General features: G+C 40.2%; 1 protein-coding gene and 1 pseudogene across 1 annotated transcript; both read right to left on the bottom strand.

The window, feature by feature from the left end:
• Nucleotides 1–17805: 17805 nt before the first annotated feature.
• PHEX (phosphate regulating endopeptidase X-linked) lies at nt 17806–248120 on the bottom strand. The gene is made up of 22 exons (XM_078362509.1): nt 247451–248120; nt 242166–242234; nt 232688–232849; nt 201195–201281; nt 199945–200171; nt 186583–186651; nt 183313–183429; nt 181006–181089; nt 179272–179417; nt 166739–166832; nt 163690–163818; nt 142617–142718; nt 107311–107388; nt 96508–96611; nt 78277–78335; nt 55988–56042; nt 36170–36237; nt 33616–33746; nt 29077–29142; nt 28045–28149; nt 23537–23613; nt 17806–21130 (listed from the first exon to the last, which is right to left on the bottom strand). The coding sequence occupies exons 1-22, from the start codon at nt 247566–247568 to the stop codon at nt 21028–21030; spliced, it is 2250 nt and encodes a 749-aa protein (XP_078218635.1). The 5' UTR covers nt 247569–248120; the 3' UTR covers nt 17806–21027.
• On the bottom strand, nt 219717–219956 carry LOC108589734 (reactive oxygen species modulator 1 pseudogene; annotated as a pseudogene).
• Nucleotides 248121–250210: the final 2090 nt, after the last annotated feature.

The raw sequence follows: 250210 nt of genomic DNA, 5'->3' as shown, positions 1-250210 counted from the left end.
GAGAGAATAATCAAATAGATACAATAAAAAACGATAAAGGGGATATCACCACAGATTCCACAGAAATACCAACCACCATCAGAGATTACTACAAACAACTCTATGCACATAAATCAGTAAACCTGGAAGAAATGGATACATTCCTGGACACTTGCACCCTACCAAGCCTAAACCAGGAAGAAGTGGAAACCCTGAATAGACCAATAACAAGGGCTGAAGTTGAGGCAGCAATTAATAGCCTGCCAACCAAAAAAAGCCCAGGTCCAGATGGGTTCACAGCCAAATTCAATACAAAAAGAGGCAATCCTTCCCAAATCATTTCATGAGACCAACATCATCCTGATAGCAAAACCCGGCACAGACTCAACAAAGAAATAGAACTTCAGGCCAATATCCGTGATGAACATAGATGCAAAAATCTTCAATAAAATACTGGCAAACCTATTGCTACAACACATCAAAAAGCTTATCCATTATGATCAAGAAGGCTTCATCCTGGGGATGCAAGGCTGGTTAACCATATGCAAGTCTATAAATGTAATTCACCACATAAACAGAACCAAAGACAAAACGACATGATTATCTCAATAGATGCAGAGAAGGCCTTTGAGAAAATTCAACAGCCCTTTATGACAAAAACTCTCAATAAACTAGGTATTGATGGAATGTATCTAAAAATAATAAAAGCTATCTACGACAAACCCGCAGCTGATATCATACTGAATGGGCAAAAACTGGAAGCATTCCCTTTGAAATCAGACACTAGACAAGGATGCCCTCTCTCACCACTCCTATTCAATATAGTATTGGAAGTTCTAGCCAGAGAAATCAGGCAAGAAAAAGAAATAAAGTATATTCAATTAGGAAAGGAGGAAGTCAAACTGTCTCTATTTGCAGATGACATGATTGTATATTTAGAAGACCCCATCATTTCAGCATCTCCTAAGACTGATAAGCAACTTCAGCAAAGTCTCAGGATACAAAATCAATGTGCAGAAATCACAAGCATTCCTCTACACCAATAACAGACTTAAAGAAAGCCAAATCAAGAACGAACTGCCTTCACAATTGCTACAAAAAGAATAAAATACCTAGGAATACAACTCACAAGGAACGTAAAGGACCTCTTCAAGGAGAACTACAAACCACTGCTCAATGAAATAAAAGAGGACACAAACAGATGGAGAAACATTCCATGTTCATGGTTAGGAAGAATCAATATCATGAAAATGGCCATACTGCCCAAAGTAATTTATAGATTCAATGCTATCCCCATCGAGCTACCAGTGATCTTCTTCACAGAACTGGAAAATCCACCTCAAGCTTTATATGGACTTTTCTGACTACTGTACTAAAGTGAAAAGCAGAATGGTTGTATGGGCCCTTGAAATATGGTTTCTAGTGAATGTGTATCACTTTCCCACCATTGTAAAGTCAAAAATCATAAGTTGTATCATTGTAAGTTGGGGACCATCTGTATTAAGAGATTGAATGCAGAAACAGATTCAAGAATCAGCTGTCTTCTATTAAATCAGACAATAAAGAGATTTATAAAAATTTAAAACAATCTCTTCCTGATTTTTTGAAAGTTATTGTTCATAAAAATGTATTATATACATAATGCATAATAGGATTGTTATTGTTATTTTTAAATGAATTGTAAAATATTTTTTAAAGTTTTTTGATAGAAACTTTCTTTGGGGTCCTCAATAATATTTAAGAGCGTAGGATAGCGGAGTCTTACAAGTAAAACATTTGAGAACTGCTGCTCTAAGTAGTCTTTAATGCCCTTTCACCTTCTCTTTCAGAGACAGCACCTTCCCTTCCCACATCCACTGCCCTAAGCTCTGTCCCAGAAGGTCCCAGAAACATTCCCATCATCTAAATTAGCTGATGGTGGCATGAGGAAGGGAAAGAAAAATCAAAATTACTTTAACGCAAGCACTATGTCATGTACCTAATACATATCTCATTTAACCCTGACAATAGCCCTGTGAGGTAATAATAATACAGCCAAAAAGTGGGGCAGCAGGACACCTAAAGAGCCAACATCATTGTAAAGCCACATGCTGGCTAAGAAATAGACCAAATAAATAAAAACATCTTAAATATAGTTACAGGACTACTAATTTTCAAGTACATGTTGGTGATGCTATACCTAAATAAAACTTCATTGTAAAGCATTAGCAAATTCATAAAAGCATCTAATCATTATGGTATTCTTTAAAAAAAAAAGTTAACCAATGAACCACAACACACTTGTTTGTTGACAGTGGAAAAGGGAACAAAGAGATCTTCATCCTGAAGGATATTGACAAGCACTGCATTGTGGCATTGTAAACTACACTGGAGCCACAGCAAACTCAGTGCCTCCAGAACAATGCTAAGCTCTTTGGAATGATTTCCTTAACTCTAAAAGTCCACCTTTGCCATTGAAGTATTTAAAACACTAGTCAGGGAAGACAGCAGACACATATTAAAGCCAACTAACAGCCCAATGCAGTATAGGATTGGATGAGGGAAACTTGATAGTCCTGTAAGAAATCAGGGGACACAAAGAATTTTGGTCAAGGTGATCTTGCATGAACTAAGATCAGATCTGTATCTTTCAAGACAGGGTTTAAATAGGCAGAGAAGAGAGTCACTGGCCTTCCAAGTTGGGGAACAACATGGACAAAGACATAGAAAGGGCAATATACTTGACTCAATAGAGGACTCATAAAGAAGCAGTGGGAGACAGTGTTGGGAAAGCCAGTTTAGGGCCAAATGTTGTAGGGTCTGGATGGACTGAGAAGTATAAACATATCCCTAGGGGTAATTCAAAATCATCAAGTAAAAATATAAAAGCAGAATGTGATATAGATTGCAAACAAAAATAGGAATCGAAAATCCTATTAGGAAGCAATTTACAGTTCAGGACTGAGATTGTTCTGGTTTGACTAGGAAAAAGAAGCCAGAAGGCATGATCATGAGAGACATTGGAGAGTCACAGTTTGGTGATTAAGGCAATAGAGAGGAGGGAAAGAAAGGATTCCAAGTTTTCGAGCCCAAGAGACTATCACTTGGTCCAACTAAGGAGGGGCCATTTGGGTTGGGGCCCATCTGCTTGGTCTACATCCTCTTTTAAGTTTGGTCCTGGTCCACTAGAAGGTCTGAGGCACATGTTTAGTGACGTGGAGGAATTTAGACAGGCTGACAAAGTATTCAGAACAATCTCCCAAACTTACTACTGTTCAGTTCTTCAGCCTGCCCCTTCCCATCCCAGGACTGTAAGATCTGGGTTTGTTTCAAAGGCTGCAGCTGCCCACTCACTACTCAGCCAACATCCAGGCCTGCTCCCCTTACAGAACAATTCCGCTGGATTCTCCCCAGGCTTTTGAACTGGCAAGGCCTTTGAGCTTGGCTTCCTTTTTTTGAGGAGGCTACCTTGGAGTGGGGCCTTGGTTTTGGACTCAATTGCACTGAGCATTATTCCACGGCTGTGGGCAAGCATCACCTACGTCTACTCTCCCTGTTGCTTTCTCAGACCTTTTTTAACCTGCCTTGTCCCCATCAGTTGGAGAACAAACCAGAGGGTTTTTGCATAGTAGTAGGTTCACTTCTGAAAAGTGTTTGGCAACAGTTAGAGGGGATCATAGAAATGACAAGAAGGAAAAGGAAAAAGCTAAAGATGAAAATTTTCAGTCTGGAGAATGGGAGGGAGGATGGCACAATAATGAGATAGTCATCTTTGGGTAGAGAAAAGGCTCTGCTGGAGAGAGGAAGCCTGGCTGCCCTCCCATCTGGCCAAGGGCAGACCAAGGGCTTTGTTACAGCATGGGGGATTTACGTAAGATAAAAGAATTTCTTCAACAAATGCAGAAATGGGTTTCAGAGGGGGTTTGCATAATTGCCTTCGAAGGAGATGGCTAAGAATAGCATAGCTCCTCCGGTAGCCTGAAGGCAAAGAGATGTTCTGTGGGCAAGCAGGAGGTGAACTTGGGTCATTTCCTGTTGCCCCTTCCATCCTACTCTTTTCTTTTTCTATAGGAATATACATTTCTGAGCTCTATTAGGCCCCTGTGGAAGAGCCCTGAACCCTTCTCCAGAACAAGGGCTCTTGGCCAATTCCTGGTGTTTTTAGAAAATCAGCCTGTAAAGACATTGCCCCAGTGGCTACCAGAGCACTGTAGTGGTGATTATTTCAAAAGCCATAGAGGCAATTTCTGACTGACTAAAGAATATCCTAGGCAGACTCAAAAATTGTTTCTTTAACCAAAGGGTTGCATGGCTAGGTTTTAATTAGAATGGATTAACACAGTGTTCCCGTTTATAAAAACCAAAATTGAAAAGAAGGAAATGCAATGAGGTAATTAAAGTGAGGAACAAATTGTCTGGATCCTCCCCCACCCAAATGTAACCATTAAAAAGACAGGGAAAGTTAAATAAAAATGTATGTTATTTTTTGCATACCTTGTTAATGCCTGTATATAAAGTCTCAAGAGTGTCACATAGCTGTTTAAGCTTCTAGTGTGTATATACATACATGTACGTTTATTCAGGTGTATATAGTTTTGCATATATAATCATATAAACACATATACAGATTGTTTTTTGTTTACAATAGTATATGACAGCCTATATAGGTAATACTTTTTTTCTGTTTCCAGAATGGCATTAGCACAGGACTAATCAGATAAATTACCTTTTTCCTCTCAACCGATTTGGCAAAATCAATACGTTTGTATGGTAGTGCAATAAGATGACCCACATGATTTCCCACTGCAAAGGTCTGAAATGTGTCATTGGATTTTTGTTCCAAGCAGCAATGGGAAATCATTGGTAAGCATTCTCTTGTTCGTCATGGCAACATTCTTTGATGTATCCACCTGCAGAAAGGTGTTAAAAGTGGGGAATAAGGACAAAGGCTACATGTGTTTTATCAAAACTAAAGTTCTGCCACTTTTTTACTAGAAAAAAAAACCATGCCTAGATATTAATTTCAAACCCATCAGTTACAGAGTCCTGTCAGAACAATTGTCTCCTCAGTAGCTCTCACGTCTGTCCCTACTTCTTCGTCCCATGCCACCAGCCTGTCATATCTCCCATGGATTACTGCAATGGCCTCCTAACTGGTTCCCCAGGCTTCAGTCTTCTTACCCCTCCTCAAGTATTTCTCACACCATCACCATCTTACTCTTTATTAAGTAGAAACTTACTTGTGTCACCTTTTTGATTTAAATTGGTCAGTGGTTCCCAGATGCCTACAGGATTAACCTCAGTATCATGACCCTTTGAGATCTTTCTCTATCTGGCCTTGGCCAAACTCTCTAGCGTATTAATAACCCCTCCTCAGCTACTCTTCAAGCTCTAGCTCCACAAAGTCTGTCCAGCCCCTCCCAGTGGGTTCTCTTTCTTTCCCTGCCACACCTTTTTGCTTTCTAACAGCCTGGCCTCTCTCCCTGGAACAGTCTGCCATCCACTTGCTTCCCTGGCTGTCTCTAATGGCTGCTACAAAACTCAGGTCCAGCTTCATCTCTTCCAGGAAAGCTTCCCAGCCAGGACCCCCACACCCAGTTTAGTCTCTTACCTACGTTCCTACCTACCAGTGCCAGAAAAAAGGACTCCAAAAATGAGGGGATAAAAGCTTTTGAAAAGAATTCGTCATTCAGTATTTCCCTAGAAAAGCATCAAAGTGATTGTTGTGGGGGAAAAAAATGAGGACATTCTTGGACTTTCTTGTATTTATTTTAATGTTAATTTTTAAAATGTTTGATGCAATGCATATACATATATAAAAGTACACAAATCATTAATGTAAATAGCATCCAGATTAAGAAATGCAGCATGACCAGAACTTTAAAAGCTCCCCCTTGTGAACCCTTCCAGTTCCTAACCCCCAAGGCGTAACCACTCCTGTGACTTCTAACAGAATCGTAAAGTATGTTCTCTCTTGTGTCTGGTTTCTTTCAGCCAACATTATGTTTGTGAGAAACACTCATCTTGTTGCATGTTGTTGTAGTTTGTTTGTTCTTGTTATTGTAGACCAATATTCAATTATTTACTTTCTCTATTGTTGCTGAGTATTCAGATACTTTCTATTTTTGGACTCTTATAAATAGTGCTTCTGTGAAATTCTTCTATGTCTTTTGGCGAACATAGGTGTGCATTTCTGCTGGGTATACATTAGGTTAAACAGTATAAAATTGCCAATATTCAACCATTATTATCTACTAAGATGACAACTTAATACCTAGGAGTGGATTGCTGGGTTATTGGATACAAGTATATTCAGCTTTAGAAGATATTGTTAAATAGTTTTTCAAGATAGCCATACAAATGTATACTTCTACCAGAAGTCTATGAGAGTTCTGCTTGTCTAAATGCTTTTTGATTTCAGCCAACCTAGTGGGGAGGGGGTAAATAGTTGAAACACGTTGTGACTTTAATTTGCATTTCCTTAATGACTAGTGAAGTTAAGCACCTTTTCATCTATTTGTTGGCGATTTGGAATATCCTCTTTTGTGATAAGTTCTAGTTGTCTGCCCAATTTTCTATTGAGTTGTCTGCCTTATTTTTTTTTTCACAGCTGAGGACATTAGAATTTTTTCATTGCTTAGCTCTATAAATACTTTTATCCAGTTTTATTTCCAAAGAACTCTATGTTCACCTCTGTTCAATTATACATTACACTTCTGAAATTGTATTTATATATCTACTGTCCCTTATGAGTTCAGTAATTTTCAAATTGTTAAATAATTGGAAAATATAACTTTATTCCCAACCCTTGAATAATATCTATCAACTACTTCAGTAAATATTTGTTCCATTAACTGATATACACTTAACATTGTATTCCTCCTAAATTTGTGTTAATTCTTTCGTACTTCTCTGTGTCAAGTTTATTTCAGTAAGACAAATTGTGTGAATTATTCTGCCTGTCTCCATTACCTTACAAAGGAACACTGCTACTTGCAAATGTACAAAGATGAGGATCAGAGAGTAGCAGAATTGTTTTCTAGTCAAACAAGTGACTACAAATAATAAGCAATAAAGACTCAATAACAGAAAATGAAAATCTTTTTTATTGTACTTTAAGTTCTGGGTTACATGTGCAGAACGTGCAGGTCTGTTACATAGGTATACAAGTGCCATGGTGATTTGCTGCATCCATCACCCCATCACCTACATTAGGTATTTCTCCTAATACTATACCTCCCCTAGCCCCCTCACCCCCCTACAGACACCAGTGTGTGGTATTCCCATACATTTGTTCTCATCGTTCAACTCTCACTTATGAATGAGAACATGTGGTGTTTGATTTTCTGTTCTTGTGTCAGTTTGCTGAGAATGATGGTTTCCAGCTTCATCCATTTACCTGAAGAGGACATGAACTCATCCTTTTTTATGGCTGCGTAGTATTCTATGGTGTATATGTGCCACATTTTCTTTATCCAGTCTATCATTGATGGGCATTTGGGTTGGTTCAAGTCTTTGCTATTGTGAATAGTGCTGCAATAAACATACATGTGCTTGTGCCTTTATATTAGGATGAGAAAAAATTAAAATCTTAATAGCTTAATGGGTGAAGGGCCTTGATAGTGGGTAATTTATATCAAGAGAGGTAAAAACAAAAAAGCAAATTGGTAAGATTAAACAACCAGTCACACTTCTATGTATGTAGGTTTGTATATATGTGTGTATTTCAGGGTCTCACTCTGTCACCCAGGATGGAGTGCAGTGGTGCATTCATGACTCACTGCAACCTCAGTCTTCTGGGCTCAAGTAATCCTCCCTCAGCCTCTCCAGTAGCTGAAACTACAGGTGCACATTCTATGCCCTGCTAATTTTTATACTCTTTGTTAGAGATGGGGTTTCACCAAGTTGCCCAGGCTGATCTTGAACTCCTGGGCTCAAGGAATCCACCCACTTCAGCCTCTCAAAATGTTGGGATTACAGGTGTGAGCCATTGCATTCAGCCTTATTTATTTACTGGATGCAAAGATTACTAAAAATGAAATTAATAACACTTAAAACTGATAAGGTTTTTCTAAATGTGGTGTCTTCTTATACTGTTCGTCATTGTGCTTTTTATTATAGCTGATGGTGGACACATTTTCTTCCCACAATAGGTCCTGTGTGAGCAGGACCTACTTCTGATGCAGTTCTGTTGTAAAACTGGTAGGTACCCTCATGCATAGAACTTGTTAGAATGCAATTCGTTAGTGCATTTCAAAAGCCACAAAAGCATATACATGCCTCCTTTGATGAAGTAAATTCACTCATAAGTATTTATTCTAAGGAAACAATCTAGAAGAAAGAAAAGAACTGTATACATTAAGATTTTCATGTCTATTATTTACAATAGTGAAAAATGAAATTAATTTCTAAATAGAATTAATTGAACAAATTATGTCACAGAAACTCTAAATATCATTCTGCCGTTAAAAATGGAAGATTTTGCCGGGTACAGTGGCTCATGCCTATAATCCCAGCACTTTCTGAGGCCAAGGTGGGTGGATCACTTGAGGTCAGGAGTTCAAGAACAGCCTGGCCAACATGGTGAAACCTCATCTCTACTAAAAATACAAAAATTAGCCTGGTGTGGTGGCAGGTGCTCATAATCCCAGCTACTCAGGAGGCTGAGGCAACAAAATATAGTAGTGATGCTAGAAACATAGTAATGAACAAGAGGAAGGCTTGTTTTGTTTTTAGAGACAGGGTCTCACTGTGTCACCCAGGCTGGAGTGCAGTGGTGCTATCATAGCTCACTACGGCTTCAACCTCCTGATCTGAAGCCATCCTCCAGCTTCAGCTTCCTGAGTAGCTAGGACTACGGGTATGCTCCACAATGCCCAGCTAAATTTGTTTTTTTTTTTTTTTTTTAAGAAACTGAGTCTGACTATATTGCTTAGTCTGGTCTGGAGCTCCTAGCCTCAAGCAATTCTCCTACCTCAGTCTCCCAAAGTGCTGGGATTATAGGTGCAGGCGAACATACCTAGGCCAAGAGCAAGTTTTAATAGCATGGGACTTACAAGACAGTAGAGGAAGACAAACAATAGGAAAGAAGAGAGAGAAGGAAGGAGGGAAGAAGGGAGGTAGGGAGGAAGGAGAAAATTAGCAACAGTGGTAAGATCTACGAAGGTGTGAGCCAGGTGAGGTGATACACTATATAGTTAATGGACCTAATTTCAATGTAATTAGTTAAAAGACATACAAAAAGCATTTCAGGCAAAACATCAAAGGACCTGAAACTGAGAAGATAAGAGAAAGTTTAGTAAATTTAGAGAAACAGAAAGAAGACCGATTGGAGCTAGAAAAAGGCTATGAAGAAGTGACAGCATAAGCAGAGAGCCAGATCCTGTAGGCCCTTTAAGTCAGGTTAAGTTGTTTGGATGTTATTGTAAACACAAGGAAAAACCTCGCTTAAGGTTTTTTAAGCTGAAGAATGACAAGGCTGTTATGCTATTGTTTGTGAAGTTTCGGGCTAAAGTCACCAGAGTCCTGGATTAATCAAATTGCAGTATGACAACTAGCACTCTGCCTCGTGTTGTAGGCAGATGTTAAATGACAGTTGATTTTTTTCCTTATTCTACTTATCACTTTGTACATATCACCAACTGACCTACGTGAGGGAATAAATACCTGTATTATTACCACCATTTGTAGTTTTAATATGCCGAATGCTTTAAAATGTTTTTTATTCAATGCTTACAACAAAATTGAGATACTGAACTTTCCGTTCCTAAAGAACCATTTATCCTTAAAAAGGTTTTTGATTGATTTCTTCCCAACAAGCTATGTGCATTAACTCAAACTCAATCTGCACCAGAGACTCTATGTGTGTGCAAATGAGAGTTGAAATGTGAATCTCCAAGGAGCAAGCTTGGCCCTTGTCAATAAGTAAAAACTTCCTCCAGAGCATTTGTGACAAATCCACTCTAACATTCTCCTAGACATATTCCTAAGTAACTTTGGAAGGTAACAGAGATATGTTCCTTTAATCTCAAATGAATTCTCCAAAGGCTAAGTTCAATATCTTTAGGAGTAATGAAAAATATTAAATGTTGATGGGTGTTTATTTTATTAAGAAAAAATAGGATAGGTTTCTGTGTAAAATAAAACCCCCTAGTATTCAGCAACTTAAAGGAAACTTTAGACTCTTTAGTTACAAAGGTTACTGGGGAAAGGCAGTAATTCCATATAGAACTCCATCTATAGCAACATTTCTTTCAAAATAAATTTTTACTAAATTTCCCCATTAAAAAATGAAATGTAGACTTCCAGTTAAATGTAGGGGACTCGGATGTAGATCTATCTGCTCACCCTCTCACCAAAAAAAAAAAAAAAAAAAAATTACAATATATTTTTTGAAAGGTATAAGCCCACATAGACAAAAATAATGGTTCCCTTACTAGAAGCAAACTGAAATACTCTGTAGAATATCAGAAGTTCTCAGGATTTGGAAGCTCTAGGTAACAGTAAATGTCAGAATGCATGATAAAGCTACAGGGGCTGGCACGGATGCGGAGAAAAGGGAACCCTTACACGCAGTTGGTGGGAATGTAAATTAGTACAGCCATTATGGAAAACAGCATGGAAGTTCCTTTAAAAATTAAAACTAGAACTACCATATGATCCAGCAATCTCACTACTGGGTATGTACCCAAAGGAAATGAAATAGTATGCTGAAGAGATATATCCACTCCCCTGTTTATTGCAGCACTGTTCACAATAGCCAGGACATAGAATCAACCTCAGTGTCCATCAAGGGATGAATAGATAATGTGATATATATACACAAGGGAAAATTATTTAGCCATAAAATAAATGAAATTCTGTTATGTGTGACAACATGGATGAACCTGAAGGACGTTATGTTAAGTGAAATAAGCCAGACACGAGACAAATACTGCATGATGTCACTCATGTGAAATCTCAAAAGTTGTTCTCATAGAAGTAGAGAGTAGAATAGTGGCTACCAGAGATTGGGGGGTGGGGGAGATAGGGCCGGGTTGTTCAAAGGATACATAATTACAGTTACATGGAAGGAATTAATTCAAAAGCTCTATTGTACAGCAAGGTGACTGTAGTTAATGATGATTTATTATGTTCTTGAAAGATGCAAAGAGAGTGAATGTTAAGTGCTCTCCCCACAAAAAAATAATTGCATGAGGTAATGCAATTGTTAATCAGTGAGATTTAACCATTCCATAAGGTATATATATGCTTGAAAACATTGTGTTGTACATGATAAATACACACAATGTTGCCAAATCTTAAAAATGTTTAAAAACAATGCATCATAGGGTCAAAACCAAGGTGATTGCTAAAAAGTCTCTCAACTACCCACAGGCAGAGAAACAGAGATTTTGTTCCCTGGAGAAAGTAACCTGCAAACTTTCTGGTTTCAGGAACTGAACAGAGAGGATGAAGGCAGTCATGGGGCTGAACACAGGTAGATTTCAGGGAGGTCTGCCAACTGAACTGAGGGGATGCCACAGCCTGGACATCCAGGACATAGAGTTGCCATAGTTGCGTTTGCTTAAGAAAGCACTTAGACCAAACTAGATTCACATCCATGCTGCTGGTTGCTAGCTAAATAATCATGAACAAAGTTATTAACCTCTCCAAGCCTCAGGTCTCTTACCAGTAAAGTAGAGATTATAATATGTATCTAAGTTGTTGTGATAATTAAATAAGGTATTTAGTGCATGTTTGGCACATGATACATAATAAATGGTAACAAGCATTCTGAGTAAAAAGCAGGGTCTAGAATCTTTTCTGAAGGACGTGAAATGAAACTACCATTAAGTACCAATTCTTGTAAACTGACTCCTTTCTTTACATTGTTTTCTAACAAAGTAGTATAGAAGTATAACCTGAAGTCTTCAGTAAGTCACAGGTTACAACTATGTTTGTTAACATTGTCCCAGGAGAACATTCGAGAATGGGTTCTGAAGTTAGACAAAATTGACTATTTCTGGCTCTTGCAATTACTTATGTGGTCTTGACAAGTCATGTGTTTCGTACCTGTGAAGTTAGAATAGCAACAACTATGTGCAAGATTGTTGTGAGGATTGGCGATAAAGCAGGCATGCCCTAGCAGAGTGCCTAGAACATCGCGGGTGTCAACAAACAGAAGCCATTTTCATTATGATTATTATTAGGCAAAGAAAATTACAAATGCCAATTGAAAATCTGGTCAGCTTTGGGCTACTTTTGCCATTCATCAAATATCACTGGGGTGGGAGGGTTGTCTAACTGTTATCCAAGTACTGGAATTCCATTGACTTCTAAATCCGTTTGGAGATTAACACAGTGTACTTTCGTTATGCTTTAAGTTCTGGGATACATGTGCAGAATGTGCAGGTTTGTTACATAGGTAAACATGTGCCATGGTGGTTTGCTGCACCCATCAACCTGTTATCTACATTAGGTATTTCTCCTAATGCTATCCCTCCCCTCGCCCCCTACCCCCTGACAGGCCCCGTGTGTGATGCTTCCTTCCCTGTGTCCATGTGTTCTCATTGTTCAACACATGGACAATGCGGTGTTTGGTTTTCTGTTCTTGTGTTAGTTTGCTGAGAATGATGGTTTCTAGTTTTACCCATGTCTCTGCAAAGGAGATGAACTTCTTTTTTTTTCCCTCCATAGTATTCTGCGGTATGTATGTGCCACATTTTCTTTATCCAGTCTATTGTTAATGAGCATTTGGGTTGGTTCCAAGTCTTTGCTATTGTGAACAGTGCTGCAATAAACATACGTGTACATGTGTCTTTATAATACAATGATTTATAATCTGTTGGGTATATATCCAGTAATGGGATTGCTGGGTCAAATGGTATTTCTAGTTGTAGATGCTTGAGAGGAATCGTCAGACTGTCTTCCACAATGGTTGAACTAATTTACACTCCCACCAGCAGTGTAAAAGTGTTCCTATTTCTCTACATCCTCTCCAGCATCTGTTGTTTCCTGACTTTTTAATGATCACCATTCTAACTGGTGTGAGATGGTATCTCATTGTGGTTTTGATTTGCATTTCTCTTATGACCAATAGTGATAAGCTTTTTTTCATATATGTGTGTTGACCGCATAAATGTCTTCTTTTGAGAGGTGTCTGTTCATATCCTTTGCCCACTTTTGGATGGGGTTGTTTGCTTTTTTCCTGTAAATTTGTTTTAAGTTCTTTGTGGATTCTAGATATTAGCCTTTAGTCAGAGGGATAGATTGCAAAAATTTTCTCCCACTTTGTAGATTGCCTGATCACTCTAGTGATAGTTTTTTTGTTTTGGTTTGGTTTTGCTGTGCAGAAGCTCTTTAGTTTAATTAGATCCCATTTGTCTATTTTGGCTTTTGTTGCCATTGCTTTTGGTGTTTTAGTCATGAAGCCCTTGCCTATGTCCTGAATGGTATTGCCTGGGTTTTCTGCTAGGGTTTTTATGGTGTTAGATCTTATGTTTAAATCTTTAATCCATCTGGAGTTAATTTTTGTATAAGGTGTAAGGAAGGGGTCCAATTTCAATTTTCTGTATATGGCATCAGTTTTCCCAACACCATTTATTACATAGGTAATCCTTTCCCCATTGCTTGTTCTTGTCAGGTTTTTCAAAGATCAGATGGTTGTAGATGTGTGCTGTTATTTCTGAGGTCTCTATTCTGTTCCATTGGTCTGTATATCTGTTTTGGTACCAGTACCCTGCTGTTTTTCTTACTGTAGCCTTGTAGTGTAGTTTGAAGTCAGGTAGCGTGATGCCTCCAGCTTTGTTCTTTTTGCCTAGGATTGTCTTGGCTAGGTGGGCTCTTTTTTGGTTCCATATGAAATTTAAAGTAGTTTTTTCCAATTCTGTGAAGAAGGTCAATGGTAGCTTGATGGGGATAGCATTGAATCTATAAATTATTTTGGGGCAATATGGCCATTTTGATGATATTGAGTCTATCCATGAGCATGGATTGTTTCTCCATTTGTTTGTGTCCTCTCTTATTTCCTTGAGCAGTGGTTTGTAGTTTTCCTTGAAGAGGTCCTTCACATCCCTTGTTATTGTATTCCTAGGTATTTTATTATCTTTGTAGCAATTGTGAATGGAAGTTCACTCATGATTTGGCTCTCTGTTAGTGTATAGGAATGCTTGTGATTTTTGCACATTGATTTTGTCTCCTGAGACTTTGCTGAAGTTGCTTATCAGCCTAGGGAGATTTTAGGCTGAGATGATGTGGTTTTCTAAACATACAATCATGTCATCTGTAGACAGAGACAGTTTGACTTCCTCTTTTCCTAATACCTTCTATTTATTTCTTTTTTCTTTCTCTTGCCTGATTGCCCTGGCCAGAATTCTGAATACTATGTTGATTAGGAGTGGAGAGAGAGGGCATTCTTGTGCCAGTTTTCAAAGGGAATGCTTTCTGTTTCTGCCCATTCAGTATGATATTGGCTGTGGGTTTGTCATAAATAGCTCTTATTATTTTGAGATACGTTCCATCAGTACCTAGTTTATTGAGAGTTTTTAGCATGAAGTTGTGTTGAATTTTGTCAAAGGCCTTTTCTGCATCTATTGAGATAATCGTGGGTTTTGTTATTGGTTCTGCTTATGTCATGGATTACGTTTATTGATTTCCGTATGTTGAACCAGCCTTGCATCCCAGGAATGAGGCCTACTTGCTCGTAATGGATAAGCTTTTTGATGTGCTGCTAGATTTGGTTTGCCAGTATTTTACTGAGGATTTTCGCATCAATGTTCATTAGGGATATTGGCCTGAGTTTTTTTGTTGTTGTTGTGTGTCTGCCGGGTTTTGGTATGAGGATGATGCTGGCCCCATAAAATCAGTTAGGGAGGAGTCCCTCTTTCTCTATTGTTTGAAATAGTTTCAGAAGAAATGCTACCAGCTCCTCTTTGTACCTCTGATAGAATTGGGCTGCAAATCCATCTGGTCCTGGGCTTGCTTTGTTTGGTAGGCTATTAATTACTGCCTCAATTTTAGAACTTGTTATTGGTTTATTCAGGGATTTGACTTCTTCCTAGTTCAGTCTTGGGAGGGTCTATGTGTCCAGGAATTTATCCATTTCTTCTAGATTTTCTAGTTTATTTGCATAAAGGTATTTATAGTATTCTCTGGCGATAGTTTTTATTTCAACACAGTATACTTCTAAATCATAAACTATACTTCTTTTTTGTCTAGGACATTTGCAGACAAACTGGCAGGGCAAATTATACTATTTTAGGTAGCTTTTTATACTGGGATCTTGACTTACTCAGGTTCTCTTTCTCTGTAAGTGGAGTATCTGGCCAGAATGAATTAGAACAGCACTTTTGTGGCTTGTACATGAACACTCATTTTCATTTCTTGGACTCTGAGCCTCAATTTCTCATTCAAGTGGAGAAAGCATAACACAAGAATATGGTGAATACTATTTTTCATCTCATCAATGGAGAAGTAAAAACTATTGTATCTAATTTCTCCAAAAACACAGGAAAATACTGCACTTTGAATAGTATTTTGTAGAATATTTTAGTTACTTTCTCAATGGTATATATTTTAAAAGCTTAGACCGTATTATAAATTCATGGCTTTGCCACAGATTCTTAGGTTCAGTTACCTTTCTAATTGAACCAATTAACAAAACAAAATACACATTCAAATGAAACATGTATCTGAACCATTTAGGAATAATTAAAATTATAGATCAGGTTTTCTTTCACTGATCACAAATCTTGGTAATGCTTTTGTGGTTCTCATTTCCGGGCTCACTTTGGTGTGTTTATTAAAGCACAGTATTGTCAGATCACAGGGAGTATCTCATTTTCATTTTCATATCTCCAATTCTAAAGGGGATTAAATTATCCAATTAAGCTGTTAATTAAAAAGACTCCTACAGAATAAACTGCAGGTTACCAATGGCATTTTCAATTTCCATTGTCCTGTGCTCAAAAGCAATTTTATAAATTGAGAAGAGCTCAAAGTTACTGCCCCATACTTCACTTTATAAGGTGTGGCTGGGAATGCTCCCCGAGAGCTAAACCCATTTGCTCTTCATTCTGGGCACACAGCTAGACTACATGTCTCAGCCTCCCCTACAGTTTTAGATTTGGCCAATGGAATATGAGCAGAAGTAATGCGGACAACATTCAGGACAATCCCAAATCTTCCACTCAATATCTTCCATGGCCTTTTTCCCTCCACTGGCTTCTTACAGATGACCATACATTCAATCATGTGTTGAAAATGGCAGAACCATAATATGGAAGGAGTCTGGGTCTCTGAGTCACCGGTTAGAGGAGAAAAACTCAGTGATCATTAATACCCATTATGTATGTAATGAAAACAAGAAATAAACTGGGTTAAGCCATTGAGATTATCTGTTTCTACAGCTAGTGTGATCTTAATAAAGAAAGCAAGTGAACTTGAGGCACATGCAAATATATTAAACCTAACTGGAAACAGCCTCTTGCAAATTTTGATCAGGTCCACTTAGATACATATTTTAAAACCTAAGCAAACTCATTACCTCTTGGTTCTCATAAAATTACATAGACCACAGCAAGAAAAATTCTACACTTCTTGCCTTCTTTGTCCCAAAGCTCCTCCTTCCAGTCCACATCCCAAAGATCACTCATAAACACTCATTTATATGCATCTTTCCTTGTGCCACTACCGTATACACAAAAATTCTCATTTCGTGGATCAGCTGGGAAAGTAGAATAAACTCTCCAAGAGGGGCACAAACAGGCCATAATCAGCTACTTATTACCCACAACCTCTGTGTCATCTGATGTCCATTTCCTGTACATGATGATATGATCTACTACACAGATGGGCTGACCTAGGATACTGCAAACTAGTACTTTTCCAGATCTTTGAACATATCAGTGCCAGAATAATCAACAGGGGACTCAATCCGCACTCTCAGCATAACCCTAAAAGACACCACAGAGAAATCAATATAAATTATATTATATGCCTCTGGATTTGTTTGAACTCAAGGAGGTAGTCGGGCTTGCAGAGTCCCATACTACTCATTGTCTAAGGGTCACCAGGCACTTCTAGTTCTCTGAAAGTGCACTGGGTAAAGAGGCTCCAGTAGCATGAGGGCAGCCATCCTAGAGGGCACAGCCAATTAGAAACAAAAGCAGACCGAAGATGAGGTAAGGGCACCCAGTAAAAGGAATTTGCTGGAATCTCCATAGAGAAAACACCAGTAGTATCCAACAGACAAAAGTTGAATAATTCTCTGTGTTTCACATCACAACATGAAGTATTTATATATCATTATCACTCAGTAGGGTAATTGAAACAGTTTATATATTCCCATCTCCCATGTTAGACTAGACTGTTCACTGAGGCCCAGACAGTGTATATTATCCACCTAAATATAGCTAGTTTGGTGATTTAAATATAATGGGTGCTCAGTTACTGTGTGCTGAATGAATGACTAGAAACTAACTGGATCATTAAAGAATGATAACACAGATTCTTTGATTTGATAGTAACAGTGATGTTCACTGTCACTTTTGTGAGATCAGCCCTGTCCCCTATCATCGTTGATAATTTCTTCAGAGGCATCTCTTTTTCTCTATAGAAATATTATTACAAAGGCAGTAAACCACATCTGCTGACTTATATTCTGGAAGAAAATATAATGACAACCTCGTAAATACTTTCTTGTCTATGAAGAAAATTACTGCATTCAAATCCCACTTTTCTAAGCCAAGAAAGCTAGTATAGTACAGTTATTGTACACTGTTTTTGGCAAATGTTGTCTAAAACAGGACAAAATATGTTAATAGATCTAACACATTTTAATATTTTTAAAAAAGAAACAAAGCCTTCAACCAACTTTTTATTGTACTTAAAGTGACTGTTCCATTGTTTCATAAGTAGGAGAAGAAAATACAACCAGTCTCACAATAACCATTTAGATATAAAATGCAGAATCCAAGAATACCCTTCTTCAAACCAGAGGGACACCGTCACTGGTGAAGAGAATATTGTTGTATGAAGTAATCGTATATTCTTCCATAATTTAATATGCAACTGAGGCCTTATGTTAAATGTATCCAGGAAGAAGCCTATCAAATGTTAAGTGATTACAGAAATACTGATTGAATAAATGTATTTAGAAATGGGATAACCTAAGGGATGGAGGTTAATCCACAGGTCAGTAGACCAAAGGCCAAAGACTGCCTTTCCTTCCTGTGGGATACTTGACAAGAAATTTCAGGCTTCTCCACTTCTCTGGCACAAGCATAATCTGTCTGGCAAGCCATAGCTCCTAGCTGCTGCTTAGTGATGCTCCAGGGCTAAATAAGATAAAATTTATGTGCTATGCTTTAAGCTCCATTGAGGCAAGGCACTAAATAAACTTCAGGATAATTTATGAATCCTATGTTTGCATTAGTTATGTCCAAGTCCATCGCATAAAATGAATAAATGAGAACAGGAGGCCAATGACGAGCACTTGGTGAAAGGCTCAGTACACTTTGGGCAATGGTGATGAGCCCAAATAAAATCACTTTATACCTAGAAAATTTTTTACTAATCTAGGAGATTTTCACACACACACAAAAAAGACCTAACTAACTCCTTCCAATGCCCAGACAATAGTTCACTGGCAGAACATCTGGTGTGTGAATAAGAGAACTGGAGCCCTAGTCTGAGATCCAACATCTAATTTCCTTTTAATTTACCATAATTATTTTTGTAAAACTTTATGGCTCTACTCCAATGAATGTGCTTAGCAAGGATTGCCAAAATCCTGTCTTCTCTTCAGAGCCACATCCATAGGCCAGCTTCTTCCTACTTTTTTCTTTCTCTTCCAGTTGCATTTTACCTTTCTCTTTCTGCCAGTTAATCAGTGTCTGTTTATCTTAGCAATCTGTATCCAAGAGAAAGGACAATGAGAATGTGATTGGAAGAGTTAAACATAAGCATATATTTGGAAATTCAGTCCTTCTAATTGTTCTAGCTAGTAGTGATGATTTGGTATTGCTGCTTTTCGTTTGTTGTTTTGTTTTAGTTTGTTTTAGTAATGGACAGCCTATCTGCAATTTTTGGTATAACTGAATTACAGCAATTAAAGTTAATCAGGATAAGAAAACCTTCTCATCTAGAAACTGTGAGGGCCCCAACTAATCACCAACCAGTTTTGCTAAACCAACAAACAACTTAATGTCTATTTCTGAAGCCATAATTCTATGCTTTTATCAAACACTTTCTCTGACCTGCAGGAATGTGTTTGTTTTTTTTTTTTTGAGTTTATAAAGGAAATCTAGAAGAGAAACACTATTCATATTAGCATAATAAACCTCAGCTGGTTTTAAACACCCAAGTGCAGGAATAAAACAAAGAGAATCTCATGTGTCTAAACCAAGGCAGAATCCTTCCTCCAGAGAAGACACGTACATTTCCAGCACCCCTAACCTAATACTGCTTGTTTTTAGAAATACAAGCTAAGGTCACATGAAGCCAGGTTAAGAGGAGGAAAAGGTAGCTGCCCTTCACAAGTTTATCCATTCAGAGAGGAAGAAGTCAAGGTGAAAATTGCTCTCCTCTGACTAATGCAGTATAATTGTTTCCTCATGATGGTGCCCCTCCATTTTTCTCCCTTCAGATGTTCCCATGGCTACAAAAGGACATGGCACACACTTATATATTTTTAAAAAATCGCAAATGACAGGGATACACAATGGCTTCCTGTGGTTAATCTGAATTTGTCATTTTGCTTCAGAGATTTTCCAATTGGCCCACTTAACCCAGTAGCTTATGTATAACGAATAATGTAAAGGGAATGCAGGGATGCCTATTTTAAGAAACCAGAAATGCCAGGTAACAACTTTAAGGCCATTACAATTTTATCCTACACACACACACTCTCTCTCTTTCTCGCTCACTGATAAGAAACAAAGTGGTTCACTTGTCAGAATAATATATGACTTGAAGAGTAACAATTATGTTTATTTGGACTATGCAGGTAATTTTAAGTTGAATCAATAAATTCTAAAATGTCATCTAGAAATTTTTCAAAAAGGTTTTTTTGAAAGAGAGGTAACATTAAGCTGAAACAGAAGGGCTCTTTTCTCCTCAATGCAATGTTTGTTTGTTTTTTTGCACTAAAGGGAAATGAAAGTCATATGTTCCTAATGGGGAAATCAGAAAATTCTTTTCTCAAATCTGCTCATTTCAGAACCAGGACAATGCACACATAGGAAGGTTATGAAACCAACAAGAATTAGGCTTTTAAAAAAGTATCTGGCACATGGGCAATCAATGCAGTTCATACAGATGAGACAAAATTTTATCTCCTAGTTTCCCTGCTGTTATGTAACGAGGAGGTTTTACTTATTCTGGGACCTAAAGATACATCTTCATTCCCTTTTTTCTATTTAATAAACTCAAATCCTTTACCTAGTAGCCTTTCTGCCAGCTTTGTTCATGCTAACTTGAACGGGGCAATCTGCTACATCAGATGCAAGCTGTAAGACACGTTTTTGTTCCAATAAACTCCAAAGCTAAAGGTAAGAACTTCATCAAAAATTGCAAAATGGAGATCAAACATATTTCTCATTTAACTACCTTAGAGTTGAGAAATGTTGTATAATTACTGTCCATAAAATCTTGCACTGCATTCCACAGAACAGCAAGACCTCCCAGGTATTCATGCACATGTCTTCATCATTGAGATGTTACAAGTTTAATAGATTGAACTTTAAACAAAGCTACAGATTGAAATGGTATGTACCCCATAACTGTGGCTAACACATTAAAATGGACAATAGCAACAATTAAGCAGATAGCATTTTAACAAAAGTAGCCTAGAGATTTTTGTTGGTTTGGTTTTCTAAAGAAACATACATGGTTCATTCTTGTATTCCATTTTATAAGCCCTACAGCTTTGAACAGATACTGTCTAGATCCAAGCAGGTCATCTACCCAATAATGAAAATGCACTGCAACTGAAAGTCTTCAGGCCTAAAGCAATGGGCGATGACGGCTCAGTGCAGCCTCCGCTGGCACTGTGCAACTGTCTCAGGATGCCATAAACCAGTGTCACAGCTACCAGAGTCGGCAGGAGTCCATGTCTCTGTTCATTGTTGAATTGGGTGGACAGTTAAAAGCTTTCTGGAATTCTTCGAAGTTACTAATTGCACCATTCACCCTGAAAAAAGATACGTCAAAGCATGTGTCATGTGATTCTTGCACATGAACAGGTTCTGTATAAAACTGTAGCAGAATATTGCTAAAAAGAATGCTGGCATTCTTGCGATCTGTTTACAGGCAGAGAACTGAAGCCCAAAATAATTAAGTACATTTCCAAAAAGATTAACAGACTAGAACCAGCATCTCCTGAATGCCAAGCAAATGCTCCTATTACTCTTCCAACAGTCTTCAAATTCTTATAAAACTGTATCATCACCAATACTTAGTTTTTCTAACTAACTTTTAAAAAACTTTAATTCTTTATGGAAAGTATGACATAAAGTACACAAAATATTAAATGTAGAACTTGTGGGGTTTTTGTGTGTATATGCCCATATTACTTTCTGCCAGATCAAGACATTCCAGCACCCAGAAGGCTCCCACCTGTCCCAGACCAACAGCATCTCCAAAGATAACCAATATTCTGACCTCTATTGCCATAGCCTTGCCTGATTTTGAACTTCATGTGAATGGAATCCATAGTATGTACTGTTTGGTCTTTGACTTTTTTCACCAAATGTAAATGTCTGTAAGAGTCATCCATGATGTTGCATTTCCAGCTATTTTTTAAAAATTCATTCGCTCTACAAAAACATTTTCTCAGAATTAGTGTTAGGTATGGAGACTCATAGTTGCCCAGAATTTGATTAATGCATGGTATCTAGTTATTACTGACAAGTAATTCTTCACTGGAGTTAGTTCCAATATAACACATTCTTATAGGTTTCCAACTACAGTGAAGAGTGGATTCCTACTCAGCACTTTGCCTGTAGCTGCCTTTTGGAAGTGGTATTATCATTGTGTGATTTCTGCTGCACTCAAAATTTACAGTTACTGCAGACATCAGTAACAAGCCAGCAAAAAAAAAAAAAAAACTCCCCCTTCATCTATTTCTTACTCAGCTTCATGTTCAAAGGGTTGACTTAGCATTCTCAGTCTATGACTATTTCTTCCCTAATGACTTTGTTATCTACGGGCATTTGAATAAATGTAATGGACTGTATCCAAAAAATCCTTATAACCTCTTGTGTTTTAGCTGAATATATGGGTAGGGATGCATATTTCATAGTGTGATTCACCCTAGGCAAGTGTTAAAGATAGAATATAGCTGATAATTAGTAAGCATACACTGTGAAATTCAACATTAGAGGCAACTAGTTAAGTTTTCAGAAACTTATTTCCTTTAACTATCTGTTGAGTAATTAATCTACTGTGTGGTTTCATCTACACCATTTGTCAGTGGAAACACATTTTAGTCCATTAGAGACCGTCAGCCTTCATGACAGTTTAGCCCAGTGGGGGAGAAATTTCCAACACAATGATTAGATTTTTATGCTAGTGGGTAATTTATAGTCAATTTCTGAAGCAATTCTAAGGCAAAATCTTAGGAATAAGATTTTAAGAGAAATTTTAGATGGCTTTCTTGCAGTATGCTAATGACTTATTTAAACATTAAATATAAAGATATCCAGATATAATGTCCTAAACAAAGAGTGAATACACATAAATTATTATGGTTTCTTGGATTTCTAATGACACTTCTCTTTCCCCTAATATAGAAAATTTCTCTCAACCTACAGGAGCTACTACAGAGTGCGTAATATTAAATTTTATTTGTACTCAATGTTTTATACATTCTGACAAGACTGTAATTTATAATCCTTTTCCCTTTTTATATAAGCAACTGTTTCAAAATATGATCCAAACTGAAAGTCAAAATGTAGACTCTGTAACTCTAGATACAAATTATAATTGCTAAACAATACCATATATCCTCCTTTGTGTTCAGAGCTATTAGAAAGAGGGCATTCATTCATGTTTGATGGTTGACTGTGTGAAAGAACAAGAGGTATTAAAGGGGATATTCTTTAAAACAAAATAAACCAGAGCTCTAGGTGGTTTTAAGGCAGAGTACATCAGATATCATCCTTTCCTAAGACAATAAAGGCTATTTTTTTTGGACCAAAAAAGCAACCATTTGAATACTTCAGTTTACTGAGATTCTTTCAAAAACTATAGGATAACAAATGGGATTTAATACTAAAGCTATGATTTGGATTCCAAATTACCTTTGGAGTGCTGTACAGTCTCATGGGCCCCTGATGTAGCAGCAGACTAGAGATATGTACAAGTACCCACCTGCAGAAATTCAGTTGAGAGACTGCTGACTAAACCAGCTTACTACTAATGAAAGAAAAGATACTTAGTTTCTGTGTGGCCAGATAAGTTTTTGGCTGCAAAATGGAAATCATACAGTTCACAACATGGGATTTTTTTAGCTCACCTATCTGGTAGAGCCCTTGGATGGCTGGGTGGGGGAGGAAGTGGGGAGATGCACAGGTAATAACTGCCGTCACCCATTTACCTAAACTGAGGGGGGCTGTGAGCACCAATTTGGACTTGTTCTCGGGCAGCTTCTGGTCTGTAGGAATTGCACCTCACCTAGAAGAGAAACGCATGGCAACAAATGAACTTCCATTCCAATTATGTATTTTCTACTGTCTTAACTGCTCCAAATTATACTAAAGAATAATTTTAGATTCAATGGATGACAAACAGTTTTAGTAGATCAAATAAAATCGTCATCAGTAACAACATCTATTATTCTGATCCCCAGAGTAGAAGAAGGTTTTATCAGTGTGAATAATTTCACTATTTGAGTACATTAGAAAGGTTTCCAGACAAGTGCTTTAAATGAAGAGAATTGTATATGTGCCTAGGAATTGATCAGTGTAGTCATTCAATGAATTTAATGTTTGAAATAGTCCTCCTCAAATTTCACCATAGTCATTCAAATCAATAAAATGAACCAGCCACCCATTATTGAGGATGGTGATGAGAATTAGTAGTCTGCCCCCCTAAGCGCCTTGCTTGCTTCACCCTAGTCTAGGCCTCGGATTCTCCATCTCCTTTGAAGTTGGGCATGGCTAGAATGCTTGCCTCTGGCCTGTGAAGTATGAGCAGAAGCGTTAAAAACCTAACCGAAGTTTTAAGAGACTTAAGATGCTACATAAATGGCCAGTGCACATTTCTTTTCCACTCCTGTGGTATCCGTGGAACCACATGTCAAGAAATAGACTCTAAAACCAGAGTCTGGCTCTAACTCAGGTTGGAGTGCAATCGCAGCTCACTGAAACCTCCAACTCCTGGCTTCAAGCAGTTCTCCTGCCTCAGCCTCCCAAGCAGCTGGGATTACATGTGCATGCAACTACGCCCAGCTAGTTTTTGTATTTTTTTAGTAGAGTCGGGGTTTTACCATGTTAGCCAGGGTGGTCTCGAACTCCTGACCTCAGGTGATCCACCCACCTTGGCCTCCCAAAGTGCTGGGATTACAGGCATGAGCCACCACCCCTAGCCCAAAACCCAAGTTCTTGAGTTAAAAACTAAAAGAGCCACACTGCTGATTCATGTTAGACACGGAGAGTAAACAAGAAATAAACTTCTGTTGTGTTGCTTCTGCAACGTAACCTATTTTATCCTGACTTGCCATGTGACTTGAGATACGATATGGTCTTAAAGGATGAATTGTACCAGAACACATAAATATGGAAAAAATATTCTAAGTGGAGGGGGAAATGGGAACAAAGATTTGGTTGAGAGGAAACAGAACAAGACATTCAGCTAGGCGGCATATATGGTGCGTAACAGGCTGCAGGGGGAGAGGAAGGACAGTGTCAGATTTCTGAAGTCCTGAGCAATTGGCCAGAGTGTTTAAACTATAGTTAAAAGTCATTCTTGAGCAGGGACATAATAAAATCCAGATTTTTAAAAGATTTATCTGGTAGGGGTGTATAGTAGGAGGAAGAAATTAGAGACTAGTTAGATTATTTATAGATACCAGGAAGTTTCTTAGTGGATATCCACTTAATAAGTAGAAAATAGAATGGAAAGAAGAGAAGGATTAGAAGAATATCTGAGAAAAATGACAGGTCACAGCAACTACAGGAATATGGAAAGCAGGAAAGGTCATACAATGCTGTTGCTTTTGATGAAGATAAACCACCAGTCACAGTGGTTCTGAATTTGACTTTAAAGGTGTTTTGTAATGTGATTCCTTAATTTCCTCAGAAGCTAGCTAATGTGAAGTAGTTTCTGGCATTTGATTTTACCTCATTTCTTATGTCATTTCTTCTTATAGTCTTACATTATAATATAGTATTGTCTTTGCTTCATATATCACTTAAGAGACTTCTGAAAACACATTATAGCTGCTACTGTTTTCTTAGTACCTTCCCAGGAGGGAAAGTAATTTTACTCCTTAGAAGCAGACTTACTTTAAAGTGTAAAAGATTGAAAATCTCCTCATTCTGTCAGTGGGAAAAACTCCAAGATAAATTTCTCACTAGTGACATAAAATAGCTTTCCACTTTCTCTTCAGTTTAAAATAAATCAGAAATAGTTTGGTATTATATCTGGAAACATTTCAAAATTATAAGTAACATCGCTATCAATTAGTTTATTTTATCTACAAAGAAATATTGTGGACTAAGATGTAAATGGTAAGAACTGATAGATCACTGTACTTTGTCCTCTAGAGCAGGGGTCAGCAAACTTTTTCTGGAAAGAGACAGATGGCAAAAATTTTAGGCTTTGAAGACTATAAAGTCCCTGTTTCAACTATTCAACCATGCCACTGTAGCACGAAACCAGCCACAGATCAGTGGCTGCTTTCCAATAAAACATTATTTACAAAAACAGGCAGGAGGCCTCATTTGGCCCTATAGTTTGCCAACCCAACTCTAGAAAATTCTATTTTTTTGTATACTTATTTTAGATATCTGACCCAGTACTGACCCAAAAGGGAGTCTCCTTAGTTGAACTATTAGTCTTATTCCTTTCAAGCAATTGATCTAAAAATATCAAGTGTCTTCAAAATGCCCAGCATCTTTGCTGGGTGCTGTGGAGATACATAGGAAGTGTAAAGATCCAAAAGATTAGCTGTGGAAATAAAACTAAAATTCTTGAACATTTAGAGAGCAGTTAAGTACTCAACTGCATGGTAATGAAAGTAAGTGTAAAAGGAATTGAAGATAAAAGAAAATAATAAGGACTGGAGGAGTCTTTAGGGAAGAGTTTACTGAAGATGGATCCTGAAGGATGAAGCTCAGATTGAATAGCCATCTGAGGGGGACAAAAGTAGGAAAGGTTGTATTATAGAAGGAGAATCAGAAGCAAAGCCAAAGAGACAGTAATGGGCATGACATTGCAGGGTGGAAGTGAGGATACTTGCCTAGCTAAGGCTGAGTTTTTTTCTCACCCAGTGGAGTTATGGGAAGTTGAAATGGGTTGGGTGGAGTCGGATCATACTGAAAATCTGGGAAGCCAGATGGAGGTGTTTGGCTTCAATGTGGTAGGCATTTGAGAGCCACTGGAGTTCTCTCAGCAGGTTGGTAATGAAATAAAAGTGGCATTTCTGAGGTAAGTGAAACAGTGGTTTAAAAAAAAAAGTGCTGAAGTCAGATTAACATTCTGTAAGGCTGTTGGGATGATCCAGAGTAGAGGATATTAAGATTATGACTATATATGATGAGATAGGGTAATGGGGATGCTATGGACTAAATGTTTCTGTCCCCTCAAATCAATGCTATGGTATTAGGAGATAGGCCTTTGGGAGGTAAGTAAATCATGAGGGTGAAGCCCTCATGAATGGGATTAGTACACTTATAAGAAGAGGCCAGAAGAGCTAGCTAGCTCTTTCCACCTTGTGAGGACACAGAAGTTGGCAGTGTGCAACCCAGAAAAAAAAGCCCTCACCAGAACTCAATCCTGCTAGCACCCTAATCTCAGACTTCCAGCCTCCAGAACTGTGATAAATTTCTGCTGTTTATAAGCCACATAGTGTATGACACTTTGTTATAGCAGCCCAAACTGCCTAAAACAGGAGAGAAAATATCAAATCTGAAAAGCATTTAAAAGTATGAGACATCTAGCTTCTGGAACACAAGTTACAAAAATGAGGTCTTATGTGATGCATTTATCCTAAGAATCCAGGCTTTCTAACCAGGACAATCCAAAGACTGGAAAACTAAAAGGCAAGTCATTTTGTTGATGACTAGAGTTTTGTTGACATCAGGTTGCTAAATAATAATTTATTTCATGTTTTTATATGAGCTTTAAGAAATAGAAGACCCCAGGCAAGCAAGAATCCTTTGACAAGAGTCAATTATAGAAGACTTGTAACTGAATGAGCTTATTTAGCAGTGAAAGCAAAGACTTAGCAACAAAAGGCTGTACTGATGATTTGAGCATATACATACATTTGCCCACTGTGAGGCCAGTCACTAGAACTTTTATTGAGCTGTCCATGATTCTTTAAAAAGGTTGCCTAGATGTTTATGACATAAGCCTGTGTAATAACTAATAAAGACTTGGCACTTGCCTCATTAGCCAGGGACTTAAACTCAGAACTGTGCTTCAGTTACTGCACAGCTTCCTTTCAATTTATGCTCTAAGAGCCTGTTAAACTCAAAAAAGAGTGACATGACTCTAGTTGCCTTTGTTGTTTTTCAGCTTTAGGGGTCTGTGCATATGCATTTAAGAGTTGGGAAGGTGACCCTGAGGGTCCTCCACAGGCTGAGAGTGGTGGGATAAAGTCAGCAGAGGAGGAGAAATATAGGAAAGGGCAGGCTCATGAAAGCCAAAGAACAACTTACTAGATAGAAATGGTTACAAATAGTATCAAACACATTAAGAAGTCAAGATACGTTGAGGAACTACCAAATGAATTACCATAGGGCTGGTAACCCACTTGATTTTAAAAATACAAATATACCTTGATTCAATCAGCTAATTAATTTTGTAATCAGCAAAATCAAATTCATGCCATAAAACTTTTGTTTGAAATCTTTGATCCCCTTTCCTCCGTCTACTCACATGAGCATAACTCAGGAAGAAGAGCTGGTTGTTGGTGAAAGTGATGCCTGGTAGAAGAGGCTCCTCAACTCCCTGCCTTCTGTCATTTATCCATTTCCTGTAAGCCTAGTGAGAGAACAAGAAGAGGTGAGTCTTTGCAATGGTGAGTTTTTCTCTTTTCTCAACAGTTACTCCTGCCACATGCAAAATGCATCATGTCAAAATTTTCTTTACGAAAACAAACACCTGGAAATGCAAGTCCATGTCCTATCACTTACCAGTACTGCAGGTACACCTGTAGAAAGGCCTTACACTCAATGTATACCAAAGCAGCTGGACCAAAGCATTCAGATGTTAAATAACACTTGGGAAAAAAAGCTGTTCTTTCTATTCCTAGCAGGGAACAAACTAATACAATGGCAAGACCCCTATGGCAATAATTTTGGGGTCCACATATTGCCGTTGTTTTTATTTTGCCACTTAAAAGTAGTGCCCTCCTTTTATAAAATAAAGTATATTTCAACTAGGATATAGAAAAGACATAACCGGGAGTAACAGTCCAGTCGTTAAATTGAATGCATTTAGCTTTATGAAATCTTTCTGCATTCCCCTTATGCTTGTTATTTGACCACAAACTAGCGAATGATGAAAACGTTATAATGAACCTTGCCCAGTATATGAGAACCACTACCCTCTGGCCATAACTGAGAAGTTTGATATGGTATGTACTCAATGAAAACAAATGAACCTAGCCCCAAGGAGTGTTCTGTAGCATGCTTCCATCTGATTGTGAATGTATTTTCTGAAACCTATCCTTAAAATACATGATTCTCAATAACAAACATTATTCTTTAGAGTGACTTTACACCCCAAAAAGAAAAAGAAATGTAGTTCTATTTATATAATAGGGTCAGCAGGGAGATACACTTCTATTTACAGAAATTCCATAATATCTAATGCCTCAAGAACATAACTGTGGTATGAAGTGAGGTACACCCATATGGTGTTTTATGGCTTGATTTTTAGAACCACAGCAAACATAGCAGCGCATACCCTAAAAGCTTCCCGCAGGCCTCCATTATCGGCAATATTTTCTCCCAGGGTCCTCTTCCCCTTTACCTAACCAAAAGAAAAAAGAAAAATGAGTGTTTTGTGGTCAACTATCATTCAGCAAGGGGCATAAATATTATAGCAAAAAAAGTATCAAATTTTAAAGAGAAAATTACATTCAGGAAATCAAAGATAGTCATAATTAGCCAGCTCCAATAAAATGTTAACAATATTCTGAGAGACTGTGGTTTAATGGGAAAAAAATAGGAATGTCAATATACAGGTTACTTTCTCTGATTAACTCACAGAATTTGAGTATTCTTCTCATTGCACCTGTCTTTCCAAAAATTTACCATCCACACAGGAACAAGATTTCAAGACCAACTATCATCATTTTACCTTCAGTGATTTCTATGAAAAATTAAAAGGAAAGTAGCTCTCCTAGGGAACAAAAATCAAATAGAAGTAGTGCAGATCACAAGGTCGAGGTTTGCAATATGTATGATAACCAGCCAAGCATCGTAAAGAAATTCTTCCCAATAATTCTTCCCAATATTCGAGATTGTTTCTTAAAACTTTAAATGAGCTCGGACAAAAATATTCTAAACCAATACAGCACACAAGCCAAATCCTACCTGCTGCTTGTTTTCGTACATGCTGCAAGGTATAAGACCAGATTTTACATATTTCAACAACTGGGGAAAATCAAAAGAATATTTGATGGCACATGAAAATTATGTGAAATTCAAATTTTAGTGTTCATAAATCAAGTTTTATTGGGACACAGCCATGCCCATTCATATACTTATTATCTGTAGTCGCTCTGTTGCTACAATGGCAAAATTAAATATTGCAACAGAGACCACATGCCCCACAAAGCCTAAATTATTTACTATCTGGCTGTTTATAGAAAAGTCTTTAAAGCTTTGTGTAATAGGCCAAGGAGGCCAGAGATGTCTGTGTCCTAATCCCTGGAACCTGCAAATATGTTATCTTATTCACTGCAAAGAAGATTCGGGCACAGAGGAATGGCCCCTACAAAATGAAGCTGGAAAAAAAAAGTATAGCAAAGGAGCCTTTTATTATGTGATTATGTTAAGGATCTTGAGACACAGACTTTATCCTGGATTGTCCAGGTGGATCCAGTGTAGTTACAAAAGTCCTTACAAGAGGAAAAGGGAGGCAGGAGAGTGTCACAGTGATGCAACGTGAGAAGACTCCACTGGTCATTGCTGGCTTTGAAAAAGGGAAGGGGCCATGAGCTAAGGAATGTGGCCAGCCTCTAAAAGCTAGAAAAGGCAAGGAAACCAATCCTCCCCTAGAACCTCTAGAAGGGAATGTGGCCCAGCTGACACTTTGATTTTAGGCCACTGAGATCCATGTCAGACTTCTGCCATACAAAACTACATGCTAATACATTTATGTTCTTTTAAGCGACTAAGTTTATAGTAACTTGTTAGAGCAAGCCACAGAAAACCAATATACCTTGCTTGAAACTTTCAAACCACGGATCTTACCAACTCTTTACTTTTAAGCTAGCCCAATCACCCAGGCATCAAGCAATATCAAGGCATAAAAACAAATCTTTAGAAAATATTATTCACTGAAATCATGCAGGACCCTCCTAGCTTCAGTATACAAAGGCTACCATTCCTGCTTTACATATATTCTTTGTTATCCATAATCCTATGAGGCAAGTGCTAATTATCACCATCCTTGTTCAACAATTGAGGATCTAAAGCTCAGTGTGTGTAGCAGATGTTGATACCCCACCAGATCCCCTTTTCTACCTAAACTGTGCACCCATTCCTGCAGCTGCTAACAGCTCAGACCAACCTTAGTTTATAGGAGTCACCACATTTGGAGACTTCCAGTAATTGACTGACATGCAGATCAAACAGCCCAGTCACTTGCCCCTGGGCTTAACAATTTCTGTGGTATAATTCATGCTTCAGAATCCTTTGTGGAATCAGGATGAGGCTAAATATCTCCCGAAACCAACAGGTATCCTTCATTTTATTATAGGCTTCTCCTGAAACTACTTTCTCATATAAATCACTGACCTAGGCAGGGTGTGGTCGCTCAGGCCTGTAATCCCAGCACTTTGGGAGGCCAAGGCGGGCAGACCACCTGAGGTAAGGAGTTCAAAACCAGCCTGGCCAACATGGAGAAACCCTGTTTCTACTAAAAATATAAAAATTAGCTGGGCATGGTGGAAGGTGCCTTTAATTCCAGCTCTTCGGGAAGCTGAGGCAGGAGAATCGCTGGAACCCAGGAGGCAGAGGTTGCAATGAGCCAAGATCACACCACTGCTCTCCAGCCTGGGAGACACAGTGAGATGCTATCTCAAAAAAAAAAAAAAAAAAAGCATGACCTAACGAACCCCTTCTTGGGCTCTGCTTCTAGTGAACAGAAGACAGAATGACAAAGTAAACTGCTCACATTTTCACTAGGATTCAAACACAAGCAGTCTTCTGTCTCCAGAGCCTTTGCTTCCTACTGTGCTACCTTCTCAAGTGCCAACTCCTCTTGGCTCTTAAAGACCATGATCATATTTTGATCATATTTTCCAGTTCTGCTTAAATTTTATCCCCTTCCTTTTTACTGAGTTTTTTTTTTTTTTGAGACATGGTCTGTGTCACCCAGACTAGAGCACAGTGGTGTGATCCTATCTCACTAGTGTTCAAACACTTCTTCCGTCTCAGCCTCCTGAGTAGCTAGGAGTACGGGCTTGCACCACTACACCCAGCTAATTTTTTAAAAACTGTTTTTATAGAGACAGGGTCTCCGTATGTTGCCCAGGCTGGTATTGAACTCCTAGGTTCAAGTCATCCCCCCACCTTGCCCTTCTAAACTGTTGAGAATACAGGCATGAACCACCATGCCTAGCCATTCACTCTAAGCTTTATATCTAAAAGCAAGCCTTTTGGAGAAGCCTCTCCCCTCTGGCTCCTTGAACTCTGGTCTGCCTCAGTAGACCACATGGCCCTAGGTTTCCACAACAACCAAAAGGCTCAACAGCTGCTGATAGCCTGCATCTGTGGTGCCCCATCTGAGCTCTGCCAAATTCACAACAAAGAAACATTAAAGCCCAAAGGAATAGCTCCTATAAACGAAGCCAGAAAAATGAAGCACGGCCCCTATATCCACAAAGGAAGCCACCCACTCTCCTGTGGGAATGAAACTGAAGCTGTTTTCTTATGGTTAAGTGGATTTATGCTAAGACAGGCATGGCCTTTCTATCGTCCTGGTGACAAAGGTACACATTTGTCAGAATTAAGTTTCAATCTCTCTGACACTTGGGCCAAAATAAATGGTGAAGAGCAGTCCAGCCACACATCACCCAGATATAAAATGAATTTAAAATAAGAACCTGAGCATGATATAGGGGAAGGAGTATGGACTTTGGAGTCGTACAGACATAAACTCTTATTTAGACTCTACCATGGGTTTTAATCTCTTTGAACCTCAGTTTAATCCCTTTGAACCTCATACATAAAACCTGTACACTTAGTAATAACTACACCTCTCAGGACCAGTATGAGGACACATTTGTTTCAATTAAGTCAAAAGTTTCACTCTCATGCCTGCATATGATAATCACCAGGAAATATAAATTCCCTTCCTCCAAGAAAACTGTTCTATTATTTTTGGGGGTTTTTTTAACCCAAAAAATCTTTGGCTTTGATTTTTCCTGGGATAGGGTACTAATGAGTATGTCACAAAGGATCAGGAACACTAACTGTCTTGTATTGAACACTTACTGTAGGTCAGGCATTGTGCTAATGCTTCACATTGCTTTGTTCATTTAATTCTTACAACAAAAAAATGAGTTCAGAAACACCCATTTCACAGATGAAGATGCTGAGACTCAGGAATATTAAGTAACTTGCCCAAGTTCGTAAAAACTAGTTGAATCTAGATTTGGACCCATGTCTGACTCTAGAACCCCTTTCTGCTGTGCTTTTCTTGAAGCAACATATACTTCAGATGACTCTTCACAGTGTGAAAACCCCTGCACTGTAATATAGATACACAGAAGCACCCATTTTAGGTCTTTTCAGGTCACAGTTGTAGATATTCCAAAATATATAGGCAGAGAAAAAGCTTTCCAGGACACTGATAAAATAGCTAGACACCATTCAAGGATACCGACCGGTTTCTCTGCCTGAATGAGCAGTGGTCTCACTTGGGCTGAGCATGGTTTAAGAACCAGGAGAACCAAGTCAGTGTTTATAAACATTCCCTTTAAAAGAAGCATATGGATTTTTACCTAAGTTCATCTGCAAGTATAATAGATCTGAGGCATAGCAAGGATTTAGGTATTTTTCCAGCCCCAGTAATACATCAGGACAAAGTTCCTACCTGGTTAAGGGATGACAAGGCCCCCGTCCCAAAGATTCTGATTCAGCAGGTTCCCAGGGAAGACAGATGTTGTTGATCTTGTAAATACGCTTTGAAAACCAAAGGTTTAAAGCAAGCTAATGTCCAAATGAGGAAAAATGAAACACAAGGTTTCCCCTTAGCCACAGTTGTACTCACATTTAAGCCAGCTTTCTTCCAGTAATAGTTGCTATACTGGTTAATCATACACTTTGTTTTTTCCTTAAACTTCTCTTCTGATTCAGTAGACCACCAAGGATCCAGGTTTCCATTTTTATCATATTTTCTACCTAGCAAAAAGAAATGTTCAAAGACATTTATGTTATTTATGGAAACTAAATTCATCTTTCCTTTCCCTCACCTCGACAAGCCTTCAAAAAGCAGTCATAACAGCAGGGAACACTCTTCCTGAGATCAGCTCCTGCCTTCTCTCCGATGTCACAGGTTAATTGTAAAAAGTGAAAAGGATAAAGAGAATTGAGAAAGTTCTTTCCTTCTAAGGAACACAGAGCATCTTAAAAATGAGATTCAACAATTTATTACATATACTAGTCTTACCCAATCTTGCATTCTGTGTCTTCACCTGATTTGACCCAAAATGTTCACTGGATTATGAAATAAGATGCCTAATTTAGAAAGCCCATGGAAGAAATCAGAGCATTACTACCAGTTAATTTCCAAATGATCCATAGGAATAGCCCCAGTGACTCATCCATACTGTGCGATCATAGACCCTGACTCAGCCCTATAAGAACCAGTTTCCTCCAAGTTGCCAGGAGCTGAAAGACACATAAAACCTCTGTTATGAATCATTCTACAGCCACTAGTGTCCTGCTTAGACGAGAAAGATTGCTCTAAAAAGAAAACTTGGTACAAGAATGAAAATCTCCAAATCATAATGGGAAGAAAGATTAAACATGCTTTCTTGCTATGTGCTCACTCTTCATTTTTCTCTACATCCTTTGAAACAAAATTTGAATGCTGCTAGACTGTCTTCTATATTCAAGGTTACTATGAGAATCAGAGGCAATCATTTAATTGTACAGACAGTTTACAAGAAAGTCCCCTAAGTAAAGTTGTTAATTGGAACAACCCAAAACTCTTCAGCAAGGCTGTATGCTACTAACACCACCCCCTGGGATAGTATGGAGTCACTGTCCTCACTAACCATTCATTAAATAGGTACCAGACATGTACTTATATGGGCAATGCACTGTCCTAAGCGTTAGTTACAGAGTGAAATTGCCACCATTAGATTCATTCCTTTGAGAGAGACTTCACAAGTTCTTCAGAAGGTTCTGGGGAGGAACTGTACTTAAATTTCCTAGGAAAAAACTACTAGCTGTTGTTTCTTAGCTAAGACTCTCATCTCATCTCAGATAAACCAAACACCCAAAGACAGAAAGTCTAACTCTGGAGAGTCAGATGAGTACAAGTCAGCCACATTTTAACAGAGAAACGAAGACCAGGGGAACAAAAAAAAATCTATGTGATTAAGGAAGGTCTGGTGGGAGTACAGGAAAACTTTTCTAGAGGAGCCAAAGGGTCTCTGGCCCTAGGGTAGGTATCCAGGAAAAGATGTTAGAGATACTACAGGGAAAGAAGAAAGCGGTCCCCCTGTATATAGCGTTGCCTTGGGGCAACTGGTGCCTGAGACTGCCTGTAAATCATTGTATGGGTATGGATGTGATTGAAACTTATGGATTAGCAGCAAATTACTGAGATTTCATGTGGCCTTCCCATAATACTCCAAAGTTAAAGGAGAAAAGAGTGCTGATTAACGCTGATGAAGACTCTCAAAGGCAGTCATTTCTTGAGTTTATGTCGTATTCTGCTTTTTCCTTTTTCTTAAATGTCATTGGGATACAAAGCATATCCTATTACATAGATTATTAGGAACAAATAGAATAGGCCAGGGGCAGTGGCTCATGCCTATAATCCCAGAACTTTGGGAGGCCAACGTGGGCAGATCACGAGGTCAAGAGATCAAGACCATCCTGGCCAACGTGGTGAAACCCCATCTCTACTAAAAATACAAAAATTAGCTGGGTGTGGCAGCACATGCCTGTAATCCCAGCTATTCAGGAGGTTGAGGCAAGAGAATTGCTTGAACCCAGGAGGCCAAAGTTGCAGTGAGCCGAGATAGTGCCACTGCACTCCATCCTGGCGACAGAGTTAGACTGCGTCTCAAAAAAAAAAAATCAGAATATAAGCCAGTATCGAGAAAAAAAAAGACTAAGCATTGCATAATCTTCGAAATCATAAAAGGGAAACAGTCAGCCAAGCTGCAGAGTCCTAACTCAACAAGTCCTAACTTGGCAGCATGTATAATCATCATTGGAGCAAAGCTTCCTCCCCCAGGGAGAATATCTCAAGACAATGAATATAGAAATGACAAAGGGAGACACTATAAATCAATCCCTGAAACTACTGTGGCAGCTACAGCAATCCTGATCTAAATGCAAAGCTAATTTTATTGAAATTACAAGGCCGCTTTTTAAAGTCTACCCTGATCACCAATGGGAACAATTGTTTATTTATTGCAAGCTATCATAGCAAGACATGGGGAAAAGTTTTCCATCAGCCATCATACTGCTTTGGATAATCTTCAAGCTATGATGCTGCTGTTATGCAAAGATAATCATGACAATTAACATCCACATAGTCAACATTATTATAAAAGCAGCAGCTTGTGAAATGAACCAGTACTTACCATTATTATCAAATCCATGTGTAAATTCATGTCCAACAATTACTCCTATAGCACCATAACTCAGAGATCTATGGCATAAATACATAAATTGGAGACAATTACAAGCATGAATCTTAGAGCATAATCCTTTAATTTTTTTTCAATGGAAAGCCAAGATAAAATGCTTTCTATAGTAACCATGGTAATAATAATCTAATAACCAAACACATAAAGCTACAAAAAACTAAACATACCTTCCAATTGAAATAGACAAAGAAAATATAAATTCTAACATTGTCACTATGACCACATATGAACCTTAGCATCCTGCTCTGTGAAATTAGGGATGTGAAAGAGATGATTTCTAAAGTCCCTTTCAGCCCTAAGATTTCTATGATTTTATATCTGCTGTAGCTATGTATGTATGAACACCTAAAACAGGGCTTGAAAATATCCTGTCAGTGAACATATCATTTATTTTTTTATCTGGAAACTTGTTGAAAAGTCACTATAATCTTAGAAGTTAAATTGTTTTCCAAATGGAAACTTGTTGAAAAGTCATTATAATTTTAGAAGTTAAATTGTTTCCCAAATGTAGTCATAAAAAAGAAATAGAGCAGAGATTAAAAGGGATCACTCTGTTTTCAAAGGCAGTCACGTTCCTCTTTCTGTTATAGATAAGATGACAACTGAATAGCAAGCATTTGAAAAAGGTGCCACATTATTTCTCTTCACCTCTGAAGAAGCATGTGGTAGATTATCTATAAAAGGGGCCAACCACAATTCTACCCACCCCTGAATGCACATATACCCCCCTCCCATCAAGAGGCAATCAATTGCGCTCTGCTTAAATCTGGACTGGCCTTGAGACTTGCTATGACCACCAGAATGTAGTGGAAGGAGTCAGGTATAACTTCCAGGCTTTAAGAAACTTAGTAGCTTCCATTTTCCACCTTCTTGCAAGTCACTTGCAAAGAAGTTAACTATCTAGCTAGAGAGAATGAGGCCAAATGAGGCAAACAAGAAACCCCAGAAGTTGAGAGACTCTGAAGGAAAATAGAGAGGTCCTGGCAGGCCCCGCCATGAGAGCCAGCCCAACTGGGGCACAGACTGGTGAGTAAAGTCACGTTAGGTCCTCCAGCCCTACTTGGGTGACCCTGGCCAGCACCATACAGACCAGAGACCAGCTGTCTCAGCTCAGTCCTGCCCAAACTAAAGAATAATAAGCCAATAAATGGTTGCTTGATGGTGCTTTGTTACATAGCAAAGCATATTAAGAATATACGAAAATGCAAATCAAAACTACATTGAGATACCATCTCACGCCAGTTAGAATGGCAATCATTAAAAAATTTGGAGACAACAGATGCTGGAGAGGATGTGGAGAAATAGGAACACTTTTACACTGCTGGTGGGAGTATAAATTAGTTCAACATTGTGGAAGACAGTGTGGTGATTCCTCAAGGACCTAGAAATAGAAATTCTATTTGACCCAGCAATCCCATTACTGGGTATATATCCAAAGGATTATAAATCGTTCTACTATAAGGACACATGTACACGAATGTTCATTGCAGCACTGTTTACAATAGCAAAGACATGGAACCAACCCAAATGCCCATCGATGATAGACTGGACAGGGAAAATGTGGCACATATACATCATGGAATATTATGCAGCAATCAAAAACGATGAGTTCATGTCCTTTGTAGGAACATGGATGAACCTGGAGACCATCATTCTCAGCAAACTGACACAATAGAAAATGAAATACCGCATGTTCTTACTCATAGGTGGGTGTTGAACAATGAGAACACATGGACACATGGACACAGGGAGGGGAGCACTACACACTGGGGTCTCTTGGGGGGAATAGGGGGAAACACCAGGGGGGTGGGGAGTTGGGGAGAGATAGCATGGGGAGAAATGCCAGATATAGGTGAAGGAGAGGAAGGCAGCAAATCACACTGCCACCATGTGTACCTATGCAACTATCTTGCATGTTCTTCATATGTACCTCAAAACCGAAAATGCAATAAAAAAAATATACGAAGAAATCAATAATGGGGTTTCCATATGTGTGTCTGGGATTTTCTCTCTCAATATAAATTCTATTGAGGCCAATCCCTTATCTACTTGTTAATTGCTAAATCCTCTTTACCTAGTACAGATTAAGAAACTAACAATGATTCAACTAATTGATGAGTTAACTTTACCATCTCATGCAAGTGACTGATCTATATTTATCTGAATTTAGTCATTGAACCTATGGATGAGAATTACAGACCACTTAGAATCCTTATTGTGAAGAATCTCCATGAGATTTGCAGTTATGCTAAAAATATCTCACAGTTAGCTCCTGACATGCAACATCAAAGTCACCCAGCAAATAGATAGCACCCATAACTGGAAGGAATGGAAATTTTTGAAGCAACATGTTATTACAAGACATAATGATCCTTACCATACTAATTGTTTGTCTCAACTATACCCAAGGAAGTGTTGTATGATTTAATTTTTCCCCTTGGTGGCAATTCTTTCCCTTATTATTTCTTTCCTGTAAGGTAATTTGCATTTGAAAAAATGCTTCCTACTGTTTTTCCATCACTGCAAACCTTCATTAAAGAAGAGTGAAATTATGCATTTCAATCGTAGAACTATCATAGTAGTGTGGGACAAACTTGCAATTTTACATGGTGTTAATTTTTGCGGCAGTAGCTATCAGTGTGTAGAGTGCAGCATTTAGTTTTTCCAGGTCTCACAGCTCTGAGAATAAGTACTTGGTCCTCTACAATCCTCTGTCAATGCTGTGGACTGGATGGATTGAAGGCATGAACAGTGGAAACTTATAGAAATTGCTGTGCAATAAATGTCCCTTAAGAGAGGGGCTGCTCCAACAAGCTTCCTATTTGCAAAAGGTAATAGAGAATTCAGAAAGTGATTGAATCATTGTAAGTTTCAATTCTCAGTTATATAATGACAATCCTTTGGACAAGAGACAAAGAAAAAGTAATTTTATATGACTAAGCCTGACAATAATATTTCATAATATTAGATTCACATCCTCTATTTTATTAATGAAGAGTATTTACATTCACATGTCATATTAAAAATAAATAAACTCTCCCTTTTAAAATGCAACTTTGGCTGGCTGGTCAGAAACTGTAAGATTTCTTGCACTGAAGATCTAGTCTTCCAAAAATGAAATGGGGAAAACACCAATTTCACTACCTACTCAGTTTCTCTTTTGTTCTTATTACTCAATGGGTTTAACATGTACACAGAATTTGCTGTCAACAACAAAACTACTCTACTGCTGTCTGGACTAACCATGATCTCACACTGTTGTCAAGTAAGGACTGCCCTATGCCTGAATCATAAAAACAGAAACATTTCTGAGTTAGAAGTGCCTTACAGGTCATCTAATCCAAGTTCCAGAATGGAACCCCCCTAGAAAAACCCCTTCAAATGGTTATAAGACTCTGCTTGGGTATTTCCAATGACCAAGAGCTCATCCCCTTCTAAAGTAACCCATTCCCTCTTTGGACAAGTCTAAACATAATAGCTCTCCATAATGCTGATCTGAAATGTCTTTTCTATGGCTTCCATCTATTGGTCTAGTGCAGCCTCTAATTGAACACCTGCTGAATCTCCTGAATATAGTAAGTCATTCTCCCACCTTAACTTTCCTTCAAAAATATGCTGACAGTTATGAGGTTCCCTCTCAGGTGTTAAGTTCTTTCAACTCTTATTCTTCAGTCATGAATTCTAGATCAGCATTTCCCAAAACATAGGGGAGTTTGGGAACCTCTAGGTTTCGAAGGATGGTTACCAGAGTCTATGAAGGGTGGTGGGGGGCTGAGGACAGAAGTGGGGATGGTTAATGGTACAAAAAAGATAGCTATGTTAAACACATCCAAATAGGTTTCTTTCTTGCAGAAATTCTACAGAACTTTTATGCTGATAACTATTGTGATTCTCCAAAACTGAGGGAAGTAGAGGATGACTTACCTCTATTACTATTTCATGGAACAGACACTTTGGGAAATGTTGTCTTCAACCATTTACAGTCCTGATTCTCTCCTCTGGAAATAATTCAGCTTGTTCATGCCCCATAATTAGACTTAACACTCAGATGAGGACTAAGGTGACCAGTGTGAGCAGAAAGGATACTAACTCCCTTGATTCTAGAGGCTCTCCATCTACTAATACAGAATAGATGAACTTATGGGAAGCCATCACACTGGACCGTGACTCCCATGTCTTTAGCATACTTATATTCCCAATGCCAAATACCTGAATGATACTTAATAGCTATTCATTCAGTGGATAAGGACATAGAAGTCTTTAGGAAAAAAATTCTCTTTCACACTCAAGTATTCACTATGACTTAGCCTAAGGTACAAACAAATAGACACTAACATCAACTCCTAGGTTTCTATGACCTTAGCTTTTATGTCAGAAAATCATGCTAACAGACCCAAGAAACAAATCACCTAATAACTTTCAAATCTAACCAGACTATTTCCTAACCACAATAATAGAAACTCAGTTAAATTGTTAACAATAAGCAGAATCAAAGAATTCTAGGACTTTTCTAGTTTGAAGGCAGCTTAAAGAATATTTAGCCTAAACCTTTTTTTTTTTTAGAAATATGTACATATTTCTAATGTTAAAAGTAGGGCAAATTGATTCCAAACATCTGAACACTTAAGAAAACTATGCAGAGGGACCAACTCGAGATGGCGTGGTGAGAACAACACAGGATTGAAGCTTTCGGTGAACGCACAGAGGGTGAGTCAGGGCCACATTTCCAGATGGATCTGTTGCCCACAGAATGGGGAAATTCCCAGGTATAAAAGAGACGTGGGACGCCAGCGCAGCAGTTTTGGCTGGTGCAGCCAGCGGCTGGTGAAGCTGGCAGCTGGCACTACAGAGCAGCGGCGCGCCACAGCACTCCGCACAAAGCGCACTGGTCTGGGTGCCCTGTTTAACCGGCAATCTGAGACTTGAGAGGGCAGATTGGCATATCCATCTGATTGAACGGGACTTGGACAGTGAGCCAGGCCAGGAGATTTCAGGGAAACGGCATTTGGGCCAGCGCAGTGGGACAAAACGGCGATTCCAAATGCTCCATGTGGAGAGTTTCACTGCGGGCACAGCTGAACCCAGGACGGTGCAGCTCGGTAGGAGAGGGGCATCCACCATTACCGAGGCAATCCACCCCTACTGAGGTTATACTCCCATTGCTGATGCAGCCTGCCATTGCCAAGGCAACCCGCCACAACAGAGAAACTCTCCCACAGGGCATAGCCTGTGGCAGCAGGGCAGAGACCACAGCAGCAGGACAGAACCTGCAGCAACAGGGCGGACCTCACACCAGCAGGGCAGAGCCTCGGCAGGCAAATAGTGACTAGACTGCCTCCTAGCTGGGCAGGACAGCGCAATGGACACTCGTAAAGAAAGCCCCAACCCCCCGAGACATCTGAGAAAAAAACGGTTTTTTTTTTGAGTTCTGCTGCAGCAGAATTAAACGTAGCAGCCTAACAGCCCTGAATGAAAAACAGAGCTCACAGCTCAGCACTTGAGCTCCTATAAAGTACAGACTGTCTCCTCAAGAGGCTCCCTGACTCCTCTATATCCAGAAGACTGACATTTGGCAGGCATCATTCTGGGACAAAGATAGCAGAAAAAGAAACTGGTAGCATCCCTCACAGTTCCGCAGCTGCTATAGGTGCACCCCAGACAAGCAGGGCCTGGAGTGGACCTCAGCAGTCGTACAGTGGAGGGGCTAGACGGGTAGAAGGAAAACCAAGTAACAGAAATACTTCATCATCAACAATCTGGGTGTCCACACAGAGACCCAATCGAAAAGTCAGCAACTACTCAGACGACAGGTGGATAAATCCACAAAGATGGGAAGAAACCAGTGCAAAAAGAAGGAAAACACCCAAAACCAGAACACCTCGCCTCCTACAAAGGACCAAAACTCCTCACCAGCAAGGGAACAAAGCTGGAGAAAGAATGACTGTGATGAAATGATGGAATTAGACTTCAGAAGGTGGATAATGAGAAACTTTTGTGAGCTAAAAGAACATGTTTTAAATCAATGCAAAGAAACTAAGAACCTTGAAAAAAGATTCGAGGAAATGATAACAAGAATGGATAACTTAGAGAGGAATATGAAAGAATTGAAGGAGCTGAAAAACACAATATGAGAACTTCGCGAAGCATGCACAAGTTTCAATAGCCGAATTGACCAAGCAGAAGAAAGAATATCAGAAGTCGAAGATCAACTCAATGAAATAAAATGAGAAACCAAGATTAGAGAAAAAAGCACAAAACGGAATGAACAAAGTCTCCAAGAAATGTGGGACTATGTGAAAAGAACTAACCTACGTTTGATAGGTGTACCAGAATGTGACGAAGAGAATGAATCCAAGCTGGAAAATACTCTTCAGGATATTATCCAGGAAAATTTCCCCCACCTAGCAAGGCAGGCCAACACTCAAATGCAGGAAATACAGAGAACACCACAAAGATATTCCACAAGAAGAGCAACCCCAAGGCACATAATCGTCAGATTCACCAGGGTTGAAATAAAGGAGAAAATACTGAGGGCAGCCAGAGAGAAAGGTCGGGTCACCCACAAAGGGAAGCCCATCAGACTCACAGCAGATCTCTCAGCTGAAACTCTACAAGCCAGAAGAGAGTGGGGGCCAATATTCAACATCCTTAAAGAAAAGAACTTTCAACCCAGAATTTCATATCCAGCCAAACTGAGCTTCAGAAGTGAAGAAAACATAAAATCCTTTGCGAACAAGCAAGTACTCAGAGATTTTGTCACCACCAGGCCTGCTTTACAAGAGTTCCTGAAAGAGGCACTACACATAGAAAGGAACAACCAGTACCAGCCATTCCAAAATCACACTAAATGCTAATGAGCATCAACATAATGAAGAATCTACATCAACTAACGGGCAAAACAGCCAGCTAGCATCAAAATGGCAGGATCAAATTCACACATAACAATATTAACCCCGTCATCCTCAGCAAACTGACACAAGAACAGAAAATGAAACACCGCATATTCTCACTCATAGGCGGGTGATGAAAAATGAGAACACATGGACACAGAAAGGGGAGTACTAAACACTGGGGTCTATTGGGGGAAAAGGGGAGGGCCAGTGGGAGGGGGAGGTGGGGAGGGATAGCCTGGGGAGAAATGCCAAATGTGGGTGAAGGGGAGAAGGAAAGAAAAGCACACTGCCATGTGTGTTCCTACACAACTGTCTTACATGCTCTGCTCATGTACCCCAAAACCTAAAATCCAATAAAAAATTAAAAAACAATATTAACCCTAAATGTAAATGGAATAAATGCACCAATCAAAAGACACAGACTGGCAAATTGGATAAAAAACCAAAACCCATCAGTGTGCTGTATCCAGGAAACCCATCTCACATGCAAGGATACACAAAGGCTCAAAATAAAGGGATGGAGGAAGATTTACCAAGCAAATGGAGAGCAGAAAAAAGCAGGAGTTGCAATTCTCATCTCTGATAAAATAGACTTTAAAGCAACAAAGATCAAAAGAGACAAAGAAGGCCATTACATAATGGTAAAAGGAATGATACAACAAGAAGAGCTAATGATCCTAAACATATATGGACCCAATACAGGAGCACTCAGATACATGAGGCAAGTTCTTAATGACTTACAAAGAGACTTAGACTCCCACACAATAACAGTGGGAGACTTTAACACCCCACTGTCAATATTAGACAGATCAACCAGACAGAAAATCAACAAGGATATCCACGGCTTGAACTCAGACCTGGAGCAAGCAAACCTGATAGACATTTACAGAACTCTCCACCCCAAATCCACAGAATATACATTCTTCTCAGCACCACATCACACCTACTCTAAAATTGACCTCATAATTGGAAGTAAAGCACTCCTCAGCAAATGCAAAACAACTGAAATCATAACAAACAGTCTCTCAGACCATAATGCAATCAAGTTAGAACTCAGAATTCAGAAACCAACTCAGATCCGCACAGCTTCACGGAAACTGAACAACTGGCTCTTGAATGTTGACTGGATAAAAAATAAAATGAAGGCAGAAATAAAGAAGTTCTTCGAAACCAATGAGAACAAAGACACAACATGCCAGAATCTCTGGGACACATTTAAAGCAGTCTCTAGAGGAAAATATATAGCAATAAGTGCCCATAGGAGGAGAATGGAGAGATCCAAGATTGACACCCTATCGTCAAAATTGAAAGAGCTAGAGGAGCAAGATCAAAAAAACTCAAAACCTAGCAGAAGAAAAGAAATAACTAAGATCAGAGCAGAACTGAAGGAGATATAGACACGAAAAACCCTTCAAAAGATCAATAAATCCAAGAGCTGGTTTTTTGAAAAGATCAACAAAATAGACCACTAGCCAGATTGATAAAAAAGAAAAGAGAGAACAACCAAATCGATGCAATAAAAAATGACAAAGGGGAAATCACCACAGATTCCACAGAAATTCAAACCATCATCAGAGAATATTACAAACAACTCTATGCACATAAACTAGTAAACCTGGAAGAAATGGATAAATTCCTGGACTCCTGTGTCCTCCCAAGCCTAAACCAGGAGGAAGCTGAAACTATGAATAGACCAATAACAACGTCAGAAGTCGAGGCAGCAATTGAGAGCCTACCACACAAAAAAAGCCCAGGTCCAGGTGGATTCACAGCCAAATTCTACCAGACACACAAAGAGGACCTAATACCATTCCTTCTGAAACTTTTCCAAATAATCCAAAAAGAGGGAATACTTCCCAAATCATTTTATGAGACCAACATCATCCTGGTACCAAAACCCGGCAGAGACCCAACAAGAAAAGAAAACTTCAGGCCAATACCCATGATGAACATAGATGCAAAAATCTTCAATAAAATATTGGCAAGCCAATTGCAACAGCAAATCAAAAAACTTATCCATCATGATGAAGTAGGATTCATCCCGGGGATGCAAGTCTGGTTCAACATATGAAAGTCTATAAACGTAATTCACCACATAAACAGAACCAAAAACAAAAACCACATGATTATCTCAATTGATGCAGAGAAGGCATTCGACAAAATTCAACAGCCCTTTATGCTAAAATCCTCAATAAACTTGGTATTGATGGAATGCATCTCAAAGTAATAAAACCTATTTACAACAAACCAACAGCCAATATCATACTGAATGGGCAAAAACTGGAAGCATTCGCTTTGAAATCTGGCACTAGACAAGGATGCCCTCTTTCACCACTCCTATGCAATATAGTACTGGAAGTTCTAGCCATAGCAATCAGGCAAGAAAAAGAAATAAAGGGTATTCAAATAGGAAAGGTGGAAGCCAAATTGTCTCTATTTGCAGACAACATGATAGTATACATAGAAGACCCCATCACCTCAGCCCAAAAACTCCTGAAACTGATAAGCAACTTCAGCAAAGTCTCAGGATATAAAATCAATGCGTAAAAATCACAACAATTCCTCTACACCAATAACAGACTTAAAGAAAGCCAAATCAAGAATGAACTGCCATTCACAATTGCTACAAAAAGAATAAAATACCTTGGAATACAATCACAAGGAACGTAAGGGACCTCTTCAAGGAGAACTACAAACCACTGCTCAACAAAATCAGAGAGGACACAAACAGATGGAGAAACATTCCATGTGCATGGTTAGGAAGAATCAATATTGTGAAAATGGCTATACTGCCCAAAGTAATTTACAGAATCAACGCTATCCCCATCAAGCTACCATTGACTTCCTTCACAGAACTGGAAAAAACCACTTCGAACTTCATATGGAACCAAAAGAGAGCACGCATAGCCAAGTCAATTCTAAGCAAAAAGAACACAGCGGGGGGCATCACACTACCGGATTTCAAACTATACTACAAGGCTACAGTAATCAAAACAGCATGGTACTGGTACCAAAACAGAGATAGAGACCAATGGACCAAAACAGAGGCATCGGAGGCAACACAACATATCTACAACCATATAATCTTTGATAAACCTGACAAAAACAAGCAATGGGGAAAGGATTCCCTGTTTAATAAATGGTGTTGGGAAAACTGGCTAGCCATGTGCAGAAAGCAGAAACTGGACCCCTTCCTGACACCTTACACTAAAATTAACTCCAGATGGATTAAAGACTTAAACATAAGACCTAACACCATAAAAATCCCAGAAGAAAATCTAGGCAAAACCATCCAGGACATAGGAGTAGGCAAGGACTTCATGAAGAAAACACCAAAAGCATTGGCAACAAAAGCCAAAATAGACAAATGGGACCTAATCAAAATCCACAGCTTCTGCATGGCAAAAGAAACAGTCACTAGAGTGGATCGGCAACCAACAGAATGGGAAAAAATTTTTGCAGTTTACCCATCTGACAAAGGGCTGATATCCAGAATTTACAAAGAACTCAAACAGATTTACAGGAAGAAAAAACAAACAAGCCCATTCAAAAATGGGCAAAGGATATGAACAGACACTTTACAAAAGAAGACATATATGAAGCCAACAATCATATGAAAAAATGCTCATCATCACTGGTCATTAGAGAGATGCAAATCAAAACCACATTGAGATACCATCTCACGCCAGTTAGAATGGCGATCATTTAAAAATCTGGAGACAACAGATGCTGGAGAGGATGTGGAGAAAAAGGAACACTTTTACACTGTTGGTGGGAGTATAAATTAGTTCAACCATTGTGGAAGAGAGTGTGGCGATTCCTCAAGGCCTTAGAAATAGAAATTCCATTTGACCCAGCAATCCCATTACTGGGTATATATCCAAAGGAGTATAAATCGTTCTACTGTAAGGACACATGCACACGAATGTTCATTGCAGCACTGTTTACAATAGCAAAGACCTGGAACCAACCCAAATGCCCATCGATGATAGACTGGACTGGGAAAATGTGGCATATATACACCATGGAATATTATGCAGCAATCAGAAATGATGAGTTCGTGTCGTTTGTAGGGACATGGATGAATCTGGAGAACATCATTCTCAGCAAACTGACACAAGAACAGAAAATGAAATACCACATATTCTCACTCATAGGCGGGTGATGAAAAATGAGAACACATGGACACAGGGAGGGGAGTACTAAACACTGGGGTCTATTGGGGGGAAAGGGGGAGGGCCAGTGGGGGGGAGCTGGGGAGGGATAGCCTGGGGAGAAATGCCAAATGTGGGTGAAGGGGAGAAAGGAAGCAAAACACACTGCCATGTGTGTACCTATGCAACTGTCTTGCATGTTCTGCAGATGTACCCCAAAACCTAAAATGCAATAAAAAAATTGAAAAAGAAAACAAACTATGCAGCAGAGGCCTGGGATGATATTAATGAATTTGGTTAAATATAAACCTAGAATTTTTATTTATTCTAACAATGGTGCTTCCCTGTAGTAAGCTTTATCAATGGCTGCCCATGTCCTCTTATCAGTCACCATTTTTGAGCACACCAATCTGACACCCTTCAAATGTCAGCACCTGAAGCTAGTTGCCTAAGGACTTTCTCTGGCCACTAGAGCCCTGTTGGCCTAGGATGGGCACTGCCAGGTACCCCTCGTAGCAGCCATTATCACAATGGTCAGCTTCTGGGAAATGCCAATTTCTCTTATTTATATATTTATGGGAATCTGTATCTAAATCAAGACTAAAATTTTCCATGCATTAAAACAGCCGTACCTGCCAGGTACCCCCTCAATCAATGATAGAAGGTGAGTGGGAGGATAAATACCCCAGCTGCCATGTCTCTGAGGTGTGATCACTCTGAAGCATGTTTTACAGTTCCCCATCAAGATTGAGCTCCAGTTGCCCACAGTGATAACTGGCTTTGTAACACACATGTGGTAGGTGGAATATTGGCCTACAAAATATATCCACATGCTACTCTTTGGAACCTGTAAATATGTTACACAGCAAAGGGCAATTAAAGCTGCAAATAGAATTCAGGTTGCTAATCAGTTAACCTTAAAACAGGAAGATTATCCTGAAGTATCTGAATGGTCCCAATGTAATCACAAGGGTCCTTGTAAGTAGATGGGAGAGACAGAAGATGAGAGTCTGAAGGAGAGGCGACTACGGAACTTTAAAGATGGAAGAAGAGGTCATGAGCCAAGGAATGTGGGCCCCCTCTAGAAGCTAGAAAAGGCAAGAAAACGGATTCAACTCTAGAGCTTCCAGAAAGAAATGTAGCCCTGCTGATGCCTTGATTTTAGCCCAGTGAGAACCAAGTTGTACTTCTGACCTACAGAACTATAAGTTTATGTAATTTAAAGCCACTAAGTTTGTAGTAATTCATTTTGGCAGCCATAAAAGACTCACAGGACACAATTTATTTGGCTTGTTTCCCTTACTATCTCAATTCTCCACTTTCCTGTTGGTGTTACCTTGTACCACCTCTCAAAAGAACTAATTGCACTTGAATACTTATCACAAGGTCAGCTTCTGGGAAAGGCCAATTTCTCTTATTGATATATTTATGGGAATCTGTATCTTTTAAACCTCTATATTTTTAAATTGTCATATATCCAAACCAAAACACAAGAGACTCAACTTATAAAATCAAGACTAAAATTTTCCATGCATTAAAACACAGCAAGTAAAAAGCATAAAATAAAAGTGTTGATACTGACATTGAATATTATCAGAATCTCCACTATGTATGGAAATTGTGAATTACATGAGTCTACAATCTGTTGGTATTAAAATGACTTTTAAACTGGTATCTCTAACTTCCTACATTACCAATTTTGACTTATTCTGTAGCTTCACAGGTTATGTTTCTAAAGATAAATTTGATTATCTTACTAACTTGCTCAAAAACTTCAATATTTTCTATTGCCTATTACTATCCGAGCTCCTTACCTGCCATGCAGAGCCCTCCAATATCAAATCTCAGTCTTCTTTTCCACACCTTCCCTTCATATACCATTTGGGCTAGCCAAACTAGACTCTGCCATTATAGAAACACTTTTCCGGGAGGGGACTCAAGATGGCGCTGTGAGAACAACCCAGGATTGGAGCCCGCGTTGAATCCGCAAACGGTGAGTCAGTGCTGCATTTCCAGACTGATCTTTGTTGCCCACAGAACGGGGAAACTCCCAAGTATAAAAAGACACGGGATGCCAGGCAGTAGGTCTGCCTGGCGAAGCCGGCAGCCGGGGCGGCGGCGGCCGGCCCTACCCAGCAATCCCCACAGGGCGCGCTTTCCGGGTGCCTTGTTGAACCGGCAACCTGAGACTTGAGAGGGCTGGACTTGAGACTGAACGAGACTTGCACAGTAGCCCAGCCCAGGGGATTGCAGGGACAGATCGTTTGGGAAACCCAGTGGGACGAACAAAACCGCGATTTCAAACTATCCCGGGCAGACGGTCCGAGACGCTCTGTGGGGGAGGGGCGTCCACCACTACAGAGGCAACCTGCCCCAACTGATATACACGCCCACTGCTGAGGCAGCCAGCCGTTGCCGAGGCAACCCGCCCCAACTGAGATACACGCCCACTGCTGACGCAGCCAGCCGTTGCCGAGGCAACCCGTCCCTACTGAGATACACGCCCACTGCTGACGCAGCCTGCCGTTGCTGAGGCAACACGCTACAACGAGGAGACTCCGCCGCACGGCGTGGCGGAGACCACAGCAGAGCCGGCAGGAACAGCGCGAATCACACAACAGCAGGGCGGAGCCTCGGCAGCCAAACAGTGGCTAGTCTGCCTTCGAGCTGGGCAGGACACCTGATCGGACATCCAAAAATAAAGCCCAAACCCCTCAACACAGAGCATTTGAGAAAAAAAAAAGGGTTGTTTAATGAGCTGTGTTGCAGCAGAATCAAACATAGCAGCCTAACAGCCCTGAATGAACAACAGAGTGCACAGCTCAGCAATTAAACCCCTATAAAGTACAAACTGTCTCCTCAAGCAGCTCCCTGACCCCTCTATATCCAAAAGACTGTCATTAGGCAGGCATCATCCTGGGACAAAGAGAGCAGAAAAAGAAACTGGTAGCATCCCTCGCTGTGCCACGGCTACTAGAGGTGCATCCCAGACAAGCAGGGTCTGGAGCGGACCTCAACAGTCGTACAGCGAAGGGGCTAGACTGGTAGAAGGAAAACCAAGCAACAGAAATACTTCATCATCAACATTCTGGGTGTCCACTCAGAGACCCAAACGAAAAGTCAGCAACTACGCAGACGACCAGTGGACAAATCCACAAAGATGGGAAGAAACCAGCGCAAAAAGGAGGAAAACACCCGAAACCAGAACACATCACCTCCTAGAAAGGACCAAAACTCCTCACCAGCAAGGGAACAAAGCTGGACGGAGAATGACTGTGACGAAATGACGGAATTAGACTTCAGAAGATGGATAATGAGAAACTTTTGTGAGCTAAAAGATCATGTATTAAATCAATGCAAAGAAACTAAGAACCTTGAAAAAAGATTTGAAAAAAGATTCGAGGAAATGATAACAAGAATGGATACCTTAGAGAGGAATATGAATGAATTAAAGGAGCTGAAAAACACAATACGAGAACTTCGCGAAGCAAACGCAAGTTTCAATAGCCGAATTGACCAAGCAGAAGAAAGAATATCTGAAGTCGAAGACCAACTCAATGAAATGAAACGAGAAACCAAGATCAGAGAAAAAAGCGCAAAAAGGAATGAACAAAGTCTCCAAGAAATGTGGGACTATGTGAAAAGACCTAACCTACGTTTGATAGGTGTACCAGAAGGGGACGAAGAGAATGAATCCCAGCTGGAAAATACTCTTCAGGACATCATCCAGGAAAATTTCCCCCACCTAGCAAGACAAGCCAACACTCAATTGCAGGAAATACAGAGAACACCACAAAGATATTCTGCAAGAAGAGCAACCCCAAGGCACATAATCGTCAGATTCAACAGGGTTGAAATAAAGGAGAGAATACTAAGGGCAGCCAGAGAGAAAGGTCGGGTCACCCACAAAGGGAAGCCCATCAGACTCACAGCAGATCTCTCGGCAGAAACACTACAAGCCAGAAGAGAGTGGGGGCCAATATTCAACATTCTTAAAGAAAAGAACTTTCAACCCAGAATTTCATATCCAGCCAAACTGAGCTTCAGAAGTGAAGGAAGAATAAAATCCTTTGTGAACAAGCAAGTACTCAGAGATTTTGTCACCACCAGGCCTGCTTTACAAGAGCTCCTAAAAGAGGCACTACACATAGAAAGGATCAATCAGTACCAGCCATTCCAAAATCACACTGAATGCTAAAGAGCTTCAACATAATGAAGAATCTACAACAACTAACAGGCAAAACAGCCACTTAGCATCAAAATGGCAGTATCAAATTCACACATAACAATATTAACCCTAAATGTAAATGGACTAAATGCACCAATCAAAAGACACAGACTGGCAAATTGGATAAAAATCCAAAACCCATCAGTGTGCTGTATCCAGGAAACCCATCTCACATGCAAGGATACACAAAGGCTCAAAATAAAGGGATGGAGGAAGATTTACCAAGCTAATGGAAAGCAAAAAAAAGCAGGAGTTGCAATTCTCATCTCTGATAAAATAGACTTTAAAGCAACAAAGATCAAAAGAGACAAAGAAGGCCATTACATAATGGTAAAAGGATCGATACAACAAGAAGAGCTAACGATCCTAAACATATATGGACCCAACACAGGAGCACCAAGATACATAAGGCAAGTTCTTAATGACTTACAGAAGGACTTAGACTCCCACACAATAATAGTGGGAGACTTTAACACTCCACTGTCAATACTAGACAGATCAACCAGACAAAAAATCAACAAGGATACCCAGGGCTTGAACTCAGACCTGGAGCAAGCAAACCTGGTGGACATTTACAGAACTCTCCACCCCAAATCCACAGAATACACATTCTTCTCAGCACCACATCACACCTACTCTAAAATTGACCACATAATTGGAAGTAAAGCACTGCTCAACAAATGCAAAACAACTGAAATCATAACAAACAGCCTCTCAGACCATAGTGCAATCAAGTTAGAACTCAGAATTCAGAAACCGACCCAGAACCGCACAGCTTCATGGAAACTGAACAACTGGCTCTTGAATGTTGACTGGGTAAACAACGAAATGAAGGCAGAAATAAAGAAGTTCTTCGAAACCAATGAGAACGAAGACACAACGTGCCAGAACCTCTGGGATACATTTAAAGCAGTCTCTAGAGGAAAGTATATAGCAATAAGTGCCCATATGAGGAGAATGGAGAGATCCAAAATTGACACCCTATCGTCAAAATTGAAAGAGCTAGAGGAGCAAGATCAAAAAAACTCAAAACCCAACAGAAGACAAGAAATTACTAAGATCAGAGCTGAGCTGAAGGAGATTGAGACATGAAAAACCCTTCAAAAAATAAATAAATCCAAGAGCTGGTTTTTTGAAAAGATCAACAAAATAGACAGACCACTAGCCAGATTGATTAAAAATAAAAGAGAGAACAACCAAATAGATGCAATAAAAATGATAAAGGGGAAATCACCACAGATTCCACAGAAATTTAAACCATCATCAGAGAATATTACAAACAACTCTATGCACATAAACTAGTAAACCTGGAAGAAATGGATAAATTCCTGGACTCCTGTGTCCTCCCAAGCCTAAAACAGGAGGAAGCTGAAACTATGAATAGACCAATAACAAGGTCTGAAGTTGAGGCAGCAATTAAGAGCCTACCTCACAAAAAAAGCCCAGGTCCAGACGGGTTCACAGCCGAATTCTACCAGACACACAAGGAGGAGCTGGTACCATTCCTTCTAAAACTATTTCAAACAATCCAAAAAGAGGGAATCCTTCCCAAATCATTTTATGAGACCAACATCATTCTGATACCAAAACCCGGCAGAGACCCAACGAGAAAAGAAAACTTCAGGCCAATATCCATGATGAACATAGATGCAAAAATCTTCAATAAAATGTTGGCAAGCCGATTGCAACAGCAAATCAAAAAACTTATTCATCATGATCAAGTAGGATTCATCCCTGGGATGCAAGGCTGGTTCAACATACGCAAGTCTATCAACGTAATTCACCACATAAACAGAACCAAAAACAAAAACCACATGATTATCTCAATTGACGCAGAGAAGGCATTTGACAAAATTCAACAGCCCTTTATGCTAAAAACCCTCAATAAACTCGGTATCGATGGAACGTACCTCAAAGTAATAAAAGCTATTTATGACAAACCAACAGCCAATATCATACTGAATGGGCAAAAACTGGAAGCATTCCCTTTGAAATCTGGCACTAGACAAGGATGCCCTCTCTCACCACTCCTATTCAATATAGTACTGGAAGTTCTAGCCAGAGCAATCAGGCAAGAAAAAGAAATAAAGGGTATTCAAATAGGAAAGGTGGAAGCCAAATTGTCTCTATTTGCAGACGACATGATAGTATACCTAGAAGACCCCATCGCCTCAGCCCAAAAACTCCTGAAACTGATAAGCAACTTCAGCAAAGTCTCAGGATATAAAATCAATGTGCAAAAATCACAAGCATTCGTCTACACCAATAACAGACTTAAAGAAAGCCAAATCAAGAGCGAACTGCCATTCGCAATTGCTACAAAAAGAATAAAATACCTTGGAATACAACTCACAAGGAACGTAAGAGACCTCTTCAAGGAGAACTACAAACCACTGCTCAACGAAATCAGAGAGGACACAAACAGATGGAGAAACATTCCATGTTCATGGTTAGGAAGAATTAATATCGTGAAAATGGCTATACTGCCCAAAGTAATTTACAGAATCAACGCTATCCCCATCAAGCTACCATTGACTTTCTTCACAGAACTGGAAAAAAACACCATGAACTTCATATGGAACCAAAAGAGAGCCCGCATAGCCAAGTCAATTCTAAGCAAAAAGAACACAGCGGGGGGCATCACACTACCGGATTTCAAACTATACTACAAGGCTACAGTAATCAAAACAGCATGGTACTGGTACCAAAACAGAGATATAGACCAATGGAACAAAACAGAGGCACCGGAGGCAACACAACATACATACAACTATACAATCTTTGATAAACCTGACAAAAACAAGCAACGGGGCAAGGATTCCATGTTTAACAAATGGTGTTGGGAAAACTGGCTAGCCATGTGCAGAAAGCAGAAACTGGACCCCTTCCTGACACCTTACACTAAAATTAACTCCAGATGGATTAAAGACTTAAACATAAGACCTGGCACCATAAAAACCCTAGAAGGAAATCTAGGCAAAACTATCCAGGACATAGGAGTAGGCAAGGACTTCATGAACAAAACACCAAGAGCATTGGCAACAAAAGCCAAAATAGACAAATGGGACCTAATGAAACTCCACAGCTTCTGCACGGCAAAAGAAACAGTCACTAGAGTGGATCGGCAACCAACAGAATGGGAAAAAATTTTCGCAGTCTACCCATCTGACAAAGGGCTGATATCCAGAATTTACAAAGAACTCAAGCAGATTTACAGGAAAAAAAACAAACAAGCCCATTCAAAAGTGGGCAAAGGATATGAACAGATACTTTACGAAAGAAGACATATATGAGGCCAACAATCATATGAAAAAATGCTCATCGTCACTGGTCATCAGAGAGATGCAAATCAAAACCACATTGAGATACCATCTCACGCCAGTTAGAATGGCAATCATTAAAAAATCTGGAGACAACAGATGCTGGAGAGGATGTGGAGAAAAAGGAACACTTTTACACTGTTGGTGGGAGTGTAAATTAGTTCAACCATTGTGGAAGACAGTGTGGCGATTCCTCAAGGCCTTAGAAATAGAAGTTCCATTTGACCCAGCAATCCCATTACTGGGTATATATCCAAAAGGCTATAAATCGTTCTACTATAAGGACACATGTACACGAATGTTCATTGCAGCACTGTTTACAATAGCAAAGACCTGGAATCAACCCAAATGCCCATTGATAATAGACTGGATTGGAAAAATGTGGCACATATACACCATGGAATATTATGCAGCAATCAGAAATGATGAGTTCGTGTCGTTTGTAGGGACATGGATGAATCTGGAAAACATCATCCTCAGCAAACTGACACAAGAACAGAAAATGAAACACCGCATATTCTCACTCATAGGTGGGTGATGAAAAATGAGAACACATGGACACAGAAAGGGGAGTACTAAACACTGGGGTCTATTGGGGGGAAAAGGGGAGGGCCAGTGGGAGGGGGAGGTGGGGAGGGATAGCCTGGGGAGAAATGCCAAATGTGGGTGAAGGGGAGAAGAAAAGCAAAGCACACTGCCATGTGTGTACCTACGCAACTGTCTTGCATACTCTGCTCATGTACCCCAAAACCTATAATCCAATAAAAAATTAAAAAAAAAAAAGAAAAGAAACACTTTTCCCTCCTTATCTCACATTGTTTCTTCTACCTGGAATGGTTTGAGACCCATCACCATCAATTCAAATCCCAACAATCCTTCAAAGTCCTAATATTGGTAGTAAGAGTTAATGGGTAAGAGAATAAATACATAAAAATGAAAGCCACCTATGTGTAAGTTGGGCTTCCTGTCCAGTCATATACCCTGGCAACAAGGATTGGAAAACGAGTACCTAAAATGATAAGAGTACAGCCAACCCATGCCAGATTCTATGACTTCTTTCTGCTGAATAACCACTGATTTTGTTTCTTTTGTCCTCCAGGAAAGCAACATGTTCTTTCTTCCTAACTGGTAACTGGTTTCTTTACTCATTTACTCACCGAGGATATTCTGTTCCCCAAAAGAAAGGCTTCTGGAGCTCTCCTGCTGGAAATCCTATGAGAAAGACCGAAAAAATATTAAGAGATATAGAGAGATTGATTCAATGATGAGTACCCAGTTCTAGCTATAATACTGAGGTTTCAAAGACCCATCTGAAAGGCATTCCTTGTGGCACTGGGAGCCCTCTAAGAGATCTAGCTGTCTCAATGATATCAAGTCAACTGAGTTTGAAATAAGTTAATTAAATGGTTTCAGGGAAACCATTTTGCACTGGTACACTATTAGCAACGTCCAGCTTGCTGTGAGCTGGGCTCCTTCATACATGGCATGCCCATGAGGCTTCAGGCTGTCCAGCAGCTTTGCCTGATACAGAAAGGGCTGGCTTCATGGGTGTGCAGCCTGTGTCATCACACAGACCCCACAAAGAAGGGTCCTGCACTTAGTTTAATGCTCTCCTGCCACCATCTCAAAATTCTTAATGATTTTATCTTTGAACTTGTATTTTGTGAGTGGAGCCTGAGAGGACAATGGAACGTGTGTGTGTAAGCAGAGAAGATGTGCACAGTATGTGTCTGCTGTTCCTAGGAGCCCCATTCACACACAGCATTCACAATGCCCTAGGAGCACAGGACTCCATCAGGCCCACAATGCATGGGAGTTCAGCAAGATGCCAAACAAGTACAAGGTAAACATGATACATCTGGAACTGAGTAAGCTCTGATAGCCCTAAGAGGCCATATCTTTCATTCAAGCCAGAATTTGCTTAAACCACCAAAAGAAGGTAGTGGAAGTCTAAGAAACATGAATGACCAAGGAATCCTGTCATAACCTTTCTTATACCTGTTACTTCCCTGTATTGGCCAAACACCTACACTGAAAATGATAACATAGAAGGACAGAGAAAGATAGGGTGAATTATGTGGGTTGGCTGTGTCCCCACTCAAATCTCACCTTGAATTGTAATAATACCTACATGTCAAGAGAGGGGGCCAGGTGGAGATAACTGAATCATGGGGGCGGTTCCCCCATACTGTTCTCATGGTAGTGAATAAATCTCACCAGATCTAATGGTTTTTTAAAGGGGAGTTCCCCTGCACAGGCTTTCTTGCCTGCTGCCATGTAAAATGTGCCTTTGCTCCTCTTTCACCTTCCACAATAATTGTGAGGCCTCCTCAGCCATGTGAACTGTGAGTCAATTAAAACACTTTCCTTTATAAATTACTCAGGCTCGGTATCTCTTTATTAGCAGTGTGAGAACAGACTAATACAATGACCTACAGTTTCTTTTCCTTTTAGTCCTTCCTTACTCATCAGTAAACCAAAGGTAGAGAGTATTGTTAGAATGTACATGTATTAAGAAGTGAAATAAAAACAGTGTGAGTTTTGCTCAGCATTTCCTCCATGCTAGTAAGAACAAAATACATATGCACATACAAGCTACAAAATACAAACTGTGTAATTTTGGTGATTCCACATACAAGTTAAATGCTCTTATATTTGCATTTAAAACTATCATTCCACAATATAGAGATGAAAAATAACACTCATGCAATGACTTAAATCTTTTTTTTTTTTTTTTTTTTTGAGACGGAGTTTCGCTCTTGTTACCCAGGCTGGGCTCACCGCAACCTCCGCCTCCTGGGTTCAGGCAATTCTCCTGCCTCAGCCTCCTGAGTAGCTGGGATTACAGACACGCGCCACCATGCCCAGCTAATTTTTTGTATCTTTAGTAGAGACGGGGTTTCACCATGTTGACCAGGATGGTCTCGATCTGTTGACCTCGTGATCCACCCGCCTCGGCCTCCCAAAGTGCTGGGATTACAGGCTTGAGCCACCACGCCCGGCCAACTTAAATCTTTCATTTTTCTTATAATAGCGTTGAATAGCAAATAAAAAAAATAACATGACAAGTTGAAAGAGAAAGATCACAAAAGATAGAGCAAGGCTGTATATTTTAGCACCCTCAATGGTATTTTTTCCTGCTTTTGGAACAAAAGGCCCCACATTTTTATTTTGCACTGGGCTTCCCAAATTATGTACCTGCCTTTGAGTGCAGATGAGTGGGAGACATGCTTTGCTTTGCCCTTGCAACTCACCACTAAATTTTGCACCCTGGGTTGATCCTAGGAACTGTACTTACAAGTCATCATAGCTGATAGAGCAAAGAATCATAACCAAAAAGAGAGAGAGAAGCCTCCTGTAGTGTCCTTCACTACTCCAGAGCAACGGTTCTAGGTCCCATGAGACTGAAAGCTGTTTTATAAGTCAAAATGTTCTTCCTCCCTCTTTTTTTTCTCTCTTTTCTCCATGTCAGAACACATGAGGAGAAATGAGGATGGGAAAGCAAGTCCTTAATTTAGAAGGGAAATGGTGGTTCTATATAACCCTTATATATATTCTTTATATTTTATTAATATCATAGTTTGCAATTTCAAGGTACAAAAGCCTAATTGCAAAACAGAGATGGCTCCAGCTAGTCGTTCTCTCTGTGTCATTTTCACATAAAGGAAAATGCATCTAATATGATTTTGAAAGGGAAACATCATAATAATCTTCATAATTTCTACATTTCCTTTAATTATTTTTGGCATCTTTATATCACTATTCCATCCTCATTCTGACTTGGATATATATACATACGTAAATATGTATTACATATAAATGCAAATCAGAGTGTTTATATGAAAACTCAGTTTCACATAGTAAATCATCGAAAAGCAATGATATTTCCTAATAACAACAATGATCATAAACCAATGTGATTTCATTGTTAAATCATTATGGCTTCCCTGGCTGGTAATGTGCCCAGCTGGAAGCATTTACATCCATTGCCAACCCCTTTACAGGAAAACATCTGAAACCTACATGAGCCTCTATTTCTGCCATTTTTGCCATTAGAGGCCCCAGACTCAAAAGGTGAAGCCATCACATCACTCTGTTCAGCTGTATCTGCTGAGCTTGTTGGGGCCATGGAACCCAATACTGATAAACAGAAGAATCTAGTGCCCTTAGGCATGTTTTGCTGAAGTGAATGGATTAATAGTGTAAGCTGCATTTTTGGAGAAGTCAACCAGCTAGAGTGAGAGATGGAATCCCTACAGGGTCGACTCAGTATCTTATCTTATAAAGCAGATAAGTTTTATTTAGCAAAGGTAGAAGTGAAAAACAAGTAGAAAGGGAATTCCTTTTCTCTCCCTTTTTAATAGGTGGTTCTTATGTTTTCTTTCATATCCATTTCTTTTTTTTATTCTTTGCCATTTCAACACCACCTTGCCACCTATTTCACACTCTTACAGTTCCTTTTTCTATCAGTGTACTTATGGGAGCTGTTCCTCACAGTGTAAATGTCTCTGTGGAGGTGGGAGAGGAGAGGGAGAGAGAGGGAGAAGGAGAGAGAGGGGGACATTTAACTACTGGTAGGCAAAAAGTAATACATGTGATAACAGGTAATATTGGCCAAGGTGTAGGAAACACATTGATGGGAGTGTAAGTTGTTGCATTTTAGAGATCAATTAAATCATCTCTTAATGCTTTAAATGCCTTTTTAAAAAAAAATGAGTAGTGATATGGCAAAAGCTCTAAAAAATATTAAGTGAAAAACACCATTCAGTACAGTATATGGAATTCTTTTTGTGTAATCAATGTGTAAGAGTAAGCACCCATATGTACAGTCAGTTCTGCTATGATACCTGTATTGAAAAGGCAAATTTATTCCAAGGAAATTGATACATTAGGGGGAAATTTGGACATAACTCCCATTTCACATTTGCTTATCCACAAGAAATGCTAGGAAAAAGCAGAAAACTGCACCCAAATGGACTGAGCCATATAGGAATACAAACAATGCATACACCTCAACATAACTAACTGCCTCAGTTCGCGACGTGGGGTAGGAGCCACACTCACCACATCTGGTGTTAAAACTTTCCTTCCAATTTCATGTAACCCTCCTTCCACCACTACCCAAAAGCTCACAAGGAACACCCCCTCCAATGTCAACTTATACAAGCAAGTCTTTTCAAGGGAAGGTGCCATATTTACTGTAGCATTTGTGTGTTTACCCATTTAACATGTATAAAACCGTGCTATCATTTTTACTGGGTTCCCAGCTTTTGTTTGTAATGTGTCACTGATAAAGGTTTTAAGTGTTGTGCCCCAACCTCATTTTTCGCATAAGCCATGTGGCCTTTTATTACATACTTTTGCATAGCACAGTGGTGTCTAAGAATACATATATGGCCGGGTACGGTGGCTCACACCTGTAATCCCAGCACTTTGGGAGGCCGAGGCGGGCAGATCACAAGGTCAAGAGATCAAGACCATCCTGACCAACATGGTGAAAGCCCGTCTCTACTAAAAATACAAAAATTAGCTGGGCGTGGTGGCGCACGCCTGTAGTCCCAGCTACTCGGGAGGCTGAGGCAGGAGAATTGCTTGAACCCGGGAGGCAGAGGTTGCAGTGAGCCAAGATCACACCACTGCACTCCAGCCTGGCGCTTGGTGACGTAACAAGACTCTTGTCTCAAAAAAGAAAAAAAGAACACATATAGTAGGACTGACTGTATACATACATACCTGCCAGTGGTTTTCAAATTTTGTAATGCACCAGAATCACAGGAGGGCTTGTTAAATTACAGATTGCTGGGCACCGCCCCCCCACCACCACCTCAGTTTATGAGTCAGTAAGTCTAGGGTAGGGCTAAGAATTTGCATCTGACAAGTTCCCAGGTGATGCAGATTTTGCTGGTCTGGGTGCCACAGTGAGAACCACTACCCAATTACTTGCACAAGTGCACTAGAGTTCATTGCTGCATGGCTTGTAGTTGAGAAGTGTGCAGCAAGCTAAATGTCCAAATAAGAGGACAATGACTTAATTATGGTATCACCATATTGTGGAATGCTGTGCAGTAAGTGAAAAGAAGGAGGTAGGTCTTAACATTCCAGCATGGGAAATAATCCCCAAGACATGTTGTTGGCATAAGGCAAGGTACAAATATAGATATATAAATACAATTTATTTTCTTACATAACTATCCTACCAGTGTGCGCATATACATATATGTGTGTATATGTCTTATGTGTATGTCTGTATGCATGTAAATTATTTAAAAGTCTGTCAAATACATATCAAAGTGATCATAGTGGTTGCCTTTTGGAGAAAATCAGGATTTGGGGTAGTGGCTGATAAAAATGGCTCTACACATAAATGTAATGTTTTAAATTTTGATTATCCAAAGATCATCAACTTGTGTAATAAAAATTCTTTTAGAAATAAGTTTGTGTATATTATAGAAAATTATTCTAAAGGCTACTGAAAAACAGTTAACAGTTAACTAACCTTACATAGTATTATTTTGCTCTTGCATTTGTTAACACTAGCAAATTCCACTCCTATTTCAGGCAAATATACAAATTGTGATTATACCATTTCAATGATCGAAATTCTGTCAAAAGAAAATACTGGTCTTTGTAATAACCTAATTATTTATCAGTACTAGTGTCTCTTTCAAATCTGCACCAGGGAAAGCCACAGGAGCCTGCTTTGGGTTTTTTTTACTAGGGTCAACCTCTCATTTTTACTGGTGTTTCTCATTATAATTCTCCTATCAGTAAATATGGAGTAACCTAGTTGGAGCTTAGCAAAATACTAATCATAAAAGACAGATTGCTTTTGTTTAGGACACAGTTGCCAAAGAAACAATCACATTCAATGGGTGATTACCCCAGGTTCAACTATTTGACTTTTATAGTCATAAATCATACCCTGATAGTAGCTACAGCTTTCCCAGAAAACTTAAATGCCTCAATGTGTCTGGCTTTCAGTACACATTTTTGTAAGTTGCATTAATTAGAGATTTTTTTTTAGTACAAACAAGTATAGAGAAAAAAAACAAAATTAGCCCATTCTTCTACAGCTCAGACCTCAAGAAAACAAATAAATAAATATATTCAGGCCTAGAAAAGTCACACTGTATAGAGAGACATGAAGAAAAGGAAGAATTTTCCTTTTGCCCTACCCCTCTCTCCCTAACCTAGAACCTACTTTCCACCACTATCTGTATGGCTTGCTTCAGATATTTACTCTAAGATCATCTTTTCATTAATACCTTCCCTAGGATTTGTTGGTTCCATTCTCTTGCTACCATGGCAGAACTAGTGTACTTTTGAGATCAGCACATTTTCCAATAAACTTTCAATCAGAATACAGATCTTAACAAGCTAAAAAGTCCTGCACAGTTTTATGCAAATTCCACCACTCCTGTATCCTCTAGTCCACCCTGCTGACCTCCAATAAAAGTGGAATTATTTTTTATGTTTGTGACATATGTGGAAAAGAGAAAATTAGACAAAATATTGATCAAAGGCCTTTGGCCTAGAGAATATTGAACTAATTTAATCCATTTTCCCTACATTCATTGTTGCTTTCACTTTGCTGCAGCATTAATTTTAAGTTCCATATTCATAAGTGTATGGTTCAGAAAATTTATACGAAAAATATTTTTAAAACACTACCTTCCAAAACTTTACGTTATTTGGAAATGTTATTTCTTTTAGTATTAACACTTACAAATGTGAATAGTTTTGAAACAACTATGAACCAGACTCAGACATATTTTCCTGTTATTTCTATGTTTGGTCAGAGTTTTACAAAACAGGAAGCCCCAACTTTCATTGCCAGTCTAAAGAAACCCAGACCATGTGCTTTTTCCCTTTCTCTACAGCAAACTTTTATAAATGTAGTAACACAATGCAAGACAACTTGAATCACCTCATCTACATTCAGGAGGATTTCATTCATAAATTTAACATCTCTTTTGATTCCTCTGAAGGAATCAGCTTATTGAATTTGTTCATTTAGGATACCTCCAGCAGCCTCTGGGACAGAAGTGAGAGCCAGGGGCAAATGACAAAGTAAATTCAGTCCAACAAAAAGGTGACCAAGGGAAAATTCCAAAGGAGAATTCAATGGGCTTGAGGATGTGTGGCCAGCATGCACAATCAGCTGTTTATTGAACTAAATCTGTGTCCATATTTGCTGTAGCTGCTTTCTCCAGAAATATACTCGGGTTTCTCATTAAGTGTGTACTTGTGTCTGTTTTCTTTCAGTGTGGATGTTTGTGATATTTTTGTTAAGGGGCTATGTCAATACATTCTATCGCATTATTAGTTTTGTCAAACAATGGGATATTTGGTCCTTTGCATAGATTTTTTGATGCGTATTAATATGGCTTTACTCTAGTACAAGTTGTGACAGTAAATTTTTTTCAAAAGCCTTAGGTGTGTGCTTATATTACTAAACTATGTATAGTCTATATTTCAGGTCTATTGATGTATCATATCTACATTATTGTACTTCTTGGTGAAATTCACTTGTAGTTACCTTCTGGTCACTTCTTTATTTTACTTGTTCTGTGCAATAGCTTCTAGTTCACTATGTGAACATATTTTGACCCCAATCTTGGAGTGTCAGTCTTTTAGATCCTACTACAACAACGATTGGGAATAGATGGGTATGGTTGTGATGATGCCATTTCTATGCATAACCACTGACTAGTAACATTTACTTGGCACCTATGATGTTCCAAGCCCCATGGGTAAGCTTTGAACATACAAATATCCTCAAAGAACCTACAATCTAGTGAGGGAGAAAGGATACCACTAGACAAATAATCCTATTTGCAAGACCTAAAGAGGAAGGTAAACGTATACCAAGCTCTCTAAAATATGCTTTTTAGTTTAAATATGTTTTTAACTCAGTAGAGAAAAGAAATACTGGATAAGTGGGAGTAGATGTGCAGAAGTGTTTTGAGAGGGAGTTATTTATTCACGTGTCTAGCTAATGGGTGACAGATGTGGTTTGTAAGGTCATTTGGGGGTTCGAGTAGGAATGGTTTAGGAAACTGGCGCTCCAAGATTGGTCTGCAGACCAGCAGCATCCGCATCACCAGAGCACTCCTTAGAGATGGAAATGTTTGCACCCCCACCTCCCCAGACCTACTGAATAGCCCCTCAGGCTATTCTGGTACACGCTAAATTTGGGACTCATTGGTTTATGTCAGGGTAAGTACAGTATTCTCAACCCCAAATGCATATCACCTGGGGAGCTTTTTTTAAAATGTGTGTGTGTGTGTGTGTGTGTTACACACACACACACACGTCCAAGCCCCTGCCTCAGACCTATTAAGTCACAATCGCTGGGATGGAACCCTGAACACATAAGCATTTTTTAAAAGCTCCCCAGGTGATCTGACTATGCAAACAGGTTCAGAACTGTTGGTTTAGGAAAAATAAGGAACTTCTTATGTTTAACTGATCTATAAATTGGTCATCCAGTCTTTCTGTCATCAACACCATGCATATAAAAATGTAACATATGATGACCTGTATTACAAATTTGTACACTATACTTTCAAAACTGAAATTTTACATGCCTTATACATTATGACTGTAGTAAAAAACAAAAAAAAAGTTTAAATTGCACCTGCTTTAGAAAATCCAGGATGAATGCTTCCTCTAAGAATAAATGTTACATCTTATTCAGGATTAGTTCTTGTAATCAGATAAGCTGGACACCATTCTAGAATCTAGGGGGCCATCAGTCAGGATATGAAAATCGCTGCAATTACAAAGCATTTTTGGTTATGTTTTCTGCTGTAAAATGATCTCATTGTCATCACTGCTAAGATTAATCATGGCTTTTTTTTTCTAGTTGGCATCTTGCAGTAGTTTGGTGAATGCCAACCTTCCCCTTTCCAGAAAGTATCAAGTTCTAACAGCTGTGACTCCTGTCAAGGGATTCAGCAAGATGCCTTAGCCATCTGCTGGCTTCCTGCAGGTAACCTCCTGCCACCACATCTATCAGCCTAGAGCTGACAAGCAGAAAGCAGCTTCTGAAATCTGCCCTCCATCTTGAAACCTTCTCTGCTGGCCCTTCTATGTTTTTTCTGCCATAATTATCTTTAGTCTGCAACGAAGGAACGTCCCTTCACCCCTTCACCCTTTACCAGGGTGACCAACCATCCCTGTCTAGCTGGGACAGAAGGGGCTCCTGGGATGCGGGACTTTCTGCACTAAAACTGGGATGGTCCCAGGCAAACCAGGAGAAGTTAGTAGTAACCCCACCTTTACCCAACAAGTCTAACCTCTTTTGCATTTGCTGCATTTTTATAGCTCAGTGGTTCTCAATCTTTGGCATCTTACAGAAGTTTGGTAGCTAAGATCTTGTTAAAACATAAATTGCTGGACCCAAATCCCAGAGTCTGATTCAGCAGGTAGGTCTAGATAATGCCCATCTATCATAAGGGATGCTGATGATCCAGGGACCAGACTTTGAGAACCACTGCTACAGTTCAGCATCTGGCAGATACAACACTAACTTCCTTCCACTATGAAGCTCAGTGTCTCACATTCTACTCATATTCCAACAGGTCTTTTCATTTGTCAATTACTGTACTAGGTATCTGAAACTGATACTAGCAGCAGGGATATTCAGCCCAGGCCTAGGAGCATGGTAGGTACTCAACAAATGCTTATGTGGGTCCACTGAACTGTATCTGGTTATGCAATAATGATCTCAAAAATGAAATGTGACTAACATTTTCCCTATATCAATTAGACAAAAAAACTGAGTCTATTCATTTCCTCCAACAGCATCTTTAAGATGCAACTCATTAAAGGTTAAACTGGGCCGGGCACGGTGGCTCAAGCCTGTAATCCCAGCACTTTGGGAGGCCGAGGCGGGTGGATCATGAGGTCAAGAGATCGAGACCTCCCAGTCAACATGGTGAAACCCCATCTCTACTAAAAATACAAAAAATTAGCTGGGCATGGTGGCTGTAATCCCAGCTACTCAGGAGGCTGAGGTAGGAGAATTGCCTGAACCCAGGAGGCAGAGGCTGCGGTGAGCCGAGATAGCACCATTGCACTCCAGCCTGGGTAACAAGAGTGAAACCCCATCTCAAAAAAAAAAACAAAACAAAAAAAAAACTTAGCCACAAAACTTAACACAGAGGGTTAACAATAGTGAAACAGCCTAAATGTCCGTTGGGAAGTAATTAAATAAATTAAGGTGTTTTCTTGAACACTATACTCAATGACTTAGAAGAATGTGCAACACATGGAAAAATATGCATGTTCCAATGTTCATTGGGGAAAAAGTAGTACTATTGGATGAATCTGTAAATTGTAAAATATTTGTAGATAAGCGTACATTTGAGTGGTATTCAACAAAAGTATTAACCATGACTATCTTTAAATGGTATACAGTTTTTAGCTCACCTAACTTTTTTTTAGATTTCCTACAATAAATACGAACTACTTTTGTAATAACAGTAAAAGACAATTGATTTTTTAAAGAGAAGACAAATGAGACTGTGACCATCGAGGTAAATTAATGAGATTCCTCCCTGACTTCCTGTCTCCTGTTCCCATGGCTGGTTTTAGGTTCCTATGCTCACTTCATCCTGGCTTACTTACATCCAGGTAGTTGCCAGTGAGCACCCCACTCAACACTCACACCCTGTCTTTAATCAGGTTGACTCTGATCATCGTTTCATGCTTTCCTACTACCAGCCCTGCAACCAGCCTGCCCCATGCACTAGGTCTGCAAACAGCGTTTAGAAATACCCTGCAAGTGGTAAATGCATCCTTATAGGCATTCGTTCTGGGACTTACTATGATAACAGGAATCCCAAGACACTGCAGAGCTTTCCAGATGAGGCTACCTTTGTCTTCCCATGATACTACCCAGCACACCATTCTCAGATGCCTCCTTCGTTAGGCTTCAGAAACTGGGGGGCTGTATCAGGACCTCCAAATTCCTCAACTAAACCAGGACAAGAATGCCTTAAAATAGGTGTAGCAGGGCCGGGCGTGCTGGCTCACATCTGTAATCCCAGCACTTTGGGAGGCCGAGGCAGGGGATCACTTGAGGTCAGGAGACCAGCCTGGCCAACATGGTGAAACCCTGTTTCTACTAAAAATATATTTTTTAAAATAGCCAGTCATGGTGGCAAGCGCCTATAGTCCCAGCTACTCAGGAGGCTAAGGCAGGGGAATCACTTGAACCTGGGAGGCGGAGGTTGCAGTGAGCCAAGATTGGGCCATTGCACTCCAGCCTGGGTGACAGAGTGAGACTCCATCCCACTCCGTGCTGCAAAAAAAACAAAAGTTGTAGCAGGTGTTCCAAAACCTTGCTAAGTTCATCAACTGTCAGTTTTGCAAACTATTCGAAGTTTGTTCATGACTTAACTTCATCTAACTTAACAAAAGTTTTAAAATCTCAGTGTAAATTTTGGAAAGTAAACCTTTTGAGGGAGTATATCTAAATACGCTTTTTAAACTCGCTTATGTAATAACACTGCCTCTACTCTTCCCATAAGCTAAAGACCCAAGGAGATCATAGGCTTAGCCAAAAGTCTTACAAAGAACAGCACTCTTAGAAGAGGGAATAATGAACTGCTCGATGCCATCACCCTTTTGGGCATGAAATCAGCAGAACACAGGGACCATCTAACCTTCTCACCCTTACCTCTTGGCTGCCCTACATTCTACAGTATCTTGTTTCCATACCAGAATAGAAACAATCCCCCAACTAGTGAAAGGGCGACATAGGTGAGATTATATAATCATGACTAACACATTTATATCATACGTTTAAACTTTTCTGAGTGTGTTCATGTATATCATCTCATGGCTGGCTGGCTGGCTGGCTGGCTGGCGGCTGGCTTATTTATTTGTTTGTTTGTTTGTTTGTTTGAGACAGAGTCTTGCTCTGTCACTCAGACTGGAGTACAGTGGTGCAATCTCAGCTCACTGCAACCCACGCCTCCCATGTTCAAGTGATTCTCAAGCCTCAGCCTCCCGAGTAGCTGGGACTATAGGCACCAGCCACCATGCTCAGCTACTTTTTGTATTTTTAGTAGAGACAGGGTTTCCCCATGTTGGCCAGGCTGGTCTTGAACTCCTGGCCTCAAGTGATCTGCCTACCTCGGTCTCCCAAATTGCTAGGATTACAGGTGTGAGCCACTGCACCCAGCCTATCGCATGACTGTAATTCTCACATTTCCTATCCAGTTTTGAACAGTGTAGTGTGACAATAAATGGGATGCAATCAGATAAGCTGGGTTATACTCCGAGCTCTGCAATTTGCTAGTGCAGTCTTTGGCAAGTTACTTCACCTGTCTGAGCTTCAGTTTCCTTTTTCTGAGCCCATAATACCAAGTTTATAGAACTCTTGTGAGGATTAGAGATAACATACATTAAAATACCTGGCATAATGCTTGGCACATCAATGGTTCCTCAGCAAAAGGTAGCTGCAAAGAAGAATTTTAATCTCCATTTGATGGAAGTCCTTTAAAGCCTTAGTGGAAAAGTTAGAAAATTACAGTACTTCCCCCTTGTCCTTGGGGGATATGTTCCAAGACCCCTGGTGGACACCTGAGACCTCAGATAGTACCAAACTAATATATACACATGCATGCAATGCACAAATTTCTTTTTCCTCTACAGGTTCAGGTATAGAAGATTTGTTCTTACTGTAGATTTTAGCAATCTCAATATATGACTTTCTTTTAATTTCCTTAAGTGGAGAACTTTCACCTTAGCACAGAAAGGAAGCTTTTCTCTGGTATTCCTGAATTGCCAGCATCACTACTCTTTTGCTTTGGGGCCATTATTAAGTAACATAGAGTTACTTGAGCACAAGCACTGTGACAGTTGATCTGATAACTGAGACAGCTACTAAGTGACTAACAGGCAAGTAGCGTATACAGTGTGGATACACTGGACAAAGAGATGATTCATGTCCCAGGCGGGACAGAGCTAGACGGCAAGAGATTTCATCGTGCTACTCAGAAGGCCACATATTTTAAAACTTAGAAATTGTTTACTTCTGGCATTTTCCACTGAATATTTTCAGATCTTGGTTGACCATGGGTAACAGAAACAATGAAAAGCAAAACCATGGGTAAGGGAGGATCACTGTGCTATCTGTATTACCACTATGCAGTTATAAGAGAATGATCTCCTGGGATTTGATTTATCTACTTCCTACTCCTCCTCACACTTGTCACTGCCTAAGTTTAGGCCCTCCCCATCCTTCTCTTGAGCCATTTGCAAAACTCCTAACTGGTCTTAGTGGCTGCAATCTGTCCCTTTCCAGGCCTGATCTTTCATACTAGGATTGAGGAAGCTGATATAGTTTGGCTGTGTCCCCACCCAAATCTCATCTTGAATTGTAGCTCTCATAATTCCCACATGTTGTGGGAGGGACCCGGTGGAAAGTAATTAAACCATGGGTGCAGGTTCCCATGCTGTTCTCATGATAGTGAATACATCTCACAAGATATGATGGTTTCATAAAGGAGAGTTCCCCTGCACACACTGTCTTGCCTGCCACCATGTAAGACATGCCTTTGCTCCCCCTTCACCTTTCACCATGATTGTGATGCCTCCCCAGCCATGTGGAACTATGAGTCCATTAAATCTCTTTCCTTTATAAATTACCCAATCTCAGGTAAGTTATTATTAGCAGCCTGAAAACAGACTAATACAGAAATTAAAACTTAAATTGTTTGCCTCCTCCCATAAAAAGTATACTAGCCCCTTTGTGGGCCTGTTCTTTGACATGACCCACAAAGCCCTCCTTCCACATATCATCTCCCATCATTCCCTTTGCTCTCTCTTCCACCAGTGCAAGCTGTCCCACAGCAATTGTGGCCATCTCACAGTCTGTTACTGTGCTATGTTCTGCGTTATCTGCTGCCTTTGCACCAAACAGTGCCTCTTCCTGCATGCCCTAACCCTCAAAGCCTTCCCTCCCCAGAGAAATTTCTTTCTTTTCAAAATCCACTGAAACATCACTTTCATTGGGAATCCAATCATGACTCCCCTAGGTTTAATTAATCCTCCACTGTGGCTCCCAGAATGCACTGCAAACCCTTCTGTTGCACACTCAACATGATGTCCTCTAAATGACCTGGTAACAGGTTTGTCTCTCCCAACTCCTCAAAAGCAAGGACTAACAGCTAATAGTTATTGAGTGCCTACTATGAACTATAATCTCTGCCAAGCATTATATGTATGTAATAGTAGTCACCATCCTATAGGGTTGTTGTGAAGATTAAATATTATATATATATAATTAATATAGATTTTATATAATTTTTATGATACATAACACATAAATATATACTATCCATTAATAGCATATGCATAATTTATAATAAGCTATAAATGTATATTAATATATTATATATGATTTATGCATTATAGTAACATATTGTGTAATATCTATTAGATTATATATATTAGATAACATTAGATATTATATATATAATATCATTTAATCATCACAACAACCCTATAGGATGGTTACTACTATTATCTCCATTTTACAGATAATTAAACTGAGACTTAAAGATGTTAAGTAACTTGCCCAAGGGTGCAAGTTATTAGCGGCCAAGCCAGGATTCAAAATCAAACTGTCATACTTCGGAGCTCACACCCTTAACCACTATACAACACAATGTTATGTTATATACCCTCCTACCAAACTCAGTTAGTACCTGAGCATGCTATAATAGCTCTACTAGTTACCTCTTGCTGTATAACAAATCATCCCCAGACATAGTTACTATCTCCCCATTTCTCTGGGTCAGGCATTTTGGAAACAGCTTATTTAGGTGGTTCTGTATCAGAGTGTCTTGTGAGGTTGCAGCCAAGATGTCAGCCTGGGCCACAGTCACCGGAAGGCTTGGCTGCACTGGGGAATCTACTTCTGAGATGGTGCACTCACATGGTGCTCCTAATGGGCAGGGGGCCTCAGTTCCTTCACATGTGGACCTGTGAGCTGCCTGAGTGCACTCACAGTGTGGTGGCTGGCTTCCTCCAGAGTGAACAATCCACAAAACAAAATCCACAATGTTTTTATGACCCAGCCTCAGAAGTCCTAGTCTAGAATTTCCATAGCATCCTATTAGTTACAGTGATAAGCCTTACTCTGTGGGAGGGAACTAGACAGGGGCATGAATAGCAGAAAGTGAGAATCACTGGGGCCGGATCAAGTGAATAAGTGGAAAAAAGTTACTAAGAATTGGTCTGAGTATCAGGATCTCTTTTAGGTAATGAAAAATTTGGATGAGGTGACCACTTAAGTTTATTTCTAGCTCTAAAACGATGGAAGACTATTCCCAAATTCTATATATTAGCCTTATTTTCCCATGTCCCCAAGTGGAACATCAAATGAATTCAAAGATTTAATTTCATTAAATTCCAAGAGAAGCCACAGGTGAGTTTTTGCTACCTTAGCTTTTAATTTATGGTTTTTTACTTTATGGTTTCAGGCAGAGCTAATGAAGTATTAGAAATTCTCCCAGTTTGAAACACCGTTATTTCCTTAACAGCAAGACAAATCTATGTTTGATTTCCAGATTAATTCCATAATTCAATGCCAGCATAAGCCCAGCCTCTGGACAAAGGCTTATCTTCTTTAGCAGAATATCTGTGATTAAACTGAGGAAACAAAATCCCTTGTGTATAACAGCAAAGATAATAAAATCACTGGTTTTAGCCCTTAGGCCATGCTTGTTTTCAAGCCAAGATTTTATCTGTTTAAAATACTTCTTTAATTTGATTTGAGATGTATGAAAATAAGAACTAAATACTTAAATGAGGCACTTTTCAAATATGCTTTGATACTGAATACTTAAATTGAATTTTATTCTAAAGACCAATCCATGTAAGTAGAAATTAAAATGGAATATGAGCTATTCACTCTTCCCACCACTACCACTACCTGAATGGATCCAAAGAACCATGGAAGCTGAGTGAGAACTCACCTCAATGGCACACTGGAGCCCATTCTCTCAAAGCACTCTGCTCTAGGGGCTGGCAAACTGCAGCCTTGCCACCTGTTTTGTAAATAAAGTTTCACTGGAGCACACCCAGGCTTATTGGTTTATGAATTATCTATGACTGCCATGACAAAGTTGAGAAATCGCAACAAAGACAGTATGGCTTGCAAAGCCAAAAATATTGCTATCTGGCAATACACAGAAAAAGTTTGCTAATCCCTGGTCTACCCCTCTAGAGACTTAGCCTGAGGCAAGCTATTATTAGCTCAAGATGTCCATGCATACTATATGCTGTTCCAAATATTTTTATGGAGAAAAGGAGAGGTGTTCCTATTTATTTTGAGGTGTTACTTAACATACAGCAAAGAGAGAAAATTTTTCTTGTTGTTAAAGACAGGATCTTGCTCTGTCACCCAGGAAGGAGTACAGTGGCATAATCATAGCTCACTGCAGCCTCAAACCCCTGGGCTCAAGCAATCCTCCCACTTTAGCCTCCAGAGTAGCTGGGACTACAAGCGCACACCACCACACCTGGCTAATTCTTTGTTTGTTTTTGTAGAGACGGGGTCTTCCTATATCACCCAGGCTGGTCTCGAACTCCTGAGTTAAAGTGATCCTCCCACCTTGGACTCCCACAATGCTGGGATTACAAGCGTGAGCCATTATACCCACCCAGACACAAATCTTAATGATAGAACACAGTGAGCTTTTACTCTCGCATCACCTGTGTAACCATCTCTCAGATCAAGATAAAGAATGTGTCACAGGCCCCATCTCAGTCAATACCCCCAACAAAGGTAATCATTATTTTAACTTCTATCATATAGATTTATTTGCCTGTTCCTGAACTTTATACACATGAAACAGAATAGTATTTGGTCTTATACCTGGCTTCTATTACTCAGCATTTACTCAGTGGCACACATACATATTAAAATGTGGAGTAGTTCATTCTTTCATGGTTGTGTAAGATTCAATCATTTACCTCTTCTTCTACTGGGCATAAAAATCTGCTTATTTTATTGGGAGTGGAATTTCTGGATAATAGGAGATATCAGCAAACTGTCAAACACTTTTCCAAATTGGTTGTGCTTTATTCAAAAATATTGTTTTAATATATAAAATCAATCTCTCTCTCTCTCTCTCTCTCTCTCTCTCTCTCTCTCTCTCTCTTTTGAGACAGAGTCTTACTCTGTCACCCAGGCTGCAGTTGCACAATCTCAGCTCACTGCAACCTCCACCTTTTGGGTTCAAGTGATTCTCCTGCCTTAGCCTCCCCATGTTGGCCAGGCTGGTCTCGAATTCCCAACCTCAGCTGATCCACCTGCCTCAGCCTTCCCAAAGTGCTCAGATTACAGGCATAAGCCAGCACGCCCACCCTAAAATCTCTTGAGGGCAAAAGTTTAAAATAATTCCCCCTGCCAATCTTTATATTTTGCTGTGACACAATGGTTATCACAGGGATTCCTGGCATGCCAGGTTTAAATATACAAGCCCTGAGCCTGGCAATGTGCTGGCACCTTACAAATTCATATCATTAAATCCTCCCCTAAAACCCTAGGGCTAGATAGCCTCAACATGTGACAGACAGGACAATAGTTGTCTGGAAGGATAAAAACCTCAACTCGGGCCATACAAACTGGATCTCCGATCCATGTTCTTACCTTGCCCCTCTGAGAAGCAGTGAGATCAGCGTCACAGTTATCACAAAATTAGGGTTAGGCACCAGTCATCACAGATCCTTATTTTCCTCTTTAACCACCTTGTTAATTCAAATATAATTAAATTCTATGACAGCTACTGAGTATAACTACTTATACAGCAGATTTAAATCATTATAATTTCACACTATGCTCCATGTCTGGAGACGTTGCTACCCAGCTTGACAAGGGAAGAAACATAAGAAGCTATAACCACCCTGTAAAAATCTAACATTGAAAGATGGTCACAAATCACAGGGTTCCACACAAAGGCACGGATTTGAAAGAAATAAAATAAACTACAGGTTTTTCTATTTTCTGCTTAAATCTCTGTTGTGTGCAGAAACAGATTTAAGTGGCATAAATCAGAAAATGATAATGAGAACTGAATGAAATTGTCATAAATCACGTTACTAAGTATAGTTACATCTGAGATGTAAAACCCAATTAAACAGATGGCCACATGCTGTCAGAATCAGCCCCTAATCAATAAAGATGTTCATTTTAGAGAATCACCTCAATTTTTCACTTCTTCAGTGAAGCAAAAAGAAGGCAGTTGTAGGGTGGGGGAAGTCCCAGGAAACCCAGTGGGGAAATGTGCAAGAAGAAACTCCACCTGTCTTAATTTTTAGTCCAGAAAATCAGAAAGGAGAGACGGAAAAAAAAGGTCACCCAAAGGATTCCTTGTCATCTTGCCTGGGAATATAATTTACAATGAGAGCAAGCAGTGGTCATTAGGAAAACAGAAACAGCTTGCTTGAATCTCTTAATTAAAATACTGTTTCAAATTGTTCGTTTTAAAAACTCCTCTGCCCATAAACTTTCACGAAACCACTGCGTTACCCTGAAATGGCTTCTTCCTCAGTAAACCTCTGATAGGATTAGTCCTTCCTAGACAAGAAAAAGGCTGAGCAGGGGTGAACCCTGGAGATGGAACTATTATTAGACACACTTAAGTCCCCCAAGGAGAAGTAAGCCTTCGCTGACATTTTAAAGTGAATGTAGAAACAATGGCTTTTCTTGCATAAGAGCTGATCTCTTACACTCACTAGACTGGTGAAAATTAAGTCACCGATGCTGAGAGCTGTTAAAAATGAGGAGCAACAGAAACACTTCTGGACTTTAGAACACCAGCTTTGGAAAACATCTGATGTTATCTGGTAGATAACTTCTTCCTACCAGCCAAGAATGCCAGTCCTGGGTGTATACCCTCAGATACTTGTTTCAATAAATATTCATAAGAATATGCAGAGCAGCACTGTTCATAAGCAAAAGCCTGGGTGTGGGGACACATAGGTCAGACAATAGAAGAATAAACAATCTGGGGGTACAGTCATGAAATGAAATATTATACAGCAGTGAACATGAAAACCACCTACCACCACATGCTACATGGGCAAATCCTAAAGACATGTTGACTGAAAACACAGTTAAATTGCATACAGTAAGATGCCATTTTTATTATACTAAGAAACAAGTAAAAATAAACAACATGTTGTTTAGGGATACCTATATAAATAAAGTTTTGTTTTAAAAAAATCGACACTCATATCACAAGAGTGTTACGTCTGTGATGAGAGGAGGGATGGTTCCTGATTGGGCGAGGGCCTCATAGGCACATACTGATTTTGTCATGTTTTCATAAATTCTTTATAACTTACATGTGCCAAAATGCTACATATGTTCTTTCGCATGTACCAAATATTAGACAATAAAATATTTTAGGTGAAAAATCTAAACAATTTCTATTACCCAATATTCTAAATGTTATTATAATTGATAACATATTAAATTAATTATTGTAAGTATTACTTATAATTAATAACTCACATATCATAAGATCCCATATAAGATATGCAACTTGGTTCTCAAGTTGGCATTTAGGACCTTAAGAAAGCAATGATACTTTCATTATAATGAATATTTATATAGTAAGAAGTGACATTCAAAATATTTAACAACTTACTTGGTTATGTAAATTAATGTATAAATAAAAAATTCCCACCATCTGCTTGTCTTCCTCCTTTCTGTTGTCGGGCAGAGACTGCCATTCCTAATAGTGGCCACACGAGGGCGGCTCTAAGAAGATGTGCCAGCTGGTAGTGAGCCGCCACAGCCTTCCGGCTGTCCCATCTGACCAGAGTCCTGAAGTGACAACAGCCAGTATGGTGGACCCATGACAGACTGGCCGACTGGCCAGAAGGAAAGCAGGATGCCTCACTGAGAAGGTGGCCTGGACTTTGAATAAAGATTTGAAGGAAATGAGAGCATAAACCTAGCAGGTCACTTGGGGAAGTTTTCCAAGAGAAAGCGAACCCCAGGTATAAACCCAAGAGCAGCGTGTGTCAGATGTGCTCTATAAACACAAAGGAGGCCAGCGTGGCTGGAAGAGGAGGAGGAAGGAAGGGGGAAAGTAGGAGGAGGCACAGGCAGAAAGATCACAAGCCTCAAGGCCATTATAAATAATTTGGCTCGGCCAGGTGCAGTGGCTCAAGCCTGTAATCCCAGCACTTTGGGAGGCCAAGGCAGGCAGATCACCTGAGGTTGGGAGTTCGAGACCAGCCTGACCAACATGGAGAAACCCCATCTCTACTAAAAATACAAAATTAGCCAGGTGTTGTGGCACATGCCCGTAATCCCAGGTACTCGGGAGGCTGAGGCACGAGAATTGCTTGAACCCAGGAGGCAGAGTTTGCAGTGAGCCAAGATCAAGCCATTGCACTCCAGCCTGGGCAACAAGAGTGAAACTCTGTCTCAAAAAAAAGTGGCTCTTCCTCTGAGTGAGATGGGATGCAAAAGAGTGACACAATGTGATTGTAAAACATCTTAAAATCACTACAATATATTTAGAATAGACTGAAGGTGGGTAAAACAAAAGCAGGGAGGCCAATGAGGGGGCTATCATCATAATCCAGGTGGGAAATGGTAGTGGTATGAACAAGGGTGGTAAATTCCATCCCCTGCATTCAACACTGTAGAACTGTGATCAAAACCATGAGATCAGATGTTATCACCAAGCAAATGAGCAAAGATGGAGAGAAGAGAACAGAAAAGGTGCAAGGACTGAGGCTTGGGGCCTGCTACCATTAAGAGATATGGGAGATGAGGAGAAACCAGTGGGGATTGGAGCAGGAGTGGCCCACCCTCCTCAAGACAAGCCACCACTAACCGGAATTTGGTGTTTGTCATTCTCATGAATGTTTTTACACTTAAACTACAAACGGATGGACCTCCAAACAATGTATAGAACTGTTCTGCATGATATTCTACTTCATTCCTATAGTATCATACATGATATATTTTCCCAAGGTGTTTTTTTCTGCACAACCTAATACTTGTGAAATTCATCCATTTTAATATATGTTGCTCATTTTTCACTGCTGTGTGGTATTCCTTTGTGGGCATATGCTACATTTGATTCATCTTCCTGCAGAGGAACAGGTAGGTTATTTTGCCTTTTCTACTATTGTAAATAATACTGTTATGAGCATTTTCACATGGGCCTCTTTATGCCTTGGGCAAGAGTTTTCTAGGGCAGCTGTTACCAAACTGTAGCACATATTACAATCACCTGCAGTTTTTATTGCAACAGATTTCTGAGCTCCAACACCAAAGTGTGATCAACAGATCTAAGGTGGGGCCTGAGAATTTGCATTTCTAACAAGATCCCCCATGATGCTATTACTGTAGGTTCAATGACCACATTTCAAGAATCACAGCACTAGAGCACATTCCAGGAGCACAGATGATGGCCATAGGTATGCATGCACATCTTCAGTTGTTTTTTGAGATAGTGTCAAATTTCCCTATAAAGTGGATGAGCCAATCTATCTTTCCACCAGCCAGTATGTGTCCTTATTGCCAAGGCTGGGTGCCGTCAGACTTTTAATTTATGCCAATCAAATCTTAATAATTTTTAAGGCCAGGTGCAGTGGCTCATGCCTGTAATCCCAACATTTGGAAGGCCAAGGTTGGAAGATCACTTGAAGCCAGGAGTTTAAGACCAGCCTGGCCAACATGGCAAAACCCCATCTCTACTAACAATACAAAAAATTAAAAAACTCAGTTAGCTGGGCATGGTGGTGCACACCTATAGTCCCAGCTACTCAGGAGACTAAGGCACAAGAATCACTTGAACCCGGGAGGCAGAGGTTGCAGTGAGCCAGGATCACACCACTGAACTCCTGCCTAGGTGACAGAGGGAGACTCTGTCTTGAAAAAATAATAAAGTTTTTAATTTATCATGGCATTTTTAATTGCATGTATCTGATACATATAAGTAGAAAACTTCAAGACATAACATCCTAGCATTAATAAGGATATTTCCAAGCTTCTTTCTTACATACAGATGGTCCTCTTAAGGTCTACAACCTTCTCAGTTACCTGTTTTCCACCAATCCTGCGAATGAACAAAATGGTATGGACAAAATCAGTAAGGCCGTTATGAGAGGAAAGTGGAAACCTGCTCCTTTTCATGGCAAATTTCATTACGGTTTAATTTACTGTAGTTGATTTTTTTTAATCAATGGTGACATAAAACTTAAAAAAAAAAAAACCAGTAAGCTGAAGAGAGTGAGGAAAATTTGGCATATAGGTAGGAAAACAACCTTCCTTCACCAGCATACCCTGCCACTTTTGGGGGAAATAAAGAATGCCTTACCCTCCATCACAGTCATGGAAGAGTTCCTTCCATTTTATACCACATTACCAAGAAGGCAAGGAGCCAGTACTCACGGATCTGGTTGGTGGATGCGCTGTAGAAGGCGTTGACAGTCGTCGGATTTGTAAACCACCTGTGGAAAAAGAAACAAATGCCAGAGAGTAATCATCATTATACAGGCAGGAGGGAAGCAGAGACAAACAGAGCGTGGCTGGGTTTATTAGCAGATAACCATGGAACAATGGGAAGGCTGCACACGAGGGGAAATTATTCCCTCAGTTTAGGGTTACTGTACTGCTCTAACCTGAACATGGCTCAATGAAGATGTATTAACATACCCAGTTATTTATTGTTACTAACTTAACAGAAAAAAAGTCAGCACACCAGTGCTTTTGAAAAAGTTTTAATGAGAAATTCTAAAACCTAAAGGGCTCATCCTGCAAAGGGAAACACAGCAATTATGTATTTTCCAGGCACTATTCAATGAGTTGATTGGACAAATGTGTTTCCACGCTGCATCACCTCTGACCTGTCCATCAAAAAGTTTTGGATTGGTGACAACACAGAGGTCCATTTAAAGAAAGGTGAATAAAGGTCAACTACGCTACCCAGAGGGTCTGCCTGCTCCAGTGGAAAGTGTACTGCCTCTATCACTAACTAGCTGAGTTGTGTGGGAAGAGTCATCTACCTTCCTGGGGTTTGGTTTTAGCTACAAAATTAAGGCACTGCATTAGGACATCTTAAGGATATTTTCTATCTAACAGGAGTCTACACCCAAATCTTAAATGCACAATAGTTTACTTGGATCAGCAGTCAGCAAATTTTTCTCTGTAAAGAGTAAGATCATAAATATTTCAGCCTTTGCAGGCAAAGAGGCAGAATCAAGGATATTATGTAGGCACTTAAGAGCAAAGTGTTCATTAATTTTATTTATGAAATTTAAAAAATATAATAGTGATCAAGTACAATTATTTCTTTTTTTTTTTTCTTTTAGAGACAGGGTTTCGGTATGTTGGCCAGGCTGGTCTCGAACTCCTGACCTCAAGTGATCCACCCACCTCAGCCTCCCAAAGTTCTGGGATTACAGCCGTGAGCCACTGCACCCAGTTGAGTACAGTGATTTCTAATACAGGCCTATTAATGAGAATAATGAAATTATTTTGGGGTGAGATAACATTTTGCTTAATTGGGGTTGAAAATTATGCTTCTCCAATTTGGAGGTTCCTCCAAAAACTAAAACTGGAGCTACCATATGATCCAGAATCCCACTGCTGGGTATATACCCAAAGGGAAGAAAATAACTGAAGAGATATCTGCACTCCCATGTTTGTTGCAACACTGGTCACAATAGCCAAGATTTGGAGGCAACCTAAGTGTCCATCAACAGATGAATAAAGACAATGTGGCACTTACACACGATGCAGTACTCTTCAGCCATAAAATGAATGAGATTCTGTCATTTGCAACAACGTGGATGGAACTGGAGGTCATTATGTTAAGTGAAATAAGTCAGGCACAGAAAAACAAACATTGCATGTTCTCACATATTTGTGGGATCTAAAAACCAAAACAATTGAACTCATGGACATAGAGAGTAGAAGGATGGTTACCAGAGGCTGGGAAGGGCAGTAGGGGAATGGGGAAGAAGAGGGGATGGGTATTGGGTACAAAAAATATATAGTTAGAAAGAATGAATAAGACCTAGTATTTGATAGCACAACAGGGTGAATATAGTCAATAATTTAATTGTGCATTTTAAAATAACTAAAATCGTATAAGTGCGTTGCTTGTAACACAAAGGACAAGTGCTTGACAGGATGGATGTTCCCATCTTTCATGATGTAATGATTAGGCAGGCCTGAATCAAAATATTTCATGCGCCCCATAAATATTTACAACCACCACGTACCCACAAAAATTAGTTTAATTAAAAAACAAAAACAAAAAACGAAGTGCTTCACCATCATCAAACCAACTGCAAACATTTATCTCTAAAACTCATTCTTAGTTCATGGCCCATACAAAAACAGGCAGCAGGTGAGATTTAGCCCACAGGCCACTGTGGCCAACCCCTAACTTAGATGGTTGTGAGTGTCAGTAACTGCTTGTTATGAGTAAAACCAAGTGATTCATCTTAAGCTAAACTGCTAAAAATAAACTCAAGTCCAGCAGTGGCATGCAAATATAGTTCCAGCTACTTGGGAGGCTGAGGCAAGAGGACTGTCTGAGCCCAGAAGTTCGAGTCCAACCTGGGCAACATAGTGAGACTCTGTCTGTAAAAAAAATAAAAAAGGAGAGAAAGAAAAAAAAAAAACTTCTATAAATCCCTTTCTAGAACAATTGTTTTACTCATTTATGTCTAACAGGGTAATTATGTCAGACTAACAAATTAATTTATATCGGGTTAATATGAAACTAATAGGAAACACAATTGTTAATACTAGTTGGTAAACTCATACCTTCTTCCCAGCTATTAAGAAGTCTATGATATGTCATTCTGTCATCATCATTATTAACTAACATTCATTGAGCACTTACTATATACTAAGCACATTCTATTCATCACTTTTTCCCCACAGCAACAGAGGAATTATGAGCCCATTTCACAGATGAGGATAACGAGACTTAGGAGCATTATGTACTTGTACAAGGTCTAACTTTAAACTAGTTCTCCTAAGCATTATATTATACTGAAGTTACTGGAAATCAAGAAAGAGCACCTCCTGTCTTTTCAAAACTGAAACCTAGACATATTTACATAAAATGCATATTCTTTTCCTTCAAATTTAAGGTATTTCAATGAAGCCCTAGTGTTTAACATAAACTTGCTGGTTGGCCTAGTTTCCTGAGGAAACAAGTGAGGGGAAAGCACCTCTATTGACCCTAACTTTGCTGCCTGTAGTAGGTAGAATGATGGCCAAGTCCTAATCCCTGGATCCTATGAATATGTTACATTACATAGTAAGAACGACTTTGCAGGTATAATTAAGCTTAAGGACCTTAAAATAGAGAGATTATCCTGGATATTCAGGTAGGCTCAATCTAATCACAAGCCCTTCAAAGCAGACAACCTTGTTTGGCTGGAATCAGAGAGATGCAACAGAGGAGGAAGTCAGAGCAGATACTGAAGAGTAGGAAGTCAGGGCAAATCCAGGGTGAGAAGGATGTGACACGCTGCTGGCTCTAAGATGTAGGTGCAATGTGTGAAGACTGGATAAAGGCCTCTGAGAGCAAAGACTGGCTTCCAGGCGATAGCCAGCAAGGAAGTAAAGCCCTTAGCCCTACAACCAGAAAGAACGGGATTCTACCAACAACCTGAATCCTCTTGGAAGGAGATTCTTCCCAGAGTCTCCCCATAAAAGCCCAGCCAGCTGTCACTGTAATTTTAGCCTTATGAAATCCAAAGCAGAGAAAACACCTAGATTTCCGACGTAGAGAACTGAGATAATAAATCTGTGTTGTTTTAAGCTGCTAAATTTGTAGGAGTTTGTTACATAGCAACAGGAAACTAGTATACTACCCAAAGAACCCAAAATTTGTAGGTCAACAGGGGAAAATCCAGGTGCCCTGGCTACTAAATAACATTGGACTTAATCATAATATATACAAAAGATAATGTGTATTCCTAGAGCTTGTCCCTTCTCTTTCTGTCCTTCCGAACTCCCCTCTCTTTAAAATAACTAAACATTCAGGTAAGGGCCATGCAGGGAAAATGTTCCTAACTGCTGGTAGACAAAGGTAGACAAATCAAACCAATCAAACAACCAATCTCTGAAACTAGACCTTAATGGGGCTTCTGAAGCTTCAACAAGAATAAATAAAACATCTTATTTCAGAAACGTGATCTTACCTTTCCTGACCTCCTAGGGCTCTTACTGACTCTAGGGCATGTTTGGGGCCTTGATAATACCCTGCGCTGACATGAAGCAGCTGCACCAGTAGATCCCACCAGTTGTTGATGCTGTTATTTCTTCTATTTGCTCAGGGCCCATGCCAAACCAGCTGTTAAACATTTTGTGTATCTCCCTTATTACATCCAAGCTTATTATATATTTAGTTTCACTATTCTCTAATGTAAGGCTACATATGCTAGTTTTAATATGTGTTTGCAAACTTTTCTACACTCCTCCCATTAAGAGATGGAATCTAAAATCCTCTCCCCTTGATTATGGGTTAGCCTTAATGACTCACCTCTAAAGAATCACATGCAGCAGAAATGACAATGTGACTTCCAAGGCTAGGTAATTAAAGGTGATACAACCACCCCCTGATGCAGAAAAGCACACCCTCTCTCCCTCCCTCTCTCTTTCTCAGGAAAGCTGCTCTTTGAAGTTTCTTTATCCGTCAACATGTTGTAAAGAAACCAAACATACATGAAGAGGACGTATATAGATATTCTAGTCAACAGTCAGCATCAACCACTAGACATGTAAGAGAGGTAGCCTTCCATATGACTCCAGCCTCAGCCACTATCTGACTGTAACTACATGAAAGACTACAAATGGCCAGGTGCAGTGGCTCACACCTGTAATCCCAGCGTTCTCGGAGGCTGAGGTGGGCAGATCACCTAAAGTCAGGAGTTCAAAACCAGCCTGGTCAACATGGTGAAACTGCATCTCTACAAAAACTACAAAAATTAGCCAAGTGTGGTGGTGGCACCTATAATCTCAGCTACTCAGGAGGCTGAGGTAGGAGAATCACTTGAACCTGGGAGATGGAGGTTTCGGTGAGCAGAGATCACGCCAATGCACTCCAGCCTGGGTGACAGCACGACTCTCTCTTGAAAAAAAAAAAAAAAAACAGAAAAGAAAGACCCCACACAAGAACCATGCAACTTAGCCTAGTGACCCCCAGAACGATGAGAGATAAAAATAAATACTGTTGTTTCAGTACTCCAAATTTGGGGGAAATTTGTCACATAGCCATACAAAAATGGAATGCTGAAAAGCTGGCTATCCACAGACTAAGTCCAACCCGATAGGCTGAATCTTCCAAGGAAACTGTTTTGCTTGCCCAACACAATGGCTTAACAAATTATTGAATTGGAATTCCTTTAAGTGGTGTGTGTCCTTAGTTTTCCACAGTCCCCACTACTCCCTGTTGTTTACACCCATGTAGGTCAACCATTTGTTACCTGACTGGCCCCTGAAGGCATCTGAGTTTGCATAACTGATCTCCCAACAAGATTTTAAGTTGCTTATGGGCTTTGACTGTTGTCCAAATGCTATGTGCTGAGCAGAAGATCGCTAAATCCTTTGAAATGAATTTCTTGCTATGTATACATCCACTTGAATCAACAGAGAATATCATTCAAGTGCTTTAAATTCTTCATACTATGCCTTTAGGGTGCTTCTGCAGTCTGCGTTTGAGAAGGGATTTAGTGGATAAGGTAGGGAGAGATCTCATAGAAAATTAAAATCCCAAAATAATGGGGATGAAATTATACTGGAGAATGAGATACATAAAAGGAATATAATACAAAATAGAATACTCTTAAGGCAAAAACATTGGTATCCCTATTTCTTTGGACCATATAAAATAGATATACATCAGGGTAAAGTTTTACATTTTTCTTATCAACTCTTACAGTTAGTCTAGGGTATGTGGAATGGAAAAGCCATAGCATATTTATTACTTTCTTACCAATATCCTGCAGATTATATCACTCCCATTCCATGCTATAGATAATGCTTCTGCAAAATTCTGGGCAGGAACATAATTTATAAAGACATTTAATGTATTTTTACATATTTTTTCAAAGATAGGGAATTCAGACATGTTTGGTCACAGTAGAATGAGAGTGAATTAATTGTGAAACTGGCTTCAAATAATTTCTGTCAAAGAAGGTGATCCTGAGGGAAAGAAATTACTTCCAACTCAAGCCGGTAAGTAAATCCTCTATTTTTAAGCAAGCTGATGAAGTGACAATTCTGGGAACCAAACCCTAAATATGTACCTTCAGGGATGACCACCCAATTAATTTCATTCTTGCTGACATTTCCCACTGCCTTAGAAACTTCTTAATGCACATTAGTGCAACTAAAATGGATTCCATGAGAATGAAAGATAAAGGGTATTTATCTCCTATACCCACAAAGAAGCAAAATGTTATTTCAGGGCTTTGTGAAAAATAAAATCATGACGTGCTGTTCAAAGTAAACTAGTATAGTGGAGCTACTCCAGAATCACCCCCGCTCGATTAACTCATGAATTCTCAGACCTAAAAGATGTCAATTAAAGCCAATGAGTATTACGAGGCTAAAATTCTCTACAATGCCTGAAAAGGACAAGCCAGATGTTTCCTTTAAAAAAAAGAAAAGGAATTGACTCATATCACTTTACTATGCAAAGACGACCTTAAATTTCTAAATGTTATTTCCCTGAAATAGACATGTAGTCTGAGGAAACAAGAATTACAAGCACTGTACTGATTTTCATTTCTGGAGAATTTTCCCTCGAAATTAAGCAATGTAATACCCTTGTTAAAGAGGTATTTGTTTTTCAATGATAGAGAAGAAAAGTATACAAATTTCAGTTTGCCTAAGCCCACAACGCCAGTATATTTCTAAGTCATGAATAAAATATTAGAAATAGTTAAGACTATTAGAATGTGAGAGTAAATCAGTATCCTAGGATGATGTTAAAGATAACACATTTAGGAGTTTTTCAATTACTAACCCAGGCCTTCCTACAAACCTAAATGAATAATGACGGACTGGACGCGGTGGCTCATGTCTGTAATCCCAGCACTCTTGGAGGCCAAGGCGGGCGGATCACAAGGTCAAGAGATGGAGACCACCCTGGCCAACATGGTGAAACTCTGTCTCTACTAAAAATACAAAAATTAGCTGGGTGTGGTGTCACTCGCCTGTGGTCCCAGCTACTTGGGAGGATGAGGCGGGAGAATCACTTGAACCTAGGAGGCGGAGGTTGCGCAGTGAGCCACGATTGTGCCACTGCACTCCAGCCTGGCGACACAGCAAGACTCCATCTCAAAAAAAAAAAAAAAGAATAATGATATTTTGAAATCAAAGAATTAGACTGGCTAGATTGCCAATATATACAGGAGCCCCTGAGAAGACCCTGAAAAGTCACCAAAAAACTGGTGAAACCCTGAATTTTCTACAGATTTCTTTTAAAAAAAAAGAGTTGAATTGATCTGAAGCAAATATTAAATATTAAAGATTACATAGATCTGTGACTACCATATTACATGTAGATGGTCATAGGGATACTGGAAATTATTTGCCAAAGTCATCAGATTTGAGTCCCTGGATTTAAGAAGCCTAAATCTAAAAATATTGAATAATGTAGATTGGGAATGAAATAGGATAGGTGGACTGAGAAATAATGTGATAAGAGGACAGAACCAAAGACAATGGAGCAAATGGCTTTAAGCCATTATCTATCATTTTTCAAAGCGGTTCTAAAACCTTCTGCTTTCTTCCTTTGTGCTTTTGACTGGAGTCATGAATAGGTAGGGGAGAGATTCAGCTTTAGGCCTACCCCTTAAAGTTGGTAACCTCCAGTGATTTTTGCAGGTGCATATTACAGGAAGGTTTCAAGGGCAAAGAGCAGGGATGGTCAGATGGAAACCTAAGAGGGAGAAGTGGTCATCGCCACTTAAGCCAAGGGAAAGCACAGGGACCCAGAGTTTCTAGAAGCCAGGACCAGAACAGGGACTTGAAAGGGGCAGTGGCAAGAGACTAGGGAACATAAAAAGAGCCAGTCAAAGATCTAGAAATCAGAATACTAGCCAAGGTTAAAAAGCGAACCATGAAAAAAAGCTGTAACCGATAGAAGCCAGGCTTGCAGGTATAACGGGTTACAAATCATTTCTGCAAAACTCAAGTATAAAACTGGACAAAATTGTCAACAAACAACCATTTTAGGAATCTGGGAAATGATCAAAGTGAAGTAATAAATTAAACAAAATTTAATATTTAAAAACCGATAGAGCTTGGCACTAAGTAGAGCAGACTACGGCCTTTTTGCCTGAGACTACTTCTGTCCCTCCTAGCTCAGTGAGACCTTAGTTTTATCAGGAAAAGACTGGCTGGAAAATCAGCAGCTTTGCTGTCCCAGTGGGTGGACTCAATTGGGGGTGGGAGTGAAAAGCCACAGCTTTGTCAGATAAAAATGGCCAACATAGAGGATGAAGTAGAGCAAGAAGGCTGAATAGAAACCTCCAGCAAGTGTCATCCCTGCGGGAACACCAAATTGAACAACTAGCCACATAAAAAAAAGCATCTTCATAAGAACCAAAATCCAGGTGAACAATCAGAACACCTGGTTTTAACATCACATCAAGGAAAGAAGCACTAAAGAGGGTAGGAAAGGCAGTCTCGAATTGCTTGTGCCAGCCTTCCCCCATTCCCCGGCAGCAGCCATATGGGCACAGAAAGAAAACCCTGTGTTCTTGTGGGAAGGAGAGTACAGTGATTGTGGGACTTTGCACTGGAACTCCTTGCTGTCCTACCACAGTGGAAAGAAATATGGGGCAGAACTCAGCCAGCACCCATAGAGGGAGCACTCACAGCAGCCCTAGCCAGAGGCAAATCATCCATCTCAACAGCTGGAGCCCCTGTTCTGGCTAGCCCCACCACTGTGAGCTAAAGCTCTTCGGGGTCCTAAATAAACTTAAAAGGCAATCTAGGCCGCAAGGTCTGTAACTCCTGAGCAAGTCCTGGTGCTGTGCTGGACTTGGAACCAGTAGACTTGGGGTGCCTGCAACCTAGTGAGATACCAGCCAGAGAAGCAAAGGGAGTGACTGTGTAACCCCTACCCCAACCCCAACCAGCACAGCTTGCAACTCTGGAACACACTCCTTCCTTCTGCTTGAAGACAGGAGAGGGGAGTAAAGAGGACTTCGTCTTGAAACTTGGATACCAGATGAGCCACAGTAGGATAGGGCACTGGGCAGAGTACTGAGGCCCCCATTCCTGGTACTAGCTCCTGGACATTTCTAGACACACCTTAGACCAAAAGGAAACTCACTGCTTTGAAGAGAAGGACCCAGTGCTGTGAGATTTCATCACCTTGCTGACTTAAGAGCCCTTGAGCACTGAATAATCAGCAGTGGGAGCCAGGTGGCACTTGCTGTGGGCCTTAGGTAAGACTCAGAGCTGCGCTATCTCATGTGCAACCCAGCACATTCCTAGCTACGGTGGCTACAGGGATTCCTTCTGCTTGAGGAAAGGAAAAGGAAGAGTAAAGGGGACTTTGTCTTATAGCATGGCTGCCAGCTTGGCCACAGTGGGGTAGAGCAACAAGTGGGATTTGGGGACCCCGGTTCCAGGCCTTGGCTCCTGGACAGTAGTTCTGGGCCTGTCCTGGGTAAGAGGGGAGACCACTGGCCTAAAGCGAGAGACCCAGGCCTAACAGCATTCACCTGACTGAAAAGCCCTTGCATCTTGAGTGAACATCAGTGGCAGTCAGGCAGGACATGCCATGGGCCTGGGGTAGTGGTAGCCTTGGAGAGAGATTCCTCTGCCTGAGGGAAGGGGATGGAAGAGTAGGTAGGACCTTGTCTTGTGGCTTGGGTGCCAGCTCAGCTGCAGGAGAATAGAACGCCAGGTAGATTCCTAAGTTTCCTGACACCAGGCGCCGGCTCCAGGATGGTATCTCTGGACCTGCTCAAGACTGGGCTAACTCACACCCTGATTGCAAGGATGCATGCCTGGATGGATTTCCCACTTGCTTATTTTAGAGCCCTTGGCCCTTGAGTAAATACAGGCAGTAGCCAGGTCAGTGGTCACCACAGACTTTGGGAGAGAACCAGTGCTATGCTGGCTCTAAGGATGACCAAGCACAGTCCCAGTAGTGATGGCCACAGGGGTGCTTGTGTCACCCCTCCCCCAGCTCCAAGCAGCTCAGAACAGAGAGAGAGACTCCATTGTTTGGGGGAAAGTAAGGGAAGAGAACAAGAGTCTCTGCCTGGTAATCCGGGGAATTCTCCAGAAACTTACCTAAGAAAGACCACCAAGGCAGTACCTGTGCGAGTTTGCCAAAGCCACAACATTACTGGGCTTAGGATGCCTCCTGATACAGACATGATTGCAGTAATGAAAGATTTAGATCACAATACCTGAGTCCCGCTGAATACATGGAAAGCCTTCAAGGAAGGATGAGTACTAACAAGTCCAGATTGCGAAGACTAAAACAAATACCTAACTCTTCAATGCCCAGACACCACAAACATCCACAAGCATTGACACCATCCAGGAAAACATTACCTCACCAAATGAGCTAAGTAAGGCACCAGTGACCAACTACAGAGAGACAGAGATATGTGACTTTTCAGAGAGAGAATTCAAAATCGTGTTTTGCAGAAATTCAACAAAACTTATGGTAACAGAGAAGGAATTCAGAATCTTATCAGATAATTTTAACGAACATATTTAAATAATCAAAAAGAAGCAAGAACATCATCTGAAGCTGAAACATGTACCTGACATACTGAAAAAATGCATCCAAATCTCTTAACAGCAGAATTGATCAAGCAGCAGAAAGAACTAGTATGCTTGAAGACAGACTATTTGAAAATACACAATCTGAAGAGAAAAAAAAAGAATAAGAAAGAATAAAGCACAACTGCAAGATCTGGAAAATAGCCTCAAAGGGCAAATGTAAGAATTACTGAACTTTGAAAGGGGGAGGGGTGAGGGAGAGAGAGAGAGAGCGAGCCTGCGCATGCAGTAGAAAGTTTATTCAAAGGGAAAATAACAGAAAACTTCCCAAACCTAGAGAAAGATATCAATATTCAAGCACAAGAAGGTTATAGAACACCAAGCAGATTTGAGCCAAAGAAGACTACCTCAAGGCATTTAATAATCAACCTCCCAAAAGTCAAGGATAAAGAAAGGATCCTACAAGCAGCAAGAGAAAAGAAACTAAGTACAATGGAGCTCCAATACATCTGACAGCACACGTCACAGTGGAAACACTACAGGTGAGGAGAAACTAGTAGACACATTCAAAGTGCTGAAGGAAAGAAACTTTTATCCTAGAATAGTACATACAGCAAAAATATCCTTCAAAAACAAAGGAGAAATAAAGACTTTTCCAGACAAATAAAATCGGAGGAAATTCAAAACCCAACTTGTCCGACAAGAAATGCTAAAGGGAGTTCTTCAATCAGAAAGAAAAGGATGTTAATGAGCAATAAGAAACATTTGAAGGTACAAAACTCACTGGTAATGGTAAGTACACAGAAAAACACAGAGTATTATAATGCTGTAATTATGGTATAGAAACTACTCATATCCTGAGTAGAAAGACTTAAAGCTGAACCTATAAAAAGTAATAACTACAAACACTGGTCAAGATATAGACAGTATGAATAGATATAAATAGAAACAACCAAAAGTCAAAAAGCAGGGGCATGAAGTCAATGTATAGAGTTGTTACTAGTTTTTTTCTTTGCCTACTTGTTAGTTTGTTTATGCAATCAGTATTAAGTTGTCATCAGTTTAAAATAATAAGTTATGTTATTTGCAACATTCGCGGTAACCTCATGTCAAAAAACATACAACGGGTACACACAAGATGAAAAGCAAGAAATTAAAACATGCCACCAGAGAAAATCACCTTCACTAAAAGGAAGACAGGAAAGGAAGAAGAGAAGACAATAAAACAACCAGAAAACAATTAACAAAATGGCAGAAGTAAGTCCTTACTTATCAACGATAGCACCAAATGTAAATAAACTACACTCTCCAATCAAAAGACACAGAGTGGATGAATGGATTAAAAGAATAAGATACACTGATCTGCTGCCACAAGAAATACACTTCACCTACAAACACACATATAGACTGAAAATAAAGGTATAGAAAAAGATATTCCATGCCAATGGAAACCAAAAAAGAGCAGGAACTGCTATGCTTATATTAAATGAAATGGGATTTCAAGACAAAGACTATATATTAAAAGAGACAAAGAAGACAATTGTATAATGATAAAGGGGTCAATTCAACAAGAGGATATAATAATTTCAAATATTTATGTACCCAACAGTGAAACACCCAGACATACAAAAGAAATATCAGAGCTGAAGAGAGAAAGATATCTTACTACAATAATAGCTGGAGACTTCAACACTCCATTTTCAGCACTGGACAGATCTTCCAGACAGAAAATCAACAAAGAAACATTGGATTTCACTGGCACTTAGACCAAATGGACCTAATAGATATTTACAAAACATTTCATCCAATGGCTAAAGAACACCCATTCTTCTCCTCAGCATAGATCATTCTCAAAGATAGACCGTATGTTAGGCCACAAAACAAGTCCTAATTTTTTTAACTGAAATTATATCAAGTATCTGTTCTGACCACAATGGAATAAAACTACAAATCAGTAACAAGGTATTTGGGAAACTGTACAAACACATGGAAATTAAACAATATGCTCCTGAATGATGAGTGGGACAAGAAAGAAACTAACAAGGAATTTTAACATTTCTTGAAACAAATGGAAATGGAAACACAACATACCAAAACCTATGGGATACAGTGAAAGCAATACCAGGAGGAAGCTTTACAGCAGTAAGCGCCTACATCAAAAAGTAAAAAACATCAAATAAACAATATATCTTAAAGAACTAGAAAACAAAGAGTTAATCAAACCCAAAATGAGTACAACAAAATAATAAAGAACAAAGCAGAAATAAATAAAATTGAATGAAAAATGACAATATGAAAACTTAACAAAACAAAAAGTTGTTTTTTTAAGATAAAAATCAACAAACCTTACACCAGACTAAGAAAGAGAGAGAGAAGACCCAAATAAATAAAATCAAATATGAAAAGGTAAATATTACAAATAATACCATAGAAATTTGAAAGATTGTTAGAGGCTGCTATGAGCCACTATGTACCAATAAATTGGAAAACACAGAAGAAATGGATAAATTCCCAGATGCATGCAAACTACCAAGACTGAACAATGAAGAAATTGAAAACCTGAATAGGTCAGTAACAAGTAATGAGATTGAAGCCATCGTAAAAAGTCTCCCAGAAAAAAAAAAATCCCTGAAACCCAGTAGCTTTACCTCTGAAATCTACCAAACATTTAAAGAAGAACTAATAACCAATACTACTCAAACTATTCAAAAGATATAGAGAAGGGAATACTTTCAAACTCATTCTACGAGGCCAGTATTAACCTGATACCAAAACAAAGCAAAGACACAGCCAAAAAAAAAAGAAAAGAAAATTAAAGGCTGATATTCCCTGATGAACACTGATGCAAAAATTCTCAATGAAGTACCAGTAAAGTGAATTCAATAACACAGTAAAAAATCATTTATCATGACTAAGTGGAATTTATCCCAGGGATGTAAGAATGGCTCAGCATACACAAATCAATCAATGTGATGCATCGTACCAACAGAATGAAGAACAAAAAACATATGATCATTTAAATTGATGCTAAAAAGCATTTAATAAAATTCAACATCGTTTCAAGATAAAAACCCTCAAAAAACCTGGTATAGAGGGAATATGCCTCAACACAATAATAGCCATATATGACAGAGCCACAGCTAGTATCACACTGAATGGGGGGAAAACTGAAAGCCTTTCCTTTAAGATCTAGACAAGGATCTTACTTTTTTTAATACAAGCCTACTTTTACCACTATTATTCAACATAGTATTAGAAGTCCTAGCTAGAGCAATCAGACAACAAAAAAGAAATAAAGGGCATCCCATAAAAACGGATGAGTTCATATCCTTTGCAGGGACATGAATGAATCTGGAAACCATCATTCTCAGCAAACTGACATAAGAACAGAAAACCCAGCACCGCATGTTCTCACTCAGGCAGATGTTGAACAATAAGAACACATGGACGCAGGGAGGGGAGCATCACACAATGGGGTCTGTTGGGAGGTGGGGGGCTAGGGGAGGGATAGTGGGGGATGGGGAGATTGGGGAGGGATAACATTGGGAGAAATACCTAATGAAGGGGACGGGGGATGGAGGCAACAAACCCCCATGGGAAGTGTATACCTATGTAACAATCCTGCAAAATCTGCACATGTACCCCAGAAATTAAAGTATAATATATTTTTTTTATAAAAAGAAATAAAGGGCATCCAAGTTAGAAAGAAAGAAGTCAAATTACCTTTCTTTGCAGACAATATGATCTTATATTTGGAAAAACCTGAAGACTACACAAAAAAAACTATTAAAATGATAAACAAATTGAGTAAAGTTGCAGGATACAAAGTCAACACAAAATTCAGTAGCATTTCTATATTCCAACAGAAAGCAATCTGTAAAAGAAGTAAAGAAAATAATCTCATTTACAATAGCTACAAATAAAATACCTAGGAATAAACAACCAAAGAAACAAAAGATCTCTACAATGAAAACTATCGACACTGATGCAAGAAATTGAAGAGGACACAAAAAAGTAAAGATATTCCATGTTAATGGATCAGAAGAATCAATACTGTGAAAATGCCCATACTACCCAAAGCAATCTACAGATTCACTGTAGTCTCCATCAAAATATCAATGACATTCTTCACAGAAATAGAAAAAAAATCCTAAAATTTTTATGGAACCAAAAGAGATCCAGAATAGCCCATGTTATCCTGAGCAAAAACAATAAAACTGGAGGAATCACATTACTTGACTTCAGATTACACTACAGAGCTATAGTAACCAAAATAGAATGATATTGGCATAAAAACAGACAGACACAAAGATCTGAATAGACATTTCTCAAATGAAGACATACAAATGGCAGGCAGGTATTTGAAAAGGTGCACAACATCAATGATTATCATAGAAATGCAAATCAAAAATTACAGTGAGATATCATCTTACTCCAGTCAAAGTGGCTTTTACTCAAAAGAGGCAAAAACAAATTCTGGTGAGGTTGTTGAAAAAAGAGAACCCTCGTACTCTGTATATGCAAATGTAAATTAATACAACCACTATGGAGAAGAGTTTGGAGGTTCCTCAAACAACTAAAAATAGAGCTACCTTACAGTCCAGCAATCCCACTGCTGGGTATACACCTAAAAGAAAGAAAATCAGTACATCGAAGAGACATCTGCACTCCCATGTTTACTGCAGAACTGTTAATAATAGCCAAGATTTGGAAGCAACCTGTGTGTTCATCAACAGACAAATGGATAAACAAAATGTGGTACATATATATAATGGAGTATTATTAAGCTATAAAAAAGAATGAAATCCTGTCATTTACAACAACATGGATGAAACTAGAAGATATTAAGTGAAATAAGCCAGGCACAGAAAGACAAACCTCAGATGTTCTCACTTATTTGTGGGAGCTAAAAATTAAAAGAACTGAACTCATGGAGATAGAGAGTAGAATGGGGCTATGAAGGGTACCGGGTCAAGGTAAGTGGGGATGATTAGTTAATGGGTACAAAAATATAGTTAGATAGAATGAATAGTATCCAGTATTTGATAGCATAACAGGGTGACTACAGTCAACAATTTATTACAGATGTAAAAATAACTAAAAGTGTATAACTGGATTGTTTGTAACATAAAGAAAGGATAAATGCTTAAGACTATGGATACCCCATTTACCCTGATGTCATTATTACACATTCTGTGCCTGTGTTGAAATATCTTACGTACCTCATAAATATATACACCTACTATGTACCCACAAAATATTTTTTAAAATTTTTGAATGGCTAACTTAATAGAAAACTAATGAGGAAAACCCAGCCAGAAATTTAAAAGAGATATCCTGTAACTGAAGTAGTAATAGAAGGGCTAAATAAGCACTCCACACGTCCCTGGCTGATGGGGAAACTAGGCACATGTGCAGGGAAGACCAGTGAGGGCCTGGTGCAAGGTGAAATTGAAGGTGGACTGAAAACTGGCTATAACTTGGAAGGTGCTCCTAACCCACACACACAGAACAACTGGCAGAGGGTGGAAGCCCTATAGTCTCAAGGTGTTTGAGCACAAGCTCTGACCTGATCACTGACAGAGCACTAAGCTACGTAGACACAGGGACACTCATCAAGAAGTGAGGCTACAAACTAAAAATAATAGTTAAAAAACTGAACGGAGACACAGACAGCTGGATGCTACAGGGAAGGTCTATTCTGCAGTATGAGTTAGGACAGTTACTTTTGTTCTTAAAAAAAAAAACCTCAGAAAAATAAATCAGAATCCAGAGTTGCTATAACATATGATCTAAACTGTCATTCACAACAACAAAAAAATGTTATGCAAAGGAAAAACTGTAAAAAAAAAAAAAAAGAGAGAGAGAGAGAGACAGAGAGAGAGAAATGAATAAAACTAACTCTAGTTAGTTTGAGCCCAGATATTGGATTTAGCAAAGACTTGAAAGTGGCTACTGTAGAGGACTTCAAAGAATTAAAATAAACTATATTTAAAGAATTAACAGAAAATACAGTGACAATGGCTCAATAAAGAATCACAACAAAGAAATACAAACTATAAGAAATAAATGGAAATTCTGGAGTTGTCAGCCATAAAAAGGGATGAAATAATGGCACTCACAGCAACCTGGATGGAATTGGAGACCACTATTCTAAGTGAAGTAACTCAGGAATGGAAAACCAAACATCCTATGTTCTCACTCATAAGAGGGAGCTAAGCGATGAGGACACAAAGGCATAAGAATGATGTACACCATGGAATACTATGCAGCCATAAAAAATGAGTTCGTGTCCTTTACAGGAACATGGATGAATCTGGAAACCATCATTCTCAGCAAACTGACACAAGAACAGAAAATCAAACACCACATGTTCTCACTCATAGGCGAGTGTTGAACAATGAGAACACATGGACACGGGGAGGGAGGCATGAAACTCTAGGGTCTGTTGGGCGGGGGCTATGGGAGAGATAGCAAGGGGTGGGGCAGTTGGGGAGAGATAAAATGGGGAGAAATGCCAGATATAGGTGACAGGGGGATGGAGGCAGCAAACCACCTTGCCACGTATGTACCTATGCAGGAATCCTGCATGATCTGCACATGTACCCCAGAACCTAAAGTACAATTTAAAAAATGCATCTCTAAAAAAAAAGTACCCACATTTTCCAGTAATATTTAAGAAGTTCATCTCTTTCCTAGCAATATGAGATGTCATCATTATTAGATATTAAAAGTGCCACATATGTGAAAAAAAAAGAATGATACAACGGACTTTGGAGACTCGGGGGAAAGAGGGGGAAGGGGTTGAGGAACAAAAGACTACAGTGGACATGTACAGTGCTCGGGTGATGGGTGCGCTGAAACCTTAGAAATCTCCACTAAAGAACTTACTCGTGTAACCAACCACCACTTGTTCCCCCAAAACCTATTAAAATAAAAAGTAAGTTAAAAAATAATAACACAATTAAAATAAAAAAGGAATTCTGGAGTTGAAGACAGATCAATAGAAATTATCCAATCTGGACAACAGGAGGGGGAAAAAGCACTAGAGAAGTGGGCCTTAGCAGAACAGAATCCAGTCCCAGGAATCAAAAGCAACAGCAGACAGAACAAAATGTGACCCAAACCTAAGCTGAAGAATTTCTTGGTTGTAAGCCTTTTATTTTCCTGTAAAATGGGGATAAGAGTACCTATACCTCACAGAATTCATATGAAGATAAAATGAATTAAAAATTGTAAAGCACTTTCTGGTACAATCTAAACAAATAACAATTGTTAGCTGCTACTATCATCATTGTCACCATCATTGACATTTTGCTAAGGGAAGAAATCATAGCCGGTGGGCCCTGGGCCTAAAAGTTCCTAAGGAAGCTCTCCTACCGGTAGGAAAAACTCCTATACGCAGCTGAGAGGAAGGCAAATAAACCATAACTGCTATTGGATAAAAACAATATAGCTTAGTTCTTTGATAGGCATTACCCCAACAAATATTTTCTAGTCGCTTCTATACATTTACTTTGACGTTTCTAATCATAGCTTTTTAAAAATTCTTTTTTACGATCGTCAAAAGTTTCTACATGAATGTAAAAATCCAAAGAAACGTTCCCCTGTATATATATTCATAACTAGATCTAGAAATAACTCTAATGTTTGCATCCTAATAAGCCTTCTCTTGATATGTGTTGATGCTAGAAACGGGGGACTTGTACTTAGACTGAAGATCTGAATCACATAACATATAAAATAAGAGTTGGCAAAACATGACACAGATTTTGCTGAAACAAGATAACTGGCAAGCCAGCTACTCTGACTTGAGGGGAATTACAAAGTTTAATCTAAAGAGACTCTACTTCTCACCAATGTATTTCTCCATTTAACTTTTTTTTTAATACTCACTCTGTTTTTGGAACGGCTTTTCTTAGCCAGAAGAAATCAGACTGTGCTAAATACTTGCGAGTTTGAAGGACATTGCCAAAGTAGTCGGATTCTGAAAACTTGATCTGAATAAAACAAACCACAACATCATTGTTCTAAGTAAAGATAAAAGATAGCTCTAAAAAAAATCCTTCCGCACAGGAAGGAGCAACTAGCAGAGAAGCTGCAGCATTCACAGCCTCTCTCAGCTGTTATCAGTTAACCCGGAACTCAAAAAACCATGAAATTTAGTCTCAGTGATTTTCCTTTAATGCAAGAAGTTCAAAAATCAATATGGTCATTTCTGGATCACAGTGAAAACACAACAAGAGAAGCTACAGTCATTTACAATGTGTTCCGTTTCCTTTCTAATTGAAAAATCGACTTTAACCTTTACAAAACATATCTTCGGTTTGAAATTTCTTGGCTCACAAGCCCTTGATCTTTTCTAAAATGGGTACTTTGTCACATAAGTTTTTTCAGCAACATGCAGTTTGAAACCTCATTTAGCTTATAGACAATGATTTAGTCAAATAATTGGTAGTCGTTCATAAAGGAAAAAAAATGAATGTGATTCAGAGACCTATTTTCTATCGTAAACACAATGAAGTCACCAGAATAATTTAATTATTAACAGAATGTATCTGTTAACACTCAAAACGTCTCTGGTCACCAAATATTAATGAAATTACAGAGGCAAATCATAGATGATAGCTTGCATGGGAACACAGGAAATTGGTAGCAGCTCACAACAGTGTTGTCTATTCAGATAGGGAAACAGACATAATTGACTTTTATTTCCTTTTCTTGTTTTGGAAGGAGAACAGCAGACAGTTTCCATTATAGGCACTCCATCAACAAAACTAGCAATATTCAACTTAGCTATGTATTGTAAATAAGATCTGAGGAGCTGTTAATGCAGTAGTTTGTAGTGACCTCCGATGCTTTGGTTTTTAAATCTATTACTATGGAAAATAAGAAAAATACACATTTGAATAAGGAAATAACCAAGAGTAACAAAATTCTTATTAACTGTGATTTTTATAACTTTAATCGTTTTTTTAAAAGCATGTATTAAAATATGCATGTACATGAAACCCACAGGCATTATATTATAGATATGAATGAATATATGCAATTTGATGGTTATAGGCTTGACAGTCACCTATTTGTTGGCCAATGTCTGGCTCACATTTAGCTCCTCCCTAACACAGAGTGGCTACTCACGTCTGTGGACAAGCTTTTGTTAATGAGTCATCTTAACAATCTTTCCAGGAGACCAGGCCAAAATATAAAGGAAGGAGTAAAATAACCGAAGGCACATGGAGAAAGGCAGAAATAAAAGTATTGATTCCTGGCATCCTCTGTGTTCTGCTTGGCCAACAAATTATAAAGCCATGACTTTAAATTGTCCCTTCCTCAAATTGCTTGGGTGGGGGGAAGTGGGACTGATAAACAAATTGTGGTATATTCACATAACGGAAGGCAATATAACAGTTTAAATGATTGTTCTGTATGCATGAACATGAAATAATCTTAAAAATTATGCAGAGTGAATAAGGTAAGTTATAGCTATGAGAAAATATAAAGTTTTCGAACATGCAAAGCCATACTGTATGCTGTTTAAGGATACCTACCTATGTAGCAAAAGCATAAAGAAAGGCATAGGAATAACAATAGTAAGACTGAACTCAAGGTAGTGTTTATATCCAGGGATGGAGATAGACACAAAAGAAGGAGATTAGATCAAGGAAGATGACAAAATTTCAAATCTATCTGTTTTATTCATTTAAAATGCGTGTATGCGTGTACAAAGCTAATATGGCTAATGTTTAACACATGTTAAAAATAGATGTGTTCAAATTATTATTTTACATCATGTTCCGATATTTGAAATGCTTTGTAATGAAAAGAAATCTTTTAATTTTTTTTTTACACAGAGTCTTGCTCTGTCACCCAGGTTAGAGTGCAGTGGTGCAATCTCAGCTCACTGTAACCTCTACCTCTCAGGTTCAGGCGATTCTCGTGCCTCAGCCTCCTGAGTAGCTAGGATTACAGACATGCACCACCATGCCCAGCTAATTTTTATATTTTTAGTAGAGATAGGGTCCTGCCATGTTGGCCAGGCTGGCCTCGAATTCCTGGACTCAAGTGATCTACCCACCTTGGCTTCCAAAAGTGCTGGGATTACAGATGTGGGCCACCGTGCTGGCCAAAATCTTATAATTGATTGTATTTTAAGATAAGGGTTTTCAGCGGGGGGCAGTGGCTCATGCCTGTAATCCCAGCATTTTGGGAGGCCAAGGTGGGCAGATCACCTGAGGTCGAGAGTTCAAGACCAGCCTGACCAACATGGAGAAATCCCATCTCTACCAAAAATACAGAATTACCCGGCCACGGTGGTACACACCTACAATCCCAGCTACTCGGGAAGCTGACGCAGGAGAATTGCTTGAACCCAGGAGGCAGAGGTCGCAGTGAGCTAAGATGCTGCCACTGCATTCCAGCCTGGGTAACAAGAGCAAAATGCTGTCTCAAAAAAAAAAAAAAAAAAAGATAAAAATTTTCTTTTAGCCTCAGAAGAAACAGAGTAAGCACCTTGTTATAGAGAGCAACCCTAACTAGCAATCCTAAGGCACTCCCAGATCATATGGTTAAAAGATGTGTCCAGTGTTCAATCCTTTGCCTTTTTCAGCTTTTGTTCCCACGACAGCTCTGCCAAAACCTTCAGAATATGATTGTAACTGATAGAAAATTCAGGTATGTTCTTGGGTTCAGAACACATTCTGGAAAATTCTCTCAGAGGAATTTCCTTCAAAAATATTAACTTTTTAAAAATAATATCAGTGGGATCAGTTTCTACTTTTAGAAAACTTGCTAATTGTGATACTTTCATTACTGTTTCATCTGAAAAAATAATCCCTTGACATTCAGGTTAGTCTACAGACATTAAACAGAAAATCATCTCAAAACTTTCTTAAGGGCCAGGTGCAGTGACTCACACCTGTAATTCCAACACTTTGGGAGGCCAAGGCTGGCGGATCACTTGAGGTCAGCAGTTCAAGGCCAGCCTGGCCAACATGGTGAAACCCTGTCTCTACTTAAAATACAAAAAATTAGCCAGTCGTGGTGGCAGGTGCCTGTAATCCTAGCTACTTGGGAGGCAGAGGCAGGAGAATCGCCTGGACCTGGGAGGCAGAAATTGCAGTGAACCAAGATCGCGTCACTGCACTCCAGTCCCTGGGTGACAGAGCAAAACTCTGTCTCAAAAAAAAAAAAAAATATTTTAAAGAAGAAAAGGATCCAAGTCTAAAAATACTTTAAATAAGGACCTACCGGCCAAGCGCGGTGGTTCAAGCCTGTAATCCCAGCACTTTGGGAGGCCAAGACGGGTGGATCACGAGGTCGAGAGATCGAGACCATCCTGGTCAACATGGTGAAGCCCCATCTCTACTAAAAATACAAAACATTAGCTGGGCATGGTGGAGCGTGCCTGTAATCCCAGCTACTCGGGAGGCCGAGGCAGGAGAATTGCCTGAACCCAGGAGGCGGAGGTTGCGGTGAGCCGAGATCACGCCATTGCACTCCAGCCTGGGTAACAAGAGCGAAACTCCGTCTCAAAAAAAAATAAGGACCTACTTGAACCCTGAAAATAACTGTGGGGAGCAAAACTCAGAGGTAACTATTACAATTTGCCATAGCTGATCTATGTTTAGAAAGATAATTTTAAAACTGTTTTCATTATTGAGTTGATAATATTTCCTCTTTCTTAGCCTGGTTTAATTAATCTATTCCATTTATTTAATGGAAATCACAAGTAATAGAGGACAGGTCTTACTTTTTTCCTTGAGACAGGTTAAGTGTTTGGGGGTAGGCAGGGGCCAGTCACTGTTATTCACATATGATAGATGGGAAACAGGGCTAAAGAGATTATGAAATCTGGCAAAGCTACACTGTCATTTGGCTCTGACTTCAATGTTACTTTCATTGGTCTTAAAAAAGTGAACCAACGATTCAAGGACAAAGTAAGACTGTGGATGGGAGTAGATGCAGCGATTAAATAAATCATGATACAACTTACTTGAAACGCTATACAGATGTTAAAATAATGGTAACAGGCTATAAAAGACAGTAACAACAATATGTTAACTGTAAAGATCGGCATACGAAATTATATATGAACATCAAGTACAGCTGTATAGAAATAGAGAAAAACAAATTAACAAACTATAACAGAAGTATGTATTATGTAGCAATATTATGAGTGCATTTTCTCTGTTTCCCACATTTTCTGCCAAAACCTTCAGAGTATGATTGTAACTGATAGAAAATTCAGGTATGTTCTTGGGCTCAGAACACTTTCTGGGAAATTTTCTCAGAGGAATTTTCTTCAAAAATATTAACCTTCAAAAAATAGTATCAATGATACCAGTTTTTACTTTTAGAAGACTCGCTAATTGTAATAATATTTTGATAATTCTAAATATTTCAAAAGGCCCTTGAATAAGAAAAAGAATTGAAGCCCAGCAACTATTGGGGAAGTTCTGTTTGTTGTAGAAGTTGAAACAAGAAGGAATTCACATGAGTATTTTCAAGCCTCTTGTAATCTCCAAAATGAAAAAAATTAAATTCAGCAAGGGACAATACTTGGCTCAAAAGCCTCTTGTCCTTTCAATTACTGGAAAAAGTCTAGGTCAAGTTGATGATGACTTTCAATCAATTCCATCTCCTGACTTTCAATTGTGTGACCTTTGGGGAATTAATTGGGACTCGTGTCATTTCCTAGCTACAGCTGTCCCAATCATAAAATTCAGGAGGACCTACATTTCTCTTCTTGAATATCCTATTCCAGATCCACAGACTAAATGGAAGAACAAAGTTATTACCACCACCACCACTCCAAAGATGGGGAACCTATCATAAGGCAGAACAGAGAAATGTGTTCTGCTTCTCTGTAGGACAAGTACATATTTATAAAACACTACATAGGAATGCAAATGATTCATAGTATAGGCCTCAGGCTACATGTAAAAATAAGCAGATGAAAAATACTGAAGCACTAATTGTGATACTTTCCTTACTGTGCCAGTAGGAAGTGCCAATTCTAGGACACCCTTTATTTAATTTAAATCCATTTAAAGATACTCAGAGATATAGCCAAATATCTATTAGAAAGATTTTATGTTAGGCACCCAAAGGTTTTTCTGAATAGCTAATGGAATCCATATTTTGTATCTACATCTTCCCTTCTTCAAACAGCAAAGCAATATGCAAGATTGGTGTGTTTAGATGGCTTTGCCCAAAAGTAATGTGTGTATATACATGTAGGCATACTTATAAATTGGAGTAAAAGTAACTGCGGCTTTTGGCATTAAAAATAATGGCAAAAAACACAATTACTTCTGCACCAACCTAATATACAGGGGTGATGTTCAAAATGTTTAATAATCCACGTATACAGTGTACCATGGAAGATGCAATTCCCACAGACAGCTATGTGAAGGTGAGTGTGAGGGAGTTAAAGCCAGCACACTAGCACTGGAACCAGATGTCCCATCTCCACACTGGGCATGGTCTTGGTCTGCTCCGGTGAGTGGAGCAGTCAGAATGAAGGCCAGTGTGAGAGAATTACAGAGGCCTGGCTGGAAGGTTGGGGCGCACCAGGGTGCCCCACCTCCAATGCTCACTCTTACCTCTCTAGTACCATGATGGCCCGGGGTCCCCTGAGAGACTTCAGTGCAGTGTTTTGTGTTTTTTAACAAATAGAAAGAGGCCGGGCATGCTGGCTCATGCCTATAATCCCAGCACTTTGGGAGGCTGAGGCAGGTGGATCATGAGGCCAGCAGTTCAAGACCAGTCTGGCTAATATGGTGAATCCCCATCTCTACTAAAAATACAAAACAATTAGCTGGGCAGAGTAGCATGAGCCTGTAGTCCCAGCTGCTCGGGAGGCTGAGGCAGGAGAATTGCTTGAACCCAAGAGACGGAGGTTGCAATGAGCCGAGATTGCACTACTCCAGCCTGGGTGACAGAGCAAGACTCCGTCTCAAAAAAAAAAATAGTAAAGAATTATTTTAGTATTTTAACAACATTTTTCTGCAGCATTCCAGCATTCCACCTGAATATCACCTTACTCTTGCATAGTGGCACTCTCAGCCATGTACACACACACACACACAAATACACACACGCACACAAGTGTTTCACTGGCCAAAGCAAACCAGACCCACCCTAGAGAATCTTACATAGGTTCACATATCTACATATCCCTATATGCACATTTATATGTACTTATGTGTGTATCACTCACCGGAAGCTTTGGCCTCTGAAAAATTTCTCATTTCCAATTCTCCTAAGTAAAGGGAGGCCAGCCATGATTCTGACTTTAGTCCTTACTGCAATTCTCCATTGGCTTTCACAAGAATAAGTAATGTCCTGAATTGTGCTGGTTATTCTCCCATAGTCTTTCAGCTGCATGCCGACCCTTTCACTCTGTTCCGTAATGCTGGAGACTGGAAATCTGAAAACTGTTTCCCAAACTCCTTTGCCAATTAGCTTCCTGCAAATAGGAGGCACTAGAGGAAATCAGTGGGTTGCAGGAAGGGAAGGGCGCTGTGTTGCCGCCTCTCATTCTCTCTCCCCCTCCACTCCCTCCCTTTTCTTTTTCTGACAATGACTCTGGAAGAATCTTCAGTCTCTCCTCTGAAGCTCAGCTCTGGAGTGGCAGTTCTCCTCTACTCTCCTAAGTGACAGTACCATCACCTCCTCCCTTCTGTGACCGTAGGCACAGGAGCAGCAGCTGCTTTCTAAAGTTAATAATCTGTGGTTTATCTCATTTTTCCCTCTTCTTGCCCTCCAACATATTTCCTGTATTAAAGTCACTGTTTCAACTATCTAGTGTGCTTTTGCTTTCCTGGCTAATATTGCAGTATTTCCAAAATTGGTATAAACTCACTGCTTGAATCTATTTCTACTGAGTCAATGAAGTGGAATACTTTAGTAGGCTGATTTGAAAATGGTCTCATGCCTAACCAATAGGCTTTCCCGCATGTTGATGGGGGTTCAAATAATGGGCATTTTATTTTTTCTTGTTCTTTTCCAAAACTACAGGATTGTTGTTCAGAAATGCTTTGCTGAGTGCCTCAGCTTATCTTGTCATCCCTAAAGAGAAAAAAATCTGATTCTTTTGCAAATGTACCTCTTAATTCTATCTCATGTGCTTGTAGTTCCACAAGCCCAACTTCAATTTTCAACATTTCTCCTTGACCTTCATCTGATCCATCACCTAATCTCGCTCCTCTTTGCTTTTACATTTGTGCCTGATGAATCATATCTCCACCTGTCTCAAGTGCATCATGCTGTTTTTCATTTGTAACAGCCTCTCATGCTTAGAGGTCGTATTACCAGAAATTTCTCATAGGTCCTATAGCAGTCCTTATCTACATGTTTCTTAAAACTGAAAAAACAGTCCCATTGTGTACCAGGGATACTTTAGTCCTTTTGCTGTTGCCTTCAGTGACAATATTACAATCACATCATCCTTTACCTATTTTTAGGGTGGGTTTTATTCATTTTCTCTATCAGTGGTATGATTTGGCTCTGTGGGAGTCACAGGAGTAGCACACTGCTACTCCTGTGCCTAGGGTCACAGAAGGGAGGAGGTGATAGTACCATCACTTAGGAGAGCAGAGAAGAACTACCACTCAGAAAAAGAAAAGGGCATGGGTAGAAAGAGAAGGAAAGTGAGAGAGCGGAAACACAATACCCAAATCTCATCTTGAATTACAATCCCTACGTGTCGAGGGAGGGATCTGTAATTCCCACATGTCAAGGGAGGAAGGTGATTGAATCATGGGGACAGTTTCCCCCATGCTGTTCTCATGATAGTGAGTTCTCATGAGATCTGATGGTTTTAAAAGTAGCAGTTTTTTCCTGAACTCTCACTCTTTCCTCCTGCCACCTTGTGAAGAAGGTGCCTGTTTCCCCTTTGCTTTCCACCATGATTGTAAGTTTCCTGAGGCCTCCCTAGCCATGTGGAACTATGAGCCAATTAAACCTCTTTCCTCTATAAATTATCCAGTCTCAGGTATTTCTTTATAGCAGCATGAAAATGGACTGATACAATCAGTTTCTGAATACAAATGTCTTTTTATTTCATGTAACCTGGAATTTATTCACTGCCAGTTTTTTAAAATTTTATAACTCTTGGGTGTAATTGTGTCTGCTTTGGCAATGAGTCAGGTGAAAGCCATTTCTTCACAGAAGTGATTAAAAATCTTGGCATGTAATGGCTTCAGTTGGGGCCCCAGAGAAACAAAGAAGCATACCTAATATGGCATCCTGTTTGGCATCTGGTTTCTTTTCACAAAAGATACTGCATTCAATGGGTCCTGCATTCAATGCGGGGCTCTGAACTTAGCCAGCAACAGACTGCTAACAAAACTTGATCAACTAAACACTGTGACTAAACCTTAAGTGCCACCTTATTCCATTAAAGCTTCAGACTGCTCCATCTGTATAGCCTTTTAAATTAATTTGAGGGACCTGGACACTGCATGAGTTAATTCATGAGGACTTTTCTAAACCAAAATAGTCCACTATCATAAGTGTGAATTGAAGATGTCACAGCTAACACTTATATTTGTGCTGACTGTATGCTAGGGATGGTTCTAAACACTTTAAATATGTTAATTTATTTGATCCTCCCAGAAATCCTATATGGGAGGCATTAGTATCACCTTCATTCTTCAGATAAAGAAAGGCACAGAGAGGATACATAACCTACCCTAGGTAACACTGTAGTACATGGTAGACTGGGGTTTTTACTCCAGGCACTTTGACTTCAGGGTCCTTATATGTAACCTCTACACCAAAGTGTCTCTCATATGGAGTTATCCGTGTTCTCCTGGTAAGCTACTTTGTGCCCTGGTGATGCTCTTCTTAGTAGCAAAACCCGTTTAACCTGTGGTTTACCTCATTTTCCTTTTTCTTGCCTTCCAACCTATTTCCTGTATTAAATTTCCTGTTTAGAATACCTAGTGTGCTTTTTACCTCCTGGCTGATATAGTGATATTTCCAAAATTGGCAGAAATTCACGCTTGAATCTATTTCCATTAAGGATCAATGAAATAGAGTATTTTATAAGGCAGATTTGAAAACGGACCACAAATGACCATATTGATCTGCAAAGCTACCTGTTATAGGGAGTAGGCTATAATCTGTGCCAGAGTATTATGTCAGGTGTTTTTACATGTATATAAGCTCATCTAATCTTCCCAGCAATACTAAGACTTGGTTATTATTTCCAGTAGCCAGATAAGTAACGGGAGGCTAACTGAAGTTAAGTAACCTACACAGGATGAAACAACTAGTAAGTGAAAGAAGCAGAATTCAAACCCAGGCCCATGACACTAGAACCTGTGCCCTTAACTATTTGATAGCATGGCCTTCCCTCTGCTCTTCTTCCTCTCGTCACATTGCCGCCACCAAGTCTCCACCCTGACTCCTCTGTTCCTCCAGCACAGCTGCCTGAAAAGGACCCTTAAGGACCCCTTTTCTGATTACAGGCAGAGCTTCCTGAGCCCAGATTTCAGTCCTGACTCTGAAACTCTGTGTGGAACTGAGGAGGTAACTTAAATTATTTGAGTCTCTCTATCCTTTTCTGCAAAATGGGAATGAACATCATCTATTTCACAGAATCACTGAAGGAATTAAAAGATAATGTACATGAATCTGTCAAGTGCTTCAATATTTTCAGTTATGATAATAAAAATGGGGTTTTCAGCATCATCAAAACAGTGCATAATAAGACAAACTGTCTGGGTTTTAGGATGCTATGAAGCATAATTATTTTCTTCCAGAGCAACTGGATCAATATTTTGGAAGGCTGTATCTTAGAGCCCAATGGAGAAAGACTCTGATTAATGCTTTCTCTCACTTTTGAATGGTCTTGTAAAATTCTGATGGTCATCTACAAAGCTGGGATTGCTTTCAGATATGCCACTTGATGAACCACAATTTCAGGAAAGAGCTATATCTCAGAACTATAGTTACTTAAAGAATTACAAAAGACTATGTTTTCAAGAAAATCTAGTGAATGATAAAAACAGGATTTCTAATGAGGAAGAAAAAATCATTTATCAGAATTATTCGTAGGAGAGGAAATAACAGTGGTTGTGATTAGAAAGGCCTGTAATTAATAGACCTACTGGAAAATACATGTCCCAAAACATTGGAATAAAAAAGAATTATGGCTATTTTTCATCAGTAACTTAGTGCAAATACACAGTCCAATTCACAATTAAGTATAGAGTCATATGTATATGCACTTAATTTGCCAAAACACTCATACAGTTTAATGAAGTTAACTCCCAGCAGGCAGATTTACTGTTATTCATTTAATACGAATGAAGTAAATATAAAGTGTTTAACAACAAACATGATGCATTTGCCATTAATTGTGAAATACTCAAATTGCTTAATTCTTTCTTTTATGATCAAATTAGGCCAAACTCAAGTCCAATTTGTTTTATGGTACCCACTCAGCTACACGTCATTTCTGCCACTTCCTTTATTTTGAATCTGCCCTAAATCTTGTGATCTTTCTGGCATATTCAGGCTCCTATCTAGCCAAGGAGCCAGGCTTCTATATAGCACCAACTTATTAACCAAAAGTTGTTGTTTTCTGGCATCACCAGTTTTAATTGCTTGGACTTGGTTTAGTTGAAAGGCACAAGGCCAGTAAAACTTGCCAGAAAAAAAAAGCACAGTAAATTTAGCACTTACTGCTTTGAGGTCTTCATTAACATGAGTATCATTCATTATAAACTCTGGATAGCCAACTTTTGCCAAAACAGCTCTCGCCTATAAAAAGGAAAAAGAAAAATAATGTCAGAGTTTCAGCACTTAAATCATTAATAATCACAAGATGTAGGAATGCACCCTTCATCTGAAAACTCCATTTACTGAATATATACTATATGCAAGCCACCGTGAAGGGCAAAAATACACAGATATATATTGAGAGACCTCAGTATACTAAAAATGTAGTGACTGTAGCAAATAACTGTGTAGTACAATGTAAACAAAATATAAATTTTAATAGAACTAGACAATATTGTTATCAACGTCCAAAGCAGAGACTATTTCTTCACGGAGAAAATACTTAATGGAGAAGGTGACTGAATCATGTCTTAGAGAATGGTTAGGATTTCTAAATGTAGAGCTAGAAGAACATTCCAGGAGAAGAAATGGGGCAAAGACAGGGGCAAATATATATGCAAACCATACAGCTGATAAAGGGTTAATATCCAAATAAAACTGAACTCAATAACAAGCAAGCATATAACCTGGTTAAAAAATGGGGAAAGGAGATTGGACACATTGGTTCGTGCCTGTAATCCCAGAGCTTTGGGAGGCTGAAGCAGGAGGACTGCTTGAAGCCAGGAATTCAAGACCAGCCTGAGCAACACGGCGGGACTCTGTCTCTACAAAAATAAAAATTTAAAAAAAAATAAGCTAGGCATGTGGCATGTGCCTGTAGTTCCAATTACTTGAGAGGCTAAGGCAGGAGGATCACTTGAGCCTGGGAGGTAGAGGCTGCAGTGAACTAAGATCACGCCACTGCACTGCAGCCTGGGTGACAGAACAAGACCCTGTCTCAAAAAAAAAAAATTAAAAAGGGAAAATAATGAGAAATTCTTTTGAAATTTCTCAAAAGAAGATACACAAATGGTCAACAGGCATTTTTTTAATGATCCACATCATTACTCATCAGGGAAATAAAAATTAAAAACACAATGAGATATTACCTATGACCAGTTGGAATGGCTATTATCAACAAGACAAGAGATAACAAGTGTTGGCAAGGATGTGGAGAAAAGGGAACTCTTGTGCACTGCTGATAGCAATATAATTTGGTACAGCCAATATGAAAAACATTATGGAGGTTCCTCTAAAAATTAAAAATATAACTACCATATGAAGCAGTAATCCTACTTCTGGGTATATATCCAAAGGAAATGAAATCAGTATGCTAAAGAGATATCTGTGCCTCCATATTCATGGAAGCACTATTCAAAATAGCCAAGATATGGAATTAACCCAAGTGTCTGTCAACAGAGGAATGGATTAAAAATGTAGTATCTATACACAATGGAATACTATTCAGCTCTTAAAAAGAAGAAACTCCTGTCATTTGTGACAACGTGGATGAAACTGAAGGACTTCATGCCAAGTGAAATAAGCCAGGCACAGAAAGGCAAATACTACGTGATCCCATTCATGTGGAATTTTAAACAGTCAAACTCATAGAAGGAGAGAGTAGGATGGTGGTTACCAGGGGTGGAGGAATGGGGCCGGGGAGTTGGTCAAAAGATAACAAAATTTCAGTTAGATAAGAGGAATAAGTTTAGGAGGTGTATTGCACAACATAGTGACTACACTTAATAACAATGTACTGCACATTTAAAAATGGCTAAGGGAGTAGATTTTAAATGTTCTTAGCACAAACATGATAAACATATGAGGTGATGGATATGTTATTGGCCCATTCTCTAATGTATACATGTATCAAAACATCATGTTGTACATCATATAATTTTGTCAGTATATATATGTGTATATAATTTTGTCAGTTTAAATACATTAAAATGAAAAAGAAAACTACAAGGAGACAGGAAACACACATGATATGGCATATTGGCGAGAGGGCGAGTAATTTAATGTAGCTGGATTATAAGTACATGAGGATAGAGAAGAGAAAATAATGCCAGAAAACTGGCCTGGGGTCAGATCACAGGGGTTTCTGAATGCCATGCAACAAACGTATATTTTATTTTACAGCTAAGAGAGAGCTAAATATGTTTAGCATGGGAATAAAAGGAGATGAGTCATGCCTCAGGAAGATTATCTTTGCAACATTGTGAAAGATGGCCAGGATGCCAGAAAGATGGGAGGCAGTGGTCTAGAATAATTCAAGATCCAGCATAATGTCATAACCATCACTTAGATAGACAATGGTACAAATTATCCTGTATGCTTTATAGAAGATAGGGAATAAATAAAGGAAAACTAAACTTAGGCACATATAAAGAACCTCAAGAGCAGGGATTGGCAAAATATGTTCCCCGGGCCAAATCCAGCCACCCTACCCCTGTTTTTATAAATAAGGTTTCATTGGAACATAGCCATACTCATTCATTAATCTGTCATCTATGGCTAGTTCTGCATTACAATTGTGGAGCTGAATAATTGGGTCAGACACCTTGGGGCCCACAAAGCCTCAAATATTTTACCTGGCCGTTTCTAGAAAAAGTTTGTCAACCCTTGTTTTAGAGAAACTTTAAAGTTCTGTGTGAAAATTTCTCTTTCCCTTCCCCAGATTCTGGGTTTCATAAAAGCAAAAGAGAAGGTTACAGGTACATTTTAAGTACATTGTCAGGGATTTGATTAGATCCCCTGGGATCCCTTTCATAACTTCTGTACATCCCTCTAGCATCTATGTTTTTTCTTTTCTAATGGCCAAAACCTGAAACTTTTTGAAGGCCACCCCTTTCTGTCTTGCTTCTCCCATTCCTTTACTGGTTTCTCTTGGGAGTACTCATTTAATAAATCACTTACACAGGAATTCTCATTTCCAGATCTGCCTCCAGATGACCCAACCTAAGACCAAGGCAACCCCAAAAAGGTTGGTTTTATTCCAGCAAAGCCACACGCAAAACCAGTGACCTTTGGACACTGTTCTTGGTAACGAGTTCTTTCCTTTAGTCCCTTTCAGTTTTCCTCACTCAAGAAATAAACAGAATAAGGTAGTACACTTTCCTTATCTTCCTTGAGATAATTCAAATATTAAATATTAGCAGAATCCTGAAACTCAAGACTTAGGATTTTACAAGGGCCATAGGACATAGTCATAATGGGTTTTGCTATTTCAGAGACTCAGATATAGCACAGATCGAATTATACCTTCAAAACCCTGTGAGTTACACACACTAAAAGCCTGATGTGACCCAGACAGCAGATAACTAGAGGTTATAGCTCTACCTCCAACACCAGACCATGTGATATGTCTGTAGGTTACCTCATTCTGAAATTATTCTATTATTTCCTGCATTGTATTTAATTTTGCACTATATTTTATCAGCTCACCGTAAGTCATATGCATAACTATAGCAAGTAAAGAATTCCAGATAGTTTTGTAGAAAGAAAGACGTTGTGGTGTGGAGGAAGAGAAAGGGAAAGGGAAAGGCAAGGGCAAGGGCAAAGGCAGGCAGGCGAGACATAGATATACAAGCTGAGTCATCCACGATTGTTTTCTGAAGACTGGTGTTTCCAGAGCATGCTGGTGAATTATGCACTGTTTTTTAAACCTCGTCTCATTTCTGGGACCCCCCACTGCACTACAGAGCCTCACAGAATATATTACCTTCTGCACCATCTATGCAGGTTATTGAATCCTTATTAATATTTATTTAGCATCACCATGACTTAAGAAAATAAGGACAGATACAAAGAATCCCTATTTACCTCCCAAAGATATATAACTAGAATAAGGCAATAATACTAGTAGCAACATTACCAACATCTGAATAGAGGGTTCTCCTTCCCAAAATTGCTATATACATATGCCTCTATTCACACTCAAATGTTTTTTTCTGCCACAGACTTTGTTGTCAATTTCTCATCATCATACTCCACCCCATTCTACATTTTTCCCTGAGAAGCTTCAGAACTACGTCTTGCAATATCCCATGGGTCCAGGTTAGACTGCCAATGAGAAACACTCATAGACAATTCCAAAGGTAGAAAAGAAGATACCATTTATTTGCTGTTGGTGGCCATATGCAGACATGTGGGCATACAGCCCCTAGCCAGCAACTGCCAGGCATTCTCCTGAGAAAGACCTCTTTGTTGGACAGGCAGCAGAGATCATTGGCAGACTCTGACCTTCACCCCCTAGCCCTTTGAATGGTTGCCTAAGCCTCCAATTCTCTGTATTAAAAAATGTCTTGCTGGTTGATATACTTGGAAGAGTGTCTGTATTCCAGAATGAACTCTAAGTAAGGCAAACAGTGATCACAATACTTTAAATTTTTCAGAATGAGAGAAGTGAAGCACCAATAGTTTGATGGCTTGAAAGGCAAAGTATTACCTAGTCAGGTCTGAAATTAATTACCCTATGGTTACATGGACAAAAAGGAAAGGCAAGTCTCACTATAAATGCTGAGAGAGCAGTGATATAAATATTTAACAGATTGCATATTATATCCTGCAAGAAATATTTCCTAGGCTGCTTGTGGCTGATCAAAAACTCCAGGGCTTTCCATACCCAGTGCATGCATTTTCATGCTTTATTCATACAGATATCTGGAGAGAAGCTGCACCTGACAGCTGGACATCCTTCCTTATTAGAGGTGGTTTAAGCAGCTGCTGATCTTCACTACCTCTGTGACTTTCGACAGAATACCTAACTTTTTGAAATAAACACTGCCCAATGTCTACCTAACATCTATTCTCCCTTTCTTCTCTTACGATCAGGACTCTAATTCTGCTCAGGATGACAATGGACTCAACAACAACAAAACAGCTGTGCTGCCCAGCTTCCTTTACAACTACGGGATGAGATTTGGGCCAACGACATATAAGAAAAATTTCTTGTTGCACTTGCAATAACCCATTTTAAAGGGGGACAGACGGAACAGCATGTGCTTTCTGCCTTTAGTCCAGGGTTTCTCAGCACTTTGGGCCGAATGATTTTTGTTGTGGGGGTTGCCCTGTAAAGTGCAGGATGTTTAGCAGCATCTTTGGCTTCTACAAATTAGATACCAGGAGCAAACCTCCACCCAAGTTGTGACAACAAAAAGATCTCATGTGTTTCCAAATGTACCCTGGTGTCAAAATCACCTCCAGTTGAGAACTACTCCTTTAGCTTTTCCTCTGCTTCCTTTCTGGAATGCTGATGCAATGCCAGAGGCAGAGCAGCCATCTAGTAGTCACAAGGCAACAAATATAAGGAAAAAATCTACATACTAAAGATGGTGGGATTAAAAAGCTGATGGCATTTGAAGCCCAGCATGTTAGACCCGGACTGCCTCCCTCTTTCCCCTTTATGACATACAGAAAATAAACTTCTTATTTGTTTGAGGCATTATGTGTCATGTTTTCCATTAACTAATATAATCCTAACACACTCTCTTTTACATCAGATGTTGTTTCAGAAAAAATTACTAAAAATTAATACCCACTTCATAGCGTTGTCTGCAAGAGTTCAGAATGACACTGCATGTAAACACTTTTTTATCCCTTGGTCCAGAGTACACGATGAGCAAATGTTAGTTGTAGACTACACGAAGAAAGTAGAAACATGACTTCTTTCAAGGATTTAGAGTAACTGCTGTGTGTCTGTTTGGAGGGTCTTCCAGAGGAGTCCAGGTCATCTTACACCCCCCAACCAAATACCTGAAACCCCTGAGGAATAATGTGACTCTCTTTAGTCATAGGTCCAGTTTCAGAAGGCCACACTTGTGATGAGAGAAAAAATAATGAGAAAAGAAATGCTTAGAGAGAAAAACTATTGAGACAACCCTCTTATCAATGGAAGACACATGTACAAGCTTCTTGGAGCATGGTGGGAGATTTTCCTAGCAAAGCCAGACTCTGCATATGAGTCAGAAGAATCCAGGCTATTCATAGCTCCCACAAAAGTTGGAGGACTCTTTTGAGAGCCACTATTGGCACGCCTCTGAAAACAGACACAAGAAACATTACCAAATCTAACCCTAGAAAAGATCAGCTGGGCGCATTTGCTCATGCCTGTAATCCCAGCGCTTTGGGAAGCCGAGGCAGGTCCATCACCTTAGGTCAGGAGTTCGAGACCAGCCTGACCAACATGGACACACCCCATCTCTACTAAAAATATGAAATTAGCCAGGCATGGTGGCTCATGCCTATAATCCCAGCTACTTGGGAGGCTGAGACAGGAGAATCGCTTGAACCCAGGAGGCAGAGGTTGCAGTGAGCCAGACTGCACCATTGCACTCCAGCCTAGGTAACAAGAGAGGGAGGGAGGGAGGGAGGGAGGGAGGAGAAAGAAAGAAAAGAAAAGAAACAAACAAACAGAAGATCAAAGATATGGGTTGCCTTTAGCACTTGCCATCTTAGTTTCTGCCTTCCTCTTCTTTCCCTTTTTTGTATCGGTTCCTTTCAACACCTAACAGGTCCTATGTGTTCATACCACTTGCAATACCATCATACTCTAATTGGCCTTTCCTTAGCAATACTCTGTGCTCCAGAGATATCTCCCCCTTACCTTCTCATCCATCAAACCTATTAATCTTTCAAGGCAGCTAATCCACTGGCTGCCACTGGGGCCTCAAACTAGTTTATCATAGAATGTAAGTGACTAATAGCAATCTAATATATTTACTCTGGAGAAATACTTTTATTTAAAAGAGTAGTTTCTTAGCCAAAGGAATAAATACAATCAAATGAGAGGTTTTGTAGCTGAGAAAATCTTTAATACTATTCAAATTAAACCAATAGCCTATTCCACCTAATCACCATTGCATTCTCCACAGGTAACATAGCAAGTGATCAATACTCAATAAATATTAATTCATATAATGAATAATTTGACAAACCCACTCTGATCAATGTCATTAATAGTATCAGGAAATATAAAAGGCTGTATTTTACCTTTAACCTTTTAATATAAGAGGATTAACATGATCATAAACATCACAATGCTGTTCACACCAAGGTATGTTTCCCTGGGGTTTTTGTTGTTGCTGTCTTGAGACAGAGTCTCATAATGCAATTCAGGCTGGAGTGCAGTGGCACAATCTCAGCTCATTGCAACCTCTGCCTCCCATGTTCAAGCAATTCTTATGCCTCAGCCTACCAAGTAGCTGAGGTCACAGGCATGTGCCACAGTGCTCAGCTAACATCAAGGTATATGTCAATATTAACTGATCTTACCACAGAAGAAAAAAATGGGGGGGAAATGAGAGATTTTGTGAGAACATAGAAAACCTTCTGGAAAATGAAGCAATGAATCCATTGTAATTAATTTTTTTTGAGACATCTTACTCTATCACCCAGGCTGGAGTGTAGTGGCATAATCTCAACTCACTGCAACTTATGCCTCCCAGGTACAAGCGTCTTCTGCCTCAGCCTCCTGAGTAGCTGGGATTACAGGTGCCTGCCACCACACCTGGCTAACTTTTTGTATTTTTAGTGGAAACGGGGTTTCACCATGTTGGCCAGGCTGGTCTTGAACTCCTGACCTCAGGTGATCCACCCACCTCATTCTCCCAAAGTGCTGGGATTACAGGCGTGAGCCACTGCGCCCAGCCTGCGTGTGCTTTCTTTTGGTTGCCTGCTGCCATGAAAGATGTGACTTTGCTCTTCCTTTGCTTTCCACCATGATTGTGAGGACTCCCTAGCCATGTGGAAGTGTGAGTCAGTTAAACCTCTTTCCTTTATAAATTACCCAGTCTCCGGTATGTCTTTATTAGCAGCATGAGAACAGACTAATACACTTACTGAACTTAAAATCTAGGCTCAGGATTCTCTTTAGAGATAAAAGAATATGCAAACATAATATTATCCATTACTCCACCTCATTTTTCTTTAAAAAACTGAGGAAAACCGGCCGGGCGCGGTGGCTCAAGCCTGTAATCCCAGCACTTTGGGAGGCCGAGGCGGGTGGATCACGAGGTCAAGAGATCGAGACCATCCTGGTCAACATGGTGAAACCCCGTCTCTACTAAAAATTACAAAAAATTAGCTGGGCATGGTGGCGTGTGCCTGTAATCCCAGCTACTCAGGAGGCTGAGGCAGGAGAATTGCCTGAACCCAGGGGGCGGAGGTTGCGGTGAGCCGAGATTGCGCCATTGCACTCCAGCCTGGGTAACAAGAGCGAAACTCCGTCTCAAAAAAAAAAAAAAAAAAAAAAAAAAAAAAAAAAAAAAAACTGAGGAAAACCATTCTATAACAAGTTATCCTCATCACTAATATAAGGTACTAGCAATGCCTGAATTTTCCGAATCTCTCTGTTCCTCAGTTTCCTCAACTGTAGAATATGGATACATTTAGTTCTAATACCAATAAAGTGAAATAGAGAGTTGAGAAGTAGTATTCAGATAATAAAGGAATTATGACGTTTGCCTTACCCATATCAGGAGTAAGCAAACTTTTTCTGTAAAGGGCCAGATAGTAAATACTTTAGGCTTCGCAGCCCATATGTCCTCTGCACAACTACTCAGCTCTGTCACTGTACCTGGGAAAGCAGACAACCTAGAACAACACATAAATGAATGGCTGTAACTCTGTTTCAATAAAACTTTATAGACACAGAAACTGAAGCTCATACAGCTTTCACATATCATAATATATTCCTCCTTTGATTGTTTGTAATTGGTGCAGTTTTGTGGGGTTTTTTTGTCTTTTTTAGTTGTCTTTTTTTTTTCCTTTTTGTGGAGAATGAGGACTCACTACGTTCCCCAGGCAGGTGTCAAAATCCTGGGCTCAAGCAATCCTCCTGCCTCTACCTCCCTAAGTACTCGGATTCCAGTCATGAGCCACGGTACCTGGCTGATTTTTAAAAACTATTTGAAAATTTGAAATCCATTCATAACTTGTGGTTCACACAAAAACAGGCAGAATGCCAAATATGCCCCAAGGGCCATAGCTTACTAAGCCAACACAGATAATTAAATAAGACTAGGTTGTTCATTGAGTTGCCTCAATTCATGACACAAGGGCTAGCACACAATAAGTGCTTAACAATGTTTGCAAACTGATCCATGCTCAACAGCATCATTTGTGTGCATGTGTGTGCAAGTGCATACATGGCTTAGCTATCAAGATTTTCATTTGTTATTGTTTTGCTCTTTGCTATTACTACCATTTACATGCAACGGATCTCAGTTGCTTGGGAGTTGACGCCCTGCCCCAAAGTCTTAGGGCCAGAGCTTTAAAAATCACAACTAATTTCCGTGGAGACAACAGAGAATTCGTAAAGATTATTATTTGAAGTGAGAGACAGTAGCTATCACAGATGAACTAAAAAATGAGGAACACTGAAAACCTAATATACAACATGATTTTAACTCTCGAGTCACCCCCACCTTCCCAGAATTTTCAGTACAGTACACTACCATTTGATAATGCTGGTGAAAGAAGAGAATCAGGCATAATTCCACTTAATTTAGCTGTGAGCTCTGAAATGGCATACACTTTTTATACATGTGACTGTACTGATTTAAAGATTGGCTAGGTTGACTGCTTTACTCCTGAATTTTCAAAGCCACTTGGTATTAAGCTAATCTACAGAAAGGAAGACAGAAAGCTCATTTATTTTAATCCCCACTGACTTGGCTATTTAGGAAAGTCAGGTAAATTCTCAAATGTCTTACATTTATCACATCAAACAGATCACTTTAATCACTTAAATAAATAGTTATATGTTTAGTATACATGGTTAAGTCTCATTGCATATTTGTTTCTTTTTTATTAATTTAACCAGCATAAGAAAAAAAATGGAACTGATCACTGCCCTTTCACAAAAACTTTATAGGGCAACTTTCCTAAGCTTGCAGTGGTTTTGAAAGCTTCTGTCAGGCTCAATCATGCCAAGGCCTCATTTTCTCTGATGAGTTCTGTAGTAACTATTAAACATCAATCAAAATTCTGAGCTTTAAGCAGTCAGAAGTTCAGGAGACTCTACAAGAATTACACTATCATTCAAAACAATGGCAGTTTCCATAATGCCAAACAAATGAGTGACTAGTATAGATGCCTTAGCTGAAGATATTACCCTAAGCAGAGCTAATGGTATTGAGGAAAATTAGTCAGGAGAACAGGCTTTAATATCCTCTGGGTCTATCAGAATCCCACAAATAATAACAGTGCAGTTATCTGATGAATCAAATTTTATTCTCTTGATAAAAATGGCACTGATTTATTATCACTCTTCGAAACCTTAATTCTGCAAACTGCTTTTGGATGTGGTCCACAAGCAGATGCATCATCCAGGGACAGAAGACAGATAAGCACTTCCATGAATCAGAGGGCTCTATTGAGTGCAAATTGCAGTTTCTAATTTTACAAGAACTAGAAGAGAGGAAAGATCAGATTTCAGGTCATCCACCCTCAACCCTCTGTGAGTAATACCTCAGTATAACAGACAATCCTCATTACTCTCTGAGACAGACAACATTCGAGGAAGCCATGTTCCAAATTATAAACCAGGACCAACCATGCTTTCTCCTAAAACACCAACTCAGTGTATCTTGGAGGTGGGCAGTTTCTTCAGTCTGCAAAAGGAAACTACTCTGGTACACGTAAATCTTAATTTTGCCATACTGGAACTAAACATTTCCCTGGTGTCTTTGTCATGCTCCTCTTACTTGGGTTGGCCCTGTACCTAACAGAGTTAAAGAAAGAAATTAATATTTGAGTTATCTTGTTAAATAGATGGAGCAGGTAGTAATAGACTTTAGAACCCAAAACCACCTTATGATTCATTAATAAATCAACACACCCATCTTCCTGAGAGTGGTAGCAACATTACCTGATAAATAGAGGCAACTCTCATTTATTTCCTTTATTTGTTTAATAAAGACAGGGTTTCGCCATGTTGTCCAAGCTGGTCTCAAACTCCTAGACTCAAGCAATCCGCTCACCTCTGCCTCCCAAAGTGCTGGGATGACAGATGTGAGCCACCATGCCTGGTCCATTTATTTCCTTTAAAACTGGGCAGGAGCTAGATGCCATGGCTCATGCTTGTTTTTCCAGCACTTTGGGAGGCTAAGGCAGGCAGATCACTGGAGATCAGGCATTCCAGACCAGCCTTGTCAACATGGTGAAACCACATCTCTACTAAAAATACAAAAATTAGCCAGGCATGGTGGCTTGACCTGAAATCCCAGCTACTTGGGAGGCTGAGGCAGAAGGATCACTTAAATCTGGGAGGGTAGAGGTTGCAGTGAGTCAAGATTGTGCCACTGTACTTCAGCCTGGGCAACAGAGTGAGACCCTGTCCCAAAAGATAAAAATTAAGTTTAATTAAAAAAAAAAAAGGTGAAAAGAAACTGCGCAGGAGAGGGACCAAATCATACATTTTTAAATCAGTGTTTTTATTAGTTTCAATTACATGTGGTTAATTGTTCACAAAGTTTGCAAATAGAACAGCTGCTAGACCTACTCAAATGAATACCCCAAGCCTCAATTAGCTAAGCCCATTTGTCCAGACATAACCAAAATGGTAACAGCCCAAGAGTGGGAACAATCCTGTATCACATTTAGGCTTTTATATGAGCCAAAATATATTATGTTTTTCTTTGTCTCACTCACAGGGCTCTATATCAGGGGTCAGCAAACTACAGTGCAGAAGCCCAAGGCAGTGTACCACCTGTTTTTTGTCAAGAAAGTTTTACTGGTCCAGAATACGCTACTGCAGCAAAGGATTATTTTGAGCTGAAGGTATCTGAGAATCAAGACAAGCAGAAAGAGGCTTTCTCCATGCTTCCTTTATCCGACTACAAGCAGAGCCTTCCAAAAGAAGAGACTTCCTGTACCCTGGGGGAAATAACAACTCCTCTCACGGGGATAAAAAGTTGGTGCCAGGATGAGAACTTCCATAAACAGATCTTATAACAAACCTTACTGTCTGTTAGGTCCCCTCATATATTTCTCAGTCATTTCCCACCATTTATTGTCCCTTGAAATCCTAGCTTTACCCCTTCTTAAGATAATATACAGGTCCCCAATTCTGTTTCTTTGGGCTATGTTTTCTGCAAATTCACAAGCAGATTAGTGAATAAACTCTGTTTTTCTCTCCTTAATCCATCTTTTGTAGTTTAATTCATGGGCCCTAACATTAAACCTAAAGTGGTAAAGGAAAAGTTTTTTTTCTCTCTGACACAGCCACATTCAGGTAAGTACTGTTTACAGCCACTTTCGTGCAACGAGAGCAGAGTCTGAGTAGTTCCAACAGAAGTCATATAGCCCACACAATGCCTAAGATGTTTACTATTTGTCTCTTTACAGAAATAGTTTGCCAATCCCTCTTCTACTAAGAAGTTTCCCCATTTTTCAAAACCAATAGTAAAGAAAGCAAGGGAAAAATAAGGCACAAAGGTTCATCTTTTGGAAAGTTTCATCAAGACAGAAATATATGATTAAATAATACTATTTAAATAATTACGTAATTAGCTGTAATACCCATTCATATTTTGTTGAGGTAAATATCTGCATTTAAAACACAGCCAATAAAGAACTACTAACCAAACTGGGAATACTGTGAAATAAATCAATGCACTTTTTGGGGAATGGGAAAAAATACTTACAAGTTATTTTAAAATATTTTCAAATGTCAAGGTTCAAAGGGCTTAGAAATATACCTGCAATACCAAGGCCCTAACACCTAACGTTTCTCAGAGAAATTTAATCAGTTACTTAATCCTCCTCCAATTGTTAAATTACTTATTTAAACAGGAGGCAGTTTCAAGATTAGCTTAGATAAACATAACCCCTTTTCTCATAAACAGTTCCAGTGGGAATTGTTGCCATTCTTTCCTTTAAGGCTAGCTCTTATATGAACAATTCCTTACCACCTAAAAACCTTGTGAAGCACCTCCCTCATAAAGTTGTGGGGAGAGATCAAATGAGGTAACTTTGGAGAATTATTAAATTAGGCAAACGTAGGATGGGCGTGGCAGCTCACACCTGTAATCCCAGCACTTTGGGAGGGAGGCAGGTGGATCACCTGATGTCAGGAGTTCGAGACCAAGCCTGGCTAATATGGTGAAACCTTGTCTCTACTAAACATACGAAAATTAGCTAGGCGTGGTGGCATGCACCTGTAATCCCAACTACTTGGGAAGCTGAGACAGGAGAATCACTTGAACCCGGGAGGCGGAGGTTGCAGTGAGCTGAGATCATGCCACTGCACTCCAGCCTGGGCAACAGAGCAAGACTCCATCTCAATCAATCAATCAATGCAAGTGAGAATTTTCCTATCATTTTTCTAAAAGACAGGAATGTCATAGAGCCAACAAACGGCTTGTTCCTTTGACAGTGGCATCCTCTAGTTTAGGGCTTCCCAAAGCTTCGTCTCCAGACTGGCAGGATCTGCGTTGCGTGGGAGCATGTTGAAAACTCAGATTTGTGGGACAAGCCCAGATCTTTTGACTTAGAATGTCTCCGAGCATTCCTATAATGCCAGGAGTCTGCATTATAGTGAGCCTTATAATAAGGCAGGGTTTCTCAACCATGGCACTACTGAAATTTGGGAAAGAATCATTCTTATCTATGGGGGCTGTTCTGTGGATTGTAGGATATTTAGCAGCATTCCTGGCCTCTACCCACTAAATGCCAGTAACACCCTCTGTCCCCCACAGTTGTGATCAAAAATATCTCCAGACATTGCCAAATGTCTCTGGGTATGTAATATCACCCTGGGTTGAAAATCACTACTATAGGGGATTCTCATGCATGCTCAAATTTGAGATACTCTCTGCTCTAGATCATGGTACCTGCCATGGTACCAAGGCTTCTGGACCCACTTCTGAGAATCCCCAACACTGTGTTATCAGTTCATAGAGGACTCATCTTCTGCTTCATTAATCCTTAGGGATTTCACTAATAGTCATCACTACTAAGCTAGTAGGTGTACTTTATGAAGAAAACACCACCACTTTCCCTCCCACTCATTTAATTTTAATTTTTAATTTTTGTGGGTACATACGACATTGACTTTCTAATGTGCCTCAGGCACTTGTAATTCAACCCAATTTCTGGCCAATGCCACCTAAATCCCAGGATGATAAGGGACAAAGAATAAAAAACTATTGGAAAATGCTTTGCAGCTGTAAGTCATGATATAAATATACCTCAAGATCTCAGAGACGTTCAGATTAAAAATTCTAATAACTTTTCTCTCAGTAACTTCGCAAAATCTATTTTTAAATACTTTCAGGCATCTAAAAAGCCACGTTAATACAATTACAGTTCTCTGAAAAATTAGCACGCAATCCAGTTTGAAAGCAAAAATCAGTCATAGAAGGCTAATATTCCATTTAATTATAAAGATTAATTCAACCTTCATTTATTTGTGCATGTGTTTGGTCTTTTCATTTTTCATAAAACACCCAAGATTCAAATACCATCTGGTAGAATTGCCGCACAAGTGTCGGTAGCATCTATTACAGCTGCAGATTTTATTTCCAAGTAGAATTGATAAAATGACAAAGACAGGGAGGGAAAAGAGTGGGGTAGATGCAATGGACAATCAATTAAAAATGAGGTTTTCCACCAATGTGAAGAGACTGTATCCCCGCTCTGTGTTTCCTGCTCTGTCACCTGCACAAACTGTCTGAAATTGCAAGTCCTTCCATTTGCATTTACAAGATTTTCCAAAACAGCTATGTGAAGATTCAAGTAGTGCTGTGAATAGCAGGTGAATTCTAGCTATAAATTATGAATTATAGCCACCATGTTTTCCAAAATGTATGCTATATCTTCCTTAAAATTTGGTCTTGGTCCAATAGTGATTAAGATTAACCACGTAGGGCCAGGTGCAGTGGCTCACACCTGTAATCCCAGTATTTTGGAGGCCAAGGCGGAAGGATCTCTTGAGCCCAGGAGTGCAAGACCAGCCTGAGCAACATAGGGAGACACCATCTTTACAAAAAAATGAATTAGTTTGGCATGGTGGTGCATGCCTGTAGTCCCAGCTACTCAGAAGGCGGAGACAGGAGGATCTCTTGAGCCCAGGAGATCAAGGCTGCAGTGAGCTATGATGGTGCCACTGCACTCCAGCCTGGGTGACAGAGCAAGACCCTGTCTCAAAAGAAAAAAAAGTTGATCATTTACTTCATCATGACATCCACTGACTATTCAACCTTTTACTGAATGATAATTAAAGGGTAAATAAGCCCTGCATACTGGGAAACATCTTTTAAAATTTTTATTGTGCTATAACATACAGAGAGCACAAATACTAAGTATACCAATCAAATATTTTTTAAAACACACACACATCTGTGTTAGTAGCTCTGAGGCAAGATTTAAAATATTTATAGCATCCTGAAGATTCCCCTGCATACCTCCCCAGTGAATAACCCTTCCACCTTCAAAAGAGCCACTATCCTCACCTCTGTCTCCATAAATTACTTCTTCCTGTTCTTGAACTTCATAAAAAGTGTGTACTCTTTTGTGTTTGGCTTCTTTCACTCAATAATACATCTGTGAAATTTATCCATGTTGTTGGGTTTAGGAGTGAAGACACACAGTTTAATAAACTATCTCTTTCCTTCAGGAGTTCCTAGTTGGTCATATGTAGGGAATGGGATGCAAGAGAAAAAACAAAAGAAGGTAGAGGATGAGATGGAATGGATGGGAAGGGAAAGGCCTTGTGGAAAGGACATTTTCAAAGAGGAGGAGATCTCAGAACTAAACAGAAATAGTAACAATACACATAATTTTTTAAATAATAAAGGGAATGCTTTTCATTAAACTCCTGCTATATACCAAGTACTATGCTAAGTGCTTTACTTCATCATCCTACCCTCACTGTACAAGGTAGGTACAGATCATTCCCATTCCACAGCTGATAAGCTGAGACTCAGAAAATGAGTGTAACTCACCCCAAGTCTACACAGGCAATGAGGGCCAAAACCAGCTTCTCATCCACATTAATTTAGCCTTAATCTGACTTCAAAGTTTATGTTTTCCCAAAATATATTATCTTCTGAGGGATTAAAAAATATATTCTATTATTCATTTTTTATAAATCATAACAAACTGAGTAACATGTAAGGCACAGACCAGGTCTGTATCGCTAACCATATTCAACATGCCAAGACAAGTAATATTCTCAGATGTAAGGATGAAAAGACACACACAGATAGAATTTTAAGTATGCTTTTAAGAGGTTCTCCATCCCGCCCTAAAAATCATACCACAGAGCTTTCAGTTCTAGACATCAGTGGGACTCAACTTTGACTGAAAGCCCCTGGAAGACAAGACTTGGCCAAGGGGGAAGGTCAAAACAGAAAAGGAAAGTCAAGAAAGTACAAGAATGATAAAGAAGCAGAGAAAAGAGAGGACAGGCTCTCCTACTGGGAAATATCAGAACATTTATTTTGCATTCCAGTCAAAGCACTAAGGTAAATTAGATTTTGCCAGCAGAGAGAAGGTGGTATTCCAGAAAATGGCACCTTGAGGAGAGAAGGGTCAACCTCATGGAGGAAATGCCTAGCCAAAACCATGCTGAGAAATGGAGTCTACCATGAGCATCCCTGGACCAACGATTCCTGGCCCACATCCTCCCATTTCAGAAGAGGAGTAACACCTCTCCCTTAGGAATCCTAGCACTGTCATAAACATAGATGAGAGTCTATTTCAGTTTTGAACCAATTAAACTGAAAACTTTCCTGAAGCTTAGGCCTAACTGACTTTGGGGCTTGAAATGTAGGAAATTACCATGAGCAGGTACTTTATTGGCTCAGGGCCCATAAGACAGGCCCATAAGACCAGGAATCTTGCACCTTACTCCCAAAGCCCAGAAGATAGAATCCTTCTGAGATTTGAATCCTTGGTTCCAAATTTGGGTTTGCCCAAAACTCTGACAACTTGGTTCTGTATTATCTACTTATTGGAATATATTATCAGCAACATTTAACTCTCTGCTACCATTAATAGCCACATCTGGGGCATGACCTAACTCAACATGAATTGTTCACCTCCAGGTACCTCTCTGCTCTCTACCTCTCAGATAGCCAGAATACCAGCCTCTGTCCAATTAGACTAAACTCCAGAGATAAGTTGTAAAATGCAGGTCAAGGAAAAGTGACCTGAAGCCACCCTCTGCCTACACAGTTCAGACCTAGTTATTTATTCTGATATGTCATGGGCCACATTTTAGAATAAACCCTAGCTCTGTTTTGGTCCACCTCTGAAGAGGCAGTCTAGGGAGAGAAATCAGAAAGGCCACCCATAGTCAAGGCAAAGCAATGAGCCACAATCAAGGGACAATTGGGGCTGTTTGTAAATAGGAGCCTAAATGTCATCGTCAATTATTCATCAGTTCAACAAAGCCATTGAGTAACCACTTACAAAACCATTTAATTCTTACCTGAGATTCAGCCCAACAAAATAGGGGAGAAGCAAGATATTGGTCAAAAACTTGAGATAAAGAAAGCTCTAGACCAAGTTGGCAAATTACAGCCTGTAAAAATAATTCAGGATATTGCCTGGTGTTATAAATAAAGTTTTATTGGCTCAGGGCCCATAAGACAAATTCAGGATACTGCCTGATGTTGTAAACAAAGTTTTATTGGCACACAGTCACACTCATTTGTTTGCCTATTGCCTATCACTGACCCGTACTACAGGTGTATTTGGGTTGCTGCAACAGAGACCACATGACCTGCAAAGCCCAATATATTCACTCTCAGGCCTTCATATGTGAAAAGTTTGCTGCCCCCTGCTCTACAATATCAAAGTATGGTCCATAGTCAATGGTCCAGCAGCATGAGCCTCGAGTGGGAGCTTGTTAGAAATGTAGACTTTCAGGCTCCAGTCCAAACTTATTAAGAATCACATTTTTAACCAGGTCCCCAGGAGATCTGCATGTACGTTCAAGTTGCAGAAGTACTGCTCCAGTAGGGCTCTGCTTCTCAAATTTGGCTGCTCATTTGAATCATATGAGTAAGAGTTTATTTGTTGTTGTTTTTTTTTTCTATTAATGACCTGAATCTGAGGTGACACCAGGCTGGCAACTTTGTCAGAGCTTCCAACTCCTACTCAAAAGGTTACATGGCATCCCACAATGCTCTCATTCTCATTAGATGCTGATAGAGTATACTCAAATAAGTAACCAATGATGGGGATGGGGGATTGGGAAGAAGAGAGAAAAGAGACTTTCTCCTTTTCTATCCTGTCAATTTTTCTCATTTCAAAAGTAATCTTTCTCTCTCTCTCTCTCTCTCTCTCTGATAAGCTTATTTTTTCATGAATCATTTTTAATGGAAATTAGAAATTACTTAGAACAAATCATTGGACCTCATTAGAACATATATTACAGATCTATACAAATCACTTTGCCAAAAAAACTTAACCTTCATTTTCTTTTCCTTTTTTTTTTTTTGAGATGGACTCTCAACTCTTGTCACCCAGACTGGAGTGTGATGGCGCAATCTCAGCTCCCTGCAGCCTCCTCTTCCCTGGTTCAAGCAATTCTCCTGCCTCAGCCTCCCAAGTAGCTGGAATTACAGACAGGCGCCACCATGCCTGGATAATTTTTGTATTTTTAGTAGAGACGGGGTTTTGCCATGTTGGCCAGGCTGGTCTTGAACTCCTGACTTCCAGTGATCCACCCGCCTCAGCCTCCCAAAGTGCTGGGATTACAAGCATGAGCCATCACGCCCAGCCTTAACTTTCATTTTCAAAAGCCTGGAAGAACAAGCTGAATTGTTCCATAAACTTATAAACTAGCTTCATAGCTTAACATCAGAGTTGAGTAAAGTTTCTGTTCTGTGACCCTAAAGAATGCAATCTCACTATTGTCCTCGGCTCCACTCTGCTCTGGAACAGGTCCATTCCACTGAGTTCTAATCCTTACAAACCCTCTGTGAGGAAGCTCTCATGAGCCTTCACTATGACTACCAATGCCAGAACACCAGAATATGCCAGGGTGGCAGATCTGTTCCCTTCACCTTAGCTAAGCAAAGAGTGAAGCATTGCCTTTCTGATGCTGCATCTTTGGTTATGGTGTACAGGACCGCCTAAGTCAGTGGAGGGGGTGTCTATATTGGAAAGTAAAATTTACTCAGAAACTCAAATATAAAACTGGAAAATGATTTGCCTACTAGGGTCCCTCATGACCTAGTCCAGTTCTTGGCCCTAAAACCTAGTAGGAATTTCTTACACCTGTACAGAAAGGTCCCATGTCCCAAGGCTGAATCCTTTCCCCATCACAGTTCAACAATGATTAGGCTTACTCAAATACTTCTGTGAGTCGATGTATACAATGGTCTTGAGCTAAGCAGAAAAAATAATTCAGTCAATAATGAAAAATAACTTCATCAACCAAACAGAAAAAGAGAAAAAAATTATGCTAAGTGAAGTAAGCAAAGCACAGAAAGACAAATACTATATAATCTCACTTATATGTGGAATCTTAAAAAGTTGTTCTCACAGAAAGAGAGAAGAAAGGTGGTTACCAAAGGCTGAGGGGAGGGGGTGAGATAGGGAAAGGGGAGATTTTGATCAAAGGGCACAAAATTTCAGTCAGACTAGAAGAATAAGTTTTAGTAAACAATTGTACTGCATGGTGACCACAGTTAATAATAATGTGCTATATATTTCAATCTAAAATAATAGATTTTAATGTTTTCGCCAAAAAAAATAAGTTGGTAAGGTGATGGACATGTTAAGTAGCTTGACTCAATCTTTCTATAATGCATACATGCATCAAAACATCACATTATACCCCAAAAATATATATACAATTATTATTTGTCAATTAAAAATAATTTTAAAATGTAATGACATTCAGTGGTGAGATGCTGAAGGAGGAGGTGAAGATAGTTAAAACTTATCTAATGTATTCAAAGAAAAAACTAAACACAGATGAGAGAGCTGAAGGGTGCTGATTGTACGTAGGTAGTTTCCAAAGATGGCAGCAAACAACTCCTCCCCTCCCTGTGTGCACATACTGCATCTCACATCAACAGACAAAACCTATTTCTCCTGACCTTGGATAAAAACTGACCCTGACCCTGGCTTTGACCAAGAAAATACTGCCCAAGAAATATTCTGGGACTTCAGAGAACAGACCTCAAGAGGACCAGCAGCCTCTGCTTTCTCCTCTCAGCACCCTTAGCTACCTTATAGGAGTACCACCACATCCTGCTGAGAAAGCCACATGAGGAACACTGAGGTGCCAGACACATGTGTGAAGAAGCACCTTGGACATCCAGCCACAGCCACCATCTGACTGTAACTGCATAAGGGACTCCAGGTGAAACCAGCAGAAGAGCCACCCAGCTGAGCCCAGCCAAGCCACAGAATCATAGGAAATAATAAAATACTTGTTTTAAGCCAGTAAGCTTTGGGGTGATTTGTTATGCAGCAATAGATAACCAAAACACAGACAACTACAGTAACTGAGTCATTCTACCTACATGAAAAAAAGTAAAACCGACTCTGTTCTTTGGGTTTTTCACTGATCCAGAACAACAACAACAACAAAAAAAAATAGCACAAAACTCCAAAATCTTCTATGAGCAATCCTTACATAAACTTCATTTTTTACAAATGAATTTTTTTCATTTGAAACACCAAGAATAATGGTATTTAAAATCAAAATTAAATTTATTTTGCAAAGCTGACAGCACCTCTATCAGAATACTTGGTCATGCCATTTCTTCCTAACACTGCTTCCTCTGACTTTTCCAACCCCAAATCTTTACCTTTTTTTCCCAGCTTATTTCACCTTTTCTTCTCTTGGTATTGGGCTGTTTCTCCAGTTTGTATGTGAGATTCTGTCAGAAATGGATTTGCTGTCACGCCCTCAGCTTGCCTTTACCCAGCTATGTTAGGGTCTCAAAAATGACAACTCAGAACACTGGGTTAAATACAATTTCTCTCTCTTCACCCATTTTCCACTATCTGCCTGTCTGGCCCTGGGGTTATTAATGGAACTGACATTCCTATACAACTGACTGAGCAGGACCAGCAGCCAGATAACAAGGGAGCAGCTGACAGCAGCAGACGCAACCCCAGAGATAGCACAGAAGCAGACACATTGTGGCTATTAGTTTCATCTTGGGCCAAAGAGAATGAGCAACACAAAATATAAACAGAAAACTTGAACATTCATAATGGACTCTTTCCCCATACAATTAAAAATCAATATATCAAAACTGGTTATTTTTCTTAAACCAAACTAAACATGTATTTTTAAGTGAATTCCTTACATACTCAATTTGGATTTGGATTTGGATTAAAAAAACAACAAGAGACAGTTATTAAATCACCACCACTCATGCCATGAATAAAATAAATATCTCCATAATTCTTAACAAGCATCTCTCTGCTTTGGGTCTCTAGAATTTTATCCTGAGCCTATTGTCGCATTTCCCAACTGCTTTCAAAGTCCCACAGACAAACAGTCTCTTAACCCAAAATAATCCCTAACATACCCTTAAACATGGGGAGGAATACCAGATATAGTATGCACCTAAAGTAAAATAAATAAAACAAAAAATAAAAGAAAGACTTTTACAGTGCATAAACTATTACCACTTGCTGATATTGTTAGAATTTTTAATTATTTACTATTCCAAGTTTCATCTTTTTTATTTTATTTATTTATTTTGGAGATGGAGTCTCACTCTGTCGCCCAGGCAGGAGTGCAGTGGCACGATCTCAGCAAACTGCAACCTCTGCCTCCTGGGTTCAAGCAATTCTCCTGCCTCAGCCTCCTGAGTAGCTGGGATTACAGGCATGCGTCACCATGCCCGGCTAATTTTTGTATTTTTAGTAGATACGGGATTTCACCATGTTGGCCAAACTCCTGGCCTCAAGTGATCCACCTGCCTCAGCCTCCCAAAATGCTGAGATTACAGATATGAGCCACCATGCCCAGCCGCATCTTTTAATACAGTCCCACTGTTCCACAAATTTGAAATTAGTTATATTCTTGACACTAGCATTATTTGTTTTCAAGATTTATGACATGGTTATATATTATTTATATACATATTTGTATTCTTGATGATCAACACTGAAAATGCAACATTGCAGGGGTTTTCAAAATGCATAGAGTATGTATTACATGTGTTTCTATTGATATAAGCTAGTGCCCCTTACAAGAGAAAATTTACATCAGTCTCTAACAGGTATTTCTGCAAATTTGCTCATTAATGAAATGCTGCGTTTCAAGTTGGTAAGGTGCCACCCTTTCCCCATCAGAAAAAAATCAATATGTTGCTCACTGGTGGGAGAACTGATTTAGGCACTGATTTATAAATTGCTCAAAACAGCTTATGATTAAATAGAAGTTAAACATTAAAGTGGATATCTTGTGCAAGGAAGCAAAGATGCTTTCACAAACAACTAGGGTCATGTCAAAATTCACTAAAGTAAGAACCCCGCATTGGCCAAGATGGAACAATTTGAGATTCAAAGAATGATGATCATGATAAATTTAAACACATCAAATATACAAGATTCCCTGAATTCGTGATACCACAAAGAAAACTGTTTTGGGACCTTGCAGGTGCTTAAGGCACCAACTTGTGAAAATTAATCAAGAGAAAGATAGCCATTTATGCTCTTTCCTGTATAAGCTATATGTCAGAGTATTCAAGTGGTTGATGAGAGAAAATTCTTTTTTATAGCAAGTGCCTATCTAACAAATGCAAAAAGAATGATAGAATGTGAAAATCAAATATTGTAACACCAAAAGGAATCATGAATCAATGAAATATTATCAATGACCACTAAAACAATTAAGTCAGTGGTTTCAACCCTGGCTGCACATTTGTACCTCCTGGGTAACTTTTTTTTTTTTTTTTTTTTTAGGAGACAGAGTCTTGCTCTATCACCCAGGCTGCAGTGCAGTGGCATGATCTTGGCTCACTGAACCTCTACCTCGCAGATTCAAGCAAGTATCCTGTCTCAAACCTCCTGAGTAGCTGGGATTACAGGTGCATGACACCATGCCCAGCTAATTTTTGTATTTTTAGTAGAGATGGGGTTTCACCATGTTGGCCAATCTGGTCTCAAACTCCTGACTTCAAGTGATCTGCTCACGTCGGCCTTCCAAAGTGCTGGGATTACAGGCATGAGCCTCTGCACCCAGCCCCTCCTGGGTAACTTTAGAAAATGCCTGTGTCCAACTCCCAGAGTCTGATGTTCATATGGGGTGTCGCCTGAGCCTCAGGATTTTTAAAAAAAAACTTCCCAGGTGATTCTAATATGCAGTCAAGAAAGAGGATGGCTGCAGGAGGGTTAGCAAGAAAGTTCAAAGGAAAGGATCAGGCTGACAACACCTGAAAACACAGATTGCCCTTTACTTTGGAAGTGGGACAACATGGCACTGTGAGCTTCTCAATAGATGCAACAGGGAGCTCACAGGACTGCCTATGAAGTCTTCTTGCACAAAGAAAATTGAACCTGAATCTAATCAAACCTCTAGATAGAATTGCCAAGTTACAGAAAATGTAAAGGACAGAACAACATGTTAAAAGACAACATTAGGAAATAAACAGCAAAACAAGAAAAATGAGAACACATGGACACAGAAGGGGGAGTACTAAACACTGGGGTCTATTGGGGGGAAAAGGGGAGGGCCAGTGGGAGGGGGAGGTGGGGAGGGATAGCCTGGGGAGAAATGCCAAATGTGGGTGAAGGGGAGAAGAAAAGCAGAGCACACTGCCATGTGTGTACCTACGCAACTGTCTTGCATGCTCTGCTCATGTACCCCAAAACCTATAATCCAATAAAAAATTAAAAAAAAAAAAAAAAAAGATTGCTAAAAATTCTACCAGACAAATGACCCAATTTCTTAAATAAATAAATTTCACGGGTGGAGATGGGGTACTCTTAACATTTTTAAAGCTTTAAAAGATGTATCTATTAACTGCAATATGTAGATCTTGTCTGGATGCTGATTCAAATAAACCATTTTTTTAAAAAAGAAAATAATTTTGAGATAATTATAGAAAACTGCACATAGATCAGATACTAATTAATAAGAAATTTTTGTTAATATTGTCAAGTATGTTAATGGTATTATAGTTAGGTTTTGTAAATTCCTTACCTGTTGGACATACATAATTAAATATTTATAGAAAAATGATGTCATAGATGGAATCATAGTAAAATGATGTCATAGATGGAAATAGCTTTAAAATTCTCAAGCATAAAAACAGATGGGGTGGAGAATAGATGAAATCAGCATGATAAAATATTACTAACTGTTGAGTCTGGGTGATAAGTATATGGAGATTTGTTATATACATTTTTGTGTACATTTTTAAATTTCCATAAAAGTATTTATAAATATTAGAGTCAAAGCTAATAAAATTCTATTTTGTACCTCTGCCCCAAAGAAAACAACGTAACTGGCATCACTTTTTCATTCCCAATTTTAAGAGAGCATAATAGAGCACCTTATTTAGTGTGGGAGGTAGTAAGAGAAAACTAGGAAAGAAACGAACGTGTCACCTTACTAATACTGAGCACGTTCTCTCTGCTAGCTACTGCACATATATTGTTTAATTGTCCCACTCAGTAAACATGGGGACAAAGTATTTGTCCCCATTTCATGAGTGAGGAAACTGAGGACCCCAAAATCGTGCATCTTGCCTATGGTCCCATAGCTAGTGTTCAGTAGAGCCATGGTTCTTACTAAGGTCTGGCCAGTTGTCAAAGAATGGAGTGTCAGAACCACATTAGGTTCTGAAAATGCAAAAAGGAAGCAGTAAGACATGCTTCTTTCCATTACAGTGGTTGCCTCAATTTAGTAATATATACCTGGGGGATAGTTTTTCAGCTATGAGCAAACACTATGATGCTACTGCAAAAAGTTCAGAGAAGAGAGGAAAGACCTCACTATCAGAAATGCTACAAGGGTTTATTCTGCTCTTCTTCTTCCAAGACTATTAATGGAAGCTGATTAAACCAAACGAGAAGACACATGCTAGGAAGTGGATGAGTCTCACAGACATTATGCTAAGTGAAAAAAGCCACTCACAAAAGATTGCACTGTTGCACGATCTCATTCATGGGAAATACCCAACATGTATGAATCCATAGAAACAAAAAGCAGATTGGTAGTTGCCAGGGGCTGGGAGAGTGGAGAATGGGAAATGACTGCTTAATGGGTACAAAGTTTCCTTTGGGAGTGATGAAAATGTTTTGGAACTGGATAGAGGTGGTGATCATATAACACTGTGAATGTTCTAAGTGCCCCTGAACGGCTCACTTTATTTTTTTCTTTTATTGATACATAATATTTGTACATACAGGGAACATATGAGTATTTTTTACATGCACAGAATGTGTAATGATCAAGTCAAGGGTATTTGGAGTGCCCATCACTTTGAGTATTTATTATTTCTATGTGTTGGTAACATGTCAAGTCCTTTCTTCCAGCTGCTTTGGAATATACAAGATCCTGTTGCTAACTGTAGTCACTATCATCTGCTACTGAGCATGAGAGCTTATTTCTTCCAACTGAGAACGGTTCCATTTAAAATAGTTAGTTTTACATTAGGTGAATTTCACCTCCACTTAAAAAATGTTTAAGGATGAGAAGCTAAGGGAGAATAACTAAAACAGAAATGTTATAAATTTGAAAGCTTGTAGAAAGAGGCAACAGGATTTATGCTTCCAAGTTGGCTAAGAGGAAAGACTGAGATTTCTGATTTGCTGGTCTGAACAGCTGACTGTTTTCACAGAATGATATAATCCACACTTAGGTAACATGGAACTTCAGAAAAATGAGAACCCAGTGAAGCTTTGTTCATTTCCTCAGGTTTTCATATTTTAAATAGAACAATACATTGGTAAATTAATTCCCTAAATACAGTATAACTGGATGATATCAAGGCATTGCTAAATATCTCATGGTCTCCTTGCAGGCAAAATGGAGAATTTAAAAGATAGTTTCATGGAGTTTATCCAAAATAGAATGACTAGACCAAAAATCTATTAGTTAGTGAATTGATTGGCACCTAACAAAAGACTCAGCACTGGGAGGTTTCTCCGTGAATATTTTTGTTCCACAGATGAATCTGGAAGAGCATCTCCAAAGGATGAGCAAATTGGCTGATTCCAGTTCCATTTTTTGAGCATGCCCATTAACAATCTTCCCAAAATAATAAAACCAAAAAACAAACTTAACAAATTATGAATGACATAGAGGTAGAAACAGTAGTTGATAGGATAACAGTAGTTGACAGTAGTTGAAGGAAGGAGTTGACATTTTTAAAGGTTGTCTGAGATGCCATTCTAAGGAATTAATCCTAAATCTAGGAGCAGGTGTTATGCAAAAGATACTTACCATAATAATATCTATAACAGCACAACCTAAATATGCAACTATAGAGAAATATTGAAGTAGTATCTCCTGTGCCACCACTAGAAGAATATGTAATAATAGTGAATATTCTGGTTTTTTTTCTGAGATAATCTCATTCTGTCGCCCAGGCCAGAGTACAATGGCGCAATCTCAGATCACTGCAACCTCCACCTCCTGGGTTCAACCAACTCTCCTGCCTCAGCCTCCCGAGTAGCTGGGATTACAGGCGCCCGCCACCATGCCCAGCCAATATTTTGTATTTTTAGTAGACACGGGGTTTCACCATGTTGGCCAGGCTAGTCTCAAACTCCTGACCTCAAGTGATCCGTCCACCTCAGCCTCCCAAAGTGCTGGGATTACAAGTGTGAGCCACCACGCCCAGCCAATAGTGAATATTCTTTCATGAAGAATATGCAGTAATACAAGAAATGCTTATAGTAAATGTTAAGAGAAAAAAGAACTCAAATTTATATACACAGCATTGTGCAAGAATGCCTTTCACAGCCTACGTATGGGTAGTACATCAAAGTAATACATCAAAATGCTAGCAGCGGTTATGTCTGGATGATGAAACTAGAGCATCTTTTCTCTTTCTACTGTTGCCCTTTAGTTTCCAGATTTTTTAACAAGCATAGATTTTTAAAACAATAATAAACATGTAGAAGGTCCAGAAATATATTTTTTGAAAGCCAGAGCCATGAACCAAAACAACTCAACAGATTTTAATGAGAATAAATGTGAAGTTCTGGGATGAGCATTTTTTTTTAATGCCAAATTTAGGACTAGAGCAACAGGGCTTAACAACTGTTCCTGTGATGGGGAAAAAGACCTAGAAATTAACTGTCTAAAAGTTCGTTATGAACCAACAGTGAATGGCAGAGGGGAAAAGATAGCCATAATATAAACTTTAGATTTCTTAATATAATTTGTATGCAAAACAAGGGCAGTAATAATATTCCTATTGTGCTGTGCTTAGAGCAGTGGTTCTCATCCTTGGGCTGACTCAGAATCACCAGGAGGACTTGTTAAAATGCAGGTTTCTGGGGCTTCTCCCAGAGCTGATGAGCTAGAGCCAAGAACTGCATTTCTAGCTAGTCCTAGGTGATGGTGATGCTTCTGGGCTGGGGATCACACTTTGAGACCCACTGGCATTGCGTATAAAAGCACAGACTGTAAAACAAGACTGCTAGGGAGGAATCCCAGCTCTTCCACCTACCAGCTGTGTGACCTTGGGTAAGTTTGCTCACCCTCTCTGTGCTTCAGTTTCCTCATCTGTATTTAAAAAAAAAAAAATGTACCTACCTTCTATAGATACCATGGCACTGAAGTAGCTAATGTTTGTGAAGCATTTAGAACATCCAGTCTGACTGTATGTAATGTTAATTTAATATGAGAAACACTAAAGGTGTTTTATCTGAAATAGAAAAGCAGCCAGGCACAGTAGCTCATGCCTATAATCCCAGCACTTTGGAAGGCTGAGGCAGGTAGATCACTTAAGTTCAGGAGCTCAAGACCAGACTGGCCAACATAGCAATACCCCATCTCTACTAAAAATACACAAATTGGCCGGGCATGGTGGCGCGTGCCTGCGGTCCCAGCTACCCAGGAGGCTCAGGCAGAAGAATCTCCTAAACTTGGGAGGCGGAGGTTGCAGTGAGCTGAGATTGCACCACTGCACTCCAGCCTGGGCCATAGCGCCAGACTCCGGCAAGCAAGCAAGGAAAGAAAGAAAGGAAAGAGAAAAGGAGGGAGGGAGGGAGGGAGACATTTAAACATCTTCAAATGTTGGAAGGGCTTTTATGTGGAAGACTTAACCTGGGTAGTTCCCAGGGACAGATGTGGAGTCAAGGGGCAGAAATGACCAAGAAAGAGCCTTTGGATCTTTCTCAAAAAGGGCTCTTTAGCAGAGAGAGCAACAGTAGAGTAGGTGGCCTGGCTGGGTTCTGGGTGTCCTAGTACTCACTCAGGGGACCCACCTGTGAGAAATGGTGAAAAGGGGACTCCAGTAAGAGCTAAGACAGCCACTTAACAAACATTAGACCCTTCTATTAATACAGGCTTGGCATAAGGGAATTTTCACTTGCAATCACCTAGGGTTCTCAAAGCATCCGCCCCAGACCAGCAGCATCAGCATCGCCTGAGAACTTGTCAGAAATGCGAATATCCAGGTTCCACCTCAGCCCTACTAAATCAGAAACTCTAGGGGTAGGGCTGGCAATTGGTGTTTTAACAAGCCCTTCAGATGTACTGACGCATGCTCAAGTTTGAGAATGAATGACCTAAAGTATCCCCCTAAATGACATTTACCTGAGACTCTAGAGCATGGAAACTCACTCCAGTAAGAAATCACATGTACTGTGCCTTTAATAAACATATGTTGGCTGGATGTGGCAGTGGCTCCCACTGTAATCCCAGAACTTTAGGAGGCTGCAGCTGGCAGATCACTTGAGGCCAAGAGTTTGAGACCAGCCTGGACAACACAGTGAGACCCCATCTCTACACAAGAAAAAGCATGTTTTTAAAAAACCACTTAGCTGGATGTGGGAGCATACACCTCTAGTTCCAGGTATTCAGGAGGCTAAGGTGGGTGGATTGCGTGAGCCTAGGAGTTTAAGGCTGCAGTGAGCTATGATTGTGACACTGTACTCCAGCCTGGGCAACAGAGCGAGGCCTTACCTTGAAAAATATCAATAAACATATGCATCAAACTCCCACTTACTCCAGATACTTGCTTTTGTGTTTAAAATACATATCACAATGACAATTCTGAATTTGTTCAAAACCACAAAATCCAGAGAAAAGCAATGCACCCCGTCAATACCCTCTCAGTGGGGCTGCTCACAATGACTCCTCCTCTCACCAGCTGGTCCAGCCAAAGCCTCCCCCTCCCAGAGGCACAGCAGTTTGGACCGAATGGCTGACAACTTGGGGAGCCTTTCTCACACTCCAGGCATTCTTCTAAGAACTTTAGGCACACTGGCTCTTTTAATCCTCATAAAAAAATCTTCTGAAATAGGGACCAATGTCCCCAGTGTACAGAGGTGAAAACTGAGGGTGGAAGTGGTTAAGTAATTTCCAAAGGGTCATACAGCCACTAAGTTGTAGAAATTGGCTTGGAAACTAGGCACTCTCTCTCCTGTCTATACTCCTGACCTCTATACTGTTCTTCCTGTTGAGACCAGTGAGAGGAAAGAGATCCAAGTATGAAGGCTGCCATCTTGGCCTGCATGTGTGTGAGAGGGACTGAGAGACATGAAGCCAAAGAAAAGGGGAAAGCTCAGGAAGGTGGCACATGGGAGGGAGCCACAGTCCACAGTTTCCATGCTGGTCTATTAGTCAGTGTCCCTGGTGAGTCCTGGAGTGGAAGCCAGAAGCAGGGTGACTGCATTCTTGAGCAGTTATGCAAATAAGCTAGAATCTGTAACTGGAAAGAGCAGGAGACAGTTTGATGAAAGCCCTTCCCCTTCTTTTCTCCTATAAAACAATTGAAAATGAACAGTGAGGTCAAGCAGGAGTGAAGGTACCAAGGGGAAGTGACAGCCAGATGCAGATTTGGGATTAGTAAGGAAGGAAGAGGGAGACCTGCCACAAGGCTGCAAGATACAGGCAGTGACAGGGTGTGGGAACACCACAGAGGAAGAGAGAAAGGGGCAGAGTAGGGACTTCCCAAGTAAGGTGCCCTCCTGTGTTGTGTTTGGGCTCCACAAAAGCCTCCACCCTTAACTCCCAGGACCACTTTGTGTCTCCATCACATTACCCAACACTTCCCCTGCCCTGCATCCATGGCCTCCTGTGCTCTCCTAGGAGCCTGAAGGTCCCTGCAGAAAAGGGACTGCGGTTACTCATCTCTGAGTCCGAATCCTGGCTCTGCATCTGGCCCGCTGTTGGTGTGCTAGAAATGTTTGTGGCATTGAGTTAACTGAGCCAGACTCAGTGAAATGTAATGTGGCCTTACGGGCAAGGAAGCGTTGGGAAAGCGCATACCCCCAGGGATTGTGTCCTAGTTGGGAATCTGTTGGGGTCTGTTTCTGTGTAGAAATTGGCTTGGAAACTAGGCAGTCTCTCCTGTCTATACTCCTGACCTCTATACTGTACTTCCTGTTGAGGCCAGTGAGAGGAAAGAGATCCAAGTACGAAGGCCGCCATCTTGGCCTGCATGTGTGTGAGAGGCACTGAGAGACATGGAGCCAGAGAGAAGGGGCTCCTTTCTTACTAATCCCAACTCTGCATCTGGCTGTCACTTCCCCTTGGTACCTTCACTCCTGCTTGACCTCACTGTTCATTTTCAGTTGTTCTGTAGAAAAGAAAGGGAAGGGCTTTCATCAAACTGTCTCCTGCCCTTCCCAGTTACAGAGTCTTGCATACTTGCATTAATGCTCAAGAATGCAGTCACCCTGCTTCTGGCAACCACTCCAGGGCTCACCAGGGACACTGACTGATAGACCAGCATGGATAGACTCCAAGACAAGGATCCAAGTGCAAGCAGTTGACTTGGGCAGCAAAAGAAACACTGGTAGGAGAAAGAGGAAGCAAGTAGAGAAAGAAAGGCAGTCAGCAAAGATTATCTTAGCTAGTATAACAGCTCTAGCCCGCTGGAAAAGCTCCCAGAGCCCACGTGGAACACACACTCGAGGGATGAGGGAGCGGGGCCGCACACAGCCACTCCCATCAACTGCTGGGTGAGGACTTCTGAAACAGCTGTGGTCATTTCCCATCCTGTGGGCCCTCTTTATGAGTAGCAAAGCAGGCAGTAGCAGGGAGAGGATGCTCCTGGCCAAAATGCAGGAGGCTGCAGTTGGACGTCAGGCAGGCGTGCCGTGAAGCGGTAAGGACAAGGCAGGGGTTCCCAACCTTTTTTGTGCAGCAGAATCACCAGGTAACACACAAAGCCCTGAGCCCTACTCCCAGAGCTCAGCAGGTGGGGTGCAAGAATTTGCATCTCTAATGAGTTTCCAGGTGCCACTGCTGCTACTGGTCTGGAGCCATTCCTTGAGAACCACTAGGCTCAGGATATAAGTAGGGCACTGACCTTATACCTGGGGGAAATCCAGTACCTAGCACTGGTGGAGCTTAGAGACAAAGCCAAAGAAGTGAGCTACACTTCTGCTTTGCCCTCTGCAAGAAAACTCTCCCACTCAAAGCCTGTGTGAGAGAGTCACATGGCAATAGACTTTGCACCATGCATCGGACTTCTCTGCACTTTCTATGGCCAAGTCCCATCCTGTGAGACCCATTCTGCTATTTTTCTTTGGATATGACCTGACAAACTTAGGTCCTTGGGGCAAAGAGCACAAACAAACAAATAATTCTGAAGGGATCCAGCTTTTGGCTATCCAAGTCAAATCCAGCTATAGATAAGCCAAGCTCAGGAAGTTGCTCCTCCTGATCTGATGGCTCTCCTGCCAGGCCTCAGTCAGAATCCTGATGTAGCGACCTTGAGATCTTCCTCTTCTAATCTGGCAAGGGCAAATCCTCTAGAAGATACCCCTAAAACCATTCTTTTATCACCTGACACTCATTCAGTTTTGTGGTCATCGGAAAAACAACAGATTCCGTCCTTTGCTGTTTATTTACAATAAAAGCACATGCTTGCAGGAAATAGGGAATCCTAAACAGAAAGTGATGCTTATGTCACAATACTAAATTTCCACTTGAAACCTACACCATCGGTTTCACAATACAAAAACCACTCGTGACCTCTTAAGAGATTAGCTGGAAAAGGCAGGAAGACAGAGATAACAAATTTACCCTTCACGGGAGCAGAGGCATCCTCATTTATCTTTTACAGCAATCACCCCTAGCAAAGAGTACGACAAAGCCACAGCCACACACTTCCATTTTGAGACGAGGTCACAGCCACAAAAGCCAAGGTATTAGGCCTCGGAGCACTGCAGCTTTCTGTACCTGCCCGGTTCAGGAGGTCAGTCACTACGGAATGTTGAGGTTAACACTTCTTAGGAGGCTCTGTAATTATCTGCAGTTCAGAGCTTCGTGGTGAGGTAAAGAAGAGCTTCTCCCTTTCACAAATCAGAACATTTTTCCAGCTTTCCCAATGGGTTGCCAAGTGACTCAGCACTGGCCCAGTGTGGGCACTATTATTGATGAGAAATCTTCCGCCTGGGTGATATAGTGTATACAACACATGCCCAGAGAACAGTGCCAAGTCATACCAGAAAGAGCAGGCGAGTTATTCACCTCCACTTCAAATGCAGGCAAATCCTTTCTTAATGCAGGGGCTACTTCGTATCAGAAAGACGAAGCCCTAAGATAGGGAAAGATTTCCAACTAAGATTCAAGGAATTATTAGGCAGAGCCTCTCCTTTCTTGTTGACTATTAAAAGGCAATCAAATCGAGGACAGCAGAGGAAAAGGGCAAGAAAAAAATTTTTTTCAAAAACAACCCCGGAGTAGAAAGCTGCATAAAAGCTTTCAATGCCGCAAGTGTTCTTTGAGTAGCACGAGCTCCACCCAGAGGTCATTTTCAGAACTGCATGTTCATTTAATGTTGAAGAAAATTTACATCTTCTGGGGTCCAGGGAAGGACTCACTTCAGAGAACTGCTGAAATCACTTGGACAACATTCCTCGTTCTTGCCTTTCATTAAAGAAACTTCTCTGAACTCTGAAATGCAAGATATAGTGGGGGAACCTTGTGAGAGCCAATTTGCCTTTGATATTTGTACCTGTCGTAGAACTAGCAGAGTTCCTGGCAGGTTGAACTCAGCTCAAAGAAAGCAGCGTGTTCAAAGAGCACTTTTAGAAGAAAAACTGACAGCTCTCATTGAAATAAAATAGAAGACTGGAGAGCAACTCGGGAGGCAAACAGGAACATGTCTAATATTAGAAGGACTGAGAATAGTCCTGCTTCAAGAAGGACCCATGGGCCACTTGCCTAGAAGGCCCAACTGTGAGGCACCCACTCCCTTATGCAACTCAGAAAAGCTCCCTGAGGCAACTGCAATCCACACTGCTCAAAGAACTGACTGCACTTCCCAGAACATTCCCCTGGCTTCCAGCTATTCATAACACATTACCCCCAACACGCATACATACGCACCCTCCACCCCACCCTCCACCTTGGTGGTCCTGTACTAATTCATGCAAGCATCTCTTCAGTCCATGTGGGGTCAGGCTAGGATAAAGCCCTTAATACGCTAAGCGCTCGATTGCCCAGGGCAAGACGCATCCTGTTCCACATATCACAAGCTAGCTCAGCAAATAAATGAAGCCTTCATAAAACGACAATATGTTGGTGTTGAAAGTTGTCTACCATCTGGAGAGTTTCCCATCACAGCCCATGTGCTCTTGCCTTCATCAGCTTGTGCCTTACGTGACTGAAGACAGCTTTGACAGATTTTTGACAGGGAAAGAAATCAGACTTACCCTTTGTCTTCCTTCCACGCTGCTTTGCCACCCACCATCCCGTTCTTGCTTCAGCATAAACACTGAACAAACAGCCTTTTCACATCTATTGACAAAAGTATCTATGGTGATGTTTATCCATCTCCAGTACCATCAGTTTAAAGCGCTAGAAAATATCCTCGCTAAACCTCTGCATGTTCTCATTTCAACAAGGTTAAGCATTCCCAGAACGCTGCCCCGCTTTGTTTCCTGACCATAACTCAAAAATATTTGTGCTCAGTGTGACTCGATATGACTCTAAGCAGTGTTTCCCCAAACCTGCCTGGTGATAACAATCACCCACCCGGAGACTGGCTAAAGTGACACGTTTAGCCTGCATCCGTGATCCATTAACCCAGGCCTTGCTGGGAAGGGGCCCAGAAAGCCAGAGCATCCAGGCAACCCAGGTCATTGCTATAATCAGGAAGCTTTCAAACATCTCTCTAGATACAAGAAATGCTCCTAATTTCAGAATCTCTCAGCTGCAGAGTAGCATCCGTCAAGAGTCTAGCAGGTGCACCCTACCCACTTGAGCTCCAGCTCTATCAGAATCTCTCAAATATAAGATGGGTCCCTTTATTTCATTTTTTAATTTATTATTATTTCTTATTTTTTTAAACTGAGTCTCGCTCTGTCACCCAGACTGGAGTGCAGTGACCCAGTCTCAGCTCACTACAACATCTGCCTCCTGGGTTCAAGCGATTCTCCTGCCTCAGCTTCCTGATTAGCTGGGACTACAGACACGTGCCACCATGTCCATCTAATTTTTTTTTGTATCTTTAGTAAAGATGGGGTTTCACTATGTTGGCCAGGCTGGTCTCAAACTCCTGACCTCAAGTTATCTGCCTACCTGCTTCAGCCTCCCAAAGTGCTGGGATTATAGGCGTGACCCACCACACCCAGCCCATTTTTTACTTTTAAACAGCATGGCTGTCAATACTTTTCTCCTTTATTCCCTTATCATGTTGCATAGCATGAGAACATTTAACAAGGCCCAGCAAGTGTCTACTTCTATTAGGAAATACTTTTGCAGTCCTAAGCAATGGTAGAACACTGGTCTGTGATTTATAAGTACACTATTTGGGTCATTTATGGCAAATGATGGGTCAGGAAGGAAATCTGCTTGGTTACAGGAAAGGATTTGCCCCAGGACATTTGCATGCATCATGCACAGAACAGAAGGATATGTGGCCAATATGGGTTTTCTTCTTCTTGGTGTCTTAGGGGCTCTTCTTCCAGCTGCTCCCTGTGACTCCCCACTGCTCTGCATTCTGCCATATCCAGTGAAGGTTTATAACACAATTCACCAGGCAGCAAGCCATGTGCCTCTTACAGACAGCAGTTAGGAGAGAAGGCCAAAATGCAAGGTATTTGGAAATGCAGTTAGAGAAATTCAGATCTTATTTTCTCTTACCTCCTGGTGAAAAAAAAAAAAACAATCTATGTAGTCATCAAAAAGCAGACAGCTAACTGTGGGGTCATTCCGAGTCAACAGTTCAGTCAATATAAAAACCAACCAGACAGTCAATGTCAAGCATGAAAATCCATTAAGCTAAAAGTCTTATTTTTTCATCAAAAGGAATCCTTACCTTTTCTTTGGCTTTCCTTTTCGTCCCTGCATCCATCCACTCATTTTCTTTCTCTAGCATGTCAATAAAGGCCCAGCGAACGCCCTCAATCAGTTCCTCCATCTACAAAAAAATACCCAAAGAGGGAAACATCAAAGCCAAGAAGCTTCAGCCAATGTTTTCTGGAAGAAAAATCAGCTTGCATGAGAAATGACTCAATACTCAACATGGTAAGTAAGGGGTTCTTTCAGCTTGACTCCACACTCTGGCAATACTTCTTTTTCCAGGAAAATTCCCTTTTTTCCACCACTAAAAGATGACTAGCCAGGCCCAGCATGGTGGCTCATGCCTGTAATCCCAACACTTTGGGAGGCCAAGGCAGGCGGGTCGCTTGAGCCCAGGAGTTTGAGACCAGAATGGGCAACATGGTGAAACGCCATCCCTACAAAAAATATAAAAAATAGCTGGGCATGGTGGCTCACTCCTGCAACCCCAGGACTTTGGGAGGCTGAGGTGAGCAGATCGCTTGAGCCCAGGAGTTCAAGACCAACATGGGCAACATGGCAAAACCCCACCTGTGCAACAAATATAAAAATTAGCTGCGTGTGGTGGTGAATGCCTGTAGTCTCAGCTACTCAGGAAGCTGAGGTGGAAGGATTGCTTGAGCCCAGGAGGTGGAGGCTGCAGTGAGCCATGACTACACCACTGCATTCCAGCCTGGGAAACACACCAAGACCCTGTCTCCAAAAAAAAAAAAAACAAAAAAAGGATAACTATTTCTTTCCATGAGAACAATGTGATGGCCCAGCTGTAAAATGATAGGAATTCACCACAGATGATGACAAACTGATAACTTACCTGTCTGTAGCTACTCAATTAGTTCATCCTTATCAAAGTACCAACTAATTTTAATCATTTCATAAAGGACTGAGACAGACAGGCAAAGGCGTGGGCTGTGCATTTCAGACAGGTATTGCAGAAGAAAGTGAACAAACGGTTGAAAGAGATAACTTAACAGAGAAACAGGCAAGGAGAGTCAGCACCCCAAAGGACACTTCACCAGTATGAATCACCAGTATGTCAGGATCCCAGTTCTTTCCAAATGTAGTCCCATGGGTGACACCAAATGTTCAACTGTTCTATATCATCTGCCTGTCATCTTCCTACTCTCTCCTTCTTGGCAGCTCAGAAAAGTCTTATTATTTGAAATCTAAAAGGGTAGGTCTAGGCCAGGGGCAGTGGCTCACCCCTGTAATCTCAGGAATTTGGGAGGCCAAAGTGAGAGGATCGCTTGAGGCCAGGAGTTCAAGACCAGCCTGGGCAACACAAGGAGACCTCATCTCTATAAAAACAAAATTATAGACCAAGTGCAGTAGCTCACGCCTGTAATCCCAGAACTTTGGGAGGCCAAGTTGGGTGGATCACCTGAGGTCGGGAGTTCAAGACCAGCCTGACCAACATGGAGAAACCACACTCTACTAAAAATACAAAATTAGCTGTACATGGTGGCACATGCCTATAATCCCAGCTACTTGGGAGGCTGAGGCAGGAGAATTGCTTGAACCTGGGAGGCGGAGGTTGCGGTGAGCCAAGATCGTGTCATTGCACTCCAGACTGGGCAACAAAAGTGAAACTCCATCTCAAAAAATTACACACACACACACACACACACACACATTTCGAGACAGAGTCTTGCTCTGTTGCCAGGCACCAGGCTGGAGTGCAGTGGCACAATCTCGGCTCACTGCAACCTCTGCCTCCTGGTTTCAAGCAATTCTCCTGCCTCAGCTTCCCGAGTAGCTGGGACCACAGGTGTGCATTACCATGCCCAGCTAATTTTTGTATTTTTTAGTAGAGATGGGGCTTCACTATTGTCTTGATCTCTTGACCTCGTAATCCACCCGCCTCGGCCTCCCAAAGTGCTGGGATTACTGGCCACCGTGCCCAGCCACATATATTTTTTTAAAAGGCCAGGCATGGTAGTGCCTGCACCTGTAGTCCCAGCTACTCAGGAGGTTGAGGCAGAAAGATCGCTTGAGCTCAGGATTTGAGGTTGCAGTGAGCTACGATCACACCACTGTACTTCGGCCTGGGTGACGGAGTGAGACCTTGTCTCTAAAAATGTAATAAAATAAAATGGTGGGTCTAAAGGGGGCTGCTATAGAAAGGTGGTCTTCCGAAAGATCTATCGCAAAGCATTTCAACAGTGAGGCCACACCCATAGTTAGGATGTGTGCGCCTTGGCTTTGCTACCAGTGCCTGGAGACCAGAAGAGAGGACTGGAGGAAAGGAGCTGCTGACATGTCACATTAGAGGCCACCTGCAGCAATGTGACGAGGCCCTGCCTGTTCATGGATACAAACCCCTGGAAATCTAGTTCTCCTGCAGAGATGCGTTGGCTTTCTCAATGGGACACCCAGGAAAGAAAAAATACTGGGTTTGGCCCCAGAACGAACTTTTCATTTGAGAGTATGGGGTTGTAAATCAATGTGAACATTAATTCTAGAAGAAAAGACATTGAAATGTTTCCTTGGTTCTATAATAAATTGTCAGCATGAAGCTCAAAATAATTTTTATTCTGTTTAATAAGTTTTCAGCTATGTTTCCAGTTCAATAACAGTTGTGAGGGAACCAGAGCTGTAAATCAGTGGGCTGGGTTCCATCATACGTAAATAAGAACAAACAGCAGATGGAAGGGGGTCGGGGAGCTTCACAGCTATTTCTTTCCAACTTGGTAAAAACATTAAAAGAAGAGAAACTTCGACTTGGGATAAAACACAAACTGTTAGAAGAGCAAAGCGTCCTTTAAAAATCATTAAGTCAAGGGCCGGGTGCAGTGGCTCACACCTGTAATCCCAGCCCTTTGGGAGGCTGAGGCAGGCAGATCATGAGGTCAAGAGATCGAGATCAGCCTGGCCAACATGGTAAAACCCCATCTCTACTAAAAATACAAAAATTAGCCAGGTGTGGTGGCAGGTGCCTGTAGGCCCAGATACTCAGGAGGCTGAAGCAGGAGAACTGCTTGAACCCGGGAGGCGGAGGCTGCAGTGAGCGGAGATCACGCAACTGCACTCCACTCCAGCCTGGTGACAGAGCGAGACTCTGTCTCAAAAAAAAAAAAAAAAAAATCATTAAGTCAGTGGTTCTTAACCTTGTCTGCCCATTAGGATCTCTGGAGGAACTTTAAAAAATACTGATAAAATATTTCTAAATAAAATTAGAAGTCCTGAGGCCTGGGCATTGGGATGCTAGTGTCATTGTTCTAAGGTCCAGCCTGGGCATTGGGAGGGTTTAAAAAGTTCCCCAGGTCATTCTAACATGCAACCCACTGGACCAGGGGAAACCACTTATTTGACAGATAAGGAAATTAAGGGTCAAGGAGTCTGTGATCTGCTCAAGCTCATGCAGCTATAAGGTGGACCAGAACCAGGACCTGAGCAAAGAGCTAAAATAACAGAGAGCTCAGAGCCTTTCGTAGCAACAGAGGATCACCCACAAAATCAGAGGAAAATGCCAGGGGGTGAAAGGGAGTCAACTTAGAGATGCAGAAGTCACCACTTCAAACAGAAAACCCACATCAGGAGGATGTTAAAACGACAAGGAAATCTCTGGGGACTTAGATTTTTTGCCTGTGAGCATGTTTCACTGGTTTTTATTTTTGTTTTTGTTTTTGAGATGGAGTCTCGCTCTGTCACCCAGGCTAGAGTGCAGTGGTGCAATCTCGGCTCACTGCTCACTGCAACCTCCACCTCCTGGGTTCAAGCGATTCTCCTGCCTCAGCCTCCTGAGTAGCTGGGATCACTAATGCACACCACCACGTCCAGCTAATTTTTGTGTATTTTTAGTAGCAATGGGATTTCACCATGTTGCTCAGGCTGATCTCAAACTTTCAAACTCAGGTGATCCACCTACCTCGGCCTCCCAAAGTGCTGAGATTACAGGCATGAGGCACCACACCTGGCCCTAAGTCTTTAGGACTTCATGTAGCATTATGCATTGGCTGGCCCATCACCTTCACAGGGAAAAAGAAATAAGGTCTTCCCAAATTAGGGAGGGACAATGGGGAGGGAAAGAAGTGGATGGACTGAAAGGAGAGAGTTATGGACCAAACCAATGGAAACAGGTGATTCATTCTACGTGAGAAAGTGGGGAGAGTCAGATTAATTCCTAGGCTTCAGAAAGGAATGGGCAACCACCACCATTCAATAAGTCTAAGAAAGTCAGAAGAGAAAGAGGGATGGGAACAGAAACCAAACTACTGGGATGAAGAGTATATGGGAAGTGAAGACAGCAAGTCTGGACAAAGTAATTGAGTGTGTCAATGTAGGAGAAAAAGCAAACAGAGAAGAAGATGTAGGGTTGAGAGAAGGGTCTGAGGGTTTGGAGTCTGGGTTTCATGCATATGCTTGCTAATACTACTCCTACTATTTTTGTTGCTGTTGTTGAACAGCTGAGAGATTTGACGACGTTTAAATACCAGTAGAAAGGATCCACTGAAAAGGAAGAGACTGAAAATATCGGACACAGAAAGCCATGAGTGGGGTCTAAGAGGGCAAAGGAGGCAATGGGATCCAGAGAATATACGGAAGGATTCGCCTTAGATATGAGACAGACTCAGGAGCAGAGAGAAGGCTAAAATGATAGGCAGGCATGCAAGAGGAGCTACAGATTAGAAGTAGACGGTTGAGAGAGTCCTAGTATAAAGGTGGGTCTTTTTTCCATGAAATAGGATTGAGACCTTCTGCTAAAAGGGACATTTCTCTAAAAAGTGATATTTCTTCACACATGGCTATATGCATCCTGGCAGCATGAACATATTACTAAGAAGAGAGGTACAGTAGTACCCCCTTATTCAGGATTTTGCTTTCCATAGTTTCAGTTACCTGTGGGCAACTGTGGTCTGAAAATACTAAATAGAAAATTGCAGAAATAAATAATTCACATGTTTTCAATTGCACACCATTCTGATTAGTGTGGCGAAGTTTCACGCCATCCCAATCTTTCTGGCCCGGGACGTCAATCACCCCTCCACTTGTCCAGTATCTCCACCCTGTATATGCCCACCCAACAGTCACTTATTAGCTATCTTGGTTAGCAGACAGATCATAAGAAGTACAAGCATGAATTCAGTACCACAAGATACTTCTAGATAGAGAGTTCACATTCACATAACTTTTATTACAGTATATTGTTATAACGATTCCATTTTATTATTAGTTATTGTTGTTAATCTCTTACTGGGCCTACTTTATAAATTAAACCTTATGACAGTTATATATGTATAAGAAAAACATAGTATATACAGGTTTTGGTACTATCTGCAGTTTCATCCACTGGTTGGGCGTGGTCTTGGAAAGTCTCTCTGTCAGATAAGGGGGCATTACTGTATTTAGAGATAGGAACGAAGACGACAATAAAAGGTTCCCTCTCAATATCCTGGCCAGGATGTAGCAATAATAGAAAGTATCCAAGTAATAATAAAAATTTGAACATGTCCAAAGAAAATATTTATTTGGGATAAAGTGTACAAAAGTAAAACATTTTACTATGCTTTAAAATAAATTAATTCATTTAAAAACAAAATAAGCACTCTCCAACCTAAAGAGATCTTTGGCAAATTTTAGAATTTTTGGATTCCTATGATGAATCTTAAGATCATTTTGCTCCTGTTCTCTTTGGGGCATTTTTATGGAGTACGTGCTTATTATTAAAATGGGGCTAAGTGTTTCCAGATACTTCCCTCTAAGCAGCTTGGTTTCATAGGACCCTCCAGTATCTCCTAGATATTAAAATGACTATCAAATTCACTAAAGTTTAACGCATTTTGAAAAGGTTTTCAGGCAGGGCGCAGTAGCTCACGCCTGTAATCTCAGCACTTTGGGAGGCTGAGGCAGGTAGATCAACTGAGGTCAGGAGTTAAAGACCAGCCTGACCAACATGGTAAAACCCCCATCTCTACTAAATACAAAAAAAAAAAATTAGCCAGGCATGGTGGTGCATGCCTGTAATCCCAGCTACTTGGGAGGCTTGGGCAGGAGAATCGCTTGAACCTGGGAGGCGGAGATTGCAGCGAGCCAAGATTGCACCACTGCACTTCAGCCTGGGTGACGACAGAGCAAAACTCCATCTCTAAATAAATAAATAAATAAGAAAGGTTTTCAAAGCTCTTTGTGTGTAAGCTGTTGATTGGCATTCTAAATGAAAATAAAAAGAAACAAAGTTTACAGCCCACTGCCAGAGTGGAAAATGACAAGTAGTTTACTCACATGCCACTTCCTCCTCTGCCTTTTCTTCCACCTCCTCCCCTGCCCCACCACCTCTGTCTTCCCTAAATCTACACTTTGGTAACTCACTCTCTTTGTGGTCCTCTCACATTTGTCAAAACGCAGGTAAATCACTTTTTGTTTTCCCATGAGCCTCAGCTGCTCTTCGCTCTTGTTCTCTCTGGCATCGCTAATCCCCACACCATCCCCCATCTCAGGTTCTCAATTTTTTTTTTTTTTTGCAGACTTTACAAATTTATTGTATAACATTTTCCATGAAATGGTGTTGAACTACCCCAGTTGACTTCAAGAGCAAGGAAAATCTTTGAAGGTGATTAATTTCATTGGTTGACATGTCAATGCAAATAGGAGAAATAATTATTTTAGCATGCTGGAACTAGGAAGATAAATCGCTGAACACTTCTGATTTTTATCTTTAGACTACTTTACAGTATCACATAATAACATTGCCTTCAGTCAAGTCAAAAACCTGCCATCATTTTAAAATAAGGAAAAAAGAGAGAAATAGTAGTTCTTCACCAAACTTTGACCTTACACCTCAACCAGGCAGCATATAACATTAATAGAAATCCCTTAAAGTGGAAGTCTCAAGGTGAAGTTATCCATAGGAAATATTTATTTAGAGCCAAACATCAAAATATAACATATAAAAATTAACTCAAATGTTATTATGGTAAAATCTGCCATATTCAGGGTAAGAACCCTCTAGGAAAAGCAACGTTTTATTAAATCTCTATTTATTTCAGGGGCCAGGTGAGATGGCTCACGCCTATAATCCCAGCACTTTGGAAAGCTGAGGCAGGCAGATCACCTGAGGTCAGGAGTTCAAGACCAGCCTGGCCAACATGGTGAAACGCTGTCTCTACTAAAAATACAAAAATTAGCCAGGTGTAGTGGCGGGCAACTGTAATTCCTGCTACTCAAGAGGCTGAGTCACAAGAATTGCCTGAACCTGGGAGATAGAGGTTGCAATGAGCTGAGATCATGCCACTGCACTCCAGCCTGGGCGATAGAGCGAGACTCCATCTCGAAAAAAAACTATTTATTTTGGATACTATAAAAATATGATTCATTTCATTTATCTATGGGCAGTTCTTAGTTCTTTTCCTCAACCAGTGTTATCTAAAAATAGGTTCTTCCTTTTCCATTGTTTGCACCCCAGGATTTTGCCCATAGTGTTCTACATCAGACACCAGACATTGGTGAGTTACATATGCAGAGGCACTTGCTACCCTTCCATCCAGGGCTTTCCTTTAATGAGATGCTCCTACCTTAGCAAATTATAAACTGTCTCTGCTGCTCCTCTCTTGCCCTCCCCTTGCCCTTTCTCCCATCGCATGGACATAAGAATTCTGTATTTTGCATAAATGAGTCATAATGGTTGTATTAATACATTTAAAGGGACATACGCCAACACTGCTTTAAGAAGGGTGAGTTTGCCCCACCGTCAGTTGTTGTTTCCTTCAAAGCTTTGTCCCTGACAATAAAGAAATCCCACAAGGCAATTCAAATCCTACCTCACACCCATGAATCCCAAACACTTACACCCACAATTTCAATTCCTTCTCTGACTTCCTGTTAGGCTTAAAATCTGAATAATACAGATGTGTGTGTTTAACTGCTGTCCTTTCATTTATATTTACTTGGTCTCCCCAACAAGACCCATAAGCTTTGAGAACAGGAACCATGCTTTAGATCAAATGAGATCATGAATATGTAAGGAAACCAAAAACTATTCCACAAATTTAAAATTTTGTTAGTTTTATGATTTCGTATCGCATGTGATATGATTTTTCAAATGATATGATTCCATCTCACATTCATATCTACTATGAAAATATGTTCAGTAAATACAAGTCAATCAACATGTGCTTTTTGAAACCTTCAATTGGTATCTAGCAGAGCTGAAATTGAATCAAATATCTTTCATACATGCTAACGGGTAACAGTCATTCCAGTCATACAAAGAGAAACTATTAACAAACTCACTCATAGAAAATACATTGTTGTTCAGATATGATCAGAAGATTTAACAACCTAAAAGTTGAAAAAGGAAAAAAAAAGTGCATGGTACCCTTTTTAGATGAAGTCATTTTTGAAGAGAGAGACCTGCTCTGATTTAGTAACTCAAAGCCTGATCCATGAATAGAACTCATCTGTGAGTAGCAAATCCGTCTTTACGTTAGGGGACAATGTTCACAGCAAATGTCTCTGGAATGACTGTAGCCCACTACCAAGCACAAACTTGACTGGAAATCAAATGACTCAGTAAGTGAGCCTAGCCCATTCTAAGATAGGTGATGTCAGCATGGCACATGACAAACAGCTAGGAATGGTTTAAAAACATAGTACATATCTAGTAGGAATCGTTACAGGCTAGGTGTTCTTAAAAAGAAAAGAGAAACAAAAAAAATCAGTAAGGTTGATTATGTATATTACCCTTAAAGTAATATAATGTTAATAAAACTCTTAATTAAAAGGCGTAATGTTGAGGGTTTCCTCTTCAATATACTTAAGTTATAATATCTGGGAAAATAACATGAAATTAAAATGTTTCCAGTCTTCCTACTGGCCTAGAGCAGGGCAAGTTTTCTTGAGTTGTAACCATTTGATTACTGAATGTGAAAAATGGAAATTATTGTTAATAATTTATGTGGGTAACCCTGAAGAAATAAGCTTTAATCTCAGGGAACTCTTAAAACTTTTCTTTCTGGCAGTTGTCACTTTACTGGAAACACAGACATTAAATAAGTCAATGCACCAATAAATATTAAATATTCATTAATTCATTATGTATACTGTAACTATTTATAAAAATGACCTTGAATTGGCTCCTGATAAAAAATAATGGCAACACAATAGGTAAAAACTGACCTATATTGAAGTGGGACATGTGGGTAAACCAGAAAAACTAAGAATAGTTAGAAAATGCTGAGGTTTCTGGCAGCCAAGTAAGTGAATAAATCATACCAGTTTGCCAGGATTAGCAATCTTATATAGCTATTAAACATTTTGGCAAAAGAAGAAAAAATCAAATTATCTGGGCCCAAATGATGCTATAAAGTGTGTTATTCCAGTGGTATAGGAGGAATTTCTCATGTCCTTTTACCTAAAGCCATATATTCATAAGACTGAGGTGGATGTTGTATATAAAGATATAGGTTGTATTCTAATTTTATAACTCATCTTTTCCTGTTTTCCACTTTCCAACTTGAAGAGAGAACGAATGAGAAACCAGAATAATATTTACAAGTCCATCAGTCTCAAATACTCTAGCCTTTGGCTGTGGGTCAATTCTCCCCAGCAAGTAACTATGCCTAGTCACTTCCAACATTCAGATCTGTTGGAAGGCATAAATGTTTTCTTTAGGTAAATGAATTTCTAATACAGGGTCTTCGCATTCCATAGGTCTGACCAGATCTGCTTGACAAGACTGTCTGATAATATGTGGCAAAGGCAACACTGTCCAATGTGTTACCAGAAATGGAGAAAACAAACAAGAAAGGTGAGCCAACATGTCATCATCATGGCAGCACACTCAAGACAAGGACAAGAGTAAGCGTCCACATTTATTTCAAAAGAATTCCCAATGAGCGATCTAAATTACTTGTTTTGCTGGATGCCACTTGACCAAAGATTGCATAAATGAGCTGTCACAATTGGAACCTGATATTTGTTGCAACAAGATTTAGGCTGTAGAGAGTTATGAAATCTGGACCTATTATAGAAGTTATACAGCCAGGCACAGTGGTTCATGCCTGTAATCCTGGCACTTTGGAAGGTCGAGGTGGGCAGATCATGAGGTCAGGAGATCAAGACCATCCTGGCTCACACAACGAAACCCTGTCTCTACTAAAAAAATTAGCCAGGCATGGTGGCACATGCCTGTAGTCCCAGCTACTGGGAGGCTGAGGCAAGAGAATCACTTGAGCCCAGGAGTCAGAGGTTGCAGTGAGCAGAGATCATGCCACTGCACTCCACCCTGGTGGCAACAGGGCAAGACTCAGTCCCCACCACCCCCAAAAAAAGAAATTAAAAAATTATATTTGGCTCTTGAAGTAATTTCATTAAGACTTGTGTGTGAGCCAAACTTGTCATTAAATGATAGGGTGGGTTCTGGAATGTGGCCAGGCACTAGCATGAAAAGGATCTTTATTCCAGTGAAAGTTACTACACTAGGCATGTATGGAGGAGCAGCAACAGCAAAACCCCCCAGGCACCTCCCTCACTCTTACTCTTTCCACAACAAATTAAAAAGAGGAAATCTGAATGCAGAAGTTGCCACAGCCCATGCCAGGAAGTTGATGTTATAAATTCTATCTTAATTATTAACATCAGACATGGCAATGTTAGCAATAAGAATAGCTGACATTCACTGAGCATTTGTTGTGTACCACATATTGTGCTAGGCCCTCCACATGGATTATCGCATTCAATTCTCACCACAAATGAAAGAGGTAGATACTAATTTTATCCCTATTCATTATACACAGCACTGATGGCTGTAATACCATACCCCTTCATTTATACACATCCCTTACTGTGTGACTTTGCAGGTCCTCTCATTAAAAACAGAGTTGGCCAGGCTGGGTGGCTCACACCTGTAATTCCAACACTTTGGGAAGCCAAGGTGGGCAGATCACTTGAGCCCATGAGTCCAAGACCAGCCTGGACAACACAACAAAACCCCATCTCTACAAAAAATACAAAAATTAGCCGGGCATCATGGTGCACACCTATAATCCCAGCTACTCGGGAGGCTAAAGTGGGCAGATGGCTTGATCCTGGGAGGCAGAGGTTACAGTGAGCAGAGATGGCAACACTGCACTTTAGGTGACAGAGCCTAGAGTGACACCTGGGTCACCTAGGTGACAGAACCAGGCCTTGTCTTAAAAAAAAAAAAAAAAAAGAGCAGTGTCTATTTCCCTACTCTGTAAATCTGGACTGGCCTTGTGACTTGCTTTGGCCAACAAAACGCAGATATTACATTATGCCTGTTCTGAGCCTAGGTCTCAGGAGACTTCACATGTTTCTACTTGCTCACTTGAACTTCTGCCATCACCATGAGAGCATGCACAGGCTAGCTGGCTGAAGGAAGACACATGAACCAGAGTTGATCATTCAACCAGAGTCATTCCAATCACCTCTGCCAAAGCCAACCTAGATCAGCCAACCCCCAGAAATTCAAGCCAGCCCAGCCAAAATCAGCAGAGCTGCATGGGGGCCCACCACTGACTCCAGATGCATCAGCAGTAACTGCTTATTGTCAAATGCCAGTGAGGCTTTGTGACTGATCATTACGCAGCATTACCATAGCAACAGAAACGCCTAGGCCATTTACAAACAGTAAAACAAGCTCAAAGAAGTTAAGTGATCTGCCCATGTTGGGAAGAGCAGAGCTGGGCTATGACCTATCAATGCAACTTTGCAGAAAATCAGATGTAATTTCTACATTAGGTCAATATTTTATAAATATACTTAAAAGCCCCTAAAAAAGAAATTATTATGGTTTGCCTTCATTCAGACAGGTCTTCAGCAAAGTTTCTCTGGAAAGTGATCTAGATAATGATAACCAACACCACTTACTAGACAAACAGAAACAGAGACATTTGGTAGCCAAAGAGAATATCCTTTCTTTGCACAATTTGTGATGAAGAGACCATTGTCTTTATCTGTACAACGGCCTTACCGAGAGCAACCCTAGTGAGCAGCTGAATTTGCAAGGAAAGAGAAACTCCTCAGTATAAGGGCAATGCTATAATGCATGACACTGACTTTCATGTGACTTCTGCCATCAACATTATAGTTACATCTCATTTACTCAACCACTGAGAGAAACAGTGAACGAGGGAATTGGAGAACTTAAAGAATATTAATGGCAGTACATCAATTCAATTATCTTAGCTCACTAATGAGGTGAACTCCTAGTGTACTGAGGTTGCAAGTTCAAACTCCACCACCACAATAGGACCCACGTGGGTATTTAAGTCTTCGACACCAGCTGTAGCAGTATGGGGTGGGAGGAAAATTCTTTTCTTAGGATAGGAATTACTACTGGAATTGCTCAGGCAGAGAGCAGCTCAGAAAAAAATGGAAGATACTGTAGGTCATCTACGGCATTACTTGGGGACATGAACAAAGTCTTTACAGTAAAAGAGAAAAAGAATAGGCTGCTAGAGTGCAGGAGAAATTAGTGAATTACTTTACATAGGGAGTAAAGTTTTAGTTCTTCACTTAATAAAGTCTAAATTCGAAGTGTAATAGATTTGCTCTGCTTAAACTAGATTAACCTTCTGCATATAGAATGTTCTAATATGTAATAGAGATCAGTGACTTTAACTTTGATCTGAAGTCTGACAAAGACTCTCTCCTTGACCAAAGTTTAGTCGGGCTCCTTTGCGCCCTCTTCTCAAGTACATCTTGCCCTTACCCTCCTCCCACCCACACTCTGTCCTCGTCAAGCCTACCTAGTGCAGTTGTAGGAAGAATCCTGCTAAGTCACTTTAGAAAGCATACCCAGCCTTGATACCTGATCACCTTGGCCTGCCTTCCACAAGAATCCTGTTAAGTTGGTTTAGCAAGAATTTCCCTGCTCTTGATGTCTCCTCTTTGTAATTTGCCATCCACTGACCCCCTCATTCTCCTTACTGGCTATAAATCTCCAGCTGTCTTTGCTGTATTTAGAGTTGAGCCTAATCTTTCTCTCCTGTTGTGACAGACTTGACACCTATTGCAATGGTCCTCAGTAAAGTCTTCATTACTATTTTAACAAGGGCCAAAATTATTATTTTTTTAACAGAGTTTACTTTATAACAAAAACTCAGAAAATTTCAGGGAGCAGCAAAAAATGCGTACTGGCAGAGACGAGATATATGAATAAAGATAAGTAGTTTGGGGACATAGTGTCTACAATGAAACAAACCAAGATACAGTTTATACGGAAGAACTTAGCTCAGCCAAAATGTTCAAATGGGAACTTCGACTTCCCTGAATTTTCTAGAAACTAGAGTTAAAGCAACAAGGCCTTTTTTCCCATCAACACAATAGAAAAATTTGTCTTTGATATATATATTCACATTTCTGCCTTAGTAACTAGAGAATGGTAAATATTTTTTTAAAAACTTTTGTGACAAGGAATCTTACAGAGCCTTTGGGTTACCACTACAAACATCATGGATCACTCCTTAGAATGATGTATGTAGAAAATACTAGAAATTGAGCTCAGTGTGTAGACTGAGCCAAAGATAAACCTGCATATGTTCTTAGTCAATAGCTTGCTTCTTATCATTTCCGTCTTTCTCCTGAGAATGATATGAATACAAAAATGTGATGTCAACTGTTTGGATTTGAATTAGGTTTCCACTATATTTGTATTTAAAATATTGAAATACCAGAAGCCAAACCTATTCCAACCGTTTCCTACCCTGAAATGTTAAAAAATATGAAATGTGTGCCTTTTTAGGATCTTAGTATTAGAATAAAGAATTTGCTAATAAGGGTAATTATAAGATAAGCCACTAAGAAGGTTCTGGTCTCCTCACATTCATACAATTGGCAAAGATTCAAGTGTTTTCAGAGAGAAACAAGGAAATGGAACAGTGGTTTCCATGTAGATGGTCTGGGCTTGAACCCCACCTAAGCCATTTTCAAGCTATATGAATCCAGAGAACTTATTTCAACTCTCTGAGCCTGTTTCCTCATCTGGAAAATGAGAGCACTAATAGCAGTAACAGGGTCATCGTGAGGATAAGTGAGTTCGCACACTGAAAGCACTTAGAAGAATACAAGACACCTAGTTAAACCTCAGTGAAAGCTAACTGCTACTGTTATTATCATCACCAGATTTTAAAACCAATATATCCTGACCATCATGGTCACAACTAGGCCCATGGTGACAATCCCTTCATTCTCTGGTCTTCATTGGAATCTTCATCTGCCCTCCATGGACATGAGTATCTATCTGGGGCACTTGCAGATATACATTACAGATATATAGTTTAATAAAAAAAAAAAAAAATGAGGCCAGGTACGGTAGCTCACACCTGTAATCCCAGTACTTTGGCAGGGCGAGGCAGGCAGATCACTTGAAGTCAGGAGTTTAAGACCAGCTTGACCAATATGACAAAACCCAGTCTATACCAAAAAAAAAAAAAAAAAAAATACAAAAATTAGCCAGGTGTGTTAGCGCACACCTGTAATCCCAGCTACTCAAGAAGCTGAGGCACAAGAATGGCTTGAACCCAGGAGACAAAGGTTGCAATGAGCCAAGATCATGCTATTGCACTTCAGCCTGGGTAACAGAGTGAGACTCTGCCTCAAAAAAAAAAAAAGAAAGAAAAGAGAAGGAAAAAATGAGACTATTAAAAAAATAAAAATAAATAAAAGAGAAAATTAGCAAGTGATAACTTTAGACATCCTCCCTGAACGCAACTCATTCTCTCTCCTGCTGTTTAGGTCATGAGCATATGGATCAGGGCTTGTCACAGTGGAATGAGTGCATCATCTCTATTTACAGTGCTGATACGTCATCAGTTCTCTGGAGGAGTCCCACTTTCATGTAACTTTACACAAAAGTAATATTAAATGCTTACCTAATGGAATATATTTCTAAATTATACATAATCTTCATCTAAGTAAGATAAAAAATTTGAAAAGTCCTCTGACAGACATGGTTATGATTGTTTTTTCTGAAGATTAGAGGGGAGAAAGGGGGAAGAAAGGGAGGTAAGGAGGGAGAAAATGTTAATATAAAACACAATGGAGGCCGGGGGCAGTGGCTCACGCATGTAATTCCAGCACTTTGAGAGGCCAAGGCAAGTGGATCACGAGGTCAGGAGTTCCAACATGGTGAAATTCCATCTCTACTAAAAATATAAAAAATTAGCCAGGCATGGTGGCATGTGCCTGTAATCTCAGGTACTTGGGAATCTGAGGCAGGAGAATTGCTTGAACCTGGGAGGCAGAAGTTGCAGTGAGCTAAGATCATGCCACTGCACTACAGCCTGGGCAAAAGAAGGAGACTCCATCTTGGGGTGGGGGGGAGGCAATGGTATCCCCAGGACATATTTAATTTGGCCTCCAGAATACTGGCAAAGATTTAAAATATAAGATTCCATATAAATATCCAGATATTTTACTTCTCTCAGAAAACAAAAACCCGAAATCTGTCTAGCACCTTGAGCCCTGCATTTCTGCATGAAAACAATTGGCTGGAGACAAGTCTTGGCTGAATCCTGGATAGCCCATTCACCACTCCACAAGCCCACTTCACTACTACTGTATCCCCAACACCAAGGTCAATGGCGATTACCATTTATTATTATACTTGCCCTGGCTTTTGCCTACACCCAGTCGGCGTTATTCGTGCATATTATTTAATGGTACTCACTGACCATGAGGGTATTTGAGCTTGGAACCCCTGGCTTCGGCTTGATAGAGTCCTTTACACCTCCAGGCACTGAACATCTTTAATTTGCATATTACAGTTCATGCAGTCCCTGAGCCAATGAGAACTATGCCTCTGAGGTGCTTGCCTCAGAGTAGGGTCAGGAACTTGTTTCTGCCTCTAAGATAGTATTCCAGAAAATGTGAAATATCCTCACCAGCTAGCACCTTGACTGATTCCCACCCTGTTCCCAGGCCATGAATCCTGGTGTTGCTTAAGTGAGTCCTGCCTCTCTGATATTAAAGCCCCACTTGAAACAGTTGGCCAGGGAAATAAACGCCGCCCTCCCAGTGCTGGCTACTAGTAACCTCTCACCTAGAAAATGAATCCTGCCATATTGAGCTCAAGGGATCCTTCCTATTTAGACCAGCAAGGTTTAATATGGTAGTCACTTAGCAACATTGAAATGTGCCTAGTCCCAAATAAGATATGCTGTAAATATAAAATACACATGGAGTTTCAGAGACAGTATAAAATAAGGCCTATAAACTATTATATTAGTAATCTTACTTTATTTTTTTGAGGCAGGGTCTCACTCTATTACCCAGGCTGGAGTGCAGTGCCATAATTTTGGCTCACTGCAGCCTCAACCTCCCAGGCTCAAGTGATCCTCCCGCCTCAGCCTCCTGAGTAGCTGACACTACAGGCATGTGTCATCTTATCTGGCTTTTTATTTTTTTGTAGAGATGGGCTCTCACTCTGTGGCCTAGGTTGGTCTCGAACTCCCAGTCTCAAGGGATCCTCCCACCTCAGCCTCCCAAAGTGCTGAGATTACAGGTGTGAGCACCATACCTGGCCTCATATTAGTAAATTTATGTTAATTATGTGTTGAAATGAGAATATTTTAGATAAATTGGATTAAACTATAGTTAATTTCACCTGTGTCCTTTCATTTTATTGTGGCTACTAGAAAATTTTAAATTACTTATGTGTATATATATATAAAATTACATATGTATATATGTATATAAAATTACATACACATATGGCTCATCTTCTAGTTCAATTGGATAGTGCTACTTTGGACTGCAGAGACAAAGCAACACTTGCAGCCAATCCCACACGAGTTAAGGCTCTGTCCCACTAGCTGGAAGGCAAGGGATTGTACTATACCACCTCTTTGGGTGGCTTTCTGTTGAAGGACTCTCCTTTTCTACATGCTATTCTTCATTTCTAATTAAATTTGCTAAATTCCCATGGCTATGTGTGTGAATGAGTATGAGAGTGTTGGTGTTTTGGTGTGTCCAAATGCACACTTGCGTGCGGGAAGTCTTAACGAAACACTAACGTGGAATTATGTGTTTTCCCCAGTGAAAAAGAAGAGAACTCTGATAGGTAGGAAACCTCAATGTGATCTGCTATCTCCTACTCACTTTCTAAAACAGACGGTGCCAACCACAGGCAGTTGGGCCAACTCTGTCATCCAGAGGTTCTAGAACAGAGACACTGAGGAGAAGTGGGGCAGGAGTCTCTTAGTAAAACCTAGGTATCCGTTTTCCAAAGATAACTAAAAAGTTGGTGGGTGGGGAACCAAGCCTGGAGGTGGTAACGCAGGGCTTTTCACAGTCCATTTAAACCAATCTGAATCACAGAAATTTTTATCTAAAAATTAAAGCGGTTACTCGCACTAATGCAACCACTTTTGGTAAATAAAGTATTGCTATTCGTGTCAACTGGCCTGGCCTGCTCTTGTGAGTCACCAGGGCCTGCTTTTTGGTGGTAACTGTTTACAAACAAATGAATCATGAGAAGACCTTGCTGACCAAAGTGTGGTCCTGGACCAGCAGAGCAGTCACACCTGGAAGCTTGTTAGGCAAATTCATGGATCCTACCCCAAACACAACTTAAAACAACAAAACAAACAAAACCCTTGTTAAAATGCAATGAGAATCTGCATTTTAACAAGAAGATGCTCATGTGATTCATTTACCCATGTAACTTTGAGAAGTACCTGAAGTTTAACCTTCTGACTATATTCATTCACTTAACTAACTTTTTTGGTAAGTAAACAATGGCAGACAGCCTTTCATCTGAGTTAGAGTCTCTGGCATTTGCCCCTTTGGGGATCTTTCTATTTTTCTTTTTCTGTAGACTGTAGCTAATTATACAGAATGTTTTTCAAGTAAATCAGTGGTTCCAGGTGGTTCTTGGATAGGAGCCCTGTAAAAAAAAAAGGCTATAAAAGGCCACATATTTCTCTTATAAGTTTCCAACTCAAGTATTCCCTGAGGAAAACAGCTCCTGCACAAGGGAGGCAAATAATTTTACCTTAAAGAGATGAGTACGTGTGTAACTACCACCCTGCCCCCATATACATCAAAGGACATCAAAATAAGGGGGGAGATTGCCAAAATCAACTTTATTTGAGAAAAACAAGTTCAATCTGCATACTTTTCATATTAGTTAAAATTCTTCTACTGCCAAAAAACCTCCTGCTGTAAATTTTTTTTAAATCTTCCATTATCCTTTAATTGTTTTTATAGCCTTCCCAGAGCTTATAATATTACCACTGTGATTATCTGATAAGATCTCATTCTGTTTACTCTGACCAAGGAGCAAAAGAAAACACACAATGAGAATATTGAGTATTTTGAAGACATTAATTCTTCAGTGAAATTGTCTGCAAGGAAGCTGCGAGGTTCACACATAAAGTCTCATACTCAAAGACTGTAAAAACAGGTTCCCAGACCAAACTGAGGGTCAGGCTGCTATTTCTTGTGGCCCAATAACAAGATGCAGATGAACTGGGGAGGAAGAGAGTTTTATTTTCTGTAACTGGTTACCGGGAGAAAGCCTGGAAATTATCGCCAGAACAATTCCAAATTACAAAGTTTTCCAGAGCTTATATACCTTCAAAGCTATATGTCTACATGTAAGTGGGCATTCATCTAAAGACATAAATGAAAACTTCTTTTAATCTACAACTAGGTCTGAGTCCTGAAGACCTTCTTCTGGAGCCTCGGTAAGTTTATCTAATCTAAATAAATGGGTCTAGGTGCTGAGGTGATTAACCTTATCTGTCTCCTGCTAAATCATAAAGGTTTGGGGAGTTCCTTTAGACCCCAATAAACTTGTTTGCAGAGGCCTAGGGAGTTTCTTCAGATCCCCAATAAAACATGTTTAATCCTAAAAGGGTCCTGTTAAGAATTCATTCGTTATCTTGTCATGCTTCAAGGAGCAGGAAAAGCCTACGCAAAACTCTTGGTGGGCTCTTTGTTATCTTCCAGCCTTTGTATAAGAGCACGGGTCAATCAGCTTCTAATGTTTAACCTGGCTACTCAGTCAGTGTGGGACAGTTGTGATGGAGCCCTGCATTAGTGAGATCTGGCCTACCACAAATGTACTTAGATATGGTATTACAAAGCAAATTTGAGTGCATAATATATAATCATGTATATTATGTATCAGTAATGACTATGTACTGATACATAATACTAACCATTTGGTATTATTGTGTATCACTACATGATACCAATCATTTGAACAATCATGACATAATAATGCCTTTGACCTTAAATTCAGCGATTGACCACCTGCATCCAAGCTGCTCATATATTTTTATCTGATTGACTACATGGATTGTTATTAATCATACCTGGATCTTTTCCTTCATGACATTTGTAAAATATAATTCATCAAAAAAGAGATGCAGACAAAAAAAACCTGGCCAAATCCAAATTTCTAATTCAAAATACACCCTCTCAGTAGTGAAAAAACAAATAACCTGATTTAAAAAAAAATAGACAAAAGACCTGAATGGACAGTTTTTTAAAGAAGACATATAAACAGCAGGTATATGAAAAGGTTTTCATCACTAATCATCAGGGAAATGCAAATCAAACCATAATGAAATATCACTTCACTACCTCTTAGGATGGCTGTGATCAAAAATTTAAGAGGTGAGCGTTGGCAAGGTATTCCCGGGATAAAAAGGGAATGCTCTGTGCTGTTGGTAAGAATGTAAACTCCCATTATGGAAAATGGCATGGCAAATCTTCAAAAAATTAAGAATAGGACTACCATTCAATCCAGCCATCCCACTACTGGGTATATATCCAAAGGAAGTAAAATCAGTATATGGAAGAAAGATCTGCACCCTCATGTTTATTGCAGCATTATTCATAATAGCCAAGTTAAGGAATAAACCTAAATATTCTTCAATAGATGAACAGATAAGAAAAATGTGGTATGTGTGTATATATGTGTGTGTGACACACAATGGATTAATATTCAGCCTTATATGAAGAAAATCCTGCCTTTTGCAACAACACAGATAAAGCTGAAGGACATTACGCTAAGTGAAATAAGCCAGACACAGAAAGACAATATATGTAGAATATTTATATAAACGTTAAAATATAGAAGCAGGAGTTGCCAGGGGCTAGAGGCAGGGAAATAGGGAGATGTTGATCAAAGGATACAAACCTATAGTTCTAAGATGAATAAGTTCTGGGAATCTAAAATATGGCATGGTGACTATAGTTACTAATAATGTATTACATACTTGAATTTGCTAAGAGAGTAAATCTTAAGTGTCCTCACCCCCCCACACACACACACACACAAACAGTGGTAAATAAGTGTGGCGACAGATGTGTCAAATCATCATGTTGTATGCTTTGTGTTTGTTTTGAGACAGAGTCTCACTCTGTCACCCAAGCTGGAGTACAGCGGCATGATCTCAGCTCACTACAACCTCCATCCTCCCAGGTTCAAGCGATTCTCCTGCCTCAGCCTCCCAAGTGGATGGGATTACAGGCACCTGCCACCATGCCCAGCTAATTTTTGTATTCTTTTTAGTAGAGATGAGGTTTTACCATGTTGGCCAGGCTGACCTTGAACTCCTGACCTCAAGTGATCTGCCCACCTTGGCCTCCCAAAGTGCTAGGATTACAGGCATGAGCCACTGTGCCCTACCGTATACTTTGAATATATACAATTGTTGTTAGTCAAATGCACCTCAATAAAGCTAAAAGAAAAAAAAAACCCTTCCAATGCAGTTAAAACAGATGGGGAAGAACACACTGCCACAGTGATGAGTCTCTCTTTAAACTCATGACCTGAAACCTCACCTACACCTGGACATGCCTGCCTTCAAGCAGCTATACCATATTCTCAGTTTATTCACTCTGCCTCTCCCCTGTACAACTACATACCTTCTCTCTCCTCTAATCTTCAATACTTGCTCACTCATCCTCACTCTCATTTGATGACCTTTCTTCCTATTTCACTGAGAAGTTGAAGGAATCTGAAGACTATCCACAAGCCCCTAACACTTGGAAGGCTGCCATTAGCCTGCTGAACATACCCTTGTCGGATCTGAGTAAACTGCATTGTTTTTTACTAGCTGGGGAGCCCCACTTACCATCTCCTTCTTATCTTTCTGGAAGTGCACATCTACAAACATCTTTCCAACAACATAAGGGAGGGCACTTTCAATAAAGTTAACACATTTGTCCCATTGAGGCAGCAAAGTTGTGGTCCCCTGGATTACCTGTGGAAGATAATTGATCCAGATTAAACTTCATTTGGATAAAACCCATGGCTGAAAAAAATTCAAACAACCTGAAGAAAACAGTCTACAAAACATTGCATACCCTAACCCATACATATGTGTCAGATAGTAGAGGCAAAGATAAAATAACTGAAGAAGAAGAAAAAAAAATGCTTGTACCCATTATTTTTAAAATTAAATGAAAATGTTTTAGGCCAGGTGCAGTGGCTCATGTCTGTAATCCCAGCGCTTTGAGAAGCCCAGGTGGGCAGATCACCTGAGGTCAGGAGTTGGAGACCAGCCTGGCCAACATGGTGAAACCACATGTCTACTAAAAATACAACAATTAGCCAGGCATAGTGGCATATGTCTGTAATCCCAGCTACTTAGGAGGCGGAGGTGGAGCACTGCGTGAACCCAGGAGGCAGAGGTTGCAATGAGCTGAGATCAGGCCACTGCACTCCAGCCTGGACAATGCAGTCAGACTGTCTCAAAAAAAAAAAAAAAGAAGAAAGAGAGAGAGAGAGAGAGAAAGAAAGAAGGAAGGAAAGAAAGAAATGTTTTAACAGTTAAAATAATACATTTCTCCTTTCTTCCCAATTTTACCCATTAAAAAAAGAATCTGGACAATGGTATCACTTTTCTGCAGTCAGCAGGGAAATGAGAGGATGTTATTCAAGTGTCCAGATAATAGTTAATATCTACTGAGAACTGAAGTTCCACTAAGAAGGTCTAGAATCAATGGGTGATCAAAGTTCCTGCCCAACGAGGGTTTCCTTGCTGAGTAGCAACTCAACAAGGCAGAGCAGGAGAACATGACCCACCATGAACACAGGGAGCATATTTACATTGTGTCACAGCAAAAAAAACCTCTGGTAAACAAGTAAAATACAGATGTAAATGCTTTGCCCATCTGTTGCGATTATACCATTACAATAAAACATTTACAAACAGGTAAGAAGGTTCCCAAGCAGGATCTGGAAGGCTCAGAGGTTTATTCTTGGGGATAAAAGCAGAGACATAAATATAAAGTTTCCCTTGGAAGTTGGAGTGAAGGCAGGGAGGAAGGGAAGCCCTGAAAATGGTGGCCAGAAGTGTCTTTTAAACAATGTTAGAGCCAAGTTGTTTCGAGGAATGGGATTAAGGCTTAATTTCATCTATTCTTCCTCTGATTTCTGATAACCTCTCTCAGAGGTAAGGGGTGAATCTATTTTTAAAATCTGTAGAGAAAGAGATCCTATAACCTTCTTCATCAATTATATTTAGCACTTCGTGCTCAAGAAACATCCCCTCATACCTAACCTTAAATGTTCACACACTGCTTCTTACACCTCTCTCTCATTGTCTTCACAGTAGGGGTGGAAAGCAGCTGGGCATCATCTTTTATGTGATTCATGGGAGTTAAAAATACACACATGCACATGCACACACACACACACACACACAATCTACTTGTTTTGTATCTTAATCCATTGTTATGACCTAAATATATATATATATGTGTGTGTGTGTGTGTATGTGTGTGTTTTATGCTGTTCTCTGTAAAAATACTTTTTTTTTTTTTTTTGAGACAGAGTCTCCTTCTGTTGTCCAGGCTGGAGTGCAGTGGTATCGTCTCGGCTCACTGCAGCTTCTGCCTCCTGTATTCAAGCAATTCTCCTTCCTCAGCCTCTCGAGTAGCTGGGACTACAGGCATGTGCCACCATGCCCGGCTAATTGATGTATTTTTCATAGAGATGGGTTTTCACCATGTTGGCCAGGCTGGTCTTGAACTCCTGAACTCAAACAATTTGCCCACCTGGGCCTCCCAAAGTGCTGGGATTACAGGCATAAGCCACTGCATCCAGCCCTAAAGTAACTTTATGTGCTAGTGACTTTATAGGGTCAAAGCATATCCAAAATAACTGCACTACAGAGAATGGCCCACTAAGACTTTCTATACTTACTAGTTCCTCTAATAACTAAAATTTCTCTTGAATGAAATCATCACTTATAAGATTCACCATTCACTTAACTTTAAACTGATAAAAAAATAAAAACTGTTTTAAAGATACAAAACCCTTACGGCCTCTAGTGGTAGGAGAATTAGTCAGACATAAGCCTCAAAAACAAAGATGAGAACATAGGTATAAACTGGGAGGCAAGCAAGGGTGGGAGAGAAGCAAAGATTAAAAAGCCAGGTGAGGCCTGGAACAGTGGCTCATGCCTTTAATCCCAGCACTTTGGGAGGCTGAGGTGGGAGGATCACTTGAGCTCTGGAGTTCAATACACACCTGGGCAACATGGCGAGACCCCATCTCTAATAAAAACAAACAAAGAGCCAGGGAGAGAAAAAGAGCAGGGAGAGGAAAACCATCTCAGATGGTTCAGTGAGGTCTCAGAGAAAACTAAATTGGAGCCTCTTGGACCTAGCAAAGGATAGATTCAAAGACGGAAGGTACAGGTAAAGTTTAAGACCAAATTATTTCCAAATTGAAAATGAAACTCTGCCATCTAATACCATGATCGTGCACATTTTAAATATTCAGAATACTGAAAATAAAAGATAGTTACAAATACATCACAAAGAAATGTTAAAATTATAATTACAGTGACCCAGTTAAAAACTCTGGGGAAAATGGGAATACACTGATAAGACGGAGAAGTTTGAAAACAATGTGTGGCCTCACGTATTTCCCTAAATACCTTTATAGAAACCATCAGAGTAGAGCTTGAGTGTTCCTGGCCATATGTAATTTATACCTAAATAAAAATAAATAAGGCACATACACACACACATACACACACACACACACAATAGAGCTGGGGCTACAAACTCTGTCTAATCCCTAAAGGTGATTTTTATTGGATCAGTTAATATATGGACTATTCCAGCATAAAGTTATCCAGTGATGGAACATTGCAACCTTCTTAAACTTACCCTTGAGAATTCCAGCCATCTATACTGAAAGCGCCTGCTAAGGTTTGGAATTCTGGAATAAACCATTCTCCACACCAAATAGTTGGCAATGGTCCTGTTAACAGAGAGAGATGCCCATTTATTGTATTTTAGGTCAATATCTGATACTCTGCAGAGCACCTTAACAAAAACAGTTGGCAAAGCTCCACTGAGAGGCCTCTTGCTCATACAGAAACGCTGAACTTTCATTTGAGAAACTACATAAGATGCTACAACGTCAATAAGCACGACCAAAATTGTCTTGCTTTTCACCACCGAACAGAGATAGATGAAGGAAAGGTTCCAGCCCCGGCCCTCAGAGTGAACATTTTGCTTTCACTCTCAGGGTATAGAGTCCACTGTTACATAGCCTTTCAGGTCTGGAAATTGTGAGTACCTTCACATTACAGCAGATCCTCAAGTAGCATCATTTCATTCAACATCCTTTTGTTTTACAGTTGATAAGAAAAAAAAATCAATTCTGGGCCAGGGTCACTGTCTGTGTGGAGTTCGCACATTCTCCCCAGGTCTGCACAGGTTTTGTCTGGGTACTCTGGTTTCCTCCCACATCTCAAAGATATTCCTGCTAGCTTAATCGGCATGTCTACATGTTCCCATTGTATGAGTGACTGCACCCTGCAAAGGGACGGAGTCCGAGCCAGGGATGGTTCCCGCCTGGTGCCCTGAGCTGCCTAAATAGGTTCCAGCACCTGCAACCCTGAACTGGAATAACTGGGTTAATCATTATCTTACTTGCTTTTATTTGTCTTTCTTAAATGTATGTATAGCTAGCATGTATTCAATGTTTAATACTGGAAGTGTTTTGGTCTTCATTTAGATGCTTGGTGATGTTTTTGTGAGCAAGAATATGCCATAGGAACTTAACTCCTGTTTACATCAATTAGCCTATGGTCAAAATTGCTTTCATTATCCGTCATTTTACTTAAAGTCACAATTTCCAAGAACCTATCAATGATGTTAAGTGAGGACTTACTGGATTAGGTGACTTGATAAAATGCCTATGTATTCTTTGCCTTTGGAAACTACAGCAAAATAATGCCAAGTATCTAATTTCGCACCCTAATCCTATGCTTACTAAATACGTGAGTTTGGACAAGTCACTTAAGGTCTCTGATTTTATCTTTCCTTACCATACAATGGGGTTGACCCTTCCTTATAAGGTTGTTGTAGGATTCAAATAAATAACAAAATGCTTGATAAAGAGTAAATTTCTAGGATTTATTGTCTTTCACTTCCAAATATATGAGCAACCTCATAAGCTAAAGATACATATTTTTTTTAAATCTGTTACATTTTAAGGGTTGCCTTTTTCTATGAGCAAAAGATGACCAACCTCAAAAGAATGTTTGATCTGAGTTAATTCCTAACTCAATAGTGATGATTGATTTTTAATGATCCATTCCCCTCCCAGCTGTGCCATTACCATGGTAACTAATCACACACAATCCTGAAATGGCTTTCCGGTCAGCCAATCACATGAGAGCAGTATAACATGACGCTAAAAGCCCATCAAGAACAAACCACTCTCTCATTTGTATGGCATTCTGACACAGTGGACATGCCCTCCTACTAGTAAAAGGCTTTCCAGCATACACACCCAATACACAGATGTTTAATTTCTATAGAGATATACTAATAGACTAATAGGAATACTTTTAACAAATACAAAAACAGAAATTTCCAAAGATGAGGTAAAATTAACTTAAAAAATCTTCAAAAGTCATTAATTAATCCTTCAAACACCATTGGGTTAATTCTTCAAGACATGGAGTCCATATAGGATTTGGTTAATACAACGGTGACAATGAATATAAATGCACATTTCTTAGAGTCTTCTTGACTATTTCAAAAATTTATGACATGTCGTTGTCAAATTGCCATTGTCCTTCTTACTGTTAGGCCACCATTGTATTTCTCTTGTCATCTGGCTAACCAACATCCCGTAACAGCCTCAGAGAAGGGGCACTTCTGCCAGTTTCTAACTGTTCTCTTGTGCTTACATCAACAGCAGCAATATCAATTCTTGTTTCTCTGCAAGAATGTTTTAAGTGACTTAGCTACATTGTAAGTAGTAAACTAGATAAATTACATAATAAAATTAATAAATCTATAGGTATATGCAAACAGCTTAAGAATTTTTTTTGTTTTTGAGATGGAGGCTCATTTTGTTACCCAGGCTGGAGCGCAATGGCACCATCTCCACTCACTGCAAACTCCGCCTCCTGGGTTCAAGCATTTCTCCTGCCTCAGCCTCCTGAGTAGGTGGATTTACAGACACCTGCCACCACACGTGGCTAATTTTTGTATTTTTTGTAGAGATGGGTTTCACCATGTTGGTCAGGTTGGTTTCAAACTCCTGACCTCAGGTTATCTGCCCTCCTCAGCCTCCCAAAGTGCTGGGATTACAGGTGTGAGCCACTGCACTGGCCAAGATTATTTTTAACATACTGAATGAAAACAAGCCTGTGAGGATGACAGTGCCCCTCTCACATGTTCCATATGGATCACATTAAGGGTCCACAGCCAGTAATATAGAACTCAACAAAGCCTAATTTTTTTTCTTTATAGGGTTTTATTTCAATAGCTTTTGGGATATAAGTGGTTTGGGGTTATATGGATACACTGTATAGTGATGAAGTCTGAGATTTAGTGCACCTGTCACCCAAGTGATATACACTGGACCCAATCCGTAGTTTTTTATCCCTCAACCCCTTCCCAACCTTCCTGATTCTGAGTCTCCAAAGACCATTATACCACTCTTTTAAATTTAAAAAATAAAGATATACAAGTTCTAAAATGATCTTCTCAGACCCAATAGATCTTGTTAGGGTATGCATATTCCCCTAAGATACCACCACCCTAATCAGCAAAGTCTAGCCCTTGCCCATCTCTGCTGAGGCCACTATAATAAATGCAGTTTGGGGTCATTCCTTTGGCTCCTTTGCCTACATCTCTACTCCTTAATAGGACAAGAGTGCTCACTGAGCACTCAGTGTTGGCCAAGTATTGTTCCAGATGCCATGAGGAATGTAAAGAAATAAGAACCCAGCACCTACAGTTAGAGAACTCAAAATCCAGCTGGGAACACACGACTTTAGACGTCAGCTTGTTCATGCAATCAGTTGTTTAATTGAAGGGACACACTGTAAGTATATAACTGATCTTTCTTTCATTCACTCAATCAATACATCCTGAGCACCCACATATATACTACGTGATGGGGAGATGGAGAGTTCCTGATTTCCTGAAACTTTTTGCTGAGCAGGGGACATGAGGCAAGTATATAATGATTTGGTAGACCCTAATGCCCAAAAGTACGTGCCAGACACTTCACTGTAAGGACAGCACACTTCAGACTGAGGGCTAAGAGCAAGCTACATGAGAGGAGCATGCTGAGAGGTTAAAATGCTATGATGTTGCAAACAGGAACGTGAACTCTAGACAGGCTAAACAATGGTGGAATCAGCTGACGTGTTGGAGAGGATGGTGAGCAAGATTATCACTCAAGATGTGGGAAGAAAGGCCAGCCACACTGGGAAGATGCAGACAGCAACCAGGGTATGGTGTCTAGCACATCAATGAGCCAATCCTGGTCCTAGTGCAAGGACTGTAAGTTCTTTCTTTCTAAAATATCGCTTGCCAGGTGTGTGAACCATGCTGGATCCATAGGTGGAGATGAGGAGGTCACCAGCCAGCAGATGTCCTTTCATGAATTCAAAAGATATTCCCTCAAGGTGGTGATGAGCCTGAATAACTGGGGAAGTTGTTGGGGGCCCGATGGTGGTGGTGGAAAAGGCAGTATGGCAAAGGACACTGGGGTTTGAGACATAGGAACCCTTCCAGCTCACCTGAAATCATCCCTTTTAGGGATCTCACATTAACTATGATCTTCACAGTGCTGCTATAAGAGAGATGTTATTACACCCATTTTATATATGAGGAAACTCCAGGCTTAGAATCATTAAGTAAACTCACAATCACATATTTGGAGAGTCTCAAACTAGTACAATCACCTGGGGAAGTTTTTAAAAGACCACATGCCTAGGTGACCCCAGGCCAATTAAGTCACAATCTCTAAAGTGGGACCCAGCATAAATATTGCTTATAAATCTCCTCAGCTAAGCCCAATATGAGGCCAAGTTGAAGAACCACTGCAATAAGGAACGGATGCCGGACCAGACCCAGGTGTGTCTAACTCTAAAGCCTGCACGCTTTTCCCTATGCCACACAGTGATAAATTAAAGCCTCTAATTTTTTTTTTTTTTTTTGAGACAGAGTTTCACTGACTCCTGTCACCCAGGCTGGAGTGCAATGGCATGATCTCGACTCACTGCAGCCTCAACCTCCTGGGCTCAAGGGATCCTCCTGCCTCAGCCTCCCAAGTAGCTAGGATTACAGGCATGCGCCACTGTGCCCAGCTAAATTTTTTTTGTATTTTTGGTAGAGATAGGTTTCACTATTTTGCCAGGCTGGTCTCAAGCTCCTGCACTCAAGCGATCCGCCCAACTCAGCCTCCCAAGTTGCTGGGATTACAGTCATGAGCCACCACACCTGGCCAAAGCCTCTAATTTAGCTAAGATTTAGCTAAGATTTCCTGGCCAGTCACAGAAACCCCAACACAGTCCAACAGAGATGCTTCACAGAAATCTATGGGCACAAAAAGAATAATGAGGACTTCCTGGCCAAGGCATTACAAAGGTGATAGCATAACAACTAGACCTCTGCGAGCCGGAAGCTGGAATGCTGAGGAGTTCACACAGTGAGATGATGGCACTGATGAGTTTCTTCAGTCTGTTATAAATACACTGACAGAATGCTATGGAGCATAGTTCTGGAGTGCTAATATTACCACGCCAGGAACAGATATAACCATAATGACTGAATCACTTTCACCTAATGTTCAGATACATCAAAAAGCAAAAATCAGCCTCAGCAACAGTCCTTGAAAATAACACATAATATCCTTTTTTTCCAAAAAGAACACATTTTCAGCCATATGGTAATTTCCCCAAGTGGCAATAAATAAAACAGAGAAAGGCAAAGCATCTCAGAAGAGAACCTACCACAAAGAGAGCAACATGAAATCATTTGCTAAAGCCTCTGACTTGGAAGATTTTTTTTTTTAATTTTTAGATTTAGGATGTTCAATTGGTAAGTATAATGCAAATATTCCAAAATCTGAATAAATCCAAAATCGGAAACACTTCTGATCCCAAGTATTTGGATAAGGGATACTCAACCTGTAGTAGCAGCTTCTACTTGTATTTCATTTAAGAGATCATAAAATACCTTCTTTGATCTTTATAACAGTGCTGTGAGGTGATGATGATGATTATTATTATTATTATATTCATTTTCAGATGAATTAAACAATCGTAAGAGGTCAAGGGACTTCCAAGAATGCATCAAATCCAGGACTCATATCTGGGTTTTCAGATTCCAGAGCTTGCATTTGCTCCTCTCCGTCTTACTATCTGAAGTGAGCCACAGGGGTTCTTCCTAAAGGCTCTCAAAGCCAGAGATCTTCCTAAATCCTACAGGCTGCCCAAAGGTATATCTAAGGCAGTGATTCTGAAAGTGTGTCCCTGAGTCAGCAGCTTCAACATCATCTGAGAACTTGTTAAAAAAATTCCTAGGCTTCACCCCAGAACTGCTGAATCAGAATTTGTGGGGCTGGGGGCCAGCAGCCTGTATTTAAGCAAGCCCTCTGAGGGATTCTGACATGTGTCAGGTTTGAGAACAGCTGGTCTAGGAAAACTCCATCTCATCTTTCTGCACACACAGCTCAACCAGGACTTCCTAAATCCCACATCAGTCCTTCTTAAACTTGAACATTTATAAAACTCCTGGGGATCTTATTCAATTTCAGACTCTGATTCAGTAGGTATGGGGCAGAGCCTGAGAGTCTGCATTTCTGACAAACTCCTTGGTAATGTCTCTGCTGCTCATCTGTAGGCCATTGTTTAACTAGCAAGGCCCTAGATCACTCTCAGAAAAGCTGGCCCCCAGGAGATGTCCACCTAACAGCACATTTTCCAGGTCATCCTTTGGCAACATGCAATAAGAATCATCTTACTTTAATGTACACTGTACTTGTTTTATATGAAAATAAAACTAAAGACAGGAATAATTGCAGGGCCTTGGCAAAACTCCAAGAGTTTTCTCTAGGCCAGTCTTCTAAAAAACAAAACAACAACAAAAATAAAACAGTCCTGGTGCAGATGATCTCCATGGGGTGGGACCAGGTCTGGCCTGGAAGAAGAGACCACGTCAACTCCTCCTGCTGCCATCCTTCCTCAGCCTCTCCTCCTCCCACTCTTACTCCTCAGATAAAAGTAGACGGGAAGGGTCTGAGGCAGCCTCAAATCAGGAGTGAGGAGGAGAACTGAGGGAGACAGAAAGGGAGGGAAGTCTATAGTGCTCCTCACCCAGTGATGCGCTAGTAAATGCTACTAACTGCCTTGTCCAGAAAAAAAATAATTTGTTGCATTTGCCAATTTCCATGGTGTCAAAATCCCCCATAGTTGAATTCAAACTACCAACATGAGATCACTGAACATGTAGTTAGGAGGAGATGCATATAACATGAGGGATCATCACTCCCTCCTTACCCTCTTTCCACCTCCAACAACAGCTCTTGGTCCCCCCAGGCAGCCTCCAGCTCATTCCTCCAAGGGTCCCTCCCTGGCCACCTACTCCCTTGGAGTGCAAGGGCTGATGTGGTCTTTAACACCACCATCACTGGAGAATCTCATTGCTCTAATTCTGTATCACATACCACCTACCAAAGAGTCAGTGCCACTGTCCCCACAGCCACTCAGAAAGAGAGGCCTAGTCCCCTAGACTGGCAGTGGGAGTGATATAAAAGGAGAGAAGCAGCAATTGAGAAGCAAGCAGCTGAAAGAAAATAACAATCCCATCAAAAAGTGGACAAAGGACAGAACAGATAATTCTCAAAAGAAGATACACAAAGGACCAACAAACATGAAAAAATGCTCAACATCACTAATTATCAGGGAAGTGCAAAACCACAATGAGATATCATCTCACTCCTGTGAGAATGGCCATAATCAAAAATCAAAAACAGATGTTGGTGTGGATGCATTACACTGCTGCTAGCAATGTAAACTAGTACAACCACTAGAGAAAACAGTATGGAGATTTCTTAAAGAACTAAAAGTAGAACTACCGTTTGATCCAGTAATCCCACTACCAGGTATCTACTAAGGAAACAAAGTCATTATACAAAAAAGACACTTGCACATCTGTGTTTATAGCAGCATAATTTGCAATTGCAGAAATATAGAACCAACATAAATGCCCATCAACCAATGAATGGATAAAGAAAATGTGGTATATATACACCATGGAATACTACTCAGCCATAAACAGGAACAAAATAATGGCATTCACCGCAGCCTGGATACAGGTGAAGATGAGCATTCTAAGTGAAGTAACTCAGGAATGGAAAACCATATATTATATGTTGTCATTTACAAGCAGGAGGTAAGCTATGAGAATGCAAAGGCATAAGAATGATATAATGGACTTTGGGGACTCAGGGAGAAGGGTGGGGGGATGGTAAGTGATAGAAGACTACACACTGGGTACAGTGTACACTGCTCAGGTGATGGCTGCACCAAAATCTCAGAAATCACCAATAAAGAACTTTTCCATGCAACTAAACGTCACTTGCTCCCCTAAAATTAAAATTAAAAAATAAGAAATGAACAGCTGATACCAACACGGGATAGCTTTGAAACCCTGAAAATTGCAGAATTGCCAAAGCTAGCAATATCTAACTTGCTGAGGGTACAAAATGCTAGTATTTCCAAAATAAGCAGAGAAGCACCTGAAAAGTATCTCTTTTCCACACAGAGACATTTATGGAAAAAATGAGATATGACACACAAATGAGGGGGACCCCATTTAGAATCTGCTGTGCTTCCTCTTAGATATGATATTGGCCAAGTTGCTTAACCTCACTTTCTCATCTGTAAAATGGGAACAACCCATAGAACTGCTGTAAAGATCAAAGATAATGTTTAACCATAATGGCGGTTAACTTCATCATTTTACCTGTATATTACTTTCATAGGCAGATTCTAAAAACACAGGCACTGCAGAGATGCCCAATGTGAGAAGGCTTGGCTGGCTCTTTCTTCAATGGTGCATCCAGGGGAAAGGTAGGAGGTGGGAGGATCCTCAGAACATTAATCTGATGGTTTTCCTCTACATATCCTGAATCCAAACTGGCCCCTCAGCTCTCTAGCCCCCTGCCTTGTAGGCAACACCCAGGTTCACACTGGCTCCACCATTCAAGATGCTCACCAGCCCCTTTTCTCCATTCTCCCCTACCTAGAAAACTCCCCTTTATCCTTTGGGGTTCCATTCATATGTCACCTCCTTGTGGTTGTGATGGGGTAACTGGTTAACTTCTAGCATTTTTAAAGTGTCTACTACGTGAGAAGCACTGTGCCAGGCCTCAACACTTAAGAAAGCAATCACAAGAGAGCCTGCCAGAAGCAACCTAAGTGTCCATCAACAGATGAATGGATTTTAAAAATGGTACATATACACAATGGAGTACTACTCAGCCATAAAAAAGAATGAGAGCCTGTCATTTCCAGCAACATGAATGGAACTGGAGATCATAATGTTAAATGAAATAACCAAACTTCACATGTTCTCACTTACTTGTGGGAGCTAACAATTAAAATAATTGAACTCATATAGAGAATAGAAGGGTGGTTACTGGAGGGTGGGAAGGGTAGTGGAGGGGAGGGAGGGAAGTAGGGATGGTTAACGGGTACAAAAAAATCAAAAGAATGAATAAAACCTAGTATTTGCTAGTGCAACAGGGTAACTATAGTCAAAAATAATGTAACTGTACATTTTAAAATAAATAAAACAGTATAATTGGATTGTTTGTAACACAAAGGACAAATGCTTGAGGGGATAGATACCCCATTTACCTTGATGTGGTTATTATGCATTGCATGCCGGTATCAAAATGTCATGTACCCACAAAAAATAAAAACTAAAAAAAAAGAGTGCCTGCCATCAGGTGCTCACTGTGTCATAGAGGTAGGAAGCAGGGAAGCATTTGCCATTGAGAAAAAAGTAGTCATTTCAAGAAAATGAGATATGCTCTTTGATAAAGGCATGTCTAGAGAAACTCCTTTTCCTCCTCAGCATACAGCTAAACTGCATTTCCTGGTCTTCCCTACAGCTAGATGAGTCACAAAACTGAGTTCTGGCTTATGGAATATGGGTAGAAGTGACATATCCCACTTCTAGGCCTTCCCACCAAAACCTATACAATCCTCCACCCTCTCTGTTTCTCCATCCTCCAGCTGAATACAGAGGATGCCAAACATCCAAGGGAGGGCAGAGCCACAAGATGGAAGGAGTCTGGGTTGCTGAGTCACTACTTAGAAGAAAGCTTCCTTACAGGGACACCTATGTTCAGACTCTTCCATGAGCAGAGGATACAATTTAGCCAATGAGTGTTTAGAGGTGCTGGTTATAGCAACTGGCATATCCTAACTAATATGGCAACTATGGGAACCCAAGAAGACTTTTCCTCAAGTAGCCTTATAATGCTACATGAGTGGTGATCAAGCATGATCGTCAATGGAAAAACATCACCATAGTCTGCAAATAAAATGCTGTCAGACTTCTCATGATGTGTATATTATCTTGAAATCTCACAAGAATATGCAGAATACAAGTTTTTTATGAATTGATTGTTGAGGGATAAATCATGTGAAAGAGATTTGGGTTTTGGCTTTATTTTTATTTATTTTTTAAGACAGAATCTCTCTGTCACCCAAGCTGGAGTGCAGTGGTGTGTGTGACCTTGGCTCACTGAAACCTCCATCTCCTGGGTTCAAGCAATTCTCCTGCCTCAGCCTCCCAAGTAGCTGGGATTACAGGCGTCATCCACCATGCCCAACTAATTTTTGTTTTTTAGTAGAGATGGGGTTTCATTATGTTGGCCAGGCTGGTCTTGAACTCCTGGCCTCAAGTGATCCACCCACCTACACCTCCCAAAGTGCTGGGATCACAGGTGTGAACCACTACACCTGGCAAATTTCTGTCTTTATTTTTAAATGAAGCTTTATATGTACATAACAGCTGAGGTGGTTTTTCCATCTATGTTTATTCTACTGTTGTTCACTATGTTTACATTTGTCCAAGTTATTGTTCTTTAGACAAGAATCAGAGTAAAATCTCCGTCCAAACGTGGCCTTTTCCATTGTTATGAAAGGTCCTGCATTTACCAATTAAAATCATCACGAGAGAGATGCTTTTTCTTATACAGTAAACCAAGTCCCAGTCTAACCCCTGATTGTAAATTAGGCATTTTTGGAAGTAAAATTAATCAGTGTTCAGAAGTACCTACTCTTTTAACATGGATACTAGAAGAAACTGACTCATGAGGTGAAGGATGAATCTATAGCAGGCCAAACTCCACCTTTCCATGGAAATTACCACCAAAATTTAAAATGTGCTCCGTAACTCAATGGCATATGAGTAGAAAATCATTTGGATCATATTTTATAGTATTTGAGAGCTAGGAAGTACTTACGAAGAAATTTTCTAATACAGTGATACCCTCCTGCCCCCCTAAGAAAAGTTAATCATAAGATTCTCCTGGCCAGGCACGGTGGCTCACGCCTGTAATTCCAGTACTTTGGGAGGCCAAGGTGGGTGGATCACCTGAGATCAGGAGTTCAAGACCAGCCTAACCAACATGGAGAAACCCCATCTCTACTAAAAATACAAAAAAAATTAGCCATGTGTGGTGGCACATGCCTGTAATCCCAACTACTTGGGAGGCTGAAGCAGAAGAATCGCTCGAACCCAGGAGGTGTAGGTTGCAGTGAGCCGAGATCACGCCATTGCACTCCAGCCTGGCCAACAAGAGGGAAACTCTGACCGCCCCCCCCAAAAAAAAGATCCTCCTGAGGTGCTTGTTTAAAATATAGATTACTTCCAGTCAGATGAAGTTAAAAAAAAAAAAAAAGATAAATACAGATTACTTGGCCTCCCCTTCAGCTCTACTGTATCAGACTCAACAGAGGAGGGCTTTGGAATCTGTATTTTTAGCAAGCACCCAAGGTGATGCTGCTGACATTCCTAGCCCATGAAGCACACACCAAATAGCAAGGCTCTACCCGACAATAAATTACTTACCTCTAGATTCCATGTTCATCTGGAAAATTTTTCAGAGAATCCTAAATGATGGAATTTTAAGTAAATTAATTGTTTCTTCTCTCCCTTTTCTGTGTGTTTTCCTCAATGAACACAGATTACTTTTCTCATCAGAAGGTATCTTAAAAGCAGCTCTTCTCGAGTGTCTAAGGGTTTCTGTAGGGGCATTTTATTCCTAGGACTGCTTTTTTTTTTTTTTTTTGAGACGGAGTTTCGCTCTTGTTTACCCAGGCTGGAGTGCAATGGTGCGATCTCGGCTCACTGCAATCTACGCCTCCTGGGTTCAGGCAATTCTCCTGCCTCAACCTCCTGAGTAGCTGGGATTACAGGCACGCACCACCACGCCCAGCTAATGTTTTGTATTTTTAGTAGAGACGGGGTTTCACCATGTTGACCAGGATGGTCTTGATCTCTTGACCTCGTGATCCACCCACCTCGGCCTCCCAAAGTGCTGGGATTAGCCACCGCGCCCAGCCCCTAGGACTGTTTTAAGTGCCTTTGTTAAAAACATAACTTCTGGCAACATAGCCTCGTCTGAGTCCAAATAAGAAAATATGATTTTAATCATGGCCCAGCAATTAACTCAGTAAAGTGTTTTGTAAACGTGTTGATTCATTTTGTAAACTCTCATTTGTTTTCTGTAGTCAAAGCTGAATGCCTTAACGAACCTGTAAAATTCTCCTTCCTGGACATCATTAAGATTTTTTTTTTTTTTGTAGTACTAAACTAGCAAAGCAACAAATTCTAAAACGTTCTTTTTAAGAAAAAAAATGACAGTTCCTAAAGTTATTTTATCAGTGCAATTTTTCTACGGCTCTCAAAGTGGTCTTATGTCTTTTCAATATAGATACTTTAGTTTATTGCCAGAAAGTGACTTCGTGGTTAAAAAAGAACCAGGAAGATAAAAAAGCAGCAAAAGATTGAGAATGAACTGGGGGAAAAAAAAAAGACGTTCACGTAGAAATTTCAGAAAATAACATCATTAAATAACTAGTTCCCCAAGCTCATAAGCTCATAAACAATTTAGGATGTCAAAGAGAACAACATTGAGAAAGACCACAAATAAAGGGCAAAAATAATATGTTATTATCGCAGTGTAAATTACACAAGACAATGGTTTTGGCCAATTCATCACAAAGGATATCAGGATTTTCCCTATGACTCTTATGATGTAGCATTCTTTAAAAACAGTTTCCAAAGGATGTGAGAATGGAGGCCCTTAAAATTTAAAGAAAACATAAAAGTCACAGTAAAATTCACATGAAAGTTCTTACTTCTTCCTCTCAGACCCTAATATCCTAAACAAATCTTTAAAGTACTGAGGGACGCGAACCACCACGTTCTCTGAGGGGCCGATGTCTTTCAGGTGGGGGTAGAGTCTGGTGTCAATGACCTTCTTGATGTAGCCCAGCCAGTCGAACTGAGGGGAGAGAGAACAAAACAGAATGAGAGAATGTCTGTTAGGTAGCAAGTAAGAAAAGCAGATAGAGTAGATTGAGCATCATTCATTTCTTGTGATTTCACACTCAATAATTCAAGATGCAACTATTCAAGTCTAGAAAAAAACTCCTGATCATTGCCATCCAGACCTATTGTCTTTTTTTTTTTTTTTTTTTTTTTTTTTTGAGACAGTGTCTCACTCTGTCACCCAGGCTGGAGTGCAGTGGCGTGATCTCAGCTCTGCCTCCCAGGCTCAAGTGATTCTCCTGCCTCAGCCTCCTGGGTAGCTGGAATTAAAGACCCACCACTACACCCAGCTAATTTTTTTTTTGTATTTTTAGTAGAGACGGAATTTCACCATGTTGGCCAGGCTGGTCTTGAACTCCTGACTTCAAGTGATCCACCCACCTTGGCGTCCCAAAGTGTTGGGATTACAGGTGTGAGCCACCGTGCCCAGCCAGACCCATTGTCTTAATCACAAATGGAAACGTGTTGTGTACCATCTGCATCCGGATAACACTCAGCCACACACTGACAGTAATATGTACTCTCACTCCCTCAGCCCCTTCCAAAACTCCACCTCCTTCCTGAACTCTCCCCACTGTCTTTCTCTCTCCATTCTGCTCTCTCCCCTTCCTATACTCTTCCTCTGTTCTATACTTTTCATCTTTCTTCCTCCCATACTCTCCCTTTTCCTCCCTCCCATACTGTTCCCTCCTTCTCTCCTGCATTTCCCTTCCTCCTTCTGAATTCTTCCTCTATACTGTACATTTTCTCTCTCCCTCCCTCCCTCTCTGTCCTGTACTCTCCCTCACTTTACATTCTACTTACATACAGAAACAGATGCCCCAGTACGTAACTAGTCTCTCTGACACAGCCTTTAAAAAAAAAAAAAAACAGCAGGTGTTTTTTAGATTGGCTACCCTAAAAGTCATTTCCCAACCTTTTCTCCCTTGCCTGTGTCCACGGTTAAAATGGAAAGCCAGTTTCTCACTTGCCCAACCTCCCCTGCGGTTAGGGGTGGCCATGTGACCCAATCCTACTCAACAAGAAATAAAGGGAAGACATCTGGAGATGTTCTGGAAACTCTTTTTTGTTTTTCCTAGTAAAATACTTAGACACATCACTGGCCCTTTCCCCTTCTTCCTGCTCTGACAGCAGATGTGATAGATGGAGCTGTGATGGATACCTTGCAACCGTGACTCATCAGACATGAAGTCAAAAAGCCAACACACTAAACAGTGTAGGATGGAAAGACAGAACTTTGGCCTTTGACAACACTATTAAACAGCTGAGCCAGTGCCAACAACTGCCTATATCTGGACTTTTGTCATATGAGAAATAGACTTTCAGTTTCGAAGCCACTATTGGAAAAATTTTCTGTTCCCTATAACAGAAGGTATCCCAATACACAGACAAGGGATATTTTATGTGATTGTTGACAAAGATGATGATAACCACAAAGACTGAGAGTAGGTTTTACAAGACAGTAATTTACACACAGATGAAATCCAATCCCTTCTAAAATGACCAGTTGAGAGCAAGTTTTCTGGATAGCTTTCACCAACCTGGGGAATCATAGCACTCAGTTCAGAAATGTTCATTTTGTTGTACATGGCCTCACTAGTTCGGTTTTCATGTGGAATCATTATCTGTTGGAAAGAGATTTGGGTTATTTTTTTTTTCAAGTGAACCATTTCTTACGGTATGACTATTTCCTACATGTGCCAAAACATCTGCATAGTATTATAAAGTTTTTCAAGACTTTGGTGTGGTGCCCAACTTGGGGGGAGAGAAAGAAAGACATCCCTTTAGGCAGGACTAAGAAAATGAACTTTCACATCAACCTCTGTGTGAAATATTGTCCCCAGTACAAACAGAACTACCCAAAGTCTCCCTCCCAAGCTATAACGTGGATGGGCAAAATCTATTGCTGGCTCAATTTTGATCATCAAACTTAAGTTGGACAATTGAGGTAAACATCCCACTGTCACCTGTGGCCTCCAGATAATGATCTCAATATTTCATTAAGCACAGACCATCCCTCCACGTCCGGGGCAAATTTTCACTGATGAACACAAGACTGGATGCCACTGCTCCCTGTGATCATTTTGTCAACAGCTCATTCCCTCACTTCCCCTGTTGTTTCTTTGGCCTTGAGATTCCTCTAGCCCCATTGCTGGGGGTATGGATTCAGTTACCGCCTAGACACACATTTCAAAATCTGCCTCTCTCTAGCCCTGACTTTATACGCTTTCCATTCCCAATACTCATGCTCTTGGCCATTTGACCAACACCAAATCTGATCTTTGCTAAATGTGTCAGTGCCCTTAGCTTCCCTTTGCTCACCTTCCACAGGAGAGACCACACGTAATTTACAAACAGCCTCCTGGCTCTGTGTGAATCACTGCCTCAGAGAATATCCACACTCCTCTTCACCAACCCCTCCGACCTTGGAGTCTCACAGCCCAAAGTTGGAGCCCTTTGGCCTCAGAGCTGTTTTCAGCTCTCTGCCAGCCACTCCCCGCCACACAATAGATTTGTCACTTCATTTTGCCTCTTGACAAGTCCCAGTCTTGCCTCAACCCAACTGTTTTTAGTTCCCTTTCTGGTCCAAATCTCTGGCTCAGGGCAAGGCTTTTCCTGCTGTTTCAGACTTTTGGTCCAAATAAGAACCCTGGGCCTCCTATTTGCCTGGAAAGAGAATTCAGACAGACTCTAGACATGGCTCAGAGGCACAGCCCTGGACTTCAAAACATCTGCAGCCGTCTTCACAGTCTTCAAAGGTGACATGCAGGAATGAACTTTTTGCACTGCAAGGAGTTTGGAGAGAGGTATACACGAACATCATCACAGCAAAGAGAGGGACCGATTCCTCCTTCCCCTCATCCTTCACCCTACTCCATAGCCCATCACCGCCCCACCTAACCCAACACAAAACCGATCAACACTGGACTTTTACTCAGTTCGAGATTTTTACCAACTTCTCTTGTAAAAGATTCCCAACATATATGCAAAAGTTTCTTGGTAAAAAGTATCATTGTTTTTCACTACAGGGTTTCCCCAGAAGCAGATTTTACCACATTTGTTCCCTCTTGGCCTAGGAACACATAGAGAGATTTCTACATTTTGTTTCTTCTAGAAAAAAAGTTTCTCCATAAACAAAGCTAACCATTTAGGAGTTCCCATTATTTGCCCACATGTTTGTTTTGACATCTTTTTGTCTCCACAATGAGCCAAAAAGAAGTTAAGGTGATTTACACAGACATGTAGTTGTGTTTCATGTATATGACACAATTATATGCCTTAAAGTAGGGCGAGAAAAGAATGAAAAACAGGGGCAGGTACAAAGTAATACCAGAAAGGTCATTTATAAATGCTTACCAGCATGCCCTAACTACTTCTATATCAACTTTTATATCCAGTATTGGCAAACAGGCTTCCCTGAGCCCAGAACTTAAGCCAGAGTGACTCTGAATGGGGATAGCATAAAACATGGGCTGGATTTAGCAACCTTCCATTCAAGCCAAATTACTAAGGATTTATTAAACATCTATCTTCTATTTAAGCCAAACATGAGTTTCTTCAAGAAAAGTGGTCAGAGGATCTCTCTGCTGCTATTCTTTGGTCCCAGTTGAGCAACATATGGACACTGAATGGGCTTAAACCAGGGAGGTGGAAGGAACGAAGAGCTCTTCTGTCACAGTCCTTCTTGTTACTTCCTAGAGGGGATGCTATTAGTTCTACCTTGAACTCAAAGGGCAATGACACAAAATGCTATTATTTGGTTGCAATTTATATTTTCATTCAGGACATACTGCCTTTAAAATAAGGGGGGAAAATGAAGTAAAGAAAGATTTTCAGTGAAGACTTACCTCAGCTATCTTAATTTCCAATCTAAGCACTGACTTCATGTCATGCTCTGCTCTGGAACTGTTAGCTCCTAAAAGCACAGCAGTGTCCACCATGAACTTGTAAAGGGCATCCCGATACTGTAGGAAATAAAGAAGAAAGTGACCATGACCATAGCCTATTAGGAAATATGTTTCAGAGACATGGAAAAGCAGAAACAGCAGGTGGAAGTAAACATCTTTTATTTCCACTCTGTACTCAAAGGATGGTGCAGGCATTATGCAGTACCAGCCACCCACATATCACTCTGGCAGAAAAAAAGAGTGATGGCTACTTGCTTACTGTTTCCATGACAGACAGAGATGTCCAGCCATCAAGCATCAAGAGAATTAGTTTTCTGGCAACTGTCGATATTATGGATACATGAAATGACTCCAAATGAGACAAGAATAGAAAGTTAAAGGTCAGATGTCCTTTTCCCAGACAAATGAGGCATTAATGAAATAATGGGAAAGAGCTGTTTCTAAAAGCAGGAGGCCTGATCCATAAAGAATGGTGGGAGGTGTGATTTATTCTCCTACAACTCAATTTACCCACCTTCACACTAAGAAATAAAAGACCAGTGACAGCAGCCCTATGTCTTTTCAGTTTTTTACAGTTTTCACAAAGTTCTGTTCCCTAGCTCAGGAAAAAAATAAATAAATAAATAAAAGGAGAAAAGAGAGGAATGATGATGAGAAACCTAACAAATAGCAAATATAGAATTTCCTTCCTACATATTCATAAACCCATTTTGGAGCTACTCATATGCCATTGCATGGGGTGGGGGTGACCTTACTTCATGGGAATTAAAGAATTGCATTAGGCCCACCTCTCATTTCGGATGTATTTGTGAGATCTCAACACACCAGGTATCAAATGACCTCCTTCTCATGCTTTGGGAATAAGACTTACTAATGTGTATCTTGACTCTGTAAGCTATTCTTACTATGTGTGTGACCTCAGGGCCTATACGGTGCTTAGCATACAGCAGGCCTTTAATAAATCTTTGATCAATCAGTAAGCAAGCTTTAAAAATAGTCTTAAATAGAAATAATATTTTGCTATTCCCAGTTCAATTCAAAACATATTTATTGACCAGGCATGGGGGCTCATGCTTGTAACTCCAACACTTTGGGAGGCAGAGGTGGGCGGATCACTTGAGGCCAGGAGTTTGAGACCAGCCTGGCCAACAAGGTGAAACCCTGTCTCTACTAAAAATACAAAAATAAGCCCAGCGTGGTGGCATGCGCCTGTAATTGCAGCTACTTGGGAGGCTGAGGCGGGAGAATCGCTTGAACCCAGGAGGCAGACGTCGCAGTGAGTCAAGATCATGCCACTGCACTCCAGCCTGGGAAACACAGCAAGACTCTATCTAAAAAGAAAAAACACACGTATTTATTGAATACCTACTCAAATGTGCAAGGTGGCTTGATAGGCCCTCTGTGCATATGTTAGGAGATGGTGGTACAGACAAAAAAAAAAATGCTGTGCCTGGTTCCCAAACAGTACATGATCCCGTGAGGGAGATAAACACATAGTTACTAACTGTAACATTAAAGACATCAATATAACAACCTTAAAGCTGCTACCTGCTTAGAAACTCAAGAGCTGGAGATAAAATCTTGCCTGGAGAAATTGGGGACATAGCATTTGAGGGAGACTGGTTCAGATGCAGTGAAAATCCTGTGAGGTGGGTGATACAGTTTGGCTGTGTCCCCTCTCAAATCTCACCTTGAATTGTAGTAATTCCCACATGTCAAGGGTAGGGCCAAGTGGACATAACTGAGTCATAGGGGTGGTTTCGCCTATACTGTTTTCATTGTAGTGAATAAGTCTAATGAGATCTGATGGTTTTATAAATGGGAGTTCCCCTGCACAAGCTCTCTTGTGTGCCACCATGTGAGACATGACTTTGAAGGCCTCCCCAGCTATGTGAAAGTGTGAGTCAATTAAACTTCTTTTCTTTATAAATTACCCAGTCTCAGGTATGTCTTTATTAGGAAAGTGAGAATGAACTAATACAGGGGGCAAACTGCTTTTGTTGGGGGAAGAACAAATCCAGATGAGACAGGAAAGATTACTTGGGGTAAAGTCATGAGGAGGTCTTGAAAGCCCTCTAAAGAATTTAGACCCTGTCTTGGAAGCAAAGGCATGCTGAGAGCAGTGCTTTAAGAACAGAACTTGTCAAGGAGCTAAGGAGGCAATGTGATGAAGGAGCGGCAGTAACGGTTAAAAGGCCGCTTGCTATAGTCAAGGCAAGGAGTTAACAAGAATCTGACCTATAGCAGTCAAGATAGAAAAGAGGGACCAACTGGATGGAAGAGATATTTTTAAAGTGGAATCACTAGGACTTGACTGATAGGTTACAGGGGAGATGATTTTGAGCCTACTTGCTGAGGCTCCATCAAAACCGGAGGTATACCCTCCCTCCACACTGGCAAATGTTCATTCTGTCCACTTTTAGGAAGGAAAACTTGCCAACCCTCTTTGATGAGTATCCTCAGCAAGAAAGCTGCCTAGCATCTTAGCTAGCTTCCCTCCAGAGTCTTCTATATATAGAAGTTAGTATCAGCACAGACCCAGGGGACCTAGGTCTGAGGCTCCTTTGGAAGTTCAATAAAGCCTCCAAAATGAACTGAATCTGTCAGAAATGAACCAGCTCTTTCCAAATCTAGGAAACTGCTAGACTTCCATGCCAACCAAAAAGCCTAACTTGATTGATCCTTTCTGATTCTTACTAAACCTCCATTAACCTGGAGCACCTGTTAAAAATACAGATTCTCAGACCCTGCCTAAAGTATACTAAGTCAGACTGTCCAGGTCTGTGACCCAAGGAGCAATATTTAATGGAAGCCTCCCAAGTGATTCTAAAGGAGTACAACGTGGGAAACATTTGTCTCCTGGGTATCCCTTCTGATGCTTTATTTCTGTAATTGATAGTGAGCTCTCTGCACTTCTGAGGAATGAATGACTGCAAGCTCATTTCTTTGTTACTTCATTTGGGTGTGCTGTCTCCCAAGCTAGATAATAAGGGCATTGAGTATGGAGACTTGTACAGCCTTGATGTGCAGACTTCTGGAAAGACAGGGAGTAGAATTTATCTGCCTGAATAAAAGAATTCCTGCATTCGAAATATGGTCATTGAATAGCCACACTGCTAATTTCCAGTAAAGAAGCAGTGACCTTAGAACAACTGATGGACCTGACAGCAGCCTTGATAAGGCACATAGTTGAATATGAGTAAAACTTACAGACTTGGCTTCTGTACTGTTATCAAGGTAGTCTTCCCTCACAGCTAGGGAGAGTGTCGCTTGGTCCAGCTGTAAGAAGAAAAACAGAAAGCATTCTGCTAGCACTGTAAATTCCTGTGCACCATGTTAACAAGAGTCATGAGATCATCTGCATCTCAGCATATTTTGAACTCATGTCACCATTACAAAAAGAATTCACTACACTCAGAACTACATGCAAATAGGCACTTTGGCAATGACAGATGTAATAAAGTATCAGAGACCTGCCCCTGCTTTTCTAATTTATGTTTTCTAAAGCTTTTGAGGTCCTTTCAACACTGAATAGCAACAAGGCTATTTCAGTTAGAATAGACCTTAGAGATTATTAGCTATTCCCCCTTATTCAATGGGAAGAGAAACAAAAGCCAGATAACTGATGTGACTCTCCTAAGGTAACATGGTTGGGCAGAGCTCACACTAAAATCGTTGTCTCCTATCACCAGATTGAGTATTTTTCTCATCACAGGATTTTGCAAAATGCCAATCTAGATAGAGTTGATTAGACTTTCCAACTCCTTATCTCTAAAATAACATATAGCATTGATTTTTTTATTTGAATGGAATCAAATCATAATTTTGTCTTGAGAAACCTTTGCAAATGTTAGAACCCTCTCTAGAAGGTTTAGGATAACTGATGAAAACACAAAGAATAACCAGACAACTAAGTAGAATTATGGTGATAGAAAAGTATAGTATAAATTCTTGAATTAAAATTTTCAGCACCTTAGGCCAGGTACGGTGGCTCACACCTGTAATCCCAGCACTTTGGGAGGCCAAGGCAGGCAGATCACTTGAGGTCAGGCATTCAAGACCAGGCTAGCCAACATGGTGAAACCCCGTCTCTACTAAAAATACAAAAATTAGCTAGGTGTGATGGTGTGCTCCTGTAATCCCAGCTACTCAGGAGGCTGAGGCAGGAGAATTACTTGAACCCAGGAGGTAGGGCTGCAGTGAGCCAAGGTCACACTCCAGCCTGGGCAAGAGAACAAAACTGTCTCGAAAAAAAATAAAAAATAAAAAATTTCAGCAACTTGAAGGTAAACGAAATAAAGCAGTCTTTCCAAAGAGCATGTTAGAAAATCTGGACATCCAGGCCAGGTGCGGTGGCTCACGCCTATAATCCCAGCACTTTGGGAGACCAAGGCAGGTAGATCACTTGAGGTCAGGAGTTCAGGACCAGCCTGGCCAACATGGTGAAATCCCATCTCTACTAAAAATACAAAAATACAAAAATGAGCCAGGCGTGGTGTCACGTACCTCTAATTCTAACTACTTGGGAGGCTGAGGCAGGAGAATTGCTCGAACCCAGGAGGCAAAGGTTGCAGTGAGCTGAGATGGTGCCATTGCACTCTAGCCTGGGTGACAGAGTGTGACTCTGTCTCAAAGAAAGAAAAGAAAAACTGGGCATCCATAAACAAAAACAAAATAAGCCTTTACTCATACCTCACATCTTATTCAAAAATTAACTGAAAATGAATCATAGCCCTAAATGTAAAACCTAAAACTATAAAATTTCTACAAGAAAACACTGGGAAAAATTTCTGTTACTTGGGATCAGACTAAGAGTTTTTAGACATGACAATAAAATCACAATCCTTAAAGGACAAAAAAATAAATCAGACTTTATCAACATTGAAAAAAATTGCTCTTCAAAGAAACAGAAGAAGAAGACAAGCCACAGAATAGGGAAAATATCTGAAAATCACATATATGACAAAGGACATGTATCTAGAACACACACAGATTCCTCAAAACTCAACCATAAGAAAACAACTCAATTTAAAATTGAGCAAACAATTCTAACAGACACTTCATCAAATGATATATGAAGAGAGAAATAAGCACATGAAAATATGCCCAACATTATTAATCATTAGGAAAATGTAAATTAAACCAGCAATAAAACACTACTATAGATCTGTTAAAATGGAAAAAAAAATCTGACGACTGCCAGTGGAGATGTGGAAAAGGAATGCAAAATCGCACAGCCACTTTGGAATGGAACCAATTTTACAGTTTCTTATCAAGTTAAACATACATTTACATAAGAACCAGCAACCCTACTTCTAGGTATTTACCCAGGAAAAAAATGTTAAAAGTCACACAAAAACCTGTATGTAATTTTATTCATAATCACCCAAAACTGAAAACAACCCAAATGTCCTCTATCTAATGAAAGCATAAACTGTGGCATACAATGGAATATTACTCAACAATAAAAGGGAACAAACTGATACAACATGGGTAAATCTTACTTACATCCTGAAAAAAAAAACTTTACAGGAACAGAGAACAAAGTGATGGCTGACAGGGTTTGGGCATGAGGAGAGGGCTTGACTTAGCAAAGCGGTAACATGAGGTATCTGGAGGTGGGTGATGAGACTATTTCTTGATTACAGCGGTGGTTACATGACTCTACGCATTTGTCAAAACTCAAACACGTACATCACAAAAAATAAATTTATGTAAATTTTAAGATACTTAAAAAAAATTTCCCCGGAAATTAATTACATTTTAAAAAAAAAATTTCCAGCACCTTCGCTAAATCTATAGTTTTTTCTTTCCCGAATATCAGTAACTGACTAAAGACTAAATAAAATGGATCTCAGGAGCACTAGATTTTTCCAAATTAAAGCTCTAATTCGCACATTAAACATTAAGCCAAAATAATAAGACACAATTCTAACAAATTATAAATTAGTAACACCTGAATAAAAACTGAATCCTACATGCCCATACCATTAGTGTATATGACTTTAAATTGTTTTGATACATCTCCTCCATTTTCTTTTTCATCTTACCATAATCTTATTTTATTCTAAAATACATAAATTCATATACGATTATCGTTTTCCATGAAACTCCCCTTAATATACAACAAATTTTTCAAAGGCCACGATAAGAATTAGTGATATTATGAAAAATTCCAGGAAAAACATAGCTCGTTTCAGGGGGAAAAAAACGCACTTTCAAAACATCCATCTTGTCTGTGTACACTGCTAAAATCCTCAAATTATTTTGTTCAACCTTCCCTAATTGGCCTGAAACAATGAAGTCACAAGCCTTCCTGGCTTCACCCTACTGCAATTCCCAATCTGCCCCTGTTTCTTCCAAAAATTAAGCAAACCACAATCATGAAACATAATATTATGATTAAGACACTTTGGCTTTCAATTAAATCTGGACCACTTGAAGAATCTTTTGAGCTTGAGTCTCATAGGAAAGGAAACTGTGTAGACATTATCAAGAAAGCCAAATTTTCCCTCTCATGAAATAAAGTTAAAGCCACTTATTATAAAAGTTTTAATAATTCAAGTGAGGTTACCAGACCTTTTATAAACTTTCAGATTGTTATGGTTTCTAGGGAACATTTTAAACACACCAACCAACAAACTGAATAAGTTCAAATAAATCTCATTAGAAACATACAAACTCTTGAGGCAAAAAGACTTTCTCATGAAGCCATCAGAACACTGTGTCACTTGAGATTTTTTAAATCCTTGCATTTACAACTGATCTGAATATTGTAAGTAGAAAATAAAATATGTTCTTAGGAAATTCAATACACTTAACTGAAAATACGAATTTTTTCTCCAATTGCAACTGGCATTCCAATTATAATAAACCTCAAGTTAGAAGACAAAGTAGTAATACGAAAAGAAACATCTTACAAATTATGAGGTAGGAAATGGAGTCTGGACTTCAGGTTTCAAAATAGTGACATAGACACAAACTGGCTTCCCTCCCCTCTCCAATATATATATGAGAAACTAAAAACACATACACAGCACTAAGATTCTCACCAGCAATAACCCAGAATTCAAATATAAGGATGATTTCACTTCTCTGAGGCCACAGAGAAGTCAAAAAACTCCAAGCAGACATAAGAGAATCAAATTCTCTATGATGCCCTTCTGACTAATCTGTCCAGCAGCAAGCATGCAGAAATTTTCTCTGACTCATAGTTTCTACACTAGAAAGTGAGATCAAGGTGGACAACCAGCTTCCCCATCATCTTGGGTTCTTTGACAGAAGACCTGCCCATGCCTTAACCCACAGAAGGCATCATGAGTGCCTGAAGGGAGATATATTCCTGAAGACAGCAAGAGACAAAGAAGGGAAGTGGGACTACCAGACTCGGTCCTGGAACTCTGCTCCTTAACTTGGCCAAAGGAGACATGAAGTCAGAGTGGCTGTTCAGCAGCATTATGCTATAGGAGGTTCATTCCACAGGTCCCCTACATGCTAACCCCTAGCCAGTTTTTCCACACTGCCAGGAGGATATCCTCTTTGGGACCTCCCCTATATCTGGACTGGGACTGCTCTGATATTTGGCTAGAGTCAAAGCAAACGTAGGCTTAAGGTACCGTTTAGTAACAGAAAAAAAGGCAAGGACCTCATGAAGAAATAGCAATATATCACCTATCACAATTATAAATACCTATGCAGCCAACACTGGAGCACGTAAGTATCTAAAGGGAGAGGGGGGCTGCAGTACAATAATGACAGGGAACTTCAACACTCCACTCTCAGTAACGGACAGATCATCTAGACAATCAACAAAGAAACCTCGGAGTTCAACTAGTCACTAAGCCAAATAGGCCTAACTGACATTTACAGAACGTTTCACCCAATTGCTGCAGAATACATATTCTTCTTATTGCCACATGGAACATTCTCTAGAATAGATCATATTTTAAGCCACAAAATAAGTTTCCACAAATTCAGAGAAGTAGAAATCATGTCAGTTATCTTTTCTGACCACAATGAAACTAGAAATCAATAATAAGAGGAACTTGGAAAATACACAAACACATGGAACATTTTTTTTTTTTAAATAAGAGTCCCACTTTGTTGCCCAGGCTACAGAGCAGTGGCACGATCTCAGCTCACTGCAACCTCCACCTTCCAAGATCAAGCAATTCTCCTACTTCAGCCTCCCAGGTAGCTGGGATTATAGATACCCACCACCATGCCAGGCTAATTTTTATATTTGTAGTAGATTTCACCATGTTGGTAAGGCTAGTCTCTAACTCCTAACCTCAGGTGATCCATCCGTCTCAACCTCCCAAAGTGCTGGGATTACAGGCATAAGCCACCACAAGCCCAGCCAAACATACGGAAATTAAACAATATGCTCCTGAATAACCAATGGGACAATGAAAAACATTAAAGTGAAATTTAAAAAATCTTTAAACAAATGAGTATGAAAATTCAACATACTAAAATTTATGAAATACAGCCAAAAATGTACTGAAACATAATTTTATAGCAATAAAAGCCTACATCAAAAAGGCTGAAAGACTTCAAATAAAGATTCATAAACAATCTAATGAACAATTCAAGAAACTAGAAAAATAAGAACAAACCAAACCCAAAATTAGAAGAGATAATAAAGATTAGAACAAAAATGAAATTTAGACTATAAAAACACACACACACAAATCAATGAAACAAAAAGGTTTTTTTTGAAAATCAACAAACCTTTATCTAGACTAAGAATAAAAGAGAGAAGACACAAAATTTGAAATGAAAAAGAAGACATAACAACTGAGACCAGAGAAATACAAAGAATTATAGACTATTATGAATAACTATATGCCGACAAATTGGAACACCTAGAAGAAATTAATAAATTCCAGGACATATGCAACCTACCAAGATTGAACCATGAAGAAGCAGAAAACCTCAGCAAACTAATACCTAGTAACAAGACTGAAGCCATAACGGATGGTCCCCATGAAAGAAAAGCCCAGGACCTGATGTCTTCACTACCAAATTCTACAAAACATTTAAAGAAGTAATACAAATTCTACTCAAAACTCTTCAAAAAAAAAAAAATGAAAAGAAGGGAATACTTCCAAACTCATTTTATGAGGCCAGCATTACCCTGATACCAAAACTGCACAAGGACACAAGGAGAAAAGAAAACTACAGCTCGATATGACTTATGAACATAGATGTAAAAATTATCAACAAAGTACTAGCTAACCTAATTCAACAATACATGAAAAAGATTATTCACTATGATCAAGTGGAATTATTCCAAGGATGCAAAGATGGTTCACCATACACAAACCAATAGACATGATACACTGAGTGCAGTAGCATGCACCTGTAGTACTAGCCACTCAGGAGGCTGAGGCAAGACGATCACTTCAACCCAAGTCCAGCCTGGGCAGAACAGTGAGATCCCATCTCAAAAGTATGAAATGGAAAATCCAAATTCAAATAAATAAATATAAACATATCACATTAAGAGAACCAAGAACAAAAATCACATAATGATTTTAATATATTTTGTAAAAGTATTCAATAAAATTCAACATCCCTTTAATACAAAAACCCTCAACAAACTGGGTGTGGAAGGAACAAACCTCAAAAAAAAAAAAAAAAAAAAGCCAAATCTGACAAACACATAATAAACATCATACAGAATGGTGAAAAATTAAAAGCCTTTCTTTTAAGATGTGGAACAATACAAGGATGCCTCTTTTGCCCACTTTTACTAAACACAATACTAGAAGTCCTGGCCAAAGCAATCAGGCAAGAGAAAGAAATAAAGGGCATCCAAACTGGAAAGGAAGAAGTCAAATTAGCCTTGTACACCAATAACATGATCTTATATTTAGATAAACCTAAAGGCTCTACCAAAAAACTATTAGAACTGATAAACAAATGTAGTAAAGCTGGAGTATACAAAATCAACATACAAAAAATGAACAGCATTTATATACATCAAACGCAAATAATCTGAAAAAAATCAATAAACAATCCCATTTACAGTATAAAACACCTAGGAATCAATTTAACCCATTAAATAAAAGATTTATATAAAGAAAACTATAAAATGAAAGAAATTGAAAAGAACACAAAAATGAAAGGATATTCCATGCTTATGAATTAGAATATTGTTAAAATGACAATACCACTGAAAGCAGTTTACCATTCAACACAATCTCTATCAAAATGCCATTGACATTCTTCACAAAATAGGGAAAGCAAATCCTAAATTTTATATGGAACCACAAAAGACCTCAAACAGCCAAAGCAATCCTAGGCAAAAAGAACAAAGCCGGAGGAATTGCATTATCTGACTTCAAAATACAGTACAGGGCCTATGTCTAGAATGGTATTTCCTAGATTTTCTTCATGGGTTTTCATAGTTTTAGGTTTACATTTATATCTTTAATCCATCTTGGGTTGATTTTTGTATATGATAAAAGGGAGGGGGGTCCAGTTTCAATCTTCTGCATATGGTAAGCTAGTTATCCCAGCACCACAGTCCTTCCCCATTGCTTGTTCTCATAATCAAAGATTGGATGGTTGTTGGTGTGTGGCTTTACTTCTGGGCTCTCTATCTGTTTCCATCAATCTATGTGTCTGTTTATGTACCAGTCACACTGCTTTGGTTACTACAGCCTTTTACTATAGTTTGAAATCAGGTAATAATGTGATACCTCCAGCTTTCTTCTTTTTGCTTAGGGTTTCTTTGGCTGTTCGAGCTCTTTTTCAATGTCATATGAATTTTAGAATAGCTTTTTTCAAATTCTGTGAACAATGTCATTGGTGGTTGATAGAAATAGCATTGAATCTGTAAATTGCTCTGGGCAAGATTTCATGACGAAGACGCCAAAAGCGATTACAACAAAAACAAAAAATGACAAATGGAACCTAATTAAACCAAAGAGCCTCTGCACAGCAAAAGAAGCTATCAACAGAGTAAACAGACAACCCACAGGATGGTAGAAAATATTTGCAAACTATGCATCCAGCAAAGGTCTAATATCCAGAATTTACAAGGAACATAAACAAATTTACAAGCAAAACCCAAACAACCCCATTAAAAAGCAGGCAAAGAACATGAACACTTTTTAAAAGAAGATACACATGTGATCACAAGCATATGAAAAAAAAGTTCAACATCACTAATCGGTAGAGAACTGGAAATCAAAGTCACAGTGAGATACCATCTCACACCAGTCAGCATGGCTACTATGAAAAAGTCAGAAAATAAGAGATGTTGGCATGGATGTAGGGAAAAGAAAATGCTGGTGGGAATAGAAATTAGTTCAGCCACTGTGGAAAGCAGTTTGGTGATTTCTCAAAAAACTTAAAACAGAACTACCATTTGACTTAGCAATCCCATTACTGGATATATCCCAGTTACCCTGATTTGATTATATTAATGTATCAGATTATCACAGGTACCATGGAAATGTGTAGTTAAGTATCAAAATAAATAAATAAAGGCCGGGCATGGTGGCTCATCTCCTATAATCCCAGCACTTTGGGAGGCTGAGGCAGGTGGATCACCTGAGGTCGGAGTTTGAGACCAGCCTGATCAACATAGAGAAACTCCATCCTACTAAAAATACAAAATTAGACTGGCATGGTGGCACATGCCTGTAGTCCCAGCTACTCAGGAGGCCGAGACAGGAGAATCACTTGAACCTGGGAGGCAGAGGTTGCGGTGAGCCAAGATCGCACCACTGTACTCTAGCCTGGGCAACGAGAGTGAAACTCCATGTCAAAAAATTAAGTAATTAATTAATTAACTTAATTAACAATAATACAATAAACTTCTATGTTCTGTCAGTTCCTGGAGGAGAAGGAAAGAAAATAAACTTAGAAACATTTCATTTCTTAGAGTTTCTCCTTGCCATTTTTTACGACTTTTGCTGAGAGCCAGAAAAAATGCAGGCTGTTGAGACATGACTTTAAATTGTTGTCTTCATTAACTAGTAACACATACTGGGACAACCCTGGCCTTCCAAATACTTTGTCAGGATCATATACACTCACATCTTTTATTGTCCCTTAAATCCTCATATTTCCTATCTCCTGACATAGAATAAATCCAAACATGTGTAGCAAGACAATGTTTCTGGTCACTAACTTCTGTTGTTTTCTGTTGTTTGGAATTCCTTTATCTCATTTAAGCATGTAGCAAACAGGGGGGCTTTGCAGAGGCACGTTGTTTTGGAGTAACCCCTACTGGCCAAACTGCATGTCTTTGGCATGGGAATATATCTACCCCTTAGAAAGGGTGCCTTTATCTTCACCCAAAGGCACCATCTGTTCACCCAAAAGGATGCCCACAGTGTTGTGCCTGCCCAGAGACCCTTCTCTTCTTCCTGTGGGTTTGTGGGATTAGAAAAGCTAAGTACACCAAGGAAAATTGAATTTGATGGAAAAGGAAGCCTAAGGACATTGAGGGAAGAGTTTCAGGTAAGAGGGATTTCTTCCAGAGCAGAAAGAGGATCTTTCAAGCAGCAAAAGGAGTCAAAGATTCTCATGAGCAGAGGAAATGATCAGTGCCCCCAGAACATGGCAGGATCTGAGAAGGAATGGGAGTTGCAAGATCTCAGCATCAGAGGGGCTCATTTGAAGGGGCTACATGGGTTCCATAGTGGGTTTCTTCTCAGAAACCAGATAACTGATTATAGAGTTTCCCAGTACCCTAGGGGAAGACTGAGAAATGGGGTCACCAAGAGGGGAGGTAAATGACTAGACTAAAATTCAGTTTCCCAATTAGGTCAAGTAAAGAAAATGCCTATTCCTTGCACAACTGAGTTTGAGAACTCAGAGGCATATTGGGTATACATGTTAAAGAAAAACATTCTCCAAATGGTCCTGGCCAGTTGCTGGGTCATGCTTGAAGAGAAGGAAACCTTGTGTCATGTGCTACTGTGGACCAGTATCTATCATGAAAACTGTTATAAAAGTCAATTCATTTGAACCTCAATGACAATTAAATTATAATTCACCCTTTTGTACACAGAGGGAAAGTGAGATCAGGGAAGTGAAATAATCAGTGAGTAAATCACAAAGGTAAACTGTGAACCTCAATCTTTTCAATACAAAAACCTATTCTTATCGTGCCATTGCACTCCAGCCTGGGTAACAAGAGCGAAATTCCATCTCAAAAAAACAAAAAACAAAAAAACAAAAAACAAACAAACAAAAAAACCCTATTCTTTTTTTTAACTATATCATTAGTTTTCAAACTGTGTTCCACAAAACCTAGAAGGTGGGGCTCCAAATGTTCATCCAATTAGATTTTGTCTTTTATAGTTTTAACTATTTTTAAATGAATAAAAAAGCAACACTTGCAAATTCTACAACTTTGGCAGCCACCAATATGCTCATTTTTCAATATGGTCATTTTTATTATCAGGTTCATTAGGTTTCACGCAGCTCTCAGAATCAAGCTTCTCCTACCACCTCTAGATACATACTTGAACTCTTGTAAATGTGTCATCCAGAAGACTGTAGTTATATCTGAGGGAAGGCAATTAGTTCAGACGTGTGAATATTCAGTCACGTAAAATGGTACAAATCGGAAAAGAACTTAAGCAAACGTCTGCTGTGCTCAAATGCCAAACAATGTTCAAACAGCAGTTTGGAACAAGCTGGCATCTTGCCAAAAGAGAGCAATCATAAGTAAATGGGTGCCTCCTTACATTTGGAAAGTATTCTATCACTGATATTTTAGTGTCTGTTGAATCAGTTTAACTGAATATTACATGTACAAGGCAAGCTATTAAAAATTGGTTATGATGTTTCTCTATTCCCCATGTTTTCTATAAGCTCATATTAAAACTAGAGGCTCGATTGTGTGGGGGGCACATCACTGTTGATAGTGTGTACTTCCTACTGATACCAGGAGGCACTCAATCTCTGGTTGCCTCACTTTTAGCAATGATATTGATATTAGGGTTCAGATGATATTGGTCTGATCTCTCTATCATTAATTTCCCAATCAACCATTTACCTAATGGTTTTAGCAGCTATTGACAATAATCACCTAGATCCATCCTTTCATTAGGGATTTTTTTTAAATAGGTAGCTTCCCATTATTTATTCTGCATTTTTAAGCTGTGGTTCTCCTATAAACAAGAACTTTCATCTGCTATTAGATTACCCTGAAAACAGTCAAATTCAGAATGTAAGACAGTTTACAGGACAAATACTCCAATCTCTTCAACAAATAAATGTGCCTTTAATAAAATAGGGGGATCCCTTGTGGAGTAAAACAGACACATCAACGAAGTTCATCTGTGATTCTTATTTGGAGCCTGAATCAAAGACCAACTGTTGGGTTTTTTTCAAAGGACATGTTTAAGATAATCAGAAAAATGGAAAATTAACTGGGTATTTGATGTTAATTATGGAATTATGGTTATCTTTTGGTTTTGATAATAGTCCTTTCCATTAGCTATGCACTGAAGTATTTATTAATGCAATGATATATTTTTAATTTGTTATAAAATTTTCTAGCCACCTCCCAAAAAAAAGGAGGGGTCTAGATTAAAACATCACCACAGAAAGGAACATAACAGCAGAAGGTTGAGAGCTGTTGAAGCTGGGTTGATGGATACATGGGAGTTTACTATTCTATTCTTTAATTTTGTGTCATTTTTTCATAACAAAATGTTTGAAGAAATAAATTCAATTGAATAGATCCAGAAACAGGTGAAAAGAATAATAAAATGGCTACCACTTGCAATTATTCATCGGTGTATGAATCAAGATCTTCTATCACTCAATAGAATACATAAGCTTAAACTTAAATTTGAAAAACAATCTTCAGCTTACTTCAAAACACCACTTAAAGTGTTTGAAAGAACATCATAATAGTTCTGGAACTGACAACGATAGTCTTAAAACCTAGTTTCAAAAAATGAGTAATGTATCCATCCACACAGTACAGAGATCAGTTCGGTCATCATTGTGTCTTACACAGCACATCTTATCCTGATAACGTTAAAAGATGACTCATTTCATCACCAAACGTAGAAACACGGTTGTCTCTGGAACTCAGAATTTCCTCCTGAGTAGATGAAAGTCCTTCCAACGACCAAAGATTTTTATTGAGTCTTCCATTGTCTAATCTAGATGTGAGAAAACTACAGCAGAAGGTTGTAGATCTAGAAATAGGTGGAAAACATAATAAAATGGGCCAGCGTACCACACAGCCATACCCATTTGTTGTCTACAGTTGCTTTCCCAGACACAATGGCAGAATTAAGTAGTTGCATCAGAGACCAGATGGCCTGCAAAGCCTTAATAGGTATTATCTGGTCATTTACCCAAAACATGTGCCAATCCCTGGTCTAAATCAAAAGATGAACTTTAAGATTTGGATTTCAGAAGGTTGAAATACATGAGGTGAAGACAACACAAGTCTACAATTTGAACATCAATATATCAGTCATATTTTCTGGTTTGGCTAAAGACAGAATTGGGGAGAAAATCAATCATGCAATAACATTTTCATTATCAGTCAAAGTAACTGTGGAAGCAAAAAAAGAAAAAGAAAAACCCCAGCAGGATCAAAGCACAAAACTATTTGACAGATGTTATTTGAATTCTTGCATAGCTCTTTCATTGGTGAGTATTTAGCTGTTGATAGTTTTCTGAAAGTCTCCTGATTTTACCAATGTGATCTGCCTCAGTGCATGTCCAGGTGGCCCACTGCTTTATGGAAGAGATGGTTACTCTTCCAACAGAAAATGCAACCAAGCACTTGGAAAAGAACAAGTTTTGCTATATCTTTGGAAAGGAGGGAAGAGAGATTCAGAGTGGATTTGATAACTAAAATTTAGATGTGAGCACAAGAAAACGTTAGTGAAAGAGAAACAAAAAAATCATGGCACATGTTTTCTCCTCTGTCAAGGGAATGAGGAGGCAAGGGCAAGAACAGGGCTCAAAAAGTCTTTGCTAACAACAGGAGACCTGCAGTCCTCTCCCCACTGGAATTTAGGGACCCTAGACTTGCTCTAAGTAGGCATATAAGAGCCAGATCACAGATCACCTGAAATTAATTCCCTAGCTTCCTGAAAGGGTTACAAAACTTGTCTGGTAATGGTCTACATTCTGCAGATCAGGAGACGGGAATATTCTAGATTGCAGGATCTATTCAATAAAAATGTTTATGTTATTATTTCTTTTTTTTTTTTTTTTTTTTTTTTTTGAGACAGAGTTTCGCTCTTGTTACCCAGGCTGGAGTGCAATGGTGCGATCTCGGCTCCCCGCAACCTCTGCCTCCTGGGTTCAGGCAATTCTCCTGCCTCAGCCTCCTGAGTAACTGGGATTACAGGCACGCACCACCATGCCCAGCTAATTTTTTGTATCTTTAGTAGAGACAGGGTTTCACCATTTGACCAGGATGATCCACCCGCCTCAGTCTCCCAAAGTGCTGGGATTACATACAAGCCTGAGCCACTGCTAAGGCAGCATGAGTTTCCTTCACCAGGATGGCACCCCAAAAGGCTAATCTTGGACTGAACAAAGAAGATGAATGGGTCCTTGCTATACCTTCAAGATATGTTCATTGGATGCCTTGTCATCAGGGGACACATACAAACGGATGAACACGGAATTGCTGTATTGACCACGAAATGTTGCAAGTGTCTGTAGAAGGCTGAACTTTCTCTCTGACCAAACCCCTTCAGGACCAATATTAGATTCAAGCACGGGCCAGCGGAAAGGTGAATGCCGTAGGATGTGTAGCAGTGGCTTGGCATCTGCTTTTTCAATGGCTTCTGAAAGGGAGCAGATATGAAGAGAGAGTTAGAATTGCAAACTGGATCAGCACACTAGAATTCGAGTGCATCTTCTCAAGACAAAATTTCCATAAGGCTCCAACTTAAAATTTCAGCTGTTAGGGAGTAAGCAGGAGAGGTGAGGTGGGATGAGCATAATCACAGAGACAGAACTACCTATGATCCATGCTTCAATGGGCCTGTCTACATCTAGTGTTCTTGCCAGGAGAGATGACCAGGGAAACTGCTGGATATTCACTACAATAAACATGGACTCTCTACATGGATCCCAGCCAATGAATGATAATACTTGTTTGGACTAAGGTACAACCCTAACTAAAGGAATGCCTCAACAAAGTCAATCACTACCCAATGAAGATGAAGTGGTGCTTCAGATTCTTGTCTTTTATTGCTCTTTTCTAGCTCACCACATGATACCCCAAATCCTAGACCAGTTGACACACTTCCCATATGCACTGGCTTCTTCCAGCAATGGCCTTGAGAAGGCAGATCAGGTAAAATGGCCACTATCTGTTCTGATTTCAATCAGAACGAAGATATTGAGACAGCGCTAAGGACCCAACAAGATAAGATGCCTGTTAGGCTGACACAGGAACCTGGCACACCTGGGAATCTGGATTTCTCTAAGCTCCATTAGGTACACTCCCTCCCAGTCTCTTTCTCAGGCCAGATTTGCCCTGGCTCCTAGATTCTGGTTTCTATACCAGATACAGTGAGTTTGCCCTGGTGACTATGTCCAACTTTTTCGAGGAGTAAATATTACCCAAAGAATCCAACCCACATAAATAAGATTATTTTCTCTACCAAGCAAGCCAGTAACAACATTAACTAAGATGGGACTAGTCAAAATCCAGTCTTTGAGAATCATTCCTTTCCTTAAACACCTTTAACCATTAATAGAATTCTTAGTTCTCTTCATCCTCAAACAATATATTAAAACATTAATAGAACTCTAAACAATAGGGATGATAAATATTTTATTTAGCTTTCTTGATCACTCACTCTCATTCATGCAGGATGAATAAAGGATTTTGGCTTTCTGTATGGCTTCGGTGTCCCGCCTTCTACTGATTGATTTCTCCAAAAGTGCTGGGAAGGTTAAGAAAGAATTCATTAGTATCCACCCACACGTGGTCCCAAGTTGGAAGTCATTTGATAATCACAATTCCAACCTCCACAAAATTAAATATAAAGACAGGCAACCCTGGAAAGGACAGATCTATCAAAGATATGCAGACAGCAGAACAGATTCCAAGTTGTTTGAGGTTCAAATTAAAACAATTTTACATTCTCTTATTCAGCACTCTTAAAAGAAACCAAAAGGTCAATTTCAAACTGAGACTGGATCTTCTACAGGGGTTAATTTCTTCTGCCACCTACACAAAAGGAACAGAATTCATTTATTCAAGAATCAAAAATAACTGAATTCTGTTCCTTGTTCCTGGACCAAGTAATAGTCTCAACAGAGCCAATTTCATCACAGTTGTGTTTAAGATTTCACCATAGCCCAGCCTCTCAGGGAGGTCACCTGGAAGAAATTTCCCATTAGAAGTTTTATCGAATGTTGAATTAACATGTTGTGGACATGGAAGAAGTCCTTTAGACAGGAAATGGAGAGGCGAGATTGAAAAACCTACCCGAATTGCCTGAAAACTTGCCCATTTATATATCCACAGTCCTAAACATCTAAATGAGTCCATGTGTATAAAATGGTTGCCAGTATAGACATAGGCCCACCTGAAAAATAATGTTCTATTTATAAAATCACTAATAATAACGTTTAAAGGCAGAAAATGATAGTTGTCTCTATTTCATTAAATAAGGAAAGAAGAAAGCCAGGTCTCAATGAAAACAACCCTCCCCCGAAAAAGAGAATCTTGAACGTACTTGAGAGTATCAATCTACCAACATGAAGCCAAGATGAAAAATCCCTATGGTGACTGCAGCACCAGGGCACCGCCTTCACCAAACTACGTCAAACTGCTCTTGTCAAGGCATTTGGGGAAACAGCCTCGCAGCCATCATAATCACAATATAACAGATGTTTCTATAACACTCTGAATAGCTTCAAGACAAAGTGTATGGCACTGATTAAATTAATAAATAATTATATATCCCCTGAGGAGGAATCTACTTCTAAACTAGAAATTCTACAGTTCAAGGAAAAAAAAAAATGCCACCCAGAGCTCCAGTCTAGTTTTTAAAAAATAAGCACCTGTGGCTAAAATGAGTTTATATAACTAGAAAGATTCCAGTGAAATAAATTAAGTTAGGTTGGATGTATTTTCAATTATTTCAGCCTGTTTGGTATTTCTTTCTTGTGTATCATCATCATAATAAAACCAAGATAACTAGCCCCAAGGATTTTTTTTTTTTTTGAGACAGAGTATTACTGTCAACTGATTGCCAGTAACTCTGTCACCAAGGCTGGAGTGCAGTGGTGCTATCTCTCACTGCAGCCTCCACCTCCTGGATTCAAGCAATTCTCCGGCCTCAGCCTCCCAAGTAGCTGAGATTACAGTCACCCACCATCATACCTGGCTGGTTTTTGCAGTTTTAGTAAAGACAAGATTTCACCATATTGGCCAGGCTGGTCTTGAACTCCTGACCTCAGGTGATTCGCCCAGGTTGACCTCCAAAAGCACTGAGATTGCAGGCATGAAACCCCAGCCAGGTCCCCAAGGATTTTTTTAAAAGATTTTTTTAAATAGAAAAGAATAAAATACCTTGGAATACAACTCACAAGGAACGTAAGGGACCTCTTCAAGGAAAACTACAAACCACTGCTCAACGAAATCAGAGAGGACACAAACAGATGGAGAAACATTCCATGTTCATGGTTAGGAAGAATTAATATTGTGAAAATGGCTATACTGCCCAAAGTAATTTACAGAATCAATGCTATACCCATCAAGCTACCATTGACTTTCTTCACAGAACTGGAAAAAACCACCATGAACTTCATATGGAACCAAAAGAGAGCCTGCATAGCCAAGTCAATTCTAAGCAAAAAGAACACAGCAGGGGGCATCACACTACCGGATTTCAAACTATACTACAAGGCTACAGTAATCAAAACAGCATGGTACTGGTACCAAAACAGAGATATAGACCAATGGAACAGAACAGAGGCGTCAGAGGTAACACAACATATCTACAACCATACAATCAGATAAATCTGACAAAAACAAGCAATGGGGAAAGGATTCCCTGTTCAACAAATGGTGTTGGGAAAACTGGCTAGCCATGTGCAGAAAGCAGAAACTGGACCCCTTCCTGACACCTTACACTAAAATTAACTCCAGATGGATTAAAGAATTAAACATAAGACCTGCCACCATAAAAACCCTAGAAGGAAATCTAGGCAAAACCATCCAGGACATAGGAGTAGGCAAGGACTTCATGAACAAAACACCAAAAGCATTGGCAACAAAAGCCAAAATAGACAAATGGGACCTAATGAAACTCCACAGCTTCTGCACAGCAAAAGAAACAGTCTCTAGTGTGAATCGGCAACCAACAGAATGAGAAAAAATTTTTGCAGTTTACCTATCTGACAATGGGCTGATATCCAGAATTTACAAAGAACTCAAACAGATTTACAGGAAAAAAACAAACAAGCCCATTCAAAAGTAGGCAAAGGATATGAACAGACACTTTACGAAAGAAGACATATATGAGGCCAACAATCATATGAAAAAACGCTCATCGTCACTGGTCATCAGAGAGATGCAAATCAAAACCACATTGAGATACCATCTCACGCCAGTTAGAATGGCGATCATTAAAAAATCTGGAGACAACAGATGCTGGAGAGGATGTGGAGAAATAGGAACACTTTTACACTGTTGGTGGGAGTGTAAATTAGTTCAACCATTGTGGAAGACAGTGTGGTGATTCCTCAAGGCCTTAGAAATAGAAATTCCATTTGACCCAGCAATCCCATTACTGGGTATATATCCAAAGGACTATAAATCGTTCTACTATAAGGACACATGCACACGAATGTTCATTGCAGCACTGTTTACAATAGCAAAGACCTGGAATCAACCCAAATTCCCATTGATGATAGACTGGATTGGGAAAATGGGGCACATACACATCATGGAATATTATGCAGCAATCAGAAATGATGAGTTCGTGTCATTTGTAGGGACATGGAAGAATCTGGAGAACATCATTCTCAGCAAACTGACACAAGAACAGAAAATGAAACTCCGCATATTCTCACTCATAGGCGGGTGATGAAAAATGAGAACACATGGACACAGAGAGGGGAGTACTAAACACTGGGGTCTATTGGGGGGGAAAGGGGAGGGCCAGCGGGAGGGGGAGGTGGGGAGGGATAGCCTGGGGAGAAATGCCAAATGTGGGTGAAGGGGAGAAAGCAAACAAAACACACTGCCATGTGTGTACCTACGCAACTGTATTGCATGCTCTGCACATATACCCCAAAACCTAAAATGCAATAAAAAAAAAAAAGAAAGCTCTAAAGCCATATTCACACATATTTCCATTCAAATTGGCTCCTGTGCCCTTACGTCATATTGCTAACACAGTCATTAGACTGTTTTGGAAACATACTTAGAAGTAAATAATCCAAATTTCATTTAGGGTTGTAATGATGTTCTGATGCTATAAACACTACACACACAGGCTACAAAACATGAACACCCTGAGGGCCAAACAAGCCACAAGAGCAAAACGAACAAAAAGCATTAAATATTTACCTGTGTGTGCTCCCAAGGCATGCTATCTATCACAAGGAGGAAAAAGAGGACCAGCATATACTAAATAGCGCAATCCCAAAACACTAACCATGTACAAATATCAATAATTCATATAAAATCAGTAACTGTCCAAATTCTGGTTTCTGTACCAGAATTTTGCTTTTAAAATAAATTCAGCTATCGCAGGTTCCTTGTCATTCCCTTTTCCTTCTCCTCTTTCCTTTTCTCAGGGCCCAAGCAGACAGGAGAGCATTGATATGCAGACAGTGATGTGGCAATCAGTTGACGGCATTTATTTTGTGTATCTCTGCATGTAAATTAGCAGTAAGAGGAATAAAATGTAGCCTGGAGAGTTATTAATGAGTAGAAAACAAAGCCTGCCTATCACAGGTAATTACTCAGGTTATTAAAATGTCCCCAAAGCGTTGAAAAGGGCTCATGGGTCTCCCATACAGGGGCATTCCAATTACAGCCTGTGTTGTTTCTTGGAAGATTTCTCAATCTCCACCCCACCCCTTCCAGGTATTTCTTACCACCTTACAACCAAAAAGAACAACTACAGTTCATAAAAACCTATAGCAGACCGGGTGCAGTGGCTCATGCCTATAATCCCAGCACTTTGGGAAGCTGAGGCAGGCAGATCACGAGGTCAGAAGTTCGAGACCAGCCTGGCCAATATGGTGAAACCCCAGCTCTACCAATAATACAAAAATTAAACGGGTGTGGTGGCATGCGCCTGTAGTCCCAGCTACTCAGGAGGCTGAGGCAAAAGGATTGGTTGAACCCGGGAGGCAGAGGTTGCAGTGAGCCAAGAGCACACCACTGTACCCCAGCCTGGGCGACAGAGTGAGACTCTGTCCAAAAAAAAGAGAAACTTTTGGCACAGCAGACCTCCGACTCTAAAATTGGCTTGAGAAGTCCTTCTGATCATCTAATTCGAACATTAAGTACACGTTAACTATTTTTCTTCTTACTATGCTCCATCAAATTGGTTTTTGTTTGTTTGTTTTTAAAGGCAACATAACAGACATGTGGGAGGGGGTGCTTTAGAATCAAATAGACATGGGTTCCAGTTGCAGCTTGCTGCAAATTGATAGCTGGAATTCCAGCAATTTATTTAATGTCTCTAAGCCCCTGTTTCTTTATCTATAAAGTCAAATAACAATCGTACATGTCTCCCAGGATTGTGCTGAGGATTTAAAATTTTTAATGCACAGAAAGCCCCATCTCAGTGCATGGGCACATGATAAGGGGATCAGTAAGTGGTAACTTAAACAGGATTACAGGTGGAATTAGCCATACACAAAATTGTCAAGTAATCAAGCTTGTTTCTAGTGCTTCCTCCGTAACTGTTTTTGTTCTCCTGCTTGCCTTCTCAGGATATTGGTGGCCAAAGGATTTATGCTAACCCAAGATACTGCCAAGCTGTGCGTAGGACGATTTCACAAACTGGACCTGCTCTAGCCACCTTGCAAAGCCTCATGCTCTCAAACTTCCTCTGCTTCTAGAGTAGAGGCAATTCTAAGTGGGGAGACATATTTTGCAGTGTTAACCTCCAAAAATATTTTGCTCACATTCTTCATCCTGGACAACAAAGCATTTTCTTTTTTATGTAAACTTTTTCAATGAAAGTACAGAAAAGTACACAAATACAACATATAGAAAAGTACACAGATCATAATTTGAAGAATGTTCACAAAGATAACACACTCAAGTAACCAACATTATTACTGGAACCTCAGAAACCCCTGGTGCTTCCTTCCAGTCACTACCCCCAACCAAGAAAACTAACATCCTCTATGGTAAAATACTTATTCAAGTCTATGTCATATATTTATAGAGTAATCTACCTTTTTGTTACTGATTTGTAGAAGTGCTTTCTATATTCTACATACAAGTCCTTTTTGAATATATTATAAAATATCCTCTATTACATAGACTTTATTCTTAATGGCATCTCATAATGAACTGAAATTATTTAATTTAGCCCAGTTTGTCCATTTTTCTCCTACATGGTTACAATATTTAGCGTCTTGTTCAAGAAATCTTTGCCTATCCCAAACTTATGAAGATAGTCTACAATTTTTTTTTTTTTTTTTTTTTGACATAGCATCTTGCTACCTCTCCCAGGCTGGAGTGCAGTGGCACGATCTTGGCTCACTGTAATCTCCACCTCCCAGGTTCACGTGATTCTCCTGCTTCAGCCTCCCGAGTAGCTGGGATTAGACACATGCCACCATGCCCAGCTAATTTGTTTGTATTTTTAGTAGAGATGGGGTTTCACCATGTTGACCAGGCTAGTCTTGAACTCCTGACTTCAAGTGAAGATCCACCCGCCTCAGCCTCCCAAAGTGCTAGGATTACAGGTGTGAGCCACCATGCCCACCTGTATTTTTAGTAGAGACAGGGTTTCAACATGTTGGTCAGGCTGGTCTCAAACTCCTGACCTCAGGGGATCTACCTGCCTTTGCCTCTCAAAGTACAGGAATTACAGGCATGAGCCACAGTGCCCGGCGATAGTCTACATTTTCTTCTAAAACCTTTATTGCTCCACATTTAGATCTACAGTCCATCTAAAATTTGGTTTTGGCCATGGTGTGGACAACCACACCTTAGTAACACAAGCCTAGCCTCAAAGGGGATGAATCATGTGAAAATTTTAATAATAAAGATATTTTTTGTCATTTGGCCTCAAAAAATATCACCAAGAAATACTTTTGGTATAAAACACTGGCATTAACGATGGCTATACTGCATTAGATTGAGTACTCTTTTGGGCAGGGACTAGGTCACATTCATCTTTGAACACCCAGGACCCAGAGATTGGCATGGCTGGTGCTTAGTGAATGTTTGCCAGGCTGAATTCCTGACAAAGTCTCAGAGAAACTTTCATCCAATTGAAAAATATGAGAAACTGGACTGACTACTTTTATTATTTCTTTTTACAGTCAGCAATGCCCTGATCATACTAACACCATCATCTCTTTTTTTCACATCTCAGTTCCTGTATCATACAATGAAATCCAAGACTTCATTCATTTGTTTTCACGAATGCCAGTTTTCAGGGTATCTAAGTTTTATTTTTACCAATTGTCTCAGCTATATCATCCATTCCCAAAGCCCTGCTCTTCTATACTGGGGAGAAAAAAAATACTTAGTTATGCTCGGAAGCTGAGAAAGGCCTATCAGTCCTCACTCAATTCAGTTCTGCTGCTCAGACAGGACATTTATTGAGTGCTCTAGAATACAAAAAGGAAGAATGAGGCCCTTGAGGATTTTATAGTACTCTAGTTAGTCAAGAATTCGCAACAGTCATCTGCCACTCAGGCCAGTCATTTAAAGTTTCTACCATATCTAAGACACATCCACCTAATACATTTTTCAAAAACTCCACACATTCAAAGTTTTATGTGAGCAAAAACCTACCAAGAACCTTGATGTTGAGCTGACATTTGAATGAAGTGGCTCAAGAGCACAGGGACTCTTACAAAGCATCCTCCTTTGTGTTCTTTCTCCTGACCCAGCAATATTTCTATGTCCCTACTCTATCCTCTGGCTATTTGCTATGAATCCTGGAGTTGTTTGCTTGATTTGCTTAATGGGTACTTTTAGAGACAGGGTCTTGTGCTGTCACCCAGGCAGGAGAACAGAGGCATGATCATAGCTCACCGCAGCCTCAACCTCCCGGACTCAAGCCATCCTCTCACTTCAACCTCCTAAGTAGCTAGCTAGGACTACAGGTACACACCACTAGGCCGTGGCTAATTGTTTTATTTTTATTTTTGAGAGATGGGGTCTCACTGTGTTGCCCACCCTGGTCTTTAACTCCTGGCCTCAAGTGATCCTCCCAACTCAGCCTCCCATAGTGCTGGGATTACAGGAATGAGCCACTACACCTGGCTAGCAATTGCATTCTAAATTCTTCACATCAATGTCACCAAGGTAAATTCTCAATTTCATGCAGATTATGGTAACATTTCTCTTTTGGAAATCAGAGATAGTGTTCTCTGATTCTGGTGAGAAAGAACACGAAAAATTAAAACTCTGGAAAACCAAATCTATACTTTAAGCTTCTGCACCTACATAATGAACAGAATGTTCTCTAGACCTATATATTTTTTAAACCTATTATATAATGGTCTTCTTTCTCCTTTGGTGGTACTTAAAAACTACCTTCGGATGGTCTATGCTTGAGTTGCCACTAATCCTACTATTTTTAGCCCATGTTGATTTTCTAGGCTACAGATTTCAATTTGGTTTCCAGCTCCTCAGTTTATTTACCATACTGAAAATTTTCATTTTTCTAACTCACACTGCATGGGTATAAAAGGTATTAAGCCCTTATGCAGTTAAACCTGCAGATCCTAAATCAGCTTGCAAAGCTTGTTGTTATTCTCATTTAAAAAATAAAATTCAAGCTAACTAAGTCATGGTCCACAGATCCCATAACTCCGATATTTTCACACGAATTGTGTGACACTCAGCTTGGCAGTTCCTCAGCCCCACAGCCAGTCGAGCATGGGATTAACTGAGTCTGTTTGACATACTGAAAAGCCAGTAAGAGCTGATAGTTCTCATTCCTCTAGGAAACTCCCACTGAAATACAGGGATAGAAGCTGTCAGAATTATTGTGTCTGTTCATTTTCATGATCATCTTATAAATAATAATTGTGGGTTAGCATCCACTTAAAGAGAAAGGGGCAGAGATGATTTTAAGGGGATTAAAATCCTCTAAATCAATCTAAACCATGGGTTACCAAAAGAACACAAATATGTCCCCTTTTAACACAAAAGACATCTTTGTCCATAATGAAATTAATTATATAAAATTGCCAGATGCTATAAAACTCTAACAGAAGGTAACTCTTTATGTTCACTTATAAGTGATTTTTATAAGAATTACACTTATCAAGGTTATACTTCAAAATAATTTCAATTTTAACATTACTCTTTGATAGCATAACATTTCAATGAATCTGCCAATCTGATGTTTGAACTCAATATAAATAGCTTTCCTATTTAGATAATTTGTGTCTTAGCACATAATTCCATGTATGGTCTGTGCCAAACTTGAGATTTAAGATAAATCTATCCTCAGTTTTTTCATATAGCATTTTGACTACTAACTCTAATTATATATTTTTTTTCTGCCTCCTATTTCTTTTGAGACAGAGTCTCACTCTGTCTCCCAGGCTGGAGTGCAGTGGCATGATTTCAGCTCACTGCAACCTCTGCCTCCTGGGTTCAACCAATTATTTGCCTCAACCTCACAAATAGCTGGGATTACAGGCATGCACCACCACGCCCAGCTAATTTTTTCATGTTTTTAGTGGAGTCAGGGTTTCACCATGTTAGCCAGGCTGGTCTCGAACTCCTGGCCTCAAGCGATCTGCCTGCCTCGGCCTCCCAAAATGCTGGGATTACAGATGAGACCTACCACACCTGGTCCCTGCCTCCTATTTGATCCATCTTAACATTACAAGGAAAAAGCCGGTGTGTTTATCTTTACCCTGCAATGGCCCTTCCTAAGCAATCCTAAGACATCCAAGCACAGTAATGAGTGTGTTCATTTTTTAAGCACCTGCTCTGTGCCAGGTGTACTGTATTAATACCTAACCTCAATTAACCTCCCCAGCAATCCTAAGAAACACATATCGTAACTCCATCCTACAGGCAAGAAAACTGTAAGAACCTGTTCAAGGAGACTCAGTAAAGGTTAAAGCTTGGATTTGAACTCAGGTCTCTGACTCCTGTTAATTCAACCATGAGATACGCAGAAAAATTCTGCAAGTTGCCTTCCTTCGAGAGAATGGGCCTCCAGTGGCTCAACCAGAGGCAGCTATGCCCTCGCGGAATTCCCCGACAGATCTCTCCACCAGAACTAGAGGAAAGACCTTCCCTGGTTACATCATAACTTCTTTTTGCAGTGACGGAATGACTTTGTGCTGAGCCATCTATTCCCTTTGCCCTGTCACCCTATTTTTGACCAGGGACACAGACTTCTGAGGCACCTAATCAGAGGCAGGAGGCTTGGTGAGATTAGAACAAAGTTGACTGGTCCTCCAGGCTTGACCTCACATTTTGCTCTAGCCTAAGCCAGTGGTTTCTAAACTTGAGTGTACATTGGAATAATGTATACTCAAGGCACTGTGACTCACACCTGTAATCCCAGCACTTTGGGAGGCCGAGGCCGGCAGATCACCTCAGGTCAGGAGTTCAAGACCAGCCTGGCAAACATGGTAAAAACCCGTCTCTATTAAAATTACAAAAAAATTAGCTGGGCTTGGTGGTGGGTGCCTGTAATCTCAGCTACTTGGGAGACAGAGGCAGGAGAATCACTTGAACCCTGGAGGTGAAGGTTGCAGTGAGCCGAGATCACACCACTGCACTCCAGACTGGGCAACAAGAGCGAAATTCTATCTCAAAAAAAAAAGTTTGTTAAAACACAAATGGCTGTGTTTTAACCTGAGTGTCTAATTCAGTAGGTCTGGGGTGGGGACCAGGATTTTGTATGACTAACAAATTGCCAGGTAATGTTGATGCTACAGGTCTGGAAGTGTATTCACACTATGAGAACCACTACTTTAAACGAACAGTACTCGCCAGTCTTTCCTGACGCCTGCAATTCCAGGAAACATCACCAGCCCACATTCCCACCTCTGCCATTCCTACCCTACCGCAAATCACAAAAGGAGCTTTTGTCCTGCTTTTACTGATTTCCTCGCTCTGCAGCTCCATTTTAATTCAGTGTCAACATTCAAGGAGGACACTAAACACTTTGTTTTGGAAACACTGTCTTTGCATTGGCCCACTTAGGTCTAAGTTAGTTTCTCAGTTCTAAAAACCACAGCTTTAAAAAGTTCCTTTTGTTGTTGTTGTTGTTGTTGTTGTTTGCAGAAAGTGATTTATTTAGGTAGAGAAAGAGAAACGTGAGAGAAAGCTTCCACGAGAGAGAGAGTGTGTGGAAGGGGATCCAAACATGGAGGCCCTAAAAAGTTCCTTTCTTAAACATAAAATGCAATAGGGGTTTGATGTGACGGTTGATTTTGCAGATTCAAGAGGGGAAAATTATCAGCACTATGCCAGAAAAACTCTCAAAGTGAAAGAAAGAACACCGTACAATACAGAGTATTTCTTTTTTTTTTTTTTTTGAGACAGGGTCTCACTCTGCTGCCCAGGCTGGAGTGCAGTGGCACAATCTCAGCTCACTGCAACCTCTACCACCTGGGCTCAAGCAATTCTCCCACCTTAGCCTTCCGAGTAGCTGGGACCACAGCCATGTGCCCCTGTGCCTGGTTAATTTTTATTTTTAGTAGAGATGAGGTTTTGCCATGCTGCCCAGGCTGGTCTTGAACTCCTGGGCTCAAGCAATCTACCTGCCTTAACATCCCAAAGTGTCGGAATTACAGGCATGAGCCACCACGCCCAGCCAGGCATCTATTTTCAATTCCAGTTCATACCACACCCTCAAGAGAGGAAGAGTGAGATAAACATCACATCCCTGAAATTCTGAAAAATCTGAGCTCCAGACAATTCCTCCCTCGTCTATGAAAGTGGCATCAAAACACTGTAAACATAGGTTTAAAAAGCCACTTCCCAACTAACCCCTGTTTTCACTCCCACCTTCTATGAGGAGGTGAGAGAAGGAGGGGTTCTATTCCTGGCTGTGCAAACCGCAATGTGTGTTCTTCCTCTATAACTGGGTTTCCGACAGTGAGAGATTAGGGGTGAGGCTTTCTTTCCTTCTTTATCCAGAATCCTCTTACCCCAAAAGGGGAAAGCAACAGCACCTTCGGCACAAGCAGTGGACCCAAAGGGGCAAAAGGGCTGGTACAATTAGTGCTAACTACCATGCCCACCAGTAGCTGCCATGGCTTCCCTGGCGGATTTTGCCCCATGACCGGGGGTACTTGATGAAATACCTTCCTAAGTTCAAAGAAATCAAGGGCAACAAAGCAGCAGCAATATCCTTTCATGTTGACCTAAGGAGAAAATAGAGAAAAGGATAAACAATCATGCCTTGGTATTTTCTGTAGCAAGGAAGACAAACTCTACCTTCATTTGGATACCAAGCTAGAAAACAGATCAACATGATGGGGCCAGTAAACCATGAACTGGTTGTCATATGTCAGCTACCTCCTCCCGGCCATTCTCCACAGACAGCAGCATGCTCTGGCAAAATACATCGCTCATGACATCCCTCGACATGACATTTACAAATGCCTTCCCATTGCCCTAGGATAGAGTCTAAAATCTTTACATGGCCAACCAAGCCTGCGCACTCTGGCCACCACCTCTCTCTTCAGTTTTGTCATTTGTCCCTCTTCCCTTCCAACTCAGAGCTCCAATCACACTGGGCTTCCTGGGTTTCCTCAAAGGCACCAGCTGGACAGAGCCTCTGTGCCTGCAACTCTTTCCACTGGGGTTAAAATTGGAGACATTTGAAATGAGAGACCCATAATCTGTGGGAGACAAATTATATGGCTGGATTGGTTTGGGCAAGTCACATAATCTTCTTGACCTTCACTTCCTCAGATATAGGGCAAAGACAGAAATAAACAATGATGGCTGCTGACATCACAGAATTAGAGTGAAGACAATAGAGAAAACAAATAATTCTGTAAAGAAATAAAATTAGTATCAAGAAATGCTTGGGCCTTGAGGAAGTGAACTTATGAATTTAGAATAGACCAGCGGGTAGTAGAAGCAGTTCAATTCGAATATTAATCTCAATGGCCACTATAGGAAGTGTCTCTGCCTAGTGACATAGGCAAACTTGTCAGGATATTAGCACATATTTGTGTTTGTGCTGCCTCTGTTAAAAATATCAGTCCCTGCACCTATTTTAACTGTTCATGAAAATAAAATTTCCTTCTCATTTTACAAATTAAAAGGTTCATGAATGTTTTAAAAAAGTACCTCTCACTGTGCAAATATCAATACCAATGAGGCTTTCCAAACAAACATATCTTGTTTGTGACAAGCTATTATCCAACCAGCATATAATTAATTTTCCTGTTACGGGTAGTGCCTTTTTACATGGAATGTTCTCTTGACACTTTAAAGTAAATAGTCCATCATTACAAATTCATTAAGAATTCACATAGATGCTATTAATCATGATGAACTAATGTGGTATTAATGGGTAGGTTATTAATCTGCAATTACATGCAGATTTCCTAATAAATCCACGTTTCCCAAGTTTGAGAAAGAAAGCAAAGGAAAAGGAAATGAACAACTCTTTCAGAAAACAAATTAAGGGGAAAAAAATCTCTCTCCCTGTACCATAAGATCAGACATACAAAATTCTTGCTTTTTTTTTAATCCTAAGAAATCTTTGTATTTACCCAATGCAAGGCCAGCAAATTTACAATATATAAGTTTTTATCAAAATAATAATACAAACAAAGGAAAAATTAAAGTCTCCATGTACCCTGGAGAGGTACTGAGTTTCGTCACTGAAGTGACATACTTCATGTCCTTAGACATACTAAAGCCTAGTGATTCAATGTGTGGTCCCCAAACTAGCAGCATGGCCATTACCTGAGAATTTTCTGGAACTATAGTCTCTCATGTCCCTTCTCAGACCTAGTGAATCAGAATCTGCATTCTAGCAAAATTCTCAGGTAGTTCATGTGCACATTAAAGGTTGAGATGAACTGTCCAAAAGTACAGCTTTGGAGCTCCAAATTGGAGTAAGTGGAAGCAGGAAGTGAGAGAACGCTGTTTATACACCACTGAGCGCCGAAGCCAGGGCATGCTGGGACTCCTACAAGTCTCAGTGAAATTGTTTAAAGCAAATAAGCATGGTGAATGCGACAAGTAGTTGGAAAGCCTGGATTCTCAGAAATATCATTTACATGTCATATTTCATCAGTTCTAAGATGCACATTTATTTCACATCTTAACATCTCTGAATTTGGAATCCATTTTCAAACTGTCCACCAGGCATAGTCACAACGTAGTTACCACTGCCCGTCCATACAGGAACTTGATCATAGCCATTCTTAGTACCGGCATTTCAAATGAGTTGGGCACATGGCTGGTAAACTGCCACTTAAAATGTCTTCAGAAAAATTTCACCATGACTTAACAATGAAATAAAAACTTACTGCATATCCAAAAAGGCCATCTTGGACAAAAGTCCCTGAGACAATTAGGGAGTACTTTTTCAAGAAATGTTGAATTGCCAACGTTCTTGAAGAGAGAGAGAGCACAATATTTTGTGAAAAAACAAAAACATTGATGATTTTAAATCAAAGAGACTCTGGAAAGTTTCAGAAATGCTTCAAGCAATCCTTTTACTTTTGCTCTCCTTTTTAATGGATGCAAAACAATGATAAATATTAACGTCTAATGCTATTCACAATAGCAAACACATGGAATCAACCTAAATACCCATCATAGACTAGTTAGAGAAAATGTGGTACACATACCACAGAATATTATGCAGCTATTAAAAAGAATGAGATCATGTCCTTTGCAGGGACATAGATGAAGCTGGAGGCCATTATTCTCAGCAAATTAATCCAGAAGCAGAATATCAAATATTACATGTTCTCACTTACAAATGGGAGCTAAATAATGAGAACACATGGACAGAAACAGGGGAACAGCAGATACTGGGGCCTACGTGAGGGTGGAGGGTGTGAGGAGGGAGAGGTTCAGGAAAAAAAACAACTATAGGGTAATATGCTTAGTGTCTGGGTGACGAACTATACAACAAACCCCCAAGTCACAAGTTTACCTATATAACAAATCCGCACATGTATCGCTGAACCTATAATAAAAGTTAAAATCTTTTTTTAAATTAATGTCTAAGTAAGGCTAAAAGAACTTCAATTAACACAAAATAAAATTCCAAGTGATAAAAAATATCATGTAATAGCTTACTCTTTTTTAGCACATGTGAAACAATGGCGCATCTTTTGACAGTATTTTTGATTTGATGAAATATGGTATTCATTTTGGTAAGGCTGTGGAAGACTCTGCAGTGCTTGTGTATTCTCTGGCTTCATTTGAAGTCAAATAAACATAACTAACAAAATTGAATATAACTAAATAGCTACCACTTCAGAAGACTTAGTATTTCCGCTCTGGAAAGTAATAAATATGTCAGAAGTATTGAAGCTGTATTTGGATTTAAATGAAAGAAGCCAATATAGAAATTATTCCAAGTGACTCCAAAAGCATTTTAAGGACAAATGAACCTCCGGGTGAGATGAAACATTTTAATTCCCGAGTACTGGGTTTTACATCCAGGGTTCAGGGGCAGAATCAAAAGTTTGGTCCAGTGGGAAGGCGGACGCGAGGCGTTTGGTGAGGGCAGCTTTGTGAACGTCCTGAGACACAGTGGGCTGTGCAGCCTTCAGACCTCAGGTGAACCACAATTGCCTCCTTTCTTCACCCAGCACCTCCCACATCTTCCCCCACTAGACTTGTCTCATTCTGGAAGCCACCTGCAGCTTTCAAACCCCAACTTCCTTTTCTCCACAGCTCAGAGATTCCAGGCTGACACCAACACCTTTCACCTCAATTAAATGAGTAGAATTTTATGTCTGAATTTACTTTCACTGCTGTGTATCCAGACCAATGTGTAAATCAGCAGGAGAAAAAAAATCTCTTTTCTTGTCTTACATTATTCTGGGGACTTGGCCAACATGTTGGGAAACGTAAATTGAGATAAATTAATAAATTAGCTAGGGCATTGCTTGGCATTCATTAATGTCATCTAGAAAAGCATACTGCCAGAGTGGTCATTTTGAATGGTTCTCATCTCAGAAAACTCACAGAAACTTCCCCAATGTATAAAGGCTACAGTGTTGTACTCAGTTTGGACACTGCCTGGTGGGAAGGGAACTGGTTAAAATCCTGACATCTGGCTGGGCGCAGTGGCTCACGCCTATAATCCCAACACTTTGGGAGGCCAAGGTAGGCAGATCACTTGAGGTCAGGAGTTTGAGACCAGCCTTGTCAACATGGTAAAACCCCATCTTTACTAAAAATACAAAAATTGGCTGGGCACGGTTGCACGCACCTGTAATCCCAGGTACTCAGGAGGCTGAGGCAGGGGAATCACTTGAACCTAGGAGGTGAAGGTTGCAGGAGCCGAGATCGCACCACTGAGCTCCAGTCTGGGCAACAGAGTGAGACTCAAAAAACAAACATAAAAACACCCAAGCAGTACCCCAAATCAATTCCATGGGAATGTCTGAGAATGGGTCTCAGGCCTCTGTGTTTTTTAAGCTCCCTAGTGATTCCACTGCACAGCCAGGATTGAGAAGCACCACTCCAGAACTGTTCTCTTCAGTAGTCCCATGAGCTACTAGGTACTTGCAATGTGATTGGTCCAAGTTGAAAATTGTTGCAAGTGTAACATATGCACCACATTTCAAAGACTTAGTAGGAAAGAAAACAGAAAAAATGCCTCATGGATAAGTTTTTTACATTGATTACATGTAGAAATAATATTTTAGATAGGTTAGATAAGATATGTCATTCCAACTGCTACTATTTTTACTTTTTAAAATGTGGCCCCTAGAAAACATAAAATCACATGTGACTTGCATTTGTGACTCATAAATTTTTTTATATAATAGAAATATTATATTTCTATTGGACACTGCTACTCTGGAAGGTACCTTTTAGGTCACTAGCTGTGTGAATATGGATGAATTACTTAACCTCTTGTTATGGTTTGGCTCTGTGTCTCCACCCAAATCTCATCTCAAATTCTAATCCCCATAATCCCTACGTGTTGAAGGAGGGATCTCATGGGAGGTGATTAGATCATGGGGGCATTTTGCCCCATGCTGTTCTCGTGATAGTGAGTGAGTTCTTGTGAGATTTGATGGTTTTATAAGGCAATTTTCCCTGCTCTTGATACTCTCTCTCACCTGCTGCCATGTAAGACATGCCTGCTTCCCCTTCCACCATGATTGTAAGTTTCCTGAGGCCTCCCCAGCCATGCAGAACTGTGAGTTAATTAAACCTCTTTCCTTTATAAATTACCCAGTCTCAGGTATTTCTTTAGAGCAGTGTGAAAACAGACTAAGCCATAGTGTGCATAACTGTAAAATAGGAATAATATCATCCTCCTAGTTATCGGGGCTTTTACCAGGCAGGTCAAATGGCCCAAATCTAATCCTGTCTCCATTGCATATCAGCTGTGTGACCTTGGGAGAGTTATACTGTTATTTTTTATCTGTAAAACGCAGATAAATCTTACATCTTAAGTGTTGGGAGCTCAGTTCAGAGTCTAATAAATGATAACAAATGATATTATCAAAGAAGGTCACCTCAGTGAAGTGTCCAGCCCTGTTAGGTCCTTCCCTATATGGTATACTCTTACAATTTTTTTAATCTATTAAAGGCTTACTTCACAGTAATGAATTGAAGTATCTCCCCATTAGTAGTAAATCAGAGGAGAAATGGGGATTTTGTCACATTGTAAAGATGTTTGACCCCTCCACACCTCAGTCACAGTTGAAAAGTTCTCAGAATTGAGGGTGAGAGCACACTGAAACCATCTAATCAGAGAGTCTGGAAATGAAAGGATAAGATTTTCAACTCAGTTCCCCTATGAATTTTAGCATGCAACCAACTTTCAAATTTTTCTAGGGCTTCCATTCTGCCATTGACCAATTCAGAGTATGGTAAAGGTAAGGGATTCACCCATCTCTTTAAGGCACAGGACATCTGAGTCATCTGCTTCTGCTGTGAAATCTGGATGCCCCTGAAGTTCTCACAAATATCCTATATTTTCAGCTCCATTATTATTCTGGCTTCTGGAAACCAACAGCAGGAACACGTGGACCCTTGGAGAAACTTCAGGAATTGTTACCACCAAAGCTCACGTGGGTATGCCTCCCAACTGTTACCACCAAAACCAGCTAGGATTTTTCTTTCCTTTCCAAACAGCCATCCTCTTTTAGGAAGCAGTTTTTCAAAAATATGCAATCCTTCTGAACAACTGCAAAGTAAAATACACTTAAACATACCAACCTTGCAAAACAGGACCTGGGTGTGGGCAGGTGGAAAAGTGTCACTGTGGGTGTATACGTCTTTCTCAGGATGCACATATCCTGTGTTATTAGTCATGCCGAGGAACTTATATTTAGTGAAACGACTAAATTTAGTCCACCATCTTCTAAAGTGAAATGTTTCTTTCCTCCTACAACATTCAAGCTAACTCACAGGAAACTTTTCATAATGTGTGGCAATATTTATGCCACAAAAATGTCCCTTGTCTGCTTTCCCATTCATTTTTTTCAGCCAATATTCCCATGCATAGCATTTTGCAGGCTGTTGCTCCACTTCTCAGAAAGCTTAGCATTCCCTGCTGCAAGTCAAAGATCTTGCCAATGGATTTCAACATCTTTCATCTCCTGTCATCTCTCACCAAGGGCCCTGTTCCTTCCTTCCTTTCAACAAAGCCAAGCTATATATATTGGGTCTGACCCTTAGAACTTTGCTCCCAGCACCCTCCAGGTTTGCAGTTCCCCCACTCCCTTACTCCCAACCCTTCTAAGTTCAATCAAGAGCTCCCGTTCTCAACGCTGAATAACAGGCTAGCTCTTTTGTACACCATGTAGTATCTACTCATGCCTAAACACTCTACTTGGCTTATTACTATATTCAATCATTTGCCCTGTTTACAAATATTCTTAACTACACCACAACAAAAGCTATCATTTCTAAGTATAATTGACCTTTTTTCTTCCTCAAAGACTTTCTTTTAATAGGACATGGGCTGGGATTGATGGGAAAGGGTGGATGTAGTGGGCAACCATGATTAGCATAGGATGCCCATCCTGATGGCCATAAATGTGCCAAAGGTGCGGCCACTCTGCATCATGGTTTTCTCAGTGCTGCCCATCAGCTCCCAACCTTACATTCCGATCCTGAGACAGGAAAAGGTGCCAAATAGCACCTCGGCTGCCATGCCCATGGCACAACCCATCACTAAGTCCATCTTGACATGGTCGAAGCAGCTTGGCTGGGACTGTCCATAGGGACCCATGGCCACTGGCATCTCACCTCGCTCGCAGCCTCAGTCACTCAGCTTCATGTCTTTCACAGAAAACCTTTTTTCTTTTTTTTGAGACAGGGTCACACTCTGTCACCCAGGCTGGAGTGCAGTGGTGCAATCATAGCTCACTGCAGCCTTGAATTCCTAGGCTCAAGTGCTCCTCCCTCTCTAACTTCCTGAGTAGCTGAGACTACAGATGTACACCACCATGCCCAGAATTGACCTTTAATGCCCTGCTTTCATGATAAGCACATGGCAAGCCTTAGTAATTTCGCCTGAAAATATACAGGTTCCATGGCATAGACAATCACAAAGCCTTCAATTAATCAGTTCAAGGGTTGGTACTGGCACAAACTCCAGTTTCATCTAATATCTTCATAAACACATGTTAACTGTCAGTAACATGCTCATTACCCAGGAAGTCTAGACAGTGAACTACTCAAAGATTTGGGCATGAATGGACCCATGAGGCCGTGTAATAGCCAACTCCACTCCAAGCACCTGAATTAAGATGGATCAACAAGCTGGAGCTAAATAAAACTATGCTTCTTGAATCTTGCTCCAGCAATCCTTACATACACTGGGGCTCTTAATGTTTTTTCTGCCTACATCTCTTGGGCAGTCTGTTGAAACCTATGAACCACTCTGAGAATAATGTTTATAAGAGCATAAAATAAGAAACGTAGGCTTACAAAGGAAAACACGTATTTCAAAACACAGCAAAACAGGTTGTTTTTACTGTGTGAAATTATTATACATCTATAAAACATTTTTTGATTAATCCATTAAATGCCAAGACCTAACTTTGAGTCTGACAACTATTATAGTTTTGAAGTAGTGATACATGTACATAATATTTCAAGACACCTGCAACATCTGCAATAAGGTAGAAAAATAACCATGACTGCTGTTGGTAACAAAGTCACAGGCACTGCTAACAGTACCAGGGTTCGCTGCCTACATTCAGGAATACAGAAAGTTCTGAAATTCTGTCAGATTTTGATGAAAATAAAGGTGTTTTCCCCATCCAAGTACATGAATTGTATTGACAGCCCTCTTGTGGGAAGACTGTGGACTCAAGTTAAGGATCCCCTAGGGATGTGAGAAAGAAGAAAGCGAAATTGGGGCTGGGCATGCTGGCTCACGCCTGTACTCCCAGCACTTTAGGAGGCCAAGGCAGGTGGATCACCTTAGGTCAGGTGTTCTATACCAACCTGGCCAACATGTTGAAACCCCATCTCTACTAAAAATAAAAAAATTAGCCAGGCATGGTGGCGGATGCCTGTAATCCCAGCTAGTCGGAAGGCTGAGGCAGAAGAATCACTTGAATCCGGGAAGCAGAGGTTGCAGTGAGCGGAGATTGCACCACTGCACTCCAGCCTGGGTGACAGAGTGACACTCCGTCTCAAAAAATAAAGGGGGGGGGGTAGAAATTGGTAGAAATTTTTTTTAAGTGGCATCCAGAGAGGCTCTAGAGCAGCAATAAGAGGATACTTGTTCTTATTTTTACCAGTTCCCTTTTCCTCTTCTTTCTCTTCCTGTAGGAGTGATTTAAAAATCACATGGCCTCCAATGAACGTGTTATTTGACAATTAGATAATCAAAACTGTCCAGGATCTGGCAATAAAAGTTGGGAATATGTACAAATGTACTCATGTGCTGGTTTTTTTTTCTCTAGCCTTGCCACCTTCAGAATCAGCTTATTTATAGGCATGTTGGGAGTTTGAGGAAAAAAAAAAAATAGATCCCAGTATTTTAATAGTGATATCAAGGTTTTCTTATAAGTTATTTTTATTTGGCTGGATATTTCTTAAGCATCTACTATGTGTCAAGTACTTTTAAAACATTAATTTAATCATTGTGAAATTAATAGTAGTAACAGATTCCATTTGCTGAACCTCGTATGGAAGACTTTCTATGCATCTTACTGGATTTGTCCAACAGTATCACCAGATAAGAAACTGAGACTCAAAGTAGTAGTTTGCCCATGGCCACCTGGCTGATAAGTGGCAGAGCCCCCCTCATTTCTTTTTTCAGAACCCAAACTTGAACTACATCCTGCAAGTTATTTTTCTTGTCTGTAACTTGCATCAGATCCCACCAACAGGGAGTCATAGAAGGGCTCAGGCCTGTCTCATTGCCCAGGTCCCTGTCCTGCCTTCCTGAGGCCCAGAACACAAATGAAGAATGACTGATGATTCTGCTTCCCCTCCTTTCAGGGACAAGCCCCCGTTGCATCTCAAGACTGTTCTGGGTCTGTGGGCAGAACCCCGGGCACAGGAGGAGATGGAGTAAAAGGGAGAAGAAAAAGCCACTCCTTCCTACCCAGTCAGCTGCCCCCACCACTGCACTCAGCCAACCACAGAGGGCACATTCTTTTCTTTTTTCTTTAGCAAGTATTTACTGAGCACCTTCTATGGCAAGCACTATGCTTGGTGCTGCAGTCACAGTGACACCCAAAATGAACATGGGGCTGGTTCTCATGGAGTTTAACATCTACAGGAGCGGGACTGGGCCTAAGTGAGAACAGCAGCAAGCATGTACACAAATGAGATCACTTCCATTGGTTTTAAGGACCACAAAAGACACAATTACAAAGGGACTGGAGATCAGGTAGGTGACTTTTTTTTTTTTCTTTTCAAAATGGAGTCTCACTCTGTCGCCCAGGCTGGAGTGCAGTGGGCCAATCTCTGCTCACTGCAACCGCTGCTGCCCAGGTTCAAGCCATTCTCCTGCCTCAGCCTCCTGCGTAGCTGGGATTACTGGCACCTGCCACCACGCCCAGCTAATTTTTGTAGTTTTTAGTAGAGACAGGGTTTCACCATGTTGGCCAGGCTGGTCTTGAACTCCTGACCTCGTGATCCACCTGCCTCGGCCTCCCAAAGTGTTGAGATAACAAGCATAAGCCACTGCGCCCACCTTTTTTTTTTTTTTTTTTCCCCCCGAGATGGAGTCGGCTCCCTGCAACCTTCGCCTCCCTGACTCAAGTGATTCTCCCACCTCAGCTCCTGAGTAGCTGGGACTACAGACACGTGCCATCAGGTCCAGCTAGTTTGTCAGGGGTTTTTTATGTGTGTGTTTTTTTCTGTTGGCCAGGCTGGTCTCAAACTCCTAGCTTCAAGTCATCTGCCAACCTTGGACTCTCAAAATGCTAGGATTACAGCTGTGAGCCACTGCACCCAGCCAGGGGACTACTTTTAATAAAGGTGTTCTCTGATCTTTCTCTAGCACTGAAATTCATTTGAGTTAATCCCAGATAGTTCACCTTGCTAACAGCCTGTTCAGGGCTCTAGAGCAATGCTGCCTGGTAGAAATATTACCCAAACCACATAGGTAATTTTTAATTTTCTTGTAGCTAAATTTAAATAAGTCAAAAGAAACAGGTGAGATTATGTTTAATAGTATATCTCATTTGCCTTACTATAACTGAGAATATTATTTCTACAAGCAATTGCTGATTATAAATGAAGTCATCAATTTATTAATGAGAGTGCTTTCATTATTAAAAATGAAGTTTTTGAAATTTGGCGTGTAGTTTACATCACACCTCAATTCCACCTAGTCATATTTTCAAGTACTCAAAAGTCATGGTGGCTAGTGGCTACCATGCTGAGCAGTACAGCTCTAGAATATTGATTATAGTACCTCCAGGAACACTTCATGATGTGCAGATTGTAATTTCCATGAGGACAGTCTAAGGGACATCATTATTATTATTATTATTATTATTATTGAGACAGAGTCTCACTCTGTCACCGAGACTGGAGTGCAATGGCGTCATCTCAGCTTACTGAAACCTCCAAGTAGCTGCGATTACAGGCTTCTGCCATCACACCCAGCTAATTTTTGTACTTTTAGTAGAGACGGGGTTTCACCATATTGTTGAGGCTGGTCTTGAGTTACTGACCTCAGGTGATCTACCCGCCTCGGCCTCTCAAAGTGCTGGCATTACAGGCATAAGCCACTGCACCCAGCCTAGGGCACCTTATTAATCCTTGTACTTCTGTATCTCCTACATCTAAAACAATGCCTATTGCTAGATATGAATGAGGAACTATAAATTCTGGTTATTAGCAACAATCTCATGACTAAACAGACTTCAAAGGAAATATGACACAGTGGATGTCAGAGTAGAGAGGAAAAAAATAATGTGATCCTTAATGACATGGTTCAGCTGCTGGATCAACCCTTACCTGAAGTCTACATAGTTACTAGATATTTTGGTTTCCTGAGTTAGCATATTTTATTGTTTAAGCTAGTTTGAGTTGGGGTTTCTGTTGCTTATGACCAAAAGCAACTAGTAACAGGAATGAAAGTAAATGCTCGGTAAATAAGACTATTTTCACGAATCGGTACAATCAAAATGCTGTGCATTTCAATCTGTTTGAAGCACTGCATTGCCTCCCAGTGGAATATCATACAACATAGAATTTATGTAATGAACAGAGATGGTTCTTATCAAGCATACTCAACTTACTGAAAAACACCAATGACAGAGGAGCTATGTTAAAGCAATAAGGGAAGAGATCAGATCTTAAAATAGAAGGCTTACAGCAGACGAGAGTCAAAAAGTAAGACAAGAACACGTACTGAGGGTGGAAAAGCACACATAAGAAGAAAACCTGGCCAGGCGCGGGGGCTCACGCCTATAATCCCAGCACTTTGGGAGGCCAAGGCAAGGGGATCACCTGAGGTCAGACGTTTGAGATCAGCCTGGTCAACAGGGCGAAACCCCATCACTACTAAAAATACAAAAATTAGCCAGGCATATGGCATGTGCCTATAATCCCAGCTTCGAGGGAGGCTGAGGCAGGAGAACTGCTTCAACTTGGGAGGCAGAGGTTGCGGTGAGCTGAAATCATGCCAATGCTTTCCAGCCTGTGTGAAAGAGCAAGACTCCAGCTCTAGAAAAAGAAAACCTGGTCGGATGTGGTGGCTCATGCTTGTAATTCCAGCACTTTGGGAGGCCAAGGTATGTGGATCACCTGAGGTCAGTAGTTTGAGATCAGCCTAGCCAACATGGTGAAATCCCGTCTCTACTAAAAATTAGCTGGGCCAGGCTGGTCTTGAACTCCTGACCTCAAGTGATCCACCTGCCTCGGCTTCCCAGAGTGCCGGGACTACAGGCGTCATCCACCATCCTGGCCCTAATCTGACAACTTCTTAGCTTCTCCCGACACTCCATGCACCACGGACACCCACACATACTCAAATGGTGTATGATAGCAGGAAAACCATGAACAACAACAAACTTTTCAAGTACAATTATTCCATCTCACATTCCAAAAGTCTTCGATACAGGCCCAAATCTTCATGCAGCACCCCTTTGCACATATAGGACTGTAGTGATGTATTTGTAACTTGGCAATTGGTTGCTTCCTGTGTGGCCACATGAAAAAGAGCCAGCATGGTCTGAGAAAAACGGGAACCTTCTCTGAGGGGGTCTACCCAGATAACATAGGAGACTCACTCAAAATTACAGAGGCTGAGATTTCACTAGTAATAAAAAGCCCACCACAATGGATGGTTGGTCCTCGGCACTTCTGCACTGCATCCCCGTGTTTACACATCTGATGTTATTTGTTTCAAAGAACTTTATGAAGTGGCCAGGCACGATGGCTCACACCTGTAATCCCAGCACTTTGGGAGGCTGAGGGAAGCAGATCACCTGAGGTCAGGAGTTCAAAACCAGCCTGACCAACATGGTGAAACCCTGTCTCTAAGAAAAATACAAAAATTAGCCAGGCTTGATGGCAGGTGCCTGTAATCCCAGCTACTAGGGAGGCTGAGGCAGGAGAATCACTTGAATCCGGGAGGTGGAGGTTGCAGTAAGCTGAGATGGCACCACTGCACTGTGTCTCAAAAAATAAAATAATTAAAAAATAAAAAATAACTTTATGAAGTCAAAGCTCAGTTTGATATATCATTATACTATGTATACAACATGAGGAAAAAGATAATTAACTGTCTTCAATAATCTGAACTTCCTAATTACTAAATGACTTCATAGGATCTGAGGTGTTCAAGTTTCCATTGTCTGCAAAAGATGATTTGGCTAGGATCACTTATAGAAAAAAAAGAGTATTTGGGAGAGGGGGAGGGGTATCTAATTACGAGAACTATTTGAATCTCAGCCAGAAGGTATTTACAAATAAATGGTCTATGAATCACAATCATCTCTATCTGTTCATTAATGCAGAGTCCCTCCTTCATCTTATTGTTCTGCTGAAGCTGTGTTTGAAAATAATATATTGCATTTCTTCACAAAATATTGGCAAAGATAGCTATTCCCTAACAGAGATGATCTGGCTGTACCTTGAGTCATCTGTCTTCTATGTGACATAACTGTTCTATCTCATTCATTGCCTCATGTTTCATAAGTGTTCATTTGCTAAATTTCCATCTGCTCATTCACAAGCAATGCATGCTGTCTTCTTCATGGTCACATGAAGACAAATTTGGGGGGTTTTACAGAATGTGGATCTTAACAAACATATGATGATATTCAACTTTTTTAAAAATCTCACTTCTTGGAGAGAATAAGAAATAATTTTATTTTCCAAGTAGAAATCTGAGTCTTATATGTTATTTAAAGAAAAAAATTCACAAAGCCAGGTTGCTCACTTCAATAGAGGGCAATTTTTCATCAGCCAGGTCTGTCAAGTCCATTTTATTTCACAAATTGGACAGCCGTATCTGTGTGTTTTCTATCAGCCTTAAAAAAATGGTATTCTTTTCATTGGTAGTATTGGGTTTTATTTTGGGATGTTCTCTCTCTTTATCAAGAGTGAGGAAAAATATCTTGACAGTATTCAATATTTCTGAAGGCACATGATATTTACACAAAGGATAAAACCAGAATAAAACTTAAAGCATTTGATAGACATTACTTCATGAACCTTAGAACTATCTTTGAAAAAAAGCAGAGGAACAAAGGACAAATATTTAGGGAAGGTCTGCTATGTGCCAGGAATGGGACTGGGTAATTTATATAAATCATCTCCTTTCATCCTCACAAAACCCCTATGATTTGGGTGGTATTCTTTTTCCCTTTTTTCAAAATGTATAGATATATATTTTATTTCAATAGCTTTTAGGGTACAAGTAGCTTTTGGTTATGTAGATTAATTGGATAGTGGTGAAGTTTCAGATTTGAGTGCACCTGTCACCAAGTAGTGTAGTTTTTTTGTCCCTCATCTTTCTCCCACCCTCCCACTTTTGAGTCCAAAGTCTATTACACCGCTCTGTATGCCTCTGTGCACTGTGACACATGTTCTCATCTCCATTTTAAAGGTAAGAAAACTGAACTAGGTGAGATCAGTAATTGGCCCAAAGTGATATAGAGGGTAAATGAAAGGGAATCGGGATTCAAATCCAGCTCCTGAAGTTTCTAAACTCGTGCCTTGACTGGCTTACAATGAGGAAAACACAAGAAATAACCTAAATGGTAACACAGGCATTGATTAAGTAAATTACAGTATATCCAGCTGGGCACGGTGGCTCACACCTATAATCCCAGCACCTGGGGAGGCCAAGGAGGGAGGATCACCTGAGGCCAGCAGTTTGAGACTAGCGTTGCCAACACAGCAAAATCCTGTCTCTATTAAAACTATAAAAATTATCTGGGCATGGTGGCACACACCTGTAATCCCAGCTACTTGGGAGGCTGAAGCATGAGAACCACTTGAATTCAAAAGGCAGAGGTTGCAGTGAGCTGAGATGGTGCTGCTGTACTCCAGCCTTGGCAACAGAGCAAGACTCTGTCATAAATAAGTAAAAGAATTAATTAAATAGAATGTATTATATGATCCCTTAGAAGAGATATATAATTTTATATCTATATTTGCATTTAGAAAGTTGTTATTGCTGGGTGGTGTGATGAGTGTGCTTCTTTTGTTTATTTCTGGTTGGTCTACAATGAGCCTGTATTACCTGGATGGAATGATAAATGAATAGATGGTTGGATAACTAAGTAGATAAACTGATAGACACATAAATATATACAGAATATATAGGAAGATAAAGATAGAATATAAAGATTCAGTGTTTCAGGAAAAGAAAGATTTTCAGCACATTTGATATTTGAAAAGCTCTATATACTTTAAGAATATCTAATCGTCTGTAACATACTTAGAGTTCAGAAAAAAATCTATATTGTCTGTATCTATACTGATAATATATCTATAAATGTATAGATAAGTAATTTATCATGCACCATCTACCCATATGTATAAAAGTATATAAATGTATACACGGAGGATGATATAATATGTATACATTTAAAGATAGACAATGAAAAAAAATATATATAACAGAACAAATGTAGTAAATGATAATATTCAGGAAATCTGGGTAAAGGGTACATAGAAGCTCCTTGTGCTATTTGTTCAAGTTCTCTAAGTTTGAATTGTCTAAAAATAAAAAGATTTTTAAATCTAATAGATATAGATATTTTATGGGTTTTTTTTTTTTTGAGATAGAGTTTTACATTGTCACTCAGGCTGCAGTGCATTGGCACAATCTTGGCTCAATGCAACTTCCACCTCCTGGATTCAAGCAATTCTCCTGACTCAGCCTCCCGAGTAGCTGGGATTACAGGTGCCTACCACCACGCCTGGCTAATTTTTGTATTTTGAGTAGACAGGGTTTCGCCATGTTGGCCAGGCTAGTCTCGAACTCCTGACCTGAATTGCTATTCTCCTGCTTCAGTCTCCCAAAGTGCTGGGATTACAAGTGAGAGCCACCACATCCAGCTATTTTACAGTTTACCTACTTTTGTTACAGGATGCTAATTTTAAGAGACCCTCTTTCACCATTTGCTCTCCTTGACACTTGAAGCAAGAACCCCACAATCAGTTTGTGAATTTGACCTTTAAAGTGCTTATCCTAGAGTAACTTAAGATTTATTGTGTCTTTCCCAGAGCACAGAAATACATAGGAAGCCTCCCACTTCGTTTGACAAGACCAGCACAATCTCAGTAACAGAATTTGACAAACCTAGCACACAAAAAAAAATCACAGACCAATATGAATTATAAATATAGATACAAATGCGTGAAACAAAATGCTAGCTTCTTCAATTCTGGTAAAGTCTTAAAAAAACAAACCATTCATAGGTAGGATTTATTTCAAAATTATAAGTTTAGTTCAGCATGGGTAAATCAAGGTAAGTTAAAAGAGATACTCCATCTGAGTCTCTTGATAAATGGCAAAGAGGCATTTTTTTTCTTGGGCAGTACCTTTTGCAAACTAGGAACAACAGAACACAATAAAGTATGGCTGTCCAAAAAAAAAAAAACTATATGTTTTCAAGGGAAATACTCGAGGCATTACCACCGAAGCAAGAAATAATAAAATTACACCCATTGTGACTGCTATTATTCAACACTGTTCTGGTATTTCTTTCTTTCTTTTTTTTTTTTTAATGATGAAGTCTCACTCTTTTGCCCAGACTGAAGTGCAGTGGCACGTTCCTGGTTCACTGAAACCTCCACCTCCTAGGTTCAAGCAATTCTCCTGTCTCAGCCTCCTGAGTAGCTGGGATTACAGGCATGAACCACCACCCCTAATTTTTTTTATTTTTAGTAGAGACGGGGCTTTACCATGTTGGTCAAGCTTGTCTCGAACTCCTAACTTCAAGGTGATCCACCTGACTCGTCTTCCCAAAGTGCTGGGGTTACAGGTGTGAGCCACCACGCTCAGCCTCTTCTGGTATTTCTTAACTTTATTATTAACTATCTAGGAAAGCCAAAGAATAACTAATAAGACAGTTCTAATCGAATCCAATACACATTCAAAGCTTAGTATATTATACTAGGCATTAGGGATTAGCAAACTGCCTATAAAAGTCAAAGAGTAAATATTTTAGCCTTTGGGGCCATCCAGTTTCCATGGCAACTATTTGACTGTGCCACTGGAGTGCAAAAGCAGTCATTGATAATGCATAAGTCAAAGGATGTGGCTGTGTGCCAATAAAACTTCAGGCAGTGGACTGGGTTTCACCTACTGGCCATGGTTTACTGACCATACTTTATACCACAGAAAGCAGTCGATGGGAAAAAGTTATCCTTTAAAACATCAAAAAAAAATATAAAGACCTAGAAACAAACTTTTTTTTTTTTTTTTTTGAGACAGAGTTTCGCTCTTGTTGCCCAGGCTGGAATGCAATGGCTCGATCTCAGCTCACTGCAATCTCTGTCTCCCAGTTCAAGTGATTATCCTGCTTTGCCTGTTGAGTAGCTGGGAATTACAGGCACCACCATGCCCGGTTAATTTTTGTATTTTTAGTAGAGGCAGGGTTTCACTATATTAGCCATGGCTGGTCTTGAACTCCTGACCTCAGGTGATCCACCTGCCTCAGCCTCCCAAAGTGCTAGGATTACAGGCATGAGTCATCGTGCCCAGCTAAAATAAACTTTCTAAAAGGCAATTTGGCTATATGCATTAAGAATGAAATTTAGAGTACTTTTTCAACCCAATAATTCCATTTCTGGGAATATATCCCTAAGGATACATTTAGACAAAGACACAAAGATGTGTACACAAGGATGTTTATAACAGTGTTACTTATATTAAGAAAAGTTGGTCAGGCATGGTGGCTCACGCCTGTAATCCCAGTTTGGGAGACTGAGGTGGGCGGATCACTTGAGGTCAGGAGTTTGAGACTAGCCTGATCAACATGGTGAAACCCCATCTTTACTAAAAATACAAAAATTAGCCAGGCATGGTGGCAGGTGCCTATAATCCCAGGTACTCAGGAGGCTGAGGCAGGAGAATTGCTTGAACCCAGGAGGTGGAGGTTGCAGTGAGTGGAGATAGTCCCATTGCACTCCAACCTGGGTGACAAGAGCAGCGAAATTCTGTCTCAAAAAAGAAAGAAAACAAATTATTTACTACTCACATAATCTATGTCTATAAGGAATGCATAGTTTCTGAAAACAAGTTACAGAGTAGCATGCATAATATCAGCTAATTTTTTAAAAATATAGGTGTATATATGAAGTTACACACATGGGCCCACACATGCAACAAAACTTGGAAAGAAATATCCACAATCGCTTTATTAGCAGTTATTTCCTGGGGTGGATTTATGAGCAACTTTTCTTCTAATTTTTGCTCTTTTATTATTTCTTCAATGGAGCTGGTAAATAAAATTTTCAGTTTTTAAAAGGAAGTTAGAAAATACAAAAACCCTGTGCTAAATAATTCACTCACTTTTCTATTAATTTTGAAGGAGCCTGTAGACAGTATCCTCCTCAAACAAAGCACATTGATACTGATTTTAATGTTCACACTAAAGTTCCAGACATCCCTGGAAAGTTATTTAAGTTATCGTTAACCACTACACGTTCTGAAGATAAAAATCTTGGGGTTATAACTAAGGTAAAAGGAGCATATGTCTGGAAATCTTGTATTTTCTTTTCCTTCAGTAATGTTTCTGCATGCATGACTATGCATGTGTGTGCATACACATATGTGTGCACATCTGTCTACTGTCTACTGAGTAAGGAAAGCCAGAGAAGGGAAACAGGAAATGGACAGAAATGGTAAATGAAAGACCAACATGAATTAATGTCCTACAGGGAAATAAGTATGAGTAAACTCACTCTTCACGGCCTTATTAATGATTTTATAGTATGAGAATCTTGCCTGTTGGGTTAGGAGAAAACCCTGACATTCCTGTAAATTCTCATTTATAATTTACCAAGACTAAATTTAGGTCTCCTAATAGAAAATTTAAGTCCATGTGATTTATATCTAGTTGTGAAATTTAAGCACATTTTTCCTTACAATTGACAGCAGGTATCTATTTATTTTGCCGAGGGCATCACTTGTAAAATGATACATATTTAAGTTTCATGTACTTAAAATCTTGGGAAAATGTAAATGGGAAGGAAAAATTATAACTTCTCAGGAATTTTTGGAGGTGCTACTGAATGCAAGTTACATGGTGTAACTAACACAGTTGTCAAAAATAGCGCCCCCCAAAATACTATTTTTGCCTTCTCAAAACAATTACCTTACCTGGCTTTGAAATCCTCCTACTTCCCTCCTGAAGTGGTCTTCACCAATAACCTAGTGTAAAAATTAGATCCAATACAAACAGAATATCCTCCAGTAACAGACATTTCCAACTCTGGCGGGGGGTGGGGGGCAGGGGGATGCATTTGAGCACATATGCGTGTGCGCATGCACGTGTGAGTCTGTGTGTGTGAGCTTGTCATTGCTAGAGTGGCCATGGGAGAAAAGAATCTCCCTAGAGCCAACTTAGAAGTTAATAGGAACGATATGACCACCACAAGGTCATCCAGAGTTCTCAAAAGTGATGTCAAAAGATGATGAGGTGTTAAGTACATTTTGTAAGCCATGAAAATCCAGGACACAATAAGCAAGAAATGAAGTTTGCTCTGAATACAACAGACAAATGAGTATATTGATATAATTGTTTATTAACTATTCCTTTGCTTCCAATCTCAGCCAAATGCTCTTTATCCTTTGGTAGTGGAATTTACAATTAGCAAACATGAACATAACAACCTACATTAGTCTTATGTTGAGATCTGGGAGACCAGAATTCTGCAGACTTTCCTTTCAACCTTTCATTTTCAAAATTCTTGGAAATGAATTAAGCATAGCTAAAAGTTGGGAAGTCATGCTTCAAATCCCAAACTATGTTTTGCCTGTCAAATATTGCACTCTGTAAAGTGTATCACCAAACCCCAGTAGAAACTTACCCTTCAACTTGAGGTCAACATTATGTCTTAGCCAAGGATAAACCCCATAGCTTGGCATATCTTCGGGAATTGGATTATTGCTTATCCAGCCATCACAAGCAAACCGGAAGAAATTATCACAAGGATCCACAGACAGATTTACTTTACTTAAGATGGCAGCAGCTATTTAGAAAGAAAATACACAGAATTAATAAGCACTGAACGTTGTGTACTGTTCTTTTCCAAATTAAACAATGATTTCATATCAACCAGTTTCCAAGCCTTGGCATTTATATATTCCCTTAAATAACTCTTTGAATCTACCTCACTATATGAAATGACTATATTCAAAGTGAATGGATAGGCCAGGCATGGTGGCTCACACCTGTAATCCCAGCACTTTGGGAGGCTGAGGCAGGTGGATCACCTGAGATGAGGAGGAGTTCAAGACCAGCCTGGCCAACATGGTGACATCCCATCTCTACTAAAAATATAGAAATTAGCCAGATATGGTGGTGCACACCTGTAATCCCAGGTACTCGGAGGCTGAGGCAAGAGAATCGCTTTAACCCAGGAGATGGAGGTTGCAGGGAGCCAATATCGTACCACTGCAGTCCAGCTTGGGGTGACAAAGTGAACTGTCTCTCAAAAATAAAATGAATGGATAAAAGTTTGGTGGTATTATTGTTACCAGTTTTTGCAGGATCATCCCTAACATCTGTGGGGTATAGGACAAGGATACAAATTGAGTGTGTGGTCAATCACTTGCAAAGATAACTGACTCTTTCTTCCATCCTGCTTGTCCTTCTGCAAAGTGACTTGCTGCTCTTCCCATCAAGTGGTAGAGTCTATTTCCCCTGCCTTGAATTTGGACTGACCTTGTCATTTGCTTTGACCAACAGAATTGGCAGAACTTTCTGTGAGTTTCAAAGCTAAGCCTTAAGAGGCCTTGCAACTTCTATATTAACTCCCTTTAAATGAAACCCTGAAGCCGCTCTTTGAAGCAGCCTCCTGGAGGACAAGAGGCCACATAGAGAAGAACCAAACCAGAACATTTGCCAGACATTGACCAAGGCCATCATTCACCTTCCAGTCCAGGCACCCCTCTAGCTGAATGCAGCTGCACAAATGAGCTGAGGCAAAAATCAGCAGAGAAACCATCCACCAAACCCAGCAAATCATGAGAAATATTAAATCATTTCTGTTCCAGGCTGCTATGGTCTCGGTGGTTTACCTCACAGTGAAGGCTAATGGAAACAGAGGTCCATATGTAAATATTTAAAAGTTATATTTATAATATACTTTCAAACTCTTGAGCTCCTTGATATTCAGTGTAGCTCTCAGAGAAATAAAGCCCTGGAAGAGGCCCACACAGACCCTGGAAGGAAGCTTGGGGCCATCAGGCAGGGAATTCTGAGGTGTAGAAGGAGAGAGCTGCCTACTTGGCTCCACAAACCCCTTGACTGGAGGAGATGCACGGCCAGAGGAGGGCCAAAGTAGGGTATTCTAAATGAGGGATCCAGGTCTAGGGGTAGAACTGAGTATGTGTATAAGTTAATAGAAAGACACAATCAACTGATCTACCATTTTTTCCCTCTTTCATAAACCCATACACAATTACATACAGAAGACAGCCCATAGGTAGGAGACATGTGCATAAATATGTAATCGTGAGCTTTAAAAGAAAACCCTTCATTACAAAATGAGAAGTTTCCAAAATTCCCAATACTGAACAACGCTCTTCCAACAGCCATGCAATTGCCGGCTACCACTCTAGCACAAAGATACGCACCAACTGATTTTTTTAAAAAGCAGTCAATATTTTAATGACATTAGAAAGATGACATTCTGAGCAATTTTCATACTTTAAATAACGCCAGTACATATTTTTGTTTGAAGTAATGAAAACCCAATGAGATTTCAGCTAAATATGAATGAACTGCCCCCAAAAAGTATAATCTGTGTAAATTTAGATACATACCTTACAGTTTGGTTACATGTGTAGCTCCTCCAGGTTTAAAAATAAGACTAGATATTTCTCTAGGCTATACTTTTTTTTTTGAGACAGAGTCTTGCTTTGTCACCAAGTACCAGGCTGGAGTGCAGTGGCACAATCTGGGCTCATTGCAACCTCCACCTCCCGAGTTCAAGCAATTCTCCTGCCTCAGCCTCCCAAGTAGCTGCGACTACAGGCGCATGCCACCACGCCCAGTTAATTTTTGTATTTTTTTAGTAGAGACGAGTTTCACTATGTTGGCCAGGATGCTCTCGATCTCTTGACCTCATGATCTGCCTGCCTCGGCCTCCTAAAGTGCTGGGATTACAGGCGTGAGCCACTGCGCCCAGTCTATATTTTCTACAAAAATTTCAAACAGCTTTTTGTCTCCATTAAATGAATATAAAAATATTCTAATTTCTATAGGCCCTCAAAATCCCCACCATTTTCAAACCTCCCCCAACCTCACTCACAACACAAAAGAAAAAAAAATACTAGCAAAAACTTGGTTTAGAGGCCAAACACTGTCGCTCACGCCTGTAATCCCAGCATTGGGAGTCTGAGGCGGGCAGATTGCTTGAGCCCAGGAGTTCGAGACCAGCCTGGGTAACATGGCAAAACCCAGCCTCTACAAAAAAAAAAAAAAAAAAAAAAGAGGGCTTAGAAGTTTGATAAATTTCAAATTTGCTTAACATTTTTGTGATTCAGAACTAGCATCAGTTGCCTCTAATTATATTTTTACTTCCTGCAACTATTTCATCATTAATATCTAATGTGCTAGGACATAACGAAATCTTTCTTTTGGTTGGTATTTATAGTTACTGCATGCAGCCACAGAATGAATCTGCTATGTGACACCTCAGAGACATGAATCACACGTCTCAGTCCCACACATTTACAGTCACACAGGGGAGCCCTCACACGCATTTTTACTCACATAAGTGCACTGTTTTCTAGCCTCCTTCTCAAACTTTCCCTGCCCGCAACCCTCAAATGTATCCTCTCCATCTCGCCAGTATTCTTGCAGGTAACTAGAAAAACTGCAAGGTCAGCTCTGACCTTGGCTCTGATACAAAAGTTGGGGAATACATCACTCACACTGAATTTGGAAAGAAGCTTGCTGAGTGAGAAAACTCTAGCTTCAGCCTCCCAATTCATCATTCACAATTCACAGCCGGGGCACAGGGCTACACTTTCTGCAGGGGAACTGTGACTTCAAATTGCAAGGGACCATAGTTGTCAAGACACAAAAACTCCTTTTCCCCCTACTCAGCTCCATGGAGAAAACCCAGAGTCTTGTTTTAATAAAAAAATTATGAAGATTAAGAAAATCTGTGAAAGCTCAGGCTACATACTCTTCCAAGTCATCGTATATAAGGTTAGTTGTCACAGTCTTCAGCTGGTGTTTATGTGACACAAGTGGAGGCACTCTACCCAAATACCAGCCTCTGTTTTTAGATTTAATCAAGGATGAAGGCAGAAAGTAGTAATTAAAATAATTAACAATAACACGGGCTGGGCGAGGTGGCTCACGCCTATAATCCAACACTTTCGGAGGCCAAGGCGGGCGGATCACTTGAGGTCAGGAATTCGAGACCAGCCTGATCAACATGGAGAAACCTCATCTCTAATAAAAATAAAAATTAGCCAGGCATGGTGGCACATGCCTGTAATCCCAGCTACTGGGGAGGTTGAGGCAGGAGAATTGATTGAACCCAGGAGGCGGAGGTTGTGGTGAGCGAAGTTCACACCATTACACTCCAGCCTGGGTAACAAGAGTGAAACTCTGTCTCAAAGAATAAATAATAATAAAATCACCAATACTAAGTATTTCCTTTTTGCCGGGGACTATGCTAAGCCCTTTTTAAGCAATATGGCATCGCACAAACTCTAGAGTCAGAACGCTTCTGTTTGAATAAGAGAAACACCCTTGCCCTTGCTAAGTCACCTTAGGCAGGTTATTTAACCTGTGTCTCAGTTTCCTCACCTGAAAATGGGGATAATAATAGCACCCCATAGAGTCATTATGCAAATTAAATGAGTAAATGTAAAGTGCTTAGAACAGTGGTTGGGCACATTACCATATAAATGGAGGATGCCCAGTGAAGTTTGAATTACTGATAAACAACCACCTTTTAGAATAAGTATGTAGCAAATATTGCATGGGACATACACCAAAAGTAGTCATTCCATATCTGCAATTCAAATTTCACTGAGCATCACATACGTATGTATTTAGCTAAATCTGTGAACTATAATTCCATCTGAAACTCTTGAGGCTAGATATGTTTCAGACCTCATAGATTTTTCAGATTTTAGAAAAGAAATACATTGCATATAACCACAGATCACATAATATTTCAGCAACAGCAAGAGGGGCAGGCCTGAAGCAAGTGCATTAGTAGTTCTATAGGGAAACATATGCATATTCTTTTAAGTAGGATAAACCAAGTCTGAAGCAGCCTCCCCTGAGTTAAGATCCAATTTCACCCTCAAAGAAATTGAGATCAGGCCCCATCTTGCCAACTGAGAGTTACAATGTTTTCTGGGTTTGGGGCTACGAATCAGCATTGTGGGCTGGGCACGGTGGCTCACGCCTGTAATCCCAGCACTTTGGAAGGCCAAGGCAGGTGGATCACCTGAGGTTAGGAGTTTAAGACCAGCCTGACCAACATGGAAAAATCTCGTGTCTACTAAAAATACAAAATTAGCTGGGTGTGGTGGCGCATGCCTGTAATCCCAGCTACTCAGGAGGCTGAGGCAGAATTGCTTGAAGCTGGGAGGCAGAGATTGCGGTGAGTGGAGATGGCGCCACTGCACTCCAGCCTGGGCAATAAGAGCGAAACTTCGTCTTAAAAACAAAACAAAAATCAGCATTGTGAACTTAGAATACTGCCACTACCATTATTATTTTCTTCTTTCTCTTTATTTTATTTATTTATTTATTTTTGAGATGCAGTCTCACTCTGTCGCCCAGGCCGAACTGCAACCTCCACCTCAGGGCTCAAGCGCATGTTCAACCTGCAATCTCAGCTTACTTCAACCTCCACCTCCCAAGTAGTTGGGATTATAGGCATGTGCCACCACTCCCAGCTAATTTTTGTAATTTTAGTAGAGACAGGGTTTCACCATGTTGGCCAGACTGATCTTAAATTCCTGGCCTCAAGTGATCCGGCCTGCCTCGGCCTCCCAAAATGCTGGGATTGCAGGCGTGAGCCACCATGCCCAGCCCATTATTATTTTCTTTTATTCTCACACTTAAGTATAAGTAAAAACTGTTATTCCCATTTTACACATGGTGAGACTGAGGCTTAGAGAGGCTATTTATTTTGCCCAGGATCATGTGGCTTGTAAATAGTTAGATCATGCTTCAAACCTAGTTAGCCTGTCTGCCCTTGTCGGTGATATAAGCATGCATGCCCTTTCCTTGTTTCTTTGCATACTTTGTACGGCTCTTATTTTGAAAGAGGGATTACAATAAGAGGACACAGAGGAGAGGAGAGTTATGGAGAGGAGGCATCTCAGAAATGGTTGGCACCTGCTCAGAAATGGTCCAGAAGGCGATCAAACACTCACCTCTTCCGAACTTTCAGCATGCATGCCCACACACAGCCTCTTGTTCAAGGCCCTGACTTGGCCACAATTCTCCTGACACATATACTCAGCAGCTGTTCTGCAGACCCCTGAGCACACTGAGGCTCACATTACACTCAAGAAAACTGTCTTTTGTGAGTCTTTCACTACAGAAACGGCAAAATCAATGTTTTTGTTTTTCCAACAAAATGTGAAAATTAAAAACAGGACAGCGAGGGAAAACACACTCGCCGGCAGGAGGCAACCTCTTTGAATGTCAGTCTATAGGTTTTAGTCTGGCATTATGATTCATAATCCTGCACTACAACTCACAAAATAAGTGGCCCTCCATACCAAAAAGTGTTCTAAACTCAAGTTGAAAATTTATGAGCTCAAAAATTCCCATTTCACACATCTGCAAGAACCCTACCACAGCCAAAGCACCAGGTGACATCAACTCTAAAACCTCCCCTAATGGATCCACCCTACTCCACGACATCCTCTCACCACTGGAGAAAACCCCAGGTCAACAACTCAATCCTGGAAGAGGAAAGGGCCTGGGAGTTCCCAAATTGTTTCAGGGTCTTGCCTGGCATGGCCCCATATCACCAAGGAAAAGATGGAAAGGAGCCAGACATAGACATGAAGCCCAGCTCTGCTAACTCAGGACGTGACCCTGGGCAGTTGTTTAGCCTCTAGAAGCCTCCATTTCCTCGTCGGCAAGTGAGGCTGGTGATAACACCAACTTCATAGGGGGTCTCATGAAGGTTTTATGAGATGGTGCCTATAAGTCACCTAACATACAGCCTAGTTAAAAAATACACATAATATTGATCACTCAAGAATGGAACAAAAGGCCAGGCACCGTGGCTCACGCCTGTAATCCCAGCACTTTGGGAGGTCGAGGCATGTGGATCACAAGGTCAGGAGTTCGAGAACAGTTTGACCAACATGGTGAAACCCCGTCTCTACTAAAAATACAAAAATTAGCCCGGTATGGTGGCAGGTGCCTGTAATCCCATCTACTCAGGAGGCTGAGGCAGGAGAATCACTTGAACCCAGGAGGCGGAGGTTGTGATGAGCTGAGATCCTGCCATTGCACTCCAGCCTGGGCAGCAAGAGCAAAACTCCATCTCAAAAAAAAAAGAAAAAAAAAAAAAAAAAAAAGAATTCTACTAATGTTATTACCTAACTCACTACCCTTGTATAAGGTCTCAGAGTTTACAAGCTCTTTCACTTTCCCATCTCAATAAACACCACCACCCAACCATCACCAAAAATATAAGCATCATCCCCAATTGTCTGCTTTTGCTCACAGCCCACATCGAATCCCTCATTAGACCCTCTATCTCCTAAACCTTCCCCCATTCTCCCTCTACATCTCTTGAATTCAAGACAGCATCGCCTGTTACCTGGCGTATGGAAATAACCCGTCTACCTGGGCCACCTTCTTCTATTCTTGCTCACTATAGTCTCTTCTCCATTAAGAAAAGCTCCCTCTAATGGAGCTCTCCACCAAGACACAGCTTTTAAAATGCTCATAAAATGTACTCCCTTTCATAAAAGCCTCCAGAGGCTTTTTAGCCCACTTAAGGAAAGCCCAAACTCACCAGCACTTGGGACCCCCATTGACTCCCCATCACTAGCACCTCACCTAGCAAGCTCTTCCTGTTCCTCAAGTCCACCAAGTTCAAGCTTCTGTGTGCTTTTTGCCCCACCTGTTTCCCCCACCCAGAAAGCCCCTGCCTCAGTCTTCACACAGCAGTTCCCTTCTCATCATTCAAAGGTCACCTTCAAGGTCATGGCCCCCAGCTTTTCATTCTAGCCTCCTGTCCCTTGCTATCACATTATTCTATTTTAATATTTCAATTTTCTCTATAACATGTTCCACTGACTGATAGTTTTCTCTTTTAGAGATGGGGATCTCACTAATTTGCCCAGGCTGGCCTCCAACTCCAGGGCTCAAGCCTCAGCCTCCCAAGTGGCTAGAACTAAAGGTTCGTGTCACCACGCCCAGTTTGATAATTTTCTTGTTGCATAAATTGCCTTATTGTCTTTCTTCCCATATCTGATTCACTGCTCTGTTTCCAAAACTTAACTCCGTATCTGGTATTCAATAAATATTTGGTGAATTTGTTCATTAACCTCTTCTCTTAAGGCCAAGAAGAAGGTCAAAGGGCCACATGCTCAACTTGTTTGATGACTTTCATTTTGGAAAAAGGAAAACAGTGTCCCTGCCCACTTAAAGAGTGAAGGTGAGGGCTAAAATCTTGCTCCCTCAAATCTAGGCCCTAACAATGATGTAAGAGGGAAATCTAATAGCTGTGTGTGAGACCCCTAGGTGGCCCCACTTTCGGTGTCCTAACCAAAAATTACAGAGTACTTTGACCATTCTGTGACCCAGTAAGCTGCAAGTTTGTTTTATTTTTTGAAAGAGGTTCCCTCTGTCACCCAGGCTGGAGTGCAGTGGCGTGATCTCGGCTCACCGCAACCTCCACCTCCTGGGCTCAAGCAATTCTCATGCCTCCGCCTCCCGAGTAGCTGAGATTATAAGCATGAGCCACTACGCCTGGATAATTCCAGCTACAAGTTTTTCCCAGCAGGCTTAGGCCCAAACTGGACCCTTGAACATTCCCAGGCACTGGTAAAGGTATCTAGGTTGATGCACAAAACTTTCAAAGAAACCAGTGCTGGCTCTGATCCAAATTCCTTTAACCCTCGAAGTCTCCACACCCTAACGCCCTGACTGCAGATATACCTAACTAGAACACTCATTTTCTCTCACTGTCTTGAGGATACACTGCAGCACTTTCTATGTAAATTGCCATAATAAATGCTTTGGACTGACTGGCCACCCTGGATTTAATGCTTCTTTTTAATTTATTTATTTTCCTTTAGGTGCATACTATATCTGGCATTTCTCCCCGTGTTATCCCTCCCCACCCCCCACTGTCTCTCGTAATGCTTCTTTCTTTAGAATCCTAACTGACCCCATCTTGGGATGGTTTGGGGTACTCCCTCCTGGGAAGTTTCTGTCGCTGCTTTTGGGGCAACTCCAGCCACAAGTTCGATGGGGTAAGACAGTGTGGAAAAACTGAGGCAACTTCAAGCCCTCATCTTCACCTTGGGGTACCCACTGATAACACAGACTGGTCACTTCAAGAGAAGTTTGACTTGCAATGTGGAACAGAAAAAAAAGGGATTCCCGGCTGGCACAGTGGCTCACACTTGTAATGCCAGCAGTTTGGCAGGCAGAGGCGGGCGGATCACGAGGTCGGGAGTTTAAGACCAGCCTGGCCAACATCGTGAAACTCCATCTCCACTAAAAACACAAAACTTAGCCGGGTGTGATGACAGGCACCTGTAAGCCCAGCTACTTGGGAGGCTGAGGCACAAGAATCACTGGGAGGCGAAGGTTGCAGTGAACTGAGATGGCACCAGCCTGGGCAACAGAGTGAGACTGCATCTCAATTTAGAAAAAGAAAAAAAAAATTCCCACTGACAATGGAAGCATGATTTATTTACAAAGGAGCCTTGCTTAGAGGCAGGCAAGTCTGACCCACAGACCAGAAATTATACAATGGCTTAAGGTAAGGAGGAATCTATAGCCAGCGGAGCCATAGAAAGACCAGTGTTCTCTGCCTGTGGGTCTTAAGATAAGCCATTCAGCCTTCCAAGCCTCTTTCTGATTTCCTTGTAACAACGCTTAGAATACTACAGCTGTTTTTTGCAAGGAAAAAGAAAACAGGAAACCTAAGCTCCACTATTTCACACCAAAACTTGAAAGTAAACTTAAAATTTCTTCAAAATTGCATTTCGTGCTTGGTAAACCTCAAGCAAACAGAATACTAAAAATACCACCTGTTTTCTCTTCCACTCCCCAAGGTACCATAATTATAACTTGACACAGGATGGAAAACTGTGACTTACCAGCTTCGACGCATTCTGGCTTCAGGCAGTACTCCTGTTTAGCGTGGAGACTTAAGAATCCTTGACTCACTGAAAAAACAGACCAAAATAAATGGCTGACTCGTAGCAGACCACCATCGAGTAAACCACCCTTGGAGACATACGCAAGACATTTGATATCAGTTCATCCTTCTCAGTGTTGATGCAGTATTCAAAAGCCCAGTTGGTTCAATGTCACAAAACCAAACTCTAGTTGCTAGCTCAATAACTAACTTTGCTAAGACTGTGGGTTGCTTTGAAACTCAGTTTCTCTCCTCTGTAAGATAAGTAAGCATAACCAGATCAGTGCGCCTAAGAGCATGGTCTCTAGAGCAGCAGCTGCTGCTGCTGCTGCACCTGGGAGCTTGTTAGAAAGCCACTCCAAATCTTGACTCAGAAACGCTGGGATTGGGGCCCAGCCATCTGCGGTTTAACAAGCCCCCCAGGTGACTCGGATACATGCTCAAACACGAGCACCACTGGTCCAGATAATCTCTAAAGTCACTTCAACGTCCTATTATCTGTGGTTTAAGTCTCATACTTTCACTCTACTGGTTGTAACTCCATGCCCATATTCAAGATGGGAAAACTGAAACTTTTAAACTACGTCATTTGGAGCCAATCAGAGTGGAAATAGAAAGCTAGCATGTCTGGCTTTTAGAGTTCTGGATCTTATCTAAACCATCCACACAGACACGGACCAAAAAAGGGGTAGGGGTAAGGAACGTACTGAACACATCTCAATCACCTGTTATAGCAACCGTTATTGTCCGCCTGCTCTCAGCCCCACAAACCCTCCAGCCACCAGGCCCAGCTTAGCTACCAGACATTTGCAACTTTGTGGACCAAGCTTCCAGCTACTTCTTCCTTCCCCCTCCCCCCAAAAAAGTCTAAAATTGAAATAGCTTTTCACCAGTGGTTTATTGTCCCCATCTGGCTGGCAACATTATCTAAATAGATTTCTGCTGAAGTACAGAAGGGTGCCCAATTTGTCAACTCCAGGTAGCACCTGGGCATTAGCAGATGTGAATTTAAGATTTCAGAAATATCTGTGGTAGCTGAGGAAATTCTGGGGAGTTCATTCTTGCTGTCCTCCGTGAGCAGAAACAACAAATCATCTGGAGATATGGCCACGGTGAAAGGGATGGTGGGAGGCGAATGGGGACCAAGGCTCTTTGTGGCAGGATCAGAAAGCTTGGCAGTACCTATTATTTCTGCTAGAGATGGAAGACCTGTAGATGACTAGCCAGTGTAGCGAGTTTTTAGTATTTATTAACCCACGCTCTAAATGGAGCCTGCTTTTTCTTTGTTCTTTTCTCTGCTGCCGTCCTCTAGCCTCTTTGCATGTGTTACATTATAGATTCAAAAAAACTGCCTACGGAACATCTCAGGCCTATTGTTAAGAAAACACACCTTAGCAAAAAGAACCACGGGGGAATTTTCCCCATCAGTCAGTTTTCATATGTTGACCTAATGTTCTTTAGTGAGCATGTGTTCTTTTTTATTATGTAAAATAAGCTTTATTGTAAACAATAATATTTTTATAATTCTGGACAATACCTTCTTGATCCTAGCCTTATTTTAAAAAACAAAAGAGCTAATAAAATCATTATTGAAAGACTTATTCCTTTCATGAGAAGTAATTCTTGACCCAAAACCTCAAAGGAAGAAATAAAATCAAGTATCTTTATCTAACAATGAATAGAATGAATGTTTTAAATATAATTAATTAGGCTGGGCGTGGTGGCTCAGGCCTGTATTCTCACCACTTTGGGAGGCCAAGGCAGGAAGATCACCTGAGGTCAGGAGTTCGAGACCAGTCTGGCCAACATGGTGAAACCCCATCTCTACTTAAAAATACAAAAATTAGCTGGGCGTGGTGGTGCATGCCCATAATCTCAGCTACTCAGGAGGCTGAGGCAGGAGAATTGCTTGAACCCAGGAGGCAGAGGTTGTAGTAAGCCAAGATTGCACCATTGCACTCCAGCCTGGGTGACAGAGTGAGACTCCATCTCAAAAAAACAAAACAAAACAAATACATATATATATATATATATAATAAATTGGGACACTGAGAGACCTAACCCTTCTTCAAGGAAGACCATTATCTCCATGGATGGGATTATTTTAAAATCCAGCAAATAAATGAGAATCAACAAGCCCAGATAATGTGAAGGTGTAAGTGAATGAAATAGAGACAATAAAGTAATTTTTTCTTTTTGCAATGGAGTTTCGCTCTTATTGCCCAGGCTGCAGTGCAATGGCACAATCTCAGCTCACTGCAATCTCTGCCTCCTGAGTTCAATCAGTTCTCCTGCCTCAGCCTCCCGAGTAGCTGGGATTATAGGCATACCCCACCATGCCCTGCTAATTTTGTATTTTTAGTAGAGACGGGGTTTTTCCATGTTAGTCAGGCTGGTCTTGAACCTCCAAACCTCAGGTGATCTTGAGCCTCCCATCTCGGCCTCCCAAAGTGCTGGGATTACAGGCATGAGCCACCGTGCCCGGCCAAGAAAATATTTTTGATATAAAAGTTAAGATGTTACTTTTGAATGGTTAGGAGCTTTAAAAGGTACATGTAAATCGCAGTTTGGTTTCTCATCGTAGATTTCTCCATAACCAGAGGAAATGCCCTCAGGATACAGGGGAGTCATCCACAGATCAAGAGCATAAGAATGGCCAGAAAGCAGGGGTCAGCCAACTATGGCCCATAGGCCAAATCCACTGCCTGTTTCTGTACGGCCCATTGAGCTATGCATGGCTTTTACATTTTTTTCATGGTTGGGAAGAAGAAAAAGAAAAATAATATTTCATGATACATGAAAAGTATATAAAATTGCAATTTCAGTGTCTAGAAATCAGATTTGCTTGGCACACAGCCATGCCCATTTGTGTACATATTGTCTATGGCTGCTTTCGTGCAATGACAACAGAACTGAGTCGTTGCAACAGAGGCCGTATGGCCCACAGAGTCGAAAATATTTACTATCTGGCCCTTGACAGAAAGTTTGCCGGCCACTGCATCTAAGAAACAGATTGTGGGGAGGAAGGAGAAGGGAAGGAGAAGAAGAAAGGACACTTGAAAATAAATAAACTGGTTGCAGGCAAATATGTTTTCCATTCTAGTGCTCTGTAGCTTCTCTGAAGCCACCGCAAGGCCACTGGCAACCACTCTTACTGTAGAAGCAATAAGGTTTCGAAGACAGACTATCCTGGAGCCTCAGATAAAAGAAGAGTTAGTAAGATGGGATGCTGGAAATTGTAGGCATGTAAGTGAACGAGGACCCGCAGAGAAACATACCACAAAGTCAACCAGGAAGCCCTTGAAGAGAAAACGACCCTAACTAAAATATTGTCACGAAGAGCATTGCCGAGTAGGCTCCTGGAGTCTTTCAGACAAGCACTTTGACTAGGTACAGAGTGGAGGTGGGTGGCAGAGCCAAGGGGAGGGACGGGGATGGGGTGAAGGGGGGATTCTAAAATAGTGCAGAAATATTTGACAAAAAGAAGTGTCCCTGAATGTATACATCGTAATAGATGTGGCCACCTGAAGCAATGCTTCTTAAACCTGTATTTGCAAACAATCCTTGGGGGTCTTGTGAAAATGCAGACTGTGAATCAGCAGGTCTAGGGTGTCGCTCAAGCTCCCCAGTGATAGTGATGCTGCCGGTCCACAGACCCCATTTTGAGAAGCAAAGATGTTGAGGCCACAGCCTTCATCTGCCCTTATTCTGTAACATCATTTGAGCTCCTCTTAGAGAGTCAAGGTGAGAGCCAGGTTACAGGGCATGCTGGGAAGTTCTCTTTCATATTTTACGCAGTCCTCCTTATCCATAATAGCAGTGCCTGGCTTGATGAATTTTACTTTGCTCTAAAAACACTGGCACTGTTTCCTAAGAATAATTTTCTCTGATAGAACAAAGATTTGCTGCCATGGAGAATCTTTCAATGAATATGCCATGGCCTTGGGATATAATCATAAAAGCGGAGTTTTGTAAAAGTTTCATGTAGTGGTAATACCATTAGAAAGAGTACATATTTTTACATAAACAATAATTATTTGGATTTTTAAGTTTGGGAGGGTTTGCAAAACCTAACCTTGCAGTCACGTTCCAGATAGCACATAGTCTTTCAGCTTGCCCACAGGATTTTTCCTCTCATTTTGAATTTCAGCAGAGGACATTTGTCTACACCCTAAGTGCTGAGAAATCTCAAGAGTTTTCAAGAGCCACAGATTCAGTTGCAGGAGTATGAGATTTAGGTTTACCAGAAAGCAATAAATCCATCTGATTTCCTACATCTTCAGCCACAGAAAACATGGAAAGATGATTTGCTCATTTTAGCAGAGTTTTCGACCAAACAACCCTAACTGTTTTAAAGTTTAATTACTGGTTTACCCCTGCCAAAATAAACATGTCCTCCTGCAATCCTGTATATGTCAAGGAATGTTTCCAGGTTTGCTACATTTCAAACTGCACCTCGAATCTCCTCATTCCTACATAACATTCAGGCTAATGAAGTATTCTGGGCTGTATGAGAAAAATTAAAATGGTAATAGTCAAGGGTTCAGAAAGCCTGGAGTTTTAGAAAATCCCTCCCTCCTTCCCAAGATATTTGATTCTTTTTCATAGGAATACATTTCTATCATCCTATATACTCTCTGGGTACATCATTCTCACCAAGAGTCATTAAAATAATTGAATCACAATATCTTTAAAATCTTGGGGGGAAACCTCTGTTTTCCTTCATATTCATTTATAAATCAAACCGCATCTCATCAGAGTCACTGGATAAGAAAGAATATCATTAAAAGTGTACTTTAAAGGACTGATTTGTGTTTTGTGAATTACATTTCATGATTCGTTCAGGCAAACATTAATAAAAGTCAAATGGAAAGAAACTCCAGCATAGTTTTCATCAAAATATAAATGAAACTATGTGACTATGAATTCATAAACACTAATTTTGCTAAATGTACCACATAAAAATTTTTCTGCCTAATGCAACAGAATCAGCCAGCCACTCGAAGCCATACACCCACTTTGCCTTCTGGACTATACATTTGGTACTTGGGTGTATTTATATATTTAGGCTCCTTAAAAAAGGCTTCTTTTTCATTTGCATATTTGATAGAAACTAAAGATGCACCACCTACGAACACAGGCAAACAGCCATGTACCCGTGTTATGACAACTTTTGCTACAATAAAGCACAAGGAAACGTCTCAGCACACACCCAGTTCCCCCGGCCTCCTGCACTCCACTTACCTAGAAAGAGGATCGTACCCAGAACAAGGGTGCCACCGACAAACACGGCCAGGGCAATTCGAACGCCTCTGTTGGCCTTCTTTCCAGTCTCCACGCTGCTCCCTGTTTCTGCTTCCATCAGAAGGGCCGCAGAGAACACACGAGAAGAAAGTCACTTTTCGTGGTTTGGTGGCTGGTCTCAAGACCGAGGTGTTGACATCCAAGGCTCTTTTGCTCTTCTACTAATGGACAGCTTAAAAAACTCCCGTCTGGAAATCTCCCCTTGCCACCCTTTCTCAAATAATTCTTCACAAATGAAAATTATAAAATCCAAAATATTGGTTGCCTTGGCTTTCCCCCTGACTAGACAAAACAAACAGTGTTGCTTTATCTTGGTGCTCTCCCTCAGCAAAGTCCCTCTCAACCGATTGTTTGGCAGGCTCTTCTCTCAAGCGTTCAGAGTATACATGTTTTAGTATGTTGCTGAACAGATGTTTTAGCTATTTAAATGTATAGTCACTTGGGGAGGAATAAAACAATTGTTTTACCAAAACTGGATTCTCCTGAAACTTCCCCAAATCACGATAAGTTAGGTGGCCAGGATTCACCGGACCCACTTCAAGATCTCAATTAATCATGTAATTCTGTTGCAAGAATCATTCTGCTTGCCTGAATTGTCTTCATCAAAGATATTCTTTCAGTGTGTGAGTCCCTTTTTAAAGCCTTCTAAGAGTTCCTAGGATATCCTGGAGCATTTTATTTTAGGAACTTTGTGTATGACAGCATGTGCCAAAAATCAGTCATAGTCCAGTGCAGAGCAAAGTAGCAATTAAGACAACCTACAGAGGCTGATGGTTTGAACTGGAACTTTTTGTTAAAGCAAGGAGAAAAAGCACTTCCTCTTTGTGGTACTGAGAATTGTACACACACACACACATACAAGTGCGTGAATTAAGTTTATTAGGAACTACAAAAGATATGATGAGAGATTTTTTTTCCTTGCATGGTTTTGATGAAAAATGCACCCAGGCGTTTTGTCTGCCACTCCCACTGAGGCAGCCATTCATTAGGATGTTTTTGTGTTTACATGAAGTGTCCACTTCAGCAGATTCCCCAGAATGAATTCAAAGGCAATTGGTTTCAGGCCGGGCACGGTGGCCCACACCTGTAATTCCAGCACTTTGGGAGGCTGAGGCAGGCAGATTGCTTGAGGCCAGGAGTTCGAGACCAGCCTGGCCAACAAGGCGAAACCCCGTTCGTACTAAAAATACAAAAATTAGCCAGGCGTGTTGCCGAGCACCTGTAGTCCCAGCTACTCAGGAGGCAGAGGTGGGAGAATCGCTGAAGCCTGGGAGGTGAGGTTGCAGTGAGTCGAGATCGTGCCACTGCACTCCAGCCTCGGCGACAGAGAGAAAGAGAGAGACCCTGTCTCAAAAATAAACAAACAAAAACAAAGGCAATTAATTTCACTGGAAAGACCGATGAATGACTGGGTCTTTGATTTTTTTTTATCATGATAATGGTTTAAATGATAAAAATGTGCTTTCTTCATGGGGAAGGGCAACTGATATTCCAATGCTACCACGGAAATGATATAGACTTTATTATCCACAGATACAGATACCGTTAATTCACAACACAATTACTACCTACCTGCTTTTGTTTTACCAGAGGTCATAGGGCAGTGGGAGTGGGGGTAGAGAACTCAACTATATCTAAAAACCAGTAGAGCAATTATCTCAATGCAAAACTTGGGCACATGGCTTTAGAGGTGACATAGGCGCTCAGCAGGTGCTGATGAGCTCAATATAACATGGCCACTAGTTCATGGTCCTGTTTGGCTTGTCTTGGTCAGGGCTTAAGCCCTTAGCATGGGATTCTCTCAAGTTTTGGGGCTTATTCCATAACATATCTTACTTTCTGCTCATTTCATGTTGTGGCAAAGTCAGATGATCATAAGCCTTTGCCCAAGTTATGAGGTCATCGTGTGTTGATATCCCATGCTCATTGGCTGTTGATGTTATTTTGTTGCTGTTATTCCATAACACATTCTAGCAGGCCTTTGGCTCCTAGTATAGGATTCTCCCAAGAGTTTTTGGACTTGACTCTAGAATACATCTTAGACCGTGAGCTCCACAAGGTCAGGAATCAAGTCTGCCATGTTCAATGTTGCAGTTCCAACACTGACATTTCCTGGCCCTTCACAGTGAAAGGGAGAAATAAGAGCAATAAAAATCATCCAAATTAGCCCTGGCCGCTTACTATTAAAAACCAGCTTCAGGGTCAGGAGTGCTGGCTCATACCTGTAATCCCAGCACTTTGGAAGGCTGAGGTGGACAGATCACTCTAAGTCAGGAGTTCAAGATCAGTCTGGCCAACGTGGTGAAACCCTGTCTCTACTCATACAAAAGTTAGCTGGGCGTAGTGGTGCACAACTGTAATCCCAGCTACTCAGGGAGGCTGAAGCACAAAAATTGCTTGGACCTGGGAGGTGGAGGTTGCAGTGAGCTGAGATCGTGTCGTCCAGCCTGAGTGACAGAATGAAACTGTGTCTCAAAAAAACCAAAAAGAAGACACGGGTGTATCACCTGAGGTCAGGAGTTCGAGACCAGCCTGGCCAACATGGTGAAACCCTGTCTCTACTAAAAATACAAAAATTAGCCAGGCATGGTGGTGGGTGCCTGTAATCCCTGCTACTCAGGAGGCTGAGGCAAGAGAATCGCTGAAAGGCAAGGTTGCAGTGAGCCAAGATGGTGCTACTGCACTCCAGCCTGGGCAACG

This window comes from Callithrix jacchus, chromosome X (assembly GCF_049354715.1).
Source record: "Callithrix jacchus isolate 240 chromosome X, calJac240_pri, whole genome shotgun sequence".
Taxonomy (NCBI): Eukaryota; Metazoa; Chordata; class Mammalia; order Primates; family Cebidae; genus Callithrix; species Callithrix jacchus.
The sequence above is the reverse complement of the archived record's forward strand: the minus strand, read 5'-3'. Positions and strand labels throughout refer to the sequence as shown.

Bases quoted from the DNA above. Each gene is read 5' to 3' on its own strand.
- PHEX (XM_078362509.1), bottom strand. From the start codon at position 247,568: ATGGAAGCAGAAACAGGGAGCAGCGTGGAGACTGGAAAGAAGGCCAAC. The intron at 232,850-242,165 runs GTAAGTCACAGT...CTTTCTAAATAG, and splicing joins GCCAGAATGCGTCGAAGCTG to CTGCTGCCATCTTAAGTAAA. The intron at 186,652-199,944 runs GTATAGCAAGGA...TTCTTCTTACAG, and splicing joins CCAATGAACATATCTTGAAG to CTGGACCAAGCGACACTCTC.